The sequence below is a fragment of the Megalopta genalis genome, chromosome 4, assembly GCF_051020955.1.
Source record: "Megalopta genalis isolate 19385.01 chromosome 4, iyMegGena1_principal, whole genome shotgun sequence".
Lineage (NCBI taxonomy): Eukaryota > Metazoa > Arthropoda > Insecta > Hymenoptera > Halictidae > Megalopta > Megalopta genalis.
The window spans coordinates 19,548,769-19,837,126 of NC_135016.1; the positions used below are offsets into that span (position 1 = coordinate 19,548,769).

Below are 288,358 nucleotides of genomic sequence, written 5' to 3' on the forward strand. Positions count from 1 at the left end.
GACCAGGAAAATCCGATGTCCAATCAATCGGGACATTATCCTTTCGTCGGTGAGGGTCCACACCGACATTACCACGCCGACTATGCCTGCAAGCTTCATTTATTGTAAGAAAAGTTAAACAAACGTTCCGAGTACTAGTTGTTTCTTAACCTTTTAGGCACGACGCGCCACTATAGCGGTATTCGCGGATGTCATCTTTCAGAACGACACGCCACTATAGTGGCTTTCGCGGATGTCATCTCTCTGGACGACGCGCCACTATAGTGGCTTGCTCTAGTAGCTCACTCGCTCATCGTTTGGACCAAATAATCGTCTTCATATGCATTGTTTCACACTTCTTTTGTCTTCGCATCGATTTACTACAGTCTACAGGGTGTCCCAAAAATGTCTCGCAATCCGGAAATGACGGGTTCCTCGGATCATTTGAAGCAGCTTCTTCCTTTACAAAAATGTTCTCCGAGGCACTGTTAACGAGTTATTAACGAAAAACAGTGACCAATAAGAATCGAGTACGGCTGACGCGAGGCGGCCCAGCCAACCAGCGCGCGAAGCCTAGTTCCGCTCATTGGCACGATCGCCTCGCGCCAGCCGAGCTCGCCTCTCATTGGTCACTGTTTTTCGTTAATAACTCGTTAATGGTGCCTCGGAGAAAATTTTTGTAAAGGAAGAAGCTGCTTCAAATGATCCGAGGAACCCGCCACTTTCGAATTGCGAGACATTTTTGGGACACCCTGTATATACAGACAGAATATACAGTATCAGACTCTGTACAGTACATATCAGACTCTGCCGTCCAGAGAAATAGCCTCGCGCAGAATTCAGCCGTACCTAAAAGGTTAATTCATTCTCTGTAATTAGATGTTTCTTCTCGGAAAGCTGAAAGTTTTTATTTCTCCCGTGTCAAAGTTATTGCGGATCGATGAGATAAAAATATAGTCGATAGCGCCATTCTTTAGGTATCCTTGTAAGTTGTTTATTTAATGATCACTCACGAAGGTCATTGCATTGATCGATAAGAAAACGTTTCTAATGCAGACTTGGTAGAAACGGTCGTGAGGAAAATGGTGGAAACGTATTCCGAGGAAATGTGAAACTTTCTCGGTGGAAGCAGTGGCATTGCTGTCGGTTGCGTCATCGTCTTCCGTTTCTGGTTCATCCTCGCTTTTGCCGTCCCCGTGGTGTCTGGCACCGGTGAAAAATTTGTTCCAGTTCATGTGTCTCCCAGCGGTCTGAACTTCGTCGAGAAAAATAAATGAACAAAGGCGGATGAATAATATAAAAATTCGTCTTCTATAGGTACATACATTTATTCACTCCTTTCCTTGTCCAAGAAAATATATCGAACTATGGCTATAAAGACAATATGTCTTCGATAGATTAATTATTCGAACGTTACTCCGCATCTGAAGTTTCATTCGTTATTTTTACTAAAACATTTGTAGAATGATAAACTGGAGACTGTTCAAAAGGTTGTCTAACAAAAGAAATTGTCAGTGACATTAAACAGCAGGAAATAATGAATTTATTAATCGTCGATCACGATTCGTCGAAGTCAAGCGCAACGTCTTCCGTCTTGCAATCTGTATTTGCCATGCGAAACAGTTTTTGGTGACATTTGCGAATATGGAAATTACAAAATAGCAGAGTTTCCGTCAGGTGGCGCCCCTTGCGGCGAAGTCTCGAAACTCCGTTCGGCGTCCGTACAGCGCCAACTAGTCGGTGGCAAAACGCTGAAACTGTTAACCAAAATCGAACGCTGGTAATTTGGGTAGCAGTTTCAGCATTCTGCCGCGATGCTAATTAACGTTGTACGGGCTCCGAATGTAGTTTCAGTTCTCTACACAAGAGGCGCTGAATATGTTCGGGAATCCCAGATTTTTTTTTAAAATCACAAAATGTTCGGGAATCCTTAGGAACTGGGAATCCCGAATACCTCGGGATCTCGTTCCGCTCAATATTTTCCCGTATCGTACCGACCATCGGGACTCGAGAATTTTTCTGATCCCACACACTTCTAATATTTCGTAATTCGTTTATAATACTAGTTTGTATTTAAAATTCTATTTAACTGCTTTGAAAATACGGAACATTATTAGAATTGCAAATATCGCTTATGTATCAGGGATGTAGTATCATCTGTGACAAACTGTGGGCGTTAGAAAAAGTGGAGAAAGTTATCAGGGCATGTAAAGTACACGTAAAGTACATGAATGCACCGTGTACATAATGATAATATTACGTACACGTACTGTAGATACAAATTATACGCACTGCATCGTGAATCACTTGTAAGCGTTAAATAATTTTTGTTGTACAGAATGAAGAAGATAACACACACGCGTACAGCATCTCGTTAATTGTACATCCCCTACCCTACTCTACCTACCCCCCTCTACCTACTCTACTCTACCCACGCTCATATGTACTGGCGGACTTGCGGACGTCATCAGTATATCAGTATGCTATGTATATCGACGTTGTATGTATGTATATAATCGGCTGTGTAGGATGTCTTGCTGAGATTTGAACAGTTCTATTCCATTGTTCTGCCAATATTCATTCCAATATGTTACGGACAGGTGCTATCTATTATGTTGTGCTATTTATTTGCTCATTAATTGGGGTTATAAATGGTTATGCGATTAATCCTGAAGAGAAGTCGGATGGAGACTTCATTACTCCTCACTACACACATTACGAGGAACTTAAGAAGTTGTTCAATACCTTGTCCGAGAAGTATCCTAATTTGGCGAGAGTGTTCTCCATAGGGAAGTCCGTGGAAGGCAGAGATCTGTTGGTTCTCGAAATCTCCGAGAATGTCAACCAACGAAAGTTGGGTGAGCCAATGGTAAAATATGTTGCCAATATGCACGGTGATGAAGCTGTCGGCAGAGAATTGTTGGTTTATCTTGCTCAATATCTCCTGCACAATTATGGAAAAGATGAGCGAATTACGAAGTTGGTGAACAACACCGATATCTTCCTTATGCCATCTATGAATCCTGATGGCTTTGAAAAATCAGAGGTAACATTTAAATCTTACTATGTACAGTTTATCTAAATTAATTGTATTTGGTAACATGTATGGATTAAATTTACGTCTTGCGTTAGGAAGGGAAATGTGACTCGAAGAAAGATTTCTCAGGACGCGAGAATGCAAATCATATCGATTTGAATCGAGACTTTCCAGACCAGTTCGATAGGAGAACCAGTCAACTACAAAATGGTGGTAACATACTGGATGGACGTCAGAATGAAACAATAGCTGTGATGACATGGATAGCTAAGGAACCTTTTGTGTTGTCCGGAAATCTTCATGGAGGGGCTGTCGTAGCCAGTTATCCATATGATTCTGGGTAACAATATAAAATCATATTTAGTCTTATGTATCGAATGCCATTCCAGGTCGATTTCAGTATTGCATTGCAGCAGTTATTTAATCAAAATACTTGTTCTCAGAATTTCAAGAACCTGTTGTATCGAAAGTAAAAGTCCAGATGACGAACTGTTCAAATATTTAGCCCATGTGTATGCAGATAATCACCCACAAATGCATACAGGCAATGCTTGTCGTCCAGACAATTTTGCAGGTGGTGTTACCAATGGAGCTTATTGGTATATATTGTTTATTACTATTTATAAGAGAACTATTATTTATTCAAGAAATTAACTAAATTTCATATGCTTTAGGTACGAAGTGATCGGTGGTATGCAAGATTTCAATTATGCTGGTTCTAATGCATTTGAGATCACATTTGAACTTAGTTGTTGTAAATATCCACATGCTTCAACGATGCCAGAATATTGGATGTTAAATAAGGAGTCTCTTATAAAGTATTTTGAACAAGCACATATCGGAGTAAAAGGTTCGAAAATACTAATGAAATGTGGTCAATTACCAGTTATGAAATATACCTTAGCTATTCGTTTTAGGGCTTGTACGAGATACTGATGGTCAACTGTTAGAAGCAGCTAATATCATTGTAGAAGGAATTGACCATAATATTTCGACAACAAATCGTGGAGAATACTGGCGTCTATTACTGCCCGGGACTTACTTAATTCATGCAGAGTCATGGGGGTAAGTAACTTTGAATAACAAACATAAAATTAACATATCATTAAGCCGCTGCCTAATAGAATAAAATATTTCGCAATGTTACATTCCTCTTTTTCTCTATTGTAGATATCAACCAAGTAAAACAGTAAGAGTTACAGTAAACTCAGGTGAACCAACTATTGTCAATTTTACTTTGAAACAGGATTCCTTTGATGATCAAGGTAATCAAGACATAGATTATCCTCGTATGTTACCACTTTTAAATCAATATTCTCCACTGTATAAACTAATACGCTCTTATGAAGACATCGACTACTAATTAATTTTTATGCAGCTTACGATATAAGTTCTTTGTGTTACATAAACTTTTTTAAATTATTTTCTCATGTAACTTGATTCTCTTATCCATTTCTTACAAATAGAAATGGTTACTTTGATGTATTACTTTCTTACCATTCATTTTTTATCCATCATCATTCTTCTTGGTTCATTATGTTCGTTCATTATGTGTTTTTATTTCTTTATTTTACAGCACCAATACGATAAAATAGCCACTCAACATCATTTGATACCCTCTGAAATATCCATGCATTTTATTATAGTCTATATTTTACAAGCATACAAAATATACACACAAGGTATGGAGAAATAATGTGTACAAAAATAATTAATTACAAAATATTAGGGGTACAAATAATTGAGAAGAGTCTCTTTCTTTAGTATTTACATTTGTTACAATTTTTATTTGAAACAAGATGTAGGAGTATGAATTTCATAAAAATTTAGTACATTCTTATGTACCGAATTTACATATTGCTAAAGAATTTAACATGTCTTTTTCAATGCTAAGTAACTACCAATTTTTAAGCCATAGATTACTTACTATCAAACACATTGTGAACTGTGATCTATTTTTTATTTGAACGCTCTCTTGTGTCATTTTTACATTGACAAACACTTAAAAATACTAATATATATATTTTTTTATAAATATGTTTTTACACATTTAATTAATTGAATCTTCACATTAGTAAGATTTTAAACATATCCACATACTCCACAATGTTAATAAAAAGACATACGTTACTTATTTCTATGTTATTTTTTTTTTATTTTTTAAAGTACAATGATTTTTTAGTGCACGATACATTATAATAAACATTTATTATGAAATTTCAATAATTATGTTGAAAGAATGTAAAACAGTGAGCGATGTTTAAGATTGTATTTGTAATTAGATGTATAGTACACCATGTTTTAACTAAATGTATATCTGGAATTAAAAATAAAATATTATATTTGCCTCAGAAAAAAAAAGAGTTAGATTCTTTTAAATATTTTCCAACCTTCTCCTATAATTTGTTATCATTCGCTTGACACAATTCATTGATGTACATTTTATTGCTTTCACCTTTATTAAGGTTTTATTTTCTCTGTACCTTGTGTTAAAATGCATTTTTGATCAATCTCTCTGTTCATTTATCTACTCTAATTTATTTGACTTTTCTATTGTTTTACATGAAAAAAACCATTAAATACAAGTTTAATTTAGTCTTATTATTGATATTCATAAATTCTTTTTTTTATAATAATGTATTTGTTTCCGAATAGGCAAATTAAGTTCATCTAAAGTTGAAAAAATAGTAAGACCTATAGATGAATATGGATTCTTACACGATACCAAATTTAAGCATCACAATTATGTAAAAATGGAAAAATATTTGAAGGATTTAAACGGAAATTACCCCAATATTACAAGACTCTATAGTATAGGAAAATCAGTCAAGGGACGTAAATTATATGTGATGGAAATAACAGAAAATCCTGGGAAACATAGTCCAAATAAACCAGAAGTGAAATATATAGGAAATATGCATGGAAACGAAGTTGTTGGCAGAGAAATTTTATTGTTGTTATTAAGATACCTCTGCGAAAATTATGAAAGTAATGAAAGAGTTACAAAAATACTAAAAAATGTCAGATTACATGTAATGCCAAGTATGAATCCAGATGGATATGAAATTTCTCAAGAAGGAGACGTGTCTGGAGGGCATGGAAGATCAAATGCTAGGGGTGTTGACCTTAACAGAAACTTTCCTGATCAGTATGGAATAAATGAAGTACGAATAATAATCTATTAGTAAAACATTTGCTATTATTGTTATTTGTCAGAATCTTTACTTTTGCACAATTTATGTTACAGTTAAATGGTAAACAAGAACCTGAAACAAAAGCGGTAATGAATTGGATCGCAGAAATTCCATTCGTACTTTCTGCTAATTTTCATGGGGGAACATTGGTAGCAAATTATCCATACGATAATACGCCACAGTATGCACCTAATGTTCCAAATGTGAGTCCAGATGATGCTGTCTTCAAAGCATTAGCACTAGCATACTCAAACGCTCATCCCCGTATGCACCTTGGTGAACCTTGTCCACCGCTTCCAAATGAACAACTTAATATGCCAAGTTTGCTCGAGGAACAATTCCCAGATGGAATAACTAATGGAGCTGCCTGGTACTCCGTGAGTGGAGGAATGCAGGACTACAATTACCTTCACAGCAATGATTTTGAGATTACGTTAGAAGTTGGGTGCACAAAGTTCCCAAATAGTACTGAATTGCCAACATTTTGGTTGCAAAATAGGGAACCTCTATTACGTCTTATTGAAATGGTACATGATTCACAATAATACAGTCCAATACTACTATTATCCGCGTTTATATTATATTAGAATAATTATGATTACTACGATTTACAGTCTCGAAAAGGTGTACACGGCATAGTACGTTCATCAATCGGCACCCCTATACCTCATGCCAAAATATCTGTGGATGGAATTAAACATGATATCCACGCAGCCGAAGGTGGTGATTATTGGCGGCTTTTGGTTCCAGGAAAATACAATATTACAGTTAGTGCAGTAGGATATGAACCACAGACGCAGAGCGTAATTGTACCCGAGGGAGATAATATGGGTGAAGGAGAAACGACATTGGACTTCTCATTAATGCGTGATGATCCTCAGCATTGGTATAATTATATGCAGCCTTTTCTCATAATCATGAAATGAGGGAATATCTTAACATTTACAAACGTTAAAATTTTCAGAATAAGATCATAAGAAATTTGCAGATCATATTTAATAAGGAATAATAAGAATTTCGTTTTATGAAGAAATTTAAGCTCCAAGTAACATTAAGTAAATACTTCAATATCTCATGAAACATGTGCTGGATTTAAAGTACTAGATCAGAACATTAACAAATATAATATAACATTTTCGTGCAATTAGTAAATTGTTTCCTGTTGATTGGATTTTAAGTCCTATTTTCAAGTATTGAGAACGATATCGTGTTGTTTACTAGAAATTCATGTTTTTAAACATTAAATATGAAATTTCGAATTTTAAACATTTTTTATTTGATATGTATACATGTTGTCACGTATCAGCATTCATAAAATATAATAAGTTTAAGTAACAATTATAAACTCCTGTTTCAGGTCATCTGCATATGATTTCGGTTTAATAGCAAATTTACAGAATGTATACTTAAAAAATGCAGAATTAAATGCCCGGTTCAGTGAATTAGAAAGTCATCAACCAAACACTGCCGAATTTGAAGCTGGAAGTTCATTAATTAACATGGCTATTCATTCGTTAAAAATTACCCACGATGTAAGTATCTCTTTATGAAAATGAGATGTATTACGACTACATCGAATATTTCATTTTCAATACGTTTGTAGATGGGAGCACCGGAAGAAAACAAATTTCACATCGGTTTAATTGGGGGACTATTTGCTTCCCAACCAGTGGGTAGAGAAATTCTACTACGTTTAGCTACGCATATTCTTATGGGAAATCAAATTGGAGATCCTCCTATACAGCGGATATTAAATAATTCTGTTCTACATATTATCCCCGGTGTAGATCCAGGTTTTGATAATATAGTTGATAATCAAGAATGCAATCCCATAGTGAAAGGCGAAGTTGGCGAGGAAATCTTGCACAAACGCACCACAACTTCTGATCAGATAAATTCAGTTAGCAGCGCATTTAAGAAAATGATAACTAATGAAGAATATGATGTGATCATTATATTAGGAAGTGGAGCGCGTAAAGTTAGGTAAGAAAACACTGAAACCCCCGATTCACTAGATGAATTAACAAAACAGCTTACACTTTCATACCATTATTGTAGTTATACAGACAATAAATTGCATGTGTATAAAACGCTCGCCGAAAATTATGAACATTCAATGCACAAAAGGACGTGTAATATTCTTAATAGCGAAGTTAAAGAAGTGCAAGATTATATTCAGAATGAATATAATATTCCTGTAGTAAGTAATAGATGTGAATGATGTCAGTCCTTACGATTGTAATTTGCCTTTGTATAATTTTACTCTAATCTAAAATATTTTCAGATGAGTATCAACATGGATTGTTGCAAGTATCCACCCGCCGCATCTATTCCAATTACTTGGCGAGAAAATTTACTGCCTCTGATGCAACTTGTTCATAGCTTATCAACTGGTGTTCGGGCAATGGTAACGGATGTTAATAATGTTCCTTTGAGAGAAGCTGTAGTTAAAAACGGAATGATGCAATATGAAGTTTCGAAGAATATGGCTTACTTTAAGACTATTCTACTTCCTGGTGAATATACGTTCGTATTCACCTGTGAAGGATACGTGGAGCAATCTGTAAACGTTCATGTGGAGAATGAAAATATAATCGATCTTACTGTTAAGCTGATAAAAAGTAATACAGACTTGGAGAAATATGAAGAAGATAATGAAGATTCTGAGCCAAATGCTTTGAACAAAGCTTTAACTGAGCTAAATGATAAGTATTCACAATTGTCTATTTTGCACACTATGGGAAGATCGGAAAAGGGTATTCGCATAATGTATTTAGAGATTGGTGCTGAAAATAATTACAAACGAATAGGCCGTCCGTCAATTGCATTTGTAGCTGGTGTTACTAATGGCATACAGGTGACGTCCAAAGTCTTGCTACATTTCGCTACATATCTCTTGGACCATTATAGAAAAAATACTACTGTTACAAATTACTTAGATAAGTACACAATATATATTGTCCCAGATTTCACTCAAAGTCCTAATAAGAACCTATCGTGCTCTTCCCTTGTCGTTGATAATCTACAATTTCCTATTAAAACAAAGCTTTCTAGCGAAGCAAGTATAGTAATTAATTGGTTCAAGAAAGTTAATCCAATGCTAGCAATCAATTTAAATATTGGTGCCCAACATATCGAAATTCCCTTTGCGAGAAAATATGGTAAAACACCGGAACACGTGTATGAAACTGATGATGATGCTGTACTACAAGATTTAGTAACTAGCTACATAAAACACAATGTTCATATGAATTCAAACAATTCAATCTGTGATCATGGGTTAAATACAAATATTAATGGCGTTATTCATGCTGGAAATGGAATTGGTGGGAAGAGAGAACATTCCTTAGTGGATTATATTTACTTAAATACTAGTACTTTGATGATAGATGCATACATTACATGTTGTGCTACAGATGATTCAAGAAACGTATTTGAAGATAATAAAGATAGTTTCTTGGCTATGGTAGATAAGCTGAACAATGGAGTGAAGGGATTTGTTCTTACAAAGAATAACGAACCAGTGGAGAATGCTATTTTATCATGCAATAATTCTGTACACCATGTTAAAAGTGGAATAAATGGAGCCTACTGGCTTCTACTTCAACCTGGAACTCATGTTATAACCGCCAAAGCAAATGGTTACATTCCACAGACTAAAGTTTTCGTTACAACAGATATACATAGTATTTCAAATTTAATATTTAAATTAAGATATAACGACAAGTTCCTAGGAATGCCCAGAATTGTCTTCATTATACTTATAAGTAAGATATTAAATATTAATATATATATAAAGTAAATTTAATTTTCTTGAAGAATAATTATTCAAAATTGCTTTCCCTTAGGTACTATATGCTTTGGAATTATTACTTGTGCTGTGTTCTTGTATGCAAACTGTACATCTTCTGAACAGTCACATAAAAATAATCGAAGCGGATACGCATTCAGTTTACTTAAAGACGGAACAAGCTTTTTTGATGATGATGAGAAAGAAATTGAAATATTTAGAAGGCCAGCAAATGGTAAGTATTACTGCTTCGGAAAAATGTTATCTACACCATAATAAAATTGCATTGTTTGATGTTGGGTGTATTTATCATTCTCTGTATTCTATTTTTATAGGACATATGCAAACGAATGAAGTAACAAAACCGTATTTTGATGATGACAATATATCTAGTTCTGATGATGCCAGTGATTTAGAATTTATTGCACCAGGTCAAGTTCAATGGGAAGACAAAACACCAACAGAAAATAGATAGTATCCTCTGCAAATAAGATTTTAAATTTTAAATAATTTTAGCGTTTACAAGAAAAAATCAATTGCCTTCCGTTATCACATTTACTAGTTGTACTGACTTATTTGAGATATATGTATGTGACAAAATGTCAATAACGTAGAGTTGAAGTGATGATACTATAGTGATGCAAATTGTAGTGCAGCTATTTTTAAGAAAATCGAAGTGTAGATCTTCGATTTATTTCAGTGAATACAGCTTTTAAAAGGAAATTATTTATAAAAAATTTAGACATAACGAAATATAAGATGAAAGGCAGATAACAAAGGAAAATGTTCTTTTTATTTACAGAAAATGTACTTAAAGCGTTGTGAAAGTTATGAAGAATATATATATATATATATATAGTTTAAATATGTATGTATTACAAAATTGAAATGAATTTTATTACACGACAAAGAAGATAGATATGTTTTAAAAATGTAATTAATATTTTTATATATGATACAGAATTAATATTTCATATGCGATAATGCAATATACATTCCAGAATGTTTTGTATGTTATTTATATGCAATTTAAATGCATTTAGTATCATAAATTATTATAAACTTTCAATTTGTAAAACGTATTGTTTATGAATAGCTGTTATCTTTAGACCGATCATAATGAATATACATATCGTATCTATCTATTCTTAAATTCATATAATATTTTGATGAATATTTTATTAAAATCTTTTAATATATTTGTGGATACCTTTACTAATTATTACTTAGTACCATTCTCTGTTTCAATAAAATATATTGTTTGTAATAACGTATATGTAAATCAAACAGAACTCATTCACGATGAGTACCTAAAAAATTGATATCTTATATTAAATAAACAAGCCAATGTTAAGAAACATTAAATTTTATTCAAGAATATATAATCTGTGATTAAGATATCATTTACAAATATATGTATATGTGTTCGAATAATAACAAATTTATAATTTCACTGTGACAACAAATCTGATGTTTTCAATAAAAAGAATGTGGAAAAGAATTATTTATTATTATACAACTGTAAAAAAGAATTATATTACACTTTCTATATTTATTATTTGTACTGTTTATACAATAAAATGTCTGGACATGAGACATTTTAGTTCTTGTTCTTTTACCAGTTGCGTAGGTCAAAACATATTAAGCAGAGTTTATTACAGTAAAAATTACAATTTCAATGAATCAAAAGTGGTGAGTTTTTTTTAAGTAAAATTTTCATTCATCTCACTATTAATTTAGAATTTAAGTTGCAATGGACTATAACAGTATCATTTACAGCATTTATTCATTGTAAGTAGAATTAAAAATGAAAGTAAAAGAATAATAATAATAATAAAAGAACTAAAAATTGTATTATAAACGAATGATGCTAGGTGTTGCTAGGCAATATGTATATATGCATACAGGAAGTTCCATACACATACGATCATTTTCATTTGTTCCGACAAATGAAAATGATCGTATGTGTATGGAACTTCCTGTATGCATATATACATATTGCCTAGCGATGCCCAGCATCATTTGTATACGCGGCGTGCGTGTTATTAAGGTTAGATAGAAAAATTCATTTTAAACATGGTTCTTAAAAAGATGGATAATCGTATTCGAGTTTTACTCGAAAATGGTGTTGCGACTGGACACCGAACGATGTTTATCGTTATTGGAGAAAAAGCAAGAGACCAAGTAAGTAAAAGTCTCTGAAGTAAAATTTTCATTCATCTCACTATCAATTTAGAATTTAAGTTGCAATGGGCTATAATAGTATCATTTGCAGCATTTATTCATTGTAAGTAGAATTAAAAATGAAGATAAAAGAATAATAATAATTAACAATAAAAGAACTAAAAATTGTATTATAAACAGGTTGTTTTACTTCATCATATGTTATCGAAAAGCATCATAAGAGCTAGACCATCTGTTCTTTGGTGTTACAAAAAGGAATTGGGGTTCAGTAATCACAGAAAGAAGAAAATGAAGTCCTTACAAAGAAAAGTTAGATCTGGGAAGTTGGATGTTAACGAGGATGATCCATTCGAATCATTCGTTGTATCCACTAATATACGTTATTGCTACTATAATGAAACTCATAAGATATTAGGAAATACTTATGGCATGTGTGTTTTACAAGTAAGGCTACGTTTCATATTCTTCTGTACCTTATATTTATTTTATTTACTTATTTACTTATTATCTGATTGATATTGTTTAGGACTTTGAAGCAATTACACCAAATTTGTTAGCACGTACTATCGAAACTGTAGAAGGAGGAGGTATTATCATATTCCTTCTACAGTCTGTAAATTCACTGAAGCAGCTGTACACAATAAATATGGATGTACATCAAAGGTTCCGCACAGAAGCACATCGAGTATGTTATATACATTTATCTTATTAAGTGAAAAGTTACTTTATGTAATTAATTCATTATTTCAATCTATTGCAGGATATTGTAGGTCGCTTTAATGAAAGGTTCCTCCTATCTTTAGCATCATGTAAAAGATGCCTAGTTGTCGATGATCAATTAAATGTATTACCTTTATCATCGCACAATTTGAAAATTGAAGCTGTCCAAAAATTGACTACTTCTGGAGAACATGTAGAATTGGATGCACTAAAAGAAAATTTAAAAGACACACAACCCATTTCTTCTCTTGTTAATTGTTGCAAAACAATTGATCAGGTTTGTTAAATTAAATTAAAAGCAACTACTAAATGCTTATATTTAATAAATGACATGGTTGAAATAAATCTTTCAGGCTAAAGCACTTCTTAAATTCATTGAATGTATATCAGAGAAAACATTAAGATCTACTGTTTCTTTAACTGCTGCTAGAGGACGTGGAAAATCTGCAGCATTGGGTTTAGCTATTGCTGGTGCCATAACATTTGGTTATTCAAACATTTATATTTCTAGTCCAAGTCCGGAGAATTTAAATACCCTATTTCAATTCATTTTTAAAGGTAAATTATTATACAATTAGAGCAATGTGTCAGATTTACCTGTGTATTAAATGTTTCTATCAATTTTAGGCTTTGATGCACTTGGATATCAAGAACATCTTGATTATGGACTAGTACAATCAACAAACCCTGAATTTAATAAAGCTACTGTCCGTGTAAATGTTTTCCGGGACCACAGACAAACAGTTCAGGTACAGTCGTCATGTATACTACATTTTGGTATAGATAGAAGATTAATATAATAGATTAGATGATATAATTTTACAAAGGATATTAAAAGAATATAATTTTTTCCAGTACATTCATCCAACTGATGCGCATAAATTAGCTCAAGCTGAACTACTTGTAATTGATGAGGCTGCTGCAATACCTCTCCCTTATGTGAAAGCTATGCTTGGTCCTTATTTAGTATTTCTTGCGTCAACTATCAATGGGTATACACATTATTTCCTTTATAAATTAATTTCTATATTATTGTCATAGAATATACTATTATGTTTATATTCACGTTGCACGATTTAATACACAATTTTCTCTGGACAGATACGAGGGCACAGGTAGATCGTTGTCACTGAAATTATTGCATCAATTACGTAGCCAAACGGTTGGTTCTAATAAGCATGAAAAACTTGATAAGGAGCAGAACGAAAAAACCGTCATTGGTAGACAACTTCATGAACTTACACTCGAAGAATCTATCCGTTACAAACCAGGCGACTCAGTCGAGCAATGGCTATGTGATTTATTATGCTTAAATGCTAACACAAATACACCAATATTATCTGGATGTCCACCTCCCGATTTGTGTCAGTTATATTATATAAACAGGTATTTATATAGGTACTTATAGGAATAGATATTTTTTTTCAATGTTTTAATATGTTATGTTTTTTTTCTAGAGATTCTCTATTTTCATACCACAAAGCATCCGAATTATTTTTACAAAGACTGGTGGCCCTCTACGTCGCTTCTCATTACAAAGTAAATATCACTCTAACAATTCTTATCGAATATAATTGAACAACATAGAATTCGCACTTTTGTTCATATATAAAATTCAAAAAATATTTAATACGAAAATTTTTTTAGAATAGTCCGAATGACTTGCAAATGATGTCTGATGCTCCAGCGCATCATCTGTTTTGTCTTCTGGGTCCAGTTGACTCGAATAAGAAAATGTTGCCAGAGATATTAGTAGTAATTCAAGTAAGCGTATGAAATGTAATAAATTATGATTCGTTGAATATATTTAAGTAACTCAATTACTTAATGTAGTTCCAATGTTTCTGTAATATATAGATTTGCTTAGAAGGTGAAGTGAGTAAGAGCACCATAAACGATGGGCTCGTGCGGGGGCACAGGGCAGCCGGTGATCTTATACCTTGGACTATAGCGCAACAATATCAAGATCAAGATTTTCCTTCATTAGCGGGTGCGCGTATCGTTCGCATCGCGACACATCCGGATTATCATGGGGTAAATTAATTTGTCATTTGTGTACTTTAATTGTGTAAAATGCTGACAAATTAATTTATAATTAATAATTGCTGTAGATGGGATATGGCAGTCGTGCATTAGAATTACTGAAGCAATACTATGAAATGAAAATACTTAATATCAATGAAAAATCTCCGAAAACGCCAACTATAGAAATCTCTAAAGTGCAAGATGAAGAAGTTAGTTTACTTGACGAGAGAATTGGTAAATATATCCATTATATTTAAAATACAATTTTGTGAGAATTTATCATTATCATAGTTGTCAATTTCAGAACCTCGAGCCTCCTTGCCGCCTCTACTTTTGAAGCTAAGTGAAAGACCTCCAGAAAGTCTGGATTATTTAGGTGTGTCTTTCGGTGTTACTGAACAGTTATTGAAATTTTGGAAACGGGCTAGTTTCGTGCCTGTTTACCTAAGGTTCGTATTTGTACCAATAACATTTTCTTCTAAAACATGTGCAATAGAGATAGATGCGTAATTTTGTGTCCCGCTTTCGTTTTAGGCAAACTGCGAACGATATTACAGGCGAGCATTCTTGCATAATGTTGTATAAACTCAGTTCCGAACAGGAGGAGGATGTTAGGTGGTTGCAAGATTATTGGAACGATTTTCGACGACGATTTATTACACTACTGTCTTTCTCATTTAATTCATACCAATCTTCATTGGCATTGAGCATACTAATGAATAAAACATTCTCTGCGGACATCACTAGTTAGTCTACCTTTAACAATACATTATTTTTTACTTCGTCAGATTATACTGTTATTTTCAAATGTAATTAATTATTTGTTTAGCCTTGAAGAAAGAAGCATTGGATGTACACTTTACTTCATATGATTTAAAACGTTTAGCTATGTATAGTAATAACATGGCAGACTATCATTTGATAATGGATCTGTTACCACCACTAGCTCGTTTATACTTTTTAAATATGATGGGCGATACTCATTTATCAACAGTACAATCGGTAATATTTAATTAAAATTTCATGTTGCTTATAGTATAAAAATAATACCTTTATTTTCAGGCTATATTATTAGGATTGGGCTTACAACATAAAACTGTTGATAAATTGGCGGAAGAATTGAATTTACCAGCTTCACAATTGCTTGGTCTGTTCAATCGAATTATACGTAAATGTATACAGTATTTAAATGGTATATCCGAGAACTATATTGAAAATACTATGATGAGGAAGGAACTTAATGCTGAGAATGTACAACTTAATCCAGTAATTGGGAAAAGCTTACACGATGAATTGGAAACTGCGGCTAAGGTATAGTAATCTTTTTACCAATTATTATACAATTATTTCTTATATAACATGTTTTATTACGTCCTTCAGCAATTGAAAGCAAAACAAAGAACTGAATTGGAAAAATTGAAAAGGGAAAATTTAGATCAATATGCCATTAAAGGTTCAGAAGTTGATTGGAAAGACGCTCTTTCTGGAAAAAAGAGCAAAAGTCTCATTTCAATAAAAAGTAGTGAAAAAAGAATATCTGAAGATGACAATGTCTTAGAACTCCAAAAGAAGCAGTCTAAAAAAAGAAAACGACATTCGTTTAAAACTTGACTGGTGTAAAGTATTTTACTTTTATTGTAAATAATATATATTAATATATGTAAATAAATAATATATAAATTATTATATCTTGAACTTTTTATTTTCCTTTTAATTAAGAAAGAATACAAAGTCGAGGTAGATCAGTGTTCATTAAATATTAATTTACCATTAATCAAAAAAATTATTATCTACTATATATTTTATACATTGGCAGATTAAATTCCTTTCATGTTGGATCGATCGCGAAAGCAATCTTTCTAACAGTTGCGAGGTGTATGGTTGTTTTTTCTCTACAATTCTTCTCTGTTCTGTATCTTTTGAATACTGATTTAATTTGTTTCTTTCTTTATGTTTATGTTGTGAAATTGTGGTGTCCTTCGTATTTGAACTTTCTTGAGATGTTATATTTGAACATTGCTCTACATCTTTATTTTCTTTTACATTGTTAACAATTTCACTTATATTTTGTACCTCATCCTTTTCAATATCATCTTCAACTTTTGCTCTTTTAATTGGTACTTCTTCGGGTGGCTCACCTAAGAATATTTGTAATGTATAGTGACAAATATCTATTAAAAATTGTTAACTGATGTTTATACTCACTACCATCAGATGCACTCCCATAATCTGCTACCAAAGTAGATAGAGAAGAGGCAGTAATAACCGGCTCAATTAAGAGAACTGGTGTTCCTTCTTCATCGGAAATAAAATTAACACTCTTGTCACATTCATCATCCACAATTCTGTGATCAAATTCATCTTCCTCTTGCAACTCTGTTTTTCGTAAACTTACTGAAACGTTTTTACATACGTAAAAATATATATGAATGAAAAACAGAAACGATAAATGCAATTATTAAATATTTACATGTCCCAGGAAATTCTTTTAAACCTCTGTATAATTTTTCCTCTTGCACATTATCGCACCACATTTGTGTGGTTGTTCTTGGCATTTTTCGTTTCCTGTTTTGAAACCGTAATGATTTCTGCTTTTTTTGTTGCGTAAAATTTGCCTTCTGTTTAATTATTTCTCCTCTTTGTACTTTCTCTATTTCTTCTGCTTTTCGCAGTTCTATATTAGCTTTTGTAGGATACTTTCTGTAATGCTATTTATTAAAATCTGCAAAAATTTCACTTTGTGATACAACTTACTTTTTTCTTTCTGTTATCCATTTATCAATATCTTCCGGACTAGTTAAATTTTTCATCCTATCATATAAACCACTATTGTGCTGCATGGTGATGTGTTTCTCAACAAGCAATGGATGAGCAGAAAAGGTACACCCAGCAATACCACAAACTCTATGTTGTTTTTTATGTTCAACAAGATCATCTTCCGATGAAAAATCTCTGTCACATAATTCACAATAATATGACTCACATTCTTCTGAACTGGTATAATTTTCGTCTCTCTGATCGTACGGCTCTTCATCGCTTGGATAAAGATGAGCCTAAAAATGGTAACTTCGAATATTCTTATACATTACGTACACCGAGTTTCAATGCAAAAATACTTCTTAATATGTGACCATTAACACTGAATACTCCATTAATTTTTAACAATCTCTGTTGCATACCTTTATTCCTTATAATTTTGTAATATTTATCGATGTTGTAGAACTTATTATTTACAACTATTAAGGAATAATACGCTTTCAAGTCACAAAAACTTCCAAATATGGATAAGTTAATATAATATTAATACACGAAGAACTTCTTTACAAAAACAAATAAAATTTGCTTCTTCCCAAAATCAAAACATGTTTTCTTGTTCGTGGAGTTGTAGAAGTATTTTTTCAAAGTTGCATAAATATAAATGACATTTGTAATACAAAAAAGAATGTACGTATATGTGTATATACATGAAACGATTACTTGTGCTGTTATGTGACACACTTCATCATATGTTACACATTTATATGTTTTCCAGGGTATTCAGAAATTCAGCCTTCAAGTTGAGAGAACTGATACAAACGCAGATTTTCCATCTACTTTCTTGAACACTGATACTCGGTTCAATTTTCCTATCGTTGATGAAAGCTTTCTTATATCCAACACAACGTATGGTATATATTACAATTTGATACAAATATGAAATGTGAAACGGAAGACATAATTGAAAATATAGTTGACCTTAAAATACATATTGAATTCTAAATGTAAATTATTTTGGAAAAACCTAATACATCTAATAATGCACATTGAATAAAATTTACTTATTGCATATAGTACTGATTAAATCTACTATCTGTTCATGTTGCACTGTGCCATAAAATGTATCTAATCGATACAAGTTTAAATAACAGTATACATCTTGCATAAATGGTTCTTTGTTAGGTCAAATCCAAAGAGATCATTTTCATATTTCAGAACGATTATTCGACGCCATGTGTTTAATTGCTGTTTCTTAAATGGATCACAGAGTAATCGGGGACACCAGATTTAGAACTTATAGAAATACGATTTATTCTTACAATACGCATATCTTAATTACAAAATGCTTGTTATCCTGAAGTTCTTTTATGGAAGTCATATATTGTTGAAATTAATAAAAAGTACTCAATACTAGGACATATACTAACAAACAATTACAGAAATTGTCATATTTGAATACAGAGCCACAAGCTATGTAGAAAAAGCATTTACTTTTGAATATGTCAAACAAATCTTGCTTTTAAATTGCTACATGATACATTCTGTAAAATATACCAACAAATGATTTTGAAAATTTGTGTTCGACAAAGTTTACAATAGGAAATATTATAGCTCGCAGCACTGTATACTGGTCAAAGAACATAACAAGAGTTTTACAAGATAAAGCTTCTAAAGACCAGTTCCTAATGTATATAATGAAGAACAAATTATAAACATCTAATACTACTATTCATGAAACTATGTGAAATAAGAAATATACAAAATTTTACATTTCTAAGCGTATACCAATGAGTTAAGAGGACACAAACAATTTCAGTTTTCCTTTCTTATATAGTGTGACAAAGAAATGATAGAATGTCGGTTATTCAAATGTTAATTAAAGTCTATTCTTTCAAACTAATCCATTATGATAGTTTAATTGGCATGCACTTATATTATAAATGCTAATAGAAGAAAGAGATAAACAAAACTTATATTGCAATGTAATGATATTTTACAAATGACAGAAAGCGGATAATACAAAATTCGTGTTTTGACAATTGAAAGAAATGATACAAATATCTCCAAAGAGCAGTATTATCAACATACTGCACAAAAGTAAGAAATAATCGAATCGTTCTGAAGTTTGAAAACAGAATACTTGTGTATGTAATTTCAAATGTTCAATTCTTTATAGGAGGAGTAGCCTGAAGCTTTAAGACTGTGCCTGTTCGCTGGAAGGCTGGTTCTCCTCCGTTAGCTCCGTTTGTTCTGATTGCTCAGTCGCATTCTCAGTTTTCTGAACACCCTCGGATTCAACCGTATTCTTATCATCAGTTTTTTGACCACCCTGTAATCAAAGCAATTTGTCAACTATGATGGTACAGTGTTAGATTAATTTACATAGTGCCGATTAAATATACTGGTGCAAAGAATACTTATTATAATAAGTACCAATTACATAACTTACGGAAGCTACAATATTAATAACGATAAAAATCTTATTTCATTGAGAATATTTAACTCAAAATATATAATAATAATTTAAATAAAGAGATAACATATGCAAAGTTCTGCAATGTGTCCGAATATGTTGACAAACTCAAAAATTGTAAAGAATAGATTATTAAAAACTTAGTTATTTAATGATTTCTATGGTTTACTTACTTAATTAAGTATAACATAATTCCTAGCTTTGTGTCAATAATTTTATGAAAATAAAATCTTGTACAAGAAATTACTGTTGATAATAGAATATTTTTGAGTTTAAAAAAATATTTTCTAATACTTACTGTAAATGGCTAAAAGGAATAGAGAGGTTGTATTACTGTGCCTATGATACACCAAATACAGTCCTTAATCAATATGTTAATATAAACAAGCAATAGAGAAATTTAAGGAGAAGATATTAATTATGCAATAAATTTGTTTAATTATATTTTACTTGTTTGTACAGGGTGGTCTATTTTATTTAGTAAAATTAAATGCATATTATATTAGTAACAATGGCTGTACAATGTAAACAAATAAATGTCAAATATTTATTAGAAGCAATAGAATGCAATATCATAACTTTATATCAATATTATTGATTCAATGAACCAACAATTGGCATTTAATAAAAGTTTCTAGGTATATAATAAGGAATTGTAATACAGTAAGGAACAGAAGTGTCTATACAATAAAAATCCAAAGATAAAAAGAAATATGTTTCCTAAAGTTACATTAATACACAGGATATTTAACTACATGTTTCTGCAAGATAATACACCATCGCAATTGAATGATTTTGTTTCCAAATTTTGATTAATCCAAAATTTCTCTAATCCATCAACTGTGGCAAGAATAACTTACATGAGAAACCAAAACTGAAGTAATTATTATAAAACTAAACACTTAGCAACTACAACAAAAGATTGTTTGATTTACATTTTGCATTTACAAACACTATTGCTCCTTGCTGTGTACATTAATCATTCTTTTATGCAAATATAAGACTGCAGATGTATTATTTTTTAATTGTAGTATGTCAAAGTATGATCATAAATTATTTTTATGAACATTCGCTAACTTTTGTTAGACATACTTTTCAATTAATATCTTTTCCAAAGTATACCAGAAATCATATTCTTTCTTATTAGTGTGAAAAAAGAACACAGTTTATTCATGGAACTGTTAGTTCAAGAGAAGAAAGCATTAACGTATGCTTTGTCTGTGGAAATTTAATGAAAACGGTACCTGTTCAGGATGTTTCGCGAGATAATCATTTTTAGCTTCTCTGATCATCCTTGTGACCTTGTTCCTTAAATCCTTGAATTCTTCCCATTCTTTTGCATCTTTATTCTTTTTTGATTTTGCATACAGTTTATTTTTCTTTTGTATTTCACTACGAATCTCATCGGTCATCCATGGCTTCTTCAGCTCTAATTCCTAAATAATATCTTCTCATCAAAATATACACTTAAACAATTTTAAATTCCAATCGCTTCGATAAATTAGATTTTAAAATATTTTTCATTAAATATCAATTTCAATAGACAAATAATGAATTCATATTTTCATTATCACTAAAATGTGATTCGTTCATAATATTCGAAATTCCATTCGCTAATATTACTAACCGATACAAGTAAAATAAATACACTAAAACTACAACTTAAATGCCATAAATACAATATATAATTTCAAAAAATCATACTTACTTCTAACTTGCTTACTTTTTTCATATTATTCAATGCTTTGCCTTTAGCATTCCCATTTCCTATGGAGAAGCGTGGTCTCATATGTGGTAAAATTTGGGGTGGCAATCCTCTTCTCGACCAGGGCCTCATCGGTGGACCTCTGGGCCCAGCAGCTCGTAGACCCATTGGGGGAACCATTGGAGCCATACCTCTCACTCGAGGACCAAACAATGGCATAGGTCCGCTAGGTCTGCTTACACCACCTGGTCTCGGTGGAGGCGGTAGTCTCTGTCTCATGGGACCGAAAACCGGACTCATGGGTGGCGGTGGCATTCTTGGAGGTAAACCGGGAGGTGGAAGCCTACCGCCAAACCTGGGAGGCGGAGGAGGTCGTATGCCAGCTGGAGGCACTCTAGGTCCTAGCAGAGGTCCCCGATTCAGCGGACTCATTATTATCTTTTGGATTGGCCCTACGGAACCACGTCTCTATCTCTGTACGATCAACGCTTAACGTGTCGCCAAGTCCGAGAAGCGTCCGACACAAGGTTAATAAATTCAACTTCACACACTGTTTAGACACGAAATATCTCTTCCGAAACTAGATCGACCGTTGTATTACCTCCGTGGTAGCCAATTTTTAGTGAGAAACAAATCGCGGCGTTGATTGTTGACGTAGATATCGTGAAATCATTACGAATTTCTACAGTTCAATGCGTGCAACACCGCAAACAGCACCGAATTTCGTGATAGAGTCATTGGAGTCGTAAACCAGAGGGCTGCAACTCTATAGGTGATTTTCGGGGCACTGTTTTAACTGCCACCTATTGTCCATTACGTACATCTACGAACTAAAATCTCCATATGACGATTTAGAAGCGGTAATTCAATTTCTGGATTCTAGAACCAGAACGTGATGCAGATATCTCTTAGAAATTAAGGCAAAAATCGATGATGCCGAAGCCATGGAATCCAAGCAGTTTTATGCCACAGGATAAATCTTGTCGATGAAAGTTTGACATTCGCGTACTGCATCGAACCTTCTCCTTTCGAATGATACCGATAAATAATGAAAAGTACCAATAAGAAATATACCAATAAATAATGAAAAATACCAATAAGAAATATACCAATAAATAATGAAAAACACCAATAAGAAATATACCAATAAATAATGAAAAATACCAATAAGAAATATATCAATTAATAATGAAAAATACCAATAAGAAATATACCAATAAATAATGAAAAAGTTGCTGATTTAAGGTGTTTAAATGTCACCTCGTAAACCCATACCGTTTTGGCATAAAAATTCATGATATCGATAATAAAGAGCAAACAAATTTGACAAGTTTAGTTACACTGGGGTTTACAAGGTGGCGCCTAAGTAGAAGGACTATCAACATGGAATCGGAGGTAGACGCAAGCTTGCGTTATAGTACAGATTCCCAATAGATCGTGAACACAGAGCTCTCAGGCTCCAGACTGTTTTTTGAATTTCTACTCTCAAGATCAGTGTGTCCATTGTTGTTTAGTGTGTCCAATGATGTCAGGGATTCTACTCGGAATTTGCTGCAAGTGGCGGAGAGGAGACCTCACAAATGGGATTTCCCATCGTCGCTTTACTTTTGCAACAATGCAGCAACGATGTCTTGAACTAATATAGAAGAAGTATGTACAAGGAAAACAATTAAATTCCTATAAATTAATTATCAATGATTGTAGCACAATAACATCATCTATGATTACAGAATATTAATATTAAAAAGAATTTAAAATTTGCAGCTATTAGCTCGGTATCATCCTCGACCCAGAAATTCATTGCTATTCGCAACATTTTCTGAGCCGAGGATGATACCGATTGCCCGGGTCTCACCACGAGGAGGTTGCTGCTTTAGAGACCCGAAAGGGAGTCAGAACGAAGACGGAATTCGCTATGGCTCCCTTTCTAACAACGACTACTTATAAACTAACACGCTCGCTAGCTAGCTATCACACATTCCCACACACTCACTCGTTCGCATATGTCAAGTACTATTGCGGACCAAGTGGATCAAAGAAGAAGTTTCTGATCCACGGGGACCAAAATGAATCAGTGCAGAAGGCAGTGATTCTTTCAAAGTGAGAAACAACTGCGAGTCAGTGCAGAAGGCACTGAGTCGTGGGTGACGCGACGCGTACAATGCTTGCACAAGACCGGAGCCTTGCAAATCTCGATGTCCGGCGCGATCACATGAGGAGTGACGATCCAAAGTCGGATCCTCCCACACAGTGGGATGCCATTTCTCGCCCTGCGACCTAAAACTAACTTAGGCCGCCTTACCCGTCTGAATCGGCACTAGGAGAGAGCCTACACAGGCAAACCTGTGTGACCATTTCTCTCCCAACACCCCGCCCCTCATAGGAGCTAAGGGCGGATTACTGGCCGAACAGCGACCAGGGAAGAGCCTTCACGCCGCATGATCACTCGTCGAACATCGAGAAGTGTTCGTACCTACCCAAGAGATTGCGCAAGCAAGGCCGCCACAGCTGTCTGCTGTGGCGGAGTCAAAGACGAGACGCGAAAAAATAAAGCTAAGGCAATAATACTCGACATATGCGAAAGTAGCGAATCGAGTACCTCGAGGACGCTACCCCCCGTGCCCCCCACGGGCGCTCCCGTGGGTCGGGGGCCCCTGAGGGAACTTAACCCCTTGCCGCACCATTTTCTTTACATTTATAATGACTAGAAATATACCGATTATAATTATTTCTCAGAAGGAGAAGAAAATTTCTAATTATTGTGAGACTACATTTCATTGAACAAGTAAATATTGTAGTGAAAAGAAGAGAAGTTTAGACGAAATTGGAAGAATAAAATAATGTTCATTCTTAAGAAAAATCTTTAGTAAAAGCTAGACCCGTTAAAGTACGGCAAGAAGTTAAGAACCTTAAACTAAGCCACACACACACACACATATCAACTAACTCGCACGCACTTAATAACTAAGACGAATCACACGGCGGATGAAAATCCCACGGCGGATGATAATATCTGTAATGAATCTGAAAAGATTGAATTCTAGTTAGTACGAATACAAAATAGGTGACAAGTCAAATTAGGAAACCTAAGACCAGCACACGAGTGCCAAGCTAACCAGCACTCGAGTGCCAAGCTAACCAGCACACGAGTGCCACACTGACCAGCACACGAGTGCCACACTAACCAGCACACGAGTGCAATTTTTGAGAGAATGAATGAAACAAAATTTAACAAACTTAAATTAAGAACCCTAACAACCTACAAGCGCCTCGGGTACCTCGGGGACGCTACCCCCCGTACTCGCCCACGGGCCCCACCCGCAAGCGAGCCCCTGAGGGACCTCCGATCGGAGGAACACCAATTTCAACAATTTACGAACGAAACATTATTTCGTGCCCTAACTTGAAGTATAAATCCACATACTTTTACAATGCACACTATTTTACAATATAAAATTTGCAGCTATTTGCTCGGTATCATCCTCGACTCAGAAATTCATGGCAATTCGCAAGAATTTTTGAACCGAGGATGATACCGATTGCCCGAGTCTCACCACGAGGAGGTTGCTGCTTTAGAGACCCGAAAGGGAGTCAGAACGAAGCCGGAATTCGCTATGGCTCCCTTTCTAACAACGACGACTTATAAACTAATACACTCGCTCGCTAGCTAGCTATCACACACTCCTACACACGCACTCATCCGCATATGCCAAGTACTATTGCGGACCAAAGTGGATCAAAGAAAAAGTCTCTGATCCACGGGGATTCGAAACTAAGAAACAAAGGCGTGTCAGTACAGAAGGCACTGACTCGAGGGTGACGCGACGCGTACAATGCTCGCACAAATCAGGAGCCTCGCAGATCTCGATGCTCGCCGTTTTCACATGAGGAATAATGATCCAAAGTTGGATCATCCTACAATGAGTCGGATCGCCCTGCGCCCCGCCCCCAAAAGAGAGCTAAGGACGTCTTACATTGCGAATACGCGAAGCGAGAGCCTCCCCAGCAGGAGGGTCCGCGTTCGAATCACCATGCCGCATGGTCACTCGTCGAACAACGAGACGTGTCCGGACTTACCCAAGAGTTTGCGCAAGCAAGGCCACCACAGCTTTCTGCTGTGGCGGAGTCAAAAACGAAACGCGAAAAAGTAATGCTAAGGCAATACTACTGGACATATGCGAAATTAGCGACACGGGTACCTCGGGGACGCTACCCCCCGTGCCCCCCACGGGCGCTCCCGTGGGTCGGGGGCCCCTGAGGGAACTTAACCCCTTGCCATACTATTCTCTTTAAATTTATGATGACTAGAAATTTCTCGATTGTAATTATTTCTCAGAAGGAGAAAAAAATTTGAGTTTACTGTGAGACTACACTTCTTGAGCAATTAAATACTGTGGTGAAAAGAAGAGAAATTTAGATAAAGTTGTAAGAGCAAAATAATATTCATTCTAAAGAGAAATCTTTATTAAATGCTGGACCCGTTACAGTACGGCAAGAGGTTAAGAATCTTAAACTATCTCACACACACTTATTAACTAACTCGCACGCACTTAATAACTAAGTCGCACGCACTTATTAATTAAGACGGATCCCACGACGGATGATAATCCCACGGCGGATGAAAATCCCACGGCGGATGAAAATCCCACGGCGGATGAAAATCCCACGGCGGATGATAATATCTGTAATGAATCTGAAAAGATAGAATTCTAGTTAGTACGAATACAAAATAGGTGACAAGTCAAATTAGGAAACCTAAGGCCAGCACACGAGTGCCACACTAACCAGCACACGAGTGCCATGCTAACCAACACACGAGTGCCACGCAAACCAGCACACGAGTGCCAAGCTAATCCGCACACGAGTGCCAAGCTAATCGGCACACGAGTGCATGTTTTGAGAGAATGAAGGAAACGAAATTCAGCAAACTTAAATTAAGAATCCTAACAACCTACAAGCGCCTCGGGTACCTCGGGGACGCTACCCCCCGTACTCGCCCACGGGCCCCACCCGCAAGCGAGCCCCTGAGGGACCTCCGATCGGAGGAACACCAATTTCAACAATTTACGAACGAAACATTATTTCGAGCCCTAACTTGAAGTATAAATCCACATACTTTTACAATGCACAGTATTTTATAATATAAAATTTGCAGCTATTAGCTCGGTATCATCCTCGACCCAGAAATTCATTGCTATTCGCAACATTTTCTGAGCCGAGGATGATACCGATTGCCCGAGTCTCACCACGAGGAGGTTGCTGCTTTAGAGACCTGAAAGGGAGTCAGAACGAAGCCGGAATTCGCTATGGCTCCCTTTCTAACAACGACGACTTATAAACTAGTACACACGCTCGCCAGCTAGCTAGCACACACCCACACTCACACGTTCGCATATGTCAAGTACTATTGCGGACCAAGTGGATCAAAGAAGAAGTCTCTGATCCACGGGGACCAAAATGAATCAGTGCAGAAGGCAGTGATTCTTTCAAAGTGAGAAACAACTGCGAGTCAGTGCAGAAGGCACTGTGTCGAGGGTGACGCGACGCGTACAATGCTCGCACAAGTTCGGTGCCTCGTAAATCGCGATGACCGGCGTGATCACATGAGGAGTGATGATCCAAAGTTGTATCCTCCCACATTGGGAGTGAGTGGCCATTTCTCGCCCTGCGACCTAAAACTAACTTAGGCCGCCTTACCCGTCTGAATCGGCACTAGGTGAGAGACTACACAGGTAAACCTGTGTGACCATTTCTCACCCAACGCCCCGCCCCCAAAAGAGAGCTAAGGACGGATTACTGGCCGAACAGCGACCAGGAGAGAGCCCTCCCAGAAGGAGGATCCGCGTTCGAATCACTACGCCGCATGGTCACTCGTCGAACATCGAGATGTGTCCGGACTTACCCAAGAGTTTGTGCAAGCAAGGCCACCACAGCTTTCTGCTGTGGCGGAGTCAAAAACGAAACGCGAAAAAGTAGAAGTAAGGCAATAATACTGGACATATGCGAAGTTAGCGACTCGGGTATCTCGGGGACGCTACCCCCCGTGCCCCCCACGGGCGCTCCCGTGGGTCGGAGGCCCCTGAGCAATCTTAACCCCTTGCCGTACCATTCTCTTTAAATTTTTGATGACTAGAAATTTCCCGGCTGTAATTATTTCTCAGAAGGAGAAGAAAATTTTATTTTATTGTGAGATTACACTTCCTTGAACAACAAAAAAGAATAAAAAGAGAGAATTAAATAATGTACATTCTTAAGAAAAATCTCTGTTCAAAGCTAGACCCGTTAAAGTACGGCAAGAAGTTAAGAATCTTAAACTAAGCCACACACACACATATCAACTAACTCGCACGCACTTAATAACTAAGACGAATCCCTCGGCGGATGAAAATCCCACGGCGGATGATAATATCTGTAATGAACCTGAAAAGATTGAATTCTAGTTAGTATGAATACACAAAATAGGTGACAAGTCAAATTAGAAAACCTAAGACCAGCACACGAGTGTCAAGCTAACCCGCACACGAGTGCAATTTTTGGGAAATGAAGGAAGCAAAATTATGGAAAATTTGGAAAATTTTGGCGAAAATATGGAACCTAAGACGCATCCCACGGCGGATGCTAATATCTGTAATGAACCTGAAATGATTGAATTCAAATTAGACTGAATACAAGGCGAAATAGGAAACCTAAGATCGAGTGCCAAGCTAACCAGCACACGAGTGCCACACTGACCAGCACACGAGTGCCACAGTAACCAGCACACAAGTGCCACACTAACCAGCACACGAGTGCCACACTAACCAGCACACGAGTGCCATGCTAACCAACACACGAGTGCCACGCAAACCAGCACACGAGTGCCAAGCTAATCCGCACACGAGTGCCAAGCTAATCGGCACACGAGTGCATGTTTTGAGAGAATGAAGGAAACGAAATTCAGCAAACTTAAATTAAGAATCCTAACAACCTACAAGCGCCTCGGGTACCTCGGGGACGCTACCCCCCGTACTCGCCCACGGGCCCAACCCGCAAGCGAGCCCCTGAGGGACCTCCGATCGGAGGAACACCAATTTCAACAATTTACTAACGAAACATTATTTCGAGCCCTAACTTGAAGTATAAATCCACATACTTTTACAATGCACTCTATTTTACAATATAAAATTTGCAGCTATTTGCTCGGTATCATCCTCGACTCAGAAACTCATTGCAATTCGTAAGAATTTTTGAACCGAGGATGATACCGATTGCCCGAGTCTCACCGCGAGGAGGTTGCTGCTTTAGAGACCCGAAAGGGAGTCAGAACGAAGCCGGAATTCGCTATGGCTCCCTTTCTAACAACGACGACTTATAAACTAATACACTCGCTCGCTAGCTAGCTATCACACACTCCTACACACGCACTCATCCGCATATGCCAAGTACTATTGCGGACCAAAGTGGATCAAAGAAAAAGTCTCTGATCCACGGGGACCGAAATGAATCAGAGCAGAAGGCTCTGATTCTTCGAAACTAAGAAACAAAGGCGTGTCAGTACAGAAGGCACTGACTCGAGGGTGACGCGACGCGTACAATGCTCGCACAAATCAGGAGCCTCGCAGATCTCGATGCTCGCCGTTTTCACATGAGGAATAATGATCCAAAGTTGGATCATCCTACAATGAGTCGGATCGCCCTGCGCCCCGCCCCCAAAAGAGAGCTAAGGACGTCTTACATTGCGAATACGCGAAGCGAGAGCCTCCCCAGCAGGAGGGTCCGCGTTCGAATCACCATGCCGCATGGTCACTCGTCGAACAACGAGACGTGTCCGGACTTACCCAAGAGTTTACGCAAGCAAGGCCACCACAGCTTTCTGCTGTGGCGGAGTCAAAAACGAGACGCGAAAAAGTAATGCTAAGGCAATACTACTGGACATATGCGAACTTAGCGACTCGGGTATCTCGGGGACGCTACCCCCCGTGCCTCCCACGGACGGTCCCGTGGGTCGGGGGCCCTTGAGGGAACTTAAACCCTTGCCATACCATTCTCTTTAAATTTATGATGACTAGAAATTTCTCGATTGTAATTATTTCTCAGAAGGAGAAAAAAATTTGAGTTTACTGTGTGACTACACTTCTTGAGCAATTAAATATTGTGGTGAAAAGAAGAGAAATTTAGATAAAGTTGTAAGAGCAAAATAATATTCATTCTAAAGAGAAATCTTTATTAAAAGCTGGACCCGTTACAGTACGGCAAGAGGTTAAGAATCTTAAACTAACTCACATACACTTATTAACTAACTCGCACGCACTTAATAACTAAGTCGCACGCACTTAGTAACTAAGTCGCACGCACTTATTAATTAAGACGTATCCCATGACGGATGATAATCCCACGGCGGATGAAAATCCCACGGCGGATGAAAATCCCACGGCGGATGATAATCCCACGGCGGATGATAATATCTGTAATAAACCTGAAAAGATTGAATTAAAGTTAGTCTGAATTCAAGTCAAAATAGAAAACCTAAGACCAGCACACGAGTGCCAAGCTAACCAGCACACGAGTGCCACACAAACCAGCACACGAGTGCATATTTTGAGAGAATGGAGGAAACGAAATCTAACAAACTTAAATTAAAAACCCTAACAACCTACAAGCGCCTCGGGTTCCTCGGGGACGCTACCCCCCGTACTCGCCCACGGGCCCCACCCGCAAGCGAGCCCCTGAGGGACCTCCGATCGGAGGAACACCAATTTCAACAATTTACGAACGAAACATTATTTCGAGCCCTAACTTGAAGTATAAATCCACATACTTTTACAATGCACACTATTTTACAATATAAAATTTGCAGCTATTTGCTCGGTATCATCCTCGACTCAAAAATTCATTGCAATTCGCAAGAATTTTTGAACCGAGGATGATACCGATTGCCCGAGTCTCACCGCGAGGAGGTTACTGCTTTAGAGACCCGAAAGGGAGTCAGAACGAAGCCGGAATTCGCTATGGCTCCCTTTCTAACAACGACGACTTATAAACTAACACACACGCTCGCCAGCTAGCTAGCACACACCCACACACTCACTCGTTCGCATATGTTAAGTACTATTGCGGACCAAGTGGATCAAAGAAGAAGTCTCTGATCCACGGGGACCAAAATGAATCATTGCAGAAGGCAGTGATTCTTTCAAAGTGTGAAACAACTGCGAGTCAGTGCAGAAGGCACTGTGTCGAGGGTGACGCGACGCGTACAATGCTCGCACAAGTTCGGTGCCTCGCAAATCGCGATGACCGGCGTGATCACATGAGGAGTGATGATCCAAAGTTGTATCCTCCCACATTGGGAGTGAGTGGCCATTTCTCGCCCTGCGACCTAAAACTAACTTAGGCCGCCTTACCCGTCTGAATCGGCACTAGGTGGGAGACTACACAGGTAAACCTGTGTGACCTTTTCTCACCCAACGCCCCGCCCCCAAAAGAGAGCTAAGGACGGATTACTGGCCGAACAGCGACCAGGAGAGAGCCCTCCCAGAAGGAGGATCCGCGTTCGAATCACTACGCCGCATGGTCACTCGTCGAACATCGAGATGTGTCCGGACTTACCCAAGAATTTGTACAAGCAAGGCCACCACAGCTTTCTGCTGTGGCGGAGTCAAAAACGAAACGCGAAAAAGTAAAAGTAAGGCAATAATACTGGACATATGCGAAATTAGCGGCTCGGGTACCTCGGGGACGCTACACCCCGTGCCCCCCACGGGCGCTCCCGTGGGTCGAGGGCCCCTGAGCAATCTTAACCCCTTGCCGTACCATTCTCTTTAAATTTATGATGACTAGAAATTTCCCGATTGTAAGTATTTCTCAAAAGGAGAAGAAAATTTCTAATTATTGTGAGACTACGTTTCATTGAACAAGTAAATATTGTACTGAAAAGAAGAGAGATTTAGGCGAAAATGAAACAATAAATTAATGTTCATTCTTAAGAAAAATCTTTGTTCAAAGCTAGACCCGTTAAAGTACGGCAAGAAGTTAAGAATCTTAAACTAAGCCACACACACACATATCAACTAACTCGCACGCACTTAATAACTAAGACAAATCCCACGGCGGATGATAATCCCACGGCGGATGAAAATCCCACGGCGGATGATAATATCTGTAATGAACCTGAAAAGATTGAATTCTAGTTAGTATGAATACAAAATAGGTGACAAGTCAAATTAGGAAACCTAAGACCAGCACACGAGTGCCAAACTAACCCGCACACGAGTGCAATTTTTGAGAGAATGGAGGAAACAAAATTTAACAAACTTAAATTAAGAACCCTAACAACCTACAAGCGCCTCGGGTACCTCGGGGACGCTACTCCCCGTACTCACTTGCGGGCCCCACCCGCAAGCGAGCCCCTGAGGGACCTCCTATCGGAGGAATAACACTAAATTAAAACGCATCCCACGACGGATGATAATCCCACGGCGGATGATAATCTCTGTAATGTACCTAAAATGATTGAAAATGGTTAGTCTGAATACAAAAAGGGTGACAGGATAAAATAGAAAACCTAAAGCCAGCACAGGAGTGCCAAGCTAACCCACAGACGAATGCAATTTGTGTGAAAATCATTGGAAACGAAATCTAACAAACTTACATTAAAAACACTGCTTGACTAAGACGCAGGCAATTATGAACTAAGACGCGCGCAATTATTAATTAAGACTCATCTTTCGGCCAATGATCCTCCCTCGCGGATGATAAATCGTCGGCGGATGATAATCTCGGCAGAAGGAGTTCGAAGACTTGGACATAAGTAACGTGCATCGCGATTTTACGCCAACTGCTACGACTTGTAAATTCTCGGATCGAAAAAATGAATTCCTACTGCACGCAGTGGTTTCGCGGGCATTTGCACCACGTGCTCGGTCCTGGCCTAAAAAAGTCCGAAGGTACGAATAAAATATTCTCGCTCCCTGTGATGACGATCGTCCAGTGCTTCGCAAGGATATTGTCTGCGAATATAAGAATTACAATTTAATTTTGGATGTCAGAGAGGAAATCAAAATGAAAGTGGCAAAGAAACGCGGACTCCTTTCTCGCAACGCTAATCCACGAGAATTAGAAGTGGATATTAATTCGTGCTAATTCGTCTAAATATTAAATCCGATGTTAATTCGTCAGATCCGGAAGCGAAAACACCCGCGAGCTTTGCTTTGTTTTCACGCAACTCTAAAGGGAATCGTTGACGATTGCGAGACAATGCTGCGATCCTTGGAACGGCAACTCGCAGTGCGGCATTTATTTCGCGACTCTAACACAACGCGTTGGCAGTTTTCGCAATTCTGATACAACGCATTGGCAATTTTTCGCGACGCTAATACAACGCGTTGTTAATTTCGTCTCGCGACTCTAAGGAAAATCGCGAATGCCTGCACTGCGGAGCGTTGCAACTGCGGCATGGGCTCTGAAAGACGAACGAAGCTACTGCAACGCGATTATTCTCGCAACGCTAACTTCGAAACTAATTCGAAGACAAAACGCGATAATTCATTTCGCAACGCTAGGATGGAAAAATCGCGATGTGCCCAACCCAGCTGATCGTTGGGACCTCGGTCCATTGTTGCAACTACGGAATGGGCGCCTGGAAAGACGAACGAAGCTACTGGCAACGCGATTATTTCGACGCTACGCTAATGCATCGAACAGAAATCCGAAAGATTTAACTTTACTTTCTGGAAAGAACGAGTCTGTAGACTTCGAGAAATCCGATAGAATTGCAAAGTTGTAACGCGATTAGTTCGCAACGCTATATTCAAAGCTATTGTGCTTGATAATACAAAGAAAACTCGCGTCTATTTTATTCGCAACGCTATGATTTCTGTTCGAAATTAATTATAACAACGCGTGAATAATTCGCAACGCTATGGCAAGTCGCGGATGTGCCCATCCGAGCTGTTGTTGGGGCGGCGAGGCCCTTCGTTGCAGCTGCAGCATGGGCGCCTGAAAAGTCGGAAGGTAAACTATTGCAACGCGATTATGTCGTCGCGACGCTAATTCAATGAACAGAGATGCAAAAGCGAGTGGACTTTGATGATCTTCGAAAATTTCAAACTTGAAACGCGAGCGTACTTAGCCGCAACGCTATCTTTGACGCTTCTTGCATGTCAAACCAAATGAAATCGCGAATCTTTCATTCGCGACGCTATACTTTGAATAATCAATTTCGATGCTAATGATAATCGCGATGGTTTTATTCGTGACGCTAATTTTCATCTCTGTTAAAAATGAAGTGAAACAATGCGAGATTATTTCGCAACGCTATTGCAAGTCGCGGATGTGCCCATCTGCGCTGATCGTTGGGGCGGCAAAGCCTGCCCGAATACTACTATTGCTATTACAAGAACTACTATTGCTATTGCAGCGAGTACAGTGACCAATTAACAATACATATACATAATAATATACATGATAATATACACCATAAGTTTTGTCTTACGATAGTATTAACCTGAAAATAAAGAATCTGAAAATAAAGAACCTGAAAATCCTAGCTAAAATGGGGTTATTAGTTTCGAATTATTCTTCAAAATTAATCTGTTTCGATGACTACGTGTGAATTTAATTGCTCGAGAAGTAACGGCAATAGCAATGGCAAAAAAGTAATGGAAGTAACGATGATAGAGGTATTGGCGAGGTTAACGGCAATAATAATGTCAAAAATTTAATGGAAGTAACAATGACAGAAGTATTGACAAGGGTAACGGCAATTGAATTCGAACGGAAAACGCAAGTCATTGAAAAGAATACATCCTAACTAAATATACAATAGAATTCGCAACAAGTATGTGGTCACTGTACTCGAAAAAATTGAGAGAACTACTGGTCAAATAAGATCGACTTACATTTCGATGCGATGTTGGTCCTGGAATTTGTAGTAGGAAGAAGTAGAAGAGAGTAACAGCGTAGAGAGAGTAGCAGCGTAGAAGAGAGTAGCAGCGTAGAAGAGAGTAGCAGCGTAGAAGAGAGTAGCAGCGTAGAAGAGAGTAGCAGCGTAGAAGAGAGTAGCAGCGTAGACAGAGTAGCAGCGTAGAGAGAGAAACAGCGTAGAGAGAGTAGCATCATCAAGAAGTGTCCAAGTTTCCATAGCACACGCATTTAAGATTTTAATCGAAAATATTAATTTCCATTCGCGGAAAAGATTTAGAAATTATCGGAAACCATTTGGAAATTCGCGTTGAAATTAGAGATACGATTTTGACAAATAACTATTAATAATTTTACCGAATGTTAAGTAAATTTAGATTCGAATTAGATAGAAAATTAATTAACATTGATTTTAGAAGGAAGCAGAACGAATTTCGATTAACAATAAACTTTCCGAAAAATAAAATTTATTGTGCACTGCCTGACACGTGTGAAAATATCCAATTTACTTCGATTCTGTACACTTTCTGTTATATTCTATTATAGTAGTTGTTCCAACAATTAATTAAGTAATTTAACGCAATAACGTTCCTTGAAAATTATATTATATCTTTATTCTTAACAATTTAATTTATAATAATATCACTTTTGCAAGAGCTTTCCTCAAATGCAACTGATACTTCCACTAAACGAGTAACGACTAATCGAGCAATGACATTGAGCCGAGCGAGCACGAAGGGTACCCCCCCCCCCGCCCCCCTGTGACTTTGACGATCGACATTATTGGAAGAGCTGTCTTGAAACACGTCTGATTCCACCATTAGTCAAGTCCCGACTGATTGAGCTTTGACATACAGCCGAGCGAGCACGAAGGATACACCCCCACCCCCCAATGACTTTGACGATCGACATTATTGGAAGAGCTGTCTTGAAACACGTCTGATTCCACCATTAGTCAAGTCCCGACTGATTGAGCTTTGACATTCAGCCGAGCGAGCACGAAGGGTACACCCCCACCCCCCAATGACTTTGACGATCGACATTATTGGAAGAGCTGTCTTGAAACACGTCTGATTCCACCATTAGTCAAGTCCCGACTGATTGAGCTTTGACATTCAGCCGAGCGAGCACGAAGGATACACCCCCACCCCCCAATGACTTTGACGATCGACATTATTGGAAGAGCTGTCTTGAAACACGTCTGATTCCACCATTAGTCAAGTCCCGACTGATTGAGCTTTGACATTCAGCCGAGCGAGCACGAAGGGTACACCCCCACCCCCCAATGACTTTGACGATCGACATTATTGGAAGAGCTGTCTTGAAACACGTCTGATTCCACCATTAGTCAAGTCCCGACTGATTGAGCTTTGACATTCAGCCGAGCGAGCACGAAGGGTACCCCCCCGCCCCCCAATGACTTTGACGATCGACATTATTGGAAGAGCTGTCTTGAAACACGTCTGATTCCACCATTAGTCAAGTCCCGACTGATTGAGCTTTGACATTCAGCCGAGCGAGCACGAAGGGTACACCCCCACCCCCCAATGACTTTGACGATCGACATTATTGGAAGAGCTGTCTTGAAACACGTCTGATTCCACCATTAGTCAAGTCCCGACTGATTGAGCTTTGACATTCAGCCGAGCGAGCACGAAGGGTACCCCCCCGCCCCCCAATGACTTTGACGATCGACATTATTGGAAGAGCTGTCTTGAAACACGTCTGATTCCACCATTAGTCAAGTCCCGACTGATTGAGCTTTGACATTCAGCCGAGCGAGCACGAAGGGTACACCCCCACCCCCCAATGACTTTGACGATCGACATTATTGGAAGAGCTGTCTTGAAACACGTCTGATTCCACCATTAGTCAAGTCCCGACTGATTGAGCTTTGACATTCAGCCGAGCGAGCACGAAGGGTACCCCCCCGCCCCCCAATGACTTTGACGATCGACATTATTGGAAGAGCTGTCTTGAAACACGTCTGATTCCACCATTAGTCAAGTCCCGACTGATTGAGCTTTGACATTGAGCCGAGCGAGCACGAAGGGTACCCCCCCGCCCCCCTATGACTTTGACGATCGACATTATTGGAAGAGCTGTCTTGAAACACGTCTGATTCCACCATTAGTCAAGTCCCGACTGATTGAGCTTTGACATTCAGCCGAGCGAGCCCGAAGGGTACACCCCCACCCCTCCAATGACTTTGACGATCGACATTATTGGAAGAGCTGTCTTGAAACACGTCTGATTCCACCATTAGTCAAGTCCCGACTGATTGAGCTTTGACATTGAGCCGAGCGAGCACGAAGGGTACCCCCCCGCCCCCCTATGACTTTGACGATCGACATTATTGGAAGAGCTGTCTTGAAACACGTCTGATTCCACCATTAGTCAAGTCCCGACTGATTGAGCTTTGACATACAGCCGAGCGAGCACGAAGGATACACCCCCACCCCCCAATGACTTTGACGATCGACATTATTGGAAGAGCTGTCTTGAAACACGTCTGATTCCACCATTAGTCAAGTCCCGACTGATTGAGCTTTGACATTCAGCCGAGCGAGCACGAAGGGTACACCCCCACCCCCCAATGACTTTGACGATCGACATTATTGGAAGAGCTGTCTTGAAACACGTCTGATTCCACCATTAGTCAAGTCCCGACTGATTGAGCTTTGACATTCAGCCGAGCGAGCACGAAGGATACACCCCCACCCCCCAATGACTTTGACGATCGACATTATTGGAAGAGCTGTCTTGAAACACGTCTGATTCCACCATTAGTCAAGTCCCGACTGATTGAGCTTTGACATTCAGCCGAGCGAGCACGAAGGGTACACCCCCACCCCCCAATGACTTTGACGATCGACATTATTGGAAGAGCTGTCTTGAAACACGTCTGATTCCACCATTAGTCAAGTCCCGACTGATTGAGCTTTGACATTCAGCCGAGCGAGCACGAAGGGTACCCCCCCGCCCCCCAATGACTTTGACGATCGACATTATTGGAAGAGCTGTCTTGAAACACGTCTGATTCCACCATTAGTCAAGTCCCGACTGATTGAGCTTTGACATTCAGCCGAGCGAGCACGAAGGGTACACCCCCACCCCCCAATGACTTTGACGATCGACATTATTGGAAGAGCTGTCTTGAAACACGTCTGATTCCACCATTAGTCAAGTCCCGACTGATTGAGCTTTGACATTCAGCCGAGCGAGCACGAAGGGTACCCCCCCGCCCCCCAATGACTTTGACGATCGACATTATTGGAAGAGCTGTCTTGAAACACGTCTGATTCCACCATTAGTCAAGTCCCGACTGATTGAGCTTTGACATTCAGCCGAGCGAGCACGAAGGGTACACCCCCACTCCCCAATGACTTTGACGATCGACATTATTGGAAGAGCTGTCTTGAAACACGTCTGATTCCACCATTAGTCAAGTCCCGACTGATTGAGCTTTGACATTCAGCCGAGCGAGCACGAAGGGTACCCCCCCGCCCCCCAATGACTTTGACGATCGACATTATTGGAAGAGCTGTCTTGAAACACGTCTGATTCCACCATTAGTCAAGTCCCGACTGATTGAGCTTTGACATTGAGCCGAGCGAGCACGAAGGGTACCCCCCCGCCCCCCTATGACTTTGACGATCGACATTATTGGAAGAGCTGTCTTGAAACACGTCTGATTCCACCATTAGTCAAGTCCCGACTGATTGAGCTTTGACATTCAGCCGAGCGAGCCCGAAGGGTACACCCCCACCCCTCCAATGACTTTGACGATCGACATTATTGGAAGAGCTGTCTTGAAACACGTCTGATTCCACCATTAGTCAAGTCCCGACTGATTGAGCTTTGACATTGAGCCGAGCGAGCACGAAGGGTACCCCCCCGCCCCCCTATGACTTTGACGATCGACATTATTGGAAGAGCTGTCTTGAAACACGTCTGATTCCACCATTAGTCAAGTCCCGACTGATTGAGCTTTGACATTCAGCCGAGCGAGCCCGAAGGGTACACCCCCACCCCTCCAATGACTTTGACGATCGACATTATTGGAAGAGCTGTCTTGAAACACGTCTGATTCCACCATTAGTCAAGTCCCGACTGATTGAGCTTTGACATTGAGCCGAGCGAGCACGAAGGGTACCCCCCCGCCCCCCTATGACTTTGACGATCGACATTATTGGAAGAGCTGTCTTGAAACACGTCTGATTCCACCATTAGTCAAGTCCCGACTGATTGAGCTTTGACATTCAGCCGAGCGAGCACGAAGGGTACACCCCCACCCCCCAATGACTTTGACGATCGACATTATTGGAAGAGCTGTTTTGAAACACGTCTGATTCCACCATTAGTCAAGTCCCGACTGATTGAGCTTTGACATTCAGCCGAGCGAGCACGAAGGGTACACCCCCACCCCTCCAATGACTTTGACGATCGACATTATTGGAAGAGCTGTCTTGAAACACGTCTGATTCCACCATTAGTCAAGTCCCGACTGATTGAGCTTTGACATTGAGCCGAGCGAGCACGAAGGGTACCACCCCGCCCCCCTATGACTTTGACGATCGACAGTATTGGAAGAGCTGTCTTGAAACACGTCTGATTCCACCATTAGTCAAGTCCCGACTGATTGAGCTTTGACATTCAGCCGAGCGAGCACGAAGGGTACACCCCCAACCCCCCAATGACTTTGACGATCGACATTATTGGAAGAGCTGTCTTGAAACACGTCTGATTCCACCATTAGTCAAGTCCCGACTGATTGAGCTTTGACATTGAGCCGAGCGAGCACGAAGGGTACCCCCCCGCCCCCCTATGACTTTGACGATCGACATTATTGGAAGAGCTGTCTTGAAACACGTCTGATTCCACCATTAGTCAAGTCCCGACTGATTGAGCTTTGACATTCAGCCGAGCGAGCCCGAAGGGTACACCCCCACCCCTCCAATGACTTTGACGATCGACATTATTGGAAGAGCTGTCTTGAAACACGTCTGATTCCACCATTAGTCAAGTCCCGACTGATTGAGCTTTGACATTGAGCCGAGCGAGCACGAAGGGTACCCCCCCGCCCCCCTATGACTTTGACGATCGACATTATTGGAAGAGCTGTCTTGAAACACGTCTGATTCCACCATTAGTCAAGTCCCGACTGATTGAGCTTTGACATTCAGCCGAGCGAGCACGAAGGGTACACCCCCACCCCCCAATGACTTTGACGATCGACATTATTGGAAGAGCTGTTTTGAAACACGTCTGATTCCACCATTAGTCAAGTCCCGACTGATTGAGCTTTGACATTCAGCCGAGCGAGCACGAAGGGTACACCCCCACCCCTCCAATGACTTTGACGATCGACATTATTGGAAGAGCTGTCTTGAAACACGTCTGATTCCACCATTAGTCAAGTCCCGACTGATTGAGCTTTGACATTGAGCCGAGCGAGCACGAAGGGTACCACCCCGCCCCCCTATGACTTTGACGATCGACAGTATTGGAAGAGCTGTCTTGAAACACGTCTGATTCCACCATTAGTCAAGTCCCGACTGATTGAGCTTTGACATTCAGCCGAGCGAGCACGAAGGGTACACCCCCAACCCCCCAATGACTTTGACGATCGACATTATTGGAAGAGCTGTCTTGAAACACGTCTGATTCCACCATTAGTCAAGTCCCGACTGATTGAGCTTTGACATTGAGCCGAGCGAGCACGAAGGGTACCCCCCCGCCCCCCTATGACTTTGACGATCGACATTATTGGAAGAGCTGTCTTGAAACACGTCTGATTCCACCATTAGTCAAGTCCCGACTGATTGAGCTTTGACATTCAGCCGAGCGAGCACGAAGGGTACACCCCCACCCCCCAATGACTTTGACGATCGACATTATTGGAAGAGCTGTCTTGAAACACGTCTGATTCCACCATTAGTCAAGTCCCGACTGATTGAGCTTTGACATTCAGCCGAGCGAGCACGAAGGGTACACCCCCACCCCTCCAATGACTTTGACGATCGACATTATTGGAAGAGCTGTCTTGAAACACGTCTGATTCCACCATTAGTCAAGTCCCGACTGATTGAGCTTTGACATTGAGCCGAGCGAGCACGAAGGGTACCCCCCCGCCCCCCTATGACTTTGACGATCGACATTATTGGAAGAGCTGTCTTGAAACACGTCTGATTCCACCATTAGTCAAGTCCCGACTGATTGAGCTTTGACATTCAGCCGAGCGAGCACGAAGGGTACACCCCCACCCCCCAATGACTTTGACGATCGACATTATTGGAAGAGCTGTCTTGAAACACGTCTGATTCCACCATTAGTCAAGTCCCGACTGATTGAGCTTTGACATTCAGCCGAGCGAGCACGAAGGGTACACCCCCACCCCTCCAATGACTTTGACGATCGACATTATTGGAAGAGCTGTCTTGAAACACGTCTGATTCCACCATTAGTCAAGTCCCGACTGATTGAGCTTTGACATTGAGCCGAGCGAGCACGATGGGTACCACCCCGCCCCCCTATGACTTTGACGATCGACAGTATTGGAAGAGCTGTCTTGAAACACGTCTGATTCCACCATTAGTCAAGTCCCGACTGATTGAGCTTTGACATTCAGCCGAGCGAGCACGAAGGGTACACCCCCACCCCCCAATGACTTTGACGATCGACATTATTGGAAGAGCTGTCTTGAAACACGTCTGATTCCACCATTAGTCAAGTCCCGACTGATTGAGCTTTGACATTCAGCCGAGCGAGCACGAAGGGTACCCCCCCGCCCCCCAATGACTTTGACGATCGACATTATTGGAAGAGCTGTCTTGAAACACGTCTGATTCCACCATTAGTCAAGTCCCGACTGATTGAGCTTTGACATTCAGCCGAGCGAGCACGAAGGGTACACCCCCACCCCCCAATGACTTTGACGATCGACATTATTGGAAGAGCTGTCTTGAAACACGTCTGATTCCACCATTAGTCAAGTCCCGACTGATTGAGCTTTGACATTCAGCCGAGCGAGCACGAAGGGTACCCCCCCGCCCCCCTATGACTTTGACGATCGACGATCGCGCGATCGACGGCGATCGATAATATCGATAATTTCGATTATTTCCAATGATTTAATATTTGCGGTAATTTATTTTGCAATAATGCTATCCGGTGCTCGAAAAATTATTTCATCACTTACATTGTTTGTGAAAAGTACCAACGAGGTTTAATTAACAAGTGACTTGTATAAATCGATCGAGTTGTTTAAGTTATTATACCGAATCGCTTTCGTTAATTAATTTATTATTTCTCTGTTCTTAATATTTGCAATAATTCTGCTTGTTAGAAGTATGTTTAAGAAGCACACTGGCTATTTTGCCGTTTAATTTGCTCGCGAAGATAAGTGATAGAGTCAGGAGTATGAAGTAATTTCTCGAGCACGAGTGTTTCGCGAAATTGTTGCAGTTGACGAGCTTCGTTAACAAATTAATTGCTTTTCGATGTTTAATATTAACGAGAATTCTTATTGTAAATGGTATTATTAAATAGTCCCGTGGCTATGTCATAACGAAAGTAATTAATAACGTCAAACGTACAATGCGATTTTTAAACTACGAATTTATCGAAGAATCGTTACATCGAGATTATTCTATCGATACATTTATTAATAATAATTATAAGAATTTCTTTTCCTAGCATTCTCTTGTCTGTTTTACTATCTTATGTTTAAACGAAATTAACTAACACAACTCGAGATAATGAAAAACTTTCGAAGCATAAATATCAGGTAATCCACTTTCACGTGGATGTTAGTCATATACCAAGTACGAGCAAACATCTGCGAAAAAACATGTTTTTCCATACTTTAATAGAATTTTGACAAATAAATCAAAAACTGTTTTCAAGATTTATTTTCAAAAGTCTCAGAGTCAAGAATGATTATTTTTGTAATATTTTTAGTGAAAATTTCATTGCAATACCTCCAATAGTTCAAAAGTTATAAGAAAATGTCACCGCGTTTCTCGATCCGGAGAATATTTCTATATTTGAATTTTCTTTCTCATTCCTGATAGAAAACGCCGGTGTCCCCATCTCGTATTTATCAAGCACCTACACATCTCTAGATAATACCATTTATGTAACGAAATCTGCACAGCAGGTAACGACCCGTTGAATCCGTAAAGTCACGTGACTACTCTAGCCCCTTTAGTATATTTTTCCAAAAATAGTTATACACAGCATCGTACAAACTGAAACAAGCAACATAATGGTGTACATAACATAATTTCGAAAAATGTACTTAATATATTCTGATATAGGGGAAACATCGGGGCACATGCTCTATCGGATACGGATGTGCAGCCATATTGAATTTTAGTTCCTACAAATTTGTAATACGCATAGGTGGCAGCTAAAACGATGCTTCAAACATTGCTTATAGAGTTGTTCTCCCCTGTCATAGACTATATAATAATAAAATAACCTCGGCAATTCATTGGCCGATGGATTCGAATCCTATTCGCGAGGTCTCCTCTCTGCCAATTGAAACAGAATCCGAACAGACCTATCTTTGTGAGCTTAGACCATTTCTTACACTGTCTTACACCGTGGCTTAGACTGTACGTACAATCCTAATTTGACAACAGTAGTAAGTACTGTCTGCTCCTATCAATATGGCCGACGTATCCAACGCCTGTCCTCGCATTCGCTTCACATCCCGCGTCTTAAAGTCCAATTTATGGTCACCCCTTCAGATCCATGTTAGATCAGTCATGGTAAGCAATAGTAAGTCCCCATAGTAAGCAATTCTGCTTCACCATAGCAAGCATTTTTATCTCAATCATTTTAACGCGCATCCAAGCCCGCGCAGTTGCTTTAGAAGGAGAACGAAGATGATCGAGAGAGACAGAACGAAATCAGCGGGCTCTATGTGTGTGCCCACGCGGACGAGAAATTAAGATCTTACGCCTGGTACGGGCCGAAAAGTACAAGTTGAATGTCGCGCCTAGTGTTTTGAACGGAGCTCCAAGCAAATTGATGCGCGAATAGCGTGAGATCGCAAGCATGGTAAATTGAGACAAGCTACATTGGTCGCCGGTGCGACTTGTTTCGCTCGTGGTTGCGCTGTTGCCATGCTCTCTCGCTCGCTCACCACTTCCTCTCTTTGTCTAAAACTGTGAGGGCAGCAGTAGCAGTTTAACCGTGAAGCGTCAACCAATCAGAGGAGAAGCAGTTTCTCTGCACGGTTCATAATTCCAAGCCGGTTGCCTCCGCGTTGGCTTACTACGATGAGTCACTACTGTAGGTACACAGATGGCCTAGACCATGGACCTAAGAATATGCGTCATTGCCATAATAGAATTACATGTTTCGCATCATCCTATTCCTCTTCTGTGATTCCATCGGTTTCTATGATCGAATGGACGCGACCCTCTGGTGGCGAGAATCGGTAACTACGTCACGACTTACCGACCGATACAAAGCGTTTTGTCTCGTCGCCTCGTACCGAGTGGTAATTCTACCAGCACGTTATCCAGTGATTAAACTATTTATGTTAGACTTCCTGCTTCGAGTGTTTAGGATGCGTGCCGTTCGGACGTTACTCGGTAACCGTGATTACGCGAATCTACGAACGTTACCAAAGGTAAATATCCTACACGTTCCATTATAAACGTGAACGACTGCCGACACTCAGAGTAGATTCTATAGTGAAAATTCACGTGCGACATTTGGAATCGAAGCAATTCGGAGCAATGGATTTAATTGGATGACAGTCGGCGAATAAAAGTCACTATACCAGAGGTACGTGTTCGTCGACGATCGATGATCGTGTGGTAAATTTTTGTAGATTTTCTGACGGATCGATAGTTACGGATGAATAAATAAAGTGAATAAATCACTCGTTTGTTTTCGTTACTACGTGCATCGCATTGGCACATGTATCAGGTGACGATACTCTTGTTCTACCGTGTGTAGATCATTCGCTGATGTCGTCGCGGCTGTAGTAACAAAGATGGGGTGGTTTGTTCGTTGTAAGGGAAATGGGGATGACAGTCGAAAAGCTTCGATTATAATATTTTTTAATAGGCAGTAATAAGCAGAAATAGGCAGTAATAGGCAGACAGCTCCACTTATTGATGATATGAATTAAATCGACGGAAATCATTTAATAACCAAGTACTGTTTCAATACGTATTTTTTACACCAAAATAGAGAGAATGGTAAATAAATATCCATCTTAACATTTGAGAAAGCAGCATATTTTATTATAGATACTTATTACACGAAATATACTAAACATACAATGCTATCTATTAAAATAGATAATTATCAAATCGTGATACTTATTGTATTAATTTGTATTAATAAATTTGTTTTAATTAATTTGTATATGAAAGGTTCTATTATATTATGGAAATAGTTGAGAAGGAAGATTTCTTGCGATTTTCAAGAACTCTAGATCGAAATCTTTTATGACACGAATAAATTTGTATTTTCAGTTGACATTCGCAGGTTCAATTTTAAGAACCGAGAGATGCATGTACGGTTCAATTACTACATATTAATATCGAGATATGCGAATTGTTGCATGATTATACATAATAAGAACGGCGATCCGTGACGGTTTTCGATTTATCCCAGGAATTTCGACAAATAATTAACTGATTTCTAATTGTAGATCTCGGCACCTAATCGATAGAGTTCACACGTCAATCATTCTACGAGTCGGGAAATATGTCTTCCATATTGCAATGGCTCGATCATGGCTAGGATGTTTATTGGGCGTGTTAGTACCGTCAGTGGTATTTTACTTGTATTTATTGTTGAACGGTAATACATTTCGACATTGTTTGGACATTGTCGGACGACCTTTCCGAGGATTCTCAAAGTTTATTATTGTAGTGCCTTCCGCCGAGATTGGTTCCTTCAAGCGTGTTGCGAAGTCCGGCGGCGGCTCGGTGTCCGTGGACGACAGAATGAGATTACGCGTCGAGGAGCCCAGCTTGCAAAAGTTTCGCATAGAAAATAATCAAATCGAGGTAAACATCTTTCAACAATCCGGACAGATCGATGCTTAACCTTTTACGCACGACGCGCCATTATAGTGGCTTGCTCTAGTAGCTCACTCGCCCATCGTTCGAATCAAATAATCGTCTTCGTATGCATTGTTTCACACTTCTTTTGTCTTCACATCGATTTACAACAGTCAACAGGGTGCCCCAAAAATGTCTCGCAATCCGGAAATGGCGGGTTCCTCGGATCATTTGAAGCAGCTTCTTCCTTTACAAAAATGTTCTCCGAGGCACCGTTAACGAGTTATTAACGAAAAACAGTGACCAATAAGAATCGAGTACGGCTGACGCGAGGCGGCCCAGCCAACCAGCGCGCGAAGCCCAGTTCCGCTCATTGGCTCGATCGCCTCGCGCCAGCTAAGCTCGCCTCTCATTGGTCACTGTTTTTCGTTAATAACTCGTTAACGGTGCCTCGGAGAAAATTTTTGTAAAGGAAAAAGTTGTTTCAAATGGCCCGATGAACCCGCCACTTTCGGATTGCGAGACATTTTTGGGACACCCTGTATATATAGACAGAATATACAGTATCAGACTCTGCCGTCCAGAGAAATAGCCTCGCGCAGAATTCAGCCGTACCTAAAAGGTTAATCGTGGGGTCGACGATGAACGCGCGATTAAGAGACTTAGGTTTGGACGCGAACTTACCTAGGGATCAGCGATCTATCGGGAAACGAGAGATCACTGAACGACGGTGAACAGTCGATTCTTTTTCTTTCAAGGGGAAATGCGAAACCGTGCACATCGCGATGGTATGCGCCGGCTACAACTCGACGTTCGCTCTTGTGACGGTAGTAAAATCGGTTTTATTCTACCGCACTAAACCGTTGCACTTTCATTTGCTCGTCGATGAGATTGCGAAGAGAACGTTGGCGACCCTGTTCCAAACGTGGGACTTGCCTAATGGTTAGTAAACTGTAGTCGTCGCCGCCGTTATTATTCTCCTCCGTTCCTTAACCGCGAATCGATTCGATTCTTCTTTGCATTAGCGATCGAATCGATATCGAATCGATGCGTACTGGTACCATACCGTACTGTTTGGTACCTTACAAAGGTATCGATACTTGTTTAAAAAAATCTATGATAATTTTAATACCCGTTTGAATATTCACTGAAATATTGATATTTTTCTCTGAAATTAAAAATCATTAAAATAATAATAGTAATAATATTTAACTAAAGTTGTCATTTTCATCTTTAAACTATACAGATAATGCAGATTACAATTTTTATCGAATTAGAACCGCTTAACTAAGCGTACATATAAGTTCTAATTGGGAATATATTATTCAGATGATCGGAAGAGTTTTTTTACTAGAAAGAATATTCAGAAAATAGATAGTCTGAAAACGCACATTCCAATAAAGGATATCCTACTATACTAAAATTTTGCTTTATATTTACCATAAAACCGTATTTCTGTATGAGAAATATTTAAATCATTGAGATAGCCGTATTCAATAACACATGACATATTTATTAATTTCAATTTATTTATTATTAAACGAAGATATATAAACTAGATATTATTACAACTACTAAGAAATAATATTTTATTAACTGTATTGTTTCTTAGTCTATTTCTCTTTTTTACAAATCAATTCTCCAGTTCTATAGAACTCGCGTTCTGCCGGCACTGAAGTTGCCATTATACAAAAATATTTCCTGGCAAATGCAGACATTTTGCTGTTTCTTTTTTTTTACATTATCCTTCCAATAGATCAATGGATCTAGTTTGCGATCTAAAAGCGGTTCTTTTAAATAAATATCTAACTCGAATTAAATACAATTTTGTCTCGTCCCGTTGTAACGTTACAAATCTTTCGTTTTGTCTCGTTCATTTGTTCTCAGTTTCCATGATGAGTGTGACGAACTGGGATTGAGTGAAATAATGTATCAAACAGGTATCGATACTCACATATAGGTATCAAACGAGTATCGATACTTACATATAGCTATCAAACGAGTATCGATACTTACATAGAGGTATCAAACGGGTATCGACGCTTTCGCAAGGTATCAAACAGGTATCGATACTTCCTATCGAGTACTTCGGCATCGAATCGATCGAATATCACCAACGGCATCGGTATCGATCCGATCGCTACATTCCATCGATCTCCTCGCTGCTCGAATTACATACATTGTCCCGGTCGCATTGGCCTATTCGCCGACGGCGACGGCAGAAAAAACATTTAGCCGTCGGTGACCCGGTTCCGACGATTAACCGACTGAACTAAATTACACCAATTAAGCTATTTTCGAGCGCGTCGGGTTCGCTAAGGAACGGTCGGGAGCCAATAACGCCGCGAGTTCTACGGGCGTCGGCACAATTTTTCTCCGGCTGTGTTCCAGTGAATCTGACGTACTACAACGCCGAGCGATGGGTGCCAAAGGTGTCCTGGATTCCGAACAAGCATTACTCCGGCGTGTACGGTCTCCTGAAGTTAATCCTGCCGGACGCGATGCGGGAGGACAAGGTGTTGGTATTCGACACGGACGTGACCGTCCTAAACGACGTTAGTTTGCTTTGGCGGACGTTCGGGAAGTTCACGAACGATCAGGCGCTAGGTTTAACGGAGAATCAGAGTCATTGGTACATAAAGGCGCTGTCTTACGGTCAACGGCCATGGCCAGCCCTTGGCAGAGGGTACAACACCGGCGTGATGCTAATGCAGTTGCAGCAACTCCGTAACAGAAAATTTATGACCCTCTGGGAAACGGTTACCAAGCGCGTGCTCGCCCGCATACCGGAAACTAGTTTAGCCGATCAAGATGTAATAAATGCTGTTATCAGGGAGCATCCTTCCATTATACACGAAATAGAGTGCACCTGGAACGTCCAGTTGAGCGATCACACGATCAGCGATCTTTGTTACCGCGACACTAGTCAGATAAGTGTACGTGGTGTTCGAACGAAATCGCGCGCGGTGCTCGGTCGTCCGATAATCAATTTGTTTCGCTTCGTCGTTTTTCTCCATCATTGTTCTCTACGTGAAATTGATCACGAGGATTGCTCTACTTTCTTTACGCGTTAACGAATTATCAATTTTTAGAACGTTCAGGATTTCAGACGTCTTTAGAACATTTCATCGCTAGATTATGTGATTTGATTCTTGTGGATTTGATGCTCCAAACGCGAGTGATCTTTGAAACAAAAATTAGAGAATTGCAGCAAATTCTCCCCACTTTTTCTTCAGTCTGTAACAGTTAATAAATAATAATTGTCCAGTCTGGACAATTTGCGGAGAGGAGATACGATCATTCGAGCCTCGCGGTTCACTTTTATAAAATTCTTAATAAAATTATAAGAACGAGGTGCAATGCTCGAACAATCGTACCTCCTCTTCCCAAATTGTCCATTTTTGTTCACAAAGTTGAAGAAAAATTAGGAAGAATTTACTGTAATTAGTTGTTACTAGACTGCGGATCTTTATGCAATTATGGTAAAATTGAGTAGGACAATTTAAAATAGTGCGACGATTAAAAGAAACTAAGAGTGTCGATGCATCGACTTGATCTTACTAAAATTATTAACGAAAGAAAAAAAAAACTAGTGTTTGGATCCTGCGTCCTGCAACTGATGCAGACAATTTTTATTTCGCATAAAGATCCGCAGTCTAGTTATTACGTCCTCGTTGCAGCTGTTTCAAATACAGAAAATTCTCCCTCATTCGTGCTGAGATTTATGACGTCAATTTTAGAAAGCCGAGCCTACAAATTCGCTTAGTTTGCAGATAGGATTTCATGGTACGGTAAATTCTCTCCAATTGTTCCTCAGCTTGGAAACAAAAATGGACCATTTGGGAAGAGGAGATACGATCTTTTGTTTGCAAGCTGAGCGTCAATTAGGGAGAATTTACTGTGGATCCAACTGAACACCTGTCGACAGAAATGAAACAAAATGTATTTGTCGATCGCCATCGAAAAATCCTGATGAATTAATGCAACGATTTATAGAGGAACGGTAAAAAAAAAATACGACAATATTTCACAGAAAAGTTGGTAAAAATAATCTAAGAGATATATTTAAGAAATCACATTTTATGCACATATTTTTTATGTATAAATCACCGCACGACAAATGGATCTCAAAATTCTATAAACAGAATGATTAATCATGCTAATTCCGTACACAGTTTATGCAAAAACAGATGTAATTGAACGATGCTTAAAAAGTCTGAAACTATCTTTACAGCATATTCTACAATATTTTTGTCGACAACTATAAAAACGGAGCTCTGTGCTCTAATAATCGTATTTCCTCTTCACAAATAGCCCATTTTCGTGTACATAATCTGAGCGTTAATTACTGAAAATTTACCATAGAACATTTACCGGTGCCTTTGATCATAATTTCTAACCACGTAGAAATCAAAATGCTAAAGCTTCAGTCGATAGATCTCGATCGTAGATCACAGTACAAAGATCGTAATCAGTGCGAAGCGAGACGAAAGAAGATCAGGTTCCACAGAAAATGAAGAAAATAATCTTCCGTCGTCGTCGATGCCGAATCGATGAGATCAAGAATCCTATCCTATCCTGGCCCATAGCTTATCGGACGACCGATTCATTCGCAGAATGAATCCCCAAAATGCATCTGTTCTCCATCACCGGGCTACTTTTAGATCGTGCATTGGAATTCGCCGCGGAAACAGGACGTGTATAATAAGCACATCAACGAGTTTCGCAAGTTGCACAGGGTCTTCCTCGAGATGGACGGGAATCTGCTTCGTAGACGGTTGTTCGGTTGCGATAAACACGACGAGACCGCGTCCCAAGTAAGTCTGGTCCAGTCCCAGGTCGAGCACGGTCCGGGAATCTCGATCGTCGAGCGTTCTTCGACTTTCGAACGCGAGATCGATCCGAGAACTCCTGAGCGCGCGCGCGCGAGACGCTTCTCGTTCGACAACTTCCGTTGCCGGCAGGATAGCAATTTCTGATTTCCAGTACAACGAGTCGAGCCCGTGCCAGGATTTCACCAGAGGCGCGACCATGCTGTACCGCACCCATCCTTTCCTTCTCGAGTACGAGTACAACGTGTACGCGCCGAGGGACGTCGCTCTGGTGACCCAGTGCAGCGTGGAAAGGATACCGTTGTTGGAGGAGCTGTCGAAGCACTGGCCAGGAACCATAAGCGTGGCGTTGTACCTCACGGACGCCGAGGTCCAGAACTTCCTGGAGTTCGTCAGAGGGTCTATCGAGCTGCGCAAGAGGAAGAACATCGCGTACCACGTGGTCTACAAGGACGGGGTGCGCATACTGCGTCTGCGATATCAGCCCGACAAGGCGGGAGTTAAGGCTCGATAAGGAATCGTCTTTAATCCTTTCGTTACGGCAGTTAGCTCAGTCGGAGTAACGCCACTGAAAAGTGTGCATATTGGCCACTGAAAGCTTAACCCTTTGGAGTCTATCGGGACATGCGTGCCCCACCCATGTATTTCGTACGCCTATTGGGAGAAATGAGTCTCGGTTTTCCATAATACACGAATGTACCAGTCTTAGAATGCATTGCATGCACATATTTGTTTATATGTAACCAATGGGCACATATGTCCCAGTCCTTAGCGTCCAAAAGGGATGGCCTATGCTAATAAAATCAGCATTTCTTGTTATTAGCATCTACATGCACGTAAATCTTGACTTCAGATATAATGAAAGTTAATAGAAAATAAATTAGACTTCAAAGGGTTAAAGGGGAACCATCGTGTGGATGCCGACTATATCCGGCGCTCGTAACGAAAGGGTTAAGGCGAGTGTCCATGTGAGAACAAAGCTCTCGAGAATTGCTCTATAGTTTTATATATGTGGGACCCGCCAGGCCCTTATTAAATAACCCTGTCCGCATCTTGTTTAGCTGTATGTGTAGTCTCGAGACTTCAGTAAAACTAGGGCCACTGTCAGATAACTTGTAGTCTCACAAAATAGCTATCTGGCAGTGGTCCTAGTACGACTCTAGCCACGAGACTACACGGCACAGTTGTAAAGAGCCTGGCGGGTCCCGCATATACGAAACTATAGTAATATCTCCCTAATTTGTGCTCAGACTGCGCACAAAAATGGACAATTTGGGAAGAGAAGATACGATTATTGGAAGCCTTGTAGCTCGTTTTTATAATTACCGATTGTCGACAACTATAAAAACGAGTCGCAAGGCACGAATAATCGTGTCTTCTCTTCCCAAATTGTCCATCTTAGCGCGAATTAGGGAGAAATTACTGTACAGAGCGACTCTCGAGAGTTCAACTCTGAGATGGACACTCGGCTTTACTCACGGCCGAGCATGTATATTCGATTACACGAACGTCTTCTCCCCCAGGACCTCTACCCGATCAATTACCTGAGAAATATCGCGATGTCCTACGTATCGACTCCATTCATTTTTCAACTGGACGTTGATTTTCTGCCGCAGCACGGGCTCCACGAGAGCCTCATGAATTACATCGGTAAATTAAATATCACCGAGTCGGACAAAGTAGCGCTGATCGTGCCGGCATTCGAGACCGAACGTTACAGGTATTTCCGGCCGGGCGGCTTGTAAACGCATACAGATCCGTTGTCTGCTGCACAATGTGTACACCCCCGGCGATCTGATGCGATGCATACTCGCGTGAATGCATGAGATGTCTCTAGTGGGCTCCGACTGCCGACTGCGCTCGGCTGCGAGGAACAAACGGTTGTTTGAACCTGTTAAGGTTTGCTCATTGTTCCCGGCGCGATTCTAGAACACACCTTTGTAGCGTGATAAAGGATCGATTTTTACGATCGCGTCACGTTCTCCCGCCTTTTGGGCCCTGTTGCGCGGAATCGTTCCGCGAACCGGAGCATGTACGAAGTCCGGACCATTCTTGGAATATTTTGAGAACTTCGAAGCCATTGTCGTAAGGGACGCGACACTATTTTATGCTTGCTTGTTTAACCTTTTAAGCACGACGCGTCACTATAGTGGCTTCGCGGATGTCATCTCTCTGGATGACGCGCCACTATAGTGGCTTGCTCTAGTAGCTCACTCGCTCATCGTTCGAATCAAATAATCGTCTTCATATGCATCGTTTCACACTTCTTTTGTCTTCGCATCGATTTACAACAGTCTACAGGGTGTCCCAAAAATGTCTCGCAATCCGGAAATGGCGGGTTCCTCGGATCATTTGAAGCAACTTCTTCCTCTACAAAAATGTTCTCCGAGGCACCGTTAACGAGTTATTAACGAAAAACAGTGACCAATAAGAATCGAGTACGGCTGACGCGAGGCGGCCCAGCCAACCAGCGCGCGAAGCCCAGTTCCGCTCATTGGCTCGATCGCCTCGCGCCAGCCGAGCTCGCCTCTCATTGGTCACTGTTTTTCGTGAATAACTCGTTAACGGTGCCTCGGAGAACATTTTTGTAAAGGAAAAAGTTGCTTCGAATGACCCGAGGAACCCGCCACTTTCGGATTGCGAGACATTTTTGGGACACTCTGTATATACAGTATCAGACTCTGTACAGTACACATCAGACTCTGCCGTCCAGAGAAATAACATCGCGCAGAATTCAGCCGTACCTAAAAGATTAAGAGTCGACGTAATGTATGAACCTTCTTGCCATACTCTGTTATCATGCAGCAGTTTGTTCCATTTACGTCGGAACCCAGAAGAGCAGCCACGGAGCAGTCGAAATTTCCACGAGACCATCGTATTCGAAGTACTTGGAGAAAATTCTGTTGCAAACCGGACGGCTGTGCTCGGGGCCCATTTTGATCCAGGAACCATATTTTTTCGGGGCCATTGTCTAGCCAGCTTCGACGATTAATTTCAATCGAACGTTGTTGCGAGCACCGCGAGAAGACAATTACTCTAAATGGACCAACGCTGTTCGCTGTTCGTTCAATCGGCAAATGGGTCCCGTTTTTCGCGGACCACGAAGAAAGTTTTGCATTAATAATACCGAGAGAAACGTACGGCGTGTGCTTCGCGAGAAAAATATGAGCGGCTTTGTGGAAATTTCGGAGAGTGCATCGCGCGCACGAGTGGCATAGTGCTGCACGGCCCGGACCGAATCAGCGGCTCGTATATTTTCTAGGTTCACGTTCCCCGCGACCAAAGACGAGCTGCTGAGGTTCTTGAAACGGGGTGTACTGTACACGTTTCGTTACCACGTGTGGACGCAAGGCCACGCCGCTACTAATTACAGTTACTGGCGGAACACGATGGAGCCGTACGAAGTACGTACCGCCGTTGGACCGGCTCGGATCGTCTCCCTTAAGCTGCAAACGATTAAGTTAATGTGATCGTAGGTCTCCTGGGAGCCAGATTTTGAGCCGTACATCGTGGTCTCGAGATTAGCCCCTAGATACGACACCAGGTTCGTCGGTTTCGGCTGGAACAAAGTTTCCTACGTGACGCACTTGACGATACTAGATTACAAGTAAGAGATCCTTCACGGCCGCCGACGCGTTTAATAATCTAAGCCGATCGGTCGCTATACCGCAGATCCCGTAAACGAAAGGTTTAATATAGGTACATCGTCCTGCCGGATACGTTCATTATCCACCGACCCCACGCGCCTAGTCTGGACATCGGCAAGTTCAGAACCGACTCCATTTACAGGAGGTAACGTATGAAAAACATGATCGTTCGTTAGAACCGCGGTACGGTCGATGGAAAGTGTCCGATCGCAGAGGATAAAGTTGCTCTATCGGACGCGACTTTCCCCGTAAATGGCTCGCCCGTTTTTCCCCAATTAAAACCGGCGGACAACCTTGAGCGACGCCGACGATTGTACTCCGCACAACGTGCTCGGACTCCGTCGTACCGGATCAAACGCAACGGTCGTAATTCGTTCGCTTTTTCTCCCCGGTGCCGTATCATTCCAGATGCCTGAAGAAATTGAAGGACGATTTCGTCCAGGAGCTGCTGGCCAAGTATGGAGAGAGCGCTCTGTCGAAGCTGAGGAAACTGACCAAAGAGGACAAAGTATTGAAACCCGTCGGTGCCAAATAGCTGATAATACTTACGAGATTATGTATCGGAAAGCTCCGAGACGACGATGGTGATGATGATGATGATGCTACTGCTGCTGCTATTTTCTCAATAAAAAGGGAACCTGAAAGTTACCGTACAGTGTTTCTTTCTTGCTCCGTAGGTTAAGAAATTTTGTTAATGCGTCGACCGCTGGTTCGACAAAGCAATTTATACTGAAGCAAAACTGAATTTTCTGATACGAAGAAATAATTTTGATGAAAACAGTAATTTCTCTCGGAATTGGAACCGGCAGATCTGAGAATACTAAGTCGCGATTCTTCGAGCCTCGCGGCTCGTTTTTATAGAATACATAGAATACATGCTAGAATGAAAACGATGACTTAACCTTTTTATTTCTAATTTTTTGCCACGATTCGAAGGCAATTCGGAGGCCACGTGACACGATTCGAAGGCAATTCGGAGGCCACGTGACTCGATTCGAAGGCAATTCAAAGGCTACATGCCACGATTCGTCGGTCATATACCTAGTACTTACCACGTACCTTGTAGCTCGGCATCTTTCCTTACCTGACTCACACTCAAAACAGGCCATTTGTCTTCTGGGAATTAGCATCGAAAGACCTAAATCGCATAGGCATAGAACTACCACAGGGAAATTCACAGCAACCCAAAATTTGGCATTTCCGGGAGAAATTACTGTACCGACAATACTATTACTAAACACAGTGACCGCAAAATAAAATGAGACTCTGCACGACATCTCGATTGTTTTCCGTAAACGCGTAGAGACTTCTGGCGTAATCGCGTAGCAGGATTTGAATAGACAGAGCTCGGGAATGGGGTTGGGAAATATTTATTAAAATTTAACCATCGTAGTGGAGTGTACAGAGTGGTGCTTTCAGTACATTCTCTTAACGTTACAGTCACGCTAAATATTTCATTTATAAAATATGTATAATATTTACAGTGATAGTACATTGACATGGCATTATAAATTATAGTCGGCCGAGAACGTTACACCGAAAACGGAACGGAACGGAATCCGGTTGCGTTACGTGGGTAAAAACTCGCATAGAAAAATAATAATCGTGGCTATAGAACGAATCGCGATGACAATGGGGATACGATGGTGTATGTATAAACATCGCCTAACGTAAACTGAACGTGTGTACCGTACTCGAATCCGTCGAACAAGAGACTATTAAATAGTAACCATAGCAATAATAATAATAATAATAATAATAATAATCATAACGATAGGCAATGAGAAGAAGAACACGATTATCAATAAGACGGCGGTTTGGTCGCGTTACGTATCATAATAAAAAGTATCAAAGGAAATCATCAGGCGCGATCAACGTGTTCGCGGAAATGTTGTTTTACGTCGATATTTAATTCCATCCTTAACGTTTCTATGCTCATCTAGGATCTAATGAAAAAAAGAAAGTGTCTGAACGCTACATACCCTAGAAGAGGTTCCCTTAACGTTTATATCGTGACACGCAAACATAGTTCCTTTACATTTATAATAATCCCTATTTACGATAAAAACACTCGGAATAAGCGTTCTCATCCTGTACAACGAACAGCTGTACGAGATACGAAAATATGTATAATGGAAACGTCACTTGTGTGTGTTTCCGTGACCATCTCAGCCCCGTAAATGTCTACGCACACTCATCGAAGTACAAGAGAACCATTGGACGCGGCCTGATCCACAGAAACGCGCGTCCGACGTCCGCGTTCATATTTTCTCCTTTTTCTCATCTCCCGTCTTTCGTTCGCTTTTAAACAGCTCTATCTGTCAGGAACACGTCTCGCGTTTCTGCACGGCACCGTCCTACGTATCCACTAGTTTTACACGGAAACTGGAGGAAAGTCCCCCCTCTGCAGCGATTCGGGGGACACCTGGCAATGGAATGAATTAGGCAGTTTCGACGACGATTAGGACGCGACTCGAGCGATCGTGCGAGAAACCGGCACGCTTCCTTTCATACTCGCCGTAACTCTCTGCGATCGGATGTCGCGCGATCACGCCGAGAGAGGCACAGCAATGTCTCTCCAATTGACGCTCAGATTGTCCACAGAAATGGACAATTTTTGGAAGAGGAGACACGATTGTTCGAGCCTTGTGGCTCGTTTTCGATTGTCAACAACTGTAAAAACGAGCTTCAAGGCTCGAACAATCGTATCTTCTCTTCCCAAATTGTCCATTTTTAGCGCGCGATCTGAGCGTCAGTAAGGGAGACGTTTCTGTGTGCCGCGGATTAACGATCGTCGCGAAGAATTTCCCCGTAAAAGTTGCGGTAGAGAGAAGAGTCTGATATCGCGGTAAAACCAGAAACTGCGAGCCGAACTTCGGATTTAACGAACGCGATGTTAAAATTGAAAAATGCATTGTCCGTCGGAGATTGAATCGTTCCGCCGCACAATTTATCGCCACCCCGTGCAAAACCGCGGCCAATTACGATCAACCGTCGAGAAACCGCTCCTGCGACACTTAGGCCAATCAGAACTCCGATTATTCACCGCGTCCGCCGACTTTCGCGCGAAGAACGAGCCAAGTACGGTAATGTCTCCCTAACTGACGCTTCATTATTCCGGCTTTAAACTATGTTTTTATAATCGTTGACAATCGATAACGAGTCGCAAGGCTCGAATTCGCAAGGCTCCTCTTCCCAAATTGTCAATTTTTGTGGACAATCCGAGCGACAATTAGAGAGACATTACTATAGTACGACGCGTCAATTAGAGAGACATTACTATAGCTGCCTCGGTCGGCCTTGAACAGCCAATTCGCCTGATCCCGACGATCGCCTGGACAGTCCGGACCGCAAAGAGTTAACTCTGATCGATTGGATCCGCATCTGGCCGCGGAACGATCTTTGTTCTCTCCGTAACGCGATTTCGCCCGATCGATTTCGCGGAATCAATTAGGAGAAAGATCTGTCTCCTCGCGAGAATTGCTCTCGCGATCGTCGCAGACGGTGAAGGTCGTTCTTGTGGTCGTTTGCCAAAGCAATTCCTTCGGACCGAATTGTACATCTAAGAACGGAAAAAGCTGCGTCGCATATCGTTTCTACGTCGGAAAAAATGTCAGTCTTCGAAGAGCGGCTACGACCCGATTGCTGTAAAGAAACTAGCGGCTCCGTCTAAATTAACACGCGCCGACGGCGGACAGTCGATTCTCCGAAATTAGGACATACAGAATTCAAGGGGCCGGGGGCCGTAAACTAAGTCGCGCCACCTTGATTGCTGTTCCCGGGGATTAAATGAACGAAACCGCGAGAAGGAGGAGGAGAAGGAGCTGGAGCGCGCGGAAGAACTCTCTCTCTCTCTCGTCGCGAATGTCTTGGAACAAATGTGCATTCGAAACGGAAAGAACACGGAGACCGCGTAGATCGTCTGGAATGTGTCCGACGTGATCCCGGGAACATCATTCGCGGGTATGTCGATCACGTTGCGGTGTCAATTGTGCTATCGTCGCGGGCAAAAAAACGTCCCGGATGGAACGACGCGTCGGTAGGCTGGCGTTGCTCGGGGGGGAACGCCATGCTCGGTGGTGTGTATCACGTTCAATTAGATTAATTATGCTCGCATAACGTCCAGATGGCTGCGGTTGGATCGGTGTGTTGGACGGTACTTTCGTCTGCACGCTCGCAGATGCAGTCAAGAACTTCGCGCGCCAATATCTCGGTGTCGGGGGATGTTCTGTGGGACTGTGTCGGTCGGGATAAGGTCTCGAGCACTCGAACACCACGGCAAAAACAATTATTATCCCGTTGATACAGCGGATCGAACGTTCGAGCAACAGCAGATGGAACGCCGCGGATGTCGCGGCTACGTTTCGAGGCTGATCGAGCCTGTTGAAAATGTTTTCACGGCGGTGTCGCCGGGAACGCGGAATGAACGCTTGTTCCCAGCTCTCTCTCTCTCTCTCTCTCTCTCTCTCTCTCTCTCTCTCTCTCTCTCTCTTGAGATCGTCTTTAATTGGATTCGTATTTCTTCGCAAGGTTAACGAACAATCTAAATTCAGACAGACGGTCTCTCCCCGCCTTGACTTTCTACGACGATGAACTCGCGGACGACCCTACGCCGCTGGTGCGTCCAATTCCCTGCGAGCTATGCGCTATTGGCTGAAACAGTTTTTCTTCGAGTCAATATTTAACTGGTGCTTTTAGTTAGGCGACCATTTAGGTACTACGTCAACATAGTTGGGCGCAACCGTCGATTTTGCTGGCCGCGTTTCAATTTAGCGTCCGTTTAAAAAGTTTACGTTTGTCGGCAACTAAATGCGTTCCGATTTGCTGAAGTCTCCGGTCGACTTTAGGGATGCATACTGCAACAATTTGCTGGAGCGTTTCTTCCGAATAATTATGCCACGAGAAATTATGGGAGTACGTTTCTCGGTCTGATTTTTTGGTCCACGACAGGAATTACTGTTGCTAAAGAAGCTTTGAATGTTCAACAAATTCCGTCTGATCTTCTTTTGACTTCATAGACGATGCTATTGGTATCGTAATCAACACCGGAGCTTGTTAAGTACACTACAAATGCAGTAAATTCTACCTAATTTTCTTTCAGCTGGTAAACAAAAATGGGCAATTTTATTAAAAACCTTGCGCTTCGTTTTTATAATTGTTGACAGTCGGCAACTATAAAAATGAGCCGCGAGGCTCGAATGAACCCATCTCCTCTTCCCAAATTGTCCATTTGAGAAGCAGGAAGCTGAATTGTCCATTTGAGAAGCAGGAAGCTGAATTGTCAATTTCAGCTTTTCCAAGCTGAAGGAAAATTGGGGAGAATTTACCGTACATACTGCATCAATTTACTAGAATATTTCTTCCAAATAATAATGCCGCAAGAAATTATAGGGTCACATTTCTCGGTCTAATCTTTTGGTCCACGACGGGAATTACTGTCGCCATAGAAGCTTTGAATATTCAACAAATTCCCTCCGATCTTCTTTCAACCTAACAGACAATACTATTGGTACCATAATCAACCCCGAAGCTTCTTAACCGCTACTAGTACATCCACAGCAGCCTTAACAAATGATAAAAGTCAAATCGAGCCAGCTAAGCAAGAAACAGATTTTGATCTCCGCTCGAATAAATTTGCTCTCGAACTTCGATTCGATCGACCCCCATAATCGAACCGCAACTCACGCGATCTTAGGAAGACGGTCGACAATACAGTGTTTTCTCGCGACCGGGAATCGCGAACGTTTCTAGAAGTCTGTTCCGCGAAGCGTTGCGTGACTCATTAAAAATACTAAGCGAAACGTGTCCAATAAGGTCGCGCCGGTATTCGCAATTACACGCGACCCACTCCCCGTGTCCCGGTCTGAGCTCTGATCCCCGTTTGACTTCCGTCGTAACGACATCAAGCGGATATGTACCCGGCGGGTAGATACGCAGAGTCATTAGAGGAGTGAAATGGTAAACGGAGGAAGCTCGAAGTGTCGCGCGGGGGTGCGTATCGATCGCTCGCGATCCGCCGAGCGTCTGCCGACGCGGGGACACACTTCGGCGAGCGTGAACCGTGAATCGCGGAACCCGTTTCGCCGTGTGTCAAAGGAGAGGATTCTCATTTTACCGGCCCACGCCTTCGCCGACTGTCGCACAAAGAGTATTCCGCGATGATAATTGTAGTGACGACCGGTGGTGGCTCGTCCGTCATCCGCGAGCCCCGGTAAACAGCGCGAGCCCGAGCTAATAGCGCATAGAGCAGCACAGCGAGTTGACATCCGCTGTAATTGCGGGCTTGTACGTGTTCCATTTCCATCGTATATACTTGCCACGGTGTCATTAAGTAGGAGTATGTGACGCTAGGAAAAGCCAACGGAAGAAGGGGGAGGAAGGGGAGCGGGAGCTCTGTGTTCGTGCGAAACGAGCCCCGCGAGGGAAAGATCCCACACCCTCTTTTCTCTCTTCGCGGAACGCAAATGGGGAAAATTCTGATTTAGGATGGCTAACGTGTCACACCCTCCGGGCCGGAAAGTAGCGGAATGCTAAATATTTCGGGCATCCCGCACGGACCATTATTCCCGGCGACGACGTTGACCCCGCCGCTCGTTTGAAATCATTTTGGGGAAGGAACGCGCGGCTGTCGACGGGTTCCTTGCGCCTCTCACGGCTGCGAGATTGTCTCTGAGAAAATCAAGCGACTTGCTGGAATTCGATATTTGGCCGTGCTCTATTTGCCACCTTTGCTCGCGATATTCGAACCGAAGATCAGTTTTAGAGTTACGTGTAACACGGCTCGGCTCTTCGATAAGATGTTCAAAGGAAATCCAAATGCATTCGTGTCGTTGTAGTATTTCGTTACGTGAAAGGGGTTACGTTCGCTGAAAGGGGTACTGCTGGACTCGAAAGGAATCCAAGAATGTTCGAAGACATTTAATCGCTTGCTACAGTAATGTTTCTCTAATTGACGCTCAGCTTGTCTAAAAGAAATGGACAATTTTGGGAAGAGCAGATACGATTATTCGTGCCTTGCGGCTCGTTTTTATAGTTACGAATTGTCAACAACTATAAGAACTATAGTATTATATAGCTAACCCTTATAGCACAACTATAAGGGCTCAAATAATCCTCTTCCCAAATTATCCATTTTTGTGCATAATCTGAGCATCAATTAGGGAGACATTACTGTACTTACTAAATTTCAAGTTCGAACGCTCGACACGTCTTACGAAATTGTTCGTCCGAATAATATCGATCGATATTTAACAATGTCTAAAGTAAATAGAAATTCGATAATAATCGAACAATCAATTTTTAAATCGGAATAAAAGGCCGGCACACTCAATGCGCGTAAAAGATTACGACACGACCACGAAGACGGTAAAAATCGGTAAAAAAATATCAGACAAGTTTAAAAAGATCGCGACGAACATAATCCAAGCCAACGGCACCCTAAATCCTAAAGTGAACGATCGCGGTCCACGCAGCTTTAACGCGTCTTCGAACAGCTAATGAAATAAACTAGATTTTCGTTCAGTAATTCGTCAAGGATGAGCATTCCGCAAATCAAGCGCACCTGTCCAAAGTTCTTCCCGGCGAATCCGCTTAAAAATCCGGCTAGAACGTTTCAGTCCCGATCAAAATTTTCAAACATCGCTCGTTAAAACGCGGACTCGAGTCCTTTGAAGTAATCTCCCTCGGTTTGAGTTTGAAGCTCCGAACCCTCGGAGACGAGTTGTATCACCGTGATCGGGAGGGAGATAGGGGGACCGTGAGCGAGAGAGAGGGAGGAAGAGAGAGAGAGAGAGAGAGAGAGAGAGAGAGAGAGCATCATGGAAGCGTGTAGCCGAGTTTAGGAGAGGATCCACAAGCGGCGTGTAGGTCTAACGACCGTTCAATTATATTTTAGTGGCCGTATCGCGCACGCGTGGATCTAGTTAATTCCCCGGGTGTCGTTGATCCCGAAGGGACGAAGAGGGTCGAGAGGTCGCCTCCCTTGGCCGCGGCCGCCGTGTGACTGGACGTGGCCGGAGAACCCGTCAAAATACAAAATTACAAAAATATACTCGTGGCGCCCCTCTGTCAACCGATCGTGCCGCGCTTGCTTTCAACGTGGCCGCATTTACATATAAACAACGTCGTGAATCAGCGTGCAATTAGGGTCCGTGTATTTACAGGGCGCGGCACGACGATTGGTCCCGGGCGAGCCGCGACTCTGCTAGGCCGCTTAAAATGATCCGCGACGATCCCACAACACACAGCCGGTCGTGTAGCCTCGATCCCGAAGCCCTCCTCCGTTCGAGATATATCGCAGCAGGATTTCTCGATCCTCCGTTTCCGAGCGGAAGAAGAGGGTCGGGGCACGTTTCGCCCCCTGTTCCGATCGTCCGGCACTCACTGCGCTACATTCTGCTCTAGGAAATGTCCCGCGTGCTCTGCGATTGGTGGCCCGTCGCAGTTAAAAGCGTTCAAAGGGCCGGGGGAACGAAGTCGCACGACTGCGTCGCGATTTTCTCCGCGTCGTCCCAACGGCTCCGCATCGTCGTTCTCACGTCTCTCGTTCGTAATACTGTTGGGTGCGTTCGCGATCAGGGAAGGCGCCTCGTCGTCCGATCGTGTTCACGCTAGACGGGTCAAAGAAAAGTGGAGCACTGCTGGAAGAGAGCTCGAGGGCGATCGACACGGTCGAAAGCCTCGGACGATTCCGACGCGTCGCGTCGCGTCGCGTGCGCGCACGCGAATTCTTGGTTCTACCGTGACAATTGGTCGGAATTGTCCTGTCTCGAGCGCCGATTGAAGAGAACGGTCGAAGCATAAACGTTTTTCATCGGGGAAAAGGTTTCCGCGGGCACGAGATAACCTCCGGCGGCACGACGTGCTATAGTCGACTAGAGATTCGAACGGTGTTCCCGGGGCTGGATTCTTCTCCGCTCGCAACAAGTTGCGCGCGATCGATCCGGAAATCCCCGGTAAAGGTGGGAAACGCAACGCTAAGCTCCGGATAAAACGCACCGAAAGTGTGACACAAGTTCGTGGCTCACGTGCGACCGATTCCGCAGTTGAGAAACGATCCGGAATCGTGTCGAAGCGCTTCGGCTCCCCGATCGGAAACGCTTTGCCTTGCCGATCGTGTCGAACACGCGTCCCGTTTCGCGATCCCGCGGAACGGCGGGAATTGGGAACACGGGAAAAAGGATGTTCGAGGCGGTGTGAGTTCTCGTTGCCCGGATTTCGGGACGCAACCGAGGGATAAATTCGATTAAAAAATACCGACGTATGTCCTGCTGTTCGCGTCGTTCGCGAATCCGATTCGTCCTTTACGCGCGGGGATTCGTTGGAACGCGCGTCAAGATTCGCTGCGAGATCGCGTCTACTCGTTACAGGGTGTCCCAAAATTATGGTACTTCCAGGGAACTGAGGGGTTCCTGAGGTGATTCGTAGCAACTTTTTCCTTTACAGAAATTTTCTCCGAGGCACCGTTCGCGAGTTATTAACGAAAAACGCTGACCAATCGGAGAGCGAGGGCGGCCGGTGCTCCGGCCTTGCGGCCAGTGCCGCGGCGCGCCGGTCGTCTGAGTGGTCGCGCGGGCGGGGCGTCAGCCGTGCGCGATCTCTCATTGGTCACTGTCTTTCGTTGATAACTCGTAAACGAAGCCTCGTAGAACATTTTCGCTGAGGAAAAAGTTACTTCAAATCACCTCAGGAATCCCACAGTACTATAATATTGGGACTGAATGGGAATGGCGTTCTCGTCGCTCCAAACGGGGCCAGTTCTCGTCGTTGACAGACTCGTCCTATTTCGTACGCCGAAAAATGTCGCGTCTCCTTCCGAGACGAATTGATCCTTGTCGAAACGATCGGCGCGTGGCTCCGATAATAGATCGTCGATCCGATCGCGCGATTAAACGACAAACTATATTTCTTAGGTATAATACACAGTATGTACAAGAGGCTGCAATTCATTTTTACAACACGCGGCCGTCTCCTTTTCTCCGGGTCCGTGAGAATATTAAAATATCGTTCCGGAGGGCAAAAAGGGAGCACCCTGTTAAATACATTCGGCGCACGATTCGGAGCTCGTGCCCTTCGAGAGAGAGTCTACGTGTTCCCATAACGGGTGCGAGCCCAGGAAATTCGCGGAACGGAACGTTCCGTGGCGTGATTATCGTCGAAAAGAAAAACACGTTGTCCGAGAAGTTCGAACTCGTCGTCCGTCGCGTCGATCCTGACGCGAAATTCGGAAATAAATCTCGTTTCGACCCGCGTTCGTTCCTCGCGTTAAAAGTCTCGACTCGCGAATCAGAGTTACACACGCGCATCGAATACACGCTTGCGTTTTACATGTCGCTTCACAACAATATCGTTCCTTACAAGATGAACTCGCGAGAGCGAAACTCGCCGCGAACGATCCAATTCAATCGGGGAGAACGAAGAACGAACGTGGATCGAGGGTCCGATCGAACGTATCGATCCGACGCGTCGAGATTTCATGAATACGATCGCGGTAGTGCAGCTCGGTTTTCTCTGTCCGCGCGAGCGCACCCTTCGAACACGCCCGCAAATAGTTACCCTAACGTCTCCGTTGATCCGCGAGCCGGGGATCATCGGCGTCTCAATCATGATTTACATTGTCGTCGGAACGATCCGGCGTGGCGCGGCGGCGGCCACGCGTCGCACGATTACATCGAAGAACAAACTCTGGATCTTACAAGTAAAAACTAACGGTAAAAAGGATAAATGAAAGTCCCGCCCTTCTGGGAGGCATGCGGGCATCCGGAGGATGAAACAGCGGCGATTAAAAGTCGCGATAAAAGTTCTCTCGCCGCTTCGATACGACACGCGAACAATCATTCGCAAAGTTCGAGGATACAATTCCCGGATCGCGCACCGCATTCACGATCACGTATCGTAGAAAAGTCGTCATCGTCATCATCCGCGGCGCGCGAACAATCAATCGTTGTCCGCGGTCTTCGTTAGGCATGCAAGAAGCACGACGAATGAACTACATGAATCGTATCCGGGAGAGCCGGTGTGCGTCCTTAAACACTAATGTCCGCGCCGTATACAAGAAGGACGCGCGATCCCGAAAAGTCCAGCAGGTTTCACAGAGAGAGAGTCGAGTGTGTCTCGATATCATTGCCGTCACGACGACGGCGGAGTCTCGCTGTGTGGTGGTGTCGTCCACGATGCGGGGGTCCCGGGCACAGCGTCAACGATCAAATAAATTAGAAAACACAGGGAGGGGGGAGAAACAAAAGGACGTGTGAAGGACGAGGAAAGAGAGCGACCGGCGAGAGAAGGCGGTTCTCGCGTTCGTTTCAAGAACGTTATCAGAGCTGGTTTATATCCCAGGGAATATCAGCGACGACGAAATATCCGGCCGACGATACGAAGGATCGTCCGTTTCACCGAACACGTTGAGGCCCGCCCGTGCGATCGTGTCCGTCGTCGGAATTCGCCGGATCGGGCGGCGAAGAAGGTTTACAAGCACACCCGAAGAGGAAAGAAAGGGTGAATCCGAGACCCGGCCCGCCGCGGACGGGTCGTCTCCGTCTTCAAAGGCACTACCGGTTTATTGTGACTGCGGTCATGCGTCCCGTCTCTTCAGCACGGCCACGGCCTCGCGGCCTCAGCTCCGCCGTCCCAGATACGCCGATCATACCTCGGTGCCGTCCTCTCCCTCGTCCTCGTACAGGGGCCCGTTGGTGGACTTCTTCTTGGGCTTGGGCGGCGGCCTGGGCGGCACTTTTCTGCCGAGGGTGCTGCTGCTGCCGGACTGCTGGGCGCCGAGGATGTGGTTGCTGTCGGACGTGGACTCGTCGGCGAGCTTGGCGGGCCACTCGGCCGCGCCCTCGGGCGCAGCCCTGTCTAGCGGGCTGCTGGTCAGTATGTTCGGGGTGCTTCGTTGTATCGTGCCGTAGAGGGAGCCCGGCGTTCCCGGCAGCGGTCTGTTCCTGATCGAGGCCAACGGCTCCGGGCTCTTGTTCAAGGAGAGCATCGAGCTGCCGTCCGCGGTGCTTCTTACTCCCAGATTGTCGTAGACCGGCTCCAGGCCGTCGGTGGGCGACGTGGGCGGCCCGCTGCTCCAGCTGGGCGCCCTCGGCCGGCGCGGTATCGTCACGTAGCCGTGCCGGGGCATCACCGGGGCGATCGTCGAGCTCGCGATCCCGTACGGCGTCACGCTACGGTTGTGCGGCAGGGTCTTGAACGCGGCCGGGTATTGATTCGAGGGCGAGCCGAACGCGGACGTGGTCGGTGTCGCGTGCTGACTCGGAAGACGAGTGTTGTCGGGTGCCGTGGATGCTTGGCTGGTCGGGGATGCGCCACGGCCACCGGAGAAGGCCAATAGGTCCGGCGGATACTGGCGGTAGCTACCACCTCCTCCGCGGGACAGGGTACCGGTACCGCTCTCGAGCTCGGGCGTCGCTCGTTCTTCCCTCTCGTCGTCGCCCACGCCTCCGATCACTCCGCCGCCGACACCGCTACCGATACCATCAGCTGCCAGAACATAAACAAAAAAGAAGGAGGAACGTTAACAAACGGAAAGGTGGATGGTGACAAAGAAAAAAAAAAGTTTGAACAAAAATATAGACGACGTCGCCGAGATCGCCGCGATGGGCTGCGTGGATGCGTGCGTGTGTGTCTGTGTGTATGGCGAGTCTGCGAGGGGTGCGCTTCTGAGATCGGGCGCGAATTCGATCGTGTGCAGGCTGGGGGGATGGGTACGATTGTAGTCTCCGCAGCCAATTTGCCGAGAAAATGGCCGCGACATTGCTCGTGGGTGTCGTGTTATACTCGGTGATTCGGGGGGAGGAAAGCACGACAGGGACTGATTCTTGGCACGATGCTCGAACCGCGCTGCGAAGCAGTAAACCAGCATCCGATTCCGTCCGTATCTGCTCGAAAGCTGTAACGCGGAAAGAAGATCGTGCCGAGTGCACGTTTACGTAGCCCTTTCTTTTTATTCGACCGCGACGAATCAGACCTTATCGTTCTTCCACCCTGCGGAGTCCACCCTTCCCATCGGAGAGGAGTTGGTGGGTACGACTTTCAGCGGATTGCACGGACTTCTATGAAAGTGAAATATCCGTCGGAATCTGTGTCTGAACTATCCGTCTCGCTGGGGATCTGTGTGTCGTGTCTGAGACCGGCCTGTGGCGGGGAACACGCGAACACGTGCTCGCGAGATCACCCCTTTGATTACCGACTCGCGTTCCGGCCGATCGGCTGCGTGGCGATTCGCTCTTTTAAGCTAAGACGACGCCAAGGGTGCGGAACGATAAGGGGCGCGTAACGAGGGTCGCATCCTGTAACGCGGCGAGTTTCGATGCCGGGTGCCCGATACCGCGCGCCGATATCGAGAGGCGTTATACATAATGCGGAGAGGCTGCCGCGACTTGGTATCGCGAGGACACGTAAATCGATCGGGGGTCCGGGCGAGATAAAATTTCATCGCGGGAAAAACTGGGTCGACCCTGCGCCGTAGGAGTTCGTCGGACGCGGAGCGTTCCTGTTTACAAATTAACCGGCCGTAGGGCCGTGACGGCCGTCGTAACGAATCTGTCGAGAAAACGGAACGCGGAAGATCCTCGGCTTTTTATCGCGCTCCGCTCGCTGAAGCCTCGCGGAAGCCTCGCGCAATCTTCCCGTCGGCGAGGACGCGAGTCGATGGGCGCCCTCCGTGTCGCCTAGCTTGCTCGTAGCAGCGATCCAGAGGTAATCATAGAACATCCATCGTGAACACCGAGTGAACACACTCGGGTGTTCACCGAGTGGCTCTCGGGTGCCGTCCGATGGCCAAAAGAGAAAGTGAGACACGGGTGAAGGGAAAAAGGTTGCGCGAGACCCGTCGGCCGGATACAAAGGGTTACGAGGGGGTTAGCCGTTAAACGCGGACCACGTTGGAAGGCTCGGGCAATTTCAATTACCGTCTTCGAAATTGCACGGAGAAAGACACGCGGAAAGGACGCCGGCACACGACCGCAGAGAGCCGTAACGTTTCCCAATAAAACGACGACTTGCTAATTCGACCGGAAGAGAGGAAAAGAGAGCCGGCGCCCTAACGATTATTACTCTCCATCTGTCCTGTTCCGAACCCCGAACATGCCCGCGTACCCCGTTCCTCGCCTTTCCCGTTACCTCTCCTCCGGACACACCGCGTCATGCTCGCAATTCACGGCGCATCTTCTCTCATTGTTAGCCAGATTTTTGTTATCCGTCTCGGGGTGCCGAGACTCTCTCGTCTCGCTCTTGTCTCGCCGCCGCCGCGCGCGCGCGCGCATAAATCAGACGAGCCGCATCCGTCTTTCTCGCGTTGATCGACGCCTATTAATTATGTACAAGGAACAACAACACAGCCGAGCGACGACTACGACACGAGCGCCTAAGAGAAAAACAACGGAATCCTCCCGGAACGGTTCACGCCGACGTATAATTTACTGCCTCTCTTCTTCCCCTCCCTTCCCCCTCGTCTATTTACATCTCTATCAAAATAGTCCACGAAACGGCGCGTTCAGGGCAACGACGATCAGACACGTCGCGTCCAATTAACGACGCCCGACGACGTCGGACGCAGACGCGCGCGCGGTTTTCTTCGGGAACGAGGGGGGCGAATCTCTTCTTCTCGCGCTCTCTTTAGCGCGCGGGAGAGGAAAAACGGTATCGCCGCCAGCCAGACACAAATGACGAATGCCTTTCTCCTCTCTATCATTACGTGTTGCACGCTCTCATTAATCTTGCAACAGTCCCGCGCGGTCGATACTTGTTAACCCAGGATCAATGGCGCCTCGTTTATCTGCCGCCGGGATTACCGAACCCCGCGCCGCAACGCTCTAAAACGCGAATCGTCTTAAACTTAAATACATTCGCCGTTTACAATTCCATTCGTCTCTGCTCTATCCCCTAATTAGCGGTGACACCGTTACCGCGGATGTTAACGCGGACGTTACCGCGGATCTTCTTTCGAAGGAGACCGGAAGATCGATGCCCGCCCCCGCCGTCAACAACGTTCGATTCAACCTCGGCGGTTCATTGTGCGAACGCGTCGTTCGACTGCCGTTCGTTCATCGATAAACATCGATGATACCGGGGCCAATTACCGATCACGGCCGTTACCCTTATGGCTTCCATACGACTCCTCTTTTTTTTGAAACTAATTACAGGGCGAGAAGTATATTCGACGCTTTCGCGTCCCTAGAGGAAACTGTTGTTCGTATTTCTTGGACAGCGCGTTTAACCTTTTAGGCCCGACGCGCCACTATAGTGGCTTTCGCGGATGTCATCTTTCAGAACGACACGCCACTATAGTGGCTTTCGCGGATGTCATCTCTCTGGACGACGCGCCACTATAGTGGCTTGCTCTGTTAGCTCACTCGCTCATCGTTTGAATCAAATAATCGTCTTCGTATGCATTGTTTCACACTTCTTTTGTCTTCACATCGATTTACAACAGTCTACAGGGTGTCCCAAAAATGCCTCGCAATCCGGAAATGGTGGGTTCCTCGGATCATTTGAAGCAACTTCTTCCTTTACAAAAATGTTCTCCGAGGCACCGTTAACGAGTTATTAACGAAAAACAGTGACAAATAAGAATCGAGTACGGCTGACGCGAGGCGGCCCAGCCAACCAGCGCGCGAAGCCCGGTTCCGCTCATTGGCTCGGTCGCCTCGCGCCAGCCGAGCTCGCCTCTCATTGGTCACTGTTTTTCGTGAATAACTCGTTAACGGTGCCTCGGAGAACATTTTTGTAAAGGAAAAAGTTGCTTCGAATGGCCTGAGGAACCCGCCACTTTCGGATTGCGACACATTTTTGGGACACCCTGTATATACAGACAGAATATACAGTATCAGACTCTGCCGTCCAGAGAAATAGCCTCGCGCAGAATTCAGCCGTACCTAAAAGGTTAACCCTTTGGACTCGAAGCCAAATCAACGGAAAATTTAAAATAGACCCACGGTATCTCCATTTTATAGAACGTAATGCATCCTGAACATATGCAATTGAATTTTGTGATTCGCGAAACAGTTACGCTTTCAACACTTCATTAAATATAAACAAATTCGATTCATAAAATTATTTTGAAACGCGACGTAACAATTTTTAATGGCGCCTCGGAGTCGCCACTCGGGTGCAAAAGGTTGATCTAGACCAGTGACGGCGAACCTGTGACCAGTGGGTCCGGCAATGACCCGCGCCGGTTTTTTAAATGGCCCGCGCGTTGATTTTTATCCGGTTCGCAACCAAGTTCCCGTCGTTTTTCTAAATTTTAACGTTTAAAATTCAACATTTTGGCATAATGTTAATAATAATCATTCCAAAGGGGCTGTTTTGTTCTACCAGAATCTACGCTTTCTTTGTTCGACTTAATTTAAGTTAATTTTCAGGACGTTAAAATGGAACCTAAAATAAGCTTACTTCTTTATGTCATGAAAGAGAGAACAGACAATCGGAGGATTTTGAAAGTGAGCACCAAAAAAGGATAGTTCTCAACCATCACCCCTCCCCCTTCGGAAACGACGCCACCGACTAAGTGGCCCTCGAACCAACACTAAAAACAATAATGAACAAAGTTTGACCCACTTCTCGAAAAGGTTCGCCGTCGCAGATCTAGACTGCGACGAAAGCCCGATTCAAGTTCTTGATTGCGGGACGCGACGTTATCGGGGGATATTAAATAATCCGAATATGGACGGGGAACTGAGAGAATACAGTTCCCGGAGCCGAAGGAATGACGTCGAACGTTCTTCGAGGACTCGGTGAAATTGGAGAGGGCCATTCGGCTAACAGCCCCCCCCTCTCCGTTCAAGACCTCGATCTTCGATTCTCGATCAGCTGTTTCCAGCGGAATGGTCCCCTATTTCCTAGCACCCGGTCCCGATCCCCATAGGTCGAGAAGAAAAATCGTTAGGGGCGCCAATTCCGGGCGGCAGCTTCTCGAGAACGGGGCGTGTGGGCCGCGCGCGCGGCCGGGGGCAATTATTCCTCCGTTCTCATCGTGACCGGCGCACCCATCTCACACGCGACACACCATCGTAGCCTGGCGAGCACCGCCCGTCCCGCGAGCGTACCGCGTTTCGCCGTGATCGCCCGGCGGAAGTAACAAATAGTTAGTAGCTAGCACCTGGCCACGCACTGTTTAGTAATGTACGCTGTGTACTGACCAAAGACCGAGTCGTTGTCGAGCAATGTACGGTTCAGCTCCGTCATCTCGGTGCCGTGCGACGTCACGGACGGCGCCTCGTACCGTCTGGGCGGCTTCACCACGGGATTTATGGTCGTGATCAGCGACTTCTCCTGCTCGCCGAGGCCGTGGTGCTCTATCGAGGCGGCCTCCAGGCTCTTCTCGTCGTGCCTGGTTCGACGGCGCCGGCAATAGCACACGCAAAGCGACACGGTGACGATCAGAAGCAGCAACGCCGTCACGCCCAAACCAAGGGCCAACGGCAGGCTGATGATGTTGTCCTTGCCGCCTATGGCGTCGCCGGTGATCGCCAGGGTCACGTTCTTCTCCGTGAAGCCACCGGGACTCTTCGCCTGGCAGATGTAGTCGCCCTTGTCCGAGGCCGTGACGTCCGGGATCGTCAGGTTCAACCAGTGGCCGCTCGACTTCAGGACGTAGCTCCTCTCGCCGTTGTGACGCCGCGTCTCGTTCGTCAGCAACCGTGCCCGGTGAATCCAGGACAGCTGAAATCGAGACACAAGATACCCGTGAGCCCTTTCGATCGCGCCGGGGACGCCGTTCGACGTCGAAACGTCGTCGGCGGGGACCTGATATGTCAAGGTTATGTCAAGGTTACGTCAAGATTATGGCAAGGTCATGTCAAGGTCAATATATGAAATGATTCGCAAAGCTAATTTAATAAATAGTAATCGTGTTAAAGGACGTAAGGGATATGTTTGTTAGAGAAATATGAAGAATATTATCAATAACCCTGACATATGAAGGTTTTGTCAAGGTTATGTCAAGGTTATGTCAAGGTTATGTTTACATAACATTTTTTTCTTACTTTGTGCCATAGAATATACTGGCAAAGTTTGAACATTGAAACCTGGGACACCCTGTATATTATTTTATTTTGAATTCAATTATTAATAATATGTCACAATTATATCCGAAAAAAGCAAAGCCGCAGCAATCATCATCGTTCCTACCGACAAAATCAGTTCACTATTTCCGAGGTGTAAAAGTCTTTTAGGTACGAGATCTAAAAGTCCCATTTTATTAACGGATCGTTGTAGCCAAAGGACAAATGAAAGCAAGCGACGTTCCTCGGTATTTTTGTGCTCCGGTGTAAAATCACAGGGTCGACGAAATCAGAATGCTCCATCTCGAGGCCAAGCTGCCGCGGGTTCCTTTTAAAAAATTATTTGCCGCAACTTGCCGAAAAACAGTGGAAACCAGAGCAATCAGCTTTGCACCGGCAAAGCCGAAAATGTAGGCGAAGTACTCTCGCTCTCTCTCTCTCTCTCTCTCTCTCTCTCTCTCTCTCTCTCTCTCTCTCTCGCGTACGAGCGGACAATGGGAGTTGCGCGGGCAGAATGGTGCGGGCTCACCTTAAAGGTGTTCTTAATGTTCAGTCTTCGTGCCGGGGAAAATCTGAAAGGACTTCGTTATTACACGTAGAGGCTCGCGTAACTACGCTTTCCTTTTGTGCGACGCGCACCAAAAGGCGGCCTTGCCTCTCTCTCCCTCTCTCCCTCTATCTCTCTCATTTTTCCGACCGCGCGAATTCCCTGCGCGGAATCAAAGAAGTTCATTAAATCGAGAAAAAAATTCCGCGTCGCGGTACCAACGGGGACCGCTCGGCGGTCGCACAAAGACGTATGAATTATCACACGTATTAAGGGACAATCCGCAAAGGATAGAGGCCCACAATTTGCCCCGGCTTAACGTTGACGCGGCATTTATCTTCGCGAGCTGGTCGCGGTAGATTTATGCCGCGGGAGAGGGGGGGATCGTCCCGAAAATTTTCAACCGGCAAGAATAAGCTTCCGGGCCGTGTCAATTGAGCCGTTTATTAGTGAAAGTGGCATAAGTCACTTTACCGTAATGAAAAGTGGTGATTTTTTAATGTTTATACGGAATTATTTATACTGAGAAATTATATTTATACTGAGAAAAATATCCTGAGATAACAAATACAAGTAAATCTTCTCGAAAGTTGGTATCCATATTTTTAACCCCTTAACTTGTACGCTCGAGTTAATTCGAGCGTGCTAAACAGACCAAACTGTGCACACTCGAGATAATTTGAGCGGCGTTGTATTTTATGCTGCTATAATTTTTCACACTTGAATATAATCGAGAAATGAAAATAACAATGTGAAAGCAAAGAAAAAAAAGACGTTTCATTGATATTTATCATTTATATGGGATTGTAAGCTATAATACTTATTTATTCAAGAATAAAATATAGCCTTCTTCCATGGAACAAAAGCGTAGTATATCAAAATTCTTCAAAAAATTGATTCTTTTTGGCCGGTTTTTTTTTCAAAAAAACTGTGCGTTAAGGGGTTAAACGTGTTCAAACGCAAACCCTTATATATATCGACTTAAAAACAAAGTGACTTATGCCACTTTCAAAATGAACCGCTCAATTAGAAGAAAAATGTGCGTCCGCCGAGAGAGGATCCGAAGGGGTTTCCGCGACGAGGTTCCTGTTACCGGGAACAAAAAAACGTTCAGAACTTTCCGGACAAGTTGCCCGAGCACGAGTTTAGCCGGCGCAATCTTTTCAGTTGGCCGCATTGAGCCAGATTGTACGCTGAATCGCTACGAAGAGTTAGCTACCGCGGACCAAGCTTTTTATCATCTAACCCCGGTTTATCGTTTCCTCGCTTAGGACGGCTCGATGCAGCGAGAGAGACCCTGCAGCAGCGTATTTAACCCTTTGCACTCCGCTGTCCCCTCTCGTGGGACATCGTAATTCTAGCATATCACTCGGATGTCCTCTCTCGTGGAGACATTAAAGTTTATTAGTGATCACGGGGAATTGAGTTATTTCAGCGCAACTTTTTCAGACATGCATGTTTCCCTGAAGTTTTCTCTTGAAATGGCACAAGAAATCAAATCAAAATATAGTAAAATTACTAAGATATATACGAGAAATGTCAGCGGGTTTTGACGAGAACGTGAGAGGCGTGCTCGCGACGGTCCGAGCACTTCGAAGGCGTCACTTGAAAAGAGCGATAAGGCAAGTTTGTAGAAGAAAGATCGGTATGCGAACATAGCACGCACTGTACAGAGAGATTTATAATCATCAAATCTGGAGGAAAAGATTTTCAAAGCTGAACTCGGTCTGGTTTGAAGCGTCGAGCGGTATAGATAGATCTAACGAGTGAGAAAATCGGAAAAGTGATTCTTCTCTTGGTAAATAAATTGTTTGGTAAAAGTTTTTTTGGTAAATATCATCTTGTGAGTTAGTTATAACAATTAGAAATTTTCAACCTATGTATTTATCCATATTTTTTATTAGAACAATGGCAAAACGTTCAAACACGAATGAGTCTCATGACACAAGTAGTAGCGAAGACGAGCTCCGGATAGACGTTTATACAGATATGTTAGAAAGACTAACTGTAGAAGGTTTTCTTCTACTGTTAGTCTATCGTTTTGATAGCAGCGACAGCGATATCGTCCAAGCAACAAGGCGACGAGAGAAAGAGTTTGCATGGATAGCGATTACAACAACAAAACAAAATTATAAAAAATAAAATATTAATCTTTTTGCAAATTTCTCGATTTCAGCCAAATTCATCTAAGTCCAATATCATTATAATATGTTAGTTAGTTCCAAAACCATACTAAATAACACGAGGCTCTGTAAATGCCCGTTTCTGCCGAAAAGTGGCGCTGAGTAGCTGGTAGCCAACGTCCAGAATGGTTCGGAGTGCTAAAAGGGTTAACCGACTGTCCTAACGAAAAACGGTTACCTTGGGTCGCGGAGTCCCGGACGCCTTGCACCAGAAGGTGACGTTGCCCTTGCTGGTCTCGACCTTGACGGGCGGCCCGATCGAGGAGATCTCCGGCATGCAGGCGAACTGGTCGCTGCTGATCTCGTCCCACATCTGGTCGGCAAGGGCCGCCGGGTACTTGCACATGGTCGGCTTCGTGTATAGCTTCTGCTGGATCGTCCAGTCGCGGAATTCCTTGAGATAGCAGTTGCAGTTCCACGGATTGTTCTGAAGCTCGAGGCTGCCGAGGTTCGGCAGGTACTTGAAGCTCTCCATCTTCAACGTGCTGAGATTGTTGCTCTTCAACGTGATCTGCTGGAGCTTCGAGACGTTGTGGAACGCTCTCTCGTCGATCCGTTGCAGCTCGTTGTTGGACACCGTCACCTTCTGCAGGAAGACCAGGTCGCGGAACAGGCCGTTCTCCAGCACCTTGAGCTTGTTGTTGTCGAGGTTCAGCGACCTGAGCTTCTGGGTCTCGTTGAACGTGCCCGGGTACAGGGTTCTGATGTGGTTCCAGGACAGGTCGATCTCGATCACGATCTTCAGGCCGTTGAACGCGTCCGTGTGGATCGACTCGATCTCGCACCTCTGCATCACCAGCTTGTGCAGGTTCACCAGGGAGACCCGGCTGAACGAGTTGTAGCTCAGCTGGGAGATATGGTTGCCCGTTAGATCGATGTGCTGGATCTCGGACGACAGGTTGCTCGGGATCTGCGTCAGGTTCCGGTTGATGCACTCGGCGGTCCTCTTGCCTTTCGCCCATGTGCACTTGCAAGCCGGCGAGCATTTCGCCGACCAGTCCTCGTAGCTCCAGCACATAACCATCAGCGTCGAGTAAAGCAACAGTTTCACTGTGCCGAGCTCCATCCCGAGGATTTCTGTTAACACGAGAAACATAACGGCGGGGATTAGAGGAGATCTTTTGGCGCGGCGGCTGGATAGAGGGGGGAAAGTAATCGCGACACAGCTTGCGATTCATTCGTTCCGTTAAATCCGGCCGATGTGCAAAGGAGCTAATTATACCGAGAGCCGAGTCGAAATTACGATGCTATGAAATACGGTTTATGGGACTGGCGTGTTCGTACAGGGTGTTCGAAAACGACAGCGATCGTGGTAGCAACGTTAAGTGCAACGTCCTGTTATGGAGGTACTTTCTTAATTCTTTGATTTATGATCACGTCTGAGAGACGTGGTCAGATAATCGGGTCGGGTATATATGGCTGTGGACGCATTGTAGTGCATCTAAAGTGGCCCACAAAATTTTCAGCAGTATAGTATTCATACAAGTTCATATAAATTATCTATAAAAGGCATTTTTTTAATTTTCGTTGTAGGCTCGGATAAAAGAGTTCAAAAACAAGAGTTATTTAAAATTTTCTTTTGTTATTCTAAGCAACAGCGACCTTTAACAAAAGCACTCCAATTATGGTCTAGTAGACCGGTCGCTCTATCATTTAAAAAAAAATTCAAGTCGTTCTAAAAAAGTTCTCTTCTAAAAAAGTTATTGCATTTTGAAAAGTGTCCGAATATTAACAGCAGTCACTGTATTTTACATTCCGTTTTAAATTCCGTATTTTACATTTCGTGCAACCGCGAAAAGACTTTGGCTTACATGAAGCATAATATAATCTATTATAATAGATATACCTATTATAATTTATTATATCTATACTAATTATAATCTATTACAATCACCAAGATTCAACTCGAGATAAAAATACCAATAAATCGTAGCAAAAGATCGAGACTTACATGAAGCATAATATAATCTATTATAATCTATCATATCTATATATAACCAATTATAACCTATTACAATCACCAAGATTCAACTCGAGATGAAAATATCAACAAACAAAAATTCCACTACGCCGTTGGCTAGTCTCTTCTACGTCAATTAATATTTCCGTCCAGCGACCCCGCAATCGGTCGAATCTCTAATCGGCCGGCGGATCAGCGGTGCATTGGCCGGTGGTTTAATTAAAATCATTTTTAACCGAAACCGTCTACGCGACACGATGCGCCCATAGACGCTCGGATAGAACGATCAGCAAGCGGCAGGAGGAACTGAACTTTCCGCTACGTAATCCGAGGAAGTCCGAGCGGAATCGCCGCGCAATACTTCCGGCTGCGGGACCGACCGCCATCTTCGTTTGTCGAGCCCGCCCCCCTGTTTCCCCGAGTTCTTCCTTTTCTTTCTTTTTTTCTCGTGTTTCCTCGTGGCCCCGCCCGGGTTGGTTTCTTTGCAGTTCTTAGCCGGTTCCGTTAATCTCGATGCCGGCAGCCGGAGGGAGTCACCTAAAGCGCGTACCGTCGGCAATTTAGTTTAATATCGTTTCAGTATCCCTCCCCCCCGCCCCACCGACTCGCGTTCCCTCCCCCGCGGCGGCCGGGCGCTGAAGTTAAATTAATACAACACGACGCCCGGCACAGTTTACCCCTTTTATTATCGTTGGGCCCGTGGAGTCCAAGGTTGTGCATCAAATTACTCTTTCCGCCGGAGGGTGGGGGGAGGGGGGCGACGGCGGCTAGTACAATTCATTTTGTGCCTCCCGGAGGGATAGGAAGACCGGCTCGAGGAAACGACGGTTGCAACGACGACTAAGACGACGACGACGACGACTACCGCGACGTCGTTCGTACTATTTGAATTTATTCCAAAACTCCGAGGGGATGGCAGAACCGCCCGAGGAGGACGGGTCCTATCTCTCCCGACTGCGGCGGCAGCGGCGGCCGTGACGAAAAATCGGAGGAAAAGAGGGAAACGCGATGGCGGAGCGACGCGCGACGACGGTTTTCCACGCCGCGGGTAAATCGATTCCCAAGGCCGCGGCAGGACCCCTCGAACATTATAATAATGTCAATTCTCGCGGGCTCGATATGAGCGAACGTTACACAAATTCAATTACGGCCGATGCTTGGGCGACGACAACAAACTGTGTTTATCAAGCACGCCGACTCGCGCGCGCGCGCGCGCGCGCGATTCGGTTTGACTTGTTGTTGTCAAATATTTGTAGCGAGCTCGATGCTCATCGTCGCTCAGGCTTGCGAGTTGTTTCGAACGCGTTTCCGATCCTTTCCATCGTTAGTCGGGCACAAATTTTTACAGAGGATCGCGCGGATTTCGCGTATCAGTTTTCTGCGCGCGTGCGTTTTTTTTAAAACAGGTTTTGCACGGCTGAAAATATAGTGCCTATTGTGTTTATTTGAAATATCTTCGTTACTGCTATTTTCGTTCATTTTGTTTCGTTGTGAAACACGTTCGAAGTATTGATCATTCGTACAGATGTACGGGGTGTCTCAAAAGTGTCTCGCAATCCGGAAATGAGGAGTTCCTGAAGTCGTTTGAAGGAACTTTTTCCTTAGCGAAAGTGCAATTTAACGCTTCGTTTATCGAGTTTAGTACACCTTAACTCGGCAGCACACAGATGGAGGACCAGTGAACCCCCACCATTACAAAGCCTTTTTTCTCCTATTTTTATACTGTATTAATTATATTCTACTATTATACAGGATATCCCAAAATTATTATTCAAGCGGGAAATGAGGGATTCCTTAGGTCATTCGAAGTAACTTTTTCCTTTACAAAAATATTCTCCGATGCATCGTTAACGAGTTATTAACGAAAAACACTGACCAATGAGAGATCACGCACGGCCGACGTCCCGCCCTCGCGACCACTGCCGCCGCGTCAGACTGCCGACGCGACGCGGCATTGGCCGCGAGGGCGGAGCGCCGGCCGCACTCGCTCTCCGATTGGTCAGTGTTTTTCGTTAATAACTCGCGAACGAAGCCTCGGAGAACATTTTTATAAAGAAGAAATTTACTTCGAATGATCTCAGGAACCCCACATTTCCCGCAAAATACCATAATTTTCGGACACTCTGTATATTTGTCAAAAAGTTGCGCCGTTCGAGCGTGAATCGTAATTAAAGTAAACGTCGTTAAACTGCCGGGCGATCGAAAGGCCGTTAGCGCGACGCATCTGAAAAATCGACGTTTACGGATTGGAGGAGCGTATAATTGAAAACGAATGGGATCGATTAAGTCGCGAATAATTCGAATCGTTACCTTTTCATTCGTTAATCGAAATAACTTTCGTCAACACAGCGTTGCTTTCGCTCCACGCGCACGCCGGACGGGAAGATGACAGGAAATTGTCGTTCATTATCGATACGAGCACTTTATTTCTTGAATGAACGACCCGATTGATTATGTAGCAATTGTTCCGTGTCCCTGTCAATATCCATTGGAAATCTCATTGTGCCGGACGAGACGATTGTTCGCGCGTTAGCGACCAGTGATAACGTAATTCTTTCAATACCGCGCCGCGCCGCGCCGCGCGGCCCGTTTATTGCGCGGCCACCCATTCGCTGTCAATTAATGCTGCGCTTTACGGCTAGATATTTTTTACCCGGCTACAATCGGCCCCGGCGGCGGCGGCGGCGGCTTACGCGGACGCAATAAATAACGCGATTCGAAGATAATGCAAATCCCCCGATCGCGCTGCGACGTAACAGCGCGAAATAATCGCGCGGGTGTCGATAGAATCCCCTTTCGCGGGAAACGCAGATGAAGAATAATTATAGGAATATCGTGTACTATACAAAATCGTATTACTGGTAAACCGATAATAGTGTCTACGTGATCGGACTGCTAATGTTCCCCGCATTTATGGAACAATTCGCGCCGGTGAACACGACGCGACAAGGATTGAACGAACTCGCGAATCTTTCTCGAAGCCGTCGAAATTCTTTATCGAAACCGGTTTTGTTTAACGTTAACCGTTTCGTCGATGGAAAATACCGAAAGAGCTTCCTGCGAATAGATAATCGAACAGGACAAGACGCTAGCAAGGTTGGGAATTTTCGTTTCCATATACGGTAAATTCTATCTAATTGTCCCTCAGATTGCGCACAAAGATGGACCATTTTGGAAGAGGAGATACGTTCATTCGAGGCTCGCGACTCGTTTTTACAGCCGCCGGTTGCCAACAACTATAAAAACGAGCTGCAAAGCTCGAGTAATCGTATCTCCTCTTCCCAAATCGTCCATTTTTGTGCACGATCTTAGCGTCAGTTAGGGAGACATTACCGCAAATAAGAGAGTTTAAAAGAATATTCGTGCATGTGCGGCGAGGACGAAAATCTGCAAAATTATTCTGGAGAACGTCATCATTCCCCAAGAACTTGGCGAACGCATGAACTATCGTTCCTTTTTCTGATCGATCGAAGTTCCCCCGGTGATTCCAACAATTACAAATTCTCCTTCACCCTTCCGTTCCCGGCAAACAGTCGCCGACGGATGCGACACAAGCCCCGTTCTTTAAGTCCCGCTCTCCCGTAAATAACGTCGAATTCGGAGTAAAAGTCAGAGAGGGACTCGTCAAGTCCATTAACTTCGGCCGCGCGGAAAAGCGGGCGTCGTCGAAGGCGAAATAAATGGGCAGGGTCGTGAAAATTTATTTCTCGTCGTGGAATCGGGGATTCGGTTGTTGGAGGGGCGGGCTGAGAACCGGAGGAAAAGAGAGAGAGAGAGAGAGAGAGAGAGAGAGAGAGAGAGAGAGAGAGAAAGAGGGGGAGCAGAGAGAGCTGTCTTCGAGTGCGAGAACTTTCCGCATGCATGGCTCGTGCGAGCATTCTGCTCGATTCAGGGAACTTTTTCAAGTCTCCGCCCGCGGCTGGAAGCTCGGTGGGCCCGCGCGCTTTGTCGCGCCGCTGGACTTTATCGTCGCAGGACCTCTCGGAGCCCGCTCCGAGAGGATCCTTTTGTGCCCGGTACCGCGGCGCACCGCTCCAAGACAAAATAAATACGATCCCGTGGTTCGTTGTGCGTTCCATTTTTCTCGTTACATTCCACTTCCTCTCTTTTCTTCCGTTCCGGACCGCCCCGGTCCCCCCTCCACCACCCTCCGCGTTACCCAAGCGCGGCGGTTCTTCTTTCCCCGAGGCTTTTTCCTCGGCTCCGCGAGCCCCGGGTGCCGGTTTCACGCGATCGTTCTAACGGGGCGGCCGCGATCGATCGCATTTGACTTGTAAATATCCGGCCGACGAGGACATTAGATATGCATAAGGCGAAAGTAAAGAGTTTATGTACCCTCTATGTACACTATGTATGCCGGCGAAACCGGGCGAGACCGAGGAGGGGAGAGGATGAATTTCGGAATGGCGTGGTTAACCAGGACGACAGGGGACGAACTGGAAGCACTGTCCTTTGGAAACACCGCCCGGAAGACACCTTCTCTACGTGCCTTGTTCCAGGAGGCGCACCGTCGGAAGGAGTTTGACGTGGACATACGTCCCTTCGCGAGAGTGTGCGTGCTGGTCCCGGCCCACCTGCTGTTTGCATACCCCCCGGGGGTGGGGTGGGGTGGGGGAGAAAAAACCACACCCCATATAGAGAGAGGTGCACTTGCTTTTTCTCCGGCGGAACTCCAAATTGCCGCAGTCTCTATCAATCAAACGTGTCCGCGGGACACGTTGTGTCGGTCACCGTCGCGCGGTTTTCATAAAAACTTCATCGATCATGCCAGCTGGCGAGATTGCTATCTCCCGAGTCCAGTATGGTGGGACCTTTCTTTGGCGTTTCGCGGATACTCGCGAATTTCGTCCTTGGGGATTTATTGAACGGGTTGTTGACGGCACTCGGGAACCACGAAAGTGTGGCGGAGGCGAGGACATTCGTTTAATGCACTGCTGGAGATTATGTGCCTGGCGGATTGGTTCGTGGCATGGTGTTATAATGTGAACGATCAAGAGAATGTGCGATCTTTGATGCTTTTGAGACATTATTTGAGCCGTTTATTTTGAAAGTGGCATAAGTCACTTTGTTTTTAAGTCGATATATTTAAGGGTTTGCGTTTGAACACGTTTAAAAATAAAATAATAAAAAATATAATATTATATATTATTGTTATATATTATATTATATTATATATTATTATTATTATATATTATAATATAATTATAATAAAAATAATAAAAAATATTTCGAGAAGACTTACTTGTATTTGTTATCTCAGGATACTGATATTTTTCTCAGTATAAATAATTTCGTACAAACATTAAAAAATCACCACTTTTCATTACGGTAAAGTGACTTGTGCCACTTTCAAAATAAACAGCTCATTTAGGGACGAGCATTCGTTACTTCGCAGGAGTTCTGTGAATCGGAGCTAAGGATCTGTTGGCGCATTTTTTTATAGTGTGTACTGATTTTATTAATAAATCATTCAGAGTAGGGTAATTTAATAATTTCTTGTCGGATTGCTATTTAGAAGATTTCGAATTGCTATAAGTTGAGATAAAAATTCAGCAGATTCTGGAGGTTTGTACAGAATAAAAATATTCTGTATCGATTGCAAGATGTAGAAATCCAATAAAATGTTATTCTTTTCTTCAATAATTTTAATTGGCCGACTATAATATCTTGGCATTTTTAATTTTATTTAATCTCCTTGCCATTTTAAGTCGCACGCGTTCAATTCTGTCGCGTAAATGCATAAAATCGGCAGTCCACTTATTAACAAGTAGCAACTGAATAAAAAGTGTATTACTTTCTTTAATAATTTTAATTGGCCAACCATAATATCTTGGCATTCTTAATCTCATTTAATCTCCTTGCCATTTTAAGTCGCACACGTTCAATTCTGTCGTAAATGCATAAAATCGGCAGTCTACTTATCAGCAAGTAGAAATCCAATAAAAAGTGTATTCCTTTAATTCCAATAATTTTACTTGGCCAACCATAATATCTTGGCATTCTTAATCTCATTTAATCCCCTTTGATCCTTATTTTAAGTCGCGCACTTTCAACTTCTTCATAAACGCATAAAATCGGCATTCTACTACAGTTACTAATAACTGTTATTTTCGACGAAGAAAAAGAATCATCGATCGAAGCTAATTCGTATTTTCCATATTTTAATTTAAGCACAAGATTCAGAATGCCGTGAAACGTTAAACGAAAATGCGGCGCAACATTGCACGGTTCAGAAGTCTCCAAAAACGAGTCTCCAAAGTTCCGAACAATTAAAAAAGATAAGAAACAGTTCATTTCGACCGTGGATAGATTCGACGTCGACGCGCGAACCGTGAAACGCGAACAGATCGAGAAATCGTCGTAACTTCGTTCCCCTCTCGGTCCGGCTAGAGCCGGTTTCTCCGAGGACAGTGTATCCGGAATTATAGAGCCTGGCGGCCCGAATGAATTTTCCAGAGAAGAGCTTTCCGAGGCGGCGAGAGGCGCCGCGAGAAATTGTAAGCCGGCGATGTTATTTACAGGGATCCTAAAATTGAATTTTCGATCGCCGCGGCTCTCGCAACAGTGGAAGCTGAACTGTTGAAACGCTTCCTCCGGTTTATGCGATCGTCCCGCGGATTCGGAACTCGTTATTCCGTCCGCTAAACCAATCTCTCTCCGCGCCGTTAACAGCGTGGACGGCTTTTTTCCTCGGAGATTTTAGGTTTGCTTTATCTTTTTTTTTCTTTTTTCTTTTTTTTTGGCCCTCGCCATAACGGTCGGATATTAAAAAGAAAAGAGGAAAAAAAACAAGAAAGGAGGAGGAGTAGAAGCCGGATAATTTGGAATCGTTACGGTGCCGCGCGATGATTGGAACTCGGAACCCGCTCGGAAGCTTCCGGAGATCGGTTCGAAATTGCTGGCGCATCGATTAACGTATCTTTTCACATGCTAAAAGGCGTCCACCCCCGCCGCCGCTCCGTTCGGCTCTCGTCGTCCCGACGAATCATCCTCGATTAATATCCGCCATTTCGCGAGCAATCGACGAAGCGCGAGCCAATGAATTATGGGGTGATCGCCGGTTTGCCCGGCTATTATAAATCCTATCGATTGCCGCCCACTGTCACCGATGTACTACGGCCGATCAATGCCAGACCGTGCACGATTCCGTACACAATCGCCGGCCGATCGAAACGGACGCAACGATACAATTATACGATATGTTAATCAAACCGAGACTCGGAAATCTGTTTGCCCGTGAATTCTCTTTCTCTCTCTCTCTCTCCGTGCGGCGCGCATCCGCGGCCCGATCCGAAAACACGGCTGCCGAACGACGACGACGACGACGACGACGACGACGACCGACCGACGACACCGAGGATTGTCCAATGAATACCAGTTTTGCCGGGTTAAATCCGGCGCTGATGTTTAAAATTTCATCTATTGTTTCCATCGGGTGCGCTCTCCCCCCGCGCACACGCTTTCCCGTCCGCGTGTCGGTGCCGTCGATTCAACTGGCCAGCGCGGAGAAGTTAATACTCCCGGATTGACAATAGGTATTAACTGCAGGATAATCGGATTACCGCCGAAACACCTGCATTCAAGAAAATTCAGATTATTCGCCGATCTATTGTAACGGGAGCGCGGATACGAATTCCTTCCGATTAATTTCACGCGATAAACACGCCGCGTAATATTCCGCCGCTCTTCCGTGCTTTTCGAAGCGGTTACGATTTAATGAACGCGCGCGATCTTGCGGGAAACGTGACTCGAACGTGTATTACAACGGACTGGTACATTGTTCGCTTGCTATATGTATGTATGTTTAATATACAGAGTGTTCGAAAAATGTCTCGCAATCCGAAAGCAGGGGATTCCTGAGGTGATTTGAAGCAACTATTTCCTCTGCGAAAATGCAATCCGCGGCTTCGTTTATGAGTTATCAACGAAAAACGCTGACCAATGAGAGGCCAGCTCGGGTGAGAGGCCCAGCACGTCTTCGCTGGCGCAAGGCGACCGAGCCAACGAGCGGTCGAAGCCTAGTTCTGCTGATTGGCTCGGCCGTCTGGCGCTAAGCGAGCTCGCCGCTCATTGGTCAGTGTTTTTCGTTAATAACTCGTAAACGAAGCCTCGGAGAAAATTTTCGCAAAGGAAAAAGTTGCTTCGAATGACCCCAGGAACCTCCCATTTCCGGATTACGAGACATTTTCGGGACATCTTGTATATTACTTACTATATATATTTGGCTTGCTATATATAATATTTAATGAACTTAAAATCATTATTGCAGCTAATTTGCAACTCGTTGAAATGCTTGAAAGGGAGCGAAAATATGTCAACAGAGTTTTAAACGTGTGGTTTTGTTCTAACGAGGTTCTTTTGTAAATCCTTTTATATTTCATTTCTGTATCTTTCTTTTTTCATTTGAGAATATTGTATAAATAAATATACCTCGAACAGGACAAGACGCTTGCAAGGTTGGGAATTTTCGTTTCCATATACAGTAAATTCTCTCTAATTGTTCCTCAGATTGCGCACAAAAATGGACCATTTCGGAAGAGGAGATACGATTATTCGAGGCTCGCGGCTCGTTTTTACAGCCGCCGATTGTCAACAACTATAAAAACGAAGTGCAAGGTTCGAAGAATCGTATCCCCTCTTCCGAAATTGTCCATTTTTGTTGAGACGTTGAGGGACAATCCGGGGAGAATTTACAGTATTTCTTACGAAGGATGGCTGGACGTCGACAATTTTTCAGAGTGACATTCCCGAGGCATCATTCCGTAACCATAAATACTGAAAATGGTTTCGGGGTCGATTGCCCGCTCGTATCCGGTTAGGGCTAGACCCCTTACCTTCGGGGTTGCCAGATTGGCTTAGGATTGATCCAGGATTTCGTGTGCCGGAGCTGTAACCGCGATTGAAAAATGTCCAGTATCTTTGTATAAATGGTTATTACAGTTAAAAAAAAGGGTAATTTATGGATGTAGGGAGAGACGACGTACGAACCACCGACGCTTTCACTTCAGGGAGAGTTCAAGGACGTCCACGAAATTCGAAACATTAATCATATTAGAAGGGGATTCGCGTAGAAATTGAACAGTCTGGCTTTGCATCATAAACAGATATTTCTGTCAACCGATTTAACATTAAAGTTCGGCTTCCGTAAAGCATAAATTATCTATATTAACATATATAAATTATCTATATTAATATATATAATATATATAAATTATCTATATTAATATATATAATATATATAAATTATCTATATTAAGATAATTAATTATCTATATTAAGATTATTAATTATCTATATAAATTATCTATTAATTATCTATATTATTAAATATCTATATTCTAAGGTAAAAGTGCCGATCACGGAACACCGCTCAATTGTGACCCTATCCTGAAACAGAAGCGCGAACAATGGAATAAAAGGTAGACGGAGCACATAAAAGTGGATGCGAAAATTCTATCCATAATTTCGAACATTGTTCTTCACAAATTCGCTCACGCGAATACTGTTATGTAACAATCGACTGCAAGAAGAAATGTTTATTCGAACGCGGATATTTTTATGAGAAAACGTACTGTTGCAAATTGTGTACATCGGTTCGTTCGTTGTTCCAATTTATGGAACAGTTGGCATCCGTGTTTCATATTCAATGCCCGTTCCAAAATAGAGGCATTAGTATGGCATCGGTTTTCATTCATATTAACGCTAGATTTACGGAACCCGTCAAAATGGCGGGTCACTAATCTTTTAATTCACGATAATTCGTATCGTAAAAAGATACATTTGTGAGTTATTTATTCAATTTATATGTTACTTACGGCAAATGTTACAATAACACTCGTTAAAAATCAGAATAAATGCCTTATTGTTACTTTTATAAACTAATACAAATCAGCTGCTTTTTGCGCTATCTAGTGTTGCGTAAATCTAGTGTTAAATCAATATTTCGAATTTATTTTATATTTTTTATATTTTTCTATATTAATATTTCGAACGTTATTTTAACACTTTCCACTCGAAGCCATTTCAACTGTAAATCTAAATTAATTTCTCTGACTTATGGTATTTCCATTTTATGTGACAAAGTACATCTTATGCATATGAAATTGAGTCTTGTGATTCATACAACAATTAGGCTTTCAACAATTTTTTATATCTAAACTTTGACAATATAAATATTATCCTGGAACGTGATGCAACAATTTTCGTGGTGTCTCAGAGTCACCACTCGAGTGCAAAGGGTTAAAACGTCGATTCATCGAACGGTGTTATAAATATTCGAGAATAACACGTTTGAAGTTGCAAAAATATCTATGACAATCTTACAGCCCCTGAAAAACGTTCCCTAATGGAAACACTTTTACCTTATATTTCATCGAAATAATTCGCAAACGCGCTGCCGCCGTTCCGATTAAACCGTAGCAACGCCCGCGCGGATTTTTCATTTTGCGCGTTTAATACGGAGCGGATACCTAAGGGCTCTTCACGCTTAATCGCTTGTGGAAATCTGTCGTTGCATATGCAGCCGCACGAACCGGAGGCTTTCCAGCGAGATAGCAACGAGCCAAGCCCGCTGGATCCAATCGAATAAACTCGATCGATCCTCTGTCGCGACAAACACGCGCCGCGCCGCTGTCCTGAAAGCTCTCCTAATATTCGCCACAATCGAGTGGCTTTCGCGCAACAATCGCTCCGGGAAAATTCGCTTCGCCGTGAAAACGCACGTAGAACGTTTCACGGAGACGCGCGTGTTCCTCTCTCTCTTTCTCTTCCTTATCGCGGCGAACCGTTTAAGAACGCAACGTTCGTGGCAACTCGTGGATCGGATCTGTGTCCCGCGTCGATCTCATTAATTCACGATCCAAGGGGAACGAGGTGGAACCGGGCGAATTTGCTCGCCGGTTTTTGTACCCTTTACCGTCTTCACCCTTTTGCTCCGATGGGCGTATAGATACGCCCTCGAAGAATGACTATTTATATACGAAGAGCTCTCTCTGGAAAAGTGGGCCTTCGAATCGTATCATTTGGCCTCCGAATTGCCTCCGAATCGTCTCATGTGGCCTCCGAATTGCCTTCGAATCGTGTCATATAACCTTCGAATTGCTCTTCGAATCGTGTCACGTGACCACCGAATTTCCTTCGAATCGTGGCTTGTTGCCTCTGAATTGCCTTCGAATCGTGGCATGTGTCCTCCGAATTGCCTTCGAATCATGTCCTGTGGCCTCAAAATTGCCTTCAAATCGTGGCATATAATTGAATTGCCTTCGAATCGTATCATTTGGCCTCCGAATTGCCTTCGAATCGTGTCATATAGCCTTCGAATTGCTCTTCGAATCGTGTCACCTGACCTCCGAATTTCCTTCGAATCGTGGCATGTGGCCTTCGAATTGCCTTCGAATCATGTCCTGTGGCCTCCAAATTGCCTTCAAATCGTGGCATATAATCGAATTGCCTCCAAATCGTATCATTTGGCCTCCGAATTGCCTTCGAATCGTGTCATGTAGCCTCCGAATTGCCTTCGAATCTTGGCAAAAAATTAAGTGGCAAAAAAAGTTTCAAGTCATCGTTTTTATTCTGCGTTATTATTCTCGCGACTTAGTATTCTCAGATCCACCGGTTTCAATTCCTCCCTCCGAACAATTTCCTGTAGAAATCACTATAGTTTCTAAATACAATGAACAGTCTAAAATAATTTTGTTGGCTTAATTTTAATAATTCACGGGTAAATACTCAATTTCTGCCTTTGCGATGATATGTTGAGTTTTTAAGTATTTAATTTTTTTAGACCCATTATCAAATCACGGGGAAAAGAAAATTTAGGAGAATATTTTTCACGAGTGACAGCGAAAATACTGAAAGTGAAAATACCGGTACTGAAAGCGTTTTCCATGCGAGACAAACAGTAAAGTGCTCGAGATCACAAAAATCTGAATATATTTGGACTACGGAAAACTTGGAACCAGAAATACATTCCGTACTTCAGTGCCGACTACTCGATAATACGCTCCGTTCACAGCGATCACATTTTGACGCAAGCGCTCCGTAGCGAAAGGGTTAATCTCAACGCAGTCCCTTAAGATTTCCCATGGTCATCGGATTCCGAGCTATTAATGCGCGCTCGCTACGCCCACGCGGCTCGCGGCGGCCGTAGAATTTTAAAAGGTGATTAAAAAGCTAGAATGTTGTACTTTAATGTTGCGAAGTACCCGGCCGCATTAATATCTACTTAGCCCCATTTTTCCGCGTTTGGTTTAATAAACGGCGATCGTGCTCCTCGCTGAACCTCGCTCTTACACTGTATTAAGGGTACAATTGTTCTTATTGCCGTTGTTTTCCCGACGTCGGAGCTCCATTTTAGCTGGTCGTGCACGGTAATTTATGAACCAACCCGTCGCTGTATTTTCCAGCCGTGTCTACTTATCGTTATTGTAAGCGGGAAGCGATGCTCATCGTTCGAGCTTTAACAGTTCTTCCAGCTTTTTCGATGCTCCTTGAAACGATTGCATCTCGTTATATTCTTTCGTTATTCGAAAATTCGTCGGAACATACTTTTATCGCGGAAGCGCGTACTATATTCTGAAATATTCTGTATGGACTATTTATTTTGAAAATGGTGTGAGTCCGCTATTTTAGTTAGATTCTTCTGAAAATAAATTTATACAATCAAATCACATATTGATAAATTAGTAGAAACATTGCCAGACTCGACATAATTAATTCACATTTTTGAACTCACTAATATGCTAATCTCTAATTTTCCTTAAACAACGAAAAATGGACTTGCGTCATCTTCGAAACAAGCGACATCGAACATTTCGAACAATAAATAAATAATAATAAATAATAATAATAAAATGTTAATAAAGGCTACCGATCGAATTGTTACACATTGCGCATTGTTACGCAACAATGTGAGAGCAATGCAATTCGTTTCTCCGGCATCGTAAAAATCGACTGCGAAACTTCGTCGCTTGCAATAATAAATTAGAAACACTCCATTACGAAAAAAAGATCGCTTAACAGTTCGTTCGTCGATGAATCGCTCGTTCGTAGAAACAATTCGGTGCACAGAAGAAATTCGTTATTGAAACGGTCCGTTAATCCCGATACTCTCTAACCATAGCTTTCGAAATGTCAACTGGAGAATCGTCGAAAATTTCGCGTGATAAAAGTAATCGCCGCGTTGTTTCGACGTAGCCTCGAGGATGCGGTTTAGCATAAGCCCGACTCTCGGAAATGATAGACCGCGGTAATAGCCTGGTATCCATTTGGTAATTGAATACTTGCATGCGTACTCGCAATGATAGTATCTGCGCGACCAAGTTCCCCGCGAAGCTTCGTCCAAGCACAGCGTTCTCTTTTTTGTTCTGTTTCACGCGAAGACGCAACACGGTTCGAACAATCGTTTCGATCTTCCGCGATTTTCCGAATCACCGTCGACGAACTGTTGGATTAGCTGCGGTTCGCGTTTTCCTTTTTTATTCAATTTATTGTTGTACAGACAATACGAGCTATTTTATATACGATACGATTCGAGATGGAATCATGTACAATGATTGAATCAATTGAGACAATGATTATGATTAATTTAAAATTCAAGCATGGAACCGAATGGTACACAGTGCCCGAAATTTCCATAAAATCACCTGATATTGAAGCCATGTAAACATCCTGTTATCATTGTCGTCTAACAATGGTTATTTAGCAATGGCTTTGGTTGTCTTTGTGCGTGAATTATGGCAATTATCATGCCGAAGAATGAATGTTATCGCTTCAAAATTTCGCAAAATGGTATCAACATCATCTACCAATAGTTTCGTATACAGTAATTCTCTCTAATTCACCCTGAGCTTGTACACAAAAATGGACAATTTGGGAACAATTTCAACCAATCATCATCGAAGTTAGGACTCATTGCAACGTTAATTTTTTTGATAATAACGATTTATATCAACCGTGCAATTATTTAATATTTTAATATTATTATAATGTTATATTATATATATTATAATATTATTTAATATTATTCAATATTATATTATATTATTTAATATTATTTAATATTATTTAATATTATCCAATATTATTCAATATTATATTATAATATTATTTAATATTATTCAATATTGTATTATAATATTATTTAATATTATTCAATATTATATTATAATATTATTTAATATTATTCAATATTGTATTATAATATTATTTAATATTATTCAATATTATATTATATATATTATAATATTATTTAATATTATTCAATATTGTATTATAATATTATTTAATATTATTCAATATTATATTATATATATTATAATATTATTTAACATTATTATTACAATTAATATGAAAGGATTTAAGAAAACCTCAACAGGGCCAGAAAATGAAGCCCACAGTTCCGTTCGCTCCTCCTGCACACGCTGTTACGTGCTCGGCGAAGCAAAGTTGATTCTTGGACACGTTCCAGCAAATAACAGTTGCGGCAAGTACTTCTGCGTCGCACAATATGTATGCATTACACGTGACTTCGACGTATTTAAACATGATCTATTATATTACCGCGTCGAAGCGCGGTTCAGCTCGCTTTTGATTTCGAGGGCGAGCCGGAACAGGGAAAACAAGCGGAACGCGGAAAACAGGAACAACAGCAGAACTTCGATTTCGCCGGTGATCGTTTTTTCTTCCTTATTAGAGGGGGGGAAAAAAGTTTCGGCCACGGATCAGGGATATTTTTCTAGGGGCGCGATCGGAGCGCTCACCCACCCTCCCCACCCCCTCCCTCGTTCCGACTTCGAGATCCGACGGAGGGAGAAGTTCGGATAATTATTCGCAGTCCGAGTGTCTTCGAAGTGGAATCGATTTGCTGGCGGCGCACAAGTGAAAGCAGAGATCGGCATTAGGGGATCCTCCCGGAGGCGGTGTCGTCTATATACGGTACATTATATTCCAGTTACCGCGGAAACTTCCTCAAGATTCAGTTTCAAAGTAGAACGGCTCGGGCGTAATAACGAAACCGTGGCGGGGGCGAGGAGGAAAAGTTCTCGCTAAATTGGTTGGTCGAAATACAAATCGGCGGCGAACCTCGCAGAGATATCGAGTTTCCACGCCAGACATAATTATATTAATTCTATTAAACCTCGTCGGGCATTCGTTTTCATTGTGCCTCCCACCCTTCCTACCCCTCGCCGTCCACCGTCCTTTTTCCGGCCGCGCGATCCCATCTTGAATTATGCGCGCGTTAATTCCGGACGGTCCGTTTCCGTAATGAGTAACGTTAAAAAGTTATTAGCGTAAGCAGATGCATAAGACCAATTAGCAGTTTCTTCTCGAAACTGATCCAATTATAGTTCTGCGGAATGGAATTCTCGCGATCTTGTTACACCCCGTTACGGAAATACCGTGAATAATGAAGACCGGGATCGACGACGCGCTACGCGGGGGCGCAGAAAAGTTGCTTCGTTCGGGGCGATTCGAGGACTCGAACGTTTGGCCCTTGATATTTAAATATTCTTTGAGGAAGATTTTTGAAATTATGTTTATCAGCAAAACGGAGCAAATCCGACGAAAATTGTCATTTTGCAATACAAAGTTGAATTTGAAGTAAGAATGATATCGCTGTGAAATTTCATAGCACTTAATAAATAAAGGATTTTGTGATTTTATTTATACGCTTTATATGGTTACCTTAAAAAATAATAATTTCGCGATGCCGTATCGGCGACATCCAAGTGCAAAGTAATTAAATAGTAAAAATCAATACGAATATTATATATATTATATAATATTGATATTAATAATTAATTAATATTAATGTAATATAATAAATATAATATATATAAATATAGCATAATTATATAATTAATATATTAATTAATATCATATAAATTTCTTGCAAGTGACATCCAAGTGCAAAGTAATTAAATAATAAAAATCAATACGATTATATGTATTATATAATATTAATATTAATAATTAATTAATATTAATGTAATATAATAAATATAATATATATAAATATAGCATAATAATATAATTAATATATTAATCAATATCATACAAATTTCTTGCAAACTGATTTTAAATATTCATTCACCCCTCAACGGTAACAGCATCAAGTAACTTCTGAATCGCAGGGGGTGGGGGAGGAGGGCAATACAAAAGTCACCGTTGTTCGACCATCGATTTAAGAAATAAAAATCCATGGCGATCGACGTAGAGAAAAAGCAGTGCACTCTTTCGGAGCGCATAAACGTATCATTGCCTTTGTCCGGACGAAAACCCGTTTATCCCTATCGAATGTATAGGCGGCTATTGATCAATTTTTATTCGGAAAGGGTAGAAAAACCCCAACGAAATTTGGTTCACTGCGTACGCGTTCGTTCGGAGTCGGTGGGTTCGATGAATAGCGTTCCGCGGCTTACAGAGTGGCGAATCAAATTTCGCGAAGGTTGTAAATACAGCCGGAGAGGGACGAAAATTCTGTGTTTCCCGAGGTTTTTAATGAATACCATGGATCGCGGGACCGCGCGATGGCTTGCATTAACAATCGAAACGCTTCGAACCGATTGGATCGATAGTCGTTCGAAGGACGAGAGAAATGGGGCCGGCTCCTGTGCGAGCCCCGAAGGATACATTATTGAGCCAATAATGGACATTTCGAGCGGCCGTGTCAGAAAAGAAGAGAAAATCGTAGCTACGGTTCTGCAGCTTTGACGGAAGAATATTCCATAATTCGTTCGCCCACCGAGAGTACAGAACATAAAATTCTCACAAACTGACGCACAGATTGCGCACAAAATTGGACAATTTGGAAAGAGGAGATGTAAGCTCGAATAATCAACTATAAAAGGAAAAATCAACAACTATAAAAATATATATATTTTTTTAATATATAAATATATTAATTAATTATATATTATATTATATTTATTATATATATAATATACATTATATTATATAATTATAATATATATTATATAATTATATTATATAATTATATATATATATATATTGCCATATAATTCTTTTCCACAAAATTATCTCGACGTCGTTAATTTTACAAAACAATTTTACAATAAAACGTCCACACAGTGTACGAAAAAACCGCGTGCGAAACCCGCAAATATCGATGTTACAGCACAGACAATACCACGCGGATTCGCCCGCGGATAAGGCGCGACCATAATAACATTCTTGTTTACAAGCTGATGAAAAATTACGGATAATTTACTTAGTACAGTGGGCCCTCGACTTTCGCACACAATTGGTTCCCGAAAGTGTGTGCGAACGTTGAACGTTCGAAAGTAGAGGGATGTAAAAATATATGCAGCAAAAACGGTGTTTCAAAGTATTTATTTATTTATTTAGCTTTCGGGTGTTTTCTTTATAAACTTGTCAAGAGTTAGTCGAGTACCTCCTTTCTGTTTCTTTTCGCGATAAAGATTTCTATAACGCGCAGTGTCTTTTCGTATCGCTCTACGTACACCAGATATACATTCTCCGTTGCGATCGCATTCTTCCATAATAGTTAAAAATTTCTCCCGACGCATAAATGCTTCGTTCATATTTTTAATTGTCAAAGTCTCGACCTCTCGATCGGAACAACATTGTAATCCGATGGCTAAAGTCCGATGTCCCCTGAGAGGGGCCATCCAATTACAATGCACAGTAAATTCTCCCTAATTGACGCTCGGATTGTACACAAAAATGAACGATTTCGAAAGAGAAGAAACGATTATTCGAGCGTTGCGGCTCGTTTTTTTTACAGCTGCCGATCATCAACAACCATAAAAACGGGCCGCGAAGCTAGAATAATCTTATATCCTCTTTCTAAATTGTCCATTTTTGTGTACAATCCGAGCGTCAATTAGGGAGAATTTACTGTAGTCTGCTCGACTCGCGATGTCCGCTCAGAGGAAACATTTGACCGCGAAGGCTTGCAAAGTTGAATTTTTTAAAATCTGCGAAGCAGCGAATTATTATATTATTATATATAATATTATATATATTATTATATATAATATAATATATATTATTCTATATTCTATATTCTATATATTCTATATATTCTATATTCTATATATTCTATATTCTATATTCTATATTCTATATTCTATATTCTATATTCTATATTCTATATTCTATATTCTATATTCTATATTCTATATTCTATATTCTATATTCTATATTCTATATTCTATATTCTATATTCTATATTCTATATTCTATATTCTATATTCTATATTCTATATTCTATATTATATATTATATATTTTATATTATATATTATACAAAATACAATTATTATATTATTATGCGAAATTAGAATGTACGAAAGTCGAGGGCCGTCTGTATTATATCGTATCTCCTGTTCCCAAATTGTCCATCTTTGTGCGCAATCTGTGCGTCGATTCTCCCTAATCGACCGCAGTTGCGTTTACGCTGCGCGCGGGGGTCGTTCAACTCTGTCGTCGGAAACGCGACGAGCGCGATCCGCGTCGATTTCGAGCGGAAAATAAACGAAACCCGGTTAATCGGCTTTGTCTCGCTGCACGAGGAGACGTCGTCGGGGGTTTTCGAAGTAATCGAGGGAAGGCGCCGCCGCGCGTTTCGATTGTGACTGCACACGCAGCGCGGCAAAGGCGCCCGGTTAATCGACTTTCTAATTATAGATGAGGAACGACCGCGCCGAGAGAAGGCTTGAACCCCCCGACAAAGGTCGGCATCCACTCGATAAGCTGTTAATACTTAATTACCAATGAATATCGACAAGCCCCGAGCTGGTCGAACAGTAGAAGCGCCGATAACACAATTCCGCGCGAGCCGCGCGCAACTTCGTTTCCGCAATTGTTTCCCTGTTTATTCTTTGATCCAGCGAAGTTTGCAAATTTGATCATCGTGTCTTCTGGCAAATAGCGACGACTTGTCGCTGACAATTTCGGCAACACCCCCGTTACAATTTGTAAAAATAAAATAAAATTTTCAGTACACTTATAAGACATGAAAATAGTAAATTTAGTCTAAATTTATTCCGAATAATTAAAATCCTATTACAAACTATGAAATAAAATCAATTTTAGAGCAATCTGTCTATTAAACGTGAAAATATTAAATTTAACCTAAATTTATCCCTAATAAGTAAAATCCCCTATTACAATCTATAAGATAAAATCAGTTTTAAAGCAATCTACTTATAAAACATAAAAATACTAAATTTAATCTAAATTTATCCCTAATAATTAGAATTCTATTTCAATCTATGAAATAAAATCAATTTTAAAGCAATCTCCTTATAAAACATAAAAATACTAAATTTAATCTAAATTTATCCCTAATAATTAAAATTATATTGCAATCTATAAAATAAAATCAATTTTAAAGCAATTTACCTATAAAACATAAAAATACTAAATTTAACTTAAATTTATCCCTGATAATTAAAATCCTATTACAATCTATGAAGTAAAATCAATTTTAAAGCAATCTACTGTATAAAACATGTTTCAGAATCATGTTGCTTCAACGTTGACTTTAATCTCATCTTGCCTGAGAATCCGTAACTAGAAGCTGTACGTGGAGAGGTTGGCAAGTATATTCGATTGCACCGATAGAGTAAAGTGCATGCGCAGACATTTTTGACGCTGTTCGAACAGTTCTAAAGTCAGAGAACGAACATGTATAATATTAGGTCTACCGGAAAGTTCTGTCCGTTTTTGAATTGAAATATAACACAATTTTCATACATTTAATAATATTTATTGTAGAATATACTTTCCATCGTTACCTATGACTTCTTGCCAGCGTGATAGCAACTTGTAAATGCCATTTTTAAAAAATGATTTATTTTTAGAGGCGAAGAACTCGACTAGTGCTTGCTAGACATCAGCTTCAGTTTTGAATTTTTTTTCCTGTAAAAAGTTTTGCAAACAGAGAAACAAGTGATAATCGGAGGGTGCTAGGTCTGGGGAGTATGGCGGATGCGACAGAATTTCCCAGCCTAGCTCTGCGATTTTCCGTCGCCAAAGCAGCATGTGGTCTGGCATTATCATCGGTAGCCATGTTTTCACGATCGCGTCTCGCTTAATAATGACACGAGACATCTTTGTTTCAGTTTATTTAGGAGAGTACATGCGTGTGAATGCAATGATAAAGAGAGATAGTCGTATATGTCTCAAATCAACATGTGCATACGGATTGAAACTTGAAGTGACACCATCGGACAGAACTTTCCGGTAGACCTAATATTTCACTCTTTTTATAATACATTCTAAATACATTATTCATTAGAGTAACGATTAACAATAGAATATCCTTTCGTTTTAGATGCTCTCTTTATTCGACATTCTAATTTGATTCTGCTGCAAAAGGGAGGCAGCCCCAACATTTAAACTGTATTCACTGAAATGCAGGGAAGAAGGTATAGAGCACGTTTAAAACAGTACTCGATTTTTATTCTTAATCTTCTCAATTACTTTCTACTGGTTTATTTAAGCGGCCCGAAAAGGAAGCGTTGCTCTTCTCAAATCAAAATGTGCATACGGATTGAAACTTGAAGTGACACTGTCGGTCAGAACTTTCCGGTAGACCTAATATAATAAATTCTTCCAAGCGTGATCCATAAGAGAAAATGTCCCCGTTGTTCTCTCAGTTTTAACATCGAATGCCACCGATTTCAGGTCACGAGGCGTGCTAAATTTATTTATACGTTCCATCTGTCGCGGAAATGGAGAATGAAAAACGTACTTATACATTTTTAACGACAAATACTCCAAATCCTCTAAACGCGTGACCCAGATGCGTCGATCAACCACGATCAAATGAACGCCAAAATTATAATCTCGGACGAGCAAGCTTAATTGATCGCTGGATTAGCGAGCAGCGCGAACGCAAAAAGATCCAAGCAAGTCCGCGGAGAATATTAAGAAAAACTTAGCACTCGGAAGCTTTTCTTTGATATCCAGTAAATTCGCGCCCCTAATTCGCGCTCAGATTGTGCACAAAAGTGGACAATTTGGCAAGAGGGGATACGATTATTCGAGCTATTTCTTTTTTATATAATTGTTGACAATTGGAAACTATAAAAACGTGTCGCGAAGCGCGAATAATCGTATCTCCTCCTCCCAAATTGTCCATTTTTAATTATTAATTAATTTCGCAAGAATTGCGATTTCGTCGCACAAAGTCGAGCGGAAATAAAAATTATTATAATGCAGTGGAATTTTCTAGGAATTAAGAAACGTTTTCATTTACGTATTTCACACGATTATGTTTACGGTATGAGAGAAAGAATAATCATTCAAAAGACACGTGTCACTTTGACATGAAACTGTGAAGTATAAATAAAGAAATAAAGTGCTTTCGAGTGGACTACTGGATGACGTAATTCATTTGTTTGTAAGTGGACGCATACTCGGCAAATAAAGGTCAACATCGTTTTTCAAGCGGAATCGTACAATTTTGAATACAATGATCGATTCGGTTCGTCACTTTGAATAATAAAACATTGTGCCACGCATGGGAACAAAGTTATAGTTTTCGAGATATTTAACCTTTTGCGATAATGCAAAATAGATATTTAACCCTTTGCGGTAATATAAACTAGATATTTAACCCTTTGCAGTAATATGAAAGATATTTAACCCTTTGCGGTAATATAAAGGATATTTAACCCTTTGCGGTAATATAAAGGATATTTAACCCTTTGCGGTAATATGAAGGATATTTAACCCTTTGCGGTAATATAAAAGATATATAACCCTTTTAATTCGAAATCCGAAACATATATTTTCCAATCTAGGTTATTTCCGTATTATTGCGATTTATCGCGAATCGTGCATACGAAATTGTGGCTGCTGGCAAGTACAATAATCGCAATTTTAACAGTTTCTTCAAGTATAAATAAATCCGATACTGTTACAATATTATCAAAAATGGTGTAACAATTTTTAGTGACGCCCGAGTGTCGTCATTCCAGTACAAATGGTTAACTACGGAAGTTCCACTTACGAGAAGAATGAATCGAAAATTTCGGTGGGAAACATTTTTTATACAGCGTTTTCAATTAACGAGTTATATACATAGATTAAAATCGGACACCACCCCGTCGCCGTATGGATCCGAGTGTTCGGAGTGGAAAAAATTGATGTAACAGGCCCTTGTTATCCTCGCGCCGCGGCAAAATGTCGCGTGGCCGGTGTCGAAACCCGGCTGATGTAAAAGTTCAAGTTGTAGTTTCTATGGCGATGATAAGAGTGCTGTGTAGATAATAAAAGTGCATCCGAGTGCTAGAGGGGTTGAACTTGGGTCACGCGAAACGCAGGATCGTCGCTAACCTTAACCACCGATGCCACTCTATGCAAATAAAAGCAGGACAAAAAAGAACCGTGGGTTCGAATCGTGCGGAAATCGTAACAAGAAATGGGAGGTTTCGCGCGACTGATTGATTACCCTGCTAATTGCATGAACCTTGACACTTGCATGCATCTTCGGCCGCAATTCCCAGCAACTATCGAGACTCTGTCGGATTCTACGCGAAACCAGATGACCGTAGTTTGCAGCCAGCATGCGAGCGAATGAGCGAGAGAGAGAGAGAGAGAGAGAGAGAGAGAGAGAAAGAGAGACAGTATGTGAGCGAGAGAGAGAAAGAGAGACAGCATGTGAGTGAGAGAGAGAGAGAGAGAGAGAGAGAGAGGGAGAAAGAGAGACAATATATGAGCGAGAGAGAGAGAGAGAGAGAGAGAGAGTATGTGAGCGAGAGAGAGAGAAAGAGAGACAGTATGTGAGCGAGAGAGAGAGAGAGAGAGAGAAAGAGAGACAGTATATGAGCGAGAGAGAGAGAGAGAAAGAGAGAAAGTATGTGAGCGAGAGAGAGAGAGAGAGAGAGAGAAAGAGACAGTATGTGAGCGAGAGAGAGAGAGAAAGAGAGACAGTATGTGAGCGAGAGAGAGAGAGAGGGAGGGAGGGAGGGAGAGAGAGAGGCCCGATCGATCGGCAGCTGGGTACGGCCACGCTAATAACACCGAGGCGGTTCTACCCCGATGTTGTACTCGCTTACAGTTACATCCCATGTCTCTGTAACGTGACAAGGATCCAGGGGGAGCCAAGGTGATGCCCTAGAAGGCTGGTAGCAAGATATTAATATGGGCGCGGAGTCGATACACACTTGCTGCCTTCCTCCCCCCTGGGGATGTCGCCCTTTATGTAACTAACGGGGGGGAATACAGGCAGAATACAGCTCGTGATTACGAGATACAACTGTCTCCAGGGAGCACCGCGCCGTAAGGAAGAACGATGCCGTGCCGAGGGAAGACGCGCCCCGTAGTTGCAACGGGGATGATCATATGTGTCGAGACGGACGTTTCTCGGGGGCGGCCGGCGTCCCCCCCTTCGTGTCCTCGACCGAGGATGGCGACCCCAAATGGCGTTCGCTCGCGCCGGGAAAACTCCGCGAGGGTGTTAAATTCGAGAACATTGGACGGCTGACGAAACGGCAACGTGCGCCGCACGGGCCTCCGCGCGCGTCTCTCTCCGCGATTCTTTATATACATTAGGAATGATAATACGGCGCGTCCGCGTTGCCTCGCGGGTCTTCTTCGTATTACTTAAACCCGCGGACTCGGGAACATCGGCGGCACCCTCCTCCGCGCCTCGCTCTTATTATCGTCGTAAAAACTACGCAACTTGAACTTTAACGCCAGCCGCGTTTCCGGCCCAGCGATATTTCGCGCGAGGATAACAAGGGCCCGTATTACATCCATTTTTACCACTCCGAACACGACTCCGTGCCGGAGTCATCCAGCCTCGAGCGAAGCGGAGAAGACCACCCGGCACCCGCGATTCCTCCCCTCCCTTCAACTTGGATCTTCTCCTCTACTTTTGTCACCTTTTCTCTTTCATGGTCCGAGGATTCGGCGTGTCCGACCATCTATCTCCAAGTGAAATAACTTCTCTCGCTCTCTCTCACTCTCTCTCTCTCTCTCCGCGGGGCCGGCAGAGTTCTGCTTCTGTATGCGGTGTCCCTCGAAGTCGAACCGCAAACTTCGCGGATCCGAAGTCTGGTCTTACGGAAGAGTTAAGTTATTCTAGAGCGAACGTTCCAGGGGGGGGTTCTTCGCGGCTCGACGGCGATCCTCGGGAACTTTTCGCGAGAAGTAGGTATCGATGGTTGTAATTTCGAACTCGGTATGCTTATTAAACAGCGGCCGAAGAATGTGCTCGAGTTTCGTACGGCTGCGGCGAGAATATCGTTCGGTTGCCGTGGCGATGGCTGGAAAGCGTTCGAATGCGAAAGATTTTCGGTATTGGAAGAGTATGATAAATGATTTTTACGTTCTCATTGGCGGACCTTTCTCGGGAAAAGTTCTTTTTATGGTTTGGATCGTTTACTTATATACATTTCTTTAGTATTTTAATATTATATATATAATATAATATATTATAATTATACATATATAATATAATAATATATATATAATATATTATATAAATAATATTAAAATTTTAATATTATATACATATAATTTTAAAATAATAATATAATATTTAATATGTAGTTATAATTTGTATATTAATACATTAATATAAAATATGTATTTATTAAAATACATATTAATTATAGTTTTTAATTATAATAATATATAATATACAATATTAACCCTTAGGGGACCAAAACTATTTATTTCCAGTTTACACGTTACCAGGTCTAGTCTGTTTTTCAGACGAAGAGAAATTTTTTACTGAAAATTTTTCTATCAAGTATAGAGAAGAGATATTCATTTTTTAAATAAAACTTCGTTGATATATTTTCATCGAAACAATCGTGCCTATTGTTCCAATGTTTCCCGCCAAATTTTACGGTTTTATTGATTTCTGGCGTGTGTATGGTGGCATTGGACCGTTAAGGGTTAATATAATAATAATATATATAACATAAAATACCTATATAATATATGTTATATTATTATTATTATTATATTAATATTATATATTATTTATATATAAATTTATATATTTACATAATTTTATTTATCCAATTGTTTTCAATATATATTTTTCCGGACACGATCATTTTTCTACAGACTTTAATGGAACATACGATAATTTCAATTAATTGACAGAATGACTAGATATAGAAATAACAATATTTATTAAAAGATTTCGAGCTTCTGCATCCGAGCGTTAAAAGACAATTAAATTGCATCGTTCGAAAGGTTTTCATTTTTCAAGAAACGGAAACTAGATCAAACAGAAAAAAACGTCGATGATTAATTAAGAGTTGTACGATTGCACCAAAAAGACACCTCGTTGAATACGAAAAGCAATGATTAAAAAAATCGTTATATTAAAATGCAAAAACGATCTCAATGCAAAAGATCTCAAAACGATTCGTACCGATTGAACCGGAAAGACGTTCCCGATGCTGAACGCCGGAACGATTTTTGTCTAACGAAGGTTAATGTGTGCAACCGGGCGGACCGCGTGCGGAACGGGGATACAAGAGCGCGGGAGAATTAATAACGTGTAACGAGGTAATATCGCACTTCACCGAGAACGACTTTATGAAACACCGTTCCACGAAATCCGCGCGAAGGAGCACGCGAGCGAGCGCGCGCGCGCGCGGGCGCCCCTCCGACATTCGATGCCGGTTCGATGCGGCAGGAATGATTTATTACGCGATTTCCAGCGTACGCTTACGCATGAGTGAAATTACGCGGCCCTCCCCTGTGATCTCGTTTTCAAGCACGCCTGCAGAGGAGATATTTGATCGACACGATGTCGTAGTTCCCGGCGCCGTAATTACGTATCACGAGAGCGTCGTAATGAACACTGCGATGCGAGCCTTAGAAAAATGCGGCCGCGCCAGCTCCATGCAGGATATTAAAATTACGCAAAAACTTTCAAGTCCGTTTCGTTTATTAAACGTTGCCGGGTTGCGACAAGGGAGCTGGATCGATCAACGACTCGTTACATCCGTTTGCGGGAACGGAGAACGGTCCGCGAACGGGAACGCGGACGAACTGTCCGAAAAAATCGCGATTAACACGTTGAATGCCACGCCGGTTTTACAGAAATTGTCCGTGGCGCCACGATGTATTTTCTTTTATGCGATACATATAATGTTGAAATATTATCTGCAATAGATAAGTTACGGTGTATAATCATGTTTGACATGTTAATTGCGACAGGGGTCATTGTTTGAATTGACGATGGTAATAATACAATATTTTAGATGTTGACATTTGTTTTAAATTATATATATTATTTCTATCAATTTGGGCGCGCCGGTCACTAGTGGCCCCCATGGCGTCACCGCCAAGTTAAGTGCCGGTCACCGGTGACCCCCGTGGCATTCGACGTGTTAATCAAGTTCTTTAACGCTAAACCTACCGCGGCCAAAGTGACCGCTTTCTTATTTTGCAGTTCTGCAAAGTTCCGAAACTCTTTCGTGGAAAACGCTTGAATAAGTTATATTATTGGAGCAAGTTTTATAATAAAAACTTTGCAAATTCCAAATAAATTCGGTCTTCCCAATTTTGTGAAGCAGTGCATGCCAGTTAGTATTACTGATTGGTAGGTTTAGCGTTAATCAAGATCATAAGTTTTTTTTCAACTTCTTTCAACTTCTTCCAAATTTTCTAGTCTCGAACATCGATCAGAAAACTGTTCACTACATTTTTACAGCATATTTACGCGTTGATTTCGAACTCGTCGGAAATCCACGAGAATTTCGGCAGAATCTACAGCAGGGGTGTCAAACTCAAAAGCTAACTTGGACCAAATAAACAATGCTTAACTTTAGGTGGGCCGCGAAAAGAAAATCAATGTTCATAGAAACAAATATTTTTATTTTGACCAGTACATTGTAATAAACATATATAAAGTTAAATTATTGTTTACGTCCTGATACTTGACATCTCTTCTCTGACACTATCTCTCCTATTTCGGGAGAAATTTTATTGGCCGAGACTACTTTCGAAATTTCTAATTCACATTTCTATTTTATTTTTACTTTGCGTCGGATATATTGAGTGGGCCGCAAAAAAAAGTCAATGTTCATAGAAACAATTATTCTTATTTTGACTAGTACATTGTAATAAACATATATAAAGTTAAATTATTGTTTACGTCTTGATACTTCACATCTCTTCTCTGACACTATCTTTCCTATTTCGGGAGAAATTTTATTGGCCGAGACTATTTCTATTTTATTTTTACTTTGCGTCGGATATATTGACTGGGTCGCAAAAACGTTCATCTCGAGCTGCGAGTTTGACACCCCTGATCTACAGCCTGCGATCTCGCGGAGTCCGTGCGCGCGGACCCCGGATCGACGCGTCCCCGCCAGATTTCGGCCTCCGCGTCTTTTTCGACAAATTGCCGCCATTAATTACAATCGGCTCGGCCAACGTGACATATCTTCATGGAGAGAGAGAGATATCGCGCGGCGGCACGACCGTTTAAAAGCATTTTAAAGTCTAATGGATTTATAAAAAAAAAGCGGCGCAAGAACCACGGTTCCTTGGCGGATTCAAATTCCCATTGGCGAGCCCGGCTCTCTCGCCCCGACGGGGTCTTTCCGTTTAATTTCGTCCGCGGTTCAATATCGGCGGGGAGGGAGGGTCACGCTGTCAAGGGTGAGAAATTCGCGAAAGAAAATCTAGCAGCGCGACTAAACCGACATCGGAAATTCCCAGGATTAATCTGGTACACCCCAGCCGCGAATTCCTTTAACGAGTTTTCGATCGACGCGTCTCCGAGGCATACTTGAAATTTCGCTTTTGCCGATCGGCGCCGCCCGCGCGGACCTCTTACGCCGGCCTTCGCGGCTCGTTCGAGAAGTTGACCCCCCGATATCCATAAATATTCGCGGCCGGAGGCTTTTTGTCGTGGATCTTGAGAAACGCGCCGCCTTCTGACGCATGCACGCGGCCGAGCGCATAAGTGCGGCGAGAAGTGTTCGACCACTTCGCGCACCCAGTGCACGACCACCAGCACCCGAAGCACAAAGCCGGGCGCGCCGTTAGAGAATGGATATTATAGCAGCCCGCATTATTTAGCGACACCGCTCCGGCCGCCGGATGTGCAGTAAATTCTCCCTAATTGAGTTGGCATGATTAATCGTACTATTTATACAATTTTGAGAACCATTTGTCGCGCGGTGGTCCGCGGCATAAAATATGACGCGATTCGTGAAATATTTGGTTGGCCGGAGAGGTCCGTCGCATTTCAAATAAAACGTTCGAATCGGTTTTTCAACCCTTTGCACTCGAAGTTATTTTTTAACTGTGAATCTAAACTAATTTTTGCTGAGTTATTGCTTTTGTATTTTATATGGCAATTTTATATTTTGTCTCGTACAACAATTGCACTTTTAACAATTCTTGAAATCGAAACTTCGATTTTATAAACATGATCTTGAGACGTGATGTAACGATTTTAGTGGCGCCTATTATTTTTGTATTTTATATGGCAATTTTATATTTTGTCTCGTACAATAATTGCAATATAAATATTATATAATAATATTATATATTAATAATATATATTATATATATATTATTATAATATTATATATTAATAATATATATAATATATATGTATATATATATATATATATATACATAATTATAATATTATATAATTCATTTAAAATAGCTTCGAGTGCAACGGGTTAATAAGCCAATGATTAATAGTAATAACGATGATTTTATACAACAATAATTCCATCAGTTTGCAAATGAACGAACACTTACGCGACTATGGTTATTCGCGACGGATCAGTCGCAACCCTTCCGTTGCTAGAGAACGAAGTCGCGACCTTGGTCTGTGGGTTAGTGTCGCCGGAAGTTCGTCGAAAACGAGGGTAACGCTCGCTCGATTAAAGATACACGATTCGATAGGGAATTACATTTCGCGTGGAAAGGGAGCACGGTCTCTCTCGCCGGACGACGAGCAACGATTTCCAATAGAATTTTAATGAGATAGAAAGTAATGGGGGTGTTCTATTACCCGTCGCGCGACCCGACAACGGATACTTGTTATCCGCCGCTTGGCCCCACCCCCTTTCTCGCTCTTCGCCCGCTCCGCCCACCCCCCACCCCCTCCCTTCCCATTTGCATTCATAATCGTCGCAGAAAGAAAGCACAAAGGCCGCTCTCTCTCTCGCTAATCATCCAACGAACTCGACCTGCCGTGGAAACCAGACATTAAGGAGAGAAGATTTCGCGGCGAGATTAAAGGGAGTTTCTCGTCCGTTGCGTTCATTTCGTCGTTTCCCGGTTATCGTTCACCACTGCCGAAAGAGGCACGGGGGCTGTATCGTTGATAATTGCACGGCTGGAAAAAAGTGCTTTTCGTCTTTCCGTTGGCTACGTGACCCAACCGTCAACCCGTTTCTCGTCGGGGCGACGCGGCCGCGTCCCCCCTCCCCCCTTTACCCACCCTCCGTCTACAGAACGATACTAAAAGAAAATTGCAACGGGCCTGCCATCTTCCGTAACGCGAGAGGATTTAAATTCCCGTGTATTCTTGGATAAACGACCTTGCTACCCAAGACTCGGCCGGCTTTCTCATTATCCGGCCCGTTACCATAACACGCTCATTATCGTTTCCTCGCAATTTTCCTGGCCAGCCACTTTTCCTACGCTCGTGTTCCCCGTTCCGCATTAATTGGCGATGATCACACGGACCTTTCCCTGTTGCGCGCGGGATCTTTCGACGGGAAGCCTTTGCTTTCGGCGATCAACGTGCGTTCCCGGTACTTGTTGTTAGCTGGTTCGTATTTACAACGGTAAATGTCTCTCTAATTGACGCATAGATTGCGCACAATAATGGACAGTTTGGGGAGAGGAGATACGATTATTCGAGCCTCGCGGTTTATTGTTGTAGATATAAATTATCTACGATTACAAAGACGAACTGCAATGCTCGTTATAATCGTATCTTTTCTTCCCAAATTATCCATTTTAGTGGACAATCTGAGCGTCAGTAAGGGAGACATTACGTGTTACGTCGGATAACGCAACATTTGCGTCCGCTGCGACACGCGGATGCTTTGGCAAATGATGCTAATTCTATCTCCAGTGGGTCAGTTCTCTTCTTCAAGGAATATATATAAATATATGCAAGTAAAATATATATAAAATAATATAATAATAATAATATAGTAATATAATAATATATAATAATAATAATATAGTAATATAATAAATATATACAAATATAAATATATTTTATATATATGTATATAAAAATAAATATACATAAATATATTTTTCTTTATTGCTAGAAGAACAATGCAGATACTACAGGATTTCATTGAAACTGTAATGAGCAATTCGTCCTTAATTTTTCTGCCTTTTTTAACAGTTCCAGCGATTGTTTCGTCGTCACTTACTTCAATAAATAAATACCCAATTCTTCGAGAATTTCGTCCATCCTAACAGTGAGAAGAATCCAGCGTTTTTTGTAGCAGAGAAACAAAAGGACCGCGTAGACAACGTATGAATCTCCTTTTCCGATCAATTCCGACGAGTTGAACGTAACGCGGAAGCATTTTCGAATTCTTTAACCGTTTGCGTAGCACGAGCCACTTTTGCGCTCTTCAGATTTTGCGTCGAGAAAAGCCAGGGCATTCGGCCGAAACAGTCGACTTACGGCCCACCCGAAATTTGTCGAAACGTGCTCAGTCTTTCGGACGCATGTATACGTCGCGCGTCGCATCGCTGTCAGTAATCCAATTTGCATTTCGTTGTTACCTATTCTAAATTAATAGTATATATATTTTCATTCGTAACGTTTTATTTGATGTTTCACGGCTGTTTTCGACACATAATCGAAAGAGCGCTATTGTACGCTCTTCGGCTCTTTTCGACACATAATCGAAGGAGCGCTATCGCGCTCTTCGGCGCTTTTCGATCCTGTTCTTTCAGAACCATCTGGTACGCAAACGGTTAAACGCTTTCGACGCTTCGCATTCGATCTATACTCGTTTCGGCGCCTTAAACGCGTAAAACGACGCGCGATTTTCGATCGAAAACATTCGCGCATTTTTCTCGCCGCTTGCAAAACAGTCTCTCGCGTGTTCGTCGACCAACGTACGCGTAAAAAAAATCGTGTTTCTCGGAGCACTTCGACACAATATCGAGGAAGTTCCCCCGCGCTCGTAAACAAACGCACTCGGACCTGTTCTCCTCCGCCAGCGTGAAACGATCGTCTCGAGAGAAGCGAGCGGCGCGCTTCCCGATTTATCGGAACGTGGACACGCTTCTTCTTCTTCCTCTTCTTCTTCTTCTCCTTTATTCCTTTTTTGGCGAAACAATAGCTCTCAGGCTCGCTCCGTTCCGACGGATCGTCTCCGATTCGGCGCGTAATCTCGGCGATCCGATAATAAATACGAGCCTCGCGACGGGACCCGCGGCTCGCGTCCCCCCGCCCAATCCCCTCTATACCCTTTTCGCGACATCCGCGGACTTTATTGTATCACGAGCGTGTTTACAGTTGCGTAGACAGAAACGGGAATCACAGAAGCGCGTCTCAATCATGCCGCGCGTCGATAACAAAGCACAACGCCGGAACTGTTCTTAGTTCCGCGAGCCGCCCCCCGCCCTCCCCGCGGGGTCACGCGAGTCGAGAGGAAACGGCTCGTGTGTATCACTCGAAATAAAGGACTCCCAACCTCGTCCCGATGGTAAAAAGGCAGCCGAGACGGCTGGAACGCTCTCGCCGCCGAGCAGAAATGCCGAGCGAGTTAAGTCGTCCGCGCGAGATATATACCGCGCGGCCGTAAATCACTGGATAGGTATCTGCTTTTATTAATCCTAAAGTTCATAGCCGCGCGCGCGCCCGCGGGAGGATTTATTTTCCTAAAGATACCGAGGCACGAGTGTAAATTGCAGCGTATCCTTGGAACAAGTGACCGTTACCGCTTACGATCACGTTTTTTATTGTTTGCGCGAGGCGTATTAAGATCGGAATTTCTAATTGTTTCGACGATCCTTGTTCTTCAACAGCTGCCAATTATGTATACAATTGGTGTCCCAAAAATGTATCGCAATCCGAAAGTGGCGGGTTCCTCGGGTCATTTGAAGCAACTTTTTCCTTTACAACAATTTTCTCCGACGCACCGTTAACGAGTTATCAACGAAAAACAGTGACCAATGAGAGGCGAGCTCAGCGGTCGAGCGGTCGAATCCCAGCTGAGCTGGCGCGAGGCGACCGAGCCAATGAGCGGAACTGGACTTCGCGCGCTGGTTGGCTGGGCCGCCTCGCGTCAGCCGTACTCGATTCTTATTGGTCACTGTTTTTCGTTAATAACTCGTTAACGGTGCCTCGGAGGACATTTTTGTAAAGGAAGAAGTTGCTTCGAATGATCCGAGAAACCCGCCATTTCCGGATTGCGAGACATTTTTGGGACACCCTGTATAGATATTTATTAGAACTTACTGCGACCGGCAGAGAATATCAAATTCCTAGATCTTAACCCTAGAAAGATAACCATATGACAACGTACGTAAAAGATAACCATACGCTTCAGAGGCGCATGCTTTTCTAAGGCGTCAATTTTATACTAACAATGGATATTTATTTAAGTTAATCTAGTCATTTTAAAGGTTTGGCATTATTGTAAAAATAAAATGCATTTATATTATATTTTTTTATATTTTAAGTAATTTTAAACTTAAATCACTAGACCTCTATGAAAAATTAACAAAAATCAACAGTCTTCGCAGGCGCCTCTGCGACGTAGGTTATCTTTCTCGGGTTAAATAAGTTGGCTGTGTTTGAACGAGTGTACAGTAAATTCTGCCTAATTGATGCGCAACTTGTACGCAAAAGTGGACAATTTGAGAAGATGAGGGACGATTATAAATAACGTTGTAGCTTGTTTTTATAATTTTTGACAATCGATTACTATGAAAACGAGCCGCAAGGCTCGAACAATCGTGTCTCATTTTCCCAAATTGTCCATTTTTGTGCACAATCCGAGCGTCAATTGGAGCGTCAGTTAGGGAGACATTGTTGCAATAGATTTATAACCGAGGTAATACAGTAATGCCTCTTCAATTGACGCTCAAATTGTCCACAGAAATGGACAATTCGAGCCTTATGGTTCATTTTTATAGTCACGAATTGCCAACAACTATAACGAATTAGGGAGACATTACCGTAATCGTATCTCTTCTCCTCAAATCGTCCATTTCTTCGCAAAATCTGACCACTAATTTCTAAGAATTTACCGTATTTCTTAATTCCACGCGAACTCGTTCAGCGTCGACTCGTCGCGCGGCAGCGAATTTCGTCGCGATTTATTTTCCGCTCCCTTAATTATTCCCCTCTAACCGCGTGCACCGTAGAAACTTTCGGTCGCGTCTTGAAGGGACCTGGTATATTCCTCTTTTTTCCGTAACGAGTGGGGGGGGGGGGAGGGCTAGAAGCGAAATTTATTTTTCACAGAGCCGTGACACGAACGCCGCCGCGCGCGCGCGCGTCTGCGGCGGAGAGGCTCGCTCGGCTTTTTTTCTTTCCGCGGAATCCTTTGATCTTTCAACATCACGGTTAAGGCGGTGCGCGCCGGTCTATCAGGGGCCCCACAGAGCTCGCAAATAAGAAACTTCTGATTCCCGGAAATATTCCGGAGACGAGTGTATCGACGAGGTCTCGCTCGTTGATCCGGATCCTGCAGGGATCGGCCCGGAATTATTTCTCGGATTACTTTTCACCGATCGCTTCTGCGACGAGACTGCATCTTCCCCCCCTCTCCCCCTCTCTCTACGTTCGCCGTAATATCTGCCCCGGAAACTTGAGATACGATCGTCGAATCCGCGCGTATTTTCCCCGAAAACGCTTCGCGATAATATCCGCCGGCGCGGATAACTGTTCAACGGCGGCTCCGATACTCGCGTTTTGCACGCGATTGTGTTCCATATATGTGTGGTGTGCGCGCAGATCCGCGTGTATACGTATATGTATCGTGCGCCGGTGTCCACTCGGTGTTCTAACCAAGTACGAATTATCGCGAGCACTTCTAATTTCCTTCCTATTTATGACAATTGAATATTCAACGGTGAAGAGGTGCTCATTATGGGCCGCGCAGTCGGCGGAACGCGTTTGCATATTTAAAGTTTCATGCGTTCGGCTGCAGCCATTAGATTAGCGCGCCATTGTTGCGTGCCGGCCGTGCTCTTTCGCCGCCGCTCGTATATGACTTACGAGCTTTTGTTCGAGCATTAACAATTTAATCCCTATTTACATTTATGCGATTCGAAAGAGAGATCTTGCGCAATCTGCCGCAAACCGTGAATGATTAATTAACGGTCCCCGCGGACGTTTTCTATGCTCCGGCGAGGCCTGATTTCTATTCAAATGGTTTTACACCACGCTCGCCTATGAATTTTTCATAGGGCACGGAGTTTAAGGAGGCTAGCGTTGCCGATGCAATGGCGCCGACCAGGCTGGATTTCCAGCCGAAACGCGTGTCGTTTCGCCTGTTTCCGAATGGACCGTGTTCCAGCGTCCGTGAACAGCGTTCCGCAGAAGTAGCCGCGGTAGAATTGCAATTTTTTTTTACAATTGGTTTACTACTGGGAAACGGTTCGCCGAGGCAACTTGCATCGCGGAGCGAAGAGAGCTCCGAAGGTCGGAAGCGGAACGCGGCAAAGTAGAACGAAATACAAATACCGACGCGGATCCGGTCGTGGCTATGTGCCACGGGAACTTCGAAATTTATCGACTTAATCGTTCCGGGCTAAGGAAACCGTTCGGCAGTGGGCCGAACTTCTTTAAACAAATCGAAACTTTTGATTTCCGCCGGCGGGGCGCGCGCGCGCGCTAACGCAAAAACGCCAGGTATTTCTGCGATTGCCGTGTCGAAGTTCGAAAGACATCCGATTCTTGGCCTGATTCGATACGCCGGCTACAACAAGCTAACTTTTCATGCTCTCCGGATTCTGAACTTAAAATAGACGGTCAATTCTCCCGGAAATGTGCGGAGATCGGAACTGAAACCGGCAGATCTGAGAATACTAAGTCGCGATTCTTCGGGCCTCGCGGAGAGGTTTTATAGAAATGACAGCGGCCAGCATCACTGTGTACATTAATATGAATACGTAGCAATGCTAGAATGAAAGCGACGACTTAACTGTTTTATTTCTAATTTTTTTGCCACGATTCGAAGGCAATTCGGAGGGCACATGACTCGATTCGGAGGCAATTCAGAGGCCACATGACGTGTACCTAGGCAATTCGGGGGGCACATGACACTATTCGAAGACAATTGAGAGGGCACATGACACTATTCAAAGGCAATTGAGAGGGCACATGACACTATTCAAAGGCAATTCGAAGGCTACATGACACTATTCGAACGCAACTCGAAGGCAACTCGATGACACGATTCGAAGGCAATTCGGAGACCACGTGACACGAATCGAAGGCAATTCGGAGACCACGTGACACGATTCGAAGGCAATTCGGAGGACACATGCCACGATTCGAAGGCAATTCGGAGGACACATGCCACGATTCGAAGGCATCGGAGGCTAATACATAGACGTAGGTCTAATACAGGAAAACTAGAGTAACCCGAAATTTGGTATTTTCGGGAGAAATCTCTATAGTAAGCTAAACGTTGATAATAGAAGTTGATCGAATCCGACTGTGCGCGAATATTCTGCGCTCATGAGATTTAACTAGCTCTTTTCGTAAAATACAATGACTTGTTTTAATATTCGGATAGCTTTTGAAACAGAATAACTCTCTTCACATCGAACGAAATTGCTCAATTTTTTTAAAGATGTTAGTAAGATTTAAAAATGTTGTAGTATAAAATCTGCACTAATATAATCTCGCGACAAATTATATTTCGATCTATTATTAAATCTATTAAATCTAAACACTGTTTATTTCCAGGGTGCTGGATCACTTCATATTTTATTCGGATCGTTGTTTATCACTTCCCGGATAAAAACGGTCGACGCGAGACGATCCTAGAAAATTCTTCGAGCGCGAGAAGGCTTAATGTCTTCGGCCCGAAGAAGCTAATTTATGGACGCGGCAGAGAAAGACTTCGTGGAAACTGAGCGTGCCGAGACTTACCCTTAGCTTAGACAGGAGCGAAAAATCGGTGAGCGCCTTGAGCGTCACTTTGCCAAGGGAATGTTCTGAAACAGAAAAGCGGAGGAGATCGGTTCAGAGTGGATCGATCCGACATCGTGGATGGTAAAATCGATCGTCGTGCGAGACTCGACAGCGGCGGGGCACACGGTTCATCGGCCACTTTTGGCCTAGGCTACCGCGTAAATAATCGAAAGCGAGCGAGAGCGTCTCGCGCATTCCATTCCGTTGGCGCAAATCATTCCGTAAAAAATTCGGCCAGAACAAAGAGAAGCTTTTTCCTGGCGCTGCACCGCGCCGCTCCGGCTCCGGTTACGAGGCCGAAGGGACCGGAAAACTGGCGATACGCAACATTTTTTCTATGTTGCGCGCGGCACGGCAAACAACGAAACAAAAAACTTTCTATTAAGGGGAACAAAGGGGGTCCCCGCGGCTGGGTATCTATCCGCGAGTTATGCGTCCCGTAAGCCGCTTTCCGGGCCGGACCGTTTCAATTTAACTCGGCGCGATGAATTTTCACGGAACGAACGCGATACCGGTTCGCCGAGGCGTCTCTTCGCTGCGTCGGAATCCGGCGATTTTCGAACGATTTACAGCGAAACCGTTCGCGATCGGTATCGAGGGACCGCGGTGTTCTTCGATCGGGTTCTCGAAAGTCCAGCTTCGCCTTCGAAGCGGTGCAGACCGGGCAACGACTCCCTCAATGGAGCGGCTAAGAGGCTCTGGCAAACTCTCGTCCGGTCTTTTTCGGGGGAGCAACGAAAAATCGTAGACACGAGGGTACGTCTCGTGTTCATTCATACTAATTGGTTTTTTGATAATACAGGAGACAGTTCCTTTTGACAATTAACATCGAGGAGACTGTCCTTGGACACTCTGAAGATAGTGCAACGGAGTACAAACAGGCCGAGTGCAGAGCTCGTCCCTTCAATATTCAATGATTGAATATTGCTGCTATCAAATAGTAAAAATCCTTACTGTGGACACGGAGTGACTGCTTTAACATCTTCTAGCATAGAAACGGCTTCATCTAGCTTATAAAGAATATCCTAAAATTATTGTACAAGCGAGAAATGAGGGATTCCTGACGTCATTTGCAGTAGCTTTTTCCTTAGCGAAAATGCGCTCCGCCGCTTCGTTTACGAGTTATTAACGAAAAACACTGACCAATGAGCGATCGCGTACGGCCGACCCCTCCGCCCTCGCGACCACTGCCGTCGCGTCAGACGGCCGGCGCGACGCGGCATTGGCCGCGAGGGCGAAGCGCCGGCCCCACTCGCTCTCCGATTGGACAGTGTTTTTCGTTAATAACTCGTGAACGGTGCCTCGAAGAAAATTTCTGTAAAGGAAAAAGTTACTTGAAATGACCTCAGGAACCCCTCATTTCCCGCTTGTACAATAATTTTGGGATATCTTGTATATATTAACTGTTCTTTGAGCTGCAATATCTTCGCGGGTCACTTCTTTGCAGCGTTCAAGTTTTTCTCGCTATCGACCTGTGACATAACCATGTTCCGAAGTTGTTTCTCTGTGTGTGCGTCTGTGGGCGCGCGCGCGGAGGACACCCGAAGAACCAAAGGATCGTTTGTCTTCGAAACTGGAACGGAACCGCGACACCACGAAACTTCAGGTGGGCGGAACTTCGAACGTTACCGCCGAGGAATGGGAAAGAAGATAAGAAAGTCGGGTCTCGCTCGCCGGCCGACGAAAAGACCTTTCTGCGAGCGACTCTTCGCCAACTGATCAATCATCGGGAAATCGGAACTTCTGGGTTCCATGGTGGTTTCTCCGAGTGATTCTCGGTACCGGGTGAGACGTTCGACTGTGTGAAACACTCTTTGAGGTAGTAATTCGAGACAAATTATTATTATTTGATTGTTAAAATGAAATTCCTAAAATGAAGTTGCTAAAGTGAAGTTGCTAAAGTGAAGTTGCTATATACAACCCCCTGACAAAAAGTCAGTCATTGTACAGTGAACAAGTCCCTTCAACATTAAAAAAAAAAATGCAAGCCATTTAATTCGGTTTTACAGAAGTTATTGCGTTTTAAAAGGTGTTCGAATACTTTTCTCCCAGGGGTAATAGCTTGCTGGTTAGGGGCTGTGAAAAGACGCGCGCAGTTAGGGTGGCAGGCTAAAGGTATGCACCACGAACTTTCGACCCCTCCTCGATGCGGCTTATTACAAATTAATATCGAATATCACTTTAACCTTTAAAAGCCATTAACCGTGAAATTTCCTTCAATTTTATTTTAATATCATTATTCCCCATATGCCTCGCTTTACCCAACGTAATTTGTCCATTGGCGTCGCGTTCGCGCGACGGTAAAAAATCGACGAAGAGGAGTACAATGAAATTACAAACCACCACCGTGAAAACTACAAATACTACGACAACTTACAATCGAAATAAAATCCGTCTTGTTCGCAAGACGATGTACGAACTAACTTCTAAAAAAAAGAAAAATAGCAGAGAACATGTCAAAAAATTGTGAAAGTATCGCCGAAGCACGACTGATAAGCGAGCATAAAGATCAAACGGCATAGAGCCAAGATTGTCAACAAATAGTCCAAACAGTGCATTTAATTGGCGGCAGAGCGATTGCACGCGAACGCATTGGCTGTTTGCTCTGGAAAGCTGGGAATGATAATATTCCGGGGGATCGATTCAACTCGCGTTCGTTAAATGCTTCATTTCGCCGGTTGAAAATTGAGTGGTTCGGGAATCGAAGTGCGCGCGCGCCCGCGGTCCGGGAATTATTTTGATCGGGCCCGTGTAAACGACTGTGTAACGCGGCCCCGGCAATCGGCGGGCGGGGGGCAGGTTGTAAAGTACATCGAAATTCACGAGTACATTAATTGGACACGGTATGGCGAGTACGTTCGTTCTAAGGGTTATTGATAGAGTCTGATTGAACGCGAGAGAGAGAGAGAGAGGTCGCAAAGGCTTTCTCTAGCGGCGGCTTCCGAGAGTTTCTGCTCGCACTAAATTCCCGGGGCTCTCTGCCCCGGCGCGGCGCCCCGGCCTCGTTTCCTCCGGCAATGCGAATGATGGACTGTTTTCAGTGAACGCCGGGCATTCATTTATTAAGCAAACCGACACACCGGAGAAGACAGATTTTACGAGGGTAATCTAGCCCCCGCGCGCGCGCGCGCGTTCCGACCTCTAAAGGCTCGCGCGCGCGCGCGCGCCCGCCAACCTACCCAGGTGTTTAATTATTCCGAAGACGTACGGTTGCACACGCTCTACGCCCCGCCTCTCGGACACCGCGGTATTATTTCTACCTTGTTATGGCCCCTGCCGGCCTTTGTCCGTCCCACAAAGATAAAATCGAGCAACTTCTGCGGCCAGATGTTAATTGCGTCGACCAGATAACGACCCCACACCCCTCCCACGCACCGGCGAAAGAACAAACAACAACCGTGATCTTGATAATCGCGAAAAAATTGTTACGTACTTTTCCCACAACCCCCGCTTTTAGGCTCGTCCTATGCGCGTCCGGGAACGACTACATTTTCCTGCTCCGCCCCGCGAAACGCCGACGCTTTTTGCTGGCGACCGTGCCAACATTTATTTTCATTTCATTACGGGGATCCAACGTAATTTAATTACTGAATTCCGGGGGGGAAAACGTCGTTTGTCCCGAACGCTTTTCCGCGTATTTTCCTTCGATCTTGGTTCATACGTGGTATACGTCGTAATTAGGACGGGTTTCTGTAAATGTCTGGCATTTTCCATGCTATTGAAAATGGGTGCTTCGTATGTTTTACGGTTTTGTTCGTTTTTCAGGTAAGACGGCCCTTGCGGCCCATCTGCAGGGCGCGTGAGCGCTGAACGCGCGTCGACTCGAGTCGAGCAAATTAAAAAAAAAATCAAGGGTTAACTGTATACAATTTCACAACGCCAGCCTAACAAGCCTAACCAACTCGAACGATTTCTTCCGAAACTGTGAAGAGGCAAACTGTTTTCACAACATTGCCACTGAAACCACTTGACTCGTACACCCTAACGCGGTCGCCGCAAGAAGGCGAATCCCATTTGTTTACCTTTCTAGCCCTCGCCGAGACGACTCCCACGATTGTTATGATCTCGGGAGGACCGCAACGTGTTCCGCGGGGAAAGTATTCAAATCTGGTAGACAGATGTCCAGAGTGGGAGCGGGGGGGGAGACTGCCTAGCAATGTGTCTCGCCACGTCCGAGGGTGTAACGATCCGGAGCAGGGGTGGCCAAACTTTTGATCGCTACGGGCGACCTGTTTTTTTAAATTATGGACGGCGGTCTGGCAACGTCGTATACGTCACGTGATCGTAAGAAGAGTAGTAATTTAAAGCCAAAAATAAGTTTATTTATTCGCGACACTTTAAAAGTTTATAGCGCTTTTATTTCTTGATTTATGTAGGATTATTGACAAATTAATGAGTATACAAGTAATTAATATAATTAATATTATACTATAATATTACATATACTATTACTATACTATTACTATAATATTACAATATTATTATATTATAATATAATAATATAATATTACAATATTATATAATATAATATTATTATAACATAATATTATAATATTATATAATATAATATTATTACAATATAATATTACAATATTATATTATAATATATATTGTAATGTTTGCGAGAACAATATTATATATAATATAATATAATATTACAATAATATATATAGTATAATATTACAATATTACATTATAACATATAATGTAATATTATATATTATATAATTATAATATAAGTAATATAAGTAATTTCTTATTCATTTACTTTACGTCTAAACGGACTAAAATAAACAATTACATACTAATATTTACTCTTAGCAACCTTATAGTCCTGCAAGAGTTAACAATATTCGATGCTCGGTTGTGCAGTAAATTCTCCCAAATTGTCCCCCGGCTTGTACACAAAAATGAACAATTTGGAAAGAGTGGGTGCGTTTATTCGAGCTTTCCGCCTCGTTTCTATAGTTGTTACAATTTCAAGTAAACATAGATAAAATCGTATATGCAAGACGACTGAGAATAGTTGCGCGGTCGACGCTTTGGCCACTCCCGGTGATCTAGAGGGTGGCGGAACGGAATCCGCTTCGTTTAATTCAAGCATCTATCCGATTCGCATCGGGCGCGGAAAGTTTCTAAACGAGGTAACGGTCGTGCAAGAGGATCACGAATGTGCGACCTGCATCTTTTATGGGCAATTCTTCAGGCGATAAAAGTTCGGCCGTTTCCGCGCGACCGTGCCGCCGCCCATCCGCGCGACTCTTCCGCCCTTCCGCGCGCGCGCTCCTAGGAGCGTTGACGTAGTAAATAAGGTTCAGTCCATTCTCCCGATTGTAATCTAATCTGTTTGGGGAAACTGCCTCGTCATTTTCGATAAATCTTGCAAACAGCGCCTTTAATTCGATTGTCGGTCGGAAGTGTGAGAAACTTGCGCCGTTTCACGCCGGATCGTCGGAAACGATCTTTTATTTCTTCCGTTGAAACACGCTGGGAATGCGGTAATTGAATCTGTTCTTGTACCGAACATAAACGAATGCGACACGTTCGGTGATTAAACTTCGGCAGAATAAGAACAATCGCAGCTAATTTTGGCTGCCTTGCTTCGTGGACGGCTTTCGCACATTTTGTGCATTTTTTTAACGATGCGACCATAATGCATAAATCGCTATTTCTTTGGATTTTTGGGCATTTTATCGGGCCAGGCGAAAACTATGTTTAATATATATAATAAATATATTATATATATAATATTATATAATTATAATATTTAATTTATTACATATAATTTATTATTATATTATATTATTATTTAAATTATTATAATAAATAACGAAGAGTATTAAAGAAATTATATAAGAATATTAAATTATAATAAGAATAATATGATCACTTAATAATAATCGCTGGGAAAATAAAAAAATTCAGAGCCGAGAATAAAAGATCCGCAACGCCGGCAAAATTCAGGATGTTCCCTCTATCTTGTCTATCCGAATATGTAGTTAGAATATAATACAGCATTTCCTATCCGGATCCCACGGATTGACAATAATCCGCCGATTTGTGCATTGACGGGCTAGCTTTGTGGAGATGCGAGTTCGATAATTATTCGCGCAATTTCACAAAGCGACTAATAAGTGCGATCTGATCAAAGACGAATCGATCAGATTAGGCTACGGGCGCGTAGCCATCGAGAATCTTCAATCGACGTGGCGCACATACATGGCTAAACCGGAACGTAGACTGTAATCTCCGCGTACATACTATAATACCGTCGAGTTTAACGCTACGTCCTAATTAATACGGCAGTGTCCGTATACAGTTAACTCACCGCGACTGTTCCTCAGCCTGCAAATAAAAGTGGACAATTTCGGAAGAGGAGATACGGTTACTGCAGCCTCGAGGCGCGTTTTTGTAATTGCTGGTAATCGGCAATTTCGTAAATCGTCCACTTTTGTATACAAGCTGAGAGACAATTTGGGAGAATTTACTGTAAATCGACTATCGAATATTATATATACAAATTAACAGTCCTGTTGAAAGTGAGAGAAAAATTGTCTCATTACTCTATGAACAATCTTACATACATGCGCGCTTTAAATTTTTAAAGCGTCGCAAATAAATAAAAAACAACTGTCAAGGTTACGCTACTGCCACTTTTTACCTTTCTTTCTCCACTAATATACGGTTTCTACGAGGTGTCCTAAAATTATGGACCTTCCAATTGAACTGAGGGATTCCTGAGGTGATTTGAAGTAACTTTTTCCTTTACAAAAATGTTCTCCGAGGCATCGTCAACGAGTTATTAACGAAAAACACTGACCAATTCGCGACCAAGAGATCGCGCACGGTTGACGTCCCGCCCTCGCGACCATTGCCGCCGCGTCAGACTGCCGGCGCGACGCGTCATTGGCCGCTAGGGCGGAGCGCCGGCCACACTCGCTCTCTGATTGGTCAGTGTTTTTCGCTAATAACTCGTGAACGAAGCCTCGGAGAACATTTCTGTAAAGGAAAAAGTTACTTGAAATTACCTCAGGAATCCCTCGCGTCTCGGAAGTACCATAATTTTGGGATATCCTGTACACAGTTTCTCATCCATTTGTTCCATAAAATAGACCTTTCGTGGAATCAATAACTCGCGAAATTATTCGTCTCTTCCGTAGAGGCATCGTCGGACACGCGACGCGACAAGAAACAAACTAGCTTCAAATTCAAACAACGTTTTGTTTGTTTCTTGTCGCGTTGATCGATCGGTTGGACGACATCGATGTCGTCATCGCGCGATATTAATTAGGGCATAGGCGTAAGTCGCGTTTTAGTCATTCAACTTCCTCGGCAGTCTATTAATAACCACTCGGGTGCGGGATCAACGTAATAGACTATTGCAGACGTTAAACTTTTGTTCATTGGCCGATGTTCATACGTCGCAGAGGGGTATGTATGCATTAGCTTTTTGTCCTGTCTGCCCGGGCTCCGTACACCGTAGGTTTTGCTTAATTGGTTCCTCGGAGCACACACGGCAGCGCCAAACTCTTCGAGGAGTATCGTATTACGAGATAAACGAAACTGGACTGTGCCTGCGACTGTACGGAGCCCGTCCTCCGAGAGCTAATCCTAAAAGTTCGAGGGGTAGATAAAAAATGTTGGGTCCGCTTCTGAAAAATCAGCCGCCGCTGATAGGATAGGAAAGTGTCCAATTACATCCCCGCATACCTGAGTGGTTTAATTATTTAAGCTCCGTCAACTCTCGCGGCGAGGACCTTTCAATTTTTCAACGATTTTTTCAACCTCGGTTCGCTCGATTAACCGGCGAAGAATGTTCTACGGGTAAGTGTTGGTATTACTGCGATTTTTCAAGGAAGACGTACTTTGACAGAGAATAAATAATAATATATATATATAATAATATTAATTATATTAATATTACTATATATAACATTAATATTATAATATTATTATATAATATAATATATAATATAATAATATTATAATAATATAATATATAATATAATAATATTATAATATATATAATATTATTATATTAATATTAATATAATATTATATTATATAATAATATATAATAATAAATTGACAACTTGAGCTGTACCTATTATTCTTTAACTCGAATATTTATTTTTCTCGAAATATTGAATCTCTGAAAGCACGAATTTCATTAAAAAGCGTAATGTAAGGAAACCATACGCGTGGATATATCACCGCGGTTATGTATCTATTACTGCGAGCCAAATACTGCGGATAAATATAAATATTATATATATTATATAAATATAATATAAATATTATATATATATTATATAAATATAATATAAATATTATATATATATTATATAAATATAATATAAATATTATATAAATATAATATAAATATTATATATATATTATATAAATATAAATATAATATAAATATTATATATATATTATATAAATATAAATATAATATAAATCTAAATCTAAATATGAGATATAAATCATCAATATAAAACATAATGAGACTCATTCCTAGAAGATTACACGCTATAAAATCTTAGATTTTATTACTCTTATAAAATACCGCAGTATTTGGGACCTCCGCAGTAATAACCACACTTATCCAACGGATAAAAATCATTTTCTTACGTTATGGTCGCGTGCATGGTCGAATACCGTGTACATAGAGCACCTCTAATACCGGAGCCGTCGGAGTTAGGCGAACAGAGCCGGCCAGGATTTACATGATGCGATATATTCCTTTGTGCATACACGTCGCGGATGCTTGATAATTAATCACCGTTACTTATTAACGAAGAGCTCATGGTAGCCGGCGCGGCGTATGCGCGCGAGGAAACCAGTCGGCCGTGCATTCGACTAATTTCGCCGTGCGTCGCTGGCTGGCGCCGAGTCGATTCGAAGGTAATTGATTATTCGCGCCGAAGAACGCCGACTATCGAAAAATAATTTGCCCGTTAATTAATTCGTCCTGCTTCCCAGTCGCGCGCGCGCGCGCGCGCGTGTGTGTGCGCGCTCGCGCGCGAGACTGACGTGCCCGCCGGCTGTTTTTCACGTGAAAATAAGTTCGGCCGCGCGCACACCTTCCCCTTCTAATTAACTTCGTCCGCGCGTATAAATACCTAAATAACCCCCTCCCCCCTCCTCACCACCCTCCCGGTTCGGACAAATACGATTCCGAGCGGAGGATTCGATTCAGCCCGGCAAAGCGGTCCTCGCCGAGGAGCAAGAAGACCTGAGGCACGGCCTGAAAAAATACATTCAACATTTTTCCATTTAATTCCGTTCCGAGGGCGGCCCCTCCTAACCCCCCTCAATTATGCCGGCTACCGCGTGCCGGCTGTCTTTGGCCGAGGAACGCGAGTTTCTCCGTTTCGACTCTCCTCGGGGCCTGGCTTCTTTCTCGGCCGGCCGGCCGGCCGGGCGAATTCCTCTTTCTTCTCGCGATCTCAAATAAGAAACATCTACTTGTTGGGCGGCGAGCACCCCGCCGCGGCGTGGCGCACCCTTCCCACCTTCGCAACCGGTATAATACGAATTAAATTATTTCTTAGCGGCAGAAAGAGGCCAGGAGGGTTGCAGCCTCTGCGGAACCGAGGGGAAGGGAGATGGCAACAGGAAATGGTGCCGCGAGAACGGACTAACGTCCCATTCCCCTCCCTCGCTCGCAGAGTGATCTGGCCAAGAAGCATTCCATGGCCAAAATTCAATTTCTAAAGTTTAATATATTAACACTATGACGATCTTAGCCAGATCTTAGGTATGATTCTTTTGTTTGACGCCCGCATAATAGCTTGGAAATTTTAGATTTAAAAAAAAGTTTCGAAGATGGCGGTAATATAAATTCCTAAAATTAAGACATGTCGTCCAAGAATTTTCGTACTTAATTCTTAGCTGAATAAGCACAACGCTATAGTTAGTTTGCTGCCTTTTAACACCCAAGAAATATAGTTCAAATGTTATTTGGTATTAATTAAGATATGTTATTAAGATATGTCATTCAAGAATTTTCGTACTTAATTCATAGTTAAATAAGCACAGCGCTATAGTTAGTTTGCTGCCTTTTAACACCCAAGAAATATAGTTCAAATGTTATTTCAGTTTTTTAAAATGGCACCAAAGTGGTACAACAGATAGTTTTTGCATGACATCAGCATGGTGCCACCGGACCCCATAGTGTTAACCCTTTGCACTCGAGTGGCGACTCAGAGGCACCGCTTGTTACATCACGTTTTAAAATAATTTTTATATTAACAAAGTTTAGATTTAAAAAATTGTTAAGAGTGTAACTGTTGTGTGAGTCCCAAGATCATGAATTTCATATGCATGAAATGCATTTTATCATATAAAATAAAAATACTCTAAGTGAGAAAAATGATTTTATATTTACAGTTAAAAAATATATATATAGCTTCGAGTGCAAAGGGTTAAAAAAGTTTGTTCTACTTTCCAAAACTCTCGAATCCAAAGTACTATGAATTCTCCCTAATTGAGCATTGGCTTGGGAACAGAAATGGATAATTTGGGAAGAGGAGATACGATTATTCGAGCATTGAGGCTCGTTTTTATAGTTGTTTGACGATCGCTAACTATGAAAACGAGCAAGACATCCGTTTCCCAAATTGTCCATTTTCGTGTACAAACTGAGCGTCAATTAGGGGGAATTTGCTGTACGTGCCGAGACTATATCGTCGCCTGGGTAAACAAACCCAGGGTAAACAAACCATTAATCTGGCAAAGGAACGTTTCCCAGGAAAAGTTGGTCAGTATTCGTTAGCATGAAGTAGGTCGGTGAAAAACTTGCTGAAACAAATTATTTTCCATAAAATGTACTATCACCTCGATTTGTTAAACGTTGACACTTGACAGGCGGGTCGCATAAATTTACGTTTTTCAATTCTCGGACTTTGCAGGACGGGCCACGTAGATTTATGTTTCTCCATTCCGACTTTCCGGAATTTTCATTCACACTGTATTAATACTTTATTATTATTTTATTAATACTAGACATGTATATAAATAACTTTGTAAAATTTTATCAAAACTAGCGTTGATTTAATAAAACTGCAACGCTTCGGCGATATCATAGGTACATGTTTATTTAATTCTTTTCAAAAATGCCCGGAAACTGGGAAAGGCAGAGAAAATACAAGCTGTCTGTTAAGTGTAATTTTAACATATGTAAAAATGTGTATTGAGTGTTAGTACACATTTTTACATACTTCAAAATTGTATTACGTGTTTTACATATTTTAAAATTGTATTAAGTGTTAATATACATTTTTACATATTTTAAAATTGTATTAAGTGTTAATATACATTTTTACATATTTTAAAATTGTATTAAGTGTTAATATACATTTTTACATATTTTAAAATTGTATTAAGTGTGTAAATACACATTTTTACATATTTTAAAATTGTATTAAGTGTGTAAATACACATTTTTACATATTTTAAAATTGTATCAAGTGTAAATACACATTTTTACATATTTTAAAATTGTATTAAGTGTTAATACACATTTTTACACATTTTAATTTTGTATCAAGTGTTAATACACATTTTTACATATTTTAAAATTGTATCAAGTGTTAATACACATTTTTACATATTTTAAAATTGTATCAAGTGTTAATACACATTTTTACATATTTTAAAATTGTATCAAGTGTTAATACACATTTTCATACATTTAAAAATTATATTAAGTGTTAATACACATTTTTACATATTTTAAAACTATATCAAGTGTTAATACAAACGTTTACATATTTAAAAATTGTATTAAGTGTTAATACACATTTCTACATACTTTTATGATATTCTAGCTATTGTCAAGACGAATTCAACAATCAACTATATTATAACCTCGAACCTAGAAGCAGGGTCAAAATAATTTTGCTCACAGAAAACGAATTCAAGTATCAAGAGAAAGACTGCGGGTCGGAATACCGGGGCACAACGACACCGGGAACACGCGAAAGACGAAATGAAAGGAAGATAAAGCGGCGCGTTAAATCGGATACTTTATACGTGTAATAAGCAGGAGTAGAGCATACTTATGCGCCGCGGCTGTTTCATGAGGCCCATAACCATCGGGCGCTGAGAAGGAAAGAAGCTTCCTCTGTTTAGTTATCCGCTCACCAGGAACCGAGACGTTCTCTTCATTCGAGCGCGCGCGTCTGCGTTTCTTTGTTCGAGTTCCTTGCAATTTTTTGCTCCGTTAGGCTTTATGCTGCCACGGCGGAAACAGCGCTACCGAAATTTCGTTGACCCATTATGCATCTACGGAAACGTCCGACGGTTTTCAGTAACTTTCAACGCGTGATAAATGTTCTCTTAACATTTTGCGGTCGACTGCGTTCTCCGTGGATCTATCACGCCGAAGGTCTCTTCTGTGAGAAGACGCTCAAAGTTTCCCAGCAATTATGGTATTTTGCAACGAATTGTTTGTTCGAATGCCAGTACGAAAGCGTTGATGTTGTAACTTTGGGAACATCAACTATGATTTTAGTCAGCAAGAATCGTTAGGTAGCTGTGAATTGAGATAATAGAGTAAATTCTTCCTAATTTTCTTTCAATTTGTAAACAAAAATGAACAATTTGGGAAGAGGAGATACGATTATACGAGCCTTGCATCTCGTTTTTATAATTTTTCATTATTGGCAACTATATAAAAAAAATGTTTTTATATTCTATTTATATTTATTGTATTTATATATTTCGCAAATTGTCCTGTTTTGTTTACGAGCTGAAGGAAAATTAGGGAGAATTTACTGTACAGTTTTGTTTACAAGCTGAAGGAAAATTAGGGAGAATTTACTGTACTAGAGTATGCACACTACAGTACATTCACAGCGTAATGTACAAGGTTTTTATTATTATTTAAAAAAAACAGTGGTCCACAAAACTGTTCATACACCTTTTAAAACACAATAACTTTTTCAAAATTGAACTAAATGACTTGCATTTTTTTTAGGTGATAGAACGACTAGTCTACTAAATATTGACTAAAAAGCTTTCTTTTTTTAATCTTTGCTATTACTTGGAATAAAAAGAAAAAATTACGAACCCTCGCTTCTCAACTTTTTTTACCTGAGCCTATAACGAAAATGAAAAAAATGCCTTTTGCAGGCTACTTATATGAACTTATACGGATACTATTATACTGTTGAAAATTTAGTGGGCAATTTATATGCACTACAATGGCGTCCACAGCCATACACAGCATCGACAGATCCAAAGAAGAAGATAATAGCGCATTCTGTGGTTTCTGAGATAATTAAAGACACAGAAAGGAATCATAACGTACCGCGAGTCGCTTCACCAAAGTGAATCCAGTTTCAGAATCTAAACGAGAATATTTCCATGCAGTACGAGGTAAAGCCGCAGAGAAATTGCAGGCCCCCGCAGTCATCTAGATAACCGGAATCAATGAAACGCGGGCGCGAGTTAAAGGAGATCATAACAGTGACGCGTCCCAAAGGAATTAAAGTGGATGAAGATTACAGGCTTTCATGCGAAAGCGACTCCTCCCATAGTTGCGCATTTCCTTTCCGCGATCGCGTTCGCCGTCCGTTTCCTCTTTTCACCGGCGTCCCGCGCTTTTTCCCGCCGCGCGCCGTTAACCTTTTAGGCCCGACGCGCCACTATAGTGGCTTTCGCGGATGTCATCTTTCAGAACGACACGCCACTATAGTGGCTTTCGCGGATGTCATCTCTCTGGACGACGCGCCACTATAGTGGCTTGCTCTAGTAGCTCACTCGCTCATCGTTTGAACCAAATAATCGTCTTCATATGCATTGTTTCACACTTCTTTTGTCTTCGCATCGATTTACAACAGTCTACAGGGTGTCCCAAAAATGTCTCGCAATCCGGAAATGGCGGGTTCCTCGGATCATTTGAAGCAACTTCTTCCTTTACAAAAATGTTCTCCGAGGCACCGTTAACGAGTTATTAACGAAAAACAGTGACCAATAAGAATCGAGTACGGCTGACGCGAGGCGGCCCAGCCAACCAGCGCGCGAAGCCCAGTTCCGCACATTGGCTCGATCGCCTCGCGCCAGCCGAGCTCGCCTCTCATTGGTCACTGTTTTTCGTTAATAACTCGTTAACGGTGCCTCGGAGAACATTTTTATAAAGGAAAAAGTTGCTTCGAATGGCCTGAGGAACCCGCCACTTTCGGATTGCGAGACATTTTTGGGACACCCTGTATATACAGTATCAGACTCTGCCGTCCAGAGAAATAGCCTCGCGCAGAATTCAGCCGTACCTAAAAGGTTAACAGTAATTTCGTGACGCCATATTGTCATCGCGTTGATGCCGTAATTGATGGGATTTCCAGCGAGCGCGGCGCTTTCCATTCTTCCTCTTTGGCCCGGCAAACGTGCTCTCGCGATCCGCTTTGAACTACGACGCGCAAATAGGTCCCGCGCGCTCTCGTATCTCACCGTCTCGCTCGCATCGTTTCGAGTACCAACCCGGGCACAAACGCGGATGTACCCGTTGCTCACACCTGAGAAACCGTTTGCAACCCTTGCGTTTAACGGTTGCGTTTCGTCGCACGCGACACGTGGAACGGTGGTCTTTTGTGATTGTTTATACAAATTCCCGAGTCTGAATGCTGTACTCGCCGAGCGAGTGAAAGACCGCCGGCGGCACTATAATTCTTGATACCCGACAGAAAACACGCGAACCTCGGGTTGTGCTATGATATAACATAATTTTGATGATATAATTTTCGATGCTATTCACGGGAATGCACTCTGGCGTGCACGCTCTCTGCGATATTCCTTCTTTTGCCAGTTCATAGTAATTTAATTCGCAATTAGCATTTCGCAAGAGCGTTACGATTCTGTACGCTTTTACAAGCGAATGAAGAAAACACGAAATAAGATGGGATTGTAAATGTTTATGCAATTATAGATTCGCGGGGATTTTGTTATAGAAATCAACATCGACTGGAGATCTGTTTGGTTCGATCGTATGAATCGTTTCATTGATTCGTCTCGACCGAGTATGTGCAGTAATTTCTCCAGGAAATGCCAAATTTCGGGTTGCTGTGAATTTCTCTGTGCTAGTCCTGCGCCTATGCAATTTATCGACAAAATGGTCTGTTTGGGCGTGTGTCAGATAAGAAAAATCGCAGAGCTACAAGATACGTGATACATGTGGCCTCCGAATACAGGGTGTCCCAAAATTATGGTAGTTCCGGGAAATGTGGGTTCCTGAGATCATTTGAAGTAACTTTTTCCTTTACAAAAATGTTCTCCGAGGCATCGTTAACGAATTATTAACGAAAAACACTGACCAATGAGAAGCGAGCTCGGCTAGCGCGAGCCCAGTTCCGTTCATTGGCCCCGGCCGTCTCGCGCCAGCTGATCTCGCCTCTCATTGGTCACTGTTTTTCGTTAATAACTCGCAAACGAAGCGACGGATTGCATTTTCGTTAAGGAAAAAGTTACTTGAAATGACCTCATGAACCCCTCAGTTTCCGGAAATACAATAATTTTAGCACATCCTATATACGCCTCCAAACATTTCTGGGAGAAATTACTGTATACTTTATTCAATCAAACTCAAAATTGGAAAGTTAAGTTGTATTACATTAATTAATCCCAAAAGTGTTAAAAATTAAATTAAATTAAACCTAACAAATCTAGAAAGGTGTAATACACTAATTAAAAAATTGCTTGCCACATCTGAACAGATAGTTATATTATCCACGTATCAATGGAAGTCAAAGAGCTGAGATTATTTTAACACCAAAAATTTCTGGGACAAATTACTGTTTACCTTATTTAATGAAATTCAAACAAATTGCAGAAGAGATTACTGTACTCCGATGACGCAGACAACTTGTCTCGAGTTATGGGCAACTCTATATATACAATTTAGTATCAAAAGCTGCAACAAGTACATTGATGATTGGCTTTGGATACGAGTTACTAACAACAAACTGAACACGTGGCGCATGAATGACACTTTACAAGGACTGCTACGTAAACAGGGCGCGTTGCAGGATCTTCGTCACGAGAGACTGTATGAAACTTGCTCCGTTTCGTAAACGAACAGACTACAGTATATGTACTTCACCAGCAAACTATAGTGGACGTCATTCATCTTCGCGCGGTTACACAACGATCCTTGGCAACGAATTACCAGTTCCCGAACTGTACATGGTATCGATATCCTGTGGCTGGTCGATTAACGAGCGTCTAATAATTGTCGGGACGTGGTATCGATCCTTCATCGTGGTTTTCCTGGTGCATCGGTTTAACATACACTCCTGACTAAAATTAATGGAAATCTTGCTACGAAAATCATTTATATTGAATCGACGAAACTCTACAAGGTGTTCCAAAATTATTGTACAAGCGGGAAATGAGGGGTTCCTGACGTAATTTGAAGTAACTTTTTCCTTTACAGAAATTTTCTCCGACGCTTCGTTAACGAGTTATTAACGAAAAACGCTGACCAATCGGAGAGCGAGTACGGCCGGCGCTCCGTCCTTGCGGCCAATGCCGCGTCGCACCGACCGTCTGACGCGGCGGCAGTGGTCGCGAGGGCGGCGCGTCAGCCGTACGCGATCTCTCATTGGTCAGTATTTCTCGTTGATAACTCGCAAACGAAGCCTCGGAGAAAATTTCTGTAAAGGAGGAAGTTGCTTCAAATGATCTCAGGAATCCCTAATTTCTCGCTGGTACAATAATTTCGGGATACACTGTAAATTGCTTCCGCATTTCAATAGCTTGTCTCATCTAGCAGACAAATATTTCCAAACGATCTACATTTTACAGGGTTACAGAATATTTTGAACAAAAGTTGAAAAAACTTGCGTCGTCCGCAAACCAGCAGCCGAAAGGGCGACTAAAACCACGGTCTGTATTCCCGCAATTGCTGGAAACTTATTGTCTTCGCATTTGAATGGGTTCGTTTCACCCGGCCGCGGAAATATTTCGAAATGATCCACATGTTTCATTGGGTTCCTTGTTGTTCCCGGCCGAAAGAAATTGCCGCAACCGTGCCGCCGCGTGTGACAGAGTTAGCCGGCCGCGTGTTGTCGCAATTGATGAAACATTATTGTTTGCGCATTTCAACGGTCCGCTTTGTCCTAACAGAAAAATATTTCGAACCGGTCGGGACCTTTTCACGGGGTTCCCGGTATGTATTTTTTATTTACAAAGTAAAAAGAAGATGCCGCGACCGTGACTCGGCGCGGCGAAGGGCGGCTCGACGAAATTGCTAAAAAATGATAGTTCTCGCGTGTCGCTCGTCTTGTTTCGAGCTGGTAAATATTTGCGGGACCCGAAAGCGAAACGGAGCGCGTTTCTAATGGCGGCTCGCGTCAAGGCATCGAACAATAACGCGCCGCGCCGCGACTCGTTCTCGTCCTGTCAACTCGTTTTTCGCCATTGTTTCGGCACGGGAGAGCTCTCTCTCTCTCTCTCTCACTCTCTCTCTTTCGTTTTTGCCCCGTTATTAAATTAGCGTGACGCCCGCAAATAGGACCGGGGCCGCGCAGCGCCCTTTGTTTCGGAGTCTGCAGCAAACGAAACGGAAGTTCGGTCGTTGGGCGCCGATGTCAGTGATACCCAGTCGATGACCGCCTTTTATTCGATAATTTCCAGAACGTGAGCTTCCGCTCGATACCTCGGCGCCGGTCGCCCCGTCGTCACAAAAGACCGACGAAATTGAAATCGCAAAGGTTTATCGAGTGAAGCTAGTTCCGCTGCGATGGCCATTACGGGAAATGACTAACCCGCCCTTTTCGAGCAGCGCGAAACTGTGGCCGAATCTACCCGGCGAGGATTTTTACAGAATCGAAACAGATTAAAGTCTAGCTTGATCTCCGAGCGCTTCCGATGATGCTCGAAATCCCTTTCCGAGTGTCGCCGATTTCATTGGGCCCCCGATCGTTCGAATAAATATCGACGAACAACGGGAAACCGCTGGTAAAAAAGACGTTCCAAAATTCGTGCAAGAAGCAATGTCGATAGAAGACGCAGGTTTATAATTAAAAATTGTAAATTTTTGTATCGATTCATGAAGTATACGGTATTATAGCGTTGTGTACGGGATTGCATATCGGGTAAATGGCCTCCACGGCTTCGCCGGCACACACGCGCTCTTCCGTTGAAATTTTCCATGACCGTTTTGCATAAACGTGGCCGAATTTCGTTGATGCAGCGCTCAATTTCCTTCTTCGAGGCGCGGTCGGTCGTGGGCTTGTCGGCATAAACCTTAGACTTTGAAAAACCCCGAAGAAAAACATCCAACGGCGTTGAATCGCGTGATCTGGGCGGCCAATTCTGATCACCGAAACGGGAAATTACACGACCGGGAAACGACTCGTTATTTTCCAAATATTGCTCAACAACGAAAACGCGTTGTTCTTCCGCGCGGCGCTTCATTTTTAATAAACCCCGAACTGTCAGCTGTCACGCTGTCTTTCTCTTTCGCTGGCAACGCTTTGCCGCGCAAACGGCGCAAGATTCGAATCTCGCGCGAATTTTGGGACATCCTTTAGCTTGGAAAATCCTGCAACGAGGAATTTGGCGCGTCGAAGTCCTCGGGTTTGAAAGTTTTACACCTAACAGTGCTAAAAATTAGTCGCTTTGGGTCTGCCAACCCTAAAATTAGAAGTTTGAACTCTGAGATCCCTAGAGTTCCAAATTCTGGTTTTGAAAGCCTTAGAGCCTTAAATTTGCTATAAATCTTGAGGCTACAAGCCTTGAAAATATGCGATCACAGGATCACAATTACCAGGACTTCACAAAATTCGAATCTCGCGCGAATTTTGGGACACCCTTTAATTTGGGCCTCAAGACCCTACAACAAGAAATTCGGCACATCGAAGTCCTCGGATTTGAAAGTTAATACCTAACAGTGCTAAAAATTAGTCGCTTTGGATCTGCCAACCCTAAAATTAGAAATTCGAACTTTGGAAGCCCTAGAATTCCAAATTTTGGGTTTGAAGTTTTAGTCTTAGAGCGATAAATTTGCTATAAATCTTGAGGCTACGAGCCCTAAAAGTACGAATCCCAGGATCACAATTGCCACATCACAAAATTGAAATCTTGAATTTTGCGACACCCTTTATTAGCAATTTTCTGCGAAGCGTTGATCAATCGCCGCGCGGGTCAGGAACGTCGCGGGTCAGGAAGAAAATTGTTTCCGACACTACGATTAGGGGATGAAACTCTCTTGCAGGATGATATACTATTGTGCTCGCGTAACTGCTACGTTTATATTGGTCCCGCGGGACGTTGTCCGACGTGGAAATATAATTGAAACATTTCTTTTAACACTTTGATTGCTACACCAACAACGTCAAGAATTTAATAAGATTAAAGCATTCTGTTCACTCGAATTAAAATTAAGAAGTGAACTTGCTTGGCATCGATTACTTTTCTCAACCTATTTAACATTTTGCGAATTCTAATATAGTTAGTAAGATATATAATAGATTAGCCGTTTGAGTCCCAGGAATTATTCAGAAAACACGGTCGAGAAGTGCCGAACAGACTCAAATGGTTAACGTAAAAATTGATTTTCAGGTTTGAAGTAATAATTATATATTATATACAATTATACTAATATATTATATTAGTATAATTATAATATATCTGTCACCCACACATGGGTTATACTAATTATTATATTAGTATAATTATACTAATATAATATATAATTAATATAATATATTAGTATAATTATAATATATCATAGTATAGTTTATATTTATTTTTATTATAGCATAATTATAATAATTCTGTCATCCACACATGGGTAACGCAGCAGTCAACGTATTAATTAATTTGTAATTACACCGCGCACGCCAAGAAAATAACGCGCGTTTTCGTCTATCTTGGGGGAAGAAAAATATTCGTGAAAAATTATCGGCGCTGTCTAAATCGCCGATAAATTGTTTCCCATCGGAAAAATCATCGTCTTATTCCGCGGTGCGTCATCGGGGGGGGGGGGGGGGCAAAAACAAGGCGAGGGTCCAATTCCTGGGCCCAAGTGTTTCCAAACACTGGCGGAGAGTTTACCGCGGCGCGGAAAATCGCGCTAATAAAATGTCGGCGACGAAACTGTTCGACGCGACGGATAAACGAATTAAGGGACTTACACGCGCGTCTTCTCCGGCGTTACGCGAGCGAACGCAGGATTCCGGGGGCGCAAACGGCGCACGCGGCAGAGAGGGTTGATGGATGCGCCGGCGAGAGTTCGATGCGGCGGCATTATCGAGCGTGTGCGTGACAAGATTTCCCAGGATTCCGGAGCGTAGCTGGAATCCGATTCGCGCGCGAGCGAACGGGAACAGCAAGTTTCCATCTCGTTTGCCTCCGGTGGTGGCTTCTTATTCAGACAGGCTATATAGGGGAGAGGAAGAAGTCAAGGGTCGTCGACAGTTTTCGAGCGGACTCGGCGACGGCAGTTCCTCCTCTTCTGTTCAAATTTTTGCCCCATATCTTCTTATTCCGGGAGCCGCGCCGCGCGCTACTCGCGCCGATATCACGGCTGTACGCGCGCGAGCGACCGCCGGAGAGGGCGAGAGCTCTCGCCCCGCTCCCACCCTATCGCCTTGAGCCACCTTAACACCTCACTTGTTCCGTAGAATTGATTTCAGGTGCATAGACGCGGGAAAGTCAGTGTTTATTCAGGAGCACTCGAGAAGCCCCGAGATGGGCGAGATTGAAACCGAACTATTTTCAATCGAGCCACTCTCAACCCGGTTTCTATACTTTGCAAATCGAATTCGATTGCCGCGATATCCCCGGTTCAACGTAATCCGCTCGCCCGACTGCCGCCTCCTGCCCGCCCGCTCGCTCGCTCGCTCGCTCGCTCCCTTCTCAACCCTTTCGTCCTGCCGCTGTCTCCCGGCGACTTTTGACGGCGACACGGTGCATAATTTAGGCTCGACGCCTATCAAACGACAAATTATTTCGCACGTATCGAAATATCGCCGGTCCGCGACGCTACTTCGCGACGCGAGGGTAGGTATTTTCGGAACAATTGCGCGGGTGTTGCGTTTCGTTCGATTTGTTTGGTGAATGTACAAGAATTATTAATATATATAAATTATTTTTTGGTATTGTTAAGACAGTGTTACTTCGACGCTTTTGATTCTGGTTTGGCTGTTTATGGTAGCATTTAGAAAAGAAAATAATAAATAATAAGAAGTAGAAAATAATAAATAATAAGAAGTAGAAAATAGTAAATAATAAGAAGTAGAAAATAGTAAATAATAAGAAGTAGAAAATAATAAATATATTCCTTTTGGTTAGCAATGTATATTCTTGACAGTATCTCCGTAACAATTGTACAAAAATTATCAATATATATTAATTACTTCTTGGTATTGTTAAGACAGTGTTACTTCGTTGCTCTTGATTTTGACTTGGCTGTTTATGTTAGCATTTAGAAAAGAAAATAATAAATAATAAGAAGTAGGAAATAATAAATATATTTCTTTTCGTTGGTTATGTATTTTTAACAGGCGCGTCGCGATGGACCTCTGGGTTGTCTACCAGTGATTTCTAGAATGTTGAACAAATAATCGACGCGATACAACTTTGTTTTTCAATCTTAATTGTTTTCGATTTTAATTGGGCAACAACTGTTTTGTTGCTGGTGAAGCGATCGTGACTGCGGTTAATGTATAATGAAATAATTGAATAATAATAATAATAATGAAATAATTGAATAATAATAATAATAATAATAATAATATATAATAATTGAAACTCGCTCCGTAGAAATAAAGAAATTATGGCAAGCGGTAGCATGGTTAAAATAAGGTGTGCCGCATTATCGCTGGTAAATGATAAAATCGACGCGAAAAACATATTTTTTCCAGAAATAGTAAAAATTGCATCGAAGTGACACAGGAGACGCATGAGAGCTGACAATGTAACGCAGCAATTCAGCAATAATTTATGTTACACTCGTGACACTGTAAATTTAGATGCAATTTCAACGGGCAGCAGCGTGCGTTCTATCGCGTTAAATATACACGGTATTAATTAAGCACCCGGTTCTCAATTAATCAGAAAATAGGTACTGGCTGTTTTGAATCATTTGAAGGAAGCAGGCGAAGCGAAAAATGCGGTAAATTCTCCGTTATTTTGTCTTCAGCTTGCGAACAAAACTGGACGATTTGGTAAAATGGATTGTTTCTATGCAAAATAAATATTGTTTTCATCGATTGCAACAAATATGAATTAAATAGCAAGTTCGTTCTTTCTTCGATGACTTTTAACAGGTTGAAAATAATACATTGACATTTTTAAACCATCTCAATGGGTCCACTATCTTAAATTGCAACTAACAAATTTTACCATAAATGCATTAAATCTAAAATCTATGCATAAATGCATAAATCTTGTAATAAGAATATTCGAACTTATTACGTTGATATGCGATGCAAGTCTCGTTTTTTAGTACAGTAAATTCTGCCCGATTGTTCTTCAGCTTGTAAACAAAAATATACGATTTGGAAAAAGAAGATACGATTATTCGAGCCTCGCGAACTCATTTTTATAATCGCTGATTGCCAAGAATTATAAAAACGAGGAGCAAGGCTCGAATAGTCGTATCTCCTCTCCCCAAAAATTGTCGCTTTCTGTTTACAAATCGATGGAAAATTAGGGAGAATTTACTATACAGCGAGCTATCTATACCTCCGATAGCTGTTATGTTTATATTGATAAGCGATGCAAGTCTCGTTTTTTGTAAGGTAAAATCTCCCCGATCGTTCTTCAGCTTGTAAACAAAAATGGACGATTTGGAAAAAGAAGATACGATTATTCGAGCCTCGCGAACTCATTTTTATAATCGCTGATTGCCAAGAATTATAAAAACGAGGAGCAAGGCTCGAATAGTCGTATCTCCTCTCCCCAAATTGTCCCCTTCTGTTTACAAATCGATGAAAAATTAGGGAGAATTTACTATACACCGAGCTATCTATACCTCCGATAGCTGTCATGTTTACATTTTTCGCTTTACGTGCCACGACCCTTCATTTTCACGCGTGTACACCGTTGTCGTACGAGGTTTTTCCGTGTTACGCGAGATTTTCTCGCACGAAACACACGCGGAACATCGCCACAATTTTTTCGCCGCGGCATAAATATATATATTTATAAATATATAAAAAAATGAATAAATATAATATTATATTATTATAAATATTATTATAAATATTATTATAAATATTATAATATTAATATTATAAATATTATAATATTAATATTATAAATAATATAATATTTATAAATATATAAAAATAAATAAATACACAATATACATATATCTTCTCATCGCACGATATCCGGTATTTTATTCATAATCCATTGTTGTTGATTCGGTGTAAACACATCGTTCGAATCATTGCTCAACGCGATACACACAGTTATCGCCGATAAAAAACGGCATCGCTCTCTCCGTGAAACGCGACATTTTCAATAATTAGAAAAAACAGCGAACGCACGGAAGCCGCGTGCTAATTGCGTCGCGCAGTTTTTTAATAACTGTACGCGATATCGTAACGAGCCACGAGAATATTCGAAATTCGTGGTACGGCGCGATATTGCGTTTCGTCGAAACGCCAAAGAACAAACAAGAAAAAAAGAAAATCGAAAAAAGAAGAAAAAAGAAAGAGAAAAACATACGAGAAATATCACCGCGCGTCCCGTGGAACGTATATACACGCGCATAGAGATTTGAATCTAGAGTAAACTTTCGTAGAAAGAGGCAACTGTTGCGGATGGCTCTAACACGTTTCACAGGTTTTTCCAGGTTAGACGGAGAAACGCGGAGAGGGCCCACGTGGGGGGACTGGATGGTTGGTTTAGGATAAATCCCCATTCCCCCGGACTGAAGGGTCTCTCAAGGAGAGAGACCTTTGTTGCTCTCCGGGTAATTTATGGCACCTCGACCCTCGTAGGCCTGCGCCTGGGGTTCGACTTTCCGTAGGTTCTCTCTCGTGTGCCGCCCGTGTAACACGTTTCCCCGAGAAATTTCGAAGTTCTTACACATCTAATTCCATCGCACGAATTCGAACCGCATACCTCGCTGCCGAATCTCCGACTCCTCGTGCACAATAATCCCATTCTCGTCCGGTAGTGTTGCTCGAAAATATCGCTCCCACCGGTAAATCCAAATACGCACACACACATACACATATAACCGAAACAATGAAACTTTTATCCACGATTAATTTTATCCATTTTTATCATTATATTATTATTATTTTATCACTATATTATATTTATTTTATCATTATATTATATTTATTTTATCATTATATTATTATTATTTTATCATTATATTAGTATTATTTTATCATTATATTATTATTATTTTATCACTATATTATATTTATTTTATCATTATATTATATTAATTTTATCATCATATTATTATTATTTTATCATTATATTATTATTATTTTATCACTATATTATATTTATTTTATCATTATATTATATTTATTTTATCATTATATTATTATTATTTTATCACTATATTATATTTATTTTATCATTATATCCATTTACTATTTATTTATTATCCACTCACGACTGCACTTTCCTATTAACAACGAAAAAACGAGCGCTATTTTTTTCCCGCCGATCGCAGAGCAGAAAAACAAAAATCCGCGACAAATGGCACAAAACGCGTTCGACGTCGCAACAATTGCGCGACGATGAGATCGTCGTCGCCGAATTATTTCATCGCGTGCGTTCGTCGATAAATCACCGGGAGGAGCGAAGAAATTTTTGAAGTGTCGTCACGGTTCGGGCCGAGCGTACCGTCTGCAGGGTGAAAACCGGAAATCTTGCGGGAGCGCGCGCGCTCGGCGTCGGCCACATGTTCCCGAACCGGCAGCTAAAATCGGACTGACAATTTTCCCGAGGACACCTAAAGCGAGGGAATTCCCTTGCTTGCCGAGTTCTTCGCGGAACGGGGAGAGGCTCTCGGCACGGCTAATTGATTGGTTATTGCTGGTACTTGTTGTACGTGTCCCGGATGGGATTACATACCGGCATAAACAAGAATCGGCACGGTATAGGCGGAGAGAGGCTGCTCCTTTCGACATTTTATTCGAAACTGTTCCTGCTGCTGCTGCTGCCCTGTTTCTGCGCGCGGAGCATCAGCCTCGCTGCCGCGAATTAATCTATCGGTTTTCGTTGCAATCGAACGCGCTCGATATAACGTTCGGCTCCGCGTTCCCTTTCCGCGCCCCGCGACGCGAGTTTGCCTGTCGTCTTCCATAAGAGACGCAGTGTTTACTGTTTGCCGTTCTATTTCGCGCGTCTTCCACGGTGCTGCGAAGTAGATTTGCGGATTTTGTGCATTTATGAGGGAATCGGGCTGGGAAGTGAACGAAAATTTTAGAGCACGTGGGTACAGTGGGCTGCGAATGTGTTCGAATTCTAGTGTAACTTTGGCTTTTATGGTGTATATTTAAATAAATATGTTAATATGATAGATATATTGTAATATATATATTAAATATATGTATAAAAATATAATAAATATATTACACAATACATATATTATAATAGATATATTACAATACATAAATTATAATACATATATTACACGATACATATATTATAATAGATATATTACAATACATATATTATAATATATATATTACAATACACATATTATAATACATATACTGCAATACATACATTACAATATATATATTATAATACATATATTATAATACATATATTATAATACATATATTATAATACGTATATTATAATACATATATTATAATACATATGTTATAATACATATACTATAATATATACATACATTACAATACATGTGTATATTAAAATACACATATTAAATATATGTGTAAATGTCAAAATACAAAAAGCTTTCGATTTAGTATAAAATGTTACCCACATAATTCAAAAAATATAAAGAAACGTCGAATTTTCACGTCACATAAGTATTCAAGCGTCTTGTAAAGTTAAATAGAAAAGTCGATAAAAGAAGATACATCCTTTTTTGAAATTTTTACTACTAGTTTTATGCCACTATTGTTTAGCAATATATTTCAAGAAGTTTGACATTTTTTAAATTATTTTTTTACTTATTATCGAGATCTCGTTTTTATGCCACTATTTTACACGATTTTATGATTTGTTTATAGCCGAATTCACTTTATGGGGATGGATAGTCATGTATAAGACACGTGTCAATTTAATTTGTTAACGCTTAATATAGCGTAGAAGATTTCTTTCCCTTCAATGTATATTTATTTATATTATCAGCCGGGAAACTGGTAATCTCATTATCGATGAAAGATTATATCTTGTTAATTATTATAAATTGTTATAAATTAGTTATTACGAATTAGTTATTACAATTATTATAAATTAGTTATTATGAATTAGTTATTATAATGATTATAAATTAGTTATTATAAATTAGTCATTACAATTATTATAAGTAAGTTATTATAAATTAGTCATATATATTATATATATTATATATTATATATTACAATGATTATAAATTAGTTATTACAATTATCACAAATGGTCATAGATTAGTTACAATAACAAAGGATCATAGATCAATTTCAATAACAAAGGACCGCAACTCTGAATCGCACGAAACAACATTTAACAATATCGTTACCGCCCGTAAATTGTTTGCCGCGTCTCGGAATTTTATTTCGCCGCCGCATATCGCGCAACAACAAAATTAATGTGTTCATTACTCCGCGGCGCTCGTATTTAGAACAAGTTTTGTCTACTCGCCGCGGTTATATTACGCGGTTATATTATCTCTCTCTTTTTTTATTTTTTTTTCGCAAAAAATCTCTGGTCGCATGAATCATTCCGCGCGACGGCAAAGAAAGCGCGTGCATTCATGCCGCTAAAATAATTCTGTAATTAAGCCGGTGTACGTACGTTTGAACCGAAGAACCGTAGGACAGGAAGAAAACTACTGTTTCACTTTCATCCCCTCTTTCCCGCTCGACGCGACGCGACGTGACGCGACGTCGAGAAAAAAATTCATTCGTGTCGCTCTCACGACTCCGTGTGTGCTGTGCCGTTCTCATTAAAGTATCGTTACCGTAGCAATTGTTAGAACACACAACGGGAAGGTCACCCGGTTTCGTCCGACACACACGAAATTTCCACGGGATCGACGACGTCGCGTCGTTTGTTATCATCCGCCCCCTCGGTCGTCGAATCTGACTTCCGGTCACGTCCAGCCCGTCCTCTTATTTGTTCCATCTCGATCGAGACGCTGCCCCAGTCGATGACAATAATTTTCAACTAAAAGGATTGCTCTGCCGTAAAGAAAAAAAAAGAAAAGAAAAAGATATAGAGACAGAGAAAAGAGAAAGGAAAAAGGAGAAACAGCGAAGTGTACACGCCGCTCTGCGGTGCAATCTTGTGCGATTTCATTTGATCGATATCGTAGAAACTAACTGTATTTAGTTCGACATTTTCCCGTAAGACCCGTAGCACAAGTGGGAATTATATACGGTTTACTTCGATCGTCTTAAACGATGCTCTTTATTTTCGAATGAAGTAAGAGCTTTTTTCTACCTTTCGCAATTTTCTAGCTGCATTGATTTTTTAGACGATCTTGCGTCGCGTACGCGAATGGAGAAATGTACGGGAAATTCTTTATAATCGACGCTCGATTTGTGCATGAAAAGAAGGGTAATTTGGGAAGTGGAGATATTACATTGTAGTGTTACTATTATATATTATACGATAATAATATTAATTAAAATGTAATAAATATAATTATTAAAATAATAATAACTGTAGTATAATTGAATAATATATAATTAATATATATATTATATATTATTTAATCATACTACAGTTATTATTATTTTAAAATAATAAATTATTATATTATTATTTATTATATTATTTATATTATATTATTTATTAAAATAATAACTGTAGTATAATTAAATAATATATAATTAATATACATATTATATATTATTTAATTATACTACAATTATTTTATTATTGTATAATATATATTATATAATATAATATATATAATATATTTTAATAAATATATTTATTAAAATATAATAATATATTAATTATGTATTATTTAATTATATTATAGTTACCGATTTTCAACAACTATAAAAAATAAAGCCGCAATTTTTATGTCGATTTTTGTACACAATCTGAGCGCGAATTAGGGAGAATTTACTACAATCGTATCTCCACTTCCCTAATTGTCCATTACAATCCTAGCGTTTATTATCTCGAGCGGTTATTTATGCTTATTGCCAGCGATTATTTATCATCCGAGAATTTACTGTACGTTTAAACTGTTTAAACAAATCGAAGAAAGCTGCAGATTGAGAAATTTCCAGGCGAACGTGAGAAACGAACGACGAAAACATTGGACCGTTAACGGAGCCAATCATCATCGTCGCTACACGCAGAGAGAGAGAGAGAGAGAGAGAGAGAGAGAGAGAGAGAGATGTATCGCGACACAACGAAAATTGACGTGGCAAACATTTATGCGCGTCGCATAAATCGCGCGGGATCCCGAGTTCGTTAAAACGTTTGTTTTGCCGCGGTGCATTCGAATCGATGAACGCATGAATGTTTATAAAACGTTTATAGCCGCAATTCTGTATAAACATCGTTCGCAGCAGGAACCGTGCGCCACGGTTTATAAGGTCCGCGAGAAACGAGTGGGAAATTGCAGTCCGCCCGGCACTCTGTTGACACGCAATTTCTTCCAATCGTATCGAATAACGTCCGGCCGTGCCGGGACGAGAGAAATTAAGCGTGCCGGCCGATTAATTGAACTCGAACGCCCTCTTAACCAGACTAAACATCCTGCGCGATATTCCCCCGTTCTCCGCGTTTTCGCTTCTCGCGTCGCCGTCGCTCCACGACGAAATACAGTTCGCCGCGAATAAACGCAGGACTAAGCAAGTCGGCAGCCAGCCAGTTCTCTCTCTCGCTCTCTCGCTCTCCCCCTACTCACTAGCTCTTTCTCTCGCTCTCCCCCTCCTCACTAGCTCTCTCTCGCTCTCCCCCTCCTCACTAGCTCTCTCTCCCCCTCATAACTAGCTCTCTCTCTCGCTCTCCCCCTCCTCACTAGCTCTCTCTCTCGCTCCCCCCTCCTCACTAGCTCTCTCTCTGGCTCTCCCCCTCCTCACTAACACTCTCTCTCGCTCTCCCCCTCCTCATTAGCTCTCTCTCTTTCGCTCTCCTCCTGCTCACTAGCTCTCTCTCTCTCTCTCTCTCTCTCGTTCTCCCCCTCCTCACTAGCTCTCTCTCTCGCTCTCTCTTGCTCTCTCCCGCTCTCCCGCTCTCTCTCTCTCTCTCTTTCTCTGCTCTCTGTCTATCGATTCTCTGGCAAAGTGGAAAACTTCCCGAAGAGATTTCTAATAGCAAACAGACCGGCGCGCCGCGGTTGTAACTCGGAACGAGGCTTTTCAAGCAATAATGTCGCAGGCTGCGCGAATCCTTCCGTAGCCTGCGTTCAACTTCCGCCGATGTAGCCGGTTTCGTTTACCCGAACAATACGCGGCCGGGTACGCTGCCGATTGTCCTAGATCGTTGTTACGTCGATGAACGCCGCTTCCGAAGGGATTACGGAGGGCCTTTCGGGGTCGATCCTCGCGAGACAATCGCCGCGAAGGGCAGAGGAACGTCGTACGGTAGCCCGGATGACGGAGAAAGGTTCAGCCCTTCGAATCTGTCTATTGTGTTGCCGCGGTCCACGTGGCATCTACATTTAATATTTCACGGTACAGTGAATTCCCCGTAATTGATGCTCGGATTGTGTAGAAAAATGGGGAATTTTAGAAGAGGGGGTTCGATTATTCGAGCCTGGAAACTAGTTTTTATAGTTGCCGATCGTCGACAATTATTAAATCGAGGTGCAAGGCTCGAATAATCGTACCTCCTCTTCTCAAATTGTCCATTTTTGTGGATATGTACAGTAAATTCTCCCCAATTGAGAAATTGGAAATAAAAATGGGCAATTTGGGAAGAGGAGATACGATTATTCGAGCCTTGAAACTCGTTTTTATGGTTGCCGATCGTCAACAATTATTAAATCGAGGTACGAGGCTCGAATAATCGTATCTGCTTTTTCTAAATTGTTCATTTTTGTGGACAATCTGAGCGACGATTAGGGAGAATTTACTGTAAATCGAGATTTTACCTTAGGATTATCGTATTTCAACTTGCTGGTTTAACGCTAGATTTACGGAACCCGTCACAATGGCGGGTCGCTAATTTCTTAATTTACGATTATTCGCATCGTAAAGATACGTTTACGAGTTATTTATTCAATTTACGTGTTATTTACGGCGAATGTTACTTGTTAAAATCACCTGTTAAAAATCGGAATAAATGTCTTGTTGCAATTAGGGAGAATTTACTGTATTTTCAATGATGTGACGGACGATAGTCGTCGATTTGTAAACGCGAATTTTTCCTATCACAGGTCGCTTTTCCATTTAGAGACGTTGTATTTTATAATAATGCAATGAGTGCAGTGATAGGACAACAAATAATACGTCGCGTTTAAAACAATACATCTGCGACACTGAAAGCGAGTAACAGCGTGTTACAGTAAATTCTCTCCAATTGTCCCTTAGCTCGTAATCAAAAGCAGCGAGTCTCGAATAATCGTGTCTCCTCTTCCTAAATTGTCCATTTTTGTTTACAAGGGGAGAATTTATTCTCCCGAAATTGTTCATTTTTGCGTGTACAAGTCGAAGAAAAATCCGGGAGAATTAATTGCACTTTCGACGATTTTGCTGCACCTTGTTCCAGGAAGCCGGTGAATCCATTCTCTCGATGCTTCCAGAACTCCGCTCCCCTCCTCCCCCTAATTTGCTCTAATTGAAACGTGAAACGATGCAATATGCAAGTCGGCGTTATGCACGGCGTGTTTATCGATGCTTCCGAAGTTTCGACGAGTTTCAAAGCGATTATGCAATTGATTCACTGCAAGTGTGCTGCCATTTTATTTGCACGTTTCTTATGCGAAAAATAGAGATAAGCGAACAGCAACGATGAATATTGAATGAAAGCGCGTTGCCACGAGCATAGCAACACGTGCATATGAACGAAATGCTCCAGCGGAGCATTTAAAACGGAATTTTAGATCAGCCACCAAATCATGCTCTACGACGGTTTTAGCATCCCGCGCGAAATACGTTAACCTTTTAGGCACGACGCGCCACTATAGTGGCTTCCGTGAATGTCATCTCTCTGAACGACGCGCCACTATAGTGGCTTGCTCTAGTAGCTCACTCGCTCATCGTTTGAACCAAATAATCGTCTTCATATGCATTGTTTCACACTTCTTTTGTCTTCACATCGATTTACAACAGTCTACAGGGTGTCCCAAAAATGTCTCGCAATCCGGAAATGGCGGGTTCCTCGGATCATTTGAAGCAACTTCTTCCTTTACAAAAATGTTCTCCGAGGCACCGTTAACGAGTTATTAACGAAAAACAGTGACCAATAAGAATCGAGTACGGCTGACGCGAGGCGGCCAAGCCAACCAGCGCGCGAAGCCCAGTTCCGCTCATTGGCTCGGTCGCCTCGCGCCAGCCGAGCTCGCCTCTCATTGGTCACTGTTTTTCGTTAATAACTCGTTAACGGTGCCTCGGAGAACATTTTTGTAAAGGAAAAAGTTGCTTCGAATGGCCTGAGGGACCCGCCACTTTCGGATTGCGTGACATTTTTGGGACACCCAGTATATACAGTATCAGACTCTGTATAGTACACATCAGACTACGCCGTCCAGAGAAATAGCCTCGCGCAGAATTCAGCCGTACCTAAAAGGTTAACCGTGGGGGCCAATGGGGCGATAATTCACGGTTCGGAAAGAATCGCTAAAACTTCGGGAGCGTAATTTAACTTTCATCGGGACCGTCCGGGAATGCTCAAGGGTTCGCAGTTTCCGCAAACATTCGATTACTTTGGCTGCGAGCGGAGAGAGCCCCCCCCCCCCTCCCGGGCATCAAGAGTGTCCATTGTTCCGCTGCGGCGGGCTTAACACGGTTATCACGGAGGAATTATGTCATTAGCGTGGCGAAGTAGGCCATCTTTTTTCAAACGGAGCATCCTCGAAACGGTGCGGCAGGGCCGCGTTATGTGCCCGGGTACATAAACCACGCACGAAAAATCCATTTAACCGTGCTCGGGCAAAAAGTTGTCCGTCGGTGCAGGAAGAGTTTTAACAAACGCGACGCGTAAACCGCTTGCGCGCCAAAGGTAGCTCGCCCAGTATCTCTAAAATAATAATTCAACTGGATAAAACGAAAATAAAAAAAAAAAAAAGAGAAAATACATACAGGACCGCGCTACAACCAATCCCATGGAAAAATCCGTTTCTCCCACTTCCAATCACGGTGACGCACTGTTTCGCACCGTGTCACTAATTTTTCCATGAATTATTAGGGATACGTTAAAATGTATTTTCTCCTATACTTCCGTTTTTTATTTCGTTTCGTTGTTTGTTAATCTTCTTAAATCTTTTTTTTTATAACAACGAGGCATTTCCCGTTTATACAAATTAAGAAAAATGAGTTAATTGTAGAAATAAACTTTTTTTTAACAAAGAGGCCTTTCCCGTTTATACATGTACATATGTATATCAATGAATGAGCCTCTTAGTTGACAAGTCCAAAATTATGAAAAATGAGTTAATTTTTAGATTTTTATTTTGCATGGAAATTCGCAGTCTACAGTAAATTCTCCATAATTGACACTTAGCTTGGAAACGAAAATGAACAATTTCAGAAGAGAAGACACGATTATTCGAGCCTCGTGTCTCGTTTTTATAGTCGATGATCGTCGACGACTGTGGAAACGAGGTGCAAGGCGAGAATAATCGTGTCACCTCTCCCCAAATTGTCGATTTTTGCGCGCAATCTGAGCGCGAATTAGGGAAAAATTACTGCAATCTGAGCGTCAATTAAGGAGAATTTAGTGTACAGTAATATCTCTCTAATTGACGCTCGGATTGTGCACAAAAATGGACAATCTTGGAAGAGGAGATACGATTGTTCGAGCCTTGTGACTCGTTTTTTATGGTTATCGATCGTCAACAACTATAAAAACGAGCCGCAAGGCTCGAATAATCGCCCATCTCCTCTTCCCAAATTGTCGATTTTTGTACACAATCTGAGCGCGAATTAGGGAGAATTTGGCGTACGTGGCCGGTGCATCGCGACGATTCGCAGCGCGACGGGTGTCTCGCGTGGAAAGATTGCGCCGGTAATTACATCGCAGCTTGTTTTAATGGGAGTCGCGGGGGGTGGAGGAGGGTGTGGGAACCGGCAAGGAATAGTATATCGATCGTAATTCAAGAGTAAGCCGCTCGTTACGCGCCACAAAAGAACAATTTTACGGCTGTTGGGTTATTACTTTTCCCTCGTCTTTCTGTCAGCCGTCATTAGAAGTCAAATTGAATGCGTCGGCGTGTTCGCGGCTGCTCAACGAATGAAAAGAGAATCCGCCGGCAAGGCGCGGGATTGAGCGTGGCCGACGTCGGATGATATTTTGCGATAGGACACGACTGACGCAGCTCAAATCGCGCAACAGAACCGACGCTTCTCGTCTCGGACAAACTAATGAATTGGACGCGGAAGAGGATCCATCCGGACCTTTCACCGAATTTGTTGAGTCGCGAAATTAATTTGCTACCTTTCTATCTATTCGGTGGCTCCATTCGTTCGCGTCTGCAAATATTCCTTCGAGGATATCAAGTACAGCGACGAACGAACGGAGAAACTGTGCCTTTCAATTTTTTAGCCGCCTCCCCCCCCTCCCCCCTCCGCGTTACAGTAACTGTGCCATTCAATTTTTTAGCCTCTCCTCTCGCGGTTCGTTTATATAGTTATCGATTGTCGACAACCGATTGTCCATTTGCAGCCCGTAAATATACGTTATATCAGTTAAATTCGCCTAACTGAAATTTATACGATCGAACTACGTATTGATAAATTAGTGGAAACAATTGCCAGGCTTAATTAATCTATATTTCTATATCTATATCTATATTAAGCTATATTATTATATCTATATCTATATTAATCTATATTATTATAGCTCTATATGTATATTAATCTATATTATTATATCTATAGCTATATTAATCTATATTATTATATCTATATCTATATTAATATATATTATTGTATTTATATCTATATTAATATATATAGATTAATATAGATATAAATACAATAATATGCATTGATATAGATATAGATATAATAATATAGATTAACATAGCTATAGATATAATAATATAGATTAATATAGCTATAGATATAATAATATAGATTAATATACATATAGATACAATAATATAGATTAATATATATTATTGTATCTACATCTATATTAATCTACATTTAATTAAATAATTAATCTATATTTCTTAATCGATAAATGCGCCGACCTTCGATTTTCTCGAAACAACAGAAAATGGTCCAATTGATACAAACGGTTGAAATAAATATAAATGTAAACGCAGTTAATATAAACTACCCAATTAATACGATTCAATTAACACAGTCCAATTAACAATATCGCGATAATTCAGCGTAACAGGAATATTATAATTTCGCTAAGCTAGGGCTCTCCGGACAAAGTAGAACTTCCAAAGATTATGGAAACCTCGCAAGCGGTGACATTCGCGTCGGCGTAACTTTCCTCTACGCGTTCCCGTAGACGCGACGATTTAGTATGTGCGATTTCCGGCGAGTAATAATTTCGCGTCGAGGACGAAATAAAGAGCGCATGAAATTCGCTATCTAAACGAACGAAACGTTGTCCCACATGGCGCGCGACGATGCTTCTTCAACGCTTATTGTGTAGAAGTTACAGTAATCTGCCGCTGTAATCACGGTCCGTTGACCCGGTTGTAATCGCGTCGCTATCGTCGCTCCGCCGCAAATCTAATTAACAAGAGACAAAGTCGTCGTATCTTATCGATATCAAAAAAAAAAATGCATACGCAACAATGTTGTATTAACAGTTCCACGACCGCGCTAGAAACCTCGAAAATCTTCATAAAATTAAAATATTTCATTCGGTTAAACGAAAATTACGAAACAAACTTATATGGCACCGATTGCTTCATCAGCATTCGTACCTTTTGCAAATCTTAATAAAATTAAGCAATCATTTTTAATTTTTCAGTAATCGTCCATTCGGTCGTCAATCGACTGAATTTAAAACGGGGAGATCTCCACATTCGGTTGGCTAAATGTTAAGATGGTTAACCCTTTCGCTCCGATGGGCGTATATATACGCCCTCGAAGAATGACCATTCGTATACGAAGAGCGTATATATACGCTCTGGAAAAGTGGGCGCGCGGGTACGAAGAGCGTATATATACGTTCATACCATATACACTTTTATTTCATATTAGGTCCACCGGAAAGTTCTGTCCGTTTGAGAAATGAAAGGAAATAATAGATTTTTCATAAATTTAGTAATATTTATTGTACAACATAATTTCCGTCGTTACTTATGACCTCTTGCCAGCGCGATGGCAATTTGTGAGCAACATTTTTCAAAAATATATGTCTCAAATGAATATGTGCATATCTATCGAAATTTGCAATGACATTATCGGACAGAACTTTCCGGTAGACCTAATACTTTACACGAGATACTTTTGTTAATCGAGTATCTGGTAACGCTGCGTGCCTTAAACAATTGACTATCATGAAATATAACATTATCGACAAGACGATATTGTGTTTTATTCCAACGATACACAGTTTCAGTCTTCTTTAGAACATTGCCAGCGACGGATATATACCAGCAATTTATAATAGTAGCGATTAAAAGATTTACACGAATTTATAATTCTAAAATAATTTTGTCGGCTTAATTTTAATAATTCACGGGTAAATACTCAATTTCTGCCTTTGCGATGATATGTTGAGTTTTTAAGTATTTAATTTTTTTAGACCCATTATCAAATCATGGGGAAAAGAAAATTTAGGAGAATATTTTTCACGAGTGACAGCGAAAATACTGAATGTGAAAATACCGATACTGAAAGCGTTCGCCATGCAAGAGAAACAGTAACGTGCTCAAGATCACAAAAATCTGAATATATTTGGACTACGGAAAACTTGGAACCGGAAATACATTCCGTACTTCAGTGCCAACTACTCGATAACACGCTCCGTTCACAAGCGATCACATTTTGACGCAAGCGCTCCGTAGCGAAAGGGTTAATTCTTCCCGCGCGATTCAGCCACGTCTGTCTCTCGTTCCCGGTTATTGCCATACTTCATCAAACATGAATGTACAAGACCGCTCGAAACTATCCCTCCCTCCCTCCCTCCCCGCCCCTCTCCTCTTCGCTTAACGAGATAAGAAGAAAATAAAGGCCAATGCGAGTTAATGATTTATGATCGCTGATAAAACTACCATTTCTCTTCGGTCATGCGGAGATAACTCCGTGTCTATAAAAGCTCGGAGCATTTGTCTGTATCTTTTCCGCTGAAAAAAAGCGGGGTCCGTTCTTCGTTCCGCAAACGGTGGGGGGGATACACACCCGGCAAAAAGTGTTCGCTCGGATAAATAAATCGAGCGGCTGTCGCGCAACGACGATTATACGTACGTATATAGTATAGTAGGGTATATATAGTTAGTTATATATAGTTAGTTATATATAGTTAGTTATATATAGTTAGTTATATATAGTTAGTTATATATAGTTAGTTATATATAGTTAGTTATATATAGTTAGTTATATATAGTTAGTTATATATAGTTAGTTATATATAGTATAGTATGGTATATATAGTTAGTTATATATAGCTATTTCATTCGGAGAAAATGAAACAAATTATTAGGCGGCCGATTCTTTCGTATTCGTCGAAACGACGGCGGCGTTTCTCATTTTATTATTACGTTTTTCAAACGTCTCTTTTTATTATTCATATTTGCCCAATATTTTGCCGCGGAAATGTACACGCGCTTTCTGCACAACTTTATTAATAAAAAAAAATACGAACGCGAACCGAAAACAGGAACACGCGGAAGCCACGCGAAACATCGCGCCGGACATGTCGGAACGAATCAATTTGTTTATCCCGGTGATCGTGATAATTATATTACAATAAACTTGACGAACGTATATTGCACCACCGGCCTGTTCCCGTGATTTTAGGCTCTCGAATTATTTGCCCGCTACACGGTTAAACAAAAGCGCGTAAACATCGTCAATTTCAGGATCCGTTTAATTCCGTGCCAAAAACGTGCAAAACTTTGGTTCGCTTCTCTGAATACAGTTAATTGTCCGAATTCGCGCTTGGAAATAAAAATCGACAATTTGGGGGAAGAGGAGATACTCGATTATTATATTTTATTTGACAACCGGTGGCTGGAAAGACGAGCCATAAGGCTCGAATAATCAGATCTCTTCTTCCCAAATTGCCAGAATTTATAGTATTCCTGGACTTATTGTAAGCAATATTATATTCATTCACTGGATATAGCAATTTCTCTAAGCGTACAGGATGTCCTATAATTATATTAACTCTTTGCAGTCGAAGCTATATTAATCGTAAATATAAAATCATATTTCTAATTCGTAGTGTTTCTATTTTATATGACAAAATGTATTTTATGCATATGAGATCGACTTTTGGGACTCGCACAACCGTTACACTCTTAACAATTTCTTAAATTCGAACTTTGTTAATATAAAAATTATCTTCAAAACGAGACATAACAAATTTTAACGGTGCCTCTATTTATTCGTATGAAATTGAGCCTGTTGGCAAGTAGAATACTTGAAATTTCAACAGTTTTTCAAACGATTAACGAATCTGGTATTGTCACTGTTTATTTAGAAAAATAGCATAGCAATTTTTTCGACTGCAAAGGGTTAACACCCGTTAACTCCCGTATTCGGAGAGGCGAACCAAAGTTTCGCACGTTTTACGAACGTCGATCGACTCGTTGGCACGCAAATAACCCTTTGCACTCGAAGCCACTTTAACTGTAAATATAAAATCATTTTTCTGATCTACGCTGTCTCTATTTTATATGACAGAGCGCATTTTACGCGTGTGAAATTGAGTCTCGCGACTTACGCAACAGTTATACTTCTAACAACATTTCAAATCTAAATTTTCTCGATGTAACAATTATTTTGCAATGTGACATAAACATTCTTCAGCGGTGCCTCGGAGTCACCGTTCGAGCGTAAGGGGTTAATCCTGAAAATGACGACGTCCACACGCTTTTGTCTAACTAAGTAACGCGCGAATAATTCGAGAACCTGAAATCGCGGCAACAGCCGAGAGCACAATACGCGGCGTTCGTCAAGGTTTATCATAACATAATCATCACGATCGCCGAGACAAACAAACACATTCGTTTCCGAAATGATCCGTTTTCGTTTCCGAGGGTCAATTACGGAGAATTTACTGTAATCGATAATTCAGCATCCGCGCGCGTACGCGGATTGTTTCCAGAACCGTGTACACACCGAGCTGGCAAAACGTTCCGCGGCATTGTTATATTTGCACGAGAATATTGCTTCATAGTTCCGAGGGGGGGAGAAGCGGCGATATTGGGACAGAACTCCCGGAATTCGCGATCCCGAAAGAAGAAGAAGAAGAAGAACCGAATCGTTCGAATCGAGGCAAACAGTCGGGCGCGGCGGCCGCAGACGACGATCCATCGTTCGCACGTGCGATCGTCGTCCGAAAGTCACGAGGCGAGTCCTCGGAGTCGATGCAAATGGAATATCGATTAATACTTTAAAGCGAGCTTCCTTTCGCACCCCCGCGGGGGCGGCCGCGGCTGATGCAATTTATGGACGCGACCGACACCGGAACACGACGCGAAACGCGAACAAATGGCGGAGGGCCGACGTCGAAGCGGGTTCGCGGGAAGCGCGAATGCCGGCTGCGAACGCGACCGGTGAAAAAAAGACGGGAAAAGCGAGGGTGGCTCGCGCGAGCTCGGAGACGCGGCGGATTAACGCGTCACGGGCCGCGCGGCGTCGCGCCGCGATAATTGAAACAAGTGGATCGCGTTTGTTATTCCATTATTCCCTTTTGTCCTGCTCGATTTTCCCGCCCCCCCCCCGCCGCGAAGCGCGGACGCCTAACTCGGATAAGTGAACGCCGTTGAGGGCTAATGGGTTTAACGCCTCCGAGAGACAGAGAGAGAGAGAGAGAGGGAGGGGGAGAAAGATAGAGAAAGAGAGAGAGAGAGAGAGAGAGAAAGATAGAGAAAGAGAGAGAGAGAGAGAGAAAGAGAGAGACAGAGAAAAAGAGAGAGAGACAGACAGAGAAAAAGAGAGAGAGACAGAGAAAAAGAGAGAGAGACAGACAGAGAAAAAGAGAGAGAGACAGAGAAAAAGAGAGAGAGAGACAGAGAAAACAGAGAGAGAAAAAGAAAGCGACAGAGAAAAAGAGAGAGAGAGGCAGAGAAAAGAGAGAGAGACAGACAGACAGAGAAAAAGAGAGAGAGAGAGCGAGAGAGCAGAGAGCGAGAGAGCGAGAGAGAGAGAGAGAGAGAGAGAGAGAGCGCCAGAAACAGAGAGAGTGAAAGAGAGAGAGAAATAAAGAGAGAAACAGAGAGAGAGAGAGAGCCTGACACTCGATCGTTATGATATTTAATTCGGGGACGGGGCCGCACCCCCGCGCGCTTCCCATGCAAATTGTTCGCGGCGAAGATCGCACTCTAAGACTTCATTAGCCGGCGGGGCCCGCCGGTATGGAATGCATAATTCGAAAGTTTCCCACCCAATTAGGCGAGCCGCGCCGACACAATTTTTCTAGGCTAATGGATCCGCGGAAACCGCGGCTGATTGAAGCGGCCCGGCGGAGCACGGGACTCGCCTAAAATTGGACGCGCCGAACTTTTCGAAAGCGCCGGTTCTCCTCTTCTCGCCGCACGAGGCATTCCGCTCGGGCGTTATATCTCGCCTCATTTTCATCGCGGTGTACATTTTCGAAATATTCGATCGGGCGCCTGGCACGGTTAATTGGATTCGTTTCGCATCGTGCCGACGGCCCCCCGACGACGTAAGCTCAGCAGGCGCGCCGGCGAAATGTAAATTCGGAGGGAACGCGGCCCGGAAAAGGATGGAACAAAAGTGCGCTTCATTACGCGGGATCCACAATAAATGCATCACGCCGCGCCGCGCAGGCCGGCAGGCGAAGAGTTAATTTCACCCACTATATCCGGCAATCCGCAGTCTGTATACCCAGTTTCGAACTAAATTTGCTTTAACGGAGGCAAACGTTTATTAGAGTTGGGAAAATAAGGGGGGGGGGGGGTGGAGGAAGCTGTTCGAACAACTAAAATCGCTTCTGTCTCTATCAGCGGGAACGCGCCCCTAAACTGTTTGTCGAAACTTCGCCGACATGGTCCGTTAATCGCATGGACGGGAATTGTAGATTCGTTTGCATAATCCTTCTTTCAAACTTAAGCCGCGCGTAATTAATGCACATCCTAAAACGGTTCCGGTTCTCGGACGAATGATACAAAATGGCGGCGGCGAGAGAGTCTCGAATTGCCGCGGAATCCTTCGGATTCTTATGCGAAAGTTATCTTCGCGACCTGGCGAGGCTATTTGTAGTAATTTCTCTCTAATTCGCGCTCAGATTGCGCACAATAATGGACAATTTGAGGTGAGGAGATGCGATTATTCGAGCATTGCGGATCGGCTTTATAGTTGTTGACAATCCGTGATTATAATCGGTAATATAATATAACAACTATAATGTAATAACTATAATATAATAAAATAATATAATTAATAGTATAATAAACTATAATATAATATCTCCTCTCCCAAGATTGTCCATTTCTGTGCGCAATCTGAACGCGAATTAGGGAGAATTTACTGTATTCGAGCCTTGCGGTCTGTTTTCATAGTTCTTGAAAATCGGTGACTATAATCGGAAATATAATATAACAACTATAATATAACTAAATAATATAATTAATATAGTAACTGTAATATAATATTTCCTCTTTCAAAATTGTCCAATTTTGGTCGCAATCTAAGCGCGAATTAGAGAGAATTTACTATATTCGAGCCTTGCGGTCTGTTTTCATAGTTCTTGAAAATCGGTGACTATAATCGGTAATATAATATAACAACTATAATATAACTAAATAATATAATTAATATAGTAACTGTAATATAATATTTCCTCTTTCAAAATTGTCCATTTTTATGCGCAATCTAAGCGCGAATTAGGGAGAATTTACTGTATTCAAGCCTTGCGGTCTGTTTTCATAGTTCTTGAAAATCGGTGACTATAATCGGTAATATAATATAACAACTATAATATAACTAAATAATATAATTAATATAGTAACTGTAATATAATATTTCCTCTTTCAAAATTGTCCATTTTTATGCGCAATCTAAGCGCGAATTAGAGAGAATTTATTATATTCAAGCCTTGCGGCCTGTTTTTATAATTGTTGAAAATCGGTGACTATAATCGGCAATATAATATAACAACTATAATATAATATAATTAATATAGTAACTATAATATAATATTTCCTCTTTGAAAATTGTCACTTTATGTGCGCAATCTAAGCGGGAATTAGAGTGAAATCACTGTACCTGCGTCGACTCTTAAGTTTGATCGATGATCAAACTAATCGATCAATTTAACCGTGTCCTACCAAAGTGCATCCACAACGTTTAAATGGATTGTTCGGATGCGAATCGATGCGAGTCCTCTATGAAAGCGAGTTACGCGGTGCAAACACTTCTTTATGATAGGATTTTTCGGTCGATAGATTAATACACGATACACGAAATTCTGTTTTTTTACGCGGTGCATACGTTTCAGAAATAACCGTGTAAAAATTGTCATGTAAAAAAAGACCTCGTCTACATAACATAGAAGAATAGGGGATTGATCATTGTTTCGCAAACGCGCGGATTCAACGTCGCGTTATGCTTATTTAATCGTTTCTCGATTAAATATGTACATATTACGTAGAAAGCTAACTGTGTGTTTTTGTGCAAACTGTTTTTGAATCGACACTCTATTGTTTGTTGACATGAGCATGGCGCAACAACGTGCTAAATTGAATGCAATCGTGTAAAAAGGAAATCGTGTGTATTTTTCTAGACCGTGCGCGAAAATATCGTATAAAAATAGAATCGGATGTGGTCGATTTTTTTTAATAAATAAACAATGGACAGCGACACTTATACATAGACCACGGAATAACTAAACAAAATTGACCGAAGGAAATTGTTTTCTATTTTTTAAATTTAACCGATCAATATACAGGGTGGAGCATTTTAAACAGTTCACCTGAATAACTCGCTTGTTTTTGAAGAAAGAAGAAAATGCATTAGACCAAACTTATTTGGTATAAGGGGGCTCATAATCTGGTATTACCAATTTTTCTGTAGGTGGAGGCGTCAAGGAGATATGAAGGTCAATTCTGTTTTTTTTTTTAAATGAAACAGTAAGTTTTTTTACTTACATTCTGATAGAGTGTTTCGAGGCGAATACAATGAACTATTACGAAGGTCATTCGAGGTCACGCAAAGTGACACAGAAAAGCAAAGCAGAATGTAAGTAAAAAAACTTACTGTTCCATTTAAAAAAAACAGAATTGACCTTCGTATCTCCTTGACGCCTCCATCTACAGAAAAATTGGTAACACCAGATTATATGAGCCCCCCGATACCAAGTAAGTTTGGTCTAATGCATTTTCTCCTATCTTCAAAAACAAGCGAGTTATTCAGGTGACCTGTTTAAAATGCCCCACCCTCTATAATCGAAATTGTGCTTCGCACTATTATTAGCGTCGTCGTTATCTTTTTACAGCTGACCCGCGAGATCCTAATTTATCTCAATTTTAAGGTTAACAGATTTACACCGATCGGCTTTCGAGCCCGCGCAACGGAGCACAGGCGTGTTCATGATTTTATGTGGCACAGTTCGAGCGAAAAATATACCTCCGCATGGTAAATCGATCGGAGTTGGATTCGCGCGGAAAAAAGAAAAACAAACTATGGCATTGATTTCGAAGTTCGACAGAAAATCCTGTGAAATATTTCTATGAAAATCGCGCCGGCGAAACGCGGGGTGCATTGATGGATGCGACGCGCGCCAACTAAAATCGGCATTAATTATCCGACGGACTAGGACGATAGACGGACTGGGACGATAGCAAAGTATAATGCCACGGCGGATTGCCAAAAAATTTAAAAGCGGACCGTGAATGGATGATCGTTCGCTCGGTCGCGCAAAGCAGCAGGAAAAAATGGCGTGCAGGTTTATGGAACGGCGAGGGAAAGCCGTCTCCCGGATTAACGCGGAACCACCGCCGTGTAGCCGTACGTAAATGTCGCTTTTTAACGGCGCGCTGACCCCTTTCGACGTTAACATGTAAACGGTGCGACGCGTTAAATCGGCTGGCGAAACACGCTGGTCGGGCGCGCTCGCCCACCGGATAACCGGGACGAAACGGTGACGATGCCACGTGGGAAATCTGGAGAAACAGGCCACCGAAAATGGTAATGTCGGTTCAGCGGCTCGACGAGAGTGACTGGATCAGCCTTGACCCAGGACACGTAATAACGACCCAACGGCCCGTTGAGATGTAATAATGTGTAATAAGTACGATTTATTTATTTACTCATTTGTAAAAGGTTTTATATTTTATATTATATTAAAGTTGGTCTTCGTTGAGAATAGCGCAGTAAATTCTCTCTAATTGACGCTCGGATTGTGCACAAAACTGGGCAATTTCGCGGCTCGTTTTTATAATTATCGATTGCCAAGAACTATAAAAACCAGACGCAAGGTTCGAATAACCGTATCTGCTCTTCCCAAATTGTCTACTTTTGTGCACAATCTCTGCGTCAATTAGAGAGACATCACCGTAGTTCCCGTCAGACGCAACCACGGTCCGAACAACTATGCGTGCTGAATTCTACGAAAACCGTGATCCGTCCCACTTTAGTCTTCGAATTGCTCGCAGCATGGAGATTCGATCGGAGATCGTCGACACTGGAACGGCGAATCCGGTCGCTGTCAGCGGCGAGGACCACACAGCACAGCCTAGCCGAAACCAGGGAGCAGGATGGTCGAGCCGAGGGGTTCGAAGAAGCGGCTTCCGGGTTCCTCCTCGGGACTCCGAGGCTCCGAAAACCGGGAAAGGATCAGCACGGCCGCAAGCGGTGATTGACATCGTCATTAAGCCGAACTTCAAGCGCAGCGAGTACGGGCTGCCGTGGCCCGTAGGCGGCTCTCTCCGTTTATGTACGCGGCGTGCATCTCCAGGCCCGTGCATGTGCATGATCGGTGGACGGTGCGCTGGCGAGGGCTGAACGAGGGCTGTGCAGCGGCGGAAAGGAGGAGAGGGTGGGCGGCCGAGGCTCGGCGGCGAGGAGAGGCCCGGCGGAGGCCGAGGGTTGTTCTCGATATGATTAATGCTTAGCATGCGTGCTCATATGCGGAGGACAGCTGTGAGTGACTTGCACTCCGCCCAAACGCCGTCCATTCGACCGATACACCTCTGTGTGCACTCGTACGTGAGCTCAGAGGCGTACGCGAGAGAGGCAAACGGCTCGCGACATCGCCGGCCCGCGATACTGTGTCCCATGAACAACCGACGTGTTCGACACGTATTAACTCGTATTACATCTATGATGCGAGACGCCCAACTCTCCCCCGGCTACCCTGCTGACCCGGGACTTGTTGTCGCTGCCCTCTTTCGCCCGGTTTCCCGCCCGTCATCCGCCGAACCGTAGTTCGCTCGAGCGTGCTTCGCGAGCCGACTAACACCGAAACGCTAAACACCGGCGTTCCGTTCACATTTTGCGGTCGTACCTTCGCGAACCGTTAGCACCCCGTTCGGGTCCAGTGCCCTCTCGTTTTATTTCAGAGCTGGCCGATGGAGGCGATAGGATTAATTAACATGGGCTGATGCGTGGCAATTGTAATCGTAAGCCAACAGGTTATAGTCTGATGCGTTACGATCTAAGATAGCTTGTAGATGTGGCGTAGAGATTGGATAACTTGTTACTAGGCTTTTGAAAGCTAGAGTAGCGAAAATAGCAATTGACGGAACGATTTGAAATCGTTTCGAGACAAGGTTACGGTAATGTCTCTCTAATTGACGCAGAGATTGTGCACGAAAATGGACAGTTTGGGAAGAGGAGATACGATTGTTCGAGCCTTGCGGTTCGTTTTTATAGTTATGAATTGTCATTATGTTACATTATTATTATATTGTTACAGTAATTATATTATTTAGTTATACTATAGTTATATTATATTACCGATTATAGTCGCCGATATTCAACAACTATAAAATCAGGCCGCAAGGCTCGAATACAGTAAGTTCTCCCTAATTCGCGTTCAGATTGCGCCCAAAATTGGACAATTTTAGAAGAGGAAATATTATATTACAGTTACTATATTAATTATATTATTTAGTTATATTATATTACCGACTACAGTCATCGATTTTCAATAACTATAAAATCAGGCCGCAAGGCTCGAATACAGTAAATTCTCCCTAATTCGCGTTCGGATTGCGCACAGAAATGGACAATTTTGGAAGAGGAAATATTATATTACAGTTACTATATTAATTATATTATTTAGTTATATTATATTACCGACTATAGTCATCGATTTTCAATAACTATAAAATCAGGCCGCAAGGCTCGAATACAGTAAATTCTCCCTAATTCGCGTTCAGATTGCGCCCAAAATTGGACAATTTTGGAAGAGGAAATATTATATTACAGTTACTATATTAATTATATTATTTAGTTATATTATATTACCGACTATAGTCATCGATTTTCAATAACTATAAAATCAGGCCGCAAGGCTCGAATACAGTAAATTCTCCCTAATTCGCGTTCGGATTGCGCCCAAAATTGGACAATTTTGGAAGAGGAAATATTATATTACAATTACTATATTAATTATATTATTTAGTTATATTATATTACCGACTATAGTCATCGATTTTCAATAACTATAAAATCAGGCCGCAAGGCTCGAATACAGTAAATTCTCCCTAATTCGCGTTCGGATTGCGCACAGAAATGGACAATTTTGGAAGAGGAGATATTATATTATAGTTACTATATTAATTATATTATTTAGTTATAATACAGTTGTTATATTATATTGCCGATTATAGTCACCGATTCTCAACAGCTATAAAAACGAGCCGCGAGGCTCGAATAATCGTATTCTCCTCTTCCAAAAATTGTCCATTTTTGTGCACAATCCGAGGCGTCAGTTAGGGAGACATTACTGTATTTGGAGGGAAAGATCGATTTGGAGGCGAGCTAAGCTGCTTGACCCCATGATGTACCATTCTCTTCGTACTCTAAAGTATTAAAACGTTCTCGATTTCAATAATGTCTACGAGAAAAAGCATGCTTTAATATTTCTTACGCGCGTATTTATTTATAGGGATCCTTAACCCTTTCGTAGGCACTGAGAAATTTTAGCGCGCATATGCACCAGCAGGCTCAAATATTCCCACCGTTGATAATTCTTATCGAATTGAAATGCTCTTGAAAATACATATTCTGCCCATGAAAGGGTTAAATATCGATGACAAGAGAACAGGAGATTAGGGTAAATGTAGGTACAGTAAATTAATCGAGGCCTGAGATTGTGCACAAAAATGGACAATTCGAATAATCTTATTCTCCTCTTTCAAAAATTGTCCATTTTTGTGCAAAATCTGAGGCGTCAATTAGAGAGACATTACTCTGTACTCGGTTATATTTTTGTCGAAAGAATCCGCCGTTCGAGCGAGTCGAGAGACATTTCTTTCACGTTCTTTCAACCGTCGAGAGGTTAAAAATATTTTCGCGATCCCCGTTCAACTTGGCAAACAGAAAACGTATACTAAAAAAAAATATCGATACAGTTTATTCTAAATCGCGTCTCCTCGATCTCGCCTCGATACGTTGCACTTTCACTCGGCGAACGTTGAACGATGTTCTCGCGCCGGATTACGAGAAAGGTGCGCGCCGGAGCTTCGGTAATTCGAGTTCGATGAAAAGAGTGCTTGACCGACGAGGAATCGATGGACATTCGTCGAGTTAGCGGCCGCGTATTTCACAGAGTCGGCTGGAAGTCGCGATTAACGACGACGTCAATCACGGTTTGCGGTCGGATCCGGCTTTCCCGTTCTCCGTCTTTCGCGGCGAACGTTAGCGGCCCCTTTCGAACGTGTTCGCGTCGTATCACGACACACCGTTCTTTTTTTCTTCTCTCTCAATTTTCGCGACGTTGCGGTGAGCCGTCGCGGACGGCCGGCTCTCCGCCGAATTAATTAATCAGTTAGCAGCGTGTTCGACGAGTACAATAATCGTCGCGCGTAAAAAGTAGCGACGACGCGTCGACTATCCAAATTGTAATTTCAACGAGAATAGTATAACACATAATTTAACACTATGCCGTCCGCAGATCTTAGATATGATTCTTTTGTTTGATGCCGGCATAATAGCTTGGAAATTTTAGATTTTTAAAATATTTCGAAGATGGGGCGGTAATATAAATTCCTAAAATTAAGATAAGTCATCCAAGAATTTTCGTGCTTAATTCTTAGTTAAATAAGCACAATGTTATAGTCAGTTTGCTGCCTTTTAACAGCCAAGAAATATAGTTCAAATGGTATTTCAGTTTTTTAAAATGCCACCAAAGTGGTACAACAGATAGTTTTTGCATGGCATCAGCATGGTGCCACCGGACGCCATAGTGTCAACACGTATTAAAACAGTATTAAAACGTATTTTCAAATTTCAAGATGTTTAGAATATTTTCAGGCCAATCCTGCACGATTATTATTCGAATTTCCCTGCGTTTTTCGTTCATTATGTATGCAGTATGCATTAACGTTAAACAAACAAGTAAATATTAGTAATAAAATTGTATGAATTAAATTCTATAAAATATAAATAAATTAAGAAAATATAAATATATAAATATAATAAATTAAAATTCTATAATCAAATAAAATCGTCCTTTCGATCCAATATTTTAACAGCGACGCTTACTCTGTGCTCATATCAGTCGCGCGCTCTGAAAAGAAGGCGCGCCGCAGCTAATTGATTAACCCTTTGCACTCGAAGCCATTTTAATCGTAAATCTAAATTAACTCTTCTGGCTTACAGTATTTCCATTTTATATAATAAAGTTCACTTCGTGCATACGAAATCGAGTCTTGCGACTTACACAACAGTTAGACTTTTAACAATATTTTATATCCAAGCTTTGACAATGTAAAAATTATTGTGGCACGCGGTGTAACAATCTTAATGCTCCATCACAGTCACCATTCGAGTGATGCAAAGAGTTAAGCAGCGAATTAAGGAACAAACTTCCATTTTTTTTCGCCGTGCTTTTGAATTCTTGTCCCGCTGACGCCGTAGAGGAAGATCTACGAGCCGCCCGGTGTTGCCGTTGTCCGGATAGCGACCGCTAATCGGCGAAATTATTGCGAATCGCGGGCGCACAATATCGGCACAATGGCACCGCGAAAACATCGGTACGCGAATTAAATAAATCACCGGTCGCCGGGGTCGGTTCCGCCGGAACGGTAATTGGTATTAGCGATGCCGTTTAACGGCTGGATATATCATAATAGCGTGTATCGTAACGAGTCCGCGCAAATAATATATACGAAATATAATATGAATATATCGACATAATAACGCGCGCGCGGCCCGTCCGCGCGACGAACAAAGTGGAACGGTGCAGCGGGCCGATAAATTGTTTACAGATCCCGGACTGCTATATGACGAATAGAAAATTCAGTTTCATTATCGGGCAACAACGGCGCGGCGCCCCGTGCACGATAACTATTCTAAAACCGGCCACCGATTGCGCCGGAAAAACAATTCTGCGATTTAACGCTTGCCGCGATAATATTATGAAAGCTGTCGGCTGTAATTCCGCGATTTAATTTTCGATCGCGTTAAATCATACAAGTCAATTTCACGCACGGAGCCCGTTTATTATTACACGGGGGAAAATTCTGCATCGGCTGTTGCCGCGTACGATTCTTGGGCGTAGATTTTATTCGGCGCCGTCGCGAGCTCTCGATTTCGATTACGACGGGGCTTTTATATGAATACAGGGTGTTCCGAAAATATCTCGCAGTCCGGAAATGGAAGGTTCCTGAGGTGATTTGAAGCAACTTTTTCCTTTGCGAAAATATTCTACGAGGCTTCGTTTACGAGTTATTAACGAAAAACACTGTCCAATCGGAGAGCGAGTGCGGCTGGCGCTCCGCCCTAGCGGCCAATGCCACGTCGCGCCGGCCGTCTGACGCGGCGGCAGTGGTCGCGAGGGCGGGGCGTCGGCCGTACGCGATCGCTCATTGATCAGTGTTTTTCGTTAATAACTCGTAAACGAAGCGGCGGAGCGCATTTCCGCTGAGGAAAAAGTTACTTGAAATGACCTCAGGAACCCCTCATTCCCCGCTTGTACAATAATTTTGGGATATCCTTTATAAGCTAGATGAAAAACACTGACCAATAAGAGGCGAGCTCGGCTGGCGCGCGGCGGCCCAGCCAACGAGTGCACGGAGCCCAGTTCCGCGCATTGGCTCGGTCGTCTCGCGCCGAATGATCTCGCCTCTGATTGGTCACTGGTTTTCGTTAATAACTCGTAAACGAAGCCTCGGGGAAAATTTTCGCAAAGGAAAAAGTTGCTTCAAATGACCCGAGGAATCCGCTACTTTCGGATTGCGAGACATTTTTGGGACACCACGTTTATGTATATGTATGTATGTACATGTATGTATTTAGTAGCGTGTCCAAACTCGATCGCAAACATTTCGAATCGGATACGTTTGTACCGTGGACGTGTCCAAAATTATATTTGGAAGATCGATGCACTTTTACCTGATATTGCCCTCGGCCAATGTTAATTCTAGTTGGCGCCGATACCGCCGACGTTAATTTCACCGTTTCCCGTGTTTTCATAGCGGTGCCGACGCGCCGCAACGTGTCGGCTTTGACCATTAACCGATCAAATGCTCTCCGCTTTCCTATTTAACGTTCATATTTGGGAAACGTTGATCGCGGCCCTCGTAGACGACAGCGGTCGTTATTATTAATATCGCTCGTCGGAACAACGAAGCTTCCGGTCCGAATATTTGTCGTTAAGAATCATTCGAGCACAGGGTGACGCATCTCGAACGGAAACGATATATCCTGGTTCGATCGGCTTTAACGCTGGATTTACGGCGTACGAAAAGCAGCTGTTTTATAATAACGCATATTCGTTCGCAAACTCGTCCTCGTCGATAGAAACATTTGGAGGTTCGACTTCCTTCTCGTTGTTTATGAATTTTTCCATTTCCGAAGGGGGTTCTTTCAATATTTCCTTTCAACGGGTTTTCATAAATTCGATGGTATTCGCTGCAACATTTCGACAAATATCGTCGGAAATTCGAAGGCTCGTTGAATGACGTATTTTATATTATACAGAAATGGCACTTGCCAAATTTTTGGTTAATTCGGCTCTAGTATATTAGAGCATAATATTATATAGCATATTATATAGAGTTATACATATATATTATATTCAGCTCTATTATATATAAAATATATTATAATATATTCAGCTCTATTATACAGATAATATATTATATTATATTCAGCTCTATTATATATAAAATATATTATAATATATTCAGCTCTATTATATAGATAATATATTATATTATATTCAGCTCTATTATATATAAAATATATTATAATATATTCAGCTCTATTATATAGATAATATATTATATTATATTCAGCTCTATAATATAGATAATATATTATATTATATTCAGCTCTATTATATATAAAATATATTATAATATATTCAGCTCTATTATATAGATAATATATTATATTATATTCAGCTCTATTATATAGATAATATATTATATCACATTCAGCTCTAATACATTAATATATTACTATATCAATTCATCTCTAATTCGGCTCTAATACATTGATTTATTCAGCAAAAATAGAATGTTAGCAAGAACGGTGTTACAATTTACCGCGCAAGAAAGACGCCGCGTTTCGCTCGAAATCGAGGGACGAGCGCGCGTTTCTCCGCGAAAATTCGGCACCGGGAACGCGCGTTGCATCCCCGCGCGGTCCCCCGATGCGAACTTCATTAGAACCGATGTGACAGCGGACGGCGTTAAAGCGGGCGCTCCTTGTCAGTACGTTTTTCCTGGTCGGAACGGCTCGGCAGCGAATATCACAGCGCGAGAACACAGCGCGGGCAAAGAATGGGGAACGATTACGGCGAAGGTGGGTAATTTCGCCGGAAAGAAAAAGGGGTTTGCACGGTAAACGGTCGGGATTGCGTCGTTTCTGGCCATTACGCGGCACAGATGTAGAACGATGATGCAGAACGTGGCGATAGCTCGCGCGGCCCCCTATCGTGTCCGCGCGAGTGCCATTATTACGCCGCGGCGGAGAGCGCCGCGAAAATTACGACGAGCGTCGCCGTGACGCGCGCGGGCCGGGCTCTGCTTTTCGAAATTGCCGGTGGCTCGGAGTGGCTCGGATCGGACACGGTGAATGCGAATCGGTGTTCGCACGTTCGCGTTAACTGCGTCGCGAGATAATGGCAGCCGCCGTCGGGTTCGGGGCCTGAAATTGGCACTGTCGCGAAAGGGCGGCCGCGGCCTGTCGATGCCGGCCAGGAAACCACGGCTCTCCTTTGTGCGCGATTCGTAAACGCGCGGCGCGCGGCCCTATCGCTCAGACGTTTCGCGACGCGATGGAAATCTGCACGTGTCGCGATACGGCCCGATAATTGCCGCGTTACACGAGATGCAATTTTATGGTAAATTGGAGCGACCGATACGCGCCGCGTCGTTCCGAGCCGAGCCGGCATGGAACTTTCTTGACGCTTTGCTTCGGAAACGTGATCGTTTCCCCCCGAGAGCCGCTGGTTTACATTTTCTGTCCAAGAACGGCAGCATGCGATGACCTACTAGTATTTTCAGCGTCGGTTCGCGATATTTTCTCGCTTTTATTTTGTGACGTTTCTGCGTTGCAACGCGCCACCGCGAACGAAGCATGTGGGTCAAGCCGGACGATCCTTTACGATTTAACTGCAATCTGCCGGCCGGGAACTTGACGTTTCTTCTTTGTCGACGGTTCGAACGAGGTTTAACCCTTTGCACTCGAGTGGCGACCCTGGGGCACCGTTGAAATTGTTGCATCACGTTACAAGATAATTTTTATATTACGAAAGTCTAGACGTAAAAAATGGTTAAAAGTCAATTTCCGCTTCTTATACTTGCGTACATTAATACTTAAATCATTGATTTGGGGATTAAAAATAGGCTATTCGAATCTCACCTTATAACCACAAATTGAATTATTATTATTATTATTATTATTATTACTATTATTATTATTATTATTATTATTATTACTATTATTACTATTATTACTATTATTATTATTATTATTATTATTATTATTATTATTATTATTGGTATTGGTATTGTTATGGCTATGGGTATGATTATTGTTATTGTTATTGTTGTGGTTATTGTTATTGTTATTATTGTTATTATTATTATTTTATGTTTCTATATTACGCGATTCCATCGTTAACAACGATATAACCGTTTCGTTTGATTTCAAACGCGACAAAATTTCCGCGCACAACGCGGGACCACCCGATTTTCTGAAATCCCGTGGCCGAAGGAGTTAAAAACACGGCTGAGCTCGCGAGAATTTCTCGCGTTTCAATGCTCGGAACGGTAAAATTTTCGTCGACCGAATTACTCCGATTCTAATCTCATGAAGCACCTTTTACCACTTCGACGGATTAACGGGATCGAGTGCGCGGCGATTACTCCGTTTCGCGGCGAGACACAACGGCCGTTCGGCGCGGTCAGATCCGACCGGTTTATAATTTAATTAAAAGTTCCCCGCTGTATCCTCGGCCGGTTTTATTAGCTCGCGGAGGGCGCGCCTCCCTTAACGGTTGATCCTCCGCGGCCAAAGCGGCCAGGGTTATTATAAGTTTTCCATTCGTCTGGCAAATATTTCCGCAGCTCTTCGCCTTATTATTCCCGGCGTTGTTCCGAAACGCCGCGAAGAATACGGGAATGATAAAACGTTGTAATACAATGCCGAAGGGGAAACAATAGTTCAGCGTTCGAGCGGGAATAATAAAATAAATCACCGCGCGCGGCGCGAGCGGTGTTCGAAATCTCGTTATTTGTTCGCGCGGACCAAGCGGAAAAATAACCGCGCGCCGTGTTACTTAGAGCCCGGTTTTCTCCAGAGATCTACGTCCGCGTTAACCCTTTCGGTACGAGCGCCGGATACATCCGGCATCCATCCGACGACCAATATGGACGAGCGCCGAATACGCCTGGCATCCATGCGAGCCATATTTCTGACATATTAGAAACTATTCTATCAGGTCGTCGAGAATGAAATTTGTAGAAATGTAGGTGAAGTTGGTCGATAACTTACAAATATGAGGAATTATTTTATTCATCACAGTATGCGCCCATATTGCCTATGCACTTTTGCCATTTAAGTGGCAGGCTGTTCAGGCCGGTGGTATAAAACTCTGGCGGACGAGAGTCAATGAATTCCTGGGAGACCAGTTTTACAACATTATCGGAATTAAATTGTTTTTCTATTAAAAAATTGTCCAAATTGTGGAAGAAGTGGTAGACAGTGGGGGCTAGGTCTGATGAGTATGGAGGATGATGAAGAAGTACCAACGATAACCGGCCTCGCAAAAAAAAGGAAAGGAAAAAAAACGCGCTCCGCAAGTCCGTATCGAAAGAGCAGCGGCGCTCGCGGCGACGCAAGACTCCCACGATTTCGCCTCGAAATTGCGCGAATTTCCTGACAACGGCCGGTGTCAAGGAGCGCCGAAATAAACGCGCATGGCCAACCGGGGAAATTGGATGGCGCGGCGGCTCACGCGAATGCATTTTTCACGGTGGAAAAACCGGCGAAAGAAGCGCGGAGGCCGGCAGCCGGCTCCTCGTCGTCCGAGAACGGAGAACAGGGTGCGGCGGTCGGTTTTAATATCGTCGGAATAAACGGGAATTAAAGGAACGCCCGGCGAAAATAGAAAACCGTGTTCGCGGCCTAACGGCGAGCAGGCCGTCCCCCCTGTTCGGCGCGTGAAAATCAGCCGTCGCGCTTTCGCAGCGAAGCGCGCGCGAAGACACGTGCGCCGCACGCGACTTTCCTCTGGCCGCGTAGGCGTTCGCGCGTAAACGTGCCCGGCCGACTAAATAAACTCGCGACTCCGGAATATCGCCGTGTCGACCGGCCGCCGGTGTTATGTCTGCGGCGAACGAATTGCTCCGCTTTAAGCTGCGCTCACATTGCTCCCCTCGCAGTTGTCTCGAGGAGCCGTGCTCGACCAGGAGATCGTTCAGAATGTTTACCTCGCAAACTGCGAGACTTTCCTCCGGAAAATCGTTCTCTATTTAAAAGAGCTTATTTCGACGAGCGTCTTAGAATTTCTTGGCTTGAAAATCTTTATCAGGTTTGCCCGGGCTGCCTACCTCGGTACACAGTTCCATTTTAACAGGTAATCCTCGGTTAGGAGATTTATAGGATTTTTCTCTTTCTCCTTTTTTCTTGTTTTTTTTTTTATGAAACCGGAAGACTTTTCGCGCAAAATCTTTCTGCATTTTACGTGCATCAGAATTTATTTGCTCGAATGACTTTATCGCTTGCGAGATTATGGCGGATCATCTGTACATGGTGTACGAGAATTATTGTACAAGCGAGGAGTGAGGGATTCCTGAGGTTATTTGAAGTAACTTTTTCCTTTACAGAAATTCTCGCCGAGGCTTCGTTCAGGAGTTATTAGCGAAAAACGCTGACCAATCGGAGAGCGAGAGCGGCCGGCGCTTCGCCTTCGCGGCCAATGGCGCGTCGCGCTGGCCGTCTGACGCAGCGGCAGTGGTCGCGAGGGCGGGCCGCCGGCCGCATTCGTTCTCCGATTGGTCAGTGTTTTTCGGTAATAACTCGGAAACGAAGTCGCGGATCGCATTTTCGCTAAGGAAAAAGTTGCATCAAATGACACCAAGAACCTCTCATTTCCCGCTTGTACGATAATTCTGGGACACTCTGTAGACTCTGCACTCTGTTCAAAAATGCAGTAATTTTGTACACTTCTGTATAAAGATCTGATTCGACTTCATGGAGTTTTTAATTTCAGATGAACCGGTGTCTGCACGAAGGTTTTCAAAAGCCCTGTCTCGCAGAGATCCTGCGTTCGATCGGCGACAGTTTTGAAAAGCCCGTGCAACTTTCCACGCCGTTTGTTCGCAAACGTTCCCACTTGACGTTTCGTAATCGGTTCTAGATAGAAGTTCCTCCGGCCATTCATTCGCCGCGATTCCGCCCGTTGTTGGCAAAATGTTTTCGCAAACAGCCGAACAGTGTGAATACGCCTTTATTCTAACGGCTGTGCAAACGGCCACGCAATCAAATAACTGCTGGACCGCAATGGGCGTTCTATTTGCGGCGCGCGTGAAAAGTAAAGAAATACGAAGATCGTCGGCTGGGAAAATTGATGTGTTCATTGATTATCGATATTCGCTCAAACGATCAGCGACCGTGTTTTACCAGGAAACAATTATCCTTTTTTTCTATCGGTGTCGATGCATTGTTAATCTTTTCGACCGATTATAATAATTTCAAGCGAATTCCAATGGAAATGGCAGTGGGAGATGGAAATTCAAGAATTCAAGAGCTGATAGGTTCAAGCGAGAATTACGCGACATTTATCGAACTGTTGCTACGAATGAAACATGTTAAAATTCCACGTAAAGTTTGGATTTAATCTTTGTCAATCTTTGTAACTCTAATAATTCTGTAATAATTATATTAAATATCATTTATTATATATAATTATATTATATTATATATAATTATATTATATTCAGGATGTCCCAAAATTATGGTATTTCCGGGAAATGTGGGGTTCCCGAGATCATTTGAAGTAACTTTTTCCTTTACAAAAATGTTCTCCGGGGCATCGTTAACGAGTTATTAACGATAAACACTGACCAATGAGAAGCGAGCTCGGCTGGCCCGAGGCGGCCGAGCCAACGAGCGCACGAAGCCTAGTTCATTGGCTCGCCCGCCACGCGCCAGCTGATTCGCCTCTCATTGGTCACTGTTTTTCGTCAATAACTCGTAAACGAAGCCGCGGATCGCATTTTCGCTAAGGAGAAAGTTACTTCAAATGACCTCATGAACCCCCCAGTTCCCGAAAATACAATAATTTTAGGACATCCTGAATAATTCTCTAATAATTCTGAAATATTGTTTGCTCAATATTTAGCCAACCTATTGTAATTAATAAAAATATCTATTATAGAATTATAGAATTATAAAATTATAAAATAAATATCTGTTATAAAATAAATATCTATTATAAAATAAATATCTATTATAATGTATTAGAATTCCGTGAAAGGTGTCTGGAATCGAAATAGCAGCGAGAGATGGAAACCGAATAATCCAGCAGCTGAAGGGTTAACCAGAGAATGACATCGCAACGTACGAGTTTACCGGATTTGGAAAAGGGGCAGAAGATGAGGAACGGAACTGGCGGTTTTATCTATGTGTGTAGGGTCTGGCGGTTTCATTAGAACGGTTAGCGAACAGGTCCGTGCTTTATGCAGTGGGACAAGTACGAAATTTGCGGGAATTACACGATGATGATGGAAACCGTTTACCGGCGGCCGCGGTTACCGTATTCAGATAGTTTCAATAATCTAGATTTCATAGTAAGCGGAGCAGTAAATTAAAGAGAAGCACTTCCTTGGATGCGCGAGTAATCAAACGCTTGTAACCGAAACGAGCAACAAAATTCGCCGAAGAAACGAAACGCGAAACTACGCTCTCTGTCGCACGGTATATATGTATATATGTATATATTTCTCGGACGTTTTCCAATTTATTCGGAAAATGAAGGAACCGCGGAGATATAATATATATAATATATATATTATTATAATATAATATAATATTATTATTATATTAGATATTATTCTTATATATATATATTATATTATATTATATTATATGATATATTATATTATATATATATATATATATATATATATATATATATATATATATATCTAGTTGGACTTAAGATAATTTCTATATGAACAAAGTTTAGATTTAAAAAATTGTTAAGAGAGTAATTGTTGCGCGACTCCCAAGACTCAATTTTATATGCATAACATGCATTTTGCCATATAAAATAAAAACACTGTAAGTTAGAAAAATAATTTTATATTTACAGTTTTAAAATAGCTTCGAGTGCAAAGGGTTAAAACTGCGATTGTTGTTACTTGCACGCCGTAAATGATCGACATTAAACACATGAAAAAACTGACGAGATTCATTGTTAGAAGATTACGCGCTACAAAAGTCAGATTTCGTCGCTTTTATAAAATACCGCGGAATTTGGTGCGTCTGCAATGTAATACCCGCGCGCTCGTCCCAGTCTTCCGATGGGAAGTCAAGTCGAGCGGTGTAATTCTCACGATTCCCCGAGCAATTAGCGGGCCGATAACCCAGCCGCGACACTGAAAAGCCTCGGTCGCAGACGTAATACAACGTAGAGAACCGGGAAACCCCTGTGCACCGCCACGTATTCGTGGTATTTGGCAGCTGGATATAAGACGGACCGCCGCGCGTCCCCGCGTTTCAGAATTTCCATTATGCGGTCCTATCGCCGCCAGAATTTCCGGCGTGCAGAATGTCTGAATGCAAATTTCATATTTATTCCCATTAATCTTGTTCACGGCGAACGATGCAACGAACGGCGGGGCGCGGCGCGGCGCGGCCCGAAAATGCGAGCCGTCACGCGAGCTCCCGTAGCCTGTCGAAGCGCGTAATCCGCGCGCTCGTCGTTTATTCCGTGGCGTCGAATCTGCGGAGGAAACTTGGACGGGACGCGTTGTAACCGAACATGCCGCACTCAGCGATCGGCGGAATGCGTTTAGTCATTTTCGGCCGCGCCGTTGCACCTGGAGCGCATCCGTAAGTACCACGTTCACGTCGCGTCTTCGTCACACCGGCGCGGCGACGAGGACGCCGCAATCCGGGCGAAGATCGAAAAGACGAAGATGGATTTGAATCTGTTTATTGTCCCACTTAGATAAGACGAGCATAGTATTTTAAACATTTTTCTGCTGTAATTATTTGGTGCAGTCTTTTTCGACGTCAAATGTTCAGAAGAGTACAGCAATTTCGCTCGGAAATGCCAAATTTCTGGTTGCTCTGAATTTCCATGTGCTGGTCCTACGACTATGTAACTTATTGCTACGTCGATGCTAAGTTGCTTGCTATTAAAAGTTATAGAAACGAGCCGCGAGGCTCGAATAATCGTGTCTTAACGCGACTTAGTATTCTCAGATCTGCGCATTTCGATTCCAACTCCAAACATAATTCTTGGAGAAATTACTGTACCTGCCGTTGCGATTGATTTTCGAATAATGCGTTCTTATTATTAATTTATTAAATATTTAATTATATATTTAATTTTTCGAATAATGCGTCCTTATTATTAATTTATTAAATATTTAATTATATATTTAATTTTTCGAATAATGCATTCTTCTTATTATTTTATTAAATATTTAATTGGTCGAATAATGCGTCCTTCTTCTTATTTTATTAAATATTTAATTGTTCGAATAATGCGTCCTTCTTCTGCTTATTATCAATTAGCTGTAATATTACTGCGGAGCAGATAATTAGACTGCGAATTCGATGCATTTATGAGAAAAACGGATGGCTGAAACTGTGATTAAAGGGACGAACAGATTAAAGGGACCTGACAATGTTCTTGCACGAATTTCATTTTATCGAAATTGTTAAATAGAGAAAGAAAATAATGCTTGGCTCGTATGTCTTGCAGTCGATGCAGAACATTCTTATTTCGCACAGTCTACTGATTTGATTATGATCCGCAGTTTACTGATAATGTACAGGATATTTCCACATTATTTTAACACTGCAGCACCGATGCAAGATATTACTTTTGCTCTTTTTATGCGCACAGCCATCTTCTCGCTCGAGTATGTTTTCCAGTCTAATCTGAAGGGTTCCCGGCAAACTCCATTAATTATCCAGCACGTAGAAGCCCAGGCCTTATAAGATCTCGAAAAAAGGTGCTAATCGATTGCTGCGACTAAAAGGAACTCGATCATCGCCGAACGGACACTAGAAAACCCATCAGCAGGCTTCCGATAGAATGGCTTTTGATCCACGAAACTCATAATCGGAGTGGACTCGAGAGCTCTGGTAATGCATTCCGGTTCGTTACCGTAGCCTGTAGGGCTGGCAACTTCTCGACGAGCTTCGTAAACGGCGCGTCGCGTTTCTTTACGCGCTGCCTGACAAAAATCACTCTGCTAGCAATTTTGAAACTCTGAAAGCCAGAGGGCAATTTAGAGAGAGAGAGAGAGAGAGAGAGAGAGAGAGAGAAACAGGGGAATAGGGAGAGAGACAAAGAGGGAGAGAGAGAAAGAGAGAGAGGATGACAAGCAGAGAGAGAGAGAGAGAGAGAGATAAAGCGCGCGAGAGAAACAGAGAGAGAGAGAGAGAGAGAGAAAGCGCGCGAGAGAAACAGAGAGAGAGAGAGAGAGAGAGAGAGAGAGAAAGCAAGAGAGCAGAAAGCGAGAGAGCGGAGAGCGAGAGAGCGGAGAGCGAGAGAGCGGAGAGCGAGAGAGCGGAGAGCGAGAGAGCGGAAAGCGAGAGAGCGGAAAGCGAGAGAGCGGAGAATGAGAGAGCGAAGAGCGAGAGAGCGGAGAGCGAGAGAGCGGAGAATGAGAGAGCGAGAGAGCGAATGAGCGGAGAGCGAGAGAGCGAGAGAGCGAATGAGCGGAGAGCGAGAGAGCGAGAGAGCGAGAGCGAGAGAGAGGGAGAGAGAGCGCTTCAGAAACAGAGAGAGCGAAAGAGGGAGAGAAATGCAGAGAGAAACAGAGAGAGAGAGAGAGAGAGAGAGAGAGAGAGAGAGAGAGTGAGGGAGAGGAAGAGAGCGCTTGCGAGAGAGAGACAGGATTCCGCGTACGTACGATCTGTTTCAGCATCGCGCCTGCGGGAAGCTTCCCTCCGCCACAAAGGAGGGGCACACCGTGACGTTTTCGAGCGTGAAAGATTTTCCGATTTTTTTTTCCGCCCCTTAGGTCCACGGCGAAATCGTCCCGTGCTCGCCGCTCGGAAATTCTAAGAAGCCGGAAGAATAGGCTCTCGTCGTGTATATATCACGGTCGGGAGAAAGAGATCAAAAAAAGAAAGGCAAAGAGAGAGAGGAGAAAAAAGGGCGAACTTTGAAGTCTCTTAGCCGTAGCAGCCGGGAAAATAAGGTGCCAATTGACCCCGGGAGTCGGGCATTACCGGGCTTCATAAATTCCTATGAACGTGAGAGGAATCTCGATGCACACGCGGACTTTCGTCGCGCGCCAAGATCATTGAATACCAAATCGTCTTTTACGACGTGGGCTTCGATGACGCTGTTCAGCTGTTTCACCCGTCTCGATCGGATCCACTCGTTTCCGGTCGTACCGTACACGGCCGTGATTTATCCGGCGACGTTTATTAGATCCTAAAGCGCCGCGCCGGAATTACACGGCTCCGTGCAAAAACCGTCGCGCCGCGACGTCACCGCGCGCGACGTCATCTTCGCGGAATGACACATTTGTTGCGGTCTAATGGCGCGTACACGTGCGCGCTCGGTGATCGTCGCTTTTGGGCGGGGCTAGCTTTTTGATCCTTCGAAATTTTGAATGAAAAATTGATCCTTCGTGAAATTAGGTGTATCGTAATTTTCCGAATAATATTTGGCCGTGATCTTGAAGAAATACTATGTATTGGTGTATTGAAAATACTATGTGCGAAAAATACTGTGTATTGAAAATATTATGTATTAGAAATACTATTTATTAAAAATACTATGTATTAAAAATATTATGTATTAGAAATATTATGTATTAGAAATACTATTTATTTAAAATACTATGTATTAAAAATACTGTGCATTAAAAATACTATGTAAATAGTATATAATATATATAAATACTATATAAATAATTGTACTATTTAAAATACTGTGTATTAAAAATACTATGTATTAAATACGTTATTAATTTACATCCCGAGATAAATACTTGCTGGTTTCAAATTGTATGAACGTTGATAAGATAAGGAGTCAATTCATTTAATTTCACAGTCAGTGGTCTTACACAAATTCCTTCATTTTTAACTCCGTACTATAAAGAAATAGTATTTTAAAATTTAATTTAATTTAATTTAAATTTAGGATTTGAAGAAACGTGATTTCTTGAAAGCCTTCGAATGATATTATTGAAATAGTAGAGAATTTTTAATAGATTGGATACTTCTGCATTTATAATGCGAACTTCGTAAAATCGCATTCAGCAGAAATTACCCAATTTCCTAATTGAAACGGAGATAATTGCAAGTACAGTGAATTCTCCCCAACTGTCCTTCAGCTCGTAGACAAAAATGGACTATCTAATTATATAAGAGGCTCGAATATTCTTGTTACTAGACTGCGGAATTTGATAGCTTCAATTTAAGATAGTGGATGGGTTAAAACAAAGGGTTAAAACTGTCAATGTATTATTTTCAACCTGTTAAAGTTATTGAAGAAAGAACGAGCTTGCTATTTAGTTCATATTTGTTGCAACTGATGAAGACAATTTTCATTTTGCATAGAAATCCGCAGTCTACAGTAAATTCTCTCTAATTGACGCTTAGGTTGGAAACGAAAATGAAGAATTTGGGAAGAGGAGACACGATTGTTCTCGCTTGGCATCTCGTTATCATAGTTGTTGATAATCGATTAGTATAAAAACAAGGCACAAGGCTGGAATAATCGTATCTCCTCTTCCAAAATTCTCCATTTTTGTGGACAATCTGAGTGTCAATTAAAGAGACATTACTGTACACTGTACACTAAATTCTCAATTATTTCCCCCTATATTACACTAATTACAATATTTATTACAATAATATAATTATATATATTAAACATATTACAATAATTTCTCTCTAATTCGCGCTCAGATTGCGCACAAAAATCGACAATTTGGGAAGAGGAGACACGATTATTACAGCCTTGCACCTCATTATTATAGTTGTTGATAATCGATGACTATAAAAACAAGACACAATGCTGGAATAATCGTGTCTCCTCTTCCCAAATTGTCCATTTCTGTTTACCTATTGAGTGACAATTGGAGAGTATTTAGGATACACTGCAAGGAACTTGAATTATTAGACACGTGTTTCTTCGCAGTATAGTAAATTCTCCCTAATTGTCCCTTAAATTACAGTAATTTCTCCCCAATTAGCGCTCAGATTGCACCCAAAAATCGACAATTTGAGAAGAAGAGACACAATTACTCTCACCTCGCGCCTCATTTCCACAATCCTCGCCAATCAGCCACTACAAAAACGAACCACAATGCTCGAATATTCGTATCTCCTCCTCCCAAACCGTCCACTCTCGTCTCCAAGCCGAAGGACAATCGAGGAGAATTTACTGCAACGACTCTCCATACTGCAGCTCCAGAATCTATAATCGATGACGCAGCGTCTTAGTAATATAAACGGCCCGCAAGCCACAAACGATACCGAAGAGCAACCATTATACGCGAGCGAAGAAAAAAGCACACGCCACGCACACACGTGCTCGAACGTGTGGATCCGCATAAAGGCGCTCTTCTCTCTATCGCGGCGCGCGCGCCTTAAGGGAGAGAGATCCGCGGAACGTCGGGATGATCCGCGTACGTTTGACATATTTAAGTTTTCCGCGAGCGTTCGCGTCGTGCCGGATCGATTCTTCGGAGTTATTATGCCCGCGCAATTAGTCGGCGAAGGAACGTTCCCGCGGCGAAAAGGAGGATGAGATGTCGACGAGACGGGAAGGATACCCGGCGGGGCTGGTCGTGGATCGTATCCGCGTGACGGCCGCGGCCGTCGAACAAAAGACAACATTTTTCCATCCGACGTCGTGTGCTCATTGTCTTTGACCGTCTATGGGAGGTTCGTATCGGGACGTTCGAGGGGGAACAATAAGTCCCGGCCCCGGGGAGGGCGATGACCCCCTCTCTCTCTATATATATATATCTAAAACCATCTTTAACTTCTTTTCACGGGCGTTCCGCCGTTCCGCAGACAATATCGCCGCTTCGAAAACTCGCCGGTTGCGGAATATTGTAGCACCGGCGGATTCAAAGGGTGTCCGCCCTTCTCTAAAGTACTCGGAGGGCCTGCGAAGGATTACGGCGGTGCCGATGTGTAGTGGATTTCGAGGACCCCGGAACCCCTAATATCCGATGGATGTAGAATTTAGCGGGAGGATTTAGGTTTTAGGGAGACCCGGAGTGTCTGTCCGATGGTCTCGGAGTACTTCGTGGGTGCCGGAAAGGTTACATTATCGGGGATCAAAGGATCCATAGGGTGTCGGATGATTTTATGGTACGTTAAGGGCCTGGCGAAGTTGTTGCGTCGCTGGAAGAGACGATCGCGAGAGAGAGAGAGAGGCTCGCAAGTTTTGATGCACGACGGATACGAAAATCCTTGCGCGGAAGCTCGGAGGATTCAAAGGGCGCGCGAAGGTTCCAAAGTATCCTGAAGTTATAGTTTTGAAGTGGGGTAGGGGAGGGGGTGGGTGGGATTTAATGGGCGCCAGAAGGTTTCGAAGTGCGTAGGTTTTAAGTACCTCAAAGGTCTCACGAAGTTATGACGTCGAGGGGGATGATATATCGGATAGCGTGCGAACGACGTTAGGGGGTTTAACGTTGGACGGATGCAGAATCTGTTGATTCGAGGGTCCCCGGAAAATGTTGGAGGAACAGCGCGAGCACACCGTCGAAGACTCCGCGAGCACACCGTCGAAGACGTAGAAATTCCCCGGTCTATGAAGGATTAGCGTTCGACGAACTCTTGCGGGTCTGCGGACTCGGAGGGTGTTGGAAGATTTTAGAGAACTCCGGCCGTCTAATCAGGATATAGCGACGAAGAGAAGAGGATTCGAGACATTTTAAGGAAGATGAGCGGGGGGAGTGATGAGGTTCGAGAGAAGCTTCGAGGATTTTACACGATTAACGCGTTAAGCGCGCAGCCGATTTTGCTGGGGGTTTTTACCCCCGTTTAGGCCGGCATTATTTTTTCATCCATTAACTGTCACGATGCTCGTTTGGGGATTTTGGAATTTTACGTGTAACAATTGGCGCGAAGAATGTATGTATCGGGTGCGTTTGGCAGGTTAATGTTATTTTATATATGAGCCGTTTATTTTGAAAGTGGCATAAGTCACTTTTTCAAAAAAAATCGAGTTAATGGTAACATTAATTACAATTGAACGGTATCTTTTCATTTAAAGAAAAAAAAGTGACTTATGCCACTTTCAAAATAAACGGCTCACATGTATCAGTTGATATTTTTCTTTTATAGCAGATGTGTGTGTATTTTTTTGTTTCGTTTCTTTTCAACGAGTTAACATATTTGGAAATCATCTGTAAGTTGAACACGACAAAATTATCATATATTTGAAGCACGATAGTTTTATTTTTATATTTTATATTATATTATAATTAGTTTTTAGTTACAATTATATTATATTATAATTAAATACCATGCATAAATATGTAATCTAGTCTCCTGTTTTTCACACGATAAAAGAAATGTTTTCTTCTTTTTTTATTCATGCAATCTGCCACGATCCCCATTTGGGACTTCTTGAAAAAATATAAAATACCTTAACAACAAAACATAATTTGAATATTATTATATTGTTGCACAACTTTTCGTGCATATACATAACCTTTCCCGTCAAAAATTCAAAGAAAGAAAGAATTGACAGTTAATGGGTTAACCTTGATACCGTTAATACTAAAAATAGATACCGTTAATACGCAATATCTTAACCCTTTGCACTAAATAGCGACTCCGAGGCGTCGCTAAAAATTGCTACACTATTTTTCTCAATAACTGTAACAGCATCAGAATCGTTTATATTTCAAAAAAACTGTTAAAATTTCATTCTACTTGCCGCTAGGCTCAATTTCATACGATTAAATCGTACTAAATCATATAAAATGGAAATATTATAAATATCGTAAAATATTATAAATCAGAAAGCATGTTTTGGATTTCGAATGAAAATAGCTTCGACTTTAAAGCGTTAATACCTTAATAATAATAAAAAAGCACACTGCCACAGTCAAAGAGGGCTGACACCGCGTTCGACGCGTTAATTACCACGAATATCCGAACGATCCCGAGCGTCCCGGAAACTCGAGGGATTCGGCAGGGGCGAAGACACGGGACCGGGAGCGTCTCCAAGATGGCTGACCTCGATTCGGCTCGCTCGCGTGCGTTTACTTTGCCGACAACTCCGCGGCGTGTAAAGTTTCTTTTGTGGTCGAGGCTCTGCCGGCAGAGTCTACAGGGTTTAATCAAGTATCGAGAGAGCGAACGATATCTGGAGGCACGTCCCCCCCGCTGCGGCCCCCGCAGCTCCACCCATCGACCGTGTAGTATGCAGAGTTGATTCCCATAACATTACCGACTTTGATATCGGGGTCCTTCCTATTCGGTCGGAGATAATCCCCCGGTCGCAACGTTTCCGTTATCGAGCCCCGGATAGCCCCGAAGACGACTTCGTAGAATCGACGATACCGTATCGCCCGCGCGAACACGTCCGCCGACGGCGAAACCAACGCAACACGGCGCGACGCGACGCGAAACGATCGAGAGATCGACCGTGTCGCGATTTCTGTATTTACCACATTTAATTGCATATTAATTACATTTAATTACGGATATCGGCTTGTAATGATTTCGAGCGCGTTCCGGAGGAACAATACGAGGAACGATAAAATTGTAATTACAAAATTACCGCCGCTCCCGTCTCCGATAATGCACGATAACGAAAGTCCGTGACCGCCGGAGAGGAGGCGGGGGACGAGGAGGGGGCGGGTAACGCAGCGATAGGACACGATGATTAATAACGAGCTATCGGGATTTTAAAATTTAAGTGGCGAATTTAATAGCTGAAACGGCAGAGCGTTATACCGGGCGTATGGGCAAAATTATTGTTATTACGGTTTTGAAGCGCGATAACTCATCGTGATTAATTCGTTCGTTCGTTGGTTCGTTCGTAAGCACGCGCGCGGCACAATTTTAATAACACCAAGAACCCCGGGACACGGTCCACCATCGAAGCACCGTAATGACCGCGTTTAATTCTCTGGTCGACATTTCATTCCCGAGTTAACGCCTTTCGCCGAGCGGCGTTACAGCGCCGCGACGCGAGGCGACGCGACGCGCCGCGGCAGTCCGCGATGCCCAGGGATAAATAATTAAAAAAGAGAGCGTCTCCTCTCTTTGTCCGCGTCCACGCGGCAGTGTACTCCGGGATGAAAGAAATATTACTGTTTTATCCCGAACAGTTTACTCTACGAATATTGCTATGGCTGGTACCGACAGCGATGGATTTACCGTACGTAAATTGTTCGCCGGCGACTAGAGCTTCGGCTCGTATTTATATCAGCGAGAGGGGGAGGTGGGCGGGGGGACGCGGCGAGAGAAAAAAAAATTGTACGTTCCGCTGTCAACCGTCTCTAGCGGAATGAAAAACCGAAGAGGAAGCAAATGGAAATAAGCCGCGATTGTTCTGCAGAATGGTCATTTCTGGCACGATACTTCCGAATGAACGTGGCTTTTTTCGAAAGAGCCACGGTGGTCGGTCGCGCCATTGTGTCCGCGACAAATGTACGAACGGGACATTTTACGGCTAAATATATCGCTGGCGCCGTTGGACCTTGGATCGCTCGGGGTGTCCTTTCGTCGTTAGAGATTCGAGATCCTGGAGAGATCGTGGGAATACAGTGATGTCTCCCTTACTGACGCCTCGGATTGTCCATGAAAATGGACAATTTGGGAAGGGGGGATACGATTATGCGGGCCTTGCGGCTCGTTTTTCTAATTGTTGACAATTTATAGTTGTGAAAACGAGCCAAAAGGCTCGAATAATTGTATCACCACTTGATAAATTGTCTATTTTTGTGCACAATCCGAGCGTCAATTAGAGAGATATCACTGTACGCTAAATTCTCCTTAATTGACGCTCAGATTGCAGTAATTTCTCCCTAATTCGCGCTCAGATTGCAGTAATTTCTCCCTAATTCGCGCTCAGATTGCAGTAATTTCTCCCCAATTCGCGCTCATATCGTGCACAAAAATTGACAATTTGGGAAGGGAAGACCTGCGATTACTCGAGCCTTGCAGCTCGTTTTTATAGTTGTTGACAATCGATAACCATAAAAAACAAGTCACAAGGCTCGAACAATCGCATCTTCTCTTCCCAAATTGTCCATTTTTGTGTAATATAAGCTGTGCGTCAATTAGACAGACATTATTGTACACTAAATTCTCTCTAATTGACGCTCAGATTGCGGTAATTTTTCCCTAATTCGCGCTCAGATCGTGCACAAAAATCGACAATCTGGGAAGGGAAGATGTGCGATTATGCGAGCCTTGCAGCTCGTTTTTATAGTTGTTGACAATCGATAACCATAAAAAACGAGTCACAAGGCTCGAACAATCGTATCTTCTCTTCCCAAATTGTCCATTTTTGTGTAATATAAGCTGTGCGTCAATTAGACAGACATTATTGTACACTAAATTCTCTCTAATTGACGCTCAGATTGCAGTAATTTCTCCCTAATTCGCGCTCAGATCGCGCACAAAAATCGACGATTTGGGAAGAGGAGACACGATTATTCTCGCCTTGCACCTCGTTACCACAGTCGTCGACGATCATCAACTATAAAAACGAGACACGAGGCTCGAATAATTGTGTCTTCTGTTCCGAAATTGTTCATATTCGTTTCCAAGCTGAGCGTCAATTAGGGAGAATTCACTGCAGACTGCGGATTTCTCTATGCAAAATAAGAATTGGCATCATCGGTTGCAAATTTGCAACTTATGACGACAACTTAGTTATAAATTGTCAACAATTATAAAAACGAGCCAAAAGGCTCGAATAATCGTATCTCCTCTTGATAAATTGTCCATTTTTGTGCACAATCCGAGCGTCAGTAAGGGAGACATTACTGTATTTCCAGACGCTTTCTAACACAGTTCTGTATACGTCTCAAGGTTAAAGGGCTAAGATTAAAGGCTAAAGGACCGAGCAACTGTTCGAGAATCTTTCCGAGCGGAAGATAGAACTCTGATCTAGGATCCCAGCGAGGTCGTTCCAAAGACTAGGAAGGAATCTACAATAGATATCGTCTTCAAAGGACTATCCAAAAACACTTGGAGGACCTCGAGGAGTTGCTCTCGGGGATGCAGCAAGGGCCGCGAAGAGTTCTCGGAGGGCCGGCGGCCTCCTTGGAGGGCCAGCGTTCCACCGTGGAATCTGGAAAGCCTTTTAAGTAGCGGATCTCCATGAAGGTTCATTAAGGCCACTGGGGAACCTGGGTGGCTCATCAAGGACCTTAATGATTGTTCTCGAAGGTCCTATTAGGGATATGAGCGTCCGGACGAGCGGTTGAATCCTCTTAAATCCTCGAGCTCGAAGCTCCCGTGCTTTTTCTGGACTTCGAAGGCTCACCGGAAGCTCCGCACGAGGATTTTTGCTTCGTGGATCGCTTCTGCGGGTTTATTAAATAAATTAATATGCTCGCGCGCAGCTATGATAATGGAAATACTCCGTCATCTTTTTATAAATTGTAACGAAGGAGATAACTGATTGCTCGACTGTTGAACTAGTTCTGTTCTATGCGCGAGGATTAATTATAAAAAAAAGAAAAGGAAACTGCTGAATGCACATTGTAGATTCTATATTATTCTGTGCTCTATAATATGCTCCAAAATTGCAATTGAAACAGCCAATGGTCGCTACTTTTTACCCGCGACGAGTATACTCGTTGTCACACAAAATACAGTAATACAGTCTCTCTAATTGACGCTCAGATTGTCCACAAAAATAGACAATTTGACAAGAGAAGATACGATTATTCGAGCCTTTCGGCTCGTTTTTATAGTTATAAATTGTCAACAATTATAGAAACGAGCCGCAAGGCTACGATAATCGTATCTCCTCTTCTTCTTTTAATATGCTCGCGCGAATCTATAGTAATATAAATACTCCGTCATCTTTTTACAAATTGTAACGAAGGAGATAACTGATTGCTCGACTGTTGAACTAGTTCTGTTCTATGCGCGAGGATTAATTATAAAAAAAAAGAAAAGGAAACTGCTGAATGCACATTGTAGATTCTATATTATTCTCTGCTCTATAATATGCCCTAAAATTGCAATTGAAACAGCCAATGGTCGTTACTTTTTACCTTTCGGTTCGTTTTTATAGTTATAAATTGTCAACAATTATAGAAACGAGCCGCAAGGCTACGATAATCGTATCTCCTCTTCTTCTTTTAACATGCTCGCGCGAATCTATAGTAATATAAATACTCCGTCATCTTTTTACAAATTGTAACGAAGGAGATAACTGATTGCTCGACTGTTGAACTAGTTCTGTTCTATGCGCGAGGATTAATTATAAAAAAAAGAAAAGGAAACTGCTGAATGCACATTGTAGATTCTATATTATTCTCTGCTCTATAATATGCCCTGAAATTGCAATTGAAACAGCCAATGGTCGCTACTTTTTACGCGCGACGAGTATACTCGTCGTGACACGAAATACTGTCGCTTCTCCCTGACGAGTATACTCGTCGAACACACTGGTTAAACACTGTAGTCCGATGTCCCCTGAGGGAGGGTATATCCAATCACAACGTAGCCTGCTCGACTCACGAATGTGCGAAAGTCGAGGGCCGCCTGTAATTATGAATCGATTTTCTCCGAACCCGAAGTCGAAGTACGCGATTTCTCGGTACGACAGCATCGAGCACCGTCCGTAATCTTCTTCGTAATAATTCGGAACCGGCTCCGGCAACAATATCCGACAATTCTGGGACCGCGTCGGCCCACTCCGCGCCGATAAATGTGACGCGTCCCACACGGCCCGATCGAATAACTATGATCAACGTGTCCCCATCCGATCGCCTTAACGTATGCGAGACGATGCCCGCCCGGGAACGATGCATCGAACGATAAGCTAGCAGAATGCTGGAACGCGCGCGGACGATCCCGCACGGTGCTGCGATCGTGGAGGAAGAGCAGAGCGATGCGGAGCGGTGCAGAGCGGTGCAGAGCGATGCGGAGCGGTGCGGAGCGGAGCGGAGCGCGTGGTGTTGCATGCAAGGCTGGCAATTGAGGTTCAACCCATCGAAGCACCCCATCGAAATGAGGTCCGCTGCCGTTGTGCTCGTGATACCGTAGTGCCGTAGTAAATGCCCGACAGAGAATGCTTGCACACGGAGAGGGAGAGCCCCTAGTTGAAACTTGTGAATCGCTCCGGGACGGATCGCGCGTGAAGTCACCGTTTCACTGAAACGCACTCGGCACCGCTTCTGCAAATTAAGGGATCCAGCAGCTCGATGCAGCGGGTAGAAAAAGTCTGTCGAAGCATAATCGAGCAGGTTTGTTTTTGAAAAAGGACTCGCAAGCCGAACCATCGAAACGTGTAAATCTTGTCGGAAGTTTTGATTTCAGATTTGTTAATATTTCTTTAGATATGTTTGAGTTGTTAACTAAGTGGTTTCTAACGAATGTTGGTGTTCTCGAGTAAAGTTTAACTTTCAGGAGGATATTTTTAGATACATGGCAGTTGGTTAAGAATGATTTATCAATTTATTATTATATTATGAACTTATGAGAGACACTTTTGTAGAAACGTTTTTAATTGTAGGAAAATGTTCTGCCAACGAACTTATGTTTAAATTGTTAACTAAGTGGTTCCTAACGGACGTTGGTGTTCTCGAGTAAAGTTTAAATTTCAGGGGAATATTCTTAGTTCGTTAAGGCAGTTCGTTAAGACTGATTTACCAATTTATTATTATATTACGAATTTATAGGGACCCACCCTTTTGCAGAAACGTCCTCAATTGTGGGAAAATGTTCTGTCAACGGAGTTAGGACAAAATTTCCTTAAAATCTCCCAATGATCAACGCGTTGATTAACGAATATCGATTTCAAAAATGCCGACAATATCGAAGTCATTTGGTTAACGAAATTAGAATTAGAAAGTAAATCTTTACCTTCTAATTGAAAAGTGCTAAACCAATGCAGCAAGTTCTCCCCAATTTTCCTTCAGCTTGTGAACAAAAATGGACAATTTGAGAAGATTTTTATAGTAACCGATTGTCAACAATTATAAAAACGAGAAGCAAGATTGGAATAATCGTATCTCCTCGTCCCAAATTGTCCATTTTTGTTTACAAGCTGAAGGAAAATTAGGGAGAATTTGCTGTACTGGTTTAGCATTTTTATATTCGAAAAATCTTAGCAATATTCAGTTTGTTGAACGTATTACAATAAAAACGTATTTCAAAAGCTGGTTGAACATTAGAGTCAGCCATATGTGACCGACGCGATGCTTAATGCGTCCGAACGTCTACGCCTCATATGAGAGTCGATGCTCAAACTGGGATCTTGTCGGTGTTCAGCAATGCAGAAGAACGGGATCCTAATGGAACAGTCTGTGGAGGAGGAATATGTTCGGTGCGCCGACCAGCTATAGCAGATTAGCATAAGATCGCTGGGAAATTCTGGTAAGTACTGCTCGAGCATGCGATTTTCCCACGTAACATAATCACGTAACAATATTTAACCAATTGACTCGATCTTTTCCATACATTCGCGTTAATATTTGGAATATAACTAAAATATCTATCTATCTATCTATATAAATATCTATCTATTTGATTTTATTGGAGATGTTAAAGGGACTGGTTTACTGCACAACGATCGAGATATTTTTTCTAAATTTTGCTATCGCGTGGAATGACAGAGTTAAAAGAATTACGTATTTCAAGCTTTTTTTATCTGATCTTATGCGTAATGACAATTTTATCGGTCGTGGAAAACTGCGATTTTCATTATTTTCAATTGTTTGCGATAACGTCAACCGATTTCGATGGAATTATCAGCAAGCAAGTAATAGAGATCTACAGGACTAATTGTTTAAATGTTCGTTGTAAGCGAGTTATATAGAAGTTAAAAAACGCGAGTTTCTTATTACATTTTATGTAGACATTTTTTATTTTACAGACATTTTCCAGTAAATTAGTCTCTTGAATATCTCAAAAAAATATTGTAAAAATATAAAAAAGTATAAAATTTTGTCCTCACGCGACAAGAAGACATCTTTTTATTTCCATTCCCCCTCTTACCAGCTGCTCCACTGCCGCAGCTATTAAGAGGGGAGGGGGTGCAAACACAAAGGTGCCTCCTTGTCTCGCGAGAACTATACGAGTACGTTAAGTATGCCGCAAAATCTAACCTCAAAACGACTAGTACAGTACACAGGATGTCCCATAATTATGTTACCACTCGGTAAGGAGTGATTCCTGAGGTGATTTCAAGTAACTTTTTCCTCAGCGAAAATGCAATCCGCGGCTTCGTTTACGAGTTATTAGCGAAAAACACTGACCAATCAGAGGCGCGCTCACCTTGCGCGAGGCGGCCGTGCCAGTGAGGGGAACTGAGCTCCGCGCGCTCGCTGTCTCAGCCCCGCCTCGCGCCAGCCGAGCTCGCCTCCGATTGGCCAGCGTTTTTCGCTAATAACTCGTAAACGAAGCAGCGGATTGCATTTTCGCTCAGGAAAAAGTTACTCGAAATAACCTCAGGAGTCTCCTCATTCTGCGTGACAGCCCGTACGATTTAAGATACGTGTTCAATCTCCGGCTGAAGGGAGAACAAGAACGGAAGAGATGCAACGAACAGATTAGACAGCGTCGTCGATCTTTTTGTCGCGCGGCGTGGGTGGCCCGGAGCGGGGCCAATTACGGCTCATTGCGCGGGACTGCGACAGGATTCTTGAAAGCCGAAATTCCCGATGGCGGTCTCGGCGGGCGCCGATAAACGTAGACAGGGAATAACGGGTGCCGTTCCTCGGCGCGAGCTAAGTAATTGCGGTCGTTTAATACTCCGGACGGGAATAATACTGTCGCGTAGTAAATCGACGCCGCCGCGTTTTCCCGCGAATCGATTTGTTACATCGCTTTTTGTTGCCCGGCATTACGATTCGTCCTCGATCCCCCCCACCTCCGGCCGAACTAATTACAATTTTGGTAATTGTGATAGGGACACCGAAGAGTAACGGAGGTCGGGAGGGGGGGTTCAAGGGCCTCTCCCGGTGACTCGGGTATTTTTGGAAATCGGCTGATTCACGGGGACCGGAAGTCTCTTTAATTGGTTTCGCCGGGGACAACCTGAAAAAGGATACGTTGCCGGGCGGGCGCTCGGCGCACCGGCTAGTCGCAATATCTTCCATCGGACCCGGGCGCAATAAAGGTGATTTACCGGGGAGAAACTAAGTGGTGTTAACGTACCGTCGTGACAAAGCAAGAAGATTTCACGAACTTTTTCCCAACGCGATTTATTAATCGTGCTGTTTTAAGGGAACGACCGCCTTTATATATCCGCGCTGAAACTATTCGGTCCTCCGTGGAAATTGCCTTGTAGGACGCGTCCCACTATCGGCGAAGCTACCTGAAGTTGAAAATACTTCACGGTCTTTAAGTCTTTCCATTCTGTTTCGCTTTAGAGCGACGATCTTAAGTTCGAGGCCGAAAATGGGCTTATCGATATTGTTAAAGGATTTCGTGAAATTGTAATAATAATAATCGGGCCAGAAATGATTCTCACGTATGAGAGACGTGGTCAGATAATCGGGTAAAAAATGATTAACACGTCTGAGAGACGTGGTCAGATAATTGGGCCAGAAATGATTATCGCGTCTGAGAGACGTGATTACAAAATTGGACTAGAAATGATTATCACGTCTGAGAGACGTGGTCAGATAATAGGGCCAGAATTGATTATCACGTCTGAGAAACGTGGCTAAATTGGTTAAGGTGGGCTAGAAATGATTATCACATCTGAGGGACGTGGCCAGATAATCGGGATAGAAATGATTATCACGTCTGAGAGACGTGGTCAGATAATAGGAACAGAATTGATTATCACGTCTGAGAAACGTGGCTAAATTGGTTAAGGTGGGCTAGAAATGATTATCACATCTGAGGGACGTGGTCAGATAATCGGGATAGAAATGATTATCACGTCTGAGAGACGTGATTATAAAATTAGGCCAGAAATGATTATTACGCCTGAGAGACGTGATTATAAAATTGAGCCAGAAATGATTATTACGCCTGAGAGACGTGATCAGATAATTGGGCTAGAAATGATTATCACGTCTGAGAGACGTGATTAGATAATTTGGCCAGAAATGATTATCACGTCTGAGAGACGTGGTAAGATAATTGAACCAGAATTGATCATCTCGTCTGAGAGATTTGATCAGATAATCGGACCAGAAGTGATCATCACGTCTGGGAGACGTGGTCAAAAAATCGTGTTAGCCTAGGGATACGTATTTTGTGGTTTTTTATTCTCCGTCATTTAATTGTTTTATCGGCAGCTAAAGAAGGCAGCGCATGAACAAGCTTGACGCGTGCTGCGATTTTTGCGATTGCTATTGTCCGTGGCACACGTTCTTGAAACTTAAATCGCAGGGTAAAGGGTTACCACGAAACCGAAGGTTTCGCGACGACAGATCGCGACGCTCGCCAAGATTAAACGTCGGAATCAATTGGATCGATTCTACGCGTATCGGGCCACGTGCGCGAGATCATCGGACGCGACCGATATTATTTTTCCCGCGGACCGTAATTTCTCATGCGCCGTATCATCCAAGGGTTACCAGCGTTAATAGCGATCCATCAGATAGTATAATTCATATTCACGCACGTGCGAGACCCGGTCCCGATAGTAACGATGCCAATGATTTACTGGCGCGCCGGTACGAGCGAACTACGGACGATTTGTTTTAACGTTACGGTTTCCCGGAGCAATAAACAAAACCGAGTGCGTGGAACGAGTGCGTGGCTGCGCGCGAGCCCGCCGAAATTATCGCCGGCTCTGATTAATTAACGAATGGCACCGAAATTCCGCGACGTTTTTTTTTCTCTCTCTCTCTCTCTCTCTCTCTTTCTCTCTCTTCTCCCACCACCGGCGACCGTGGCACGGACAGTTTCGTTTATTCGTTACTTATAATTCACGGTGCACGAATTAAATGTTACGGCGGACGCAAGTAGAATTCAATTATAACGATCGAACTAATTAGAGCGTCGGTCGGACATTTATTTGTTCGTAATGCTTGCCGATTTATTACGCGCGGCAAATCTGCGCAGATGTTGCAACGTTTCGATCACTATGGGCGGTTATAATTGTTTCTTTATTTTTAATATATGTGTACGGTTTATTTCTATCTTCTATCTTTTATTTTTGTCTTATCGAATAATAATATGTTTGTATAATAATATTGTGTAATAATATACGATCACTATGGAGGGTTATGATTGTTCCTTTTTGTCTATATATGTGTATGGCTAATTTCTATCTTCTATCTTTTATTTTTATTTTATCAAATAATAATATGTTTGTATAATAATATTGTGTAATAATATACGATCACTATGGAGGGTTATGATTGTTCCTTTTTGTCTATATATGTGTATGGCTAATTTCTATCTTCTATCTTTTATTTTTGTCTTATCAAATAATAATATGTTTGTATAATAATATTGTGTAATAATATACGATCACTATGGAGGGTTATGATTGTTCCTTTTTGTCTATATATGTGTATGGCTAATTTCTATCTTCTATCTTTTATTTTTATTTTATCAAATAATAATATATGTTTGTATAATAATATTGTGTAATAATATACGATCACTATGGAGGGTTATAATTGGTCCTTTTTCTCTACATATTTGTATGGCTAATTTCAGTCTTCTATCCTCTACTTTTATTTTATCAAATAATAATATCTTTGTATAATAATGTTGTATAATAATATTGCATAATAATATACGATCACTATGCAGGGTTATAATCGTTTCTTTTTTTTCAATATATGTGTTCGGCTAATTTCTATTTTCTATCTTCTACTTTTATCTAATCAAATAATAATATCTTTATATAACAATATTATATAATAATATCATATAATTCTGAAACGAGAAGTAGGAGGGGGGGGGGGGGTTATGATGGTCGCATTCTATTGCACCCACACTGGCTACAAGAATCCACTGGTAAAAATGTCGATGAAAATTAATTAAAAATTATCGATTAAAAGGTGCCAAAAATATTTAATTATCTACAGCTAAAACATGACTATTTTCTGAATATTTTTGGTGAAAATTTCATTGCAATATCCTCAATGATTCAAAAGTTATAACAGCATGTCACTGAATTTCTCGATCCGGCCCATTGTGCAACATTTGCCCGCGTAATTTTGAACTAGTCACCTGTGATATACATTAATGCAGGTAATTACTCAAAAATTCATGTAATCAACTATTAACTCGTCAAGTACGCTGCGTTCCAACGTAAATTTACTTGCGCTTACCAATTTGGAATTATGCGATATTTACCGAAACAGCAACTGGCAGTGCAGTAATTTCTCCCTAATTTGCGCCCAGATTGCGCTCAAAAATGGACAACTTGGGACGTGGAGATACGATTACAACAACAATACGAACAACACCAAAAAAAACCAATAAAATGTTATTTGGCAATCCGGTTACAAATTAAACATTCGTTGAGAAATCGAAGACGACGCATTCTCGACAATTACGAACAAATTAAAATTACATTGACTCGACACGCAAAATTCTCTCTGCTCTCACGATTTCCCCAACATTTTTAACCCTTTGCACTCGAGTGGCATTCTAAGGGACCATTAAAAACTGTTACATCTCGTTTCAAAATGATATCAACATTATCAAATCTGTTTATATTTAAAAATACCGCGCAAAGCGTAATCAAAAAATTCAATTCCAAACGTATAAAATACACTAACTTATATAAAATCGAAATACTATATGTCAGAAAAGCTATTTTAGATTTCTAGTTGAGATGGCGTCGAGTGCAAAGGGTTAAATTACCCCCACCCCTCATTCTCGTGGCGAAAGCGTGAAAATCCGCCGTCTATAGCGAGCGTAGACCGTAGAATCCTGCCCGCGACGCTCCGTGTAATAACTCGGTGAACTTGAGCGTTCGATGAAGCGAGGCGAGGGATATTTAAAATCGATCAGAGCTAGTTACAAGTAAGAAAGAACTAAATTACCATAGCAGTTTTGAACATTAACCAAGTAATACCCTTTAACGTAGCTCCCCACCGACGGCGACGAAGTTTCAAACACTGCCGCGCCCGAGCTCGTTACCAATGATTATATTTGCAGCGAAACTTCCGGAAGAATTCGATCGTTAAGGTGCGCCTTTCGGATATTAAAACCGGGCGGAACTGTCGCATAGTTAACGATTTCACTTTCCCATTTAACGAGACCGGTCGCGGGACAGAGATCGCGGCAGAGAGAGTGAGAGAGAGCGAGAAAGAGCGAGAGAGAGCGAGAGAGAGCGAGAAAGAGAGCGAGAGAGAGATTGCGAGAGAGAGCGCGAGAGAACGAAAGAGAGATTGCGAGAGAGCGAGAGAGAGATTGCGAGAGAACGAGAGAGAAAGCGAGAGAGAGAGAGATCGCAAGAGAGCGAGAGAGATTGCGAGAGAGAAAGGGAGAGAGAGAGCCAGAAAGAGCGAGAGAGCGAGAGAGAGAGGGAGAGAGAGCGAGAGAGAGATTGCGAGAGAGAGCGCGAGAGAACGAAAGAGAGATTGCGAGAGAGCGAGAGAGAGATTGCGAGAGAACGAGAGAGAAATCGAGAGAGAGAGAGAGATCGCAAGAGAGCGAGAGAGATTGCGAGAGAGAAAGGGAGAGAGAGTGCCAGAAAGAGCGAGAGAGAGGGAGAGAGAGAGCGAGAGAGAGATTGCGAGAGAGAGCGCGAGAGAGCGAAAAAGAGATTGCGAGAGAGCGAGAGAGAGATTGCGAGAGAACGAAAAAGAGATTGCGAGAGAGCGAGAGAGAGATTGCGAGAGAACGAAAAAGAGATTGCGAGAGAGCGAGAGAGAGATTGCGAGAGAACGAGAGAGCGAGAGAGAGAAGGAGGAGCGAATAAAAAGGATCGAATCCGAAGGTCCTCTAGGACACTGAATTAACCGGTTCCCTCGAGCTCGACAATTTCTCGAGCGCGCGAGTTAATAAAAGGGCTGATGAGTTATTTAAATCCTAGGCGCGCGGTGGACGAAGTGGACGGCAGGAGCGGAGAACGGAGTTAAATGATTTGCGACGGAGTTTCGGTTATCTGATTTCCGATTATCAGGCAGAGAGCCCCTCTTTTATTTGAGGTAGCGCCGGGCCGCGTCGCCTCCGATGAGCGGGAGGGAACTCCATTACAGATAATCGGCGATCCACTGTATCGGAAATCCAAGTTTCTCCGACGCTCTTTCGCCGGGCCGTTCTACTCCGACGGTTTTTTTCGAGCGGCACGATTGGCGACGTTGGATCACGCCGGACGATCGTCGCTATTTATGCGGGATTTCGTATCGCCTCTAGGAAATTGTACGGATTTCTGTACCCTAAGTCGCGCCAACCCAATACAACAGTGTTAATAATATACAGACAGAATATATGGACCGTTTATTTTGAAAGTGGTGTAAGTCCTTTTTTTTAAAAAATGAGATACGACGTAATTTATGCTTAATTTAGTGCAAACTTTTTGTTTATAACTAGTTAGTATTTAATATCTTAAAAAATGCCAATGCTTTGTTCAGTTTAAAATTGGCCGGTAAAAGAAATTGCGTAACCATTAATTGTGAAAGTGGTGTAAGTCCAATTTCCATCACGATGCCAAGCCTATTACATACGAAAAATATAAGGATATGCAGCAACTATTACTTTATATACTTCCTGTGCATCGTGAATATTTCAAAACACTGCCACATGAAGAACATAAATAATTAATAATACCAATATCTTGTGTTAAGTTTAGCAATATATAAATATAATTAACGTTCAAAATAAAAAATGCTAATCCTATTTTATTTCTTGTTATTATTTACAAACAAAATTGGATTAATATGAGATATATTTTAAGTGATATTTGTTATTTCAAAATTGAAATTAAATGATATTTACAATCGACTAATTATGAAAGTGGTATAAGTCCATTTGCAGCCTGGAAATTGTATATTATTTTAGTTAAATTCGCCTAAAAGAATGATAAATTATATTGATAAATTAGTACAAACGTTCCCAGACTTCACATAATTAACCGATATTTTTTAATTGTCAGATCTGCTAACATTCAATTTTCTCGAAACGAAAGAAAGTGGACTTGCACCACTTTCAAAATAAACGGTCCATATAGTCTTTGCTTATGATGCGCACAGTGTCGCACATTGCAGTGCAGTATCGTTCACGCGTAATTCGCGTCAAAGTCTGCCGTACAGAGTAAAGTGCCCGCGCGAAATTCATCCGTGCCTGAGAGATTAACACGTTCCGTGCCACGTGTACCATCGATGGTACACGCTTGCATGTTTACTTAGTGAACTGAACAAATTGTTTACAAGAAATTTAGAACCGAAGAATCAATTTCCACGGCAAGAATGGGCGTTGATAAGTTTTTGTTACGTTGTTACGTGTACGAGAATTAATAATTGCACGTAATACATCAAGTTTTAGTAAAATATCAAAGTGTGAAGATTCGAGTAAAAAAAGCTCGGCACGGAACGTGTTAAGGTTCACAAAAGATTCTGTCTGAACGAAAGTAATCAAGTATCTCCGTAGAAAATGCCGAAGTAACGCTTAGAACACGGAGCGAGTAATAAGAAGGTTTTAATGAGACGAACAAGGTGTGGCTCTCGGTTAGAATCGAACTGAATCAATGACTGCTTTATTATCGGAGGTCCGCGCGTTTTTTTATACATGCAAGTGTTTGTAAGAGCATATCCGATGCGATTAGATTAGGCGTCGGAATGGTCGCCTTGCTTTACAACGGCGTGGCATCCAACGCGGCACTAATATTCGCGAGCACAGTGGCAGCGCGCAGCGTTCGTCGGCTCTCGTCGGGTTGCTTTTATCCGTTTATTCGGGAATTGGCTCGCGTCGACGTGCAGGAAAATTTGAGCGGCACGGGGGCCGCGCAACGAAACGGCACAATGTGCGGCTACACGTGAAATGTGTCGGCAGTAATTGCCGTGGTAATTACGGTGCGTCAGTGCCCGCCGACCGCTGTCTCTGTGTAATGCGAGTCTGAACGCGGCTTCCTGCGCGCGCGCGCGCGCGAGCGCACGCTTCGCGATATCACGGACAACGAAGCTGAAAGGAGCAAAAACGTGAGGACGCGACGCGCGCGAGGATCCGGTCGAATCCGGTATTCGATTGCGTTTTGCTGCGAACTTCTCACCTGCCGCGAATTAATTGTCACGGCGGCCTCCTCCCGCGTTCTCAATTCCGCGACCTCGGGGGTGTCATTTTCGCGAGCGTTCCGAATAGATTCACTCGACGACGAAATGTATATTATATATTATTATATTGTATTATGTGTAATACATTATATATTATATATTATTATTATATTATGTATTATATTTAATACATTATATATTATATATTATTATATTACATATAATACAGTATTCACATATATTATATATTAGCCATGAGGCCGAGAAGCAAATATTATATATTATTGTACTATATTATATTTAATACATTATAATATTATTTGTATATTATTATTTTGTATCTAATACATGATATATATATATTATATATTAGCCATGAGGCCTAGAAGCGAATATATATTATATATTATTATATTATATTACATATAAATATATTATAAATATTATATATTATTATATAAATGTATATAAAATGTATATTAACCTTTTTTCGTACGAAATCAAAATTGTTTGCATCCGTTGCGAAGAACAGGTGTGATTTTGGAATTTCTTTAACCAGTTAGCTGTGTTCGACGAGTATACACATGTCATGGAGAAGTGGCAGCATTTTGCGCGCTCTGAAAAGGAGGCGCCACAGCTAACTGGTTAAGCCGGGATTTCTTATTCGCGTCCGACATAGCTACGCGTCGGATGCATTTGTAGCAATGCAACGGAATGCGGTAAGTTCTCCCTAATTGACGCTCAGATTGGAGCACAAAAATGGACAATTTGGAAAGAGGAGATACGATTATTCTCGCCTTGTACCTCGTTTTCATAACCGTTGATAATCGATGACTATAAAAACAAGGCACAAGGCTCGAATAATCGTGTCTCTTCTTCCCAAATTGTCTATTTCTGTTTACCTGTTGAGTGACAATTCGAGAGTATTTACTGTACACTCCAAGGAAATTGAATTATTAGACGCGTTATCTCACAATAATGTCTCCCTAATTGACGCTCAGATTGTGCACAAAAATGGACAATTTGGGAAGAAGAGATACGATTATTCTCGCTTTGCAGCTCGTTTTCATAGTCGTCGAAAATCGATGAACACAACAAAAGAGCCACAAGGCTCGAACAATCGTATCTGCTCTTCCAACAAATAGTCCATTTTCGTGGACAATCTGAGCGTCAATTGGAGAGACATTACCGTGATCCAGCGAAACGATCCGATCGAAAAGTAACGGCGCTATCTGCGCGACCATACTATGTATTCGTCGGCGGTTTTCACCGTGACAGTTCCTTTATCAGTCGATCGGGTCTCCGCGCGAGCGGCATTACCATTCGCGACGGCGTTAAATACCGGTAGCCAAGCTCCCGGACACTCGGTTTGATCGATGGTTCGCCGGCGATCGTTCCTTTCCCCTCGATCAATTTCATTACTCTTGACCGGCGTCGGATCGGCTCCGCCGCGAAGGAGCCCCGGCAGATTCATCTCAATTAGTCGGCGTTATTACGCCGGAACAGGTTTCGGCGCCGCGACGCGAAACCCTGTGTACACACCGGAGAAACTGGAAGTGACGGACTATGGTGCAAGTTAGTTTCCGTGGACGGCGTTGCAGGAGCAGTCGCAGTTGCGAGCGAGGGGATCGCCGCGCTCGGGCCGCGCTCGGGCCGCGCGCGCCTGGTCGCGGACAAGATAACGCGTGAAAATTTCAGCGCTGTCGAATGGGCTACGGAGAGAAGCCCATATCCCGCGTCCATACCCCCGGCCCCGGCGATAATAATTTGCCGGCGAGTCTGTCGGCGCGATTACGCGCGCTCGCGCGAGGGTGCCGCGCGAGTTACCTAAGTAACGCCGGCCGGCCATGATCCGGAAGATGGGAGAGCCGCGCGCGCGGCTCGATGGAGTTCATTAATTATGGACACAAAAGCGTGTTTCAGTGGAATTTTCAACCCTACGGTGGCCATTGTAACCGGCGCATAATACATCATTATTATTTCGTTTCGTAATGGGGATGACGGGCGGCGCGGCGCGCGCGCGCGCCTCGCCTGCGTAAGTAGTCGGAATTAAATGCGGAACGTGTAAATTGAAAACTGACAATGATGGAGAATTGTAAAACGCGGGGGCGTATTGTTCGGCCCCGGTGCCGATACACTCCCTGCGGCCCCGTTCCCCGGCCGGCCAATTATAAATCTATTCATATCGTTTTTCGTTTTCGCATGCTTGCGGTTTCTCTCCGGATAATGGAGCCTGGATGTATCCGACATTTCGGCCGTAATACCAGCAGGCAGAAGGAATATTTCCGGCTGTTAAATCAAACGCGGGGACAGCTGCTTGATATCTGTTGCACTCTGAAATTCGCATTAACCATGATTCACTCGGAGTTAGCCGAAACGTTTGAAGTTGCTTTGCTCGCCAGCGGAACTCGCCAGCGAATTCCCGTCTGTTTTTTCTGTTTTTCCTGTTTCGCTGATCGATGCATTTGTTGCGATAAAAACGTATCGTAAGCATCGTTTCTTTTCAGCGAAAGATTCTCTCGTAGTCTGCGGAACGAGGCACGGTCCGGATCTTAAATCTAAATCTCTACTTCTCGGAGGAGTGAAATGGAATCTTTTCGCAGTTATCGGTGGACTGTGGATTACATGAGTTCGCGATGAAAATAAACGGGGGCGATTTGTAGCGGTAAACAAATTGAGATAGTCGCAGAATATCAATATACAGATTGTTCAAAATTATGGTATTTTCGGGAAATGAGGGATTCCTGAGGTCATTCGAAGCAACTTTTTCCTTTACAAAAGTGTTCTCCGAGGCATCGTTCACGAGTTATTAACAAAAGAACAATGACCAATAAGAGGCGAGCGCAGCTGGCGCAAGGCGGCCGAGCCAATGAACGGAGCTGGGCTTCGTGCGCTAGGCCGCCTGACGCAGCAATAGTGGTCGCGATGGCGGTGCGTCAGCCGGACGCGATCTCTCATTGGTCACTGTTTTTTGTTAATAACTTGCAAACGAAGCCGCGGATCGCAATTTTGCTAAGGAAAAAGTTACTTCAAATCACCTCAGGAACCCCTCATTTCCTGGAAACGCTATAATTTTGGAACACCCTGTATAGTAAATTCTCTTCAATTGTCCCTTCAATTGTCCCTCAGTATCCGTGATACTGAAGTGGGAACACTGGAGGCGAGTAACGCGTGTCACAGTAAATTCTCTGCAATTGTCCTTTAGCTTGTAATCAAAACTGGACAATTTGGGAAGAGAAGATACGATTATTGAAGCCTTGAGACTCGTTTTTTATAGTATGTGACAATTGACGGCCTTAAAAACGAGCCGCGACGATCGAATAATCGTGTCTACTCTTCCCAAATTGTCCATTTCTGTTCACAAGCAGAAAACAAATTAGGGAGAATACACTGTAATTACTTTCTAAAATACTACGATTTAATAATCATAAAAAAATATAATTTCGGGAAAAGTGTATAAAAAAGTTAAGCCATCGTTTTCATTCTAGTATAATATTACAATATACGGTAAATTCTCCCTAATCTTCCTTCAGCTCGCAGAGAAAATTAAACAATTTCGAGAAGATTATTCGCGCCTTGCACCTCGTTTTTATAACCGTTGACAATCGTTAACTACAAAAACGAGCCGCAAGACGCGAACGATCGTATCTCCGCTTCCCAAATTGTCCATTTCGGTGCGCAATGCGAGCGCCAATTAGGGAGAATTTACTGTATTTCTTGCGAAAGCAACAGTTCGTTACCGAGAGAAAACAACGACTTGGCTTTCCTTGCAGCAGTTGGCACCGGTTTCGAAATGAATTTCCTCGCGAGTAGGTTTCACCGCGGGGTCCCGTAACTTCGGCGTTATCTTCCTTAGCAGCGTGATTCCCGTCATATCGTGACACGTCGTCCGTGCGACACGAACGCGCGCTCGTCCGAGCGAGTGACACTCGTCGCGTGCGTTCGACGTGCCGCCGTTTACAAAAACACGCGAGATAGTTCCGTGTTCCAAGCCGAAGTGGGGCCCGAAGGAATAACGCCGCGTGACGGATTTATATGCGGCCGCGGGACGTGCTTTACGAGCGGCACGACTTTTTAGAGAGTCGACCGCGTCGCTTTCAAATCGCCGGCTCGCATGGACGCGAGCCATCGCGAAAGAAGTCGTCCGGCGTCTCGGCCGATTAAAATCAAAGCCGGCTTACGTTATTCCGCAGCGGCCGCTTTAACCCTGCGCACTCGAGCGGCGACTCTGAGGCACCTTTAACCCTTTCGCTACTACGGACCACTATAGTGGCTTTCCATATGATGCCACTGAGGTACTACGGGCCACTATAGTGGCCTTCCATATGATGCCACTGAGGTACTACGGGCCACTATAGTGACCTTGCATATGGTGCCACTGAGGTACTACGGGCCACTATAGTGGCCCTCCATAAGATGTCACTGAGGTACTACGGGCCACTATAGTGGCCCTCCACAAGATGCCACTGAGGTACTACGGGTCACTATAGTGGCCCTCCACAAGATGCCACTGAGGTACTACGGGTCACTATAGTGGCCCTCCACAAGATGCCACTGAGGTACTACGGGCCACTATAGTGGCCCTCCATATGATGCCACTGAGGTACTACGGGTCACTATAGTGGTTTTCCATATGGTGCCACTGAGGTACTACGGACCACTATAGTGGCTTTCCATTTGGTGCCACTGAGGTACTACGGACCATTATAGTGGCCCTCCATAAGATGCCACTGAGGTACTAAGGGTCACTATAGTGGCCCTCCACAAGATGCCACTGAGGTACTACGGGCCACTATAGTGACCTTGCATATGGTGCCACTGAGGTACTACGGGTCACTATAGTGGCCCTCCACAAGATGCCACTGAGGTACTACGGGCCACTATAGTGACCTTGCATATGGTGCCACTGAGGTACTACGGGCCACTATAGTGGCCCTCCATAAGATGTCACTGAGGTACTACGGGCCACTATAGTGGCCCTCCACAAGATGCCACTGAGGTACTACGGGCCACTATAGTGGCCTTCCATATGATGCCACTGAGGTACTACGGGTTACTATAGTGGCCCTCCACAAGATGCCACTGAGGTACTACGGGCCACTATAGTGACCTTGCATATGGTGCCACTGAGGTACTACGGGCCACTATAGTGGCCCTCCATAAGATGTCACTGAGGTACTACGGGCCACTATAGTGGCCCTCCACAAGATGCCACTGAGGTACTACGGGCCACTATAGTGGCCTTCCATATGATGCCACTGAGGTACTACGGGTTACTATAGTGGCCCTCCACAAGATGCCACTGAGGTACTACGGGCCACTATAGTGACCTTGCATATGGTGCCACTGAGGTACTACGGGCCACTATAGTGGCCCTCCATAAGATGTCACTGAGGTACTACGGGTCACTATAGTGGCTTTCCATATGGTGCCACTGAGGTACTACGGACCACTATAGTGGCTTTCCATTTGGTGCCACTGAGGTACTACGGACCATTATAGTGGCTTTCCATAAGATGCATTATATTGCTTAATGTTATTTCCTCTCATACTGTAAATTAAAGAGCGCATGCTAAGACGTTATAAAATACCCTGGAATACCCTTTATTTATAAATACCCTTTAGAGAAAAATTTTTTCGTTCGAAAAATTCATTCAATTCAAACAGCTTAGGTTCTCCGCCGACCGCCGCGGAGTACCGACTTCCGCTGACGATCGCCGTCGCGTAGCGTGCAGTGATGTCGCAGCGCTCTGTTCAGCAGAAGTACCGCGACGGAGAACCCGCCCGTAGCGAAAGGGTCAAAATTGTTACACCATGTTCCAAGATAATTTTCTATGCTGTCGAAGCTTAGCTATAAAAAGAATTGTTAAAAGTCTGACTGTTCGACGAGTCACAAAACTCGATTTCGTGTGCATGAAATGCACTTAACGGTGCCTCGGAGAACATTTTTGCAACGGAAAAAGTTGCTTCAAATGGCCTGAGGAACCCGCCACTTTCGGATTGCGAGACATTTTTGGGACACCCTAGCTAGATTTTCTCTGGAAAAATGATAGTGGGGGTGTGTTCCTACGTGGTCCGATTTCAGAAACGTTCGTCGTCGTACCCCTTGGAGCTACTTGGCTGGCGCCAGCCTGGCGTGTGCCTTCAGAAAGAAATATATAAAAAATTCGTGCGAAGATTCTCCGTACGTAACACGGTAAATTTTGAGTTTCGGGAAGATTCGCTTTCCCGATTCCGAAGCAGGAAAACCGGGATCACGATCGCGGCGGCGGAAGTCGGTGGCCGGCAACAACGAACTGGTAAACGTACGTCTTATCGAGCGTAATTCTTCTGGTTAGCCGGCGCACGTGACCCCGCGGGCGCACACTTATTGTGCCATTAAAAATACAAAGGGCGTACGCGACGGTCCGCGCTGCTAGCATGCCGAGGACCATTACCGGCAGATAAAAGTCTGCGCTGTTTGTTCGCGGGCGAGCCAAGTCGGCAGCGCGGCGCGCGTCCTGCCCGCGCTGTCGCTATCGATTCGCGAATCGACCACGTTTTTCGTCCTGAATTTTTCTCCGTCGGCCGGGCGCCGGATCGGCTCGTGTACGTATTCCAAGACGGAGAACTTTTTCCGCGGAAGGAAAGACGGGGCGCGCTGGGGCGCCGCGGGGGCGAGGAGAAAGGAGTTACGAGTTGTTTGCCGTAGCGGGCGAGCAAAGAAGTTCGCCGGAGTGGACGTGATTACGCGGCGAAAAGGAAGCGGGGCGGGCCGGGGAAATGGGCCGGGGCTGATTGCTAAAAATTACGGCGCGCGCTCGCGCGCCTGCTACTGCACACTCGGGGCGAGCGCGCGTCGATCTAGCGTGAGATTGCGTCTGCTTGTTAGGAATTTGTAACAGCTGCCTGTTCCTGGGGCATCTGCCCCGGCCCGTTCGGACGAGTCGAACGGCTTAATGCTTTGTCCACGGCGCGGCGAGGCGAGGCAAGGCGAAGCGAAGCGCGGCGGGGGATGCCTTTAAGACGGCGCGCTGGGCCCCGGCCGATTCCCGGCCCGGCTGAGAAACAGCCTCGATCCAACGGGTGATTCGCTTCGAACGCAGTCGCAGATTTATCGGGAAATTTACGCGACGTAAACACACGGTGCCGGGCCGAGTTACGGGCGGCGTAAAGTCCGGCGCACAGGAAGCATTTCGGTGTAGAGATGTAGAACGGAGAATTTCGACTAAATTTTCTAGCCGCGACCCGATTCGGCGCGGCCACGCGGTTCGCGAATTTCACAGCGTTTGCTGGAACACGTTCGTGTGCTTTGGATTTACCGGATACAGCGTCGGTCGCGTACCCGTGACACTAATTTTTTAATTGTACTTGAAACACATTTTTACCGTCGCGTGTTCGAACGAAATGTTTGGCACGCTTGATTGCCGGGTGTTGGACGATGTTTTATTCATTGTTAATTATTTATTTTGTCTGAAGTGAGTCAAAGCATAATATCGTAATAATAATGTGATAATATAAATAATATTATATAATATTATTATATATTATTAATATATAATATATATAATAATAATATAATAAATAATATATAATATTATATATTATTATTTTTTATTATTATATTATATAATATTATTATATAATGATAATATAAATAATAATATCCATAATATATTTAAACATAATGACATCCTTATCAAGGTTTTATTAAAAGCATTTCAAGCACGAGTTCAACGACCCGCGACACAGTGACCTTTGACCATGAATAAGGCTTCATCGTAAAAGGCCAGAACAATTCAAAGATAATGCGAAAATCATCATTCTTGGTGTGTATGTGTTCTTTTTATACCGTTCATGATTTTATACTTTCTCTCGTTCATTAAAATCTGTACTTCAGTTATAGCTGTAACTGATTGGGTGAAGTTACTCTGGCACTCCATTAATCTGTTTAATGCATGGTAATGCATGGTTCGTTCCATTCTTATATAACTTCGCCGCACGCAAGTAATTACAAATGCGTTCGTTTCAATTTAATCTTGACTACTCCATTGTTCCGCAGTTCCCGCTGCATCGTGTAACGCAAAGAAATGCTTGATAAGGTTATTCGTTCATTCGTTTTGCTAAACGTATGAAAATTGCTACTTCAAGTTCGTATCTTGCTCTCTCAATATCTTACAATTAAACAGTTACTTAAAAACTTTTCTTACTTAAAACTTGATAACTTTACCGATCATTGTATTTATCGAAATAATTATATGTCCTTTATTATATATATTAATTATTATTATTATTATTATATATTAATGTCCCATAATTATGTCAACAACCGCAAAGGGGTGATTCCTGAGATCATTTGAAGCAACTTTTTCCTTAGCGAAAATTTAATCCGCGGCTTCGTTTACGAGTTATTAACGAAAAACAGTGACCAATGAGAGGCGAGCGAAGCTGCCGCGAGGCGTCTGAGCCAATCAGCGGAACTGGGCTTCGTGCGCTAGGCCACCTGACGCAGCGACAGTGGTCGCGAGGGCGGGGCGTCAGCCGTACGCGATCTCTCATTGGTCACCGTTTTTCGTTAATAACTCGTAAACGAAGCTGCGGATCGCATTTTCGCTAAGGAAAAAGTTACTTGAAATGACCTCAGGAATCACCTCGTTCCAGGCGTTAACATAATTATGGGACCCTGTAGATACGTTTAAGTGCCACACTGTGATCATCAATTAAATAAATTTCGAAATCGTCGCGACGGAATTTCGAGTAGAAATAACAGAGATTACAGATAATTGCAGCAATCTCCCAGAAAACATTTCGTGGACTGCCCATTTCCCAGGGGTCTGGTAACCGTTCCGGATCTCATCCCGCCATGATATTCATGGTTAACTCCGTCGAGTCCGTGTGCGCCCCGTGATAAGTCCATTTGCAGATTAAAGTGAGTTGTTCGGGGCGCGCACGGGGTGCTCCATTTATCACGATTACCATGAACAGGTTAGTTGGATCCGACAATACGAAAGAACGGCTTCCGATGGATTTCTTTGTTTCGGCGAGAATACGTATCGCGGCCGATCGATTAATATTCATTTCGCGTATTGTGTCCCGTCGTTAGCCCAATCCGATTTCCTTATGGAGCCCACCCCGTACAAAAGAGCGCGCTCGCGCGAAATATTTTTCGGCGGCTAAATTGATCATAATAATTCGGCCTTTGTGGTCCGCGCAACGATTCGCTCTCTCTTCCTTTGTTTGCACGCCTTTCGCCACGCCTAAAAATGTTCGTTATATTCGCAACACCCTGTACACAGACCGGAATCACGAAATACAAAGAACGCGTAAATATCTGCGAATCGAGTTAATTATAAACCGTTCGTTGTAAAACACGGAACGGTTTCAAGAAAAAGTTGTCTGCCAACAAGAAGACTTTTACACGCGATAATTAAATCCTCGCTATTTTCCGCGATAATTAAATCCACTCTTTTCTTTTATTAATCTCATGAAAAAGAAACCGATTCCATCCGGTTCTCCGATCTCACACGGCACTTCTCGACAGAGATTTCCGATAGGTTTCAGCTCGTCCATAATTTCCCGCGAGAAACCGTCCACGTTTCGTCGCGCGAGCTTCTTACCGCGACGCGGAATTTTCGTCGAACAGATCGTTTTTTTTCCGCGGCGTCGAACGCTCGCCGCGTAATTCAAGACGCCCAGAGTCGGGTGACTCGCGCGGGGCGCGGCGGCCGGACAAAGGGCGGGCGGGGCGGCAGGAAATAAATTCAAATTTACTTCGCCGGTCGAAGCCGAAGCGACGGGTTCGCGTCACGCTGGGGATGATGTATGATCCGGCCGCTTTGGATTGTATTTGTTTAACCGAGATATCCACAGCCCCCGGGCTCGTGCCCGCGTTGTTAAACAGTGCAGACGCGTCTGACAACTGTTCGACCGACCGGCTGTTATCTAAAATATCCGGGGCCCGATAATTGCGCGGTTTCTGCGGCCATATTTTCGGCCGCGATAACGGGGCCGGCTGTCTCGACCGAATCGACTCGTTGATTAACTGTCGCCGGCGGTCCGGTTTCGCGAGCGGCCGCGACAAACCCGTTCGCTCGATGAAGATTTACACGCGAGAAACGTGACTCCTTCGCGGCGGTACGTACACACAGGGTGTCCCGGAAATGTCTCGTAATCTAGCAGTGGCGGATTCCTGAGGTCATTTGAAGCAACTTTTTCCTTTGCGAAAATTTTCTCCGAGGCTTCGTTCGCGAGTTATTAACGAAAAACGCTGACCAATCGGAGAGCGAGTGCGGCCGGCGCTCCGCCCTCGTGGCCAACGCCGCGTCGCGCCGGCTACCTGACGCAGCGACAGTGGTCGCGAGGGCGCGGCGTCAGCCGTACGCGGGCTCTCATTGGTCAGTGTTTTTCGTTAATAACTCGTGAACGAAGCCGCGGATTGCATTTTCGCTAAGGAAAAGGTTGCTTCAAATCACCTCAGGAATCCCCTACTTTCCGATTGCGAGATATCTTTGGGACACCCTGTATATCGCGCGACTGTGCACGGATAGACCCGCATCGCGAGATTCATGCAGAACGAATGCCGGAAACGACAGGAACGAAAGTATCGGCGACGTTGCGATACGGCCGCGACGGAGTCTTCGGGGGATATATTGCGAAATTTCGTCTTAAATCATCGGGGGATGAAGCGACGCCCATTCTTCTTCGGTTCGCCCAGCTTCCGGAGTTTCGCTTCGGCTTTAGAAACAAAGCTTTCGAACGCATTCGCGACTGTCCCCGATAGCCGACAACATTTCACTGCGACAGCAATTGCAATTAACCCAATTGCATCCGAAGGGAGAATGAAAAATAATGACCTTGTCGTAAATTGTTTCGTACAGCGTTACAATTTGCGGCGAGCGCGAATTTCTTTCTCTTTCGTGTCGAACCAGGGAATGCTTCGATGCTTTCCGCGGACTTTGTCGACGAAGTTTGTCGCTCGTTTGTTTATACGTTGTTGGTTATTTTAATGCGGTTGGATTAACCGTTGCCGACCACATGTACTATAATTAACGTGTGATTTATGCGGTAGAATGTACATAATTAGCATTCGCGTTGGTATAAGTAAGTGTGACAGAAGGCTGCAACGAATAGTGTGGATTAATGGATTTAAACGAGAGTAAAAAGCATTCGAGGAATGCGCGACGGCTGCTGATGAGTAGCCATGATGCGTAAAATGCATTCGGGAGGTCTTTGTTCAGTTGACGGTAGACCGCGGATTTTATGCACTCGTAACGAAAATTAGTAGGTGGAACGCAAAACAGTGAGACACTGTTAGGTGAATTCGACAATTTTTTGTTATATTATTTACAACTGGACTGCAGATTTTATGCATTTGTAACGAAAACGAGTAGGTGGAACGCAAAATTGTGAGACACTGTTAGAAGAATTCGACACTTTTTTATTATATTATTTACAACTAGTCTGCGGATTTTATGCACTTGTAACGAAAATTAGTAGGAGGAACGCAAAACAGTGACACTGATAGAAGAATTCGACAATTTTTTATTATTTTATTTACAACTAGACTGCGAATTTTAGTCTAGAACAGTGAAACACAAATCAATTTGATTATATAATTTATAACAAAGACTGCGAATTTTATGCATTTATGAGAAAAATGAGTAAATATACAGTAAATTCTCACGAAATTTTCCTCCAATTTATAAACAAAAATGGAGAATTTGGGAAGAAGAGATAAGATTATCGTAGCCTCGTGATACGTGAAAGAAGCTACAAATGTGTTGGTAGACTAGCTTCAGCTTATTAAAAATATTACAGAAATAAATCAAATTGTGCTTGGCTTATTTGTTTTGCCTTATAATTACCACAGACATAAATCAAATTGTATTTGGCTTATTGATCAATGCAGCAAATTTTTATTCTGCATAAAGATCCGCAGTCTGTTTATAACTCGTTAAAATTATTCAAGACCGTAATAAACATCTACGAATTTCTATGTTTTTTACAATCGATGCATTAAGCATACATTTTGCATAAAAATCCGCGGTCTAGTTAGCAGAAAGTCGTGGATAAATCTTTTAAATAAATCTTCTGATTAAATCGAGGAGTCCTTTAAGGTTTCACGAACGTTGCTTTTATGCTGCAAAGTTGCATCGGTTGTCGTTAATTAATTAAATAAATAAAACTGCTGTTCCATAAATTAGCAATAGATTTTTTAACAGAGATTTCACGACCGCTAAACCGATCCTGCAATTATCATTCCAGAATGTTAGATTACAGATAAAGGGATCATCAGGTTCGCCGAAAAGATCAACAATCTTTCTCAAATTGATCAAAGAGAACGCGCTTCGGATAACGCTATTCGCCGATCCCTGTCGCGAGGGCTCAACTTTTTGCCCCGGAATTCAACGTTCCACGCCTGAAAGTCGATCTAACACCTGTTCGCTCGGAAGCCTCCTCGCGGCACACCGTTCGAGCAACTTTCGCCAGGCTGGACTACAAACAGCGTCCGCGGTTTTATTAGCGGTTTCGATGAAAAAAGAAAGAAAAAGAAGATGTTGCGGCCGCGTTATCTCGCTCCTGCGTGGCGTGCAGGAGAGAGCCGGTACGGCGGATCGATCGTTCAATTTTTACATTTACGGGGAACAAATAAGGCGGACAACGAGAAGGAGACGCGACGTTCCCGTGTATAAATATTTTATTGTCGCGTGGCTCCCTCGTTCACGGCCGGTATTGAATTTCGCCTTTACGAGATCATACCGAAACGATCGCTGTAAAATTGGCTAGAGTTTAGTAGGCCGTTCGGCCGCGATCGAGACCGTCGATCTGCGCGGCCTGGTCCGGATGGAAATGAAAATATCGGCCCCGGCTAGCGCGGGACTTCACGGTCCCCGGGGGCTCATTAACCCGCGCGGAACGTAATTTCGAACAAAAGAAAATCGGGGGTTAAGGGACAGGGACGAGATAAGTATTGCCGGTTGCGCGGAGAGCCCGTAAAGAGTTTAACGTTCCGCGCGGCCGAACGACGCGGGGCCGCCGAGGCGGGGCGGGCGACTTTTCGGTGAACTTTACAGGCTCGCGTAAAAACGGCATAAATTTCTTTTCGCCGGCTTTTACATCTCTACTTTATGAAAATTCCCCTCGCGATTTACATCGCGAGCGCCGCCCGTGTAATCTTCGCGGGAGTTCCTTATTTCGAGATATACGACCGAGTTTCCCGCGCCCTGCCCGCGGTGTGATTAGCTCCTTAAACCGTCGCGTGACCGATAAAACGGCGAAAATCTGCCGACGAAATATGCCAATCATTTTTTACCGTAATTAATTCTCGCTCGGCACGGCCGTGCGCCCGCGTTCAAATTGTTCGCTTCGAACGGCCGGCGGCGGACTGTGCTCGCCGAACGTGCGCGACTTAGCGTCGCGTTCTCGAAGCGCCGGGTTTAGGAATTGCGAGGGCCGAATCGCGGCCCAAGGGTCGACGCACGCTCGACTTTAAAGCGCGATCGAAGCCGCGGTGTTCTTCGCTCGAAAACGGCGAAAGTCGCGGTACGGAAATCGAGTTACGCCGTACGCGTTATCGCCGTACATTGACTCAAACGCAGCCTTCGGATTGTTCTTTTTTTGCTAGTAAATCGTTCGGCAATCGGGGCCTGATGATTCTTTCCTTTGAGCATCGGACAGGTATCCATAAATACAATCGCACATCGCATATCAGTTTTACTTTGCGCTCTCGCGTTATATACAGGGGTTCTCAAAATGTATCGCAATCCGGAAATAGGGTTCCTGAGGTCATTCGAAGTAACTTTTTCCTTTACAGAAATTCTCTCCGAGGCTTCGTTCACGAGTTATTAGCGAAAAACACTGACCAATCGGAGAGCGAGTGCGGCCGGCGCTCCGCCCCTGCGGCCAATGCCGCGTCGCGCCGGTCGTCTGACGCAGCCGACAGTGCTCGCAAGGGCGCGGCGTCAGCCGTATACGGTCTCTCATTGGTCAGTGTTTTTCGTTAATAACTCGTAAACGAAGCCGCGGATTGCATTTTCGCTAAGAAAAAAGTTGCTTCAAATGACCTGAGGAACCCCCTGTGTCAAGATTTTGAGACATTTTTGGGACATACTTCGCGCCCTTGCGCTTTAACCAGAAGCTATCGCGTCGCGTGTTGAGCAATGAGTCCAGCGCCAGAGAGAGAGAGAGAGAAAGAGAGAGAGAGAGAGAGAGGGCGAGAGAGAGAGCGAGAGAGAGTGAGAGAGAGTGAGAGAGATATAGAAAGAGAGTGAGAGAGAGAGAACGAGAGAGAGAGGTATAGGGAGAGAGAGAGAGAGAGAGAGAGAGAGAGAGAGGGAGAGAGAAAGCGTGAGAGGGAAAGAGAGAGAGGGAGAGAGAGAGAGAGAGAGAGAGAGAGAGAGAGAGGCGATCCGCGAAGGTGACGACGCGTGGACCGGACAATGGACGTCAGAGTGGCGTCAGCGGCCGTCGACCGTCGGAATTAACGTGTCGCCGCATAGGCGTCAGCGATCGTTACCGCGTTAATCGTTCGTAGGAGCCGTGGGATCCGTTCGATCGGCGACTTTTCCGCAGAACCTTCGTTCCTCATCAGGCCGGGTGAAACGAACTGCGATCGATGGGGAAACGGGGGGATGCGGCAGGGACTATACTACACGTATACGGGGGCTGGCTATCCTGTAATCGTTATTAGCGGAGGCCATCGACTAACCGCGACGCCGGCGATCGGTAGCGGGCACGAAGTAATCGCAATTAGCTCGGGCCATCGGCGGGACGGCGCGGCAAGGTCGATGGATGGGCTCTGGCTGGGCTCGCAAAGTAATCGCGATTAGCCTGGCTCCTGGCCGTTAACGTAACGTTTCGATTTCGCCGAGCTCGTATTTTTCCGCCGGCGCGAGAGCCCGAGGACCCATTTACCCAGTCACGTGTTCCCGCGCGGCCGTATCCTAGTTTCGTTTCAGCCGTGTCGCGTCGAGTCGCGTCGCGCCGCGCCGCGTCGCCGGTGCGTGCATGAAAAGGCGCCGGATCGGGGTCACCGGACGTTCCCTTTCAGTCCCCGATATATGTATTTTCTGTTTCACGATCAACCGAGACCAGCCCCCTCTGTCTCCCCGATTTCCGTATGGACGTTTCGTTTCCCCGCAACCTCCTCGTCGGGTGAATCGCTATTCGAAAGAGAACCGCGGCGTGCTCGGACAGGTCGCTCGACGTCCGATCACCTGCGACCTCGAGGTGCGCGACGCTGTTTCAGTGGCACGGTTCCGCTAATGGGCCTCTTAATCACTTCGCATGTAATAGAGGATTATTCAAATTCCGAGAATACGGCTCCGGATGGAAACGCGGACGGCAATTTATCGGAGATTTCGGTCCTCGGTTTAGTTTTCGCGCGAAGTCCACTTTACGACGATCCTTCTCGTCGCGATGCGGACGACGCGTTTTCCGCGTCGTTTCCGAGAGGCACGGCGTCTTATCAATTATTTCAGATTTAACCTTTAAAGTACGGCTGAATTCTGCGCGAGACTATTTCTCTGGACGCCAGAGTCTGATGTGTACTGTACCGAAAGTGGCGGGTTCCTCAGGCCATTCGAAGCAACTTTTTCCTTTACAAAAATGTTCTCCGAGGCACCGTTAACGAGTTATTGACGAAAAACAGTGACCAATGAGAGGCGAGCTCAGCTGGCGCGAGGCGACCGAGCCAATGAGCGGAATTGGGCTTCGCGCGCTAGTTGGCTGGGCCGCCTCGCGTCAGCTGTACTCGATTCTTATTGGTCACTGTTTGTTCGTTAATAACTCGTTAACGGTGCCTCGGAGAACATTTTTGTAAAGGAAGAAGTTGCTTCAAATGATCCGAGGAACCCGCCATTTCCGGATTGCGAGACATTTTTGGGACACTCTGTAGACTGTTGTAAATCGATGCGAAGACAAAAGAAGCGTGAAACAATGCATATGAAGACGATTATTTGGTTCAAACGATGAGCGAGTGAGCTACTAGAGCGAGCCACTATAGTGGCGTGTCGTTCTGAAAGATGACACATGCGTCGTGCCTAAAAAGTTAACCAAATGGATCGATTCATTTGGCCATCGCGATCCTATAACTCGCGTGGCCTCGGAACCGTTCGCAGTTCCAGCGTACATTTTTAATGGCGCGCTCTCTTCAGACAGTTGCCGATATGGTCTCCGCGGTTTCTAGCTAATTAAAATTGATCAGCGGCTAGTGAATAATTGAGCGACGACTTTTAAACGTTCTGTTCTATAGCAAAGCCGAGCAGAGCCGCGCGACACCGTTAGATTGCTTTACTGTCGGATCGCATTATCAAAATTGGAATCTAATTTTGTGTAAATGTAACAGAAATTCGGGTCAAACGCGGTGATGCTCGAACGAGTAGATTTCACGATGGTGCAGAGAGATCGGGCATATTTCTGCGACCCAATTTCAAAGCTGCTTTCGAAATGCTCTTCAACTCATCGTACATTAACTTCAATTAATTCGTTGCATTTCAATCGTAGTGGTCGTTTGGCAAAAACTGGGAAAATTTGGGACTGCGGGCAAATTTTATCGAAATCGATTCACGTTATTACGAGTTACAACAAATTGAAGATTGCAAAAATCGCAGTTTTATCACGATCTTGACCAAAAAAAACTGCAAGAAATCTGCAGTTTTTAAGATCCTTCAACGCGACTGTAGCTCGACTCTGAATTAACCGATCTCGATCAAATTTTCAGCACGCGTACAAGTCACCAAGATCTACGAAAGACATTATCCAAATTGTAAAAAATAAAACAAAGCAACGAGGGTTTTTAATTTCTTCTTTTCCTTCCAAGCAATAGCAAAATAAAAAAGAAACTTCTCAGCGATCATCGTTAGAAAAAGTCCATCTAAACAAAAAGATTCAAATAATTCGTTTCAATATCGAATAACTCATCGCGTTTTAAAAGCGGCCACGACACTTTCGCGGGCCACTGTAACACCTGAGCGAAAATCGGCGGGTCACAGGCGATAGTTTCTGATGGGCTAACGAGCGGCCACAGGCGCCAATTGGTCACGCGCGACGTAAACATTAATTACATGTAACCGGTCGTTCGGTTTCGGTAACGCGGCCGGTTATTTTGCTCGACGTCTATAGGTTTCGCTCGAAGCCGACGCGCTGGTCCTTCGGAACAATATCTATGGAATATCGCAACGCGGGCGGGCAGGATGGCATCGCCGCTCCCAGGACGTTGTAAGCGGAATTTACGGAATCCGGATTGAATAAATGGCCGGCGATACACGTGTGCCTTTGGGGGTCGGCCAGATGCGCGCCGTTGATTCGTGCGTCGGCCGATACTGCGCCAGATCGTAATCAACATAACGGCGAAATAAACGGGCGCCGCGGCCGTTCCGTTCGCCGATGTCACAAACTGTGAGTGACACGTACGCGGTACGTACCTCTCGACCCGGCCCGCGCGGATGCGCCGCCGCCGCCGCCGCCGCGCGACCTGCAACACGGCCGTGTCGCCAGTTTTTATGGTTTTTCGCCCGTTGTTTATTCGACCCGCACGATAATTCCGTGTTGGCCCGGTTGAACGGGACACGAACGCCGGCCTGCCTGCCGGCGCGGCGTGATTAGCTATTCAGCCTGTTTGCGGCCGCGCGGACACCCCGGAGCACCTTCGTATTTGCGCTGGGACTCTATTGAACATAAGTAGAGCGCGAACCACTACCTCGGATGACTAGAGGCACCGTCGCCTTAAAATCATTCTGTCCCGCTCGACTCGACTCGACTCGACTCGACTCGGCCGGCTGGCTGCGCCAACACCGATTTTACGGTTTCACCGATACACGATTCTTGGGGATACAACCGGGGTTTACGCTCGTGCCATAGTCACTGGACGACATTTTCCGTTGGGCTGCATCAACAAACGAGGGCGCTTGCAAAATGTTTACAATAATCTCTGTAAGAACGAGAGCACAGCTATAATTAACCTTTTAGGCCCGACGCGCTACTATAGTGGCTTGCTCTAGCAGCTCACTCGCTCATCGTTTGAACCAAATAATCGTCTTCATATGCATTGTTTCACGCTTCTTTTGTCTTCGCATCGATTTACAACAGTCTACAGAGTGTCCCAAAAATGTCTCGCAATCCGGAAATGGCGGGTTCCTCGGATCATTTGAAGCAACTTCTTCCTTTACAAAAATGTTCTCCGAGGCACCGTTAACGAGTTATTAACGAAAAACAGTGACCAATAAGAATCGAAATTCACGTTTCAGTTATATTGTGCTGCTTTAAAATGTTTCGCTGCTTAGAATCGGAATTGTTAAAAATTGGGAGGACGAAATTACAAAAGAAGGACATCGTGTCCTCCAAAAAGGTCAAAGATCGAAAAGAGGTCAGATGTTAGCTCTGACCTCTCACATTTTCGAAAATTTTAATGCAAATGTTGAAACGTAATCTTCGTATTACGTTTTCGCCAGTGCCGAAATGTTCGAAATACCTGGGACACTAGTTACGACTTATCTATACAGGTTGTTTTATAATTATGTTAACAGCCGGAAATAGGTGATTCCTCAGGTGATTTCAAGTAACTTTTTCCTTTGCGAAAATGCAATCCGCGTCTTCGTTTACGAGTTATTAAGGAAAAACGCCGACCAATCGGAGAGCGAGTGCGGCCAATACCGCGTCGCGCCAACCATCTGACGCTGTGACAGTGGTCGCGAGGGCGGGGCGTCAGTCGTACGCGATCTCATTGTTCAGTGTTTTTCGCTGATAACTCGTAAACGAAGCCTCGGATTGAAATTTCGCTAAGGAAAAAGTTGCTTCAAATCAGCTCAGAAATCGCCCCTTTCCGATTATTAATATAATTACGGAACAGATTGTCTGAAGAATAAATTAACTATAAATTTAGTTAACAAATCCCCTTGTCAGCAAACACTAACATTCTTTCTTTCTCACAATAAAGAAAATGTCACTCACACCGCTACGACTTTAACCCGCTCATACAGAAGTCGCAATCTCGTTCGCTCCCGGTTCCCCGAAAGTTCGAAGAAAGAATCAACTTCCAGCTTCCAAGAATTCGCCTCGCTCCTTTCCTCTCCCGTTTTGCAAACCGCGAAAAGTTGCGAAGAGTCACAAGAAAATGTCGAAGTTGCCGGCAGTCGAAGCGTCGAAGCCTGGGTGTCGATAGGTGCGTCGAAGTCAGACTCGGAGAAACCAGAATCTTGAAAAAGAAAGAGCGTTCTGGCCCTTCTTCCCCGACTGCGAGATCCTATATTCAGTTATCCTTTAACACCGCGGACATTGACAAAGTCGTTGGTAGGACTATATCAGGCTTATCCGCATCGTCGGGTGCAGCAGTTGGCCCGTAGCGCGGCTTTATGGCTGCCCATGACCGCTGCGCGTCCCAGGTTAGCACGTGGCTCTATTAGAAATATCCTGCGCGACGAATGGACCGGCTGGGTAACCTTGCATTGTCGTCTTATCGTTCGCCCGAGTCGGATGATCGATACTTGACTGTTGTCGCGAGCCGGATGAGCCGGGCGCTCTTGGGTGTCCGCTCGAGCTGTCCGGACATCAAGAGACCCATAAACAGGACAGGCGTGATTAGACGTTTAATGTCTTTCGTAGTAGAGAAGCGCCACGGACGCAGCTGCCCTTCGGAGTAACGAGGTGTTAGTCTGCACCTTCGGGTGCTACGGCGTTGACCATTAACGAAGAGAGAGAGAGAGAGAGAGAGAGAGAGAGGTCGGACGGGCAATGAAACAGGCGCGGGCGCCCCCTTAGCATGATTGAACGGTGATCAACTTAGAGCCGAAAGGAGCCGTCGGGAAGATCATGAACCATCACTGTTTGATGTCTGATCTCCAGCCTGCACCGTCCTTATCTGATGAATATTTCATTTCGCTGCCTTGCTCCGAGGCCCGTGTATTCGGTGTCACGATGATCCGACCCGATGAAAAAGCGCCGCGGGATCAGCAAGTCAAAGGCGACCGGTCGGGTCGGGTCGCGGCGACGATTACAGGAGGAACGATAAAGAAGATTTATTCATCTGTCGGTGAAATAGAGCGCGGACAGGGGGGAGAGAGAGAGAGCCTAAGAGAGGCAAGCAAAAGACAAACAGAATAGGTCCGCGGACCGCTTTCGTTATTCATGAGAGACTGCCGACGTTTCCACGATCGGCCGCGATCGATCCACGTCGACGACGTCTAAGCACACATCGATATTGATATTAGACGGAATTCCAGGCCGGCGCGAGCGAGACTAGTAATTTCTAGGCGGCGAGAGACAAAGCGGAATAAAGTCGGCCCTACGTGTCAATATTTGTGCGGCCGTGGACACCTTCGAACTCGAATAATCCGTGGCTCGCACACGCTCCTCCCTGCGTCGGAAATTTCAATTCGCTGTCTATAGGCCACTGTTCGCCGCGGCCGCGTATCGATTCGCGCTAAAAATACAGATACCGTTCGCGGGAGCAGTTCGACGGCGGCATAATCCTACGGTTTCCCGGCGATTCTGGCAGTCGTCGAACGTCTCCGTGTTGCTGGAACCGGAGAGACGGTAGATCCGCTCGGCGCTCGCGAAGAAGCCGCGCTATACTGCACACCGATGGGCAATCCTGGCTCCGTGGAAATCAAGAGTAATGGATATACACGCTCGTGGCGAACGCTAACCGTGAGAGCTCCGGATATTTCTGGAGCAGGCATCGCGGCACGGATTGCCCTGCAGGGCACCGCTCGGGCTCCGTTCAATCGAAGACAACGAAACCGACGACGACCTCTCGAGGCACTCCGCACACACAGGAAGCTAGACAAATAGTCTCCTATCAGTTCCCGGATGTCCACGATACGAAGCGAGAGGCACGCCTGCGAACGTATTACGATAATAGAGGTTTATATACGGGGTGTACCAAAGAGGTATGGTGCTTCTGGGAAACGAGAGATTCTTGAAGTTATTTCGAGCAAGTTTTTCCTTTGCGAAAATGCAATCCGCGGCTTCGTTTGCGAGTTATTAACGAAAAACAATGGCCAATGAGAGATACGGTCGACGCTCCGCCCTCGCGACCACTGTCGCCGCGTCAGACGGCCGGCGCGACGCGGCATTGGCCGCGAGGGCGGAGCGCGGCCGCACTCGCTCTCCGATTGGTTAGTGTTTTTCGTTAATAACTCGCGAACGATGCCGCGGAGAAAATTTCTGTAAAGGAAAAAGTTGCTTCAAATGATCTCAGGAATCCTCCGTTTCCCATTCTCCCCACTTGCGGGACATTTTTTTCTCAGGAATCCCTCATTTCTGGGATGACACCTATAATTTCGGGACACCCTGTAGAATAAAAGAGACTGATTTCGACGCGGTCCGGAGCCGATCGGGCCACGGGAATATCCTCGTTTTGACGAACAATGGCCGCGGCCGAGTTCGATGTCGCCGCGCTAAACGTAGGAAGCGATTTCGACGTGTACTCACGGCCACGTGGTCCTCCTCGTCGTCGTCGTTGGTCGGTGCCACGTCACTTCCGTCGCGGATCGATCGTCGGTGGTGCATCAATGAGCAGCACCGGCTGATTTCTGGCACGAAGACTCCTCGTGGTGAGCTGCGCCGGCGATCCACGGGCACGCGTGACACTGAAACAACCAAGACGGATGGTTCGCTATTAAATCACGCGGCGCGCACCGTTTAAACCGTGTCTGATCGATACGCGCGGGAGGAGGGGAGGGGGGAGGAGGGACACCGTGCACCGCGGCTTGTCGCGTGGCCACCCCCGTTTCCGAGGGGTGTCCGCTCTCCCGCGGCCTGTTATTAAATTCCTGTTACGCGGCTCGCGCGGACACCGAACGGTAATTAACGCGGGCTTACATTTTTCTCGGCCCACGGCGACGCCGGTTTTTCATCGCGCGCCCGCACGCCGCACGCCGCATGCCGCATGCCGCGCGCCGCGCAGTTTTAATCATGCCGAACTAATTTTTTTTCGAACGGCTGCGAGAGCTACACGGAGAGGAAACTTTCGCGGAACTTGTTGCGGCCGCTGATTAAAGTTTTTCGGTCGGCCGCGCCCGTGGTTACGCGGCCCCGGGCGATCTCTCGGTTTCGGGGCTCCGCTAGTTCGGCTCTGTTTCAAGATTTTGCGGATCCGCCGGGGCTAAGCTCGACCTTGTTCCCAGTTCTTGCGTGATTTTGATCGTCCCGACGGCTGATTGATCGATCGATCGATCGATCTACTGTTCGCGAAGCGAACGGAATCTTCTGGAGAAGACAGGAATTTTCTGGTAAGACGTTGACGGACGTGCCGATTTTCGAAGCTTGCGTTTATGTTTGTCGGTCACCGATTAACGTAACGAAATTGTCTTTTTGGTGAAATAATGACTATGTCGAAGATTGTACTTCTAGTATAATTCTGGTGAAAAGTGTTCGAACAATTTTTAAAGCGTAATAATGTCTTTAAAAGTGCACGAATTTTCTTCAATTTCTTCAAGGTGTTGCGAGGACTAGTTTGCTGTATAATTATTAATTATATAAACGATAAAGAAAGCGACGTTTACTCAACTTTTGATCCGAGTCTGTAAAGAGAATTTTGAAAATGAGACAATAAAACGCCTACTGAAAACGCGTATAAACAATTTAAAAAACTCACGTTTTTTTAATTTGAGTCCAAAAAACAGAATTTAAAAAATGCGACAATGGAACGCCTACTCAAAACGCTTGCCAAATATAAATAATAAATCAGGTATAGTCAATTCTCCCTAATTTTCCTATAAAAATTAGCCGCGAGACTCGATTAACCGCATCTCCTCTTCCCAAATTGTCCGTTTTTGTCCATTTTTGTCTACAAGCCGAAGAAAAATTACGGCGAATTTCCTGCAATTACTTCCTAAAAAATACTGCGATCGAATAATCATAGAGAAATGTCTCGTGACAGAAATGTTCCCTAAAAAGTGCATCGAAAGCTGCAGAAAACGTTGCACTAAAACTTGTCAATTTTTCCGTAAATCTCGAGCATTTCAAACGGATGTTCGCGAGCCACGAGACCGTAATTGAGCCGTTTCTTTTGGAAGTGGCATAAGTCACTATTACCGTAATGAAAAGTGGTGATTTTTTAATGTTTATACGAAATTGTTTATACTCGAAGCCATTTTAATCGTAAATCTAAATTAACTCTTCCGACTTACAGTATTTCCATTTTATATAATAAAGTTCATTTCATGCATACGAAATCGAGTCTTGCGACTTACACAACAGTTAGACTTTTAACGATCTTTTATATCCAAGCTTTGACAATGTAAAAATTATTTTGGCACGCGCTGTAACAATCTTAGCAAACCCTTCAACATATCGACTTAAAAACAAAAAGTGACTTATGCCACTTTCAAAATAAACGGCTCGGTCGAGAAGCTTTTCCTCGATCGCAGCTTGTCGTCCGATAGACACATACCCGAAGGCAACGTGAACGGAATCCTCTTGCGAGCGGCGATTTTACCTGAACGATCGTCGGCGTGTCGCGAAAGAAAGTACCGGCGACGATCATCACATCGGCGCGATAATGATTGTCCGCGTTCGAATCCATACTTGTCCGAAGAGATTCGCGCTGCAGCCGCGTTCGTTTCGCGAGCGCGATAGGCGGCCAACTCTAATTACGGTAACAAGCTTGAGACTGCCTGTTGCAAAGGCAACTTCTTCGTGTTGTTACGGCCAGACCGCTACGCGGACGCTGCAATCTCTTGGTGAACAGCGTTTCGCGTCACAAAGCGCGAAGGGGAGATAAAGCACGGCGGGCGGCGAGAGACTGCGGGGTCAATCGAACAAGTCAATTAATGCGCGCGCGATACAGGGACGCGGCATTTTATAACGAAACCGCGTTGATTTATAAATGGAACGTTCTCTTTCGCATTTATCGGCAGAAACGTGAACTCTGAAATTTCTCTCTTATTCGGACGAATATTATATGTATATTATTATATATTATATAATATATATAATTAATATAATATAATTAATTAATAATATTATTATAATATTAACAATATTAAAATAACATTAATAATATTATTATAATATTAACAATATTAAAATAATATTAATAATATTATTATAATATTAATAATATATTAAAATAATATTAATATATAATATTATTCGGACGAATATTATATGTATATTATTATATATTATATATTATATTATATATATATTATATATTATATGTATATATAACGCGAGGGAGGATCTGCCAGATAACGATAAGAATAGGATCATTAAAAGCCGCAGCATGTGAGAAGACGTACTCTTTTACGTCACGAGACTGGAATTCGTTTTTAACCCTTTGCGCTCGAGCGACGACTGCGAGGCGACGCGATCAAAATTGCTGCAATATTTTCGAAAGAATGTTCACGTTATTGAATTTTTTTCTTGTGTGTTCGATAAATTGTCAAATAGTAGTAGCACGAATTAAGGAGAAATTACTATAGTTGGTCACAGATTAAACGTTCGCTCAGATATTGAAGATGATCGCTAATCTCGCGATCTCTTATAAATAAATTAAAATTATACTGACTCGACACTCCAAATTTTCTCTGTTTTTATCGAAACAGAACAATCGTATCTCCTCTTCGCAAATTGTCCATCTGATAATAATAACCTTGACAATACCGGAAGAGAAGACGATGCGCGATGCTCCTGAATTAATCGCGTCTCCTCTCCTCGAATCGTCCATTTCTGTTTACACGTTGAGCGACAATTGGAGAGAATTCACCGTAATCAGAATCGCGTCAGCCGCGGAATCAATGATATGCACAATTGCGCGAATTCCATCTCGCGTATGGGCGAGTGGGAAATAGAAGAGCGAGAAGAAAAAGTCCGCGCGAGCGGCTTTCGAGTGAATGGGCCGGAGCTTTCTGCGGTTTCACGGCCGTTTCAATTTACTCGGGGCTATGCCGGCGAGGAACGAGGGGGAGAAAGGCGGGGGACCGTTAAAACTCGCGGAATCCGGCCGAAAGAATAGCGAGAAAGGGAGAACGAAGGGGGAGGGGGCGACCGAGGGAGAGGAGGCGAGAGGGTGGTTCCCTTGGCTGGTCGAAATTCAAAGTACTTGATGACAACGAACGTGGTGCGAGGTTAGATTGAACCGTACTTATGTACGTGTACGCGGGATCGTGTTCACGGTCTCCCCGTGTTCACGCGGTGGTTGTTTAAACGCGTGTGAGGGACAGAGGGGCGAGCTTAAAAGGGTGGTTCATCGCCGTCGCGAAGGTGACGCTGCGAGCTCGTCCGATGTATAGGGTGTTCCTCTTACGCAGGCCGAAAATTTCGAGTTCCGAGATAGATTCATTATATTTATATTCATATTATTATTTATTCAAATATATATATTATATAATATTATAACATATTAATATAATAATATTATTATTATGTGTCAAATTGTTTCTATTCTCAAAGTTAATTCCAAGAACCTTTTGTACGTGATGTATTATCAGCAGACTGCGGATCTTTATGGACAATGTAAGTCATTATGGACATTTCTAAATTTAAAGTTAACTTTTAAAATTTAACGAAATTCAATTACTTTTAAAATTTCACTTTAAAATTACAGCTATCCATCTCTGTCGTAAATTCATAAAATCCGCGGACAGCTGCGAGTCGTTAGACCCTTTATAAAATATTGCTAAACATATTTGGTTGCGTGAACGGCGGAAGAAATATTTGCTGCGAAAGTAGATTTGATACTCGTGCAGAATAAGATTAATCTGCTGTTTGAAGAAGTATCTCCGCAAACGCGAAAGTAAACAATAAGTAATAATTAAATAAAAACAATAATTATTAAGTAATAATAATATATAATAATAATAAAAAATTGTATAACATATATATAATAATAAATAAATAATAATATAATATATATTACAATATTTATATATTATATATATTATTATAATATTGTTATAATATAATAATAAAAATAATATAATATAATATATAATATAATTATTAAATAATAATAATATATAATAATAAATAAATAATAATATAATATATATTACAATATTTATATATTATATATATTATTATAACATAATAATAAATATATTAAACAATAATTAATTAATTAAATAAAAAGATCGGACGCCGGAGAAAGAAGCCCGGAAAAAATATTCTAACTTCTACAGCAAATACAACTTCACGCAGCACCGGCCAGAGTCCACCGACTTCCCCGCCAGCGAACTGTGAATCCAAACCTCGGCGGTATACCCATAAATAATCCAAGATTATCATTCGTTTAAAAAGTTTCATGGGATCCCGGTGCGCGGCGACGGTAGCGGCGTCCCGCCGGCCGGTTAATCCCGCTAAAACCTTCGGAACTTTTTCGACCTACTGTGGCATGATCCTTCAATTTTCCTCACCTAGTTGCACGGCCGCCGCGGCGGTCCCGCGCGAACTTGTTTAAGTTTTAAGAGAAATAAGAAAAGCTAAGTAATATTGTAGAACGAAATTGAAAGCCGTGTGCCAGTGCCCGGGCCCGTCCACGGAGTTATGGATCGTAATCGCGTCGTAAGCACGGCCCGGGAGCGGAAGCTGAATATAAAACAGCCCGGTTAAGTGCGGCGATAATGAAACGTCCTGTACAGGCGACGCGCGGCGGCGTCGTCTGCAAGCAATGTATCGCGTCCTTTCGAATACACAACCTTTTTCTCCGCGGCGACGCTCCTCCCCCCTCCCACGACACTTTTACACGGCGTCCCGCATCGCCCCCACGGCGTATACCCCCACTCACGGTTTCCTGGCTCGCCCCCGTCGTCTTGCTCTTTCTCCGATTGTTCGCCGATGCGCTCGCGTGTTTCCAGACTCGTAGGACAACCGCGTCGCGCCAACACAATGGGGCATTACGGAACAATCGACGCGATGCATGTGCCCGGGACCGGTTGAAAGTGTCCTCCTCCCCCGCTAAATTAGTCCGAATTGTGGCGGAGCCAATGATCTCGCCGGCGTGATGACAATTTTCTCTCTCGTTCTCCTCTCTTTCTCTCTCTCTCTTGTTCTTTCTCTTTCTCTATTTCTCTCTCTCTCTCTCACTCTACTCTCTCTTTCTCTCTTTATTTCTCGCTCTCTCTTTCTCCCTCTCTCGTCTATCTTTCTCTCCCTTTCTCTCTCCTCTCTCTCGTTCTCTCTCCCTATATCTGTATTTCTCTCTCGCTCTCTCCCTATCTCTCTCTCTCTCTCGCTCTCTCCCTATATCTGTATTTCTCTCTCTCTCTCTCGCTCTCTCGCGCTCTCTTTCGCGCTCTCTCGCTTTCTCTCTCTCCTTATATTTCTCTTTCCCTCTCTCTCTCCCTCTCTTTTTCCCTATATCTCTCTTTCTCTCTCGCTCTCTTTCCCTATATCTCTCTTTCTCTCTCGCTCTCTTTCCCTATATCTCTCTTTCTCTCCTCTCTCTCTTCCTCTCTCCTCTTTCTCTATCGCTCTCTCTCTCTTTGTCTGTCTCTCTTTTTCTCGCACTTCCCTCTCTTTCTTTCTCTCTCTCTCTCGCACCTCTCTCTCTCTCTCTTTCTCTCTCTTTCTCTCCCCTCTCTCTTCCTCTCTTCTCTCTCTTTCTCTCTCTCTCCTCTTTCTCTCTCTATCGTTCTCTCTCTCTCTCTCTCTCTCTCTCTTTCTCTCTCACCTCATGTAACGCATAAAGGTCACCGCAGACCCGGTCACCGTCCTTTCGCGTCGTTAATAAGAGGCAATATAACGGCCAATCGTTTAAAAACAATTATCTAACTTTCAGCTCGGGAAGCACAGTGAAACTGCTATTAACGAGCACGAGTATCTCATCTCGTATAATGTTTATAGCGCGAATTAGACGATTTAATTGGACTAATTACTTATTTTCGAAGTTCGAGGACCTTAGAGGTAGGTGCGCGCGGTCAAAGTGCCAGGAACGGCCGTGTGCAATACGACCGCGTAAACAACCCACGGCGTTAGTTTGGAATTTTTGACGGTGGGAAAGTTTGACACACGCGCGCGCGCGCGCGCGCACACACACGGCATTAGGGACACCGGGGAGCAAGAAAGTTCTGGTCCCGAAGCACTGCGTTATGCGGACCATTATAATCACCGGCTAAAGCCAGTTAATTTCGTACGAACTTGTTTAAACTTCTCGGAACTTTCACGCCGATTTTTTGCTCGTTCTCGAGCGAGCGCGCGCGCGCGCAGCCTACTCTTCCCGCGTTTAAATTACCATGATCTTCGTTAACGGCGAATTCATCGGGTGCTCGTTCGAAAAAGCAAACGTTGACACGCCACGGTCAAAGACGGGACCGTGCGGGGGTCACCGGGACACCGTAAGCCGTAAACGAATCGCGTCGACGTAATTTTGCACACATTCCTCTTACGTTCCACGGTAAGTGGATTCTTTGATGCAAATATGGGTCAACAATTGCTCGAGCAGAAAATTAATATCGCAGTCCGTTCGCTCGTTCTTTCGGTAGCAATAGCACGTCTAAAATATTTTTCTCCCTCGTTCCGCATTTTCTGAATGGAACAAACGGTTGGACAAGTGATTGGACATTGCAAACTTTGAATCAGAATCGTCAAAAACGCATGAACGACGCCGGTTCCGCATTTTAATGAACTTAGCGGGAGAAAATCTCCACGCCGTTTGAAATTTGCAGATCCAACGACAGCGTGAATTACCGTTCGTTGCTAAGAATTATATCCCAAATTAATAATTAAATAATATCCCAAAATTATGGCACTCCCGGGAAATTAGAGATTCCTGAAGATTCCTGAGGTCATTCGAAGCAACTTTCTCCTTTACAAAAATGTTCTCCGAGGCCTCGTTAACGAATTATCAACGAAAAACACTGACCAATGAGCGCCGAGCGCGGCTGGAGCGAGGCGGCCGGGCTAATGACTGGGCTTCGCGCGCTAGGCCGCCTGACGCAGCGACAGTGGTCGCGAGGACGGGGCGTTAGCCGGACGCGGTCTCTCATTGGTCACTGTTTTTCGTTAATAACTCGTAAACGAAGCCTCGGAGAGCATTTTTGTAAAGGAAAAGGTTATTCCAAATTACCTCAGGAATCCCTCATTTCCCAGAAATACCACAATTTTGGGACACCATATTATACCATATTATACTATATTATACATAATTATGGGACACCATATATTCTTGTCGCGCGTGTTATAGGGTGTCGATCGAGTCCAGGATTCAAACTGGGACGAGCGAACGGCGAAGTTATAGCAGCAACGGAAACTAGTCTCCCATCGGAGTATCGCAAGGGCCGCATAACTTTTAAGCGGGCATTCTACGGCGTGGTGATAAACGCGGCTCGCTTTGTCCAGGGAGCACCGTGGGCATAAGATAGAGAGCAGCGCGCGCGCGCGTCGAGGTTCACGGCCATTCGTTATCTGGAGCACCGCTATCGGGCATCATGGAACGGCGCTATTGAACCGCGCGGCGCGCGCGGCCGCAAGTAAGCAACGCGGAGGTGCAAATTTCTCGGTCGTGCCTCGTGATTATCGCGTTGTCGGCTCGAACGGTTTGCCAGGGGGGCAGAGGTCCGTGCCCCAGGTACGTACAACTTACTACGCCCCCGCAACGCGTTTTAACAGGCCACGTTAGCCGTGAACCGCAACGGCGCGGCGGGCCTGGCTGCGCTTTTTACGCGCCCACACCGCTATGTCTCGCTCTGTTACACTCTGTTACACTCTGGCCCACTTTGTTTTACCGTGTTACACTCTGTTACACTCTGTTTTGCTCTGTTCCACTTTGTTTTACGCTGTTTTACTCTGTTTTAGTCTGCTTTACCTCGTTTCGCTCTGCTTTACGCGGCTCTAGAGTGAGTGTAGGTATTACTGCGGTTTCTCAATGAAGACGAAGTTCGATAGAATAAGGCTTTTTACGCCAATGAATGACAATTGTGAACAGAAATGGAGGATTTCGGAAGAGGAGATGCGATTGTCTGAGTTTCGAGGATTGTTTTTGTAGTCGCCGATTGTCAACGATTATGAAAACGAGTTACGAGGCTCGAATAATCGTATCTGCTCTGCCGAAATTGTGCATTTCTGTTCGCTAGCTGAGGGACAATTGGAGAAACTTTGCTGTAGTTCCATCAGAGCTATATATTTTGTGAATCGCGTTTCTTTGTCAGATTAGTATAGAAATCCGTATAGAATTAGTATAGAAATTACTATAGTATAGAAATCGCAAAATTTTTTAAGGAAAAGACCAAATTCTGCATAAATAGCGACGATCGTCTAGGGTAAGTGTAGGTATTACTGAGATCTTCGCAGTAATACTATTGTAAGAAAAGTAATTTGAAACGTCGGGAACGTCTTGCGATTTTATATTTCGAGCAATTCTACAGTTTTACTATTATTTGCACTCGAACGATTATGGTAGCATAACATGAGATTATATCGCCTGATTTATTGTAGAAAAGTTCACAGAACGCTGCCATGAAAACTAGAATTACTGTTATTATTCAAAAAAGAAAAAATTGAGAAAAGAGAATGAAGAACTGCTTCGGCTCGCCTCGCCTCGAATCGCCTACCCATGCTTCTCTTCGCCTTACTTCGGCTCGCCTCGCTTCGGCTTGCCTCGCTTCGGCTTGCCCACGCTTCTCTTCGCCTCGCCTCTCCTCGCCTCGCTTCGACTCGCCACGCTTCGGCTCGCCTCGCCTCTCCACGCCTCGCCTTGCCTCTCCTCGCCTCTCCTCGCCTCGCCTTGCCTCTCCTCGCCTCTCCTCGCCGCGCTTCGGCTCGCCTCGTCTCTCCTCGCCGCGCTTCGGCTCGCTTCGGCTCGCCACGCTTCTCCTCGCCTCGCTTCGGCTCGCCACGCTTCTCCTCGCCTTGCTTCGGCTCGCCTCGCCTCGAATCACCACGCTTCTCCTCGCCTCATCTCGCCTTGCTTCGGCTCGCCTCGCCTCGAATCACCACGCTTCTCTTCGCCTCGCCTCGAATCACCACGCTTCTCCTCGCCTCATCTCGCCTCGCTTCTCCTCGCCACGCTTCATCCACCCACGCTTACTCGGTTTTGGCCCCGTTTCACAACGGCTCGTGCCCGACTTAACGAAAGCGCGAGCCGAATGAAAAAGCAAAAATTAAACGCGCCGCATTCGCGAACAGAATTATCGGAGCCTCCGCAGTCTGGAAAGGCCACCTCCTTCGTCCAACACGGGGCTGTTAGTCGCCGCAAAAGCTCCCAAAGGCGATCGCCCGGTAACCGGAAAGATATTACGCGCGAATGTGACAGTAATTTGTGGAACGCGTTTACCGCGAGGGGCACATTCTTTGCGAACGGTATACCGAGAATGCTATTCCTCCTACCGGCACGACGTCGATGGGAAACGCGGCCCGGAGGTCTCGTATGCCCTGTTCTCGTCGTAGTTTATGGCAGCCGTCCCGCAAAGTGCAGAGGCGAGACTCTGTTTAAGAAGCGGTTACTCCTTCCCGGATTAAAAATTCATTCTTTTATGCGCCGAATCGGCGGACGGTGCTCTTAAAAAAATGTTAAAGATTCTGCGGCTGTTTTGAAATGGCCGCGAAGGCTTGACATAGCAATTTTACTGAGTATTATTTTGCATTATTTGCAAATTGCATTATTTTCGGACGAGGCTTCCAAGTCGTTAACGATAAACCAGAGTTAGGCAAAAAGTAATCTGATTAACGATTGTAACTCGTTAGGTGTTGTAATTAAGTTGTAATGATTGGGCAAAAAGCAATTCAGCGAAATATATTATATAATTATATATTTATATTATATAATTATATTATTATATATTTTATTATTATATTATTATATATTTATATAATTATATTATATAATTATTATAGCAATAATTGACGATAATGATTCGTTAGTTATAAATTAGCTAACGTTAAAGATCGTTGAGCAGAGCGAAAAGAAGTAATTTGACTAATGATTAACGGATTAACGATTACAACTCGTCGGTTGTTACGAATCATCGTAAATTAGTTACAACAACCAGCGCGTTATAATCGCTGATCATTAATCAAATTATTTTTTACTTAACTCTGCACTGAACTTACCGATCACAAACAATATTTAACGTCTGCTGCTTTGCAAGAATCGCGAAACAGAATTCGTTTACATTTGTTAAGATTTTTATTACAACGTTTGCTTGAATTAACAAATGTATTCAATTAATTCCCCTGGAAGAATTCTCATAAATTCTAAAATATTTAAATAAAAACCGTGAAACCACAGTCGAAAAATTGGCACCGCGATAAATTTAACGTTAAATTCTCTTGCTAACGAAATTGCAAGAACCGTAAAACGATGCAATCTTCTGCAGTGATCTGCTGCAATCTTTTCACATCCTCGGTAAAGACTGAAGAACAGTTTTTTTCCTTCTTCAGTTTCCTAAACGATCATGACAATATTTCGCGAATTCCGGGTCACTTCTCGAGGTTGTTTTCATCCGCAGTATAATCCTCTAACAAGATAGAATTTCTTCTACCGTTGGCGTTGCGCGAGCCGCGTCTATGCAAAGTTTCAGCGGTCGTGAACACAAGACGTTATCGATCTCCGACTTTCTCCAGCGAGTTTCCCGCGAACAAGAAGTTCGCGGTCGTCTGGTATCCTTCGTAACCGTCGGACGAGCCGGGAAGAACGTCCGTCGAGCGTCGACGCAGCGGTAGTTAGCGTCTCGAACGTCGTTCGAAAGCGCCTATTGCAACCGGTGTTTGTCGCGGCCAGCGGAGGCTGGCCGGATCCGGAATGAATTCCGGAGTTCCTCGAAAGTATAAACAAGAAGAAGAACGGATAGAGACGCGTCGGAGGAAAGTTTCGCAGTCGCAGCTACGAAGGAAAGTGGCTCGCGGCGGCGCGCCGTGCAAGAACAATCGACGAAAGAAATCGGCCGAGCGACTTGCTATTAATTCGGCTCCGATGAGTCGGAAAAGTGGCCCCGGTCTTGCCTCGAGTCGCCTCGCTTCTGCTCGCCTCGCCTCGAATCGCCGCGCTTCGGCTCGCCACGCTTCTCTTCGCCTCGCCTCGCCTCGCCTCTCCTCACCACGCTTCGGCTCGCCACGCTTCTCCTCGCCTCGCTTCGGCTTTGCCGCGCTTCTCTTCGCCTCGCTTCGGCTCGCCTCGCCTCTCCTCGCCTCGCTTCGGCTCGCCACGCTTCTCCTCGCCTCTCCTCACCTCGCTTCGGATCGCCTCGCTTCGGATTGCCACGCTTCTCCTCGCCGCGCTTCTCTTCGCCACGCTTCGGCTCGCCTCGCCTCTCCTCGCCTCGCTTCGGCTCGCCACGCTTCTCCTCGCCGTGCTTCGGCTCGTCTCGCCTCTCCTCACCGCGCTTCGGCTCGCCTCGCCACGCCTCGCTTCTCCTCGCTTCTCCTCGCCTTGCTTCGCCTTGCCTCGCCTCGCCTCGAATCGCCGCGACGCGATTCTTCGTCGACCCAGATAAACTTTCGTTTTCCATTCGCCGGCCGAGAGGGTGCTCCGTAATCGCGGAATAATTAACAATTACTCCTCTCGCCCGCGGACAAACCGAAACTCTTTCCGTCCACGGAGACTCCAGGAGACCATTCGATATCCCATTAAAACCGGAACTCGCTCGGACAGAAACTGATTCGTTAAGCAATGAGCGTGAAGCGATTTCGCTAGATAAACATCGGAATCGAACAAATTCCCGAACGCGCGCGCGCGCGCGAGAGAGAGAGAGAGAGAGAGAGAGTTTGAAATCACCTTCGCAATAATTCAAAACCATTTACTCGTGAATAGAGCGCAATAATCGAGCCGGCGTCGATGGTTTCCTGGCGAGCGCGGCAACACCTTTGGCTATTTATCACGGGACGAGGTGCTCGACGGCGTGTAATTCATTCTTTCGGCAATCGATTGGTCGGATTTCTCCGGTCAGTCTGCGCCTCGTACTTCAACGATCGGTGATAAGCAGGGCTTCTGGTTCGATCGTGACGGAACAGGGAAAATTTTTCCAAGCAAGATGTAATGTAGGTGGACTGCGGATCTTTGTGCACTTGTGGCTCGTGCAAAAATTACAGTCAGGAAAGATACGTTTTCATCGAGTAAAAGATAATTTACTGTAAAAATACAATAGAAATGCTATTAGACCTTGTCAAGAATTTTAACAATAAAAAATGCTATTAGATCTTGTCAAGAATTTTAACAATAAAAAATGCTATTACAACTTGTTAAGAATTTTAACAATAAAAATGTTATCAGACCTTGTTAAGAATTTTAACAATAAAAAATTCTACTAGATCTTGTCAAGAATTTTAACAATAAAAAATACTACTAGACCTTGTTAAGAATTTTAACAATAAAAATGTTATCAGACCTTGTTAAGAATTTTTAACAAGGTCAAAAGGTTAAAATTCTGAACAAGGTCTAATAACATATTTATTGTATTTTTACAGTAAGCTATCTTTTACTCGACCAAAGCATATTTTTTCCTGATCTCTATTTTTGTAAAATGACGTATGAAAATTAAAATTTGCACGAAGACCCGCGGTGTAGCAATCAGCGTTCGTTAAAACGGGGAATACGTGTTGAGTGACAATTGGAGCGAATTTATTGTACAGCTGATCGGTGGGCAACGGATTTCGCGCGGCGATAGCAAGCACCGGCGCGAAAAATTCACAAGGACAGTTCTTTCATTAAAATCGAAATTCGTCGGTTGCGAATACTTTAAAATAATGGTTCGATAAAAAACCGATTTCATCCATCATTAAATAAACTGTTCGCATAACGTAAATGCTTCTGAAATTGTTATCTGGAAGAAGATTATCTAGTTTCTTTTACAAGCAGTTCAGCGACGAATAAGAAGACTGTGGATCTTATAAATTTATGACAAAAATGAACACGTGAAATATCAAATCTCAGACGAGATTTATTCGCTATATTTATACATTTATATTACACGTTTTTAAAGCTGTTAGGTACGAGTGTTGATCCGCTCCTTTAAGTTGGAATCAAATTCTATTTTCTTGTCAGCAATATTTAAAACATCCAAATAGATGTAACCGCATAATAAATATGAAATTTCTTTTTCTTCGAAGAAATAATTGCGATCGAAAAAGATCAAATCATTGCAACTCCAAAGGAAACGGTACATCAAGGTGTTAAAAAAGTTATTTCGTTTCAAATTTTAAACTAATATTTAAACAAATATTTCGTGTACAAAAACTAGTTTCTTTTGCACGCAGTTCAGTGACGAATAAGTAGACTGTGGGTCTTATAAATTTATGACAAAAATGAACACGAGAAAGATTATACAAAACTAAAAGGACGTTCGAAGAATTTAAGGATATTGTTACGTTATGTTCAACTTATTACGATTGCTTTAAAGATAATGGAATTAGTCCGATCTTGAATCGATTACTATTCTACTCGCTTTACTCTATAGAAGATTTACTATACTGGCCCGACTATGAACGGACCCGTTCTACTGGTCGGTTAATAGACTGCTCCCGTTCTACTTGTCGAATCACAGGCTATCTAAGGTCTATTCCACTCGTCTGATCAAAGGGCCGCACCATATTCCAGCTGTCTAGCTATACGGCCTGCATATTCTAATTGACTGACCATAGCTAAACCTGCACCACTTGCTCCATTTGCATTTAATCTAGTTGTCCGATCGTATGCCGATATCTCCTGCTTCGCTCTCCGCGAAGACTATTAAATAATCCTCCAGAAATAAATTAATTTGCGTACGGGCTTTGATCAGTTTGCTGTTTTCGACGAGTATACTCGTCGGAATGCAAAACGTTGCTATTCGTTCGTGCCGGGAATATTCGTCGAAAACTGCCGATTGGTATATTCAACTAGATATATATAATATATTACATATATTAATTTAATTATATTACAATATAATATTGTTATATAATATATAATATATAATAATATAATATAATATAATATCGTTATATAATATATAATATAATATTATTATATAATACATAATATATAATATTGTTACTAGAAATCTTGACCACAAATCTGATTCGATGAATTAAGGCAAGAGGATAAACTTGGGTCGAACGACTTGAACTTTCAATCTCGGAGGAAAAAGTTAAAAACAACATCATTCTTAAAATTCTCTCGTAATTCCAATGCAATTTTGCAAAAATCTTGTTCCCTATTGTTCCCTATTAAAATAATTCTTCTATCGTCTCATTGGAATTCAAGTCGTTCGGTCTATTTTGGAGAAAGTTATTTCTTACTGCGAAAGCTTTTCCTATTGAGTGTATGTTCCTGTAATTTACACGCTTTGACGAGTGTGTTTCGCGAGTGGAGCAAGGCTAGAGTAGAATGGAAACGCGGCACAGCTTGCTAAAGGGAACGGCTAGAAGCTATTGACACTCAAGTAGAATAGGACGCTATGCGGTCAGACAACAGATATTGGCTTCTTATTGTCAGAGAAAATGTCATGTAGGTAAATATTACATTATCTATCGACAGAGACGTCTACGTCCACTCGAAATGAATCTTTCAGGACAGAATTGATACAGTTAACTAGGTAGCTGTTATGACGAGTATACTCGTCGCACGTACGAAGTTGTTACAATTTGGTGCTTGAACTGCAATTTTAATGAGAACTAAAATATATTCATAAGTGTTAAGATGTTTCGAATATTTGGAGGCAAGACTCCTCGTGAAAAAATGACAGCATTTTGTGTTACGACGAGTATACTCGTCACATGTACGAAGTTGTTACAGTTTGGTGCTTGAACTGCAATTTTAATGAGAATTGAAATACATTCGTAATATTTGAAGGCCAAGGCTCGTCCTGAAGAAATGACAGTACTTTCTATTATGTCGAGTATACTCGTCACACGTACGAAGTTACAATTTGATGCTTGAACTGCAATTTTAATGAGAACTAAAATATATTCATAAGTGTTAAGATGTTTCGAATATTTGGAGGCAAGACTCCTCGTGAAAAAATGACAGCATTTTGTGTTACGACGAGTATACTCGTCACATGTACGAAGTTGTTACAGTTTGGTGCTTGAACTGCAATTTTAATGAGAATTGAAATACATTCGTAATATTTGAAGGCCAAGGCTCGTCTTGAAGAAATGACAGTACTTTCTATTATGTCGAGTATACTCGTCACACGTACGAAGTTACAATTTGGTGCTTGAACTGTAATTTTAATAAGAATTAAAATACACATTCGTAAATATTAAGATGTTTCGAGTACTTGGTCTCCAAGGCGAAATAACGACTAAAAAATATATAAATAGTTATTATGAAAAAATTTGATACAGTGTCTGAGTTTAATAATATTCTCACTATTCCTTATTGTTTGCGACACATTTGCAATACACGCTCTTGAAACTGATCGCAACAGCTGACTGGTTAACACGTTCCGTTACTCGATTCTTCTCACTCATCTTTTTCACTAAAAACTTGATGCATTACATACAATTATTAACTACCACATATGTTCCAACGAAACAAACTTCCGTTCTAAATTTCCTATGAATTATTTTTCTAGCGCGTTAAATAAACACATAATCATATTCCACCAGTAATACACGTGTCGCGGAACCTGTTAACGATACAAAAAGCATTCGCTTCCCAACCGACGTCCAAAAAAAGCCGCCCGAATCCGTCGCTTCAACCGAAGCTTCGCCGATCGTCCTCGAGATTTTCGCCGGGCGTATCCTGCGAGCAGAAATTGCGCTTCCACTCGACGCGGGACTCGAATTGAACATCAAGCCGAGCTCCTACTTAAACAGGTTCGCTAGGGCCCATTAACAATACGACAGACTAACTTAGCCATTCCGGCGTTAGAGTGCTCCTGTAAGCTGCCACTCGCTCGAGCCGACGCGCGCCGTTAAGCGTCTCTCCCGCGCCTTGTCGCGCCACGCCGCGCCGCGTCGAGTTATGACTAGGAATGCATAGTATTTCTCTGCTCGCTATTTCCCGCGTTCGTCTGTTGTTTGGGGGGAAGGGGGGAGGGTGTGCATTAGGCACGCGGCAAGCGCGTTTGTTGGGCGGCGAAACAACGGGACAATGCTCGCCGATGGATCGGCGGGTGTCGCGCGCGATCTCGGAACGGGGACAACGATGTGTCGCGCTATCAGCCGGCAAGAAATATCTGACATCGCGGCTCGGCGAGGCGCGGCGAGGCGAGGCGCGGCGCATCGCCCGGATAAGAAAGAAACGGCTCAAAGAAAGGAATCGCTGATAAGCGTAAGAATGGCCGAACGTCGCCGGCCGTTCAGACAGATACAACGAATTCTTTTCTTGCATAGCCGGCAGCTTTAGCGTCGCCGCGCGGACCTGATAACGACGCGCTCGCGCAGTAAATTCCGCTTCTTCGCACGTTTCCATGCACGCGCTCGCCAATTTATTCAGGCTCCGCTCGCGATTCTACCGTGCACAGGGTGTCAGGGGCGCACGGGACGGCCGGGATTCTCTTCTCGACGCGTTGCTGGGACGCGCAGAAGAGCGTGAAGAGACTGCGAATAGTGGAAATTAATGATACGATTCCTTTTTTACGCGAACGTTCGTCGATCGAGCAGTTATTAGAACGACGGGAGGCTTCTTTGAGATTGGAATTAACTGATAGTGGTAGGTTTAATAATTTAGGTTTAGCTAGGTTTAATTATTTTAGGTTTAATTAGGTTTAATATTAGGTTTAATTAGGATAGATTTAATATTAGATTTAATATTTTAGGTTTAATTAGAATGTATCGTATCGACAGTGCCAAATATTTGTGCTATATTCTCTCTAACTGATGTTTAAATTGTGCAGAAAAATGGACAATTTGGGAACAGGAGAGAGAGAGGAGAGAGATTCGGGCCTCTTGGCGCATTGTTATAGTTGTCAATGAGTATAAAAACAAGGTGCAAGGCTCGAACAATCGCATTTCATCTCCTCAAATTGTTAAGCTTTGTTTAGAAGCTGAAGGAAAATTGGGGAGAATTTATTGTATTTCGCAACGAGCAGGATTTTATAGAAGAGATCGTCCTTGTTCAAAAAGTATATGCGCCATAATCGGACGCACGATTTTCAGAAAAATATGAAGAATATACGGAATATCCATTGGTAACGATTGAATTGATCAATTAGAACTCCAAACTTCGTTGAATGCTTGTGATTTGACTAAACAGTTATCTTGTTGCAAACTCATCGAAAAGTGTGTAAATTACTGTAATTATACTGTATTATTTGTTTTATTCTCTACAAATACTACACTTTTATAAAAGGTATAATTTAATAAAAAATATCAAAGAGCTGTTAGGTATCTCTTTTTATTATTAGAAGCTTTCAAATCTCAGACGAGATTTATTCGCTATATTTATACATTTATATTACACGTTTTTAAAGCTGTTAGGTACGAGCGTGATCCGCTCCTTTAAGTCGGAATCAAATTCCATTCTCGTGTCACCAATACTTAAGCATCCAAATAGATATAACCGCATAATAAATATAAAATTTCTTTTTCTTCGAAGAAATAATTGCGATCGAAAAAGGTCAAATCGTTGCAACTCCAAAGGAAACGGTACATCAAGGTGTTAAAAAAGTTGTTTCGTTTCAAAAATGTGTACAAAAACTAGTTTCTTTTGCACGCAGTTCAGCAACGAATAAGTAGACTGGATCTTATAAATTTATAACAAAAATGAACACGTGAAAGATTGTACAAAACTAAAAGGACGTTCGAAGAATTTAAGGATATTGTTACGTTACTTTCAACTTATTACGATTGTTTAAAAGTGAATAGAATCTGTCTGATCTTGAATCGATTACTATTCTACTCGCCTTACTCTGTGGAAGATTTACTATACTGGTCCGACCATGAATAGACCCATTCTACTTGTCGAAAACAGGCTGATAACAATCTATAAACACACAATAAATACAAAATTTCTTTTTCTTCGAAGAAATAATTACGATCGAAAAAGATCAAATCGTTGCAACTCCAAAGGAAACGGTACATCAAGTTGTTAAAAAAGTAGTTTCGTTCCAAAACTCTGTACAAAGACTTCTTCCACCGACCGTGAAGCTTCGTGCAAAATACAAACGTTCCACAGCGCTTGAAAAAAAAAACAAAGGGACAAGTTACAAGCATATCGCTTCTTTCAACAGTTTCAACAAATTCGAAACAATGTACCAAAGTCCCTGAATTCGTTCGAAATCTCCGCCGTCCATTTCTCCCGCGAACGCGCAAAACCCGCGGCCTAATAACGGCAAGCGTTCCGAATCTTCTGAATCCAGCGATACTCGAACGACCATCCCCGAATCGATAAAAAAAAGAGTAACTTGTCCCCCATTTCAACGACCCGTGCCAGACCACTCTCGCGGCAACATTTACACGCGTTAGTCTCGCTTCTCATTAAGCGTTCGTCTGCTCGCGGGCGCGTCCACGTCCGATACAAAATCGTGGGAACGTGTGTGCGCGCGCGCGTGTCGAGAGGCAACTGAAAACTCGGCTGAAAACTCGAGCCGACTCAATTTGCATCGGGAACTTTCTAATTGTACGCTCGCCAAGGCAGAGCCTATTGACCCGGCCCGGCTGAAGCAGCAGCGCGCGGCCGATTCCTCGAAGCGGTTATCGTCCGGGAACTTACGAGGCTCGCCCCCGCCGCGCAACAAGTACCTTTTCCATAAAGTCTCGGGGCCTCGGTTCGTTCCTCTTCATTCCGGCCGTAGTTTCGCGCTCGATCCGATATCTCTATCGAGACGGCGAATCTCGCTCTGTTTCGTCGGCCCCGACGTATATGCTCGTCCGCGTGCTCGCGTATCGCGGCGATCGCGGCGCGCTCGCTGCCCTTCGGTTCTTTCCTGCTGACCTTAATACTGGATCCTGCACGGTGGAAAAAGAGGCCGCCGACCACGCCGCTCGATACTCTCGAACGACCTCGGCCTAACAATGGGAAGTCGGAGCGAGGCACGCGAACCCCCGTGCGAGCCCCGGCGCACCGTGAAAATCCGCCTAGGCGAGTACGTTACGCCGCGTTTACACTTGTTTCGTGTCCTCGTGTCGCGTCGCTGTTCGCGCACCGAAGAACGTGTGATATAAAGTATAAGCTTTCAGAAACGGGACCAAACGGCTTGAATTCTTTTTAGGCGAGGGAGGGACTAGTCCATTACGCAATGACTGCGGTGCTTTTTTCTTTAAATTTTGTTGTCGCTTGGGACGAGAAGAAAACGGGAATAGGTTTTTCGAAACTGGACCAAATGATTTGAATTCTTTTTTAGGCGATGGAGGAGCTAGTCCATTATGCAATGACTGTGATGCTTTTATTTTAAAAATTTTTGTATCACTTGGGACGACAAGAAGACGGGAATAAGCTTTTCGAAATGGGACCAAATGATTTGAATTCTTTTTTAGGCGACGGAGGAACTAGTTCATTACGCAATGGCTGCGGTGCTTTTTCTTTAATTTTTGTATCACTTGGGACGGCAAGAAGACGGGAATAAGTTTTTCGAAATGGGACCAAATGATTTGAATTCTTTTTTAGGCGACGGAGGAGCTAGTCCATTATGCAATGACTGTGATGCTTTTATTTTTTGAATTTTTGTATCACTTGAGATGACAAGAAAACGGGAATAAACTTTTCGAAACTGGACCAAATGATTTGAATTATTTTTTAGGCGACGGAGGAACTAGTTCATTACGCAATGGCTGCGGTGCTTTTTTTTTTAATTTTTGTATCACTTGGGACGACAAGAAGACGGGAATAAGCTTTTCGAAATGGGACCAAATGATTTGAATTCTTTTTTAGGCGACGGAGGAACTAGTCCATTATGCAATGACTGTGGTGCTTTTATTTGAAAAATTTGTTTATCACTTAGGACGACAAGAAAACGGAAATAAGATTTTCGAAATGGGACCAAACGATTTGAATTCTTTTTTGGGCGATGAAGGAATTAGCACATTACGCAATGACAGTGATGCTTTTATCTTTAAAATTTTTGTATCACTTGGAACGAGAAGAAAACGGGAATAAGCTTTTCGAAATTGGACCAAACGATTTGCATTCCGTTTTAAGTGACGGAGAAACTAGCTCATTACGCAATGACTGTGATGGCTTTTATTTTTAACGCTTTGCGCTCGAGTGGCGTCTCTAAAGCTAAAAATCTCTGATGCTAAAAATTGCTTCACTATTTTCGAAGGAATTTTCGCATTATTAAATTTGTCTGCATTCGATAGATTGTCAAATAATAGAAGCCTTTTATAAGAACGCACGTTCAATTTCGCGTGTGTCAAATAGAAACGATTATACCAAATGGAGATACTATAGGTTGAAGCAAATGTCTTCATTTTTTAGTTAAAATAGTCTCGTGTGCAGAGGGCTTTTTTATCACTTGGAACGAGAAGAAAACGGGTATAAATAAGCTTTTCAAAACTGTCCGAATGACTTGAATCCTTTTTTAGACGACGAAAGAATTAGCTCATTACGCGATCACTGTGATGCTTTTATTTTTTAAATTTTTATATCACTTGGAACGACAAGAAAAATAACAAAAATCGTGTCTTTTAACTCTTTTAACTCTGTTTTCGATGAAATTCTCAGCATGCATTTGAACAATCAAGGTCTGCAAAATGGACTTTTCAAATCTTCCTTACAGAATCAGATAAAAAAGAAGCTGAAACAACGACAGTTTTTTATTTTTTATTTTTTATTTTTTTTTATGTTCCAAGTAATAGCAAGATTGAGGAAAAGCATTTTAGTTGTCGTTTAATAGACTAGTCTCTTTGTCATCTAAAAAGAATTCAAGTCGTTTATACCAGTTAAAAAAGAAAGATTATACCGTTTCAAAGGAAATTCACGAACATTTGTCCCCGACTGTACGTACACGGATATGTACGCAATTACGATATGCAACAGCGATACGATACGCTACGATACGATGATACGGAACGAATGAATACGCAGCTTTAGCTGGCATGCGTGACCTGCGTGACCTGCGTGTTCTACGCTCCCGTCTTTTATGCAAAATGCAGTCGCAGAAAACCGCGGCGAAACGCGGCGGGGAGATCTCGCGGATTGTGCTTTTCAAAGCGGCCGGTTCTTTGAACAGTTAATCTCGTTCTTGTGTGACGTTTCTCGATGTAAATAGTTACATGAGAGTTCGTTTTGATCCGATTTTGATCAACGCATCGTGATAGATCATCGTCAAGGCTCGCGCGGTCGCGTATCTACGTGACCGTGTTGCCATCGAATGCGTTTTGAACTGTGACTCTGTTCGACTAATTAATGAACGGTAAAACTTTCTGCCGTTGCTCGAAAGTGGAACAGAAAGAGCATGCGACTGCTATCGCGGTTCGTGAAATTAGCTAGATAATCGAACCGAGATCTGTTGTCATAGATCTTCCGTTTTTATTGGAATTGTTGCACGATACAGCGCGATTATCTCGTCGACCAGGTTATTTAATAATGAATGTAAATAACCTTGACGTAATCGGCTAACTGTGTTTGACGAGTATACTTGTCATGGAGAGGTGGCAGTATTTAGTGTCACGACGAGTATTCTCGTCACGGAGAAGTGGCAGTATTTAGTGTCACGACGAGTATACTCGTCACGGAGAAGTGGCAGTATTTAGTGTCACGACGAGTATACTCGTCACGGAGAAGTGACAGTATTTAGTGTCACGACGAGTATACTCGTCACGGAGAAGTGGCAGTATTTAGTGTCACGACGAATATACTCGTCACGGAGAAGCGACAGTATTTTGCGTCACGACGAGTATACTCGTCGCGCGTAAAAAGCAGCGACCATTCGCTATTTAAATTGTGATTTTAGTGAAAATGATAAAAAATTTAGAATATTTTTAGGCCGAGATCCTACGCGAAGGTGTTTAAATTGTTATAAAAATAAGATTAGAAAAAAATATCACGATAGTAGTGACCGACGTGAAAAGTACCATTATGCATCGTTCTTTGCTTTTGCAAAGATTTTCAGCAACTTGAATTTTTAACTTTTATAAGTATTTGATTTTTCCTGCGTTTTTCGTTCATTATGTACATAGTGTTAAGTGAATAAGTAAACGTCAGCAATAAAGTAGTTAATTTTATAAGATAAAACCGCCTTTTTGATCCAATATTTTAACAGCGACGCTTACTCTGCGTTCGACGAGTATACTCGTCATGAAGAAGTAGCAATATTTTGTATAATAATTCTGATAACAATTTTATTAGCAATAAAATGATTAATTTCATAAAATAAAACCGTCTTTCGAATCCAATATTTTAACAGCAACGCTTACTCTGCGTTCGACGAGTATACTCGTCGTCGCTGGATTCTCGCGACGCGTGCAGGCGCGCGCCCTGAGAAGAACGCGCCGCAGCCAGCTGGTTAAAACATCAAATACACAGGACGCGACAGAATCTTCGAGAAGACGTAGTCCTCAATTTACTAGACGTTCCACTGGCCCCATGAATTCTCGCTTGCTCGCGGATTCTCTGCCGCCGCGTAGCATCGACTTACGCGCGGCCCGGCTGGCTGGCCCCAGAAAATATTAGCCGTTCAGAGTCCCCGCAGGGTCGTCGTCGTCGGCGCGCCATGCATATAGATACAACGCGTAATGTCTCCGAGGTGGAGCCAGATATTCGCGGAGTAGAAAATATTGGTCGGCCTTAGTTATCGCTCAACGTTCCAACCCAACCGCCGCGTTCCTCGGCGCCGTCTACTGTGTCCGACGTGACTCGCGACGGGCAAAGTGACCGTGAACTGTCAATATCAGATACCTGAAATATAATACTTGACTTTCTATGAGCCTCCGGAGATCATAAATACAGAAAGATGCTACACGTCGTCGTTGCCTACTCCTGAGACCCACTTCCTTCCCACTAAATCATTGATCTAGCTTGCAATCGTCCCCTTTTACCTTCGTAAACCATCGCATGGTGAGACCTCCACGTTAGAGACCCTCTATAAACTCAATTTTTTATTAGTTTTTACTAGGAACACTTTATTTATTTATTTATTCATTCATTCATTCATTCATTTATTTATTTATTTATTCATTCATTCATTTATTTCTTTATTCATTTATTTATTCATTCATTTATTTATTTCTTTATTCATTTATTTATTCTTTGTGGGGGTTGGTATATTGTGGGGTTAGTATATAAAATCCTGTCTTATATATTCCACATTATAGGTTTTTTATTATATAACCTCGAAGTTTTTAGTATTTGTTTACACGTTTGCAGACAAATAAAAATTTGATGAAGCCGGCGATAACCCGAGGGGGTTGTTCTAGGGTTAAAGAAAGCGACAAGCCAGCGATAAAATTTTTTAGCGCGCTATGCAATATTGAACTGTAACGCAGAGTTGAATGTTAAATATCGAAGCCAGGGAACAAGATATATAATATAAAAATTTATAATATAGTACAATATATTATTTAATATAATATATTGTATTATATTTTGCAATATATTGTAATATATTGTATTACATTTTGCAATATATTATAATATATTGTATTATATTTTGCAATATATTGTAATATATTGTATTATATTTTGCAATATATTGTAATATATTGTATTATATTTTGCAATATATTATAATATATTGTATTATATTTTGCAATATATTGTAATATATTGTATTATATTGTATATATATTATTTATAATATATTATTTATAATATAAAATTTATAATATAAGATTTATAATATAAAATGCTGGGGAGATAGTTGGTACTATCTCGCACGAATTAGCCCCTTGCATAGGAATCGCAGTGCTGGGGAGAACGACGTTCGCAGGAACAGACGATGAAAAGTCGGCGACAAAACGTTCAGTTACGCTACCGAGGAAGAGTAATTACCCTTATCGACGCCACGCTGAGCCTCCGTTCGATGTTCCCCCGTTGGAGAAAAAGTAGACGATATTTCAAAGGATAAAGGAGCAAAGATTGACTGGGTTGCCGTCCCGCGTAAGATCTGCGGCGTTCAGGAACAAGACGTTATGCAAAAGCAGAGGGCCGGTCGAAGACAAATAGCATCGCGCCGCTGCAACATTAATCTCGATCGACAACGGAAAAGTTTAACGGACGCGGTTCACTCGGAAATCGAATACGTCTTCGTATGCGCAGGTAACGCGCAGGCTGAGCTGAACTCCAAGCCGAACACCTGAGTCGTTAGACTACAGACACTAGACACTAGACTACACTTTTACAGAAGACGATAATTGTTTCCTGTTTCTTTAGTATTTCAATTATCTCTATCATTTTCATTTAGATGTAATTTTTACGTTACAACATGTCCCAAAATTATGGTACTTCTAGGGAGTGAGGGATTCCTGAGGTGATTTGAAGCAACTTTTTCCTTAACGAAAATGCAATCTGCGGCTTCGTTTACGAGTTATTAACGAAAAACACTGACCAATGAGAGATACGGCTGACGCTCCGCCCTCGCGACTATTGTCGTTGCGTCAGTCGGCCGGCGCGACGCGGCATTGGCCGCGAGGGCGGAGCGCCGGCGCACTCGCTCTCCGATTGGTCAGTGTTTTTCGTTAATAACTCGTGAACTATGCCTCGGAGAAAATTTCTGTAAAGGAAAAAGTTACTTCAAATCACCTCGGGAATCCCCCAGTGCCATAATTTGAGACACCTTGCATACTTTTAACATTTGGGATGGTGAAAAATTAATTCTGATTTCTTCTGGCACGGAACACTTTCGTGGATTAATTTTCTCAATAATTAAGTTAAACTAATTCACGTCGCTTCGCTACGTAAACGAATTCGCACGCTAATCTATTATTTCTTCCTAACTTTACTAGCATCAGCGAAGCGCGGGGACGTCGAAAAAGTAATCGATGTCGTACATCTTAATTAACCAATTCCAGTTCGATTCGATAAAATACTACGAAAGCTTCGAGATTGTTGGCGCGGCAGTCGAAGCGTTAACGTTATATTTTATGCCGCACATAAATTTCTTTCTTTCGCTAAGAAGGACACGGATAGCTTTTTGCTCGGAAGCTTCGCGTCAGAATTATTCAGATGACTTGTCTCGGGCGACCCGGCCTGCGCGTCGATGCGCCCTCGCGTTGTCTCCGGGCTTCGCTCTAAATCATTTTTTATGATCGACGTCGAGCGAACCAAGGAAATTTGTCGGTGCGAGGGAGTCCTTTAAATTCATCCGAAAAGTAGGGAGGAGAGTGGGGGGGGGCAGGAAAGGAGACTGTTCGAGCTGCACAGCTCCCAGAGGGCTTCCGGCGCGACTCCATGAAATGAAATTCTGACTAGTGCTCCGGATCGGCCGTAAATCGTCGAACAGGACACGGCCAGGACAGAATATAGCGGAGTAAACCGATCAAACGGCCGCGCGTCGCGAATCGTGATATCCGATCGAGAATGTAATTGGCACGGAGGCATAAACCGGCTCGAAGACATGCTTCGGATGTGCCAGCAACTTTGTCGGGTTCCGTCGTCCCTCGCATAACCGCGTTATTATTCGGCCGCGAGCCTCGATAAATCTCGTAAACCCTCGGCCGAATGTTCCGAATTTGTAAATTTCTTTCAAATATTTGGCATCGGTACACGTACTGGATAACATTGTGGCGCTCTCGGCCGGAATTTATAGTCTGCTACTCCGGCAACTGCAAGTTTACGTAGTCGTGAAGGAAGCCGAAAGTGCCATAAAACATCAAATAGTCATTTTACGTTCACGCGGCGCGGGGTTCGAGCGAAGGCGCGGGTTCAACTTTCCCACCAGAACGGTAAAAACTGGAGAAAAAGTGCCGGGGTCGGGGCCAACAAATTTTTTTTCGCGAGACGCAACGGCGTCGAATAAAATCGTCGACCGAAGGGTGACGGTGCTCCTGTTCGGCGACGCCTCTGCTTCGAATCCGGCAGCCAGTTCGAAAATCACTGGATCCAGCAAAAAACAGAAGGTTAGAAAATACTAAATACTAATATAACTTTTGCCACTTTTGTGTAATGAAATAATTTCATTTCGCACGCTCGATGATAACTCGGCTCTTCTTCGTAGACATGATTCTTGCTCAAAGTGTAAACACGTACTGATTGTGTTAGATAAGGTAAGAGATTCATAACAGCAAATTCTGTTTATGTTTACGTTCCTGAATCCGAAATTGTCGCGCACGAAAGCGAGTAACACTTGCTCTTATAGCAAAATCGTCGTACGTGTGCCAATACTTTTTTGACTCTGGATTTCTCGTTCTCTTGACCTTATTTCTTTATAACAAATAACTAAGACTTCTAAACATACTATTTATGTGAGTCAAAAGACGTTAATAAACATAGTTAATTTATAGTTTAAATTAATTAATTATAATTATTTATAAATTAATTATAAATTAATTAATTTATAGTTTAAAGATATTCGAAGAAAACTGGTTGTGCCAATACTTTTTTGACCCACTGTAAGTAAGAAACATGAATCTAACCTTTGAAAATCTGAGTAATAGTAATGTCTCCCTTACTGACGCTCGGATTGTACACGAAAATGGACAATTCGGGAAGAGGAGGTACGATTATTCGAGGCTTCCACCTCGTTTTTACAACTGTTGACAATCGATAACCATACAAAAACGAGCCACGAGGCTCGAACAATCGTATCTCCTCTTTCGAAATTGTCCATTTTCGTGCGTCAATTACAGAGAAAATTTGAGCGTCAATTAGAGAGACATTACTGTATTAACACATATTGACAGATTTAACGCTGTGCGAGGCTCGTATGGATGACACCAATTTTTAAACAGGTTTTGAAGTTAATTTTTATCGTAATACATGAAACAAACCGAATGTTTCTAGGATTTGTCGAATGTAATACAATTAACACTAGATTTACGGAGCATAAAAACACAGCTGTTTTATATTAGTTTAGAAAGGTAACGATAATAACAATAATATTCTGATTTTGAACAGGTGATTATTGCAACATTTGCCGTAGATAACATAAAAATTGAATAAATAACCCATAAATCTATCTTCACGATATGAACGATCGAAAACTAAAAAAATTAGTCATCCGTCATTTCGACAGGTTCCGTAAATCTAGTGTTAAAGTTTTATATGTCACTATATTTTTGTATTACGACTGACTTTCAATAAACTTTCTGTAGACTTTCTTAATTTTACGAATTCGAATATTAGGTTTTATAGACGTATCTTCGAACTTATAGTCTTCTAACTAATAATTCCAATGATAAATCTCAGTTTCCCAGTTTCGGTTTCTCTCGTTAATTAAACGACTTTCGTGCATCGAGAATGTTCGAGCTCGGTATTCGGCAGTGAACGCGTCAAATCTCGAACAATTGTCCGCGATTTATCCGTCGCTCGGCACGAAAATCGCGCGAGCTCATCTCGCACCTACGTACGCGGCCGTCGCGGGCAATCGCAATAAGAGTCCTCGAATTTTCCGCGGAATATTAAATTGCAGGACAATCGGCGGTCGCGCCACGTAACCGTCGGCAATCGCGATCCCAATGATCATTGTGCTGAGAGATAGCGGGTTCGTCGTTTCAGCCGAATTAATCGTACACGGCGGGCTGCGATTAGCGTCATTAAATTATAACCGGCTGCCATTAGAGTCGGCATTGATGCGGCGATAGCTGCCGACGGAATTCAACTGCGCGGAATCTGCTGTTTCTATATTTTCCGCGGCCTTCGACCGACCGTTCGCGCGAACCGACGCGGCGAGCCCGCGCGGCGAAACCGCGGAGTTTGATAAGCCGACGCGATAAATCGATTCCGCATCCGACGACGGAGCTCGTTCGTAATAATAGACCCGCGGGGCGTCGCGTCGATGAACGTCGAAGCGGGGGCGAGGCTTGTTTATAATGCCTTAATCTCGTCTCGGCCGGTGGATTAACCCTTTGCGGTCGATGCCGTCACAGTGGCGGCATTTCGCGAGTCGTCGTGGAAGTCGGTGCCGCCAGTTTGGCGGCAAGATGTGTGTAATTCAAAAGGACTCTTTATATCATAAAATTTTTTTTGTATTAACATAATTGTGGGACGCCCTCTACACTTATTGAAATTGTTATATCCAGTGGATAAACATAATATTGCTTATAATATATCCAGAAATACAGTAAATTCGACGTAATATTTTTACAGCAAATTCTCCCGTATTGACATATAATTATGAAACGCTCTGAATAAATAAACGAAATACTTAAAAATATGAGACCTTGTCTTGAAGACAAAGTTGAATAGTTCAATGACTCTCGCACGATGCCACAAAAACAAATACTTCCTCCTTGAGAAATGTGACATGTCTTCATTTCACGTATCTTTAAAAACAATAAAGATATTTGTGGTAAAAATATTGGACAACTCGCTCTGTATGTAAAAAAGTTATTAACACTTCAACAGGAAAATGCGAAGCTGGAGCAAAACGAATGATTAAAACGTCTTACAAAAATTGATAATCGTGCTTCGAATATCAGCGAACATTAATAATAATAATAATAGTAATAATAAACTTGAACTTTAAATAATATTAATAACAATAATAATAATAATAAACTTGAACTTCAAATAATATTAATAATAATAATAATAAACTTGAACTTCAAATAATATTAATAACAACAACAATAATAATAATAATAATAATAATAATAATAAACTTGAACTTCAAATAATATTAATAACAATAATAATAATAATAATAATAATAATAATAATAATAATAATAAACTTGAACTTGAAATTAACTTGAATTACTCCTTGAATTTTGGTACGAAATAAAAGTTGTCCATCTCCCTACATCATATGTCACTCAACATACAATAAAATAAAATAAGATAAAACACAATACGACAACTTATATCAACGAATCGAGAAAAAAGAAAATATGTTATACTATCGTACTACTTCCTGAAGCGACAATATCTGGTCCCATAAAAAGAAATATCGGGATCGTGAAAACAATCCGGGAAAGCGTAAGCGGCCCGCGAAAGTCTTCTTCTTGACAGTCGGGATTTGGCCCGGGCTGAACTTGTAACTGGGTTAAACTTGCTCCTCGCGTTTCAGTTCGAGTTCGGGCCGCGATAAATCTTGGGTTCGGTGTAGGTTCCAGTTCGCAAGATTTAGTTTAGAATTGAATTCGACGGAGTTTAGGTCTCCGAACGAGGTTACCTACGGATTAGATCCCTCGCCGTGTATATCGCGCGGGTCGAACGATTTTAATTGGACCGCAGCCGGCGTTAGGGCCGGGCGCCACGGGATCCGCCGTGTCCGGCCCCGAATCGTCGACGAGGACTCTCGCTCCGGCAACTTGCGGATCAATTTTAATCCGCCGGCCGGATCGGCGATCAACAAGTAGCTTCGCGGAACTTCGGCCCGGTTGTTTCTAAATTGCGACTTATCGAAAGGTTTAACCCTTTCGCTACGGGCGGATTTTCCGCCGCGGTACTTCTGCTGAACGGCGCGCCGCGACATCACTGCACGCTACAAGACGCCGATCGTTGCGGGGGTACCGCAGCGGAGAACTCGCCCGTGGCAAAAGGGTTAATCCAAATAAAGTTAAACAAAATTGAAAAAATAAGGCATATCTATTTATCTGTTGTTGAGAGAAAAATAAGGTGAATTATCTTTCTGCAGTAAGCACTGACTTTATTCGCTACAAACGATCGAACTTATGGAGGGCCACTATAGTGGCCCGTAGTACCTCGGTGGCATCTTATGGAAGGCCACTATACAGGGTGTCCCAAAAATGTCTCGCAATCCGAAAGTGGCGGGTTCCTCGGGTCATTCGAAGCAACTTTTTCCTTTACGAAAATTTTCTCCGAGGCACCGTTAACGAGTTATTAACGAACAAACAGTGACCAATGAGAGGCGAACTCGGCTGGCGCGAGGCGACCGAGCCAATGAGCGGAACTGGGCTTCGTGCGCTGCTTGGCTAGGCCGCCTCGCGTCAGCCGTACTCGATTCTTATTGGTCACTGTTTGTTCGTTAATAACTCGTTAACGGTGCCTCGGAGAACATTTTTGTAAAGGAAGAAGTTGCTTCAAATGATCCGAGGAATCCGCCACTTTCGGATTGCGAGACATTTTTGGGACACCCTATATATACAGTAGAATCTCGATTATATCCCGTTTTCGAATAACGGAAGGCGAATACGAAACGATTTATTGTAGCAATCGATAAAACTGTCAGCTGTTAAACTGGCATTTTAACTAAATAACTGTTCTATTATCTAAACGTTTGCGTAATTCTTCTTTTAGCCCGGATAATCGAGGTTCTACGGGGCTATGGGTACATCGGGATATTCTCGAATTTTTATCAGTCTTTTTTACCATTTTGATCTGCTCAATTCTGCCGCGTGTTTTAGTATCATTGACTGGATCATCGTGATTTTGTGGGATTTTTCGGAGCAGTGATTCAGCCGTCAACGCATTAAAACGGTTTATATGTAGTATGTCTGCAGCATAAAAGTACATGACGATAAAACCGCATCACATGATCGGCATCGTAAAATGGATCGTTTCGGACATAACAGCTTAATGCTTGCCTCTCCCAGCTGCTCCGGGGACAGTGCTCCATACATTTATGGATGTTCATTTCAGTTCTTCATTCTCATTTTTTCTTTTTCTTTTTTTTTCTTTTTTTTTTTTAATAATAACAGTAATTCTAGCTTTCGTGACAGCATTCTGTGAACTTCTCTATAATAAATCAGGCGATATAATTTCACGTTATGCTATCATAACCGTTCGGGTTCAACTAATGGTAAAAATGACGAAATCGCAAAACGTTCTCGACGTTTGAAATTACTTTTGTGTGGGTATTACCGCGGACGCCCCAAATGCTGCGATATTTTATAAAAGTAATAAAATCTTCTAAAAATGAATCTCATAATTTTTTGTATGTTTAATATTGATAATTTATGATACGCGAGTAACAGCAATCGCAGTTTTAATTCATTTATCGACTTTCGATATTCGTGCTTTCAGAGATCCAATATTTTGAGAAAAGTAAATATTCAAGTTACAGTAAAAAGCATATATTCAAGAGTTACAAGTTAAAAGTAAATATTCAAGTTACAGAATAATGGATATAGAGCTCGAGTTGTGAATTTATTGGCGTAAAAGGACTGATTCTCTCTGTTAAACTTTGCTTTTATTGAGAAACCGCAGTACAGTAATTTCAATTAATTTGGGAACAATCGGGAGTTGTGTGTGTATGTTCAACAAATTTGGAGTCGTTGACAATCGATGACTATAAAAATTGTCCATCTTTCGTTTACAAGCTGAGGGACAATCGGGGAGAATTTACTGTACTAAAAAACGGGACTTGCATCGCTTACCAACGTAAGAGGCTCGAATATTCTTATTACTAGATTGCAGATTTTACGCATTTATGACAAAATTTGATAGTTGCAATTCAAAATATCTACAGTGGACGCATTAGGATAATTTAAAAACGGCAATGTATTATTTTCAACCTGTTAAAGTTATCGAAGAAAGAACGAACTTGCTATTTAGTTCATACTTGCTGCAACCGATGAAGACAATCTTCATTTTGCATAGAAATCTGCAGTCTACAGTAAATCCTCCCTAATTGACGCTCAGTTTGGAAACGAAAATGAACAATTTCGTTTTTATTCATCTCGTATAACAATTTATTTCATTTATCTCGTTTTTATAGTTGCTGATCGTCGACGACTATGGAAACGAGGTGCGAGGCGAGAATAATCGTGTCCCCTCTTCCCAAATTGTCGATTTTTGCGCGCAATCTGAGCGCGAATTAGGGAGAAATTACTGCAATCCGAGCGCGAATTAGGGAGAAATTACTGCAATCTGAGCGCGAATTAGGGAGAAATCACTGCAATCTGAGCGTCAATTAGGGAGAATTTAGTGTACAGTGTCAATGTCTCTCTAATTGACGCTCAGATTGTGCAAAAAAGTGGACAATTTTGAAAAGAGGAGATATGATTATTCGAGCCTTGTTGCTCGTTTTTTTTTTATAGTTGTTGACAATTCGTAACTATAAAAACGTGCCGCAAGGCTGGAATAATCGCATCCTCCCTTCCCAAATTTTCCATTCTTGTGCTCAATCTGAGCGCGAATTAGGGAGAAATTACTGCAATCCGAGCGCGAATTAGGGAGAAATCACTGCAATCTGAGCGCGAATTAGGGAGAAATCACTGCAATCTGAGCGTCAATTAGGGAGAATTTAGTGTACAGTGTCAATGTCTCTCTAATTGACGCTCAGATTGTGCAAAAAAGTGGACAATTTTGAAAAGAGGAGATATGATTATTCGAGCCTTGTTGCTCGTTTTGTTTTTTATAGTTGTTAACAATTCGTAACTATAAAAACGTGCCGCAAGGCTGGAATAATCGCATCCCCCCTTCCCAAATTTTCCATTCTTGTGCTCAATCTGAGCGCGAATTAGGGAGAAATTTGACACCCACACTTACCCTATCCTTACAGAAACTCACAGTTTCTCACTTGGCTCGCGAAGAGCCGCCAGAAACGTTTGCTGAACGGCGACAAGTCCAAATATGCGTTGAACGGTATAGCCGACGGCCGGTTCCTCCCTGGACAGCAATTAAAACGAACAATATAAAAGAAAACGACACAGTCCGGGTCGCGATAGCAATCGTTCACCCGGCCGCCGGCTAAGTTACGCAAACATTCTTTGTGTACCATGCACACACACACACACACACAAACCGGCCCGTGAATTCCGCGTCCACGGACACACGTTTCTTCGCCGCTCGAAATCGTGCGTTTAATTACGCGCACACGTGACCCGCTAATCACGCGGTCGCCGCTCGACTTTTATTAATGATCGTCGTTTTTACGTTCGCCGCCGCCGCCGCCGCCGTCGACGACGGTGAAACATGTCGCGAACAATTATCAGCCTCGGCGCAGAGGGGACAGGAGAGTTCATTGAAAGGAAAACGTGCGGCCCCGTCAATGCAACGCGCATCGATCTGCGCGCTTTAAGGTAATTAACGCGTCCTCCGCGAAGTCAATTAGATTCGTTCGGCGTGAATTTGCGTCGGCCGTGGTCGGGTTTCGTCGGTTTCCGTCACGACTTAATAATCGTCTCTTGTCGTCGTTATTTTTCGACGACGGAATTAATTATGAACATAAAAATTCATTAGAAGAACCGCGTGAAACCAGCGTGTCTCTTAGTAAAAAAAAAAAAAAAACAGTCTTAAGCGCTCGTCGTGTAATTATCTTCACGGTTAACACGTTCCCTGCCACGTGGGGCGTATACGCCCCACGCTAAAATTTCACCCACGCCGGAAAAAGCCTTTAAAAAAGGCACATTTTTAATAATATTTTGTCAAATAAAACAAAAATCATCGCTTTTCTGGTTAAAATACGTGAAGAAATGCACTTTCCTTTTAAATTTATGATTTTTGATTACTAAAATATTGTATATTATATCACAAAAACATATTTCTTCTAGCTATAAAGAAACGTAGGTGTATATGACCCACGTTAGCCAGAGCGGAAAGTCTTAAAAAATGTCCGGCAAGGAACGTGTTAAGATGACCAAGAATTCTCTCGATCGTCGCAATCTTTTCGAAAGAAAAGAAGAAAATTATTGCTCGTTCGTCTGCCTGCGTTTATTCGACTGTTTCGACAGCCAAAGGGTTAAGATCTTCGGCGAAGCCGCGCCACGTAAAACGCTTGTTTCCGCAGGCACTTGCCGCGTGCTCGGCGGACTGTTAATTATTTTCCACGGTCCCAAAGGGCGGCGATCGAACAAAGCGACGCCCACGGAAAAACTTTTCCTCGTCCCATAATCTTCGGTCGACCAGGCGGGGCGTGATCGATGAACGAAAGTCGCGGGTTATGCGGAAAATTCGCATGAAATTGAAAGGCTGCCGCCGCGGCATTGCCGGTGTCGAAGTTTAAAAGGTGTTCAGCGGTCCCCTCTTCCGCCGTTCGCTTCTCCGGGCCCGATAGATAGCCGAGCGTACAGTTTTATTAGACATTTCCATCCATCATTGTTCGTGGAAATGGAGACAGCGGCATCCGGGCGGATCGCTGTCCGTCCGTTTCTTGCCGGGCGAACCCGTTTAACGGCGAGTTTTTTGCGTCGGGGGTCCCCGGTGCCTCGAGCGATTCGAAAATATAAGGCCGGGCGACCGGAGCGGTTGCTCGCGGAACTTCCTGAAAGCCGAAGTTAGAAAAAACCGCCATCGCGGAGGACTCGAGCCGAGCTTTCGCCGCTTAACCCTTTCGATACTACGGGCCACTACAGGATGTACTATAATTAACCTTTTAGGCCCGACGCGCTACTATATATGACAGATGACATCCGCGAAAGCCATAGTGGCTTTCGCGGATGTCATCTCTCTGGACGACGCGCCACTATAGTGGCTTGCTCTAGCAGCTCACTCGCTCATCGTTTGAACCAAATAATCGTCTTCGTATGCATTGTTTCACGCTTCTTTTGTCTTCGCATCGATTTACAACAGTCTACAGAGTGTCCCAAAAATGTCTCGCAATCCGGAAATGGCGGGTTCCTCGGATCATTTGAAGTAGCTTCTTCCTTTACAAAAATGTTCTCCGAGGCACCGTTAACGAGTTATTAACGAAAAACAGTGACCAATAAGAATCGAGTACGGCTGACGCGAGGCGGCCCAGCCAACCAGCGTGTGTGTCTATTTCTATCTTTCTCTCTGCGTGTGCATGCGTGTCTCTGTCTCTGTATCTCTTTAGCTCCGTCTCTGTCTCCCTCTCCCTCTCGTTCCCCATCGCACCCTCTCGTTTTCTCCATCCCCTCCGACCTATCCCCCTTTAAAATCTCCCTCCGGTTTTTTCTCCTGATCGTTCGCGCTCACCTCTCGCCAGGCAGCCTCATCCGATCCTTCTCGTTCCGCTTCGGGTTCCCTTTGCCTTCGATCCGGCGCCGACGCCGAGCCGGTCGCTTTGAACTTTTCCAATTTTCACACGATGAGATTCAACGCGGGAAACAGAACGAAATTCCGAATCTGATATATATAGGGGAAACGCAACCTATCGAGATTCCCGCAAACATCGTTGAGATCGTAGGTGGCTTCGCGGTTTAGCGGAGCATCGGCGACGATGAATCGAACGGTGCCGAATGAACGACAAGATCGTCGAGCACGTTCGCAGCCTACCAATAATTCTCTATCTATTTTTGCAATTGCTTGATTAAGAGTCTCGCGATTCTACCAAAGCCTCTTGCGGATGCTTAATCCTTGAAGGGGATAATGTAGCTTTTCTTCAAATTTGTTCTTTCTCGTGAAGAAACTATACCAACTTTTTCGGTCAAAGGATCTAGCCGAACGTAAGCATGATAAAAGCGTCCCGAAGTCGAATTGAACTCGATGTGTGTAAACCTTTTTCCCCTAAGTGGCAGCGTTGATTCTTTAACCCTTTCGTGGGCACAGTATGAATTTTCGAAAAAGATACCAAGTTGCCGCTTCCGGTAAGAAGTTTTTTTTTGGTGAATGTATCAATTAATGCATACCAAATTCAATAATATAATTACAATTAATTATAATATAATATAATATACTATAATATAATATAATATAATATAATATAATATAATATAATATAATATAATATAATATAATATAATATAATATAATATAATATAATATAATATAATATAATATAATATAATATAATATAATATAATATAATATAATATAATATAATATAATATAATATAATATAATATAATATAATATAATATAATATAATATAATATAATATAATATAATATAATATAATATAATATAATATAATAAAATACAATATAATATAATATAATACAATACAATACAATACAATACAATACAGTACAATATAATATAATACAATACAACACAATACAATACAATATAATATAATATAATATAATACAATACAATACAATACAATATAATATAATATAATATAATATAATATAATATAATATAATATAATATAATATAATTATATAATTGAATTTGGTATGCACTAATATTACTATTTATTAGTCCTTTTTATATTATTGTATTATTAAATATAATAATACAATAATATAATTATAACATTATATTCATATTTAAATTTATATCATACAATTATAATATCGCTTATCGCGGCTAGACCTTGTCCATTCCAACATTTTTCCTAGGAGATTACGCGTCCCGCTGTACTCGAGGCTGCAGATTGTAATCGCCGATCGGGAAATCGCGCGAGCACGAGCGAGACGTATCGCATCGAGATCAATCTCAAAATATGTATGCACCGTATTAACGGATCGTACAAGTCGCCCTGTTTCTGCCATCCGGCCCCGAGATTGACGAACGATGTAATCGTTCATACGATCCATTGATCACGTTGAATATTCTCGGCGAATTAGCTGCGCGTAATTTCTGCCCGGGCGAAAAATCTCGATCCGATCTCGATCGATATCGCGCGCGTTCAACGTTTCGAGGAACATCGACGAGGCCGATGATTTCGTCGACGCTGCACCGTTTATTTGCATAAGCAAGCCAAAGAAGACGAGGAAATTTTACTGTACACACGCGACGAACCGTGGTCGAATATCGGAGGCGGGTTTTTCTTCTTTTTTCTCTCTTTTTTTTTTGTCCGAAAGTAGATCAAGCGAAGCCGAGCACAGTTAATCAGAGGATATTCCCCGTCGCTATCTAATCATCCGGCGCGCTCCCCTTGACGGTTCTAATAAATTACCGGACGGCCCCGTTTACACGAATACATAGTTAACAAATCGACCGTGGAATTTGAATAATTCAAGCAGTTCACCCGAATTTCAAACAAAGCCCCGTGTGTCACGTGTACGCGAATTTAGCGAAGCAATAATCGCGCCGGGAGGATTTGTTAATTCAATAGTCGCGTCGCGAACAGCAGGATACAAAAGCGAGTCGCGAGAAAGCGCGCGCGGCCCCTGTGTTAATGCTCGCCGATCATTCGTGCTCGTTCGCTAGATTCCGATGCTGACGCAATCGTCGAGTTTGTGTGTTTTTCCAAACACATTTTTAGCTATACATATATACTATAGTATATACTATACTATACTATATGTTATAATCAATAATAATATACTATATTATACTATAGTATATACTATAATAATAATATACTATATTATACTACAGTATATACTATACTATATTATACTATATTGTATATACTATATTATATTATGCTATATTGTATATACCATACTATATAGTATATGCTATAGTATACACTATAATATATACTGTACTATACTATACTATACTATATAGTATATGCTATAGTATACACTATATTATATACTGTACTATACTATACTATACTAGTATATGCTATAGTATATACTGTACTATATTATACTACATACCGTACTATACTATACTATACTAGTATATGCCATAGTATATACTGTACTATATTATACTATATATATATATTTTAATTAGCTACATATAATTATAATTACCATTATAATTACCATCCAGGTTATTCTGATATTTTTGTTCCACTCCACTCATTTTGATCGCTTGATATTGTACAGGACAGTATACTATAGTATATAGTATAATATAGTATAAAGAGAGAGAGAGAGAAATAGAGTGGGAGAGACAAAGAGAGAGAGAGAGAAATAGAGAGGGAGAGACAGAGAGAGAGAGAGAGAGAGAGTGTGTGTGTCACAGAAAGAGAGACAGAAAGAGGGAAAGAGAGAGAAAGAGAGAGAAAGTGTCACAAAAAGAGAGACAGAAAGAAGGAGAGAGAGAGAGAGATTCACAGAAAGACAGAACAAGGGAGAGAAAGTGAGAGAGGGAGAAAAAGTGTCATAAAAAGAGAGACAGGGAGAGGGAGAGTGAGAAAGAGAGAGAGAGAGAGAGAGAGAGAGAGAGAGACCGAAATAGAGTGGACGAGATAGAAATAGAGAGAAAGAAATAGAGAGGGAGAGAGAAAGAGAGAGAGTAATAGAGAGGGAGAGACAGACAGAGAGAAAGAGAGAGAGAGAGAGAGAGTCCCATTGTTCAGCAACGGAGGGCACCGTTCGATTTCACGGGGCGTAGAGTCGCCAGTGGAACGAATCAATTGCGCGAAAGTATGCGTCGAGGTGGCGTTTAATATGGCGTTTCTCTCAGCCGATCCGGGTACCCAGATCGTTCTCATAAAATATCCCCGGCCGAGGGAACCATTGCCGCGATCGCTTTCGACGGACGGGTAAACAATCCGAACCAAAGGAGTTCCTGGAAATCGGATCTTCCGCTTCCGTTGCGCGCGCCTCCTACAAGTTGCTCTTCTCCGCAGATCCGATATAATTAAACTTCCCGACGACCGGATCCTTAGGTGCGTGAAGGTCTGCAGCGAACGATTCCACGTGATCCTTGGGAACTTGACTCTGAAAACCGAGATCTGCCGAGATTCTACCGCTACGCTTTGTCCACCCCTGGTTGCTGCATCGCGTTTGTCGAGCGTTATCCTACGTAGGCGCACCGAGATGAAGTTCGTGCAAATGTTTTTCGCTGGAATGAATCGAATAGACGGCGCATAAACGAGAATATAATACGTTTCTCGTGATCGAAAGCACATTCGCGTATTGGTTTACGCGAGACGGGTGAGATCTTTTTTACCGTGTTTCACGAAGAATAAAAAGTAAAGTAGAATAAAGAATAAAATAGAATAAAGATAGAATAAATAAAATAGAATAAAGATAGTATAAATAAAATAGAGTAAGGATTGAATAAATAAAATAGAATAAAGATTGAATAAATAAAATAGAATAAAGATAGAATAAATAAAATAGAATAAAGATAGTATAAATAAAATAGAGTAAGGATTGAATAAATAAAATAGAATAAAGATTGAATAAATAAAATAGAATAAAGATAGAATAAATAAAATAGTATAAAGATAGTATAAATAAAATAGAATAAAAATTGAATAAATAAAGTAGAATAAAGATAGAATAAATAAAATGGAATAAAGATAGTATAAAGAAAATAGAATAAAATAGAATAAAGATAGAATAAATAAAACAGAATAAATAAGAATAAATATAAAATAATCTAGCTATGCATAATATCATTGAAATAGATGACGACGAATCTGCGGATATGTAAATTCGTGAGCAATAATATTCATGTTTCGAAAAAAAAGTAAAAATACCCGATATCATCGAAGACTGCTCGGACAACCATAAATAAACAGCAAAAGCTATGTCATACTTAGAAGAAAGCAAATTATTTAGCAAAATTATACAGCAACCTAAGAAGTCTAGATTACGAAAATAACGTAAAAATTTAATGCAAAACTATTGCATATATATTTCACCGCATGTAACTCTACAAGTGTTATTCCACAAGTGGTCGCTAATTGCTATTAAGCAGATGCGACATTAAATAAATTAAATTAAAAAGCACAGAAAAAAAATATTGAACCCAACTCTTCGCGAAATTAGCAGACAACTCGAACCTTTCGCTACGGTGTATTGCGAGTCAATTCCCAGTAAGTGTGCTCTTCGCATAAAAAATCAATATAAGACGTGCTAAAATAATTTTTACCGAATGAACATATTGCAAAGCAAGCGCATCTGAAACAGAAATTTCACTATACAAGATTGAACCTCCCAACACGGACGGATTTCGTTCGAAAATGTTCTACCATTTTCCGGCATAATTTGCAATATTTACGGATGATACAATAACCGTACTGGAAAGGTTAAATTGGAAGGCTTTGCGGCCAGCGTAATAAAGTTCAACACGGTTTGCACGACATATTGATATGAATGCGACGCAGAGGTGTGGGATCATGTTACCCGTCATCTTTAGAAATATTACGCGAGCACAAATTTTCCGCGGACGCTTTTATTAGACGAACCGTTTATCCGCAGCGTGAGATTTTGCTCGAATCCTTCATCTTGCCCGCAAATTGTCACGACGAACCTTATTCGCCGCGACAAAGAAAATCGTAACCGATACGCTAAATAAGGTAGCGGGGCCGGTTACTGTGGGGCGACCAATCGCCGGTGCTATTCATCTGTTTGTCCTTTTATTTCATCAATTTTTGAATAAAGTGGCACATTCGATAAATATAAAGTTAACTATGCCGAAAAACGAAACAGAGGTTATTTAATAAAATATTAAGAATATAATTTAGTATTCAAAATAATAAAATATAATATATATAAAATGTAATGTATAATATTTTATAATTGTATAAATTAATATGTATAAAATATACTATGTAATATTTTATAATTGTATAAATTAATATGTATAAAATATACTATGTAATATTTTATAATTGTATAAATTAATATGTATAAAATATAATATATAATATTTTATAATTTTATAAATTAATATGTATAAAATATACTATATAAAATTTTATAATTTTATAAATGAATATGTATAAAATATACTATATAATATTTTATAATTTTATAAATTAATATGTATAAAATATAATATATAATATTTTATAATTATATAAATTAATATAAAATATAAAATATAAATATAAATATAATATATAATATAAATATATATATAATATAATATAATATAAATATAAAATATAATATATAATATTTTATGTATATAAAATAATTTTCCATTAAAAAATAAGTGAAACAAATGAACAAGAAAATTGCGCACCTCTTATCACATAAATACAAAGTCAATTATGCCAAATTGTTCAACGCACAGTAACCAGCACCGCCGATCGGTGCAAACCGATTCGAGACGAGGGTCGCAACGCTTTGCGAAGCTAACTAACGGCCGACTAAAATCGCGCGCGGCAGGACTGCGTCGCTTTGTCCGAGAAATAATCGAATAAACACTTGTCGCCGGCCTTATGAAAGTCAGCGCTCGACCGGTGAATTTCCTCGATCGCGATATAGAGTTTCAGCGGGCGCGGTTTGGCGGCCGTTCGGGACCACTGAATCGCGTATGCGCAGCCGAAGTAATTAATCGTGGGCAATTAAACTTAACCGATAGGCTGCGGTCGTCCGGCTTCGGAAATATTAGCTTTCGTAGAGGACCCCGAACGAAGCCCCACACAGCTAATCTTCTTTCAATGAGCGGGCTACGGCCTCTCTCTCTCTCTCTCTCTCTCTCTCTCTCTTTCTCTCTCCTCGCCCCGGCGCTGACAACGACTTATCGAGCCTGTCAACGACTCGTTACACACGACACGGCAATTAGTTCCGTGCCAGGGCGCACTTATTAATTAACCACAACCATCGACGGGGAGCGCGCGCGTTTCGCCACGGTCTTCGGACAAAGCGGAATCGATACGATCTCGTCGCGCGTGCAACTTTTCTTCACGCGTGTGCCACAGGCGCACAAGCGCGCGCGCGCGCTTGCGAGCCGAGGATTTTTCAACGAGGGTTCATCCGTGTCGTGAACAGTTTGCCAGCGGACAACGTTAGGTCGCCGAGGGGGAGGACTAAACGGTCGATCGACGCTCGCCGCGCTTCGAAACCAAGCTGCCATTTATTATACGAGCGCCCTGCTTTCTCTACCGTAATCTGATCGTTCGTTCATTTTAATTTGCTGTTTATGCGGAATTATGTTTTTTTTTTAAGAGCGGCGAGATTTTACTTTTTGCTACAACGGAATCTATCCGTTTCCGATGTACGGTCTTTTTCAAATGAATTTATTCGTAATTTGTTCGCGATTTTTGATTAGGAACACTTTTTTCCTTGGTACATATCGTAGAAAGTACTTTTAGTAGTGTGTACATGTAACTACGTGGAAAGTAATTTGTAATAAAGACTCTTTACTTGCTTGTGCATCGATTGTGCTGTTGCATATTTTTTATCGCGTGTTAACCCTTTGGTGTTCTTCGACGATTTTGACTTGTCATGAAAATTTCTGGTAATAACTTGTCGTGTTGGAGTGTATTAGATTAACTGTTTGTAATGTGTATTATATATTAGGATAATGATATACAATGATGTACATATATATATATATATATATATATATATTATTACTCAAATATTATTATATATCATTATATATATATCATTGTATATTATTACTCTAATATTATTATATATTATTATATATATATATAATGATATATAATAATATTAGAATAATAATATGCAATAATATACACAATAATATATAAAGTATATTATATATCAGAATAAAAATATACATTATATATATTATTAATATATTTATATACATGTATAATATATTATAATAACTTATTCTGTCCCATAAAATTGGAATAAAATTCCAATCTCTTGTCATCAATATTTAAGCATTCAAGTAAATTTAGGTACACACACACGATAAGCATCGATCTTCTTTCCCTTGTAAGAAATTATTGCAATTGGAAAATTTCTAATCGCAGTAACTGCGAAGAAAATATTATGTGAAGAGGTTGAGATAGCAACGAGACCGCAAATGAACAGTATTTAGACGTCCAAAAACTACTACACGATGGCAGAGATTAATTTGTATTTTTATAATACGAAGAATTTGGACATTGAAAACTAATAAATTAAAAATAATCACAGTTCCATTCCGTGTTACTTAACTCTTTGGGGCACCATGAGATTAAAAATGTCCCATCATTTTTTGATGCACGATAACGCATTGTGGGACGTTTTTAGATCCATCTCGAAATATTGCACCCATGTGACATTGAGTCTCACCCATATTCGAGTCTCACCCTCCAACAACATTAATTAAATTATTATTATCCTATTATGTTTTTATATTCCGCGATTCCTTTGTTAATAAAGCTACACCAATATCGTATAACTTAAAACGCAACAAAATGTCCACGCAACATAGAATTATTTTTCTATTTTCTGTAATCCCGCGCCCGAAAGAGTTAACACGGTCGAACGCGTGTTCGACGGCCGATAAAAACTTCGCGCTTACTTCGGAATATCGGCGGGACTTGGTCGCGCGACCTACATAAAGCGATCCTAATTATGCGAGTTTTTATTCGAATTGTCGGCGCCGGGGAGGAGGGACTACCACCGTTGAAATTGGCACCTCTGATAGAATTTGAAAAGATTCTCTCGCTTCAGAATCGACGGGGCTCCGGGGCTCGTTAACGGCCACTCGCGGAACGCGTTCCTTTTCAAGGCGCGAATAATTTCGCCCGTCCATCGTTTCGTTTCTCTTTTTTTCTTCCCTCTTTTCTTTTTTTATTCTCTCGCCGCGGGATCGTTTAAGGGCGGTTATATTAGACGAACGCTTTCGGTGTCGGCGAGAAAAAAAAACCTGCGAAACGCCGGCTGTTTCTTTCCGCGGCGGAGGCTTCCCGCGCCGGCCACCGGGAGAAAAGCGATCCTCGGCGCATTGCTTTTATTATCTCCGGAACCACGGGGACACTTCGTTGCAATTTTCTTTGCCGCGGCTCGCGACATTCCCGTTATGAATCGCGCTGGAACGTCGACGACGCGACGGCTGCCGTCGTCCTCTCAGTCCGCCTCCTCTCGGTATGCGGCACGAGACCCGCTCCGCGTTTTCTTCTCCGTGCACATCGGAATCATTAAAATGTTGTGCGACCGTCTTAGCGTGTGTATTGTCACTGTTAAAGAACCGCGCGAGCTTGAATGTTAAAAGCTGCCACAAATTGGACGACTCGACCCGCGGAACCTATGCTAAACGCGTTCTCCGTCCCGCCGAGCGTGTCGCGCGCTACGTTTCCACGTGTGCTGGCAATTCTCGCATTAAAAAGGGGATAGAAACGTGGTCCTTTAACCCTTTGCACTCGAATGGTGACTCTGAGACGCCACTGAAAAAAGAATACTTAATTCACGTCCCAAAATCATTTTTATATTATCAAAGTTTTATTATCAATTTTATGTTATCAAATTTTATATTTATTTTATATTATCAAATTTTATATTTATTTTATATTATCAAATTTTATATTTATTTATTATTATCAAATTTTATATTTATTTATTATCAAATTTTATATTATCAAAGTTTAGATTTCAAAAATTGTTAAAAGCTTAACTGTTACATGAGTCGTCGCAAGACTCAATTTCGTATGCACAAAATGCACTTTGTCATATAAAATGGAGATACCATAAATTAGAAGAATTATTTTAGATTTACGGTCAAAATGGCTTCGAGCGCGAAGGGTTAAGGACTGCGCTTCGTTGGAAATTGTTCAAAGCGCGCGGAACACGCGATGTGTACTCATGTGTATTCGTCGAATAAGACGCGTTAAATTTCTCTATTAAGAGATGAACGAAATGAAGAATAAGGAAATGTTAACATGTCTTATTCGATAAATATAATAATAAATACAATAAATAATAAATATAACAAATATAATGAATAATGAATAGATAGTAAACTATGTTTCATCCTCATTCAATCAAAGTCGACGCAATGATTTATCTGGGAAAAGTGAAACATGAATATGTTTTTTTAATTTAATTTATTCAATGTCGCATCTTAATAACAATTAGCGACCACTTCTGGGATAACAGTTGCATTGTAATATATACTATAGTTTTGCATTAAATTTTTACATTATTTTCTTAATGTAGGCTTCCTGAATTACTATGCAGAGTGTCCAAAAAATATCTCGCACCCCGGAAAGGGTTGCTGAGGTGATTTGAAGCAACTTTTTCCTCAGCGAAAATGCAATCCGCGGCTTCGTTTACGAATTATCAGTGAAAAACACCGACCAATCGGAGAGCGAGTGCGGCTGGCGCGAGACGGCCGAGCCAATGAGCGGAACTGGGCGTCGACCACTCGTTGGCTAGGCCGCCTCGCGCCGATCAAGCTCGCGTCTAATTGGTCAGCGTTTTTCGTTGATAACTCGTAAACGAAGCCTCGTAGAACATTTTCGCTAAGGAAAAAGTTGCTTGAAATTACCTCAGCAATCGTCCCTTTCCAGATGTTAACATAATTATAGGACACTCTGTACAATTTCGCTAAACAATTTTGTTTCTTCCAAGTATGACATAACTTTTGCTGTTCGTTCATAGTTGTCTAAACTTTCTGTGATGATATCGGGCATTTTTACATCTTTTTTAAAAATATTATTGTACATTGGACATTTTATTAAAGATATGCTCAACTGTAAGCTCGGTGTAACAGCTGTAACAAAGCGTTTCATTACATTCAATATCGTCTCGCATCAATTGCTACAACGATAAATTGTCACCCGAGTTCTGTTATCGGTCACTGGTTCGCGAGCAGACGATTAAATATAGAAACACGGCGGCACAGTTACGTCGTATATAGGGAGCGGGTCACGAAATTCCGCCGAGTCACACAAGAGAGCTCGCATAAAAATCCTGGGTTCGCCGATCCGCGTTCGATACGATTTTATCCATCCGGCGGGGACTGGCGCAGCGGCCGGAACATTTTAGATACGAGCTAGATTGCGGCCAATTAGCGGCTAATGAGATGTGTTTCGTGCGGCGAACGTTATGGAGGATTTAGTGCGATCTTGTTGTGTTTGGCGTGCGAGAACGAATCGATCCCGGCGTTCTGAAATATTTAAGGAGTTATTCGAAATGGCTTAGCCGCGATGCCCGAGAGTTATCGGTGGCGTGTAACTGAAAGATTGCGTGGGGGCAACGGCGACGGCGCCGGCAACAAAACCGGCAGAAAAATATGTACGCGAAGGTGGAATTGACGTTGATTGTTCCGAAAGGGTCTCGCAATATAATGTCACCGTTTCTCCCCCCGTGGGTGGGGGGAGATGGAGGGAAGGAGGAGAGAAGAGGGGCGGTGGAGTGCGTGCCGGCAAACTTCATTGTTTCCCGAACGTGCGCGGACGTAACAAGATTTTCAATGAATCCGAATGAAATTAATCGAGAAAGAAAAAACGGAACACCGCCGCGATCATTCCGGCGAACCGCGCCGCTCCGAGCGGAAAATATTGCCGGCGTTATTTAGTCGGCGGTTCCATTAAGTTCGCAATTTGCGACTGCTCCCCTCCCCCCTCCCCCCCCGGGGGGACTCGACGAAGATTAATAGTTCGACTGACCCCCTTCGATTAGCCGATTAATCAAGAAGTTGATTAAGCTTCGAATGGGAACGAACTCGAAGTGTTCGCGGTGGTGTATGCATAAACCGCCGCGCGACACGTTAAACGGAGACTTCGGGGCTGTGTGGTATTTGTATTTGCAAGAGTGACCCACTTGTTTTCAGAGAACGGGCTATTACATTGTGATCGGTGTTAAATGACCTGTCGGGCCCGCTGCTTAAGGCACCGGCTCTCCGTAACCCGGCGCACGGATATTACAATGCAATTTACGTTGCGACGGGAGATACAGTTGCACGCGAACGATCTTTAACCAAACAAATGGCGCAAGCACGAGCCGAGTCGCTGGAAGATGCGGCTGAATGGTTCAAGTTTCCTTATAAATCTTGTCGAGCTCGATCGCTGTCTTAACTAACCCGGCTCGACGAACACGTGGTATCCTCTGCTTTTGTAATTAGCGGATTGCGGGTTTTATGCATTCGGGACGAAAATCAAAGGGCGATATATGGGACTGTGGAGTCATTAGGCAAATTTGAGGAGGTTGTTACAGTATTTTATGTATAAATATAATAGATATAATAGATATAATTGATATAATAGATATAATTGATATAAATTTGATTACTAAATTTAAATAAGTTCTAAACTAAGTAAGAAGGCGTATGTTCTAATTCTGATTTCTTTCACGCGTGAGTTAGATTATTCTAATCTAAGTAATTCTAATATTCTAATCTAATCTAATCTCTTAATCTGTTACAGTCAAAATTATTAGGACAAGAAATTATTGAAAGGATTTATTGAAAGGATTACTCGCGCTTTTCGTCTAAAACAAATGATGCTCTCTATCCGACACTCTCTCTCTCTCTCCCTCTCTCTCTCTCTCTCTCTCTCTCTCTCTCTCTCTCTCTGAGTCTGAATATTTAACAAAAAGAACTGCACATTCGAATGTTCCAAACTAGAATTAAACAGCTCATTTAGTTTCTTTTCGTTGTTATCTTATACCAAACAAAAAGGTTCCACTGAAAACAGCGTTGACCCACGCGTTACAGTTTCGAGAGACGAATCAGAGGATGGACGGGTTCTTGATCAAAGGACACATTCGCCAGGGCCTTTAAAAAGACCTCGATCTCCTCGAAATCAAGTCGCGCGTCCATCCAGATATCGAGGCTGCGAACGAGAAAAGGCCGAAGAACTCCGAAGTGGAAAGCCGACATCGTAATAGTCAAACGAATCAATATTATCCCGCGTGCGGCATTATTTCCGCGGCGTCGCGGCTCCAATACCATTCCACCGTTATACACTCCGATATTGCGTGGAATTCCGAGATTATCCCGAATCCGGACGGAGGCCTCCTTTGTCGCGCTCAAAAGATTTCCCCGAGAGGTCGGCGGTCTCGCCGGGAATAAGGAACCGCCGCGCCGAAACGACTGCTTGGTCTCGCGAGAGAGTGCGAGAGAGAGAGAAAGAGAGAAAGAGAGAGAGAGAGAGACGGAGAGAGCGAGAGAGACGGATTGAGCGAGAGAGAGCGAGAGAGAGAGAGAGAGAGACGGAGAGAGCGAGAGAGACGGATTGAGCGAGAGAGAGCGAGAGAGAGAGAGAGAAAGAGAGACAGAAAGAGAGAGAGAGAGCAAGAGAGAGACGGAGAGAGCGAGAGAGACGGATTGAGCGAGAGAGAGCGAGAGAGAGAGAGAGAGAAAGAGACACAGAAAGAGAGAGAGAGAGCAAGAGAGAGACGGAGAGAGCGAGAGAGCGAGAGAGCAAGAGAGAGAGATCGCGAGAGAGCGAGAGAGAGCGAGAGATCGCGCACGCGAGAGAGAGAGAGAGAGCGAGAGATCGCGCACGCGAGAGAGAGAGAGAGAGCGAGAGAGAGAGATCGCGCGCGAGAGAGCGAGAGAGAGCAAGAGATCGCCCGCGAGAGAGAGAGAGAGAGAGAGGGAGATCGCGCGCAAGTTAGCGAGAGAGTCGGAGAGAGCGAGAGAGCCGGAAAGAGCGAGGGACACAGAGAAAAATAGACAGAGTGCAAGAATAGAGTGACAGAGAAAGAAAGGGGGGGGGGAAGGTAGTACGCGCAATCTTTCCCGGACATTGTTCGATTCCTGGTCCGGGGGGTGGTTCAGAATAACGTTCCACGTGGCAGGTGACCGGAAATTCGGCGAGCGGTTATCGCGTAGGTAGGAGGAGGTCCTGGAGATGCCGTGTCACGAGCAGGAGAGCGCGCGAACTTGACGCGGACAGGGCAGATCGCCGGGCCGGTGTTCTAACCTTTTATCAAGATCTATAAATCTTCGGCGTGGAAATAGGCCACGGGGACGCTGCGAAGGGAATTTCCGGCGTTCGCGAAGACGTTACGTAAATAACCGTGGCCAACGGTCCGAGTTACGGCGCCCTCGAACCCCGCTGGCCCCCCCGCTCCTCCCTCCCGCGCGCGACCCTTCGACTCGATAAGAATTCATTTCCATTCTACGGCCGTTTCGAATCGTCGCGATTTCACCTCCGCCACTTCTCTCTAGCGTCTCCCTGCCGCGCGTCTTTCTCTCCGTTTGCTTCATTTAGCCGGTAATATAACGCGGAGAAGGAAGCCGGCCGTCTCCCCGAGATCCGTTTTCCTTTCGTTGCTTCTCTTTCCTTCGCCCCGTCGCAACGGGCGATCGGGACGCGGAAAAGGGAGATCGGCCAGCGCGCATAAGCGAGTTCCTTCTCTCCGTTTGATGTCCGTCGCCGGTAATCGGCCGGGCAATTACAGAACAAAAGGATCCTACGGCTGGCAGATGTAGGACGACTTTATTCGGAGTTAAAGGAGGGACGTTTCATCTTTGTGCCTCGTCTAGAAAAAGGAACTCCGGCATTGTTTGCTGCGGCAGTTCGCCGGATACCGTTCCCCCCTTCTTCCCCGTCCTGTTCACGAGGGAGGGAAAAGGGGGAACCGCGGCGGGACAGACGCGGTCAGACGCGGAAACAGAAACGGCGCACGGAGAACGAACGTCGCCGAGGCATATTGTAATGAAACGTCGCGGCGATACGTCAGGATTTACTTTTGATGCCCGGCCTTACTTTGGGCTCGATCACCTTTGTAAGCGCGGCGAACTTCTGCCGTGGAAGTAATCTCGGAAACTGTGCTCCCCCGGGGATAGCAAGTTTTCGTTCCGTCTAAGAGAAAATACACATCGATACAGCCGGCGTACAATGCCGGCCAAAAGTATATCCGTGCAGCTTCTCTGTTCGCGGCGCGACGTTTCGGCTATCGACGAGGATTTAATTAGGAGATTGAAGGTTTTTGGGAAATGTTCCAGTTGGTCTTCTTTTGGAAGCGATGTCACAGTGACGCGGACTGAGGATTGTTCTTAGTTATTAGTAGTTAATCTTGTCAAGCTTAATTAATAAGTATTGTTCTTAAGGCTTCGACGGCCGGAGTCGCGTGCTCGCGATTTCGCGAAAGTTTGAATCGTAAGAATCGATTCGAACGTGGTTTGAAGGAACGTAGTTCGGAGATCAAATTTGGCGATAACAGTGTCTAACAAAATGAAACTTTTTCTTCTGATTTCTTGAAGTCACTATGGAATTCTTGAAGAGCTTCGCTCAGTTTTCGCTTAGTTTTCAGAAAAGAACGAGCTTTCGTAAAAATCCAGAATTCTCGATGAAAATGAGGTACTGCGAAAAGTAAAGACGTTAGAGAGTTCCAATTGGACTTAAAAGATAGAGGAGAGTTTTCCGAATACAGTGGGATACAATTTATTAATCCTTTTCGCTCCTAAATAGCTGTAAATTAATGTCAAAGTTTAAAAAAGCGCCAACGCGCGCAATTTCTCCGCAATATCTTCGTATTTTTACGAAAAACTCTTCGTGCAGCACTCTACCCATGAAAACTCTCCCCATGATCTGATTCTGTAGACATTTCCGAAGAAGGATCAGCCTAATAAAAGCGTCGGGACGATGTACATTTCCCACAGAACGAGAAAATAATCGTCGTCAACCGTGAGATCGCGACGGACACGGTGCAATTAAAATCGAATTCAAGGGAAACAGAGGCGTGCCGTTTAATCGATGTTAACTTAATCAAAGAGCGCTTATGTTGTACAATTAATCTGATATTCGACTAAATATTCTAGGAGCCCGGATACTTATGGATGGTAGTGTACATCGCTCCGGAAAGACGTGGCCAAGCTACGGTCTAGTCTCTGTGCCGGTGTTATTCGGTCATGGCTGGCTAACCGATAGGTAAACGCGAGTAATATGGAGCAGCACGTAATATACTGGGTGTCCCAAAAATGTCTCGCAGTCCGGAAATGGCGGGTTTCTCGGATCATTTGAAGCAACTTCTTCCTTTACAAAAATGTTCTTCGAGGCACCGTTAACGAGTTATTAACGAAAAAAGCAGTGACCAATAAGAATCGAGTACGGCTGACGCGAGGCGGCCGAGCCAACGGCGCCAGCGGTCGAGCGATCGAGGCGGTCGAATCCCAGCTCAGCTGGCGCAATGAGCGGAACTGGGCTTCGTGCGCTGGTTGACTGGGCCGCCTCGCGCCAGCCGAGCTCGTCTCTCATTGGTCACTGTTTTCCGTTAATAACTCGTTAATGGTGCCTCGGAGAAAATTTTTGTAAAGGAAAAAATTGCTTCGAATGACCCGAGGAACCCGTCACTTTCGGATTGCGAGACATTTTTGGGACACCCTGTAGAACATCGTAATATCTTGATGAAAAAGTAAGTACGGTAATGTCTCTCTAATTGACGCTTAGATTGTACACGAAAATGGACAGTTTGGGAAGAGTAATATATATATTATAGTAACTATAATATATACTATAATATATACTATATAATACTACGATTATAAAAACGAGCTGCAAGGCTCGTCGAATAATCGTATCTCCTCTTCCCAAATTGTCAATTTTCGTGTACAATCCGAGCGTCAATTAGAGAGACATTACTGTAACTCCTTCTGTGACGGTGTAACAACAATGTAACTAACAAAAGTTAGATCAAAAATATGAACGTAACTCGTTACACCCGCACCTTCGGAAAACCGTCGAGCCTTCGAGTTAAGTTAACTTCTACTTTCGAAAGAAAACGGCGAGGTTTGCAGCCAAGAAAGTGCAACCTTTGTACACACATTGTTAGAGAACAGTTAGCAGCGGCTCGGTTGCATCGTGCAATTTATGCGGACAAAGCGGTCCGTTTTAACGTTAGAAGCGGGAGACGAAATTTCGAGCGGAGCAAGCAATTTCGGAGATTGTTGCGAAGTACGTAGCGAGCGAGTGGAGCGACGTTCGCAAAAATTCGCCGGCAAGCTGGCCAGAGTTTCGAGGCATCTCGGGAACGAGAGCCGGCTCGTAGCTAAGGAGTCGCAGCGATTTTTGGCGGCCGACGGAAAGTTCATTACGGCTCGGATAGCGTTCGCTGCGGTAGCAATAATTCTAAGACCGGGGAATACTTTGATAAAGTCATTAATGTACCTATTCATAGAGAAACACGAAACTTGGAGCGGCTCGTTTAAACTATGCCACAACATTTACCGCAACGTTGAACGCTCCAAGTGGCATTCGAGTAATTTCTGGCCCGGTTCAATCTTCGCCGGCGCAGCCCCCCGCCCCCCCCCCTCCTGCAAAGGGTGGGACGTCTTCATCGTAGCAATAAGGCGGAAGTGGCGGTATTAGTAACTCTCTCGCAAAATGTTCATTGAACTTCGTGGTAGCAGGTGTTTCGCGTCAAGGCGGAACGAGTGATTGCGTAGAAATGCGTCTCGCGTCCTGTCGCGTCCTGTCGCCTCGCCCCGCGTCGCCTCGCGTCGCCTCTAACGCGCGCCGAAACGGTCTTGATAATTGGTTCCAGCCATTAGCCTTCGTTATCAAACGGGAATAAATGCGCCGCGGTTTCGGGCCGCGTCACAGTCAACGTTACACCGCCCGTAATTCCCGAACTTCGAACAATGACCGACTCCCGACGACGCGACGACTGGAAATCGGGACGCGCGCTCCGCGTACATTTGCATCGCGCGACTACAAATTCGCGGCGACGCTGTAATTCCATCGTAATAAATCAAGAGCAAGGATACTTTTTTTTTTCGAGCCTCCGCGTTTGTTATATTTCGTGCGCGCTACGATTTATAGCTGCGTCGATTAGCTCTTATTCGTTCTTAACTCGTCGTCGCGCCGGTGCGGTGTAAAAAAGGCGACGGGATAAATATGGCGGGCTATTACGTAACACAAAGAATTTGTTCGACGATATTTTTCATTCGAACAATACATTTTGTTTGATTATTATTAATCTTGTTCTTATTGATATTCTTGTTATTATTCTTATTCTTATATTCTTATTCTTATTCTTATTATCCTTATTATTCTTATTATCATTTTTATTCTTCTTCTTCTTCTTCTTCTTATTATTATTATTCTCATTATTATACTGATTCTTATTTTTAATATTATTATTATTATTATCATTCTTATTATTATTTTTATTATTATTATTACTCTTATTATTGTTCTTATTATTATTACTGTTCTCCTTGTGAGATCTCACAGGATGCCAAGTTCACATAGATGTCCTTATCGCAGAAATGTTCTTACTATCGCCGTTGCGTTTAGAATAATAATTCGAAATAAAATATATTTCATTCGATAAAAACTAAACAAAGAACAATTTGATTTCAACGAAGAAGAAACGAATATACAACATTCTCATATTTCGTAGATTATGTACGAACGGTTAACACGATTCCAGAGAATCGAAATTCGATTTCGGGTTTCCCGAAGCAACTCACGAGAGATCCCGAACGACCTGTCAGCCTCGCCGAGCTTACCTTTGTGCTTCGGTACAATGGCCCCCGAAGAAAATCTGCGGGAAGCCATTAATCGATGGAGGTATTAATATACCCCCTATAGAGCCGGCCAATTATAATCTCTTAACTTTCCCGGATTTTCCGCGGAGCTAATTAAAACAGTTTGAAATCACCGCCGATAGGTATCGCCGGTGTATCGACAGGGCGCTGCGATGAGAATCGCGGGATAATACTCATTATTATTCATTACGTGCTCCCTGATTAGAATCAGCCGGAAATCCGCTTAAGCGGCGCACCGAAATACAATCCTAACCGCATGAATTTTCGATCGACGATCTTCGCCCCTCCTCCCCTCGCGATGATAGCCCGCCCGGAACCCCTCGACGATAACGGCCCCGCACGTTTTTCCTGCCGCCGCGGTATATTCATATCTTCCGGTTTTAGCGGTGTCCTCCTTTATGCTCCTTCTGCGCCCGACTCTCTGGTTATCCCAAAACGATCCGGCGAGTTTCTTACGTGGCACCCAGTGCACTTGGACCGGCGCGGCGCGACGCGACGCGGCGTCGCGTTCAATTCAATCGTGACTATCGGCTGCGAGGGCTTGCGAACCGGTTATTGGGAATTGGTACGACGACCTCGACTTCATTACCGGCGCGTGTCTGAATGCGAGCACTCGGTAATTAACGTGCGATTGCTTCGCCGAAATAGTCGTCACGATCTCAAGACGTTCTCCTCGAGTAGGTTGCGGCTCGGAGCCCGGTAAATCGGCGCGGAGTATAGCTCCGGAGGATTGTTCGAGGATCGTGCTCGCAGGATTTCCGAAATATTTAACTATCGCGGTTTGATAACGCCTTCGAGTGTTTTTCCTTCTTTTTTGGGAATTTTAACACTAAAGCTGCCGAGCACCAAAAGCGACGAATTTCTGTTGCTTTTTAAGAACGATAAAACCGAATCTATTTAGGCTTCCCATAATTTTTATTACAACGAATACTCGGACTGTGAAATTCATTTAATATAATCTCCTATGAAAAAGTCTCTATAGTTGCAGCAATTTTAAAATACAAAATGTAAAACCGGTCATTCAGTTTAGTCTTAAGCCTTTGCACTCGAATGGCGACTCTCGGGCGCCACTGAAAATTGTTACGTCATTTTTGAAAATAATTCTAACAGTACCTGTAAATTGTATGAAATGGAAATACCCTAGATCGGAAAACATGTTTCGGATTTCGAATTAAAATAGCTTCGACCGCAAAGGGTCGAGCCTACTCGATCGCAGACCATGGAATTCGATGAAAATTGAAATAAGGAGAACTCTTTCGTCGTGTGAAAAATTCTTAGTGCGAAAGGTATGATAAATGCATCTTGTAATTCGGTTTTTAACCCTTTGCAGTCGAGCGGCGACTCTGAGAAGCCACTGAAATTTGTTATATCGCGTTCCAAGGTAATTTTTGTATCAACGAAGTTTAGATTTAAAAAATTATTAAAAAGGTGTTGCGTGAGTCGCAAGACTCGATTTCGTATGCATAAAATGCACTTTGTCGTATAAAATGAAATTACTGTAAGGCAGAAGAATTCTTTTAGATTTACAGTTAAAACAGCTTCGAGTTCATATTATTAATTTATTAATAATTGAGTCGCATTTTCATCATTGCGAGAAGCAAGAATTATCCTTTTTTACTAACATGTGTATTGTTTACCGACCAAATTTGTTGTCAAGAGAATTTAGAGATTAGTCAATCGGTAGTAACATTTGTAATAACATTTATAATCTATGCCACTTTTCTATTTAACGTTTCGGCATGCGTGGATCAGATTTTAGGACGCAGCCAAAAATTTTCGAAAATGTGACTTACGACTCGCGTGGCTCACGTGACTCGTTGGCTTCATAGAATTCTGCGTTGAAAAGAGCGGAGCAGGATATCTAGAAAATTAACATTTCGTGCGCGTCGCGTTGTTCGTCTCGCTATTTTTGCCCCGTTGGAAACATTTTTTTTTCGCGCGGAGCGTTTTCGGCGAATGGATCCGCGCGAAAGTCGCATTCCCGAAAATGAAGAATAAAATGAAAAATAAACGATCCCGCGCCACATTCAACGTCTCCCTTTACCACGTTTTTCTGTTTCCAATCAAACACACGACTTTTCAATCTATCCGAAAACGAATCTCCACGGACTTATGAAAGGATTCCAAATTTGGATCAATCCTTTTCGAGCGACACCTTGCGCGTGCCGTCTCTGTCGATGCAGTTTTTTAAAATTGTAAAAAAATGGCGAAAATTTCGGAACAATTGAAACGCGCAATATGCCAGCCGACCGTTTCAATTCGCGTTCTTATCTTTTGAACCCGTACGGGATTATTTGCCCCGGATCTTGTTTACTCGACAAACACCGTCTGTATTGCCATCAATTCGCAGACTGATTGCTGTCATTTGGCCAGTTGGGTACATATTAGTTATTTACCTGTTTATTGAATTCTGCAATCTGACGAAATTAAGTGTTCCACTGCACGGCTTAGCGACGCTAAATACGGGTCATCGGTGAATACTAGACCGTGGTGGAAAGCGTACCTGCAACAAAAACGCAGAATATTCGCATTAATAATTATGCCAAGGTAGAGATCTTCGAGAAGTTTGCTGCAGCTGTAAAGTGCAATGGCACTTTTGATTAAACCTCGAACAGCGGAACTTTTTGACAAAGATATAATTTCATATGCTCAGGTTCGTTTATGATTTTAATTAGCAATATTTTCAACGTATTTTTTAACGTGCTACTTCTGGACACGTTAGATTTTATATCGACCTTAATGAAAATCCTGACAATTTTGTAATTAATTGTCAAATTACAATAGATCTTTTATTACAAATTTATTTCGATAGAAATTTGTTACAAGAAAGGAATTTATTACAATAGAAATTTATTACAAATTACAATTTCATACCTTTTTCCATATATTACAAGTATTCATTTACAAGTATTCATTTCATACATTACAAGTTCAAATCACAACTTCTTTCTTGCAGTTTTTAATGAAACGTTGCATCAGCATGCAACGTCAGAAAAGTTAAAATTTCTGGCGATTGAACGATAGTATCGCTAATATGTTCACCAAAGGCATCTAACGTATCCAGTGCGTCCAATTGCATCCAAGACAAAGTGCATCGAATTCAACGAAAGAAACTTTTGCATTCGGTGCGCCGGTATCATTTAATAGTTCACGATCTGTACGCGAGATCATTTTATCTCATGATTAAAATTATATATAAAATTGTTGTAAATAAGCCCTTATAATTTAATATAGTGTATATAATATGTATCGTCTGCCTCGCTGCGTTGTGTGCGCATATATCTCTTTTCCATTGATATTTATAATTTCATCACCTAATATTCATAGACTTAAATACATATCAAACAAAAACCCCAATCAGAATTTTCGCTAAAAAACGCAGAGAAAACGTCATAGCTCGCCGCGGAGTGCAACCGACGTAACAATAAAATACGTAGGCGAAAATCGCGTGTAAATGATGAATTAGTATCTATTTATAATTTAGTACAGTGCGATCGTCTTGCCTCGCAGCGTTGTGTGCGCATATATCTCTTTCCCATTGATATTTATAATTTCATCACCTAATATTCATAGACTTAAATACATATCAAACAAAAACCCCAATCAGAATTTTCGCTAAAAAACGCAGTAAAAACGTCATAGCTCGCCGCGGAGTGCAACCAACGTAACAATAAAATACGTAGGCGAAAACCGCGTGTAAATGATGAACGAGTATCTAACGCAGTCCTGTTCCAAAGTCTTCCCTTGGGGGAGAGGGCAGCAGAGTTCGGCCGTTCTGAATTCGTTATTGTAACAGACGAACATTGTACAGTTGATGGCTTGTTACGCGTTCATGTAAACCGTGCATAAATTCGATATAGCGGCGGGAGCGAGCGGTTGCCGGAAACCGCGCGGCAAGTTCCAGCAAACTGTCCGTTTCGTTTCGTTTCGTTTCGGTCCGGCGGAGTCGAAAAACGAGTTTCTATAAACAGCGGCCGCGTAATCGGCGGTGCCGCCCGAAACATACATAAACCTACATATGTATACGCGTATCAACTTATTACAAAAGCCGCGCGGAGGACACACGCCGGTGGTGTATAACTTACATTCTTTATTACACGGGCCGAATCGATTTCCCTTTGCCCTCTCGATAGAATTCCCTCCGGTTCCTCTCCTTTCAAACCACCTCCAGCAGCGCGCGCGCGCGCGCGCAACCATTACATTCGATCACGATATTATAAAAGCAATCACGTCACGGGCATTCGTTTCCGCTAGAACGGATACGGGATTCAATGTATTTTCACAAAAGCGTTCGTGGACCAGAATCTGCCGCGGACCCGGCGCGCATTTACTCGCCGGTGAAAAAAGGCGCAGAAAATCCGAAGGAAAATATTACAAGCTCCTGTAATGCTCGTCACGTATTAGTACATTCTCTCTCTCTCTCTTTCTCTTGGCGCGGTATCGACGCGATCTCGCTATGGAACGAGACACGCTTTTTCCAAGATGATTTGCACGCTGTTTCCCCGATAAAGTCCTCCTCCGACGACGACGTCTGATCTTCTACGGAGGGCACGATCGGAGGTACAGTAATGTCACTCTCTCTAATTGACGCCCGGATTGATCACGAAAATGGATAATTTCGGAAGATTGCACATTTGGGAAGACAATTTGAGCCTCGTTTTTATAATTGTTGACAATCGACAACTGTAAAAATGAACTAATCAAATTGTCCATTTTTGTGGACAATCTGAGCGTCGATTAGAGAGACAAGTTGAGTTTTGTAACTCATAAAACAGTTACACTTTCAACAATTTTTTAAATCTCAACTTTGTTAATATAAAAATTACCTTAGAACGTGTCATGACAAATTTTAATGGTGCTTCAGAGTCACCGCGCGAGTGCAAATGACAAGTGGCAAATTTAGATTCCCAAAAGACTAAACTCGGGGACTTCGGTTGTAGAAATATCCATTTTGCGATTATTATGGAGATATTTGCAATATTCGGCCAGCGTAGCGTCGATCTCACGAGCATGACGTCACAAGATGGCCGCCGCTAATAGTTTTTCGGAAATATCGAGAGATTTGGAGTTCGAATCGGAAATTCACAACTGAAGCAACCGAGTTAAGACACGTACAAAGCCAATGGAGTGTATTTTCAGTTGATTGCTTACTTAATTAAGACATACGACTAGTGGATGCGAAACACCACCTCGAGGTTCCGACATTTTTCACTATTGGCGCCACAGTACTCTTCCAACCAAAAAGATGCACCACGGACGAGCTTGTTGGTGACTATACTATACTATGGTATAGTATAGTATAGTGATAGTATATAGTATAGTGACTATACTATACTATAGTATAGTATAGTGATAGTATATAGTATAGTGACTATACTATACTATAGTATAGTATAGTGATAGTATATAGTATAGTGACTATACTATACTATAGTATAGTATAGTGATAGTATATAGTATAGTGACTATACTATACTATAGTATAGTGACTATACTATACTATAGTATAGTATAGTGATAGTATATAGTATAGTGATAGTATATAGTATAGTGACTATACTATACTATAGTATAGTATAGTGATAGTATATAGTATAGTCACTATACTATACTATACTATACTATAGGGTGTCCCAAAAAATTTTATGATTATCGATTATCAACGACTATAAAAACGAGCTGCAAAGCTCGAATAATCGTATCTCCTCTTCCCAAATTGTCCATTTTTATGGACAATCTGAGCGTCAATTAGAGAGACATTACCGTATTCGGGACGTCCGAAGTAACGCCCACACTTACCCTTGACCGTTCACCGTTTATCATTTGCGATAGCATTTGATCAAGCACCGATCGCGCTACGCGAATCTTCCCGCTGATTATGCACACCTAATCGAAAGCGTTCAATGGTCGCATCATGCTCTCTAATCCCGGGACTTCAACAGGTCCTTCCGGCGCGCGGATCTACCATCCCGTGGTACATGGTACACACGTGCGCGCTCGCGTAGAAGTGTTATCTTTCTGTGATAGCGCGTGCTCGACGGTCTCGTCCGCGAGCAGACCAAACAGATATTCCTCCGTCTCGGAGGCGCAAAATTGCGGGATGTTACTATACTTTTCCTTAGTCAGCGCGAAACGAAGATCTCCGCTCGGTACAGTAATCCAGTCGGTCCGGTCTAATCAGCTCGGTCTCCCTTGCTGACGCTCAGATTGTCCACGAAATTGGATAATTTGGGAAGAGCAGATACGATTGTTCGAGCCTTGCGGCTCGTTTTTATTATTGTGGACAATTTATAACTATGAAAATAAACCGCAAGGCTCGAATAATCGTATCTCCTCTTCCCAAATTGTCCATTTCTGTGGTCAACCTCGTTTTTATAGTCGTTGACAATTCGTGACTATAAAAATGAACCGCAAGGATCGAATAATCGTCTCTCTTCTCCCTAAATTGTCCATTTTTGTGGATAATCTGTGCGTCAATTAGAGAGACATTACTGTACTGCGGTATTTTATAGAAGAAATAAAATTTAACATCCTATACCGTGTAATCTTCTGAAAATGAATCTTATAATATTTTATATGTTTAATATTGATCATTTATGGCATGCAAGTGACTGCGATCGCAGTTTTAATTCGTTTATTGACTTTTAATATTCGAAAGAATATTAAGACATTGCGCTTTTTAACGAAATTCGTGTTTTTAGAGATCCGACGTTTTGAGAAAAGTAAATATTCAAGTTTAAGGAATAATAGGTGTTGCTCGAGTTGTGAATTTATTGGCGCAAAAGGTCTTATCTTCTCTGTCAAAGTGCGCCGTCATCAAGAAACCGCAGTAATATTTATACTTATTTCATTTTATACGCGTAGAAAAATACGTAAAAAAAATCTGATGCACTCTGCGCGTCGCTTAACGCTTGTTTCTGACAACTAGCTTTTTTTCGCTTCATTAATGTCTACAGAAAAACTATCGTATCCAGAAGGGGCACCTTAAAAATTACGTCGAAAAAAATTGCCAAATAAAATGATAAACGCTCCTAAGCATAATCAGTTATATTTCCATCGAGAAGATCCGCCGATCGAGCGCGAATCTCAATCTAAATCTTGTTCTACCCTACCTCGCGCGGATTTATCATTTAGACAGCAGAAATCACAAAATTTGTCGATTCATCCTTCCATCGTATCGATTCTTTATCAATTCATCGATTTAAAAGCAAGCTGCGAATTGAGCTGGCAAATATTGCAGAGCAGACCGCGAATTTGACGCATTTACGACATCTGAACGAGCGGACGGATCACTTTAAAACGATTTAAGAACACTGTCGCACTGTTTCCGACGACTCGTCACGTAATTTAATAAGCAACTGCAGTTTCATCGAACCTCCGTTTCTCACAGGTCGAAACGCGGAGACATTTTATCCCGCGTGAACATTTTATTTCCCGAAGTTTCCCATTTTATTTGCCATTTATTTATTTTTTTCATCGCGATTATCGCGACGCGACGCGAAACGATCAACGATCAACGTGACAGAAAAATATCGAATTTTGATGAACCCCGTACGACGCGAACGAACCACGAACCATGGCGATATATCTAGAGGCAAGATTTAACTAAGAACGAAGCAAATGAATCGTCGTTGAAGACGACGCGTTGCTACCGCGCTGCGGAACGAGTAATATAACTGACGCGAGGGTCGGACGAGGGTTAACGAGCAACACAATGAAATGAACAGGGGCGAGAGACCTGTATCGCGGAGGAAACTCGGCCAGGACGGTTGACAGTTTAGGGCACCGGAGTGACAGAAAAATGACAGCCGGCGCTCTTCGGCCGGGTGAACGCCGCCTGCGGTTATTTAAAGCGATATTACGGGCTGCAAAGGGAAGAGCGTTCGCGCAGAAACAATATTGTCCTCGTGTAATTAAACGCAACTTCTCTTTGCCTTAGAGCCTCGACGAAGGGCGGAACGGTAGGGCGAAGTCGGGAGGGTGGGTGAGGACGAAGGGGTGGGAAAAGGTGGTGGTAGAGGTAGCGTCGGGGCGGATGACTTGTTGCCTGCCGGGTTCGATGCGTCGAGGTGTGCAACTTGCTTTCGCTCGCGGCGCTGGCCTTTATTGATTGATACCGGCCAGTTCGGGTGCAGGCTGGGTGCATACATAGATAATAACGGGTAAGGAAACAGTCGCGACTCCGACGATCCGGCACACACTCTGGCCTCCGCCCTCTCTCTCTCTCTCTCTCTCTCTCTCTCTCTCTCTCTCTCTCTCTATCCGCTCCGCGTTAAGTTTCCACCGAATAGTTCGGAACACACAGATTGTTCGGGAGTTTCGCGAACACGGCTTCCCGCCGCGGTGAATCGGGCTTGGATTACTCGGTACTCGAGCGGAAAAATTACCGAATGCTTTCTCGTCGGACGCGTCGTTAACCCTTTACCGTGTTTTGAGGAGTCCTACTCGCGACGAAAATTTCTGTTGACAACTGAGATTAGGTATGGATGCGATTTCGTTCCGTAAGATTGGAATCAAATTCCGACACTTATTATTGTTATTATTATTATTAATTCCGTTTCATTATTATTTTAGCATTCGAGTAAATTTAGGCGCGCGATAGATGTCGATTTTTTTTTCTTTTCGGAGAAATTGTTTTGCAGTCGAAAGATTTCTGATCGCAGTGATTGGCGAAAATGAGAGAATTTATTGTATTAATACTAATATATTAATTATTTTATATATATATTATTATATTATATTAATTTTTATATATATTAGTATAATACAGGGTATTTCAAAATTATTGCACAATCGAGAAATGAGGGATTCCTGAGGTGATTTGAAACAACTTTTTCCTTAGCGAAAACTCAATGCGCGGCTTCGTTTACGAGTTATTAACGAAAAACACTGACCAATCAGAGATCGAGTACGGCTGACGCTCCGCCCTCGCGTCCACCGTCGCTGCGTCAGACGGCTCAGCGCATGAAGCCTAGTTCCGCTCATTGGCTCGGCCGCCACGCGCCAGCTAATCTCGCCTCTCATTGGTCGCTCTTTTTCGTGAATAACTCGTAAACGAAGCCACGGATTGCATTTTCGCTAAGGAAAAAGTTGCTTGAAATAACCTCAGGAACCCCTCATTTCCCGCTTGAATAATAATTTTGGGACATCCTGTATAATAGTAGAATATAATTAATATAGTATAAAAATAGGAGAAAAACGGGCTTTCCAATGGCAGAGGTCCACTGGTCTTCCATAGCGTGCTGCCGAGTTAAGGTGCACTAAACTTGATCAAAACCTACAAATCAATAAAAACGTCTCACGATTCGACGCTCCAAAAATAAACTACGTTTGTATATATTTCATTTAGCTTTCTCAGCGTCGACCAAAAAAGTCGCATGCATCTGAACGAAATCTATCATCAAACCTTACGTAAAATTTTCAAACGAAATTACAAAACCATAGTAAAACCTGATAATTCGAACACTTAACAACGAAATAGAATAAAAAATAAAATAATTAAAAATAGAACTATTACTTTCTTAAAAACGGTAAGAAAACAACGCATCCTCGAGTTCAGTCAAAAAAAAAAGAAAAGGAAAAAACAATAAACAGTTGACCGGCTCTGAAAAAGTTAAAAAAAAAACTCGAACGCACGCATCGTGTTCCGAACCAGATTTCACGAACACGCATCTCGAATGGCGAGGGTTACCGTCGGTTTCAACTTCGACGAGATTCGTCCAACGCCGCCGATTCATAGACGGAACGCAGAAAACGCCGTTCGAAAGACACTAAACTCCGGCAGCTCGTTACATTTCGCCCCGGAATCAGCCGGCCGCGCGGCAAAACAGAATTTCGCCGTTCGAAACGACGACTCGCGCGCCGTCCACAGGGTTTCCCCGGTTCTCGCGTTTCATTTCGAGAACAGAAAGCAAGGGAAGCTCGTTCCGGAAATTCGAACAGCGTCCGCGGCGATGTCTTTTTTTCACCGTTGCCGTGCATCGATGCGCGGACACGTTCACATATCGAAAGAATTTAATATAACAACCAGCTCGCGAGCGCGAGCGAACGAACGAACGAATGAACGAAACAGAAACGCGGCGAGAGAGAAAGGGAGAGGGATGGCGTTAGGGGATGGTGGGTGGTAAAATGACGCGGCATCGGCGAAATTGAAACGTATCCGTTGCCTTCATCCGGGCGCCGGCTTAGCATCGCGCCTGGAGGCCGTCGACGACTGGTTCATTCGTCTCGACGGCGTGTACCGGTGACTGACGCTTTTAGAAAGGATTTCCGCGCGATCCTGAGGGCGCGCGCGAGCGGGGAGGGCAACGGACAGGGGCTGCGGAGACTGGAGGTAAAAATGGAAGAAGCAGGGACGGTCGGGGCGGCGAGGGGGTGGCGTCTGACAGGCGGAAGAAATTCGGTCGGAATCGATTCTCTGTACGCTTTCTTTTTCGAAAGCACTCGAAGCAGGAAAGGAACTCGGAGGCGAAGAAGTAATAAAGAACCTGTCGGGAATTTGGCGGCCATTCTTCTTCATTGGCGTACTCCATTTCCCGCGGTGCACCACAATCTCCCGCGGTGATATCGGTCCCTTGCACCCCCGCCGTCGCCGACGCCGCCGCCTTTCTCACCGCCGCGCCGTTTCCATCGCCGGCATTTCTCGTCTGGATCTCCGTCGCCGCGTCCTTTCCTCTCGAAGAGGACCCATCCCCCTCCTCGGCCTTCATCCCCAGTTCGACCGGGCGCCGCTATCTCTCGAGCATCTCTCCGGGCCGGCGACCGGCTAGATCAGGCTCCTTTGAATTCTGAAGCGTCCTTCATATCTGTCCTCGCTCCCAGCGTATTCTCTTTAACGAAAACACGTACACTCGGCCCGGGATGAGACGACCGGGAACCGACGGCGAGGCCATCGTCGAGAGAGAGAGAGAGAGAGAGAGAGAGAGAGAGAGAGAGAGAGTGACATAGAGCGAGAGAGAGCGAGATAGCGAGAGAGAGCGAGAGAGCGAGAGAGCGAGAGAGAGCGAGAGAGAGCGGGAGAGAGCGAGAGAAAGCGAGTGATCGCGCGCGGGAGAGAGAGAGAGCGAGAGAGAAAGAGAGCGCGCGAGAGAGCGAGAGAGAGAGGGAGGGAGAGAGAGAGAGACGGGGCGAACGCAAAGGGTGAAGGCGGAGGAGCAAGGCGAGAGACGCGCCCCGACAACGAGCAATTCATCGGGGCTCCAACGGGTGCCCCGTTAATCTATTAACGGTGCGACGGTTCCCCTTTCACCGGCCGAATCGATTCCCGTCATTGGCCGTGGTCCGGTCGCGCGCATTCGCGAAACCATAATTAATATCGCCGATCCGGGCGAACGTCGGCGGAAGTAACGAGTGCCGGTGATATCGATTCCAGAGCCGAGGCGCGAGGCAATTTCATCGCGCGCGAGCAGGAAAGAAGATAAATCGCATCAGATTGCACGCGTCTCGGGGACGCCGGCAGAAGGAAGCTCGTATAAACGGTGTACACCGAGTGCCTGCCGGTGCAATCGCGTTTCCGATGCCCACCAGCGGGGCATTATGCAGCCCAGCAAAATTTGTTGCCGTCGTGGAAAACGATTCGCGACGCATTCGGCCCACGGTCCGGGCTTAAGCTGCTTTGCCTCGGTGTCCCCAAATCGGTTCGCCGATAGAAGAGTATTAGCCCCTCCGCGCTATCAGCATTTTCGACCACTTTGATTTCCGAGCCGAGGCCATTAACCCTTTGCCCTAGAACCACGTTTCAGAGACGTGGTCGGATAATACGGCCAGAAGTGATTATCACGTATGAGACACGTGGTCAAAACATCAGGCTAGAAATAATTGTCACGGCTAAGATATGTGGTCCAAAAATCAGGCTAGAAATGATTGTCACGTCTGAGAGACGTGGTCAAAAGTTCAGGCTAGATATGATAACAAAATCGAGCCAGAAATGATTATTACGTCTAAGAGACGTGGTCAGATAATCAGACTAGAAATGATCATCAGGCTAGAAACGAGAGCTGTGGTGCGTCGGTCGGGCAAAATATAAACATAACTAGTTAGGCTCGTGTTAGACTAGGGAAATACGTGTTTTGTGGTTTTCCGTTTTTCGTCATTTAATTGTTTTATTAATAACTAAAGGAGGTGACGCAGGAACCAGCGTGACGCCTGCTTTTGTGGGTTTTTGACAGAAAAGTCCGCTTTGATTTCTGCTCGTAACGCGACTGTATTTGACCGGTTAAAATTGTATTACATAGGACGATGTATTAGGGTGTCCAGAAAGTTTGGGACCGAACTTATAATATGCGTTACCATTGGCCGAAAACGGCGACGAAGATCGCCGTCGGTGCACCGCGGCGACCGATAGCTGCGTCAGTGAGACAGCTAGTAGGAGGGGGAATGTAACCGCAAGAGTGCCTCCTTGTCGCGCGAAGACTATAGTTGCCTCATACGTAACCGATGTGCAGGCGACTCGCGTATCGTTTGCAAAGTTCGCGTGTCCAAACGAATGTTTATTTCCGCGAAAATTCGACCGATCCCCGACTCGTCGAATCTCATCACCGACGACGAGCCATTGTCGTTTAGATTCCAGCGGACAAAGATGTTTAATGCGTCGAGCGCGAATACAAATGCGCTGGAACGCGGCGTATAAAGAACGAACGGACTGCCGGCGGATAAAGAAAGGAAATGAAAGTGGATGAGTACTCTGGAACCTTCGTAACTGTTCATTCCGCCAGCGGTATTCAAACAGAGACATTTAAACGGATAGACGTGCTTCGCGAAACTCGCGGGAATATAGTTCGCGTGCTTGTGATCTTGTGCATGCGAGACGGGGCGTGTCTTCCTCGTGTTTATGGCATTTTTGGAATACAAACGATATCTTTTTCCCGGAATAACAAATACCGATGTTGTTTCTGCTTTAGCCTCGCCCCTGTAAAGCACGTTGCGTACTTGCTGTAACGAATGCCGCCCATATCTTACGCAGATAATCCGCAGAACAATACTTGCTTTTTCGCAATGAAGGAGCCGTAAATCGTGCCGGTATAAATAAAGATTTGCAGCGGTATCTTGCAGCTTCGTCGACTGAAAATTGAGTTGGTCGGAGTTGGTTTTAGTCGAGTTAAAGTAGCATAACTCGCTCATTTTCGAAGATTTTGACTTATGTCTTCGAATGTGATCTATACACGCCGAAATGTCAGAAGACAAATGATATAAATTGACTATAAATTAACTATAAATTAAGATAATTTTAAATTATGTTGACAATAAATTTGGTCGGCGAAGGACAGTCATGTCAGTGAATAATAGTGAATAATAGTAATAATAATCTTTGTTTCTCTCATAATGAGGAAGATGCGAGAAAAATTGCGGGAAATTGGAGAAAAAGTGAAGAAAATTATCCTCACAATTGATGGTATCCGGTATTTCTATTGTAAAATATATACGACATACGACAATTAATTATCGTTCACTGATACAACACGCGAATAAAACAAACAAGACGTGTTACGGTCCTCGAACGTCGCTGAATCCGGTGAATTCTCTAGGAGATCGTGTCTTACCCCTCCCGTCGGCATTCATAATTAGCATTAATTCGTATTCACTGCTCAAGAGCTTAACATTCATTACTCGGGCAACGAGAAGAGCACACGAGGTCCCGCATCGGCGATTTTATTTCGGCTTGCCTATCGGAACCGGCCACGAAATGTTATTCGTGCAACCGGCCGACATCGTCGGATAAACGGGGGATTAATTCACTCTCGAAGCGAAGGGCTGCGAAGCTGAACATCCGCGTACTATGCACGTAACCTATTAAACTGCCGGCTCCGCCGAGCAACTTGTCGTTTGCGTGCTTCCCCTCTCTCTTTTTCTCTCCCTTCCCCTTTCCTTCGCTCGCTCGTTCTCTTTCTCTCGCTTTCGTTCTCTCGCTCTCCCGTTCTCTCGCTCTCTCGTTCTCTCGCTCTCCCGTTCTCTCGGTCTTCAGTTCTCTCTCTCCCGTTTTCTCGCTCTCTCGTTCGCTCCCTTTCGTTCTCTCGCTCTCCTGCTCACTCGTTATATCGTTCTCTCGCTTTCTCGTTCTCACTTCCTCTCTCTCTCTCTCTCTCTCTCTCTCTCTCTCTATCGTTATCTCGCTCTCCCTCTCTCTCTCTCTCTCTCTCTCTATCGTTATCTCGCTCTCCCTCTCTCTCTCTCTCTCTCTCTCTCTCTTGTTCTCTCGCTTTCTCTCTTTCGTTCTCTCGCTCTCCCGTTTTCTCGCTCTCTCGTTCTATTTCTCACTCTCCCTCTCTCTCGCTCTCTCGTTCTATTTCTCACTCTCCTTCTCTCTCGCACTCTCGTTCTCTCTCCCTTGTACTCTCGCTTTCTCTCTTTCGTTCTCTCGCTCTCCCGTTCTCTCGCTCTCCCTCTCTCTCTCGCTCTCTCGTTCTCTCTCTCTTTCTCTCTCTCTCTCGTTCTCTCGCCCAGTCTTTCTCTCTCTCTCTCTCTCTCGTTCTCTCGCTCAGTCTTTCTCTCTCTCTCTCTCTCTCTCGTTTTTTCTCTATCTTCCTCTCTTTCGTTCTCTCGTTTTCTCTTTCTCTCAGTCTCCCCGTTCCCTCCCCTTCCTCTGCCACCCCATCCGCTTTCCTCGCCGACTAATCGAATGACCGGCCGAAAAAATTTGCATAATCTGTTTTCGCAGTTAGGAGGGCACTCGCGGCGCGGTCAGGTGGTACCGAGCAACCGGTTGCGGTCGTTCCGTCGTCCGCGCTCGAAGGAAGCGCAAACTGACGCAATTTATCGGCCGCTTGTTCTCGTATAAACAGGTGTGCGCCAGTCAAGACGAATTTCCATTGAAACACGCAGAGAGAGAAAAAGAGAGAGAGAGAGAGAGAGGGAGAGGGAGAGCAGTCTTTCTAGTCGGCGACCGAAGAACAGGCCGCCGTTCATTGCCAGGAGGATACGCTCGCAGATTTTTGTTTGCGTTCCTCCGAGCGAGTCGGACGCAATCGGGTAATTAAAATCACCGGACCGTGAATATATATTCCGCGGTCATTATAACAACGACCGGCTGAAACTTAGAACGGTACCTCAAGAATCGAAGAACGTCGATCGCATTATAAGCGATGCAATTTCAGCATCTTACACTGTGTTGCCCAGTTTCTCGTATCTCGATGCAGAAAACGCTCCCGTAACACGGTCCGATATAATTGGACGCGAGGATTTCACGGCGATCGCAACAAATATTCCCCGCCGGATCGATAAATCCAGTGGAAGTCGTGTCGACGGATAATACATGGTCGTGGAATCGCGGAGAAATCCGTGCGGACGAACGATTAACCCTTTACGGCAGCTCCATCCGCCGAAGTACCGTCACTGAACGGAAACTCGCTCCGGAAATATGCACAGTGCGCGTGGTTTCTGTATGTATGTTGTTCCAAGTCTTAAATAATAACTGTGCCGAATAATACAATCGTTGCTCTGATGTAACAAGTGTATTTACATTTTTAATTTAAAAAGACTTACAAAATTGTAGGTAACATAGGTATTTATAATTATAGGTAATTATAGGTAACATAGGTATTTGGCTGGGCCGCCTCGCCCCCAGCCAACCAGCGCACGAAACCCAGTTCCGCTCATTGGCTCGGCCGCCTCGCGCCAGCTGAGCTGGGATTCGACCGCTCGACCGTTGGCACCGTCGACTCGGCCGCCTCGCGCCAGCTGAGCTGGGATTCGACCGCTCGACCGCCGGCGCCGTTAGCTCGGCCACCTCGCGTCAGCCGTACTCGATTCTCATTGGTCACCGTTCTTCGTTAATAACTCGTTAACGGTGCCTCGGAGAAAATTTTCGTAAAGGAAAAAGTTGCTTCAAACGACCCGAGGAACCCGCCACTATCGAATTGCGAGACATTTTTGGGACACCCTGCATAGTCCACGCTTCGTGACTTGTTCAACACTTCGAACGCGGCTCGAGTGCGTCCCGACCTTCTGTCAAATCCTCATTGGTCACTGTTTTTCGTTAATAACTCGTAAACAAAGCCGCGGATTGCATTCTCGCAAAGGAAAAAGTTACTTAGAACGACCTCAGCTATCCCACATTTCCGTTGCGAAACACACATTGCGAAACATTTCTGGGACACCCTGTATATGGGCGCCGTGACCACAGGTCGCCGAGCGAATACCCCATATATGCGACATTCGCTCGCGCGCGAAAGGGTTAACCGGTGGAACAGAGACGAGCATAAATGGAATCCGCATCCGCGGCAATCTTTTCTCGCCGCAGCGGGCAGCTTCCGATTCTTAAAGCCGCAAAAAGCGACGGCCGTTACTCAAGTCCGCCGAGCGGCCGGTCGGCCGGCCGGCCGGCAGTACAACAAGTCTCGGGAAGCGATCCTTCATCCGGCGAAGGAGAAGCTCGAAGCGATACGGCCACGCAATGCTTCTCAATCGGTCAAGTAATAATTCCTTGGTACCCGGCGCTGCTTTTCCCCGGCGTATCAACAGGTACCCTAGAACCGGCGCGGCGCGGCGCGTCGCGTCGCGTCGCTCAGCCAGCTCGCGGGTCTCCCCTGTCCCGGCGAGGACGCCGGCAATCGCCCGATAAAACCGTCGATCTGGCGCCGTGCTTCCGCGGATCGTTTCAGCGGATCGTTTCGGACAGAGCCGGGACCCGGTTCCCCTTTGTTCTCGGTTTCGTTCCGGGGACGACGCGTGCGGAGAACAAGGACGAACGGCCGCCACGAGGACCGGCTCGGTGAAAGGAACCGGGGCCGATTGAAAGAGCGCGGAAACAGGGGGCGGGGGGGGGCCGATAAGTTTTTCGACAGACTCGTGCTTCCGTGGAGGAGAATGCCGGCCGATGCGGGGGATCCGGAAGCGGATTCGTTTCCAGGAGGCCGGCACAATGGCAGAGCGAGTCTGACGTGGCGCCGCGCCGGCAGCTTTCAATTACCGCGTTCCATCCATGGAAACATCATTCGATGGAAGAATAGCTTAACCGTGGCCGCGTGGTCCGGAAGGCGGGGCATTTTTCTATGGGGGAAAGGGAGGTCGAAACGAATCGGGTTCGATAACCCTGGGTTCGGTTCACACGTTCGCGCGGGGTAAAGGTTTTAAGCGGCTGCGGAGATAGACAGCTGATTTAGTCGAAATTAAATTTATATATTATATAATATTATTATAATATTATTATATAAATAATTATATAAATATATATATTATATAAATAATTATATAAATATATATATTATATAAATAATTATATAAATATATATATTATATAAATTTATTATATATAATATATATCACAATTAAATTAATATGTATGTATTAATATATAATATTAATATTAATTATATTAATATTATATTATATTATATTAATATATATATATTAATCACAATTAAATAATATTATATATATAATATTATTTAATATAATTTAATATTTGAGGAAAGATAATAGCGACAGTGTATGCCGATTTTTTATCAAAGTAATGATTACGTAAAGTAATAATTAAATAATTTAACAACGTAATGATATTTCATAATGATTTCATAAGGCCCAACGTTTGCATAAGCTTCCGAATATAAAAAGTCAATAAACGAATTAATAACTAATTGCTCTTACTTGTATGTCATAAATCAAACATGCAAGTTAAATGTTAAACATGTAAATAATTAGATTTTGTTGCTTTTATAAAATACCGCAGTATTTGGGACGTCCGCGATATCATTATTACGCACTTGTCCTATCCAAATTTTGATTAGTCACATTTTGCCCGTGCGCACGGAGTGTTACAATTATAATAGTTATGTGTCATGAATGCTATAGCGTCCACGTCGATACGGATCCAATTAAAGTGCATAATAATTTCAAAAGGTAAACGCTACATAGAATTGATTGCACGATAATGCGGCTCGTGCGTTCGAATGTCACAGCATTCGTGTCTATTTCGCAATACAATGATAACGATTGTTGTAGCATTAAATAGCACTTGTCAAATATTATATTGCATAAATATTCGCGATCCAGTAACGAGTTACGAATGCATGTATTTCGCATCCTTTTCACGTATAAAACTAGTTTGATTAAAGTACTCTCGTGCCTCGCAATTTTGTAAAAATTAGGAAATCATTTTAAAAAAGCCGAACATTTTTATTGGCCCTAATTCGATGACACGAGAGACTATGTAGCAGCCGCGACGAAACAGAGGGGAAATCCGCATCAAAATTGAAACGAAAGAGTTTCGATGAAACCCTCGTCGGTTTCAGCAAATTTTCGCCAACTCGCGACAATTTCTTTCGACTCGTCGACGACAAAATTCTGCCGGCCTACTTCCGACAAAGTGTGTCGCCGAGCCTTGACTTCGTCGCTCGAAATGAATAGCTTCGCTCTTAAGTTCCGAAACGACGAAGTGAACGCTCTCCTTTTTTCATTTCCCTAACTTCCTCGGCTCCATCGCGAATGTTTCGTTACCAATTTTTCCAATTTTACCAATTTTTGTTCGACGAGCTTCCGAAATCAGATGCGCCAAATTACGTTCGCCGCAACATCGCCGCGAGCGCTTCCCCAAAAAAATGACGGCCGCGTTGTTTATTAACCCTTTTGCTCCGATGGGCGTATATATACGCCCTCGAAGAATGACCATTCATATAATGACCAACGATACACAGTTTCAGTCTTCTTTAGAACATTGCCAGCGACGGATATATACCAGCAATTTATAATAGTAGCGATCAAAAGGTTTACACGAATTTATAATCCTAAAATAATTTTGTTGGCTTAATTTTAATAATTCACGGGTAAATACTCAATTTCTGCCTTTGCGATGATATGTTGAGTTTTTAAGTATTTAATTTTTTCAGACCCATTATCAAATCACGGGGAAAAGAAAATTTAGGAGAATATTTTTCACGAGTGACAGCGAAAATACTGCAAGTGAAAATACCGATACTGAAAGCGTTTGCCATGCAAGACAAACAGTAACGACTTCGTGTCGACGAGTTTCGATGCGCAGTAATTTCTCCCGGAAATGCCAAATTTCGGGTTGCTGTGAATTTCCCTGGTCCCACGCCGGTGTAATTTATTGCTACGTCGATGCCAAGAGTCAACGATGTTCTCGGAGGACAAAATAACGCGGCATGGGGCCTCTGAATTATTGTCTTCGAATCGTGACAAAAATTAGAAATAAAAATGTTAAGTTGTCGGTTTTATTCTAGCATTACTATAATATGTTAATATAACTATACTTACTATACTGTTTCTATAAAAATGAATCGCGAGGCTCGAACAATCGCGAGATAATCATCGGTTTTATTCTAGCATTACTATAATATATTTGGACTGCGGAAATCTTGAAATCTCCGTACTTCAGCGCCGACTACTCGATAATACGCTCCGTTCACAGCGATCAGATTTTGACGCAAGCGCTCCGTAGCGAAAGGGTTAACAGAATGACGGAACATCGACAGAGTGGTAAAACAAACGAGCGGCGGAGTAGATCCTCGTGGACGTTCCAGACTAAAAAAAACACTTGACCGAGAAACCGGCTGCGTTTGCGGCGCGATTCGGCCCGGATTTTCAGGTATACGTATTATTTTTCGCAGGCGCGTCGAGCAGGTGTAATCCCGCGATTTTTGGACACCGACACGTGATTGAGCAGGTAATCCCGGGCGTTTATCGTCGAGAGACGGCGCGGTTTCCCGGCGCTGGAGCGCCGTGAATAAACCCGACGACGTTTGACTTCCCTTTATGTATTCCGGCAGACACGGCGAGCCGAGGATATTACTGTTCCATCGTCTTTCTCGGTTTCATTAAGCGCAACGAGGACACCGCCCGGGCCGTTTCCTTGTTTAGACCGGCGAACCGTATCTCTCTCGGTCGGCGATCGTTAGAAACGCTGGAAATAGGCGAAGGCGGAAGTCTTCCGGCGTCGTTCATTAGACCGCATCAGATTTAACGACACGACATAATAGCCGGGCGGCGCTTCGATAGATTGCGCCGGGCGCTGTCTTAATCGCGTTCGGAAATCGGGCTTCCTCTTTTTTTTCTTTCTTCTTCTTTTTTTTCCTCAGCGAACCCTCGGAGCTTGGT

General features: G+C 42.8%; 6 protein-coding genes across 10 annotated transcripts in view; 3 read left to right on the forward strand and 3 right to left on the reverse strand.

The window, feature by feature from the left end:
- The window catches only part of LOC117221892 (leukocyte surface antigen CD53), a 2,119-nt gene extending 1,981 nt beyond the window's left edge, over positions 1 to 138 (reverse strand). The window contains exon 1 of the mRNA XM_033473187.2: positions 1 to 138. This exon is cut by the window's left edge and continues 90 nt beyond it. Coding sequence (XP_033329078.2) covers positions 1 to 99 — 99 coding nt within the window. The 5' untranslated portion in view covers positions 100 to 138.
- Positions 139 to 2,426: 2,288 nt separating this feature from the next.
- Positions 2,427 to 11,501, forward strand: svr (Carboxypeptidase D svr). Its single transcript, XM_033473208.2, has 15 exons — positions 2,427 to 3,025; positions 3,112 to 3,356; positions 3,460 to 3,615; positions 3,691 to 3,866; positions 3,934 to 4,081; positions 4,187 to 4,281; positions 5,672 to 6,180; positions 6,264 to 6,737; positions 6,825 to 7,096; positions 7,568 to 7,742; positions 7,814 to 8,193; positions 8,269 to 8,410; positions 8,495 to 9,977; positions 10,059 to 10,235; positions 10,336 to 11,501. Exons 1-15 carry the CDS (start codon positions 2,567 to 2,569, stop codon positions 10,473 to 10,475), a joined length of 5,031 nt encoding a protein of 1,676 aa, XP_033329099.2. The 5' UTR covers positions 2,427 to 2,566; the 3' UTR covers positions 10,476 to 11,501.
- Positions 11,502 to 12,003: 502 nt separating this feature from the next.
- Positions 12,004 to 16,615, forward strand: l(1)G0020 (RNA cytidine acetyltransferase l(1)G0020). Its single transcript, XM_033473189.2, has 17 exons — positions 12,004 to 12,184; positions 12,365 to 12,628; positions 12,711 to 12,869; positions 12,945 to 13,181; positions 13,258 to 13,462; positions 13,532 to 13,653; positions 13,760 to 13,896; positions 14,006 to 14,290; positions 14,362 to 14,443; positions 14,552 to 14,668; positions 14,762 to 14,938; positions 15,016 to 15,163; positions 15,234 to 15,378; positions 15,464 to 15,675; positions 15,759 to 15,931; positions 15,992 to 16,240; positions 16,310 to 16,615. The coding sequence occupies exons 1-17, from the start codon at positions 12,077 to 12,079 to the stop codon at positions 16,538 to 16,540; spliced, it is 3,051 nt and encodes a 1,016-aa protein (XP_033329080.2). The 5' UTR covers positions 12,004 to 12,076; the 3' UTR covers positions 16,541 to 16,615.
- Positions 16,610 to 22,614, reverse strand: LOC117221894 (nuclear FMR1 interacting protein 1-like). Of its 2 annotated transcripts, none has more exons than XM_033473191.2 (6): positions 21,883 to 22,614; positions 21,404 to 21,595; positions 17,684 to 17,982; positions 17,400 to 17,629; positions 17,135 to 17,323; positions 16,610 to 17,067 (listed from the first exon to the last, which is right to left on the reverse strand). In XM_033473191.2, the coding sequence occupies exons 1-6, from the start codon at positions 22,294 to 22,296 to the stop codon at positions 16,700 to 16,702; spliced, it is 1,692 nt and encodes a 563-aa protein (XP_033329082.1). In that variant the 5' UTR covers positions 22,297 to 22,614; the 3' UTR covers positions 16,610 to 16,699. The 2 variants fall into 2 exon arrangements, with proteins under 2 accessions (XP_033329082.1, XP_033329081.1); XM_033473190.2 differs by having other exon boundaries at positions 21,868 to 22,613.
- Positions 22,615 to 43,420: 20,806 nt separating this feature from the next.
- Positions 43,421 to 54,924, forward strand: LOC117219016 (xylosyl- and glucuronyltransferase LARGE1). Of its 3 annotated transcripts, none has more exons than XM_033467845.2 (12): positions 43,421 to 43,538; positions 45,443 to 45,594; positions 45,667 to 45,803; positions 46,556 to 46,739; positions 48,189 to 48,733; positions 50,462 to 50,614; positions 50,784 to 51,086; positions 52,153 to 52,349; positions 53,892 to 54,033; positions 54,106 to 54,236; positions 54,329 to 54,421; positions 54,685 to 54,924. In XM_033467845.2, the coding sequence occupies exons 2-12, from the start codon at positions 45,516 to 45,518 to the stop codon at positions 54,809 to 54,811; spliced, it is 2,091 nt and encodes a 696-aa protein (XP_033323736.1). In that variant the 5' UTR covers positions 43,421 to 43,538; positions 45,443 to 45,515; the 3' UTR covers positions 54,812 to 54,924. The 3 variants fall into 3 exon arrangements, with proteins under 3 accessions (XP_033323736.1, XP_033323735.1, XP_033323734.1); XM_033467844.2 differs by lacking the exon at positions 43,421 to 43,538 and adding an exon at positions 44,169 to 44,407; XM_033467843.2 differs by lacking the exon at positions 43,421 to 43,538 and adding an exon at positions 44,172 to 44,565.
- Positions 54,925 to 55,630: 706 nt separating this feature from the next.
- Positions 55,631 to 215,171, reverse strand: kek5 (leucine-rich repeat, immunoglobulin-like domain-containing kekkon 5 protein). 2 transcript variants are annotated; one of them, XM_033467801.2, is made up of 5 exons: positions 215,096 to 215,171; positions 113,068 to 113,132; positions 75,193 to 76,091; positions 71,421 to 71,943; positions 55,631 to 66,759 (listed from the first exon to the last, which is right to left on the reverse strand). In XM_033467801.2, the coding sequence occupies exons 3-5, from the start codon at positions 76,078 to 76,080 to the stop codon at positions 65,918 to 65,920; spliced, it is 2,253 nt and encodes a 750-aa protein (XP_033323692.2). In that variant the 5' UTR covers positions 76,081 to 76,091; positions 113,068 to 113,132; positions 215,096 to 215,171; the 3' UTR covers positions 55,631 to 65,917. The 2 variants fall into 2 exon arrangements, with proteins under 2 accessions (XP_033323692.2, XP_033323694.2); XM_033467803.2 differs by lacking the exon at positions 215,096 to 215,171 and adding an exon at positions 137,194 to 137,354.
- Between the last annotated feature and the right edge of the window lie 73,187 nt (positions 215,172 to 288,358).

Coding starts and splice junctions, on each gene's coding strand:
- svr (XM_033473208.2), top strand. CDS start 2,567: ATGTTACGGACAGGTGCTATCTATTATGTTGTGCTATTTATTTGCTCA. Junction 3,616..3,690: donor GTTACCAATGGAGCTTATTG/GTATATATTGTT, acceptor CATATGCTTTAG/GTACGAAGTGATCGGTGGTA. Junction 7,097..7,567: donor CGTGATGATCCTCAGCATTG/GTATAATTATAT, acceptor CTCCTGTTTCAG/GTCATCTGCATATGATTTCG.
- LOC117219016 (XM_033467845.2), top strand. CDS start 45,516: ATGGCTCGATCATGGCTAGGATGTTTATTGGGCGTGTTAGTACCGTCA. Junction 45,595..45,666: donor CTTGTATTTATTGTTGAACG/GTAATACATTTC, acceptor TTATTATTGTAG/TGCCTTCCGCCGAGATTGGT. Junction 48,734..50,461: donor GCGACACTAGTCAGATAAGT/GTACGTGGTGTT, acceptor GGCTACTTTTAG/ATCGTGCATTGGAATTCGCC.
- LOC117221894 (XM_033473190.2), bottom strand. CDS start 22,296: ATGAGTCCGCTGAATCGGGGACCTCTGCTAGGACCTAGAGTGCCTCCA. Junction 17,324..17,399: donor AAAAGAATTTCCTGGGACAT/GTAAATATTTAA, acceptor AAAACGTTTCAG/TAAGTTTACGAAAAACAGAG. Junction 17,068..17,134: donor TGGGAGTGCATCTGATGGTA/GTGAGTATAAAC, acceptor AAATATTCTTAG/GTGAGCCACCCGAAGAAGTA.
- kek5 (XM_033467801.2), bottom strand. CDS start 76,080: ATGGAGCTCGGCACAGTGAAACTGTTGCTTTACTCGACGCTGATGGTT. Junction 71,944..75,192: donor CCGGGACTCCGCGACCCAAG/GTAACCGTTTTT, acceptor TCTCGATTTCAG/CTGTCCTGGATTCACCGGGC. Junction 66,760..71,420: donor CGACAACGACTCGGTCTTTG/GTCAGTACACAG, acceptor ATGTTCTGGCAG/CTGATGGTATCGGTAGCGGT.